Source organism: Oncorhynchus clarkii, chromosome 10 (assembly GCF_045791955.1).
Source record: "Oncorhynchus clarkii lewisi isolate Uvic-CL-2024 chromosome 10, UVic_Ocla_1.0, whole genome shotgun sequence".
Classification (NCBI taxonomy): domain Eukaryota; kingdom Metazoa; phylum Chordata; class Actinopteri; order Salmoniformes; family Salmonidae; genus Oncorhynchus; species Oncorhynchus clarkii.
This window is the reverse complement of record NC_092156.1, coordinates 53,251,558-53,539,915: the sequence shown is the minus strand read 5'-3', so window position 1 is coordinate 53,539,915 and position 288,358 is coordinate 53,251,558. Positions and strand designations below refer to the sequence as shown.

The 288,358-nt window shown below is 40.8% G+C and overlaps 8 protein-coding genes and 4 long non-coding RNA genes across 17 annotated transcripts; 9 read left to right on the top strand and 3 right to left on the bottom strand.

Annotated features, from left to right (window-relative positions):
• The first annotated feature begins 43,140 nt into the window (after positions 1-43,140).
• LOC139419655 (uncharacterized) lies at positions 43,141-44,184 on the top strand. The gene is made up of 4 exons (XR_011635427.1): positions 43,141-43,175; positions 43,313-43,377; positions 43,806-43,850; positions 44,144-44,184. It is a non-coding gene; the product is annotated as an uncharacterized lncRNA (long non-coding RNA).
• A 111-nt stretch (positions 44,185-44,295) lies between these two features.
• Positions 44,296-44,975, top strand: LOC139419763 (uncharacterized). Its single transcript, XR_011635439.1, has 3 exons — positions 44,296-44,321; positions 44,537-44,596; positions 44,916-44,975. It is a non-coding gene; the product is annotated as an uncharacterized lncRNA (long non-coding RNA).
• Positions 44,976-45,377: 402 nt separating this feature from the next.
• On the top strand, positions 45,378-45,975 carry LOC139419654 (uncharacterized). The gene is made up of 2 exons (XR_011635426.1): positions 45,378-45,414; positions 45,748-45,975. It is a non-coding gene; the product is annotated as an uncharacterized lncRNA (long non-coding RNA).
• Positions 45,976-56,208: 10,233 nt separating this feature from the next.
• LOC139419653 (uncharacterized) lies at positions 56,209-57,938 on the top strand. Its single transcript, XR_011635425.1, has 5 exons — positions 56,209-56,268; positions 56,372-56,422; positions 57,157-57,246; positions 57,497-57,531; positions 57,622-57,938. It is a non-coding gene; the product is annotated as an uncharacterized lncRNA (long non-coding RNA).
• A 20,804-nt stretch (positions 57,939-78,742) lies between these two features.
• Positions 78,743-83,866, top strand: LOC139419652 (uncharacterized). The gene is made up of 11 exons (XM_071169638.1): positions 78,743-78,807; positions 79,266-79,331; positions 79,506-79,580; positions 79,881-79,934; positions 80,039-80,110; positions 80,434-80,463; positions 82,204-82,242; positions 82,367-82,417; positions 83,175-83,264; positions 83,545-83,579; positions 83,669-83,866. Exons 1-10 carry the CDS (start codon positions 78,754-78,756, stop codon positions 83,563-83,565), a joined length of 552 nt encoding a protein of 183 aa, XP_071025739.1. The 5' UTR covers positions 78,743-78,753; the 3' UTR covers positions 83,566-83,579; positions 83,669-83,866.
• An 8,434-nt stretch (positions 83,867-92,300) lies between these two features.
• On the top strand, positions 92,301-94,716 carry LOC139419651 (enamelin). Its single transcript, XM_071169637.1, has 7 exons — positions 92,301-92,339; positions 92,929-92,989; positions 93,142-93,165; positions 93,312-93,383; positions 93,544-93,567; positions 93,770-93,865; positions 94,051-94,716. The coding sequence occupies exons 2-7, from the start codon at positions 92,936-92,938 to the stop codon at positions 94,417-94,419; spliced, it is 639 nt and encodes a 212-aa protein (XP_071025738.1). The 5' UTR covers positions 92,301-92,339; positions 92,929-92,935; the 3' UTR covers positions 94,420-94,716.
• Positions 94,717-126,649: 31,933 nt separating this feature from the next.
• LOC139418783 (synaptopodin-2-like) lies at positions 126,650-137,189 on the top strand. Its single transcript, XM_071168482.1, has 3 exons — positions 126,650-126,887; positions 130,968-133,168; positions 136,445-137,189. The coding sequence occupies exons 1-3, from the start codon at positions 126,650-126,652 to the stop codon at positions 136,982-136,984; spliced, it is 2,979 nt and encodes a 992-aa protein (XP_071024583.1). The 3' UTR covers positions 136,985-137,189.
• Positions 137,190-142,013: 4,824 nt separating this feature from the next.
• On the top strand, positions 142,014-152,638 carry LOC139418782 (myozenin-2-like). Of its 3 annotated transcripts, none has more exons than XM_071168479.1 (6): positions 142,014-142,335; positions 143,622-143,744; positions 145,583-145,749; positions 149,507-149,609; positions 151,060-151,243; positions 151,645-152,638. In XM_071168479.1, exons 2-6 carry the CDS (start codon positions 143,663-143,665, stop codon positions 151,874-151,876), a joined length of 768 nt encoding a protein of 255 aa, XP_071024580.1. In that variant the 5' UTR covers positions 142,014-142,335; positions 143,622-143,662; the 3' UTR covers positions 151,877-152,638. The 3 variants fall into 3 exon arrangements, with proteins under 3 accessions (XP_071024580.1, XP_071024582.1, XP_071024581.1); XM_071168480.1 differs by having other exon boundaries at positions 142,205-142,377; positions 151,645-152,361; XM_071168481.1 differs by lacking the exon at positions 143,622-143,744 and having other exon boundaries at positions 142,165-142,335.
• A 1,829-nt stretch (positions 152,639-154,467) lies between these two features.
• LOC139418780 (ubiquitin specific peptidase 53b) lies at positions 154,468-218,409 on the top strand. Of its 4 annotated transcripts, XM_071168475.1 has the most exons (19): positions 154,468-154,629; positions 157,948-158,093; positions 158,355-158,530; positions 158,776-158,868; positions 159,291-159,425; positions 161,630-161,743; positions 162,409-162,491; positions 167,861-167,966; positions 174,077-174,223; positions 176,187-176,336; positions 179,403-179,571; positions 182,156-182,266; positions 182,927-183,049; positions 184,676-185,489; positions 185,840-185,907; positions 194,623-194,701; positions 194,832-195,715; positions 196,016-196,104; positions 200,116-204,076. In XM_071168475.1, exons 2-18 carry the CDS (start codon positions 158,027-158,029, stop codon positions 196,090-196,092), a joined length of 3,396 nt encoding a protein of 1,131 aa, XP_071024576.1. In that variant the 5' UTR covers positions 154,468-154,629; positions 157,948-158,026; the 3' UTR covers positions 196,093-196,104; positions 200,116-204,076. The 4 variants fall into 4 exon arrangements, with proteins under 4 accessions (XP_071024576.1, XP_071024577.1, XP_071024578.1 ...); XM_071168476.1 differs by lacking the exons at positions 154,468-154,629; positions 200,116-204,076 and adding an exon at positions 217,854-218,409 and having other exon boundaries at positions 157,933-158,093; XM_071168477.1 differs by lacking the exon at positions 154,468-154,629 and having other exon boundaries at positions 157,933-158,093; positions 185,843-185,907.
• On the bottom strand, positions 204,258-206,299 carry LOC139418781 (fatty acid binding protein 2, intestinal). The gene is made up of 4 exons (XM_071168478.1): positions 206,098-206,299; positions 205,521-205,693; positions 204,876-204,983; positions 204,258-204,540 (listed from the first exon to the last, which is right to left on the bottom strand). Exons 1-4 carry the CDS (start codon positions 206,162-206,164, stop codon positions 204,490-204,492), a joined length of 399 nt encoding a protein of 132 aa, XP_071024579.1. The 5' UTR covers positions 206,165-206,299; the 3' UTR covers positions 204,258-204,489.
• A 5,126-nt stretch (positions 218,410-223,535) lies between the features above and the next one.
• On the bottom strand, positions 223,536-260,219 carry LOC139418779 (guanylate cyclase 1 soluble subunit beta 1). Its single transcript, XM_071168473.1, has 13 exons — positions 260,088-260,219; positions 259,637-259,710; positions 257,771-257,871; positions 257,465-257,583; positions 255,051-255,248; positions 253,442-253,672; positions 253,087-253,203; positions 252,719-252,852; positions 250,668-250,865; positions 241,924-242,161; positions 232,957-233,097; positions 225,329-225,483; positions 223,536-225,086 (listed from the first exon to the last, which is right to left on the bottom strand). The coding sequence occupies exons 1-13, from the start codon at positions 260,088-260,090 to the stop codon at positions 224,954-224,956; spliced, it is 1,842 nt and encodes a 613-aa protein (XP_071024574.1). The 5' UTR covers positions 260,091-260,219; the 3' UTR covers positions 223,536-224,953.
• Positions 260,220-266,871: 6,652 nt separating this feature from the next.
• Positions 266,872-279,672, bottom strand: LOC139419650 (guanylate cyclase 1 soluble subunit alpha 1). Its single transcript, XM_071169636.1, has 8 exons — positions 279,208-279,672; positions 278,878-278,939; positions 278,402-278,496; positions 277,349-278,133; positions 273,284-273,769; positions 271,239-271,382; positions 268,979-269,133; positions 266,872-267,760 (listed from the first exon to the last, which is right to left on the bottom strand). The coding sequence occupies exons 1-8, from the start codon at positions 279,448-279,450 to the stop codon at positions 267,565-267,567; spliced, it is 2,166 nt and encodes a 721-aa protein (XP_071025737.1). The 5' UTR covers positions 279,451-279,672; the 3' UTR covers positions 266,872-267,564.
• Positions 279,673-288,358: the final 8,686 nt, after the last annotated feature.

Genomic DNA, 288,358 nt, shown 5'->3' with positions numbered 1-288,358 from the left:
AGGTAACTCTGCTCTGATGGCCCTTCTGCCCTTCCAATTGGTCAGTCTCGCCTCCTGCTGCAACTTAGAAAAATCTTAAAGTTAGTATATTACATCCATATGTATATTAATTAATTGTCTTATTGTTTGCTTTTGAAGGCTGAGCATGAGCATGGCCATCAGCATGTCATTGAGAAGCGCTCTTCAAGTGAAGAGGTGAGTAGTATGAATTTTTAAAGACGGGTGTGGGCTGCGATCAAACCAAAACTGACACTTTATTACAGTGCCGAAAGTATTCACACCCCTTGACTTTTTCCACATGTTGTTGTGTTACAAGGTGGGAATAAAATGGATTACATTTACATTTTCTGTCATTTTTTTTCAATTTTTTTTGTCAAGATCAAAACACAATACTCTTTATTGTCAAAGTGGAAGAAAAATTCTAACATTTGTAAAGAAAATATGAAAAAGAAAACGAATATATCTTGATTACATAATTTTTCAAATAGGCAGCTGTGAGACTCTCTCGGTAAGTCAGTAAGCACTTTGCACACCTGGTTTGCACAATATTAGCACATTATTCTTAAAAAATATTCAAGCTCTGTCAAGTTGGCAGTTGATCATTGCTAGACATCCATTTTCTTGTCTTGTCATGGATTTTCAAGCAGATTTATGTCAAAACTGTAACTAGGCCACTCTGGAACATTCAATGTAGTCTTTGTAAGTGGCTCCAATGTATATTTGGCTTTGTGTTTTAGATTATTGTCCTGCTGAAAGGTGAATTTATCTCCCAGACTGAACCAGATTTTCCTCAAGGACTTTGCCTGTGCTTTTCCATTTCCAGCTCCATTTCTTTTAATCCTAAAAAATGTATTATTCTTTGCCAATGACAAGCATACCCATAACATGTTGCAGCCACCACCATGCTTGAAAATATGAAGAGTGTTATGCAATGATGTGTTTTGTTGGTCTTGCCCCGAACATAACGCTTTCTATTCAGGGAATTTCTGTTCTGTACAGGTTTATTTCTTTTCACTCTGTCATTTAGGTTAGTATAGTGGAGTAACTACAATGTTGCTGATACATCCTCAGTTTTCTCCCATCAGAACCATTAAACCCCGTAACTGGTTTTAAGTCACCATTTGTCACGCTCTGACCTTAGAGAGCAGTTGTATTTCTCTATTTGGTTAGGTCAGGGTGTGATTTGGGGTGGGCATTCTGTGTTTTCTATTTCTTTGTTTTTGGCCGAGTGTGGTTTCCAATCAGAGTCTATCGTTGTCTCTGATTGGGAATCATAATTAGGTAGCCTTTTTTCCACCTGTGTTTGTGGGTAGTTATTTTCTGTTTAGTCTCTGTTACCTGACAGAACTGTTTGCTTTTGTTTTGTTACTTTGTTCGGGTGTTTTTTTTATCAATAAAATCATGAACACTTTTCACGCTGCGCTTTGGTCCACTCATTCCGACGACAGGCGTTACATCATTGGACTTGTGGGAAAATCGCTGAGTGGTCTCCTTCCTCTCCGGTTTGAAATTGACTGCTCAACTGAGGGACCTTACAGAAAATGGTATGTGTTGGGTACAGAGATGAGGTAATCATAAAAAAATCATATTAAACACTATTTTTGCAGTCCATGCAACTCATGATGTTAAGCATATTTTTATTCCGGAACTTATTTAAGCTTGCCATAACAAAGGGGTTGAATAGTTTTTGACTCAAGACATTTCAGACTTTCATTTTTTTTACAAACAGAATTCCACTTTGACATTATGGCATACTGTGTGTAGGCCAGTGACACAAAATCTCAATTTAACCCATTTTAAATTCAGGGTCCGCAGCAATGCTCCACCATCTTGGCACCACCATTGACCGTTTTGTCCGGACTATGGACCGCTGGAACAGGGAGTTCTTCCAGCGCCTCCACCAGCACAACCAGGGTCTCCTCTGAGCACCCCTTATCCTCCTGGTCCCAGTGGGATTCGTCTCTCCCTGCCCCAGGAAGACGACGGAAAGGCTGCGAACTCCCAGAGGTTCCTACTTCAACTGGACCTATACCTGACCACCGTCCACCCGGCTCCATCGGGCCGTGAGAGGGTTCCGCTCTTGTCTCGTGCCTCACCGGGAAAGCTCTGGAGTGGGCCAACGCCGTGTGGGGAGAGGGAGATGCGGCGTTGGACCAGTTTGAGGAGTTCACTGTTTCCGGGCAGTCTTTGACCACCCGCCCGAGGGTAGAGGACGGGTGAGCGCCTCTTCCATTTGAGGCAGGACACGAGGAGCGCCCAGGAGTTGGCCCTGGAGTTTCGGACCCTGGCTGCCGGATGTAGCGGCAGGGCCCTGATCGACCATTACCGCTGCAGCCTGCGCGAGGACATCCATCGGGAGTTGGCCTGCAGAAACACCACCCTCACGTTCGACCAGCTGGTGGACTTGTCCATCTGGCTGGACAACCTGCTGGCTACCCGCGGACGTTCTGTTCGGGGTCTGGTGGTTCCATCCTCCAGCACCCGCTCCCTGATCCCCATGGAGCTGGGAGATGCGGTGCGCAGGGAGACGGGAGGGGGTTCCAGCTCATGCACCATCTGTGGCTGCAGAGGTCACACTGCTGGTCGGTGCCGGGTTGGTTCCTCTGGGGATTGAGGCAGCAGGCAGGGCGCTATGGCATCACCCCAGATGAGCCGGCACCATTCTCACCCAGAGCCCTCTGTTGCACATATGTTTGTGTATGTCACTTTCCCTGAGTTTTCCCTGCATTCCCAGCATAAGGCGCTCGTCGATTCAGGCGCGGCTGGGTATTTTATTGATAGAGCGATAGCCTATAGTTTAGGGCTCCCCATAGTTCCCGTGGCTGTGCCTTTCCCCATTCACGCCTTAGATAGTCGACCATTAGGGTCAGGGTTGATTAGGGAGGTCACCGCTCCTTTGGGCATGGTGACGCAGGGGTCACAAGGAGAGAATTAGTCTCTTCCTTGTGGACTCTCCTGCGTTTCCCGTGCTGCTGTGCCTACCCTGCTTAGCTTGTCATAACCCCACTGTTTCTTGGCCACAGAGAGCTCTCATGGGGTGGTCGTGAGAGTGCTCAGGTAGGTGTTTAGGGGGTTCCGTTGGTGCTACTAGGGTGGAGAGTCCAGACCAGGTCTTCACCGTGCGCATTCCCCCTGAATATGCAGATTTGGCTCTTGCCCTCTCTAAAAAGAAGGCGACTTAATTACCCACTCATCGACGGGGCGCTTATGGGATAAATCTCCTGGTAGACGCTGCACTTCCCCAGAGTCACGTGTATCCCTTCTCACAGGCGGAGACGGAGGCTATGGAAACTTTATGTCTCCGAATGCCTGCGTCAGGGGTACAGTCGTCCTCCACTTCATCCGCCTCCTCGAGTTTCTGTTTTGTGAAGAATAAGGAGGGAGGTCTGCGCCTGTGTATTGACTATTGGGGTCTGAATCAGATCACTGTGAGGTATAGTTACCCGCTACCGCTTATAGCCACAGCGATTGAGTAAATGCAGGGGGCACGCTTCTTCACCAAACTAGATCTCAGGAGTGCATACAACCTGGTGCATATCCGGGAGGGAGACGAGTGGAAGACGGCTTTCAGTACCACCTCAGGGCACTATGAGTACCTCATCATGCCGTACGGGTTGATGAATGTGCCATCAGTCTTCTAAGCCTTTGTAGATCAGATCAGGGACCTGCACGGGCAGGGTGTGGTGGTGTATATTGATGACATTTTGATATACTCTGCTACACGCGCCGAGCATGTGTCCCTGGTGTGCAGGGCGCTTGGTCGCCTGTTTGAGCATAACCTGTAAGTCAAGGCTGAGAAGTGCTTGTTCTTCCAACAGTCCGTCTCCTTCCTAGGGTATCGCATTTTCACCTCATGGGTGGAGATGGAGAGTGATCGCATTTCAGCAGTGCGTAATCAGCCGACTCCTACCACGGTAAAGGAGGTGCACCGGTTCTTAGGGTTTGCCAACTACTACCGGAGGTTTATCCAGGGTTTTGGTCAGGTAGCGGCTCCCATTAATTCACATGAAGGGGGGCCCGGTACGCTTGCAGCGGTCAGCTGTGGCAGACAGGGCCTTTAGTCAACTGAGGGCTCTGTTTACCTCAGCTCCCGTGCTGGCCCATCCGGATCCCTCTTTGGCGTTCATAGTGGAGGTGGACACGTCTGAGGCTGGAATAGTGTTACAGCAATTATATTCCTCTATGTTTTAATACCCAATTAAAATTAAACACTCTGTCAATTCATAAGAATTTGTAAGACTCTTATTTGTATAAAATGGACAGAGACCAGTCTTAAAAATCAACCAGCAGCGTTTATTCTTGAGAGTACTGCTCATGATACATTTTAGCACTGGTTATAAACTGAAAATGACGTCATTAACCGTCTCATCAACCAGCAGTACAATGGCTGTATAGTTCTCAAGCCTTCCCACATCGTCTCTCCCTACTAAGATAATTTACGACGCAAGCCAAGGTCTGCCTGTGTAGATAAGCATTCTAGCCAGTCTGGCTATAAGTTAATTCATTTCTACCAAGGAACAAACAGTCGTTGTTCTACTTCTTGATTATATTTACACACATTATATTCAGTACTAGGGTTAAAAGGAAATTCATACATCTATACAGTAACATAATAGTATTCTGATTAGTCAGTCCTGATTGAAATGTATACATAATTAGTAATTATTGATAAAAAAAAATCCCTTAACATATAGGAGCTGTGCTCTCTCAGCGCTGGGGTACACCACCGAAGCTCCGCCTCTGTGCCTTCTTCTCGAAGAAGCTCAGCCCGGCGGAGCGAAACTATGATGTGGGGGACCGAGAGCTGTTGGCTGTAGTCAAGGCCTTGAAGGAGTGGAGACATTGGCTTGAGGGGGCTAGACACCCCTTTCTCATCTGGACTGACCACCACAATCTGGAGTACATCCGGGCAGCGAGGAGACTGAACCCTCGCCAGGCAAGGTGGGCCATGTTTTTCACCCGTTTTGTGTTTACCCTTTCCTACAGACCAGGCTCCCAGAATGTTAAGGCATTGTCCCAGCTGTATGACACAAAGGAGCAGCCCATGGATCTCACTCCCATACTCCCCGCCTCCTGCCTGGTGGCGCCGGTAGTGTGGGAGCTGAACAAGGACATTGAGCAGGCGTTATGTACAGAGCCCACTCCCGTCCATTGTCCTGCCCACTCCCGTCCATTGTCCCGCTGTTCATGACCGGTTGATCTATTGGGCCCACACGTCACCCTCCTCTGGTCATCCAGGCAGTGGTCGGACAGTGCGCTGTTTGAGCGGGAGGTACTGGTGGCCTACCTTGGCTAAGGACGTGAGGGTTTATGTTTCCTCCTGCTCGGTGTGTGCCCAGAGGTAAGTTACACCCCTTACCCGTTCCACAGCGGCCATGGTCACACCTGTCGATAGATTTCCTAACCAATCTTCCCCCATCACAGGGAAATACCATGATCCTGGTCGTTGTGGATCGTTTCTCTAAGTCCTGCCGTCTCCTCCCTCTGCCCGGTCTCCCTACAGCCCTACAGACTACGGAGGCCTTGTTTACGCACGTCTTCCGGCACTGCGGGGTGCCTGAGGATATAGTGTCTGATCGAGGTCAAATCAAATTTATTTATATAGCCCTTCGTACATCAGCTGATATCTCAAAGTGCTGAACAGAAACCCAGCCTAAAACACCAAACAGCAAGCAATGCAGGTGTTGAAGCATGTTGGCTAGGAAAAACTCCCTAGAAAGGCCAAAACCTAGGAAGAAACCTAGAGAGGAACCAGGCTATGTGGGGTGGCCAGTCCTCTTCTGGCTGTGCCGGGTGGAGATTATAACAGAACATGGCCAAGATGTTCAAATGTTCATAAATGACCAGCATGGTCGAATAATAATAAGGCAGAACAGTTGAAACTGGAGCAGCAGCACGGTCAGGTGGACTGGGGACAGCAAGGAGTCCTCATGTCAGGTAGTTCGTTGTGCCGTGTGCTTTTGGTTCACCTAAATAAAAGGCTCCATTTGCTACCCAATATCTGCTCTCCTGCGCCTGACTCCCTTGCAGCCATTTACGCATACCTGACACATACACATAACATGATGCAGCCACCACCATGCTTGAAAATAGGAAGAGAGATACATAGTGATGTCTTGTGTTGGATTTGCCCCGAACATAACGCATTCTATTCAGAGATTTTCTATTCTGTACAGGCTTCCTTCTTTTCACTTTGTCATTTAAATTATTATTGTGGAGTAACTACAATGTTACTCATCCATCCTCAGTTTTCTCCTGTCACTGCCATTCAAATTCTGTAACTGTTTTAAAGTCACCATTGGCCTCATGTTAAAATCCTTGAGCGGTTTCCTTTCTCTCCAGTTTGAAATTCACAGCTTGACTGAGGGAATTTACAGATAATTGTATGTGTGGGGTAGTCATAAAAAAGTTGTGAGTGAGTCCATGCAACTCATGACGTGATTTGTAAGCCCATATTTGCTACTGGACTTATTTAGGCTTGCCATAACAAAGGTGATGAAAACAAATGTTTCTATAAACATAAATTCACTTTGACATTATGGGGTATTATGTGTAGTCCAGTAACACAAAGTCTCAATGTAATCCATTTTAAATTCAGGCTGTAACAAAGCCACATGTGGAAAAAGTCAAGGGGTGTGAATACTTTCTGAAGGCACTGTATGTGTACGCTAAATGCAGCTGCCTTAACTACTAGACCACCCCAGGACACATGGTTTAATGATTTTTCCTTCAAACAACTTGACATAGAAACCAATTACGTTCACAGTAGTATCAGAATCTGTATGGACCTTGCTATATACAGCTGTAAAAAAGTATGATTTTCTGCTAAAATAAACTATCTACAGTTATTGTGTACAGTTAACACAACTGAGACTCCAGTGACTACATTCGTTTTATTATCCTCCTTCATCACTCCTTCATCTAGCGTGTCCGTGGCCCTGGCCGTGGCTTTCCAAACTTTCTCCAGCAGTACAACTACCTTCTGCTTCTGCAAAGACTTGGTCTTGTCCCAGCCCCTCCAGCCCCAGCTCCAGCCCCAGCTCCAGCCCCAGCTCCAGCCCCAGCCCCAGCTCCAGCCCCAGCTCCAGCTCCAGCTCCAGCCCGAGCTCCAGCACCAGCACCAGCCCCATCTCCAGCCCCAGCCCCAGCCCCAGCTCCAGCCCCATCCCCAGCTCCAGCCCCAGCCCCAGCTCCAGCTGGTCGCTGAGAAAGGACATGAATCAGAAACTTCAACTCAACAAGAGCAAGCTATGGTTGATGAAATGACCAGAACATTAACTGACAATAAGTACTGTAATAGCTGTCTTCCATATTTTGCTTGAGTTTACCTTTAATGTATTTGCTGTATGTCTATCTGCAATGCAATAAAGAGGATTTGAAATGACATATGTCCCCTCCTGCACACTTTCTTTTGCCTGAGAAATATGATTTTGAATTCAAACATGTCAAACTGTTTGTGCATTTGTTAGTCAGAGCTGGATGTGTGAAACAATGTTGTAACCTTTTGCAAATAAGATTGGTCTAAATTGATTTACCTTTCTAAATGAAGCTTACATTAATAAAATGACCTATCCATACAAATATATGCATCACTGGACATCTAGCTAAATGGAGGAGAAAAAAAGAGGGGTAGTGTGCATGAGAGGGAAAGGAGTGGGGCTTGAGAGAAAATGATTAACACATTACTTAAATCTGAGGATTAGCATCTTGTTTTGTCTGTTGATATGTCTTAATATATTCAGTGAGGCTATATTGGTTTTGTGAACAATATTGGAGTTATGTTTTAAACATTTAAACATGTTTTAAAACATATTCACATTATTGTCACTTTCTGACCTTAGTTCTGTTGTTATGTCTTTGTTTTAGTATGGTCAGGGCGTGACTTGGGTGGGTTGTCTATGTTCTTTTTTCTATGTTTTGGGATTTCTGTGTTTGGCCTGGTATGGTTCTCAATCAGAGGCAGCTGTCAATCATTGTCCCTGATTGAGAACCATACTTAGGTTGTCATGTATTGTCATATTATGTCTTGTTCCTGTTCTTTCTCTTCACTCCGTCTCCCTCTGCTGGTCGTATTAGGTTACCTTCTCTTCCTCTCCTTCCCCCAGCTGTTCCTCATTTTCTCTAACTACCTCGTTCACCCTTTTCCCACCTGTTCCCTTTTTCCCTCTGATTAGGTCTCTATTTCTCTCTCTGTTCCTGCTTCTGTCTTTGTCAGATTCTCGTTTGAGTTTCTCATGCCAGAATCAAACTATCGTCTCGTTTGCTTCACCCTTGTCCCGTCCTGTCGGAATCTGCCTGTTCATCTGATGCTACGTGTGATCAGGTACCTCTGTCCTCTACGACCCGCGCCTACCCAGAGAGACCAGCAGTCTGTCGCCGCTAACCCAGCTATTCTCCTCTGCTGCTAAGAAGGGGACTCTAACCCAGCTATTCTCCTCTGCTGCTAAGAAGGGGGACTCTTCTGTGAATATCAGAAGGACTTTATGATTCATTTGTCGCCCTCTCTGCGGGTTGTCTATTTTGCCATTATATACATCTGAAGAGGATCTATGTCTTCCCTGTGTTTTGACATTAAAGGACTCTGTTTTTGTTAAACCGCTTTTGGGTCCTCACTCACGTGCATAACAGAGGTAGCCTGGTTTCACTTTTGAGTTGTGGGTGATTGTTTCCTGTGTCTGTACCATACGGGACTGTTTCGATTTTCGTTTGTTCATTCACGGTGTTATTTTGTATTTTTGTAGTGTTCAGTTTTATATATTAAAATGGACACTTACCACGCTGCACATCTCTGACATCTCTTATTCCTCATCAGAAGAAGAGGAGAGTCGTTACAATTATGAGTAAAGTATGATAAAGCAAAATTCCATGGTCAAGCGTTTAAATAATTTGATGGTTGAACTCAATGAATGCCTTGACATAATATAGTATAATGTTACATCAGTGGAGGCTCCTCAGAGGAGGAAGGGGAGGACCATTTGGTAAAAAGAATTGCAAAACATTGAAAAAGGTATCCTTTTTAGATAAAACTATACTAAATATTTTCACGTCACTAAATAAATTATTAAAACACACTGTTTTGCACTGAAGGTCTATAGTAGCCTCAACAGCACTCGGTAGGGTAACACCATTGTGTAGCCGGTGAACAGCTAGCTTCAGTCCTCCTCTTGGTACATTGATTTCAATACAAAACCTAGGAGGCTCTTTGTTCTCACCCCCTTCCATAAACTTGCACAGTAATTATGACAACTCCAGAGGACATCCTACAACCTATCAGTGCTCTTGCAGCATGAACTGACATGTTGTCCAACCAATCAAAGGATCAAATAATGAATCTAGTTCTGAAAGCATAAGATACAGCTAGCTAGCACAGCAGTGCATCAAATGTGGTGAGTAGTTGAATCAAAGAGAGAAAGACAATAGTTGAACAGTTTCCAACAAATTCATTTCTTAAAAAATAAGTAAAGGAGAAGCCAGAGAGAGAGAGATTTCATCATTTTCTTCCACTCTCAGTTTCACTTACACCCTAGGTAAGCTAGATGCAGGCAAGAGTATGCAATGTGTCGCCGTCTGTCCATGTGTCACTGTCTGTCATCTCAAATTTTTCTCTCGACCTGTGTGTACCTAAGGTGTAAACTTGAATTCATAGGCTAGGTTGTAGCAACCTATTGATGGGTATAGTGAACATTTTAGTATCATGTAGTGGCCTAAACCTATCGATGTTACATTGAGCTGGGTGAATGGAATATGAATGACAGCCATCCAACATGCTGTAATAGAAATAAGGCCATGCTATTGAAAACATTTTTTGTCCTCCCTCATCATAAACGGCACTGACCGCCACTGTGTTACATACATTTAATCATTCAACCTATTCCCACTCCACTGCTGATTTCACCAGGATGCTTATGATGAGCAAGTAAATAAATCACTGGGTTACAGTTACTGTACCTGGATACAGTACAGTACATATTCATAAAAGGACAAGGAAAGTGCAGAATGAGTGGCAAAAATAGTTTTGGACTTATTGTCGCAGGAGGTGCTTCAAATCAAATCAAATGTATTTATATAGCCCTTCGTACATCAGCTGATATCTCAAAGTGCTGTACAGAAACCCAGCCTAAAACCCCAAACAGCAAGCAATGCAGGTGTAGAAGCACGGTGGCTAGGAAAAACTCCCTAGAAAGGCCAAAACCTAGGAAGAAACCTAGAGAGGAACCAGGCTATGTGGGGTGGCCAGTCCTCTTCTGGCTGTGCCGGGTGGAGATTATAACAGAACATGGCCAAGATGTTCAAATGTTCATAAATGACCGGCATGGTCGAATAATAATAAGGCAGAACAGTTGAAACTGGAGCAGCAGCACGGTCAGGTGGACTGGGGACAGCAAGGAGTCATCAAGTCAGGTTTTCCTGGGGCATGGTCCTAGGGCTCAAGTCCTCCGAGAGAGAGAAAGAAAGATAGAATTAGAGAGAGCGTATATGGGGTGGCCAGTCCTCTTCTGGCTGTGCGGGTGGAGATTATAACAGAACATGGCCAAGATGTTCAAATGTTCATAAATGACCAGCATGGTCGAATAATAATAAGGCAGAACAGTTGAAACTGCTTGACTATACTGAGAGTAAGATTGTTGTACTTTCGGGAGACTTACTCTGGAAGTTACCATCACATTAACAAAGAAAACATGGAGATAAAAAAAAACTGATTTAAAGAGAAAGAAAAGAATCAAGTCACTACTGTAGTGATGAATCATTATGGAAGCTATTTCAATATCATGCCATGAGTGACATCATGTGGTTAAAGGTGATACCTCACCTGATGTGTGTGTGTGTGTGTGTGTGTGTGTGTGTGTGTGTGTGTGTGTGTGTGTGTGTGTGTGTGTGTGTGTGTGTGTGTGTGTGTGTGTGTGTGTGTGTGTGTGTGTGTGTGTGTGTGTGTGTGTGTGTGTGTGTGTGTGTGTGTGTATGTGTGTGTGTGTGTGTGTGTGTGCCTATTATAATGGAATCAGCATATCATGCCGGAATAATAATATTCAGTGATATTGGGGAACAATTTGTATGACAATCTAGACGCAGTATTAACCCTCTCAGTCTCTGCTAGATTAACAAAAAGCTGATATTGATAAATGAGTCTAACAAGTAGATAATAAATGTGTTCATTGCTAATCAACATATTTATTTAGAGGTTGCTATGAGACAAATCACATTCGAAATTAGTCTCGCCAGTCTCTTACCTGGCCAGAATCTTTGTGCTCTAAGCCTCTTCCTAAAGACACTTATATTAGACATTAAGTGTTGTGCAATCTCTATACAGTTTGAGAAAACACAGCCTCTGTGTGCAAGAGTGCAATTATCCCTCAGGCTTTGCTAATGGGTGTAACCCCTAGAGCCGAAGTCCGAGATCTCGAGGAAATAATTAACTATAACTAATAACTAATTAGCATAATACAAAATTCCCTATAAAATATGTCAATTTAAGCTAGAGATATCTGGGTTTTTTTTGCATTGGAAGCGTCTCAATCCACCGCTTCCTCCGAGGTTCCACTTCCACATCTTCGGTTAAAGGTGACAGACCTAGAACGATGTTTGTCCGACCATAATACACCCCCCCCCCCCCCCCCCCCCCCAAAAAAACTGTATTTTCACAACGGAAACGGATTGGCCTGCATGACCCCGCTATGGAAAGACTCCAATGGACATGACGGTGTTCTCCGTTTTGCTCTATGACCTCCACAAGCGTCTTGGGACTCTTCTGAAGTCGGTACTGACGACTTAGAAATTGTAGCATCCGAACAGTTTGGGCTACACGCTAATATGGCACCTCTGTGGAAAGTTGAGACGCTCACGAACACATGTTCATGTTGGTTTGCTCTAGGACGCCCACAGGCCTCACAAGACTTGTATAAATGCCACCCGGTACCAGTTGCAAAAATGTATGGAAGTACTAAATGTACTGCATGGAGACCGTTTATTGCCAAAAATAATTATTTAAATACATAAATACAATTAAACACGAACGTTTCCTGATCTTTCTTATATCACTCAGATATAGGACAGGCACTTTAGAACAAACATTTTTGGGGGGACTATCTGTTTTTCCATGTAAAGAATCTGTTATTCAATGCGTTTGTATGGGCTAATAGAAGTGAGGCCAATTACATTTTTTGATCAAATAATGTTTTGTTATATCTTTTTTTATCCATATTCATAGATTGCACCATCACTCCATCACGTCATGATATTGTTATACAAGTTCTCAAGCTGCCCTCTATCGGCATGGCCACAATAGTGCCCCAAAGTGGTGATAAGCCATTCTGGATGGAGGCTAAATACTGTTCAGTCTAAATTACACTATAGTGCCTGGAAATATGATGACATTGCTAAAGTAGTCAAATATTTAGTAGGAAACAACTTTGCCAGTATTATCATCTAGTCATATATACTTTAGACAGATGGCAATGCTGTCATTAGCTCGCAAAGTTCAACAAAAGTAGCTAGCAATGAACTATACATTCACATGGATTTAGTACTGTAGATATGTGGTAGTGGTGGAGTAGGGGCCTGAGGGCACACAGTGTGTTGTGAAATCTGTGAATGTATTGTAATGTCTTTAAGATTGTATAAACTGTCTTAATTTTGCTGGACCCCAGGAAGATGGGGATCCATAATAAATACAAATACAAACATTAGCTAGCTAAAATATGGTTGCCTCCCATCAATCTTAGCTAGCTTGCTAACATTAAACTGCATCTAAAGTCAAACTGGTGACATAAAAATGAAGAGAAAAGGATTTCCTACTAGTTATTTGCCTACTGTTGAATGTCATTGTATTTCCAAGCCACTGTAATGCATTTTTGTTGAAATCTTCATCAACGCTGTGGTAGCAGGATTACAAGATTGTTATATTTATTCACTGAGTGGTTGTTTTATTTAATATAGTATGGTTCTTAGGACTCTCTCTCTCCCTTCTGAGTTAACTGAGAGTAGTCTTTATGGAACTTGGGCTGGCAACTGATTAAGTGATGGCTTGGTGATAAAAAAAACCTACGGCTGGCATTCCATAGTTCAGATGTGGTGGGTGTCACCGAGAGAGAGAGAGTCTGGAGGAACAGAACAAATGCCTCAGTTTTCCTAATTATCCTGGCATCTGGGAGACAACACCAGAGGCAGATCCGGGGGGGGGGGGGGGGGTTGAACCAGCTACTTTAAGACTGCGCAATCTTGGTATCAGGTATATAAGGAACAGCATGGTCTGTAAAGGGTAGGCTCGACAGTTTCGTTATTGCAATGATTAATCGATATTGAAAAAAATATGATTGTTTGAAGAAATGACTCTCTCTCACTTGAATAGAATATTCCACCACAGCACTCATTTTCGATGCATTGACCAGAATGCTCAGTTGGGCATCAGTCCAAAATGAATTTCAAAAACAATATTGTGAGGAAATATGGAACACTTGAATATCTTAGTAGGTACCCCTCTACTCCCCTGGCTTCAACAGGGCTTTGACTGTATGTAATGCATTAATTGACCTTGAATCCCACAATGCCAGTTTGCCAAAAGAAAAAGCACTGTGATTGCAATGCTATTCTGTGGCAGTTTGACAGTAGCTTGGATGAGTGTACTACATTTTATATTTTATCATGTATATTACTTCTCTACTAAAACAGACACCTTTAAAACGTGGGAACTTCTAAAATTGATCTGTAATGAAACGTTTTGTTTTGGGGCAAAATATACATTCAAGAAAGAGAAAAAATACATTTGTTGTGGCAAGGTGGGGATTATGTTACATATTACACTTTTTAAGCTGGTGACTCAGTTTAACTTGTGGTCATAAGCCTACTTAATTCTATAATCACGTACCTCTCATGATGATTTGGCAACATTCAAAGGTGGGGAGCGAAGTGGGTGTTTGTTCAAAACCACCATGTCACAACACAACTGATTGGCTTAAATGCATTAAGAAGAAAATAAATTCCACAAATACATTTTTAACAAGGCACACCTGTTAATTGAAATGCATTCCAGGTAACTACCTCATGAAGCTGGTTGAGGGAATGCCAAGAGTGTGCAAAGATGTCATCAAGGCAAAGGGTGGCTATTTTGAAGAATCTCAAATATAAAATATATTTTGATTAGTTTAACACTTTTTTGGTTACTACTTGATTCCATATGTGTTATTTCATAGTTTTGATGTCTTCACTAATATGCTACAATGTAGATAATAGCAAAAATTAAGAAAAACCCTTGAGTAGGTTTGTCCAAACTTTTGTCATGTACTGTACATGTTGAACTTCTATCCTCTTAGGCCAGGGGCACAATGTATGAATTTATGGTTGGATCAGAATCTTCGTTATAATCATTGGCCAGTCCGGAGAATTAAGTAAAACCACAAGTCCAAATCCCTATCTCCATCGATGGCTAATTTAGGAAAACGACAACTTTAGCTAACTAACTAGCCACAGGAAGACAACAACAAAACGAGATGCAACAATTCAAGTTTTTTTTGATCTGAAGCCAAATCCCTTGACAGTTTTTTTTTTGTTGGTGTGCCAGGACTATTCACAGCTAAACTCACTCAGTTTCAGTCAACACTGATTGGCAATTATTTGTTTATTTTTTTTATCAAGGGAGTCCAAATGCTCACTGGCTTCCCTTGCATTCAACGCTAAGGCGGCAACAATATCATACCCTTTCTGACCAGACAGCATCAGATAGATAGACAGAGCGGTGCTGTTGCGTTCACTCAGATGCTTTTTCCGGTGAGATACATTCTGCCTCCTGCGAATTGACGGAAATGTATGATCAATTATTTAGTTTGTTTTCTTCATTTCTTGGTAATATTTTGGGGAAGCCTGGCATTCCTTGGCATCCATGAATACACACCATTTGTACACTGATTGGTATGCTTTGTAATCTTTAAGGACTGGGGAGTTTTTCAGGGTAAAAAAAGTAACAGAATGGAGCTAAGCACAGGCAAATCCTTGCGAAAACCTGGTTCGGTCTGCTTTGCACCAGAAACTGGGAGATGAATTCACCTTTCAGCAGGACAATAACCTAAAACGCAAGGCCAAATCTACACTGGAGTTGCTTACCAAGATAAGATTGAATGTTGTTGAGTGGCTGAGTTAAAGTTTTGACCTAAATCGACTTGAAAGACCTTGGCAAGAGCTGAAAATGGCTGTTTAGCAATGATCAACAACCAATTTTCCAGAGCTTGAATATTGGGCAAATAATGAGCAAATGTAGCACAATCCAGGTGTGGAAAGCCATTACTTCTGCCATTATTTCGTCTACCATGGCTATGCCCCGATAGTATGATAATGCCCCCATTCACATAGCGCTAGTGCATAGGCCTATTTATTTCTGCAGCTACACACTCACTCATCACAAATTGTAAGCAAGCTAGTTACATTGTCTCCTAGAGTTTTTGGGAGCTAGGTGGCATTCTGCCTTCTCCCTACAGTTTTCGTCCATTAGCTTCACCCATGACTGGTTCACGTGAACAACAATCCCGATGTTTTAACGTTTAGAATCGTCAATAACAATTGCTTTTGATATGGCTTTCAAAACATATGGCCCTTATCTCTTATCAGCGAGAATTAATCTTTAGAGTAAAAAAGATACACTTACTGTAGCAGTTTTGCCCGGATCCATAAAGCTACGGGGCCTCCATCCGACGAAACCACACTTCTGATACACTTCCGAGTTACAGTTACACAAAGTCTTTTGGCGCATTCTTGATATTAGCACAGGTGCTCGGTCGACTTTTGTCTTCCGTCTGTTTTCTGGTAACAAGCGCTGTAACATGAGGACACTAACTCTAACCCTATCTAGGTGTGTTCAAAAAAAACATATCACTCATATGCTTCCAAAATTATACAGCAAGCGACTTGTGTTAACATTCAGATTGAGCGTTGGGGCTCTCAACAAAACTCCCCCATACAGAAGACACCTTCGTCCAATGACTCTTATGCATAATGTAATGAGATTGAGTAATGATCAAGGGTAATTGCCTCGTTAAGACATGATTGACATCGGGAAAAGAGGGTGGGCTATCAGTTGAACATTGATGTTGATGATTGATGTAAATCTGCTAGTTAGCTAGCATGATTATTTTTTACTGATTGTGATTGATCTTAAATGCTCTTAAATTATAACTTCCTAATATAATATGCATAAGGAAGGGATGCAGTTGGGTCAGAGCAAGGATTATTGGTGCAGTCACTCCTCTCTGTCTTTCTGCTTTTCTCTGCTGCACCTATTTGTAAGGCCTGCTCTAGCCTTTTGGGGCGAAATTTGGTTGAAGGGCCCGCCACCTCACTACAAAACATTTTTGAAAAATATACGTTTTAAAAGTTCATTTCCTGCAATTCTACACATTCTGCCATGAGGTGGATAATTTTTTTATGCACTTTTATAACAAATTTAACACAATTCTAATAATTTTACCACAGGGCAGAGAAAAAAAAAATATATATATATCTATAATAGTTTTACAGCAAATTTCCTGCAAGTCTACCCATTTTGCCATGGTGTGGAGAGACATTTTTGCAGTTTGGGAAATCTGAAGTGGTAACTTTCTGTGCTAATACTTTTGACGTGCTAAAACTTTTCAGTCTACGTTTCACAAAAATAGGGGGTGCAAATGTTTTTACACCTACACTTTTTTTTTACCAGCAAATGATCATAATCAACTGGCTCATTTGTTAAGTTTCACAAATAGTTTTGCTAGTTTGCATGAAAAATATATATACAGTGCCTTGCGAAAGTATTCGGCCCCCTTGAACTTTGCAACCTTTTGCCACATTTCAGGCTTCAAACATAAAGATATAAAACTGTATTTTTTTGTGAAGAATCAACAACAAGTGGGACACAATCATGAAGTGGAACGACATTTATTGGATATTTCAAACTTTTTTAACAAATCAAAAACTGAAAAATTGGGCGTAGACTGATGAGGGATAAACAAAAAAACATGTTTAGAATAAGTGTGGAAAAAGTTAAGGGTCTGAGTACTTTTCGAATGTATTGCATATTAAACTCCCACTACATAAGATAAAATGGATCTTTGTATTAATTAATGTACTTTTCTGTCTATCAGAAAAAGTATGTCGCTTGATATCCTGCATCACACAGAATGTTCACCCACTCCACCATTCAGCACTCTGTGGAAATCTACATTTTACACCATGATTTGTAATTCCTTCATGCATTTCTGTTCAATCAACAAATTATTATTTCAAGCTCAATTGTATGTCCCTCCATTCCTCTGAAGAATGCTCATAATGTTTGTGGAAATTAAAATTAAGTGTTGTACATTGCATTGCATAACTGAGAAATGTCAATGAAGTGTGGTACGTTAGCTATATTGCATAAAATCAAGTTGTACATTACAATTTGAAACAATATGTTATCAATAAATGTAACATTAGTTAAACCTAGTGAATACACAACGTACGTTGCATGATGTGTTAATTTAGCCTCCGCAATCCCCCAAAACCAGGTGAATTAATCATTTACAGTTTCAAAACTTTTGAACAGCCAAAGTTTCTTAATACTGATGAGACATTGTTGTTTGTGGGGACTGTGGATATATGTATTTTTAGGATTACCCACCAAATGCCTATTTTCATCACATTTGACATCTTTAGGACACACATTGGATGACAGCACTATCCCTTAAAGCTCATTGGTTGACTGTGAACTAAAACGCTCTATAAAAAGCACATTCTAGCTGTTCAGTTGCAATACAGCATCAGTGTCTCAACTTTAATACCAACTTTCTAACCCTTTTACATGGTACAGGTAAGAGCTTCAAAGAATACTGTTGTGGAGTTTAGTCATGCGTGTCTAGCTTTGAATTCACTATACGTCTTTTTCATTTCAAGAATTCCATGGTGACCATGAAACTACTAGTCCTAGTGATGTGCCTGATTGGACTTTGTTCTTCCATTCCTGTAAGAATTCTTGAAATACAACATCAAGCCTTCAATTTACACATCAATACATCAAGAGATTGCTCCTTCCACAGATTGTATTGCAATGGAATGAGTAAAAATCAGATTTTTTCCCAATATGATGAGCTTAAGTTCACACTTTGAGTGTTGATCACTTTATACTGTAATATCCTTCATCCTGGGATTTTGTTTGTGTGTGCAGGTGTCTGAGGAACATGATCGAGAGGAGCGCTCAGCTAGTGATGAGGTATAGTAATATTTAGCACCATCTATTGGTATTTATTAGGTATTCTATCTATTAGAGTACTTTAGTATGGGCTACTATTTGAATATGATTACTAGTATGTTTGAATCCAGAACTTCCCTGTAACACTAACACTAACACTCTCTCTCTCTCTCTCTCTCTCTCTCTAGATGTTCAGGGGTAATGGCCGTGGTTTGGGAGGGTTTTACCACTATCAGCCACCACAGTACCCATCATATTTCCCTTATGCCCAGCTTCCCCAAAGTAACTCCGCCCTGATGGCCCTCCTGCCCTTCCTATTTGCCAGACTCGCTGCCACTCCTGTAGCAACTCCTGCTGCAGCTCCTGCCCCAGCTGCCGGTGCCACACCGGCCCCAGCAGCGGGTGGAAAATGAGATGGGCGTCGCCAGAGGAACCAGAGAGAAAACTCTGACTCCCATGTCTCCACCTTGTTTACTTAAATTATGTTGATATTTGCTGCTGTTCAAAGCTGATTATTCCATTATCAATAAATTAATTAAGTTTTAAGATCCGTCATTATGTATATGTTTGTCTGTTGTGTTCTGTTTAATTTCCAGAAAGGGGCAATTCTATTTGTGATGCTTTCAAAACATGAGTGAAACTTCTCTGACAATAAGGTGGAAGGCTCTACAAGGCCAAATACAAGTATGAAATCCCCAAAACGCCTGAAGTCATTATCAATTGCAGGGTATTTGGTGTTTCCAAAAAGGGGTCAAAACCCACCACCAAATTCTCTTGCATTGCAGATAACCAAATATGTTGTTGTCTATTTGGTAGCTAATAACAATACCACTTTGAAAGACACTTTGAAAATGGGTTACAACATAAAATGTTTGTGAACCTCAACTCTTTAACTTCAGTATGAAGCCAGGTACTGTAGATATCTTTCTCTAGCACTGAGAAAGTAACAACATTTAATATTAGCCTAGTATACTATTTCCCCGCTTATAACAAGCCTTTAACATGTTGATTTTTGTATCGTTTCTGATTTGAATTCAATCAATATCCGACGTTCTACAGTAAATTCCTAAAATATTGTGATTTGATATAAAAACCCACTCAAATGTCTTGCAATGCTAGACTAAAATCTAACTTGGTTGCATGCTTTCTGACAGTTGCAATAAACACTTTTTATGCCATTGGACTGTAGAGCATTCGGAAAGTATTCAGAAGCCCTGAAGTTTTCCACATTTTGTTAAATTACAGCCTTAATCTAAAATGGATTAAAAAATAAAATCTCTCACCAATCTACACACAACACACCATATGACAAAGCAAAAAACAGTTTATCGAATTCTTTGCAAATTTTTTTTTTTTTAAAGAAGTGAAATATCACACTTACATAAGTATTCAGACAATTTGTTCACTACCTTGTTGAAGCACCTTTGGCAGTGATTACAGCCTTGAGTCTTCTTGGGTATGACGCTACAAGCTTGGCACACTTGTATTTTGGGGGTTTCTCCCATTCTTCTCTGCAGATCCGCTCAAGTTATGTCAGGTTGGATGGGGAGGGTCACTGCACAGCTATTTTCAGGTCTCTTCAGATTTGTTTGATCGGGTTCAAGTTCGGGCTCTGGCTGGGCAACTCACAGATATTCAGAGACATTCATTGTCCCGAGCCACTCCTGAGTTGTCTTGGCTGTGTGCTTAGGATCGTTGTCCTGCTGGAAGATGAACCGTCGCCCCCAGTCTGATGTCCTGACCGCTCTGGAGCAGGTTTTCATCAAGGATCTCCACTCCATTCATGTTTCCCTTGATCCTGACTAGTCTCCCAGTCCCTTCCACTGAAAAACATACCCACAGCATGACGCTGCCACTACCATGCTTCACCTTAGAGATGGTGCAAAGAGTTCAATCTTGGTTTCATCAGACCAGAGGACGTTGTTTCTCATGGTCTGAGAGTCATTTAGGTGCTTTTTGGCAAACTCCAAGTGGGCTGTCATGTGCCTTTTACTGAGGAGTGGCTTCCGTCTGGCCACTACCATAACGGCCTGATTGGTGGAGTGCTGAAGAGATGGTTGTCCTTCTGGAAGGTTCTACCATCTCCACAGAGGAACTCTGGATCTGTGTCAGAGTGACCATCGGGTTCCTGGTCACCTCTTTGACCAAGGCCCTTCTCCACGATTGCCCAGTTTTGCCGGGCGGCCAGCTCTTGGAAGAGTCTTGGTGGCTCCAAACTTCTTCCATTTAATAATGATAGAGTCCACTGTGTTCTTGAGGACCTTCAGTGCTGCAGCAATGTGTTGGTACCTTTTCCCCGATCTGTGCCTCTACACAATCCTGTCTCTGAACTCCACGGACAATTCCTTCAACCTCAAGGCTTGGTTTTTACTCTGGCATACACTGTCAACTGTAGGACCTTATATAAACAGGTGTGTGTCTTTCCAAATCATATCCAATCAATTTGATTTACCACAGGTGGACTCCAATCAAGTTGAAGAAACATCTCAAGGATGATCAATGGAAACAGGATGCACCTGAGCTCAATTTCGAGTCTCATAGCAAAGGGTCTGAATACTTATGTAAAGAAGCTATTTCTGTTTTTTATTCGTAATAAGTTTGCAAAAATGTCTAAAAAATGGTTTTACTTTGTTATAATGGGGTACTGTGTATATATTGATGATGAAGGGGTCTGAATACTTTCCTGATGTACTGTATAGTTTGTCTCAAAGGCCCCTTTGTGAGGGAGACCCCTATTTGCTGGTCTGTGACTCACTGACACTACCCGGTCAGAGGTAATAAGGTAATAAGGTTACACACAGAGATTGTTATTGCAATAAATATATATGTGGAATAATAGATATTGTTCTAGGATTAACAGCAGACGACCCAGAATTTACGCATTTGATAAATACCAGTGGCAAGACGCTAATTTGTTTGCCCAACATTGCAAGGAACACCCAGACAACATATAACATCCTTCATTGTAACACATGTAGGCTTCATTAGGGCTTTGTGATTGGCTGAGAAACACTATATATTGTCTGTGTATTGATGAGTGTGCAAGGACATACAGAGGCACTGAGAATGATTTTAACCCTGAGATACGTTAAGGCATGGACATTCTAATAACTCTAACACGTTCAGATTAAAATCATTCTTAAACGCTCATTAACTGTGTAGTAGATTATTCATACAATACAATCTGTAACTTGTTGGGAATAGATGGATTAATAAAGTGATGATGTTTATGTTTATACTCTATTTAGATTAAGAATTTCAGCATGAAGATTGTTGTTCTACTTGGATTTGTGATGCTTCTCTCTATTGCTTTGGTAAGCCATGCATATAGTATGTACATGAAATGCTGGTACAAATGTTATTATTTTAGATGTAGAATATACTTAAAGTTAGTGTATTTCATCCATATGTACTTTATTGTCTTATTGTTTACTTTTGAAGGCTGAGCATGATTATGGCCATCAGCATGTCATTGAGAAGCGCTCTTCAAGTGAGGAGATGAGGAGTATGTATGACACACATCTTTGAATATTTGTTTCTTTATTGGGGGATAGAGACATTTAGAAAATGACAGGAAAGGCAAAGTTTGTGCAAGAAGAGCATGGGCTACATTCAAACCCACTCTGACACGGTATATGTGTGCGCTAAAGTTAGCAGCCTTAACCACTAGAGCACCTCAGCCCACGTTTACACATAAAAAGTTGCCAAAGACAGTATCAACACGGACAGAAACTTCACTTTAAATGGTTTAATGATTTTTCCTTCAAATAACTTGACATACAAACCAATTACCTATAGTATCACTATCTGCATGGCCCTTGTTATATACAGTTATATAGGTACAGTTATAAACAATGTACAGTTATGCTTCTGTACCTGCACCTTCTGCTTCTGCAAAGACTTGGTCGGGACCCAGCCCCTGCAGCACTGGCCCGTGTAGCACTGGTACCTGCAGCATTGGCCCGTGTAGCACTGGTACCTGCAGCATTGGCCCCTGTAGCACCGGTACCTGCAGCATTGGCCCCTGTTGCTCCGGTACCTGCAGCACTGGCCCGTGTAGCACTGGTACCTGCAGCATTGGCCCCTGTAGCACCGGTACCTGCAGCACTGGCCCGTGTAGCACTGGTACCTGCAGCACTGGCCCCTGTAGCACCGGTACCTGCAGCACTGGCCCCTGTAGCACTGGTACCTGCAGCACCAGCTCCAGCTGGTCGCTGAGAAAGGACATGAATCAGAAACTTAAACTCAACAAGAGCAAGCTATGGTTGATGAAATGACCAGAACATTAACTGACAATAAGTACTGTAATAGCTGTCTTCAGCATTTTGCTTGAGTTTCCCTTTAATTTACCTGCTGTTTGTCTATCTGTAATGCAATAAAGAGGATTTGAAATGACATATGTCCCCCCCCTGCACACTTTCTTTTGCCTGAGAAATTTGATTTTGAATAAAAACATAATGCAGGTAGGGAATTTGTTCAGTCAGAACTGGTTGTTTGAACATATGTGGTATTTTTTTTTACTTTTACAAACAAGAATCTGTTCTTAATTGACTTACCTTCATAAATAAAGGTTACAATAATAAAAACCTCTGCTTTGATTATGCTGCAGCAGCTCCAAAGCTGAGCCTTTTTAGTTGACTTTCACCTTCACTCTCTCTCCTCATTAATAAGTTAATGATAAAAAAAATGTCTGTCTCCTGACATTGTAATACATTTGGTCTCCAGTCTATGGGCTACAGAAAACTACATACGCTACTACTCTTTCTACCGTAGGCTACATCATTTATGTGAAATTAATTTGGAGTGTTGGTGGAGCGCAGCTGCACTGTGTCTCTCCAACAACACCCTGGAGAGGCGTGCTGGGCATGGACAAGCCTTTGGCAAAGTTGACACTGCTTATCATGGGGCGGCATCGTCGCTCACCTAAATATCCCTCATGCCCCCGAGTGAGAGAAGTTATCATTGTTTTGGGGCAAAATAATGTGGTGTTATGTAAGGTGCACCTTGGTCAGTTTACCTCAGAAAATGCTGCTCTCAAACTACCGCTCTAGGCAGCTGGCTAATCCTGCTTAATTTGCGGGCCGGCTGTGGGGCCTAATCATAGAATTATATTTAGAATTCCTATTAATTCAATAGCATCTTTGTGGACCTAGTAGTAAAGATTAGCCATTTTTCTTTTCAAATGTATTACCTTTAATTGTGGCATAAACGCAAACGAACATTACGTTTTCATCTGACTGTCAAACACAGGAAGCTGCTGAGGGGAGAATGGCTTCAAATAATATCTGGAACGGCGCAAACGGAATGGCATCAAACACCAGGAAACCATGTGTTTGATGTATTTATCGTTCCACACCAGTCATTACCATGAGCCCGTTCTCCCCAATTAAGCTCCCTGTGCTGTCAAACAATCACTTCAAAGGGCTCCTTTTTCTAGGCTTAATTTTTACCAGTATGGAGTACCCTCATTACTTATTTTGTCGGTACGTATTACTGGGCCGTACATCCTTACTTTCACCCCTGAATATATATGCATCACTGGACATCTAGCTAAATGGAGGAGATAAAAAAAAGAGGGGCAGTGTGTGTGTGAGAGAGAAAGGGGTGGGGCTTGAGAGAAAATGAGTAACAAATTATTTAAATCTGAGGATTAGCATCTTTGTTACGGTTTTCTTGCGGTGAAGGAGAGGCGGACCAAAATGCAGCGTGGTTTCTATTCATGTTTAATAAAGACTCTAACACGAACAGTACAAAAACAATAAACGTAACGAGAAAACCTAACAGCCTATACTGGTGCACAAACAAACACAGAGACAGGAACAATCACCCACGAAACACTCAAATAATATGGCTGCCTAAATATGGTTCCCAATCAGGGACAACGATAAACACCTGCCTCTGATTGAGAACCACTCCAGACAGCCATAGACTATGCTAGAAAACCCCACTAAGCCACAATCCCAAAACCTACGAAAAACCAAGACAAAACACACCACATAATAAACCCATGTCACACCCTGGCCTAACCAAAATAAAGAAAACACAGAATACTAAAGACCAGGGCGTGACAGAACCCCCCCCCCCCCCCCCAGGTGCGGACTCCCGTCCACGGTGGCGGCTCCGGCACGTGGACCCCACTCCAACCAAGTCTTAGTCCCCTTGTAACGCGTCCTTTGATTGGCGACCCTCGCCGCCGACCTTGGCCTAGTAACCCCCACCAAGGACCCCACTGGACTGAGGGGCAGCTCGGGACAGAGGGGCAGCTCGGGACAGAGGGGCAGCTCGGGACAGAGGGGCAGCTCGGGACAGAGGGGCAGCTCGGGACAGAGGGGCAGCTCGGGACAGAGGGGCAGCTCGGGACAGAGGGGCAGCTCGGCACAGAGGGGCAGCTCGGCACAGAGGGGCAGCTCGGCACAGAGGGGCAGCTCGGCACAGAGGGGAAGCTCGGCACAGAGGGGAAGCTCGGCACAGAGGGGAAGCTCGGCACAGAGGGGAAGCTCGGCACAGAGGGGAAGCTCGGCACAGAGGGGAAGCTCGGCACAGAGGGGAAGCTCGGCACAGAGGGGAAGCTCGGCACAGAGGGGAAGCTCAGGCAGGTAGTTGGCTCTAGCAGATCCTGGCTGGCTGGTGGTTCTGGCGGATCCTGGCTGACTGGCGGATCCTGGCTGACTGGCGGATCCTGGCTGACTGGCGGATCCGGAAGATCCTGGCTGACTGGCGGATCCTGGCTGACTGGCGGATCCGGCAGATCCTGGCTGACTGGCGGCTCTGGCGGATCCTGGCTGACTGGCGGCTCTGGCGGATCCTGGCTGACTGGCGGCTCTGGCGGATCCTGGCAGCTCCATGCAGACTGGCATCTCTGGCAGATCCTTGCAGACTGGCATCTCTGGCAGATCCTTGCAGACTGGCATCTCTGGCAGATCCTTACAGACTGGCAGCTCCTTGCAGACTGGCAGCTCCTTGCAGACTGGCAGCTCCTTGCAGCTCCTTGTAGACTGGCAGCGCTGAACAGGCGGGAGACGCCGGCCGCGCTGTAGAGGCGGAAGGCTCTGGCAGAGCTAAACAGGCGGGAGACTCCGGCAGCACTGTAGAGGAGGAAGATCCGGAAGATCCTGGCTGACTGGCGGATCCTGGCTGACTGGCGGATCCGGCAGATCCTGGCGGATCCTGGCTGCTCCATGCAGACTGGCAGCTCTGGCAGCTCCATGCAGACTGGCATCTCTGGCAGCTCCATGCAGACTGGCATCTCTGGCAGCTCCATGCAGACTGGCATCTCTGGCAGCTCCTTGCAGACTGGCAGCTCCTTGCAGACTGGCAGCTCCTTGCAGACTGGCAGCTCCTTGCAGACTGGCAGCTCCTTGCAGACTGGCAGCTCCTTGCAGACTGGCAGCGCTGAACAGGCGGGAGACTCCGGCCGCGCTGTAGAGGCAGAAGGCTCTGGCAGAGCTAAACAGGCGGGAGACTCCGGCAGCACTGTAGAGGAGGAAGGCTCTGACTGCGCTGAACAGGCGGGAGACTCCGGCAGCGCTGTAGAGGAGGAAGGCTCTGGCAGCGCTAGATAGGCGGGAGACTCCGGCAGCGCTGGAGAGGAGGAAGGCTCTGGCAGCGCTGGACAGGCGAGGCGCACTGTAGGCCTGATGCGTGGTGCTGGCACTGGTGGTACTGGGCCGAGAACACGCACAGGAAGCCTGGTGCGGGGAGCTGCCACCGGAGGACTGATGCGTGGAGGTGGTTCAGGATGCACCGGACCGTGAAGGCGTACTGGAGAGCTTAAGAAAAGGGCTGGCACAGGACGTGCAAGGCTAGGGAGGTGCACAGGAGGCCTGGTGCGTGAGGCTGGCACAATCTTCACCAGCCGACTAACACGCACCTCAGGACGAGTATGGAGCGCTGACCCAGGTGCCATCAAATCCCCAACACGCTCCGTCGGGCGAATTCCATACCTAAAGCACCAACACAGCAACTCCCTCATAACTCTCTCCTCCAATTTCCCCATTAACTCCTTCACAGTCTCTGCTTCACTCACCTCCAACACCGGCTCTGGTTCTGGTCTCCTCCTTGGCTCCTCACGATAAACAAGGGGAGTTGGCTCAGGTCTGACTCCTGATTCTGCCACACTCTCCCTGAGTCCCCCCCCCCAAGAAAATTTTGGGGCTGACTCTCGGGCTTCCTTCCGCGCCGCCGTGCTTGTCTCTCCAACTCCATTCTCCTGTAACCCTCTTCGCACTGCTCCAGCGAATCCCAGGCGGGCTCCGGCACTCTCCCTGGGTCGACCGCCCACCTGTCTATTTCCTCCCAAGTCATATAATCCAAACTTTGATGCTCATGCTGCCGCTGCCTGTCACCACGCTGCTTGGTCCTGTTGTGGTGGGTGATTCTGTTACGGTTTTCTTGCGGTGAAGAAGAGGCGGACCAAAATGCAGCATGGTTTCTATTCATGTTTATAAAGACTAACACGAACAGTACAAAAACAATAAACGTAACGAGAAACCCTAACAGCCTATACTGGTGCACAAACACTGAGACAGGAACAATCACCCACGAAACACTCAAAGAATATGGCTGCCTAAATATGGTTCCCAATCAGAGACAACGATAAACACCTGCCTCTGATTGAGAACCACTCCAGACAGCCATAGACTATGCTAGAAAACCCCACTAAGCCACAATCCCAAAACCTACGAAAAACCCCAAGACAAAACACACCACATAATAAACCCATGTCACACCCTGACCTAACCAAAATAATAAAGAAAACACAGAATACTAAAGACCAGGGCGTGACAATCTTGTTTTGTCTGTTGATGTTTCTCAATATATTTGGTGACTGTGAACAATACTTGTGAACAATATTGGAGTTATGTTTTAAACATTTAAACATGTTTGAAATCACAGTCACATTGTGATGAGTAAAGTAGGATAAAGATCCAAAGGCCAAATTCAATGGTCAAACATTAAAATCATTCAATGGTTGAAATCAATAAAAGCTTTGACATAATACAGTATAATGTTACTCCACGGCTTATTTTACTGGGTAGCTTATTATGAGCAAGTAAATAAGTCACTGGGTTACAGTTACTGTACCTGGATACAGTATAGTACATATTCATACAAGGACAAGGCGAGGATTGCAACAAGGCAAGATTAAAATATTTCTGTTTCAGTCTGTACATGGATACTGAAGTGTTGCAAGTGGCCCACGTGAGTGTTGCCGTAATCTCTCAATGAAGACACAGACTCACAGTCAGTGTCTTCATCAAGTTAACACTCGTTCTGCACTTGTTCTTGCAGGAGGTGCTTGGTTATACTGAAAGTAAGATTGTTCTTCTTCAGGAGATTTTACTCTCAAAGTTACCAGCACGTCGACGAAGAAAACATAGAGACAAATAAAAGATAGATTTAAAGAACAACATAAGAAAATCAAAAGGGTCCAATATGTCTGTTCCACCACAGGTAAGTGGTAGTCTAACTATGCAGCTGATACTGTACTTGAGCACTAAATCAAGCCACTTCTGTGTGATGAATAGGTATTGAAGGAATTTCAATTTCAAGCCATGAGTGACACCATGCGGTTGAAGGTAATACCTCACCTGGTGTGTGTGTGTTTTTTTCCGGTGTGTGTGTGTGTGTGTGTGTGTGTGTGTGTGTGTGTGTGTGTGTGTGTGTGTGTGTGTGTGTGTATATACTTTTTGACAGAGAATGACACTGTGTGTCATCTATTCATTATTTCTTAATTCAGAGCCCATTACAATGGATTAAGCATATAATGCCAGAGTAATACTATTGAGACAGTGATATTGGGAAATCATTTGTATGACATCCAGACACAGTATTAACCCTCTCAGTCTCGTCAAGATCAACAAAAGGCTAATATTGATTAATGAGTCTAATAAGTAGATCATGATTGTTTTCATTGCTAATCTGCGTATTTATGTAGAGGTTGCCATGAGACAAACTACATCCGAAATGAGGCAAGAGTGAAGTTACAGGAACACAACAATTAATAATGAAGACATGCCTGTTCTATCGCTAATGGAATTTCCCTAAAGTACCTGTTTCGAGGAGTCAAGGTAAAGTCAAATCAATTGTAAAGGTGAATTAAATTCCATAACTGTTCATGGAAAGCTTATTTAGATTTACATTTGAGTAATTTAGCAGATGCTCTTATACAGAGCTACGTACAGTTAGTGCATTCACCTTATGATAGCTGTGTAGGACAACCACATATCACAGTCAGAGTGTGTACATTTTTCCTCAGTAAAGTAGCTATGAGCAAAGTCAGAGTTAGCAGGGGGGGGGGGGGGGAAGTTAAGTGCGAGTGTTGGTTCTTTTTTTTATGACAAATTGAAATTATCATAGGAAAAAAAAAGAATACATTGTATAAAATTATACAAAAGTGTATGGTTATATGTTAACAATACACTAAGAAATAAGGACATTGATTCATTTATTCATTTGTAGGTCTGGAAGTCTGCTTTCATGATGAAATTTGCTGTACTTGCCATAATGCTTTTGGTTACTGTGCCTGAAACTGTAAGTGCAAAATTAAGTCATCATAATATCCAAGTATATTTTTGTAATTTCAAAGTACACCAACATTTTGTTCAGAACCCTTTCAGTGGTATGATCAATTTAAGGAATTACAAATGTGAGTTTCAACCTGAATAATAAATCGATACATTGACATGTTTGATGAGTTTGAATCCTTTTTACAGCACTCTGGCCGTCACTATCATGGAAGCTACTCTGACAGTGATGAGGTAAGGGTTTATTTACATTTCTTAAACATAGCTATTTTAGTATATCCTGTCTGTTGTGTATTTTTGTGTGATCAAATTTGTATTTTTTTATTTTTTATATGGTGATACAGTAACTCTGTCTTGTGTTTTTGTTAGAGGTTCTATCTTGCCCCGATCCCAACATTTCACTGGTATCAACCGAGGCCAGTGCCACCCCGACTTCAGTTCCCTCTCTGGCCCTTCTTCCCTGGGTTACTGCCCCAGCCGGCCCCTGCTCCTATCCCAGCACCTAGGCCTGGACCAAGTCCGGGTCAGACCACCACTGCCCCTGCCACAACTAGTAAAAGGGGAGATAACGGATAAACAGGACCCATCTCAGAACCGGACCAATACCAACCCAATGGATCTTCTTTTTGGACTATATGTTTTTATTCTAAAATCACAATGGTACATTCAATAACAACATATTATACTTTATTCTTAAAATATTCTGGGTGAAATGGTGTATATTTTTGTTTCATGTTTTGTTTAATGTTCATTTTTGTTTATTGAATTTCATTCAGCTGTATTAATCATACTTTATTATTTGTGCATTTCTATATATTTGCTATTTTGTTAACTGCTCACTGGAATATGATTTTCTGGTTCATCTAATTGTCTTTGTGTGGATTCATGTTGAAGATTTGCTTTTCTTAATATGTGTACATCTCAATGTATATAATGGTATCTTTTTATACACTGCATCATTTTTATATTTTCCTACGATCATTTAAATTTGACATACATTTTTATTTTATTTTGTGACAGCCATAAAGGTGTGGACTATATGAGTCAAGGTAATCATAAGCTTAAAGGCTACTGGGTGGGTCTTGGTGTTTAGTCTGATCTCACACAGGATTATACACCTGTGTATTGGCAACACCCCTGGATTAGACCTACAGCATGGACACACACCAATATCATTGGATTAACAGAGATTAGGTCTAAACTCACTGTTGATGCTGTAATACCTTCTTGTTATGACTCAGATGTCTCGTTCTGCAATGGCTGGTGGCAGAAGCAAGATAGCCTACACCTTAGTCAGCATTAAATGGGGCAGCAGGGTAGTCTAGTGGTTAGAGCATTGGACTAGTAACCGAAAGGTTGCAAGTTCAAATCCCCGAGCTGACAAGGTACAAATCTGTTCTGCCCCTGAACAGGCAGTTAACCCACTAGGCTGTCATTGAAAATAAGAATTTGTTATTAACTGACTTGCCTAGTTAAATAAATGCTAAGTCTTCTTACAGTAAACTCAAGCACACTGGTATTCTAGAATATCAACAACAACAATCTTAAAGGCGCAGTGCAAACTCAATTTTACTGTGTTGTATATTTCCACACTATGATTTTGGAATAATACTGTGAAATTGTGAAAATTATGATGATGCCCTTTTAGTGAAAGAGCTGTTTGAAAAGACCACCTGAAATTTCTGCCTGTTTTGGTGGGATAGAGGTTTGCCATGCCTGGTGACATCAGCAGGTGGCAAATTACTGAATAGAAAATAAGAAAGATAGTTCCATACGTCTCTGCCAATAACAGCTAGTTTTCAGGTTCTCCTCCCCGCTCAGACCACTCCAAGACAGTCCTAGCTAAGAAATTGAGAAATTGCTCTTTGCGAGGAAGCAATTTTTATTGAAAGAAATCACAGTAAAGTCCTTAATTGTTACCCATAAATTATTTGATATTGAGATAACAATGCCTGCATTGGACATTTAAAATACTCCACAATCAATTTAGGGAATTTAGCGAATTCTAGAAATACCAGTGTCCTAGAGTTGCTTTTCAACTACTGTATATGCTGTACGTTTTTCCTCCATGCACCTGAAACTATGTAAGGAGTGCAGACTACCCTCTTTCTTGCTTATGACTTTCAGTGATGTCCGTATGTTAAATCAAAGTATGATCAAGTGTAGTCAATACCATGATCAGAAACAGACAATATAGTGACTTCATGTCTTATTAAGGCCAGGCACCACAGGCTGAAATTACATTTTTGCATTTACCTAGATGGGTTTTTTTTGGTCCGAAAAGTAAATATAAAAGTGTCAAAAACTTGATGAAAATGTATATCTTCTTTAGTTTAATGTACTCCCGTCATCAACATTTTTATAATTTTTGCCACTTAATTTTTTTTACATAAATCATTTGAATTAGATATAATTTCAAAGCCCATTTCATAGAGAATGTTACAAACTGGACCAGTGTTTCCTCTGGAAAAATGTGTACTGTTGCATTGGGGAAAAGGATTGGGAGGGAAAGGTAATGTGGTAAAAAGGTAAATGGTAAATGTTTTATTACCATAGCATTATTGTATGTTTTCTATATTTATGTAATTGAAAATGTATAAATTGACACATCTTGTGGACAAAATCTAAATGACACCTACCTTATTGTATGGCCTTTCTCTTGCATTTCAAAGACGATGGAACAAAAACAAAGAAAATGCCTGTTTCTTTTGTATGATCTTTTAACAGATCTAATGTGTTATATTCCCCTACATTAATTTCACATTTCCAAAAATTTCAACGTGTTTCAATTCAAATGGAACCAGGAATATGCATATCCTTGCTTCAGATCCTGAGCTACAGGCAGATTGATTTGGCTATGTCATTTATTTATTTATATATATACAGTGCCTTGCGAAAGTCTTCGGCCCCCTTGAATTTTGCGACCTTTTGCCACATTTCAGGCTTCAAACATAAAGATATAAAACTGTATTTTTTTGTGAAGAATCAACAACAAGTGGGACACAATCATGAAGTGGAACGACATTTATTGGATATTTCAAACTTTTTTAACAAATCAAAAACTGAAAAATTGGGCGAGAGAGACTGACATTTTTTCCCATTCCTCCTTGCAAAACAGCTCGAGCTCAGTGAGGTTGGATGGAGAGCATTTGTGAACAGCAGTTTTCAGTTCTTTCCACAGATTCTCAATTGGATTCAGGTCTGGACTTTGACTTGGCCATTCTAACACCTGGATATGTTTATTATTGAACCATTCCATTGTAGATTTTGCTTTATGTTTTGGATCATTGTCTTGTTGGAAGACAAATCTCCGTCCCAGTCTCAGGTCTTTTGCAGACTCCATCAGGATTTCTTCCAGAATGGTCCTGTATTTGGCTCCATCCATCTTCCCATCAATTTTAACCATCTGCCCTGTCCCTGCTGAAGAAAAGCAGGCCCAAACCATGATGCTGCCACCACCATGTTTGACAGTGGGGATGGTGTGTTCAGCTGTGTTGCTTTTACGCCAAACATACCGTTTTGCATTGTTGCCAAAAAGTTCAATTTTGGTTTCATCTGACCAGAGCACCTTCTTCCACATGTTTGGTGTGTCTCCCAGGTGGCTTGTGGCAAACTTTAAACAACACTTTTTATGGATATCTTTAAGAAATGGCTTTCTTCTTGCCACTCTTCCATAAAGGCCAGATTTGTGAAATATACGACTGATTGTTGTCTTATGGACAGAGTCTCCCACCTCAGCTGTAGATCTCTGCAGTTCATCCAGAGTGATCATGGGCCTCTTGGCTGCATCTCTGATCAGTCTTCTCCTTGTATGAGCTGAAAGTTTAGAGGGACTGCCAGGTCTTGGTAGATTTGCAGTGGTCTGATACTCCTTCCATTTCAATATTATCGCTTGCACAGTGCTCCTTGGGATGTTTAAAGCTTGGGAAATCTTTTTGTATTCAAATCCGGCTTTAAACTTCTTCACAACAGTATCTCGGACCTGCCTGGTGTGTTCCTTGTTCTTCATGATGCTCTCTGCGCTTTTAACGGACCTCTGAGACTATCGCAGTGCAGGTGCATTTATACAGAGACTTGATTACACACAGGTGGATTGTATTTATCATCATTAGTCATTTAGGTCAACATTGGATCATTCAGAGATCCTCACTGAACTTCTGGAGAGAGTTTGCTGCACTGAAAGTAAAGGGGCTGAATAATTTTGCACGCCCAATTTTTCAGTTTTTGATTTGTTAAAAAAGTTTGAAATATCCAATAAATGTCGTTCCACTTCATGATTGTGTCCCACTTGTTGTTGCTTCTTCACAAAAAAATACAGTTTTATATCTTTATGTTTGAAGCCTGAAATGTGGCAAAAGGTCGCAAAGTTCAAGGGGGCCGAATACTTTCGCAAGGCACTGTATATATATATATTTATATATGTATTTATATATATATATATATATTTATATATATATATTTATATATATATTTATATATATATATTTATATATATATTTATATATTTATTTATATATATATATATATCAATTTTAAAACACAATACAACCACATATATGGACACAGTACAATGCCATTAGAATCATTGAGGATGACACAAAAAAAGTTTAAAAAAAAATAAATATAGATATTTCCATTGTGGTCTTCATGAAAATACATGAAAACTAAATATACACAAGATTATAACATGAAAACAAATATATATATATATATCTCATCAGTAAGGAGGAAATCATAAAACATGAATAAAATAGATTACCATGTAACATTAATTGAAAACAATTATACTTTCTCTAAGCTTATGCTGTTTTAAAGCATTTTGCCAATAAACCATTTCTTAAGGTTCATCTCTCTAGCGTAGCATGCAGATCACATGGGTTCAAACCCAGTCAGACACAAAGACATTTATCTGCTCTTCATGACTAGATCCTAGCATGGCCCTACCCTGTTTGTCTCAACTTCTGGGTCACAGACGCACACAAACACACTTCCCCCAGATTGTGGTCAGGATTTATTGTGGCAAATCTGTCTTCAAGCGGAATAATAACATTTAGATGATATCATACATGTACCCTGTAATCAAAGTTGTTTGTTGTGAGTAGCTTTGTGTGGTACACATTTTTAATTAACTTCTTATGGCTGCAGGGGCAGTATTGTCACGTCTGTCATAACGAGGAGACCAAGGCGCAGCGCGATAAGAATACATTCTTCTTTTAATTTAAACGAAGAAAACTTAACAAACTAACAAAATGCTACAATAACAAGTGCTGACAGGCCTGAAGTCTTCAATAAAGACTTAAAGGTTGAGACCGAGTCTGCGTCTCTCACATGGGTAGGCAGACCATTCCATAAAAATGTAGCTCTATAGGAGAAAGCCCTGCCTCCAGCTGTTTGCTTAGAAATTCTAGGGACAGTTAGGAGGCCTGCGTCTTGTGACCGTAGCGTACGTCTAGGTATGTACGGCAGGATCAAATCAGAAAGATAGGTAGGAGCAAGCCCATGTAATGCTTTATAGGTTAGAAGTAAAACCTTGAGATCAGCCCTTGCCTTAACAGGAAGCCGGTGTAGAGAGGCTAGCACTGGAGTAATATGATCAAATGTTTTGGTTTTAGTCAAGATTCTAGCAGCCGTGTTTAGCACTAACTGAAGTTTATTTAGTGCTTTATCCGGGTAGCCGGAAAGTAGAGCACTGCAGTAGTCTAATTTAGAAGTGACAAAAGCATGGATTAATTTTTCTGCATCATTTTTGGACAGAAAGTTTCTGATTTTTGAAATGTTAATAAGTAGATGGAAGAAAGCTGTCCTTGAAACAGACTTGATATGTTAGTCAAAAGAGAGATCAGGGTCCAGAGTAACGCTGAGGTCCTTCACAGTTTTATTTGAGACGACTGTACAATCATCAAGATTAATTGTCAGATTCAACAGAAGATCTCTTTGTTTCTCGGGACCTAGAACAAGCATCTCTGTTTTGTCCGAGTTCAAAAGTTGATAAATGGCAGCCATCCACTTCCTTATGTCTGAAACACAGGCTTCCAGCGAGAGACATTTTGGGGCTTCACCATGTTTCATCGAAATGTACAGCTGTGTGTCATCCGCATAGCAGTGTGACATCCGAATGACATCACCAAGATATAGTGAAAGATCTGTTGCGCAGCAACTCACTGCCTTCCTAAAACGGAACCTTGAGGAACACTGAAATTTACAGTTGATTTGTCAGAGGACAAACCATCCACAGAAACAAACTGATATCTTTCCGACAGATAAGATCTAAACCAGGCCAGAACTTGTCCATGTAGACCAATTTGGGTTTCCAATCTCTCCAAAAGAATGTGGTGATCGATGGGATCAAAAGCAGCACTAAGGTCTAGTAGCACGAGGACAGATGCAGAGCCTCGGTCTGACGCCATTAAAAGGTCATTTACCACCTTCACATGTGCAGTCTCAGTGCTACGATGGGGTCTAAACCCAGACTGAAGCGTTTCGTATACTTTGTTTGTCTTCAGGAAGGCAGTGAGTCGCGGCGCAACAGCTCTTTGTAATATTTTTGAGTGGAATAGGAGATTCGATATAGGCCGATAGTTTTTTATATTTTCTGGGTCAAGGTTTGGCTTTTTCAAGAGAGGCTTTATTAGCCACTTTTAGTGAGTTTGGTACACATCCGGTGGATAGAGAGCCATTGATTATGTTCAACATAGGAGGGCCAAGCACAGGAAGCAGCTCTTTCAGTTGTTTAGTTGGAATAGGGTCCAGTATGCAGCTTGAGGGTTTAGAGGCCATGATTATTTCCATCATTGTGTCAAGAGATATAGTACTACAACACTTCCCCCTTTTATCTCCAACAGAACACTTTTATCATTGCAACTGGTTTGATACATTCACCTGTGAAGATAAATAATGTACTTAATGTTTAAGTCTGAAGTTTACATACCCCATTTAAACTCACAATTCCTGTAACTGAGTCAGGTTTGTAGGCCTCCTTGCTCACACACACTTTTGTAGTTCTGCCCACAAATGTTCTATAGGATTGAGGTCAGGGCTTTGTCGTGGCCACTCCAATACCTTGACTTAAGCCATTTTTCCACAACTTTGGAAGCTAGCTTGGGGTCATTGTCCATTTGGAAGACCCATTTGCGACCAAGTTTTAACTTTCTGACTGATGTCCTGAGATGTTGCTTCAATATATCCACGTAATTTTCCTCCTCATGATGCCATCTATTTTGTGAAGTACACCAGTCCCTCCTGTAGCAAAGCACCCCCTCTACATGATGCTGCCACCCCCATGCTTCACAATTGGGATGTTGTTCTTCAGCTTGCAAGCCTTCCCCTTTATCCTCCAAACATATCGATGGTCATTATGGCTGAACAGTTCTATTTTTGTTTCATCAGACTAGAGGACATTTCTCCAAAAATTACAATCTTTGTCCCCATGTGCAGGTGCAAACTGTAGTCTGGCTTTTTAATGGCAGTTTTGGAGCCATGGCTTCTTCCTTGCTGAGCGGCCATTCAGGTTATGTCGATATAGGACTCATTTTACTGTGGATATACATACTTTTGTACCTGTTTTCTTCAGCATCTTCACAAGTTCCTTTGCTGTTGTTCTGGGATTGATTAGCACTTTTCGCACAAACGTACGTTCATCTCTAGGAGACAGAACTCATCTCCTTCCTGAGCGGTATGACGGCTGCGTTGTCCCATGGTGTTTATACTTGGATACTATTGTTTGTACAGATGAACGTGGTACCTTCAAGTGTCTGGATATTGCTTTCAAATATGAACCAGACTTGTGGAGCTCCACAAAAAAAATGTCTGAGTTCTTGGATGATTTCTTTTGAATTTCCCATGATGTCAAGTAAAGAGGCACTGAGTTTGAAGGTAGGCCTTGAAATACATCCACAGGTACACCTCCAATTGACTCAAATGATGTTAATTAGCCTATCAGAAGCTTCTAAAGCCATGGCTTAATTGTATGGAATTTTCCAAACTGTTTAAAGGCACAGTCAACTTAGTGTTTGTAAACTTCTGACCCACTGGAATTATGATACAATGAATTATAAGTGAAATTATCTGTCTGTAAACACTTGTTGGAAAAATGACTTGTGTCATGCACAAAGTGCCAAAACTATAGTTTGTTAACAATACATTTGTGGAGTGGTTGAAAAATGAGTTTTAACAACTCCAAAGTGTATGGGAACTTCCGACTTCAAATGTACATTCAGTAATCTTGCTCTGATTTGTTATCCTGAGGGTCCCAGAGATAAAATGTAGTGTAGTTTTGTTTGAAAAAAATCTATTCAAATATAGGAACTGGGTTCTAAAGTTTGACCCCACTGCTGTCTCTGGCTCCACACCCACCCCACCCTTCTAGATGTGCCTTTTCTGTAGGGAAGTTAATGATCCATGGGGGGCAGGTAGTTTTGTGGTTAGAGTTATGGACTAGTAACCGAAAGGTTGCAAGATCAAATCCCTGAGCAGACAAGGTAAAAAGCTGTCATTCTGCCCCTGAACAAGGCCCACTCTTATTGAAAGTAAGAATTTCTTCTTAAAACATTATTGACGCACCCATTCCGTTAGCGGGATGATTTTCATCAACATCCGCTGAATTGCACTGCGCCAAATTCAAATTAAATTACTAAAAATATTTAATTTTCATGAAATCACAACTGCAATATAGAAAAACACAGCTTAGCTTGTTTTTCATCCACCTGGCGTGTCAGATTTCAATAAAGCTTTTCGGCGAAAGCATAACAAGCATTTATGTAAGAACATCTCTCTCAGTAGACAAAATATTACAAACAGCTAGCAGCCAAGTAGATTGGTCACGAAAGTCAGAAAAATAAAAAAATTAAATTGCTTACCTTCGATGATATTCGGATTGTAAGAGGAGACCTAGTGCAGAGAGGCCCATCAGCGGAGGCCTCAGCTTCAGACCCAGTCCAGTGTGAAGCAACCCCAACCCAGTGTCCCTGAGCAGTGGGGCCCCAGGCTGGATCTCAGCCCCAGACCTGGACCCTGCAGGGGTAAATTGAACAGACTGAATTTAGGCATATTAAAAGACAAACAACAGGTTTCTATATCAGGATATTTTGAACAAGCCTAAACTACTTGGCATTGTCTTAAAATGGTTGATCAAACAAACAGTGAGCAGAAATGAGGAATTATCAACACAATTAGGGGTCATCAACATTTAACAATCAGTTATTATTTAGCATTACCATATGCAAGGCCAAAATTGTTGTACAGATATTGAATTTTAACATACTGTAGAATGTAATTTTACCTCATCTTCGCATTTGTTCCCCTCTCATGGATACTTCCCCATGTTCTCAGGGAGGGAATCAACTGGTAAGATGACTATGATAATGATAATTAGACACTGGGTTGTCTAATACAATATACCATATAGATACAGTATGCGACAGTCAAACGCAAGAAAAATCTTGTATCACCTGGTTTTTGTCCAAAACAACATTTAATTAAGGTAAAATATGTAGCAAGCCCTTAAGGGGTTTGTCTTCAACTCAGATCTACAGGATGGGGATTTTTACACTTGAGTTCTACCATCAATATATTTAGCAAACAGAAACCATCTGTGTTTGTCCTTGACTTGACTCATGGCAAACATTTGATTTGTTGTTGAAACTTAAACGCAATCTAATCATTATTTGATTCATGACTCCAGAAGAGTGGTGACTCTTCATGACTACACTGCAAAGTGGTGGTAATAATAATAATTTATTGTAGATGTTTGACACACTATCAACAGAATATGGGATTTTGGTGCTTGCCTTTGTACAACATACAGTTCATGTAAGGACATGGAGTGTAGTTTAGATCTCTCTTAATCTGTCTCTCTAGAGGCTAAAGGAAACCAAAGCACTTAACACTAAAATGTTTACCTTTTTTGGCGCATGAACCTTGTGAAATCTCGTGAAATTGCAGAGTGCGAAATTCAAAATACAAAAATCGTAATAATAAACATTCATGAAAATACCAGTGTCATACATAATTTAAAAGCTTAACTTCTTCTTAATCCAACCGCATTGTCAGATTTCAAAAAGGCTTTAAGGTAAAAGCATACCATGCGATTATCTGAGGACAGAGCCCCACACAAAAATACTTTTTTAACCAGCACAGGCGTCACAAAATCACAAATAGCGATTAAATAAATCACTTACCTTTGAAGATCTTCCTCTCTTTGCAATCCCAAGGGTCCCAGATACACATTGAATGGTCGTTTTGTTCGATGAAGTCCTTCTTTATATCCAAAAAAGTATTTTTAGTTGGCGCCAATGATCTCAATAATGATCTCAATGATCTCAATAATCCACTCATTCAACATGCATACAAACAAATCCAAAAAGTGACCAGTAAAGTTTGTCAAAACAAATCAAACGATGTTTCTAATTAATCCTCGATCATATTTAAATAACGAAGAGCGCGCACCTCATTCACGCACCAACAAGACTACTTTTCTAATGAGAGATACCTTGTAGTTAGTTCTTCCAACTACTTGCTAATTTTTCCAAAAACAAGCCTGAAACCCTTTCTAAAGACTGCTTACATCCAGTGGAAGCCATAGGAACTGCAATCTGGGTCCTATCTATTTGTATTTCCCATAGGCTAGCACTGAAATGACCTGTGACCTCAAAAAAATAATTTCTGGATGGATTTTCCTTGGGTTTTTGCCTGCCATATCAGTTCTGTTATACTCACAGACATTATTGTAACAGTTGTAGAAACATCAGAGTGTTTTCTATCCAATGCTACCAAGTATATGTGTATCCGAGCTTCTAGGCCTGAGTAACAGGCAGTTTACTTTGGGCACGTCAGTCTTCCGAAATTCCGAACATAAACCAGTCTCCAAAACAGGTTTTAAGTATTGTCTAAATATGTAATCTCTTTACAGTTCTTCCAATATGAATACCCATGATTTTTCCAAGTAGCAGTCCCACATGTTCCACATTTTCCACAATTCCCGGCAAAGGCTTCCCCAGTAAACCCAGCGGCAGCAGTCACCTCACCATCACAACCAGTGCAACCAGCACAGGTACCACAGTCTGACCAACAAGAGCAGCAACAACAGCAGGTAGATAAAAAAATAAATGACAATCATGTCTAAATAAAACTATTTTATGCAAAATAGCAACATGCTTGTGTATTCTTTTCTGAAAAGGTATAGTATGGCTTCATTTTGTGTTTTGTTCAGAAATACCTTTTTTTTTAAAAATGTGTACTGCCCACAGAGTCCCCAATTCTTCCACATTTTTCAACAACCAATGGTAAACATTTAGTAAGACAATTGTCATTATTTTCAAATAAATCATTTTAATGCTTTTATTGTACTATCGGTAATTGTCTCATTATACAGTGTGCCAATTCTGTTCTAGAATGCTCCATTTGGAGGTCTGAGCTCTGAAGAGCTTGAGGTAATGTAAGAAAGATCCTTATCAAAGATCCCTATCAATCTACATTTATTTTGAAACTCATTGAACTCAGTGAAAAGTATGTATCTGATACAGTATAAAGAATGCATTAATTTTGCACATTCCTCTTTCTTTCTCTATCTCTCTCTCTTTGTCTGACAAATGGCAGGTAGAATCGGTCGCATTGGGGAAGTACTTGCCCGGTCTAGGGGGAAGCATGCCCGCAGCCAGTCTGCCCATCGGCACTGTGGTCCAAAATCCAGAGCTTCCCTCCTTCAGTCTGCCCTCACCTGGCCTCCTACCCACCATGGGGTTCACTCCTGGGGGTTTCCGCAGCAGACAGGCCATCTATCCTGGGTAGGTAGAACTGGTGAGTAGGAGTTGTATTTATGTGTTGTATTTGTTCTATAATATTTCAGTGTTTTACTATGCATTAAGAATGAACAGGGTTGCAAGTTAATTCTTGACTGTGTTGTGAGTTTCTGTGTATTAAAAGTAATTCATGAAATGCTAATAAAACCCCACACCAGCATTTTGACATCCTCTGGTGTCATCTTCAATCTTGATGCAACACTTGTCTACATCTGTTGCCCCAATTTCCTTTCTTGTCTCCACCAGTTTGTCTGTGGCATTGGCTACATCTAATTGGCTACATCTAATTAAACCCAAACACAACTGCTGCCAAGGTAGCTGAGAGCTTTACATCACAAACCTTCATGTTGCAGGCCGTTGACATATTAATTATCTCCCAAATATATAAATACATATCATTCAGATAATCAGCACTAACTCCCTTCACCTTACCTATGTGCCTCAATTACCCACTCAGAGACGAAGACAGACAGAAAACGTAGAGAAACCCCCACATTTTCCACTTGAACCTAGGTTGCAACACAAATGGCACTCTGTAGTGGACTACTTTTGACCGGGGCCCATTAGGGTGACATTTTGTAAGGCAGCCAAGATGTATCTAAACACAGGAGGGCTCATGTGAAGCCTCTAGATAGGACTTGGATTAGAAATTATGGTCACACATTATTTGGATAGTCCAGATTGTCCATCTGTAAATGCTCTACAGACGGTCATACAAGCAACAAACTACAGTACCTTTTGATAAGAAAATTCTTGCTCAGGTTACGGTTAAGGTTAGGTTTGAATAAGGGTTAGGGTTAGGGCTACGGCTAGGGTTAGTAGATATTTTTTGGGAAATGTTACTGATAGTCTGTAGACCATCTACAGATGGGCCATCCAATTGAAGTGTTACTGAAATGATAGACAGGTAGTGAGGCTCAAACTATTCATCAGTTGTTTTTTTGTCATGTTTACCCTCATGACAGGTCTAGGTGATAGAGGTAAAATACATGTCTATTCACCAGGGAACAGAATGAAAGGTAAAAGCAACGCAGATACTAAAGCATAGGGGATGTAAGTCAATATGTATTCAAAAAAACACACTGAACAGGGTGCTAAAAACACCTAAACTGAACTCCTAAAATAAATATTGCATTTCAAAAAGTGAGTGCCAATGTTGTTTGAGGGTAGTTTGAATGGTGTTAGGATTGATATCATAGATATTCTCTGCAATTCACAAAGCAAACAGCAGTAGCAAGCTGACAACAGTGAAGCACGAGGCTAAACTTCTCCGCGGTGTTTGTTTCGCAGCTATGTTGCTGCAGAGTGATGTGTACCAATGGACATGCATCATCTTACATTGGGCTTATCTGAAAAAAACGGGTTCAACATGCTGTGCATGTCAAAGTCTTAGTTTAAGTAGGCCTAGCTTTAGTAGACCTTCCTTTTAATAACATCACACATTTAACAAAATCCATATTTTATTGAGGGCTTCATTTGAAAAGTTTGGTAATAATGTAAGTAGACAAAAACAAATCTTCCTCTATGCCAAATTTGGTGCTTTATCAAAATGTTTACTACTTTTAGATCTGTGTGTATTGATGTGAATTGTTAGATACTACTGCACTGTTGGAGCTTGGAACACAAGCATTTCACTACACCCGCAATAACATCTGCTAAATACAATATGATTTGATTTGAGTCTACATTTTCAGCTTAGCATCGCATCACTTGTATACAAAAGAGAGACAATTTTTCATTTAACCATATTAGCACAGATAGTCATAAATTATGTTTTTATGTTGGTATATTGTTTCTTGACAAAGTCCTACAATTTCAGAAGGATAAAATTGGCCCCTTTTGTTGCTTTTAGGGTTAAGACTGGCCTGCTACTGGGAATACTGTGGTATCCATCTGGTCTTCTCTCATTGCTGCAACTCCCATACAGACTCGGGAGAGGCAAAGGTCAAGAGCCATATGCGTCCTCCAAAACACTACCCAACCAAGCCACACTGCTTCTTGACACAATGCCTGCATAACCCCAAAGACAACCACACCAATGTGTCAGAGGAAGCAATCATATACCTGGCATCCATGTCAGCATGCCACAGGAGTTGCTAGAGCACAATGGGACAAGGACATCACTGCCAGCCAAACCCTCCACTAAATCAGACAATGCTGGGCCAATTGTGTACCACTCCATGGGTCTCCCAGTCACAACTGGCTACAACAGAGCCTGGACTCAAACCAGGATCTCTAGCGGAAGAGTTAGCAACTACAATGCAGTGCCTTAGACCAATGCGCCACTCGGGAGGCCTAGATTGAACTCTATAAACACTGAGGTGAAGCCAGGTGTGCAAAACGTCTTACGTCATATTCATATACATCATAGGATGATATCTTAATGTTTATCCTTAAAGGCTGCCAATCAAATACAGGATGGGGGTGGGCATCTGTAATTACAATCAAAGCAAAAAAATAATATTTGGAGATTGTTCATATAGATAAACAATAGCTGCCAAAGCATATTTTTGAATGATCAAAGAATGGCTTGGCTAGTCACCAAGTCATCATCAGAAGTTGGACCTCCTTTTGCTTTTGGGGAGAATAAAAAGGAGCAGATCTCTCCCTCAGACATCATATCCTTCTTCAGCAATCCTTTGATTCTCTTGTGGTGCTGCACTACTAAAGGTAATTTATTAGAAATCAACTCTGATTCAACCTTTAGCTTCAGTATTTGTCAACGCAAAAGGGAAAATAAACTTGAGGAAACTACTTCAGAAAGTGATGAAGGATTTTTCTAAATGTCAAATCTTTTTCGTCAACAGAATCCTTCAAGATGAAAACCTTCATTCTGATCGCCTGCATCCTGGGGACTGCTCTCGGCCGCCCTGTGAGTTCAATTCTCCGTTGTATTATTTATAAGCGTACTGTGTTGTCTTTCCGATTTTATGTTTCTCTGTTATTCTGTACAAAATACCCGTGGTGGCAGGTACCCTAGTGGTTAGAGCATTGGACTAGTAAAAGAAAGGTTTTAAGATCAAATCCCCAAGCTGACAAAGTAAAACTCTGTTTTTCTGTACCTGAACAAGGCAGTTGTCACCTGCTGTCATTGAAAATAAGAATTGGTTTTTAACTGACTTGCCTATTTAAATAAAGTACATTCTAAAATGACATATATATTTTTCTTTAATTTACGAATAAATGGATTGGAAACATTTACAAACAGTATTCATATATTTAGTCATTATTTACTGTGATTACAGTGTCTTTATAAGTGCTGAACCTAACATTCATCTAACATTCATCTGTACTTCACAGCAAAGGCTGGTCATGGAGTTTGACTTCCAGGCTGCCAACGCTCAGGTAAGAAACACTGCTAGTCTACACCTGTTGTTTATGATGCATTTGATTTGATACATAGTTACGGTGTCCATAATAGGACATACATAATTCGAGGGTGTTCTTCCACGGACATGTGATGCTGTCCCAATATGGGCACCATAAATTATGTAATGTGATTAAAAAATAAGAATAATAGTTACAATATGAATAGTTTTAAAATCATAAAATGAGGATCAAAGTGCCTGAAAAGGGAATAGAACACTGAAGAAATGAATTTTCCACAATACAAATGTTTGTTTTCCAATTATTTGTAGGCTCTCCAAGCTGGACAAGCCAGACCTGATCTAGAGATTGTGGGTGTTTGACAAAATAAATAGTTCAAATTAATCACAATACATTTCCCATTCTAGATTGAAGTCAACCTTCTACATTTACTGTAGTAACCAGAGTGTTCCAATGTTACAGATCCTTCCTGTTGGTGGTGGAGTACCTGTAAGTAACCATAGCAACATAGTGAAATACACTGTGCTGTCGTGTTAGTGATGCTACACCAGTGCATCTCACACCAATAGAGTGAATGTTCAATCCAGTCAATATCACAGGTGTTAACTTATCAGAATTCAGAAAGTCATGATGAAAGTGTGTGTGTGTGTGTGTGTGTGTGTGTGTGTGTGTGTGTGTGTGTGTGTGTGTGTGTCAAAACATAGTCAGGTGGTTTCATCAAACAGGAGATCCCCCAGCCACTCGGCCAGGAGAGCGTTGAGATCGTGAGTGATCATGACCCCTATTAATATACAGTACATGTACACAGCATGACAAATGTATTGTGTGTCTGCTTGATTGCATCTGGGGTGGCAGGTAGCCTAGTGGTTAGAGCGGTGGGCATATAACTAAATGGTTGCTGGATTGAATCCCCGAGCTGACAAGGTCAAAATGTGTTGTTCTGCCACTGAACAAGGCAATTAACCCACTGTTCCCCAATACTCATTGTAAATCAGAATTTGTTCTTAACTGACTTGCCTAGTTAAATAAAGGTTCAAATACATACATATATATATATATATATGACTCTCTCCTCTCCTCTAGTACCACCCCTTCAGCATCCAGGTTGCCCCACCTCCGCCTGCTCCTGCTGCACCTGCCCATGTAAGACCTAATGCCTTTATGTCCGCAACATACATCAGGTGGCATTTTGAACATAATTGAAGGGAGTGCTGATGAGACTTAGGCTGTACTAACATGGACACCATGCATACGTTCATATAGGAGCTACTGTGAAAGAGCCTCACTCAATCATGTTGAATTTTTTAATTTATTCTATATATAGTGTAATACAGAGGTGGTTGTTGATCATGGACTTTCGCTAGTCCATGTCATTTTCAAATGAAAATGTACTGATTTCCAATATGTTATAGTGGGTTACTTTAAAGATACTGTCAACAAATCTGGGAACAATGTCTTCAACCATTCATTTAGCCATTGTGATGTGAAATGAAACAACTGTTCAAATAGGGGTGCTAATTGGTTAATTGGCAACCACTGTCATTGCAGACTCATACATCCGATGAGGAAGACGATTAGAGATGTGAGTAAGACCTTTGCTCTACCATATGACACAAACATGTATTGTCATATTTAAGCTCGTGAATTGCTGAATTCCTTAACCTTTCTGTCACAGAGCAATGCAACCGGCTTGATAATGTTGTTTGGTGCTACTGTACCTATGTTTGATTGTGGTCAGTTTTTTTGTATTATTATGTAAAATATACAGTACATTCTAAATTCATAATACCTACATTATCATACCTCATGTGGTTAAATCTTAGAGACTCAGAGAAGTCTGCTTTGTAAGGAGACTGTTGACTTTGCACTTACCTGTATATCTGTTTTTCAATCCCCCATTTTTTACTCTTTTCAGATTACCAATACTCAGATATTCCCTTCGATGAACAACGATGTCCTTCAACTCCACAGCTGCTTTTAGTGTCCTAGATTGATTCAGTAAATGCAATGCTTAACCCAGCAATAAACATAGCGTAACATGGTGCTTAACTGATGGCTTGATGAATGAAAGCTGTGTGTAATTGTTTGTACTTGGCAGAAGAATGTTAATAAAACCCCCAGAATGTTTTGCCAACCTTCTCCATACCATGCCTCAATTTTCTTTCTTGTCTCTGCTTGTTAGTCTGTGGCATTGATGACATTCTGAATTCAAATTATTTAAGTTCTTCTCAATCGCGTACGCATTTTTGTACAATGTCATTTTTCCAGACAGTTTACACAAGACACACAACTCTGTGTAGTAAATTTTCCAAATGTTGTTACCTTCTCAAAACAGCAAATACAGCACACTATAAAAAAAACTATTTGATACTATAAAAACTATAGGACACCCTTAAAACTGCAAATACATCCATATAATAAAAACACAGCCTGCAAAAACATGAACACAACCATATATACACTATATATACAAAAGTCTGTGGACACCCCTTCAAATGAGAGTATTTGGCTTTTTCATGCGCAACCACTGCTGACAGGTGTAAAATCGAGCACACAGCCATGCAATCTCCATAAACAAACATTGGCAGTAAAATGGCCATACTGAAGGGCTCAGTGACTTTCAACGTGGCATCGTTGAAAGGATGCCACCTTTCAAACAAATCAGTTTCTCAAATATCTGCCCTGCTAGAGTTGCTCTGGTCAACTGTGAGTGCTGTTATTGTGAAGTGGAAACATCTGAGCAATAACGGCTCAGCCACGAAGCGGTAGGCCACACAAGCTTACAGAACAGAATTCTGTGCTTTTGACCTTGTGGCAACAGTTTGGAGAAGGCCCTTTCCTGTTTTAGAATGACAATGACCCCGTACTCAAAGCGAGGTCCATACAGACATTGTTTGTCAAGATCAGTGTGGAAGATCTTGAATGGCCTGCACAGATCCCTGACTTCAACCCCCTGACTTCACCATCTAACACCTTTGGGATTAATTGGAACATGGACTGCAAGCCAGGCCTAGAGGCCCAACATCAGTGCCTGACCTCACTAACGGTCTTGTGGCTGAATTGAAGCAAGTTCACACAGAAATGTTCCAACATCAAGTCAAAAGCCTTCCCAGAAGAGTGGCGGCTATTATAGCAGCAAAGGGGGGACCAACCCCATCTTAACGCCCATGATTTTGGAATTATATGTTCGACGAGCAGGTGTCAACATAGTTTTGGTCATGTAGTGTATCTCAGAAACATTTTATATGAAGGTGGTACACCTAACACCGTTATGAAACCAAACATAACACCTTTGTAAGTGTTGCAGTACCATTTCTAACAACCTTCATAACACATTTATTCAAAATCATTCACAAGAGTTTTCAAAATGAACGTTCGCTCAAATAAAATGGAATTTCATATCTTTACTGTCACAGCACCCAAAGCCCTGGCACTATTCACACAACAGGTGGGGTTAAGCTCAGGGTCAACCATACAGCATTAACCTTGTAGCAGTTTAGGGTTAAATGTTCTGATCAATGCCATATTGGCATATTGGGGATGGCACCAGCCTTGAGTGTAGTATATTGAAAAAACAAAAGCAAGCTGTGCTTGATTGCACTTGCCTGGCGCAACGGCATTGTCCCAAAAGTGCAACGCCAGGCAGGCTCAGACAAATGCTCAAAATGTTTGAAAGTTTTCAAATAATATTTCAACACTGGCAATTGAGTAATTGTTTGCCATTGTAATGTAGTAAGCAATCTAAGTAAGCTAATACCTGAAGAATTGGATTTGCACCTTTATCTTAGCAGGCTAACACAATCTTGTAACATCAGCAACTATAGTATCTGGCTCACTCCCACCAGATGTTATATTGCTAACATGGAATAGTTAATAGTCTGGGAACAAAACACTTTTCAGTGAATCTGTATTCATAGTTTTGCAAACAGGTGTCTTAAAACTGTCACATTCTAAACATTTGTCAATTTTTGGGCTTATCTGATATATATATTCCACAATGTGTAAACAGCAAAAATACAATTAACACATTGTAATAATGTATAGATCAATAATGTATAGATCAATCAAAGAACAATCAAAACAAAAAAGGCTATTAAAATATACTTTTTTTCAAATATAATGTGTCCCTAAGTTTTATGTCATTGGTGTTACCACCTTCAAAATCACTCATTAGAGAGATGTACAAGAACCTTGCGCATTTTGTCAAAGACAATGCTTTGCAGTGCTAGCTGCATTACTATAGATCCTGGTTCAATCCCAGGCTGTGTCGCAGCCGGACACAACCGGGAGACCTATGAGGCGGCGTACAATTGGCCCAGCGTCGTCCGGGGTATGGAAGGTTTGGCCGGGTTATCCTTGTCCCATCACTTAATGCAACTCCAGAATACCAAAAGAATACAAATACAAAAATGTCAAAAAGTTTACATGTACACCTATGTCCGTAACGGACATCACTCTGCTTGCTAAGCGAGTACCACATCCCCCCCCGATTCGGGTCTCATACTTGGCTCGAACTCGGGACCTCTGCTTTTCTAACACGCACGCGTGACCGCCCTCCATGGCAACATTCCAACGGTTTGAGCCAACCAAAAGGTACGAATTGGATGGCTCCATCCGTGACATTTCAAGTTAGCTATGGAGTGAGCTTAAGCTATGTTCTTAACTCCATTACACCCACAGGCAGTTGTTAAAACCGAAATTCATGAGTATTCACCAAGAAATGGAATCAAAGACAAAAGCAACACACAAACTAAAGCATAGAAGTTTACGTAACACAGAAACAACCCTCAAGACGATCCCCAAAATTACATTACAAACTTAAAATACACTATATATATATACTATATATATACTATATATATGTATTGATTGAGGTGATAATTGAGGTGATAACACTGATAATTGTAAACAAAAGTCCCAGTACCAAGTTCTCTCTCACTTTCCTAGTTTAGCCATAATTTAATAAATGTTTCTAACATATTACCTTGCAAAGCAAGCCCTTTAGGGTATCTAGTGGAGTGCTTCTAGCCCCAGGTACCAAACAAATTGATAGTCAATACAAAAATATGAGCTATATATTGTCAGGCCTTGTCCAATGTACAACTAGCAAATTACTTTGGGATTGACAGTGTGCAGGCTAGCTAGCCAGCCTAGCTAAGTAGCTACACATTCAGATTTTAAAACTGCAATACAAAACAACCATTGACAATAATTAAGGGCCACATAAATTATGAAAATATGTTGCCTATATAATCTATCATCATAAATTCATTTTGTGGCCAATAGACAGCAAACATTTCAACGTAGCTATATAGATGCTATATAGATGTAGCTATATAGATGGATAGCGTAGCAAGAAAATAGCATTGCCAACTAAATAAGATTGCCCGTACAATGTAAAAATAAGCAGGCCGATCTTACTAACAACAATGAAATTAATCCACAAAAAGTTAGTCCTTGTCATTCTTCCTACAAAACACATTTAGCAATAGATATTCAATGAGTGATTCTGCAGCTGTGGAGGGAGTTCATTTTCAAGTCATTGCTTTTTTTTAAACAATACCAACAAACAAATGAAATCCAACTAAAGTCAGTTTTCAAATGTTATCATTAAGGTTAAGACTATCAGCTGGAACACTATGACTCTGTTGTTAGTTTTGCGAAGAAATAGCATACATGCTTCAATTTAAAGGTAGACTCATCTATACACAAAGTAAACAACAGTATCGGAGCCACTTGCGCAACCAATCAAATCAGAGTTTATTTGTCTCGTGCGCCGAATACAACAAGTGTTGACCTTACAGTGAAATGCTTACTTACAGGCTCTAACCAACAGTGCAATTTCCCCCAAAAAAATATTAAAAAAAGGTTTTTGGTGAGCTAGGTAAGTGAAGAAATAAAAACAACAGTAAAAAGATAGTGAAAATAACAGAAGCGAGGCTATATACAGTGGCGAGGCTATAACAGTGGCGGGGCTATAACAGTATCGAGGCTATATACAGGCACCGGTTAGTGGGGCTGATTGAGGTAGTATGTACATGCAGATATGGTTAAAGTGACTATGCATATATGATAAAAAGAGAGCAGCAGTAGAGTAAAAGAGGGGTTGGCAGGTGGTGGGTGGTGGGTGGCGGGACACAATGCAAATAGCCCGGGTAGCCAATGTGCGGGGGCACCAGTTGGTCGGGCTAATTGAGGTAGTATGTACATGAATATATTGTTAAAGTGTCTATGCATTTATTTAAATTTTTTATTTATCCATTATTTTACCAGGTAAGTTGACTGAGAACATGTTCTCATTTGCAGCAACGACCTGGGGAATAGTTACAGGGGAGAGAAGGGGGGTGAATGAGCCAATTGTAAACTGGTTATTTTTAGGTGACCGTGATGGTTTGAGGGCCAGATTGGGAATTTAGCCAGGACACCGGGGTTAACACCCCTACTCTTACGATAAGTGCCATGGGATCTTTAATGGCCTCAGAGAGTCAGGACACCCGTTTAACGTCCCATCCGTAAGACGGAATATTTAATAAATAGCAGCAGCGTAAAAGAGTGGGGCAAACAATGCAAATAGTCCGGGTAGCCATTTGATTACCTGTTCAAGAGTCTTATGGCTTGGGGGTAAAAACTGTTGAGAAGCCTTTTTGTCCTAGACTTGGCACTCCGGTACTGCTTGCCATGTGGTAGAGTAGAGAGAACAGTCTATGACTGGGGTGGCTGCGGTCTTTGACAATCTTTAAGGCCTTCCTTTGACACCGCCTGGTATTGAGGTCCTGGATGGCAGGCAGCTTAGCCCCAGTTATGTACTGGGCCGTACGTACTACCCTCTGTAGTGCCATGCGGTCGGAGGCCGAGCAGTTGCCATACCAGGCAGTGATGCAACCAGTCAGGATGCTCTCAATGTTGGAGCTGTAGAACCTTTTGAGGATCTGAGGACACATGCCAAATCTTTTTAGTTTCCTAAATGGGAATAGGCTTTGTCGTGCCCTCTTCACGACTGTCTTGGTGTGTTTGGACCATTCTAGTTTGTTGGAGATGTGGACACCAAGGAACGTGAAGCTCTCAACCTGCTCCACTACAGCCCTGTTGATGAGAATGGGGGCGTGCTCGGTCCTCATTTTCCTGTAGTCCACAATCATCTCCTTAGTCTTGGTTACGTTGAGGAAGAGGTTGTTATTCTGGCATCACCCGGCCAGGTCTCTGACCTCCTCCCTATAGGCTGTCTCGTCGTTGTCGGTGATCAGGCCTACCACTGTTGTGTCATCTGCAAACATAATGATGGTGTTGGAGTCGTGCCTGGCCACGCAGTCGTGAGTGAACAGGGAGTACAGGAGGGGACTGAGCACGCACCCCTGAGGGGCTCCAGTGTTGAAGATCAGCGTGGCAGATGTGTTGCTACCTACCCTCACCATCTGGGGTTGGCCCGTCAGGAAGTCCAGGATCCAGTTGCAGAGGGACGTGTTTAGTCCCAGGATCCTTAGCTTATTGATGAGCTTTAAAGGTACTATGGTGTTGAACGCTGAGCTGTAGTCAATTAATAGCATTCTCACGTAGGTGTTCCTTTTGTCCAGGTGGGAAAGTGCAGTGTGGAGTGCAATAGAAATTGCATAATCTGCGGATCTGTTTGGGCGATATGCAAATTGGAGTGTGTTTCTGGGATAATGGTGTTGAAGTGAGCCACTACCAGCATTTCAAAGCACTTCATGGCTACAGACTTCATGGCTAGTCCTCGCCAAAAAGATTGAAAGGAAGATTGTTCTGAAGTGTCGGAACATTTTACATAGATTTTCTAACATGTATTTAACCCCATATATTTGATACTAAACTTTCTCAAAATACAGTATACTTGCACAAATGTTTTCAACTGGTACCGGGTGAGTCTTGTGAGGCCTGTGGGCGTTCTAGAGCAAAACAACCGACATGTACGTATTTGTGAGAGTCTCACCTTTCCACAGGGGTGTGTAGCCCAAAATGTTCCGACGCTGCAGACAGAAGTTGGTAGATCGGCTGTACCGACTTCAGACGAGTCCCAAAACGCTTGTGGGGGGAAAAATGGAGAACACCATTGTGTTCCTAAGAGTCTCATCTTTCTATAGAGGGGTCATAACAGTGGTCACAAAAGTTGGCGGATCGTCTACAGACAAGCCCTATAACTCTTGTGGGGAGAAAATCAGAGAACAAACTTGCCATACAAAACATGGTTATATAAAATTCTGTCAGTTTAAGCTAGAGATATATATTCTTGCATTGGATGCGTCTCAATCCAGTCACACTTCTGCATCTGCGGTGAAAGGTGACAGAGCTAGAGCGGTGCTTGTCAGACCATGAGACAAGGTTTGGCCTAAAAACTATTATGACCACTCTATGCAAAGATGAGACTCTCACGAACACGATGGTGTTATCAATTGGATTGCTAATATACTTGACCAATTTACAGTACACTTGATGTTGCATTGTGTTGTTGTTTAAGAAAATATTAAATTAATTGTTGTTGAATATGGTTTGTTTACTATAATTTCACACAGGTTTGCGATAAGATATGATTTCCAATAAATGTGCTGAAGTGTGCACTATTGCAGACAGTGTAATTGTCCATTCTCTGCTATTATGATGACTATACTATATCTGATCACTGTCATTTACCAAAGCTCATGACTAGACAGCCCTATTCTCATTCACTAAGTGATGTCACAGCAGGTCAATGTTGGTTGGCTGAAATCTCAACTGACACGGTTTAAAAGCAGAGATAGATCTCTGCACTGTATGACCCTCCATATTCCTCATCTATACTGGTATCACCAAAGGTAATGTGGCTAGAACTTGTCTATTTAAAATGCATTTTATCTGGATGTTGTACAAAGTAATGGTATGGGATTCTTTATTCATATGAATTTACAGAATGCTTTGAGTGCCTAAGGATTCTCACAACAACATTGCAAGTGTTAATATCTTTAATAGAGTTAAGTTTAACAATCAAAGTGTCTCTATAGTGTCCCACACTACACAGAGTTATTGTTAGACTTTTATAAGCGTTAGGTTTTTAAGACTTTCACAGAATTTCTGTAAGCAATATGTTAAAAATGAACACAGACCAACACTGATTATTGTTGCAGTCATTCAACACTGGTGTTCAGTGTTAAAATGTGTCTAATGTAATAGAGATGACTACTTTTTGACACTGGAGGGTGTTAACTTAACATTATACCTCTCTTTCATGTGCAAGGTTCTACTTTGAAAATGAAGATCACTATTATGTGCCTTTGTTTGGCCAGCTCAATATCTGCTGCTCCAGTAAGTTTGAAAAAATGGGCAAGGAAAACTTTACTACTGTATTTCTCAAGAGTAGGAATTTGAATACGCATAGAAAGTGGACACGCAAGGGTGCGCGTTACAATGGAAAAAATGTAAACACAACTTATTGACATGGCATCACTACAGTAGCTAGTTTATAAGCAATTGTTAACTGCCTGTTAATACTTTGAACTGGCTAGTTAATCGTCTTGACTAACTGTGAGGCAAAACAATTCACTTAGCCTATTAGTTAATTACCTTTTGATATTCTATGACGTCTTCACTTTCCAAGCGTATATTCACGTCTCATCTTCCACTGAGTGTCTGTCAACAGTCTGTCATTTCTTTAAATTGACTATGGCTTTGTCAAAATTGTGATTGTTTAGTATTTGTTCAATATTCACAGCTTCAACCTTACTTCAATTACTTGCCCCACTATGGGGATCCAAGGCAATCAGGACCACCCACACAAGTAAGAACAAATGAATATTGTAATATTCTACTGCATTCTGTTGGTCACCGTCTTTCTTAGGTGTGGTTCAACATAGTATGAAACAATACATAACATTAGAAGATTGATTGAGTACTGAAATTTATTTATGACACGTTTGTTTGACCTTTGACCCAAGTGTTTAATCTCCAGGTGAATGAAGGCCTCTACCCAGCAGGCCAGCCTTACCCTCAGCCTGGACTCAACGGCCCTGTCAGCATGGAAATAGTACGCTCTTACATCATCTTCACTATGAGACCTCTATTAGACCTCTCTAAAATGATATGATCAAAGAATTGTCTTTTTAGTGACTTAATGACCTACTTTAAGTTATTACTTACTTCATTATTTACTTTCTCTTGACTTATCACTTGTCTATTTAATTCAGACTGTGATGAGTAATCATCTTGAACTTCAGCAGTTACACTGGAGTTTTGTCTTAATTACATAGAGAGTCTTTTTTATTTATGTGTAATGTGTAACTGTTTTGTTTGTTTTACTTTATAATATAGGTGTTTCCACAGAGATTCCCTGGATGGTCTACTGGTGGCCAGATCAATGGACCAGTAAATACTATAGATACTACTAAAACATACTTCACCTTCTTTAATATATCAACCATCCTCCACATTGAACATTCCTTTTAACTTTCCCCTTTCTTTTCTTTCAGCAGTCCTATCCCTCTCAAGCATTCATCAAATATTCCCTACCTAAGGCCCCAGGAAGAAAGAGTGTAGAAATTGTAAGTGTTGTCTCAAGTTGAGTTACTTATCCCTCCTCAGAATTATAGGTGTTGTAGTATGTGAAGAAATCTCTCTTCAATTACAGCTATATGAAATTTGATAGGCACTATTTAAGTTCAGGTGACTCATGACTTTAAGTGGCTAAAGTTAAGACATGGTACATTCCAAGTTGCACAGCAGGAAATGAGTGTTGTTATACTGTATGTGTTTTGTAAGAGAACCCATCCATTTAATATCTTACTCAAGCACAGATCACATTGAATGTATTGTATCTATACTGCAGTAGTTTAATGACTGTTTCTCTTCCCCCCATATTAAAGTACTACCCCTATGACGTTGTGCAGCAAAAGGTAAATCCTGATATAATTTACTTGTTTACAACCAATCATTTTATTTCAGTGGGATCTGGATCAGAGTAGGTGAGCAGAATTGAACCATTTGAAATCCAGGGCATAGCTCATGGAGCGGTGCTCGCGCACAACTCCTGCTCTCCACTTCCTTTCCAACACTGCTCTGCACTCATAAGAAAAAAAAATGCTGCTCCAATTTGCTGCATTCATTTTTGTGACTACCTGGACCTACCATTTGGTTTTGAAGTATTGAAACACAGTCAAATGATTTGAATGAAAATTATTTGAATTAACATGAAAAGGTGATTGTAAGAAGTGCACATCATTTAAAATAGGCCACATGTCATATTAAACAGCATGTAAACACTGTAAATAGGTCAAGAGCCTGACAGGGTGCCTAAAATAAATCATATAGGCAAGATTATTTCTATTATTTTCAGGCTATAGCCTACAAATGAATACATTTAGAAGAATTTGGGAGTGCGACAGAGTAGTGTGGTGCGGACAAAAAGCACTGTCACGGTTGTTTGTAGAATTAACGGACCAAAGCGCAGCGTGGATGGAGGTCCACATGTTTAATTAAAGAAACTCACCAAAACAATACAGAACCAAAAACTAAACGTGAAGTCAATTGCAGTGCACACTGGCAACTACACACAAACAAACAAGATCAAGTGGGAAAAGGCTGCATAAATATGATCCCCAATCAGAGACAACGATAAACAGCTGCCTCTGATTGGGAACCATACCAGGCCAACATAGACATATAATAACCTAGATAACCCACCCTAGTCACACCCCTACCTAACCAACATAGAGAATTATAGTCTCTCTGTGGGCAGGGCATGACAAGCACTCAGCATTTAAACAACATTTTGTTATATTAAATCATTATGGCCTATATATTGTGCATATAGGCTGTGACTTACTTAGAATTAATTACAAATGAAACGAAAAATTACATATTTTTCTGCCTTTGAATTCAATTTTGGAATATGTTTTTTTTGCAACACAAGTTTGGCCAGTCTGTGGCTTCAGGCTCATGCAATGGTGCACGGAGAGCAGGCCAGTAGCAGAGAAAATCCTCGCCACACTTGCAAGACTGGGCAGAGATACAGAGTTGCTTTTTGATTTTTCTTTAGGTAGTTCTAAAGGTTTTTAGGGAAAATAACCCGATCACAATGAAAAGCTCCTTGAACGCCAGGCGCATTGGGCCATAATTAATCATGGCCTATTGATTCGATAATATAACAAAAATGAACGAAACGTTTAAGAGATCTGATTTGTAGTTTATAAATACTTAGCTGCAATGATACACTTAGTTTTCTACCCACCTCCTACCTTACTTTTAGCATGTGCACGTAGTAAGTACACCCTCATATACATATAAACACATACACATACACTGACCTGGATATATCATGTTAAATATTAATAATATGTTTAATCTGGTGTAAACATTTGTATCTTAGTTAATCCATTCTGTCATTAAAGGATGTCTGAGCTATTTCTTTTTGTTTCAGATGATGCCAAATATCCCTCACATGCCACAGATTCCAAACGTGAGTACAACATTTAATCACTCAAAAAAATGTAATAAATAATTTCATACATTTTCGTATTGATGTTGGAATTTCTGTATCTTTTTGCTTTATCTTTTCACAGCTGTTCCCGAATGAATACCAACCACAAACTGTGCCACAGCAAAGACCCAATGTAGGACATCCCTTTCTTGACCTTTAGTTATTGTAATGGGTGCAAATATGTACACGCTTCCTTGACTACAGATGCTATAGAGCAGGGGTCAAAGTGGGGTATTGCGGCCAAATCTCAAAATATATCTAATTTTAATGTATCTTTTATTTTAATGAATATTGCTTGCAACAATGGAATAAACACATTTTGGAGAAAGGATCAGTGGAAAGAGTTTAGAGGGTGCAATATAATGCAATGTAATATTATTACACCACAATTTATGTTCTTGGGTCTTATATGCAAAACATAGGCCTGGGAGGCTCACAGGGATATTGGTATCCACAGTGGTCATCAATTATAAAAAAATTCAACAAAAGTATTCTTGTATTCCCCTAAATGTTTGTTTTGAACATAATTCACTGTAAATTTAAGCTTTACAATTGCTAAAGGTTATTCCTGCCCCAAAGAAACATTTTCAGAGTTGCAGGATATTAACTTTACAACTGCAACATGCAAAGTGGGGGCCTTTAAAATGTTATTTCCAGTGTCAAGAGACGTAGTCTGGCCAAACACTACAGAAGTCATAGTAAAACTGCTTGTATGCTATTTTTATTGAACTCTAAAGTAAGAGTTGTGTTCTGATGTTATGAGGGGGTCCCTCGTGAATTTGTTATCACAAAAGGTGTCCCAGATACAAAAAGTTTGGAAACCCCTGCTCTGGTGTCCAAGACAACAGGTGCTCTTTTTTTCTGCAGATCCCATTCCCCCCATACAACTCTCAACTTCCTCATTCCCAGGATCCTTTGCAGCCAGCTCAGCAGGAGCAGACAGTGCAGACAGGCCAGGTTGGAAAGCTAGAAATCTATCTATCATAACTATATGTACAACTTCTTTCCTGAACATCATTTGGAAAAGATGTACCCTCTTTTCACATACTCTTTTACTATATCTCATCTGTGGTTTAAGCAATACAACAATGACAGTGAACTTTTGACTGAAAGTGATTTATGTTTTTTCTACCTACTCGTTTAGAAGATGTCATCTATAGCTTAGGGGGAATCCAAGAATGACAGTGACATTTTTCTTTGTCCACAGGTACCTCATGTGCAACCATAGAATGGGAACTGAATGTAAGTCTTAATTATGCTGTAAAGTCCTTTGACAACCAAATGAAGACACAATATATTTTGTTCATTACATTATTCCTGCTGTTTTTTTAGTTACCAGCTTGAAGGAAGTACAAAGTCTGCCGACCCAGAGAAGACCAGATGATTTGCTGCTTCAATATGGCCTATTGATATTAATTGGGGTATTTACAGTAGTATGGTTATGAGTATCAATGTAGAGTGTTAATCTACTGTCCTTTAGAGTTTTTCCCCTTGAAGTTTCTAGCGAAGGCTATTGTAATTAGTATAATAAGCATGCATCATTGATATTACAGTAGGCAATAGAGAGTATGGGTGGACATTATCTGGGTGGACATGCAATCTTTTCTTTGCTACATTTAACTTAAGCCATGTATTTTAGTAAAGGCAATTAAAGTATGTTTTACTAGCAATTATTGAGTGTTTTCCCTGTATAATGTCTTTGTGTGAATTTGAAGAGTAGAATAAGTTATTTGATTAAACAGTTCATTTTATTCAATTATTCTTTAACAGTACAATATCTGTAGGTGTTCATTTCAGTTGAACAGTGTGGATCAATGGATATCTGTTGATAATAACAATCAATGTCCATTAGTTTATAGTTCCCTCTTACTTTACTGCAAAAGGAGTTACCAGTAACTGTAATACTTCATGGCCATAAAAGTCAAAAATGTATACTAAAGTTTTGAATTTAAACAGTCATATCAAATCACAGTTCTTTTGCTAAGCCTTATATTGGCCAATTTTGACTATAGAATAAGCATTGAATGTCACTCCAAAATACATTTCACTGCATAGGCCTCCAAATCGACATAAATATATATTGTGCGTTGTAGTGTAACAGAATTGCAAACCAAAATAAAGTCTTCTGGGTCCTACAGTAGCAGCCAGGTTCAATGGGATGATCCTACAAAATAAACAAATAAGAGAAACATTACCAACAAGTACACTACATGACCAGAAGTATGTGGACACCTGCTCGTCTGGACCTAGCTTTGGGGCAGGTAACATTGTACTGGCATTCGCCAAACCCAGATTAGTCCGTCAGACTGCCAGATGGGGAAGCGTGTTTCCACTGTTCCAGAGTCCAAAACTCAAAACGACTATACAAAACTCAAAACGACACTTGGCATTGCGTATGGTGATCTTAGGCTTGTGTGCAGCTTTTTGGCCATGGAAACCCATTCTGATGTTGCTTCCAGAGGCAGTTTGGAATTCGGTAATGAGTTTTGCAACCAAGGACAGACGATTTTTACGCTCTACGCACCTCAGCACTCGGTGGTCCCTTTCTGTGAGCTTGTGTGGCCTACCACTTCGTGGCTGAGCCGTTGTTACTCCTAGAGGTTTCCACTTCACAATAACAGCACTTACAGTTGGCCGGTGCAGCTCTTACTGGGCAGAAATGTGACTAACTGACTTGTTGGAAAGGTTTTATTTGATATATTTACACAGAATACCTAATAATGACAAAGTGAAATTATAGAAATGTTTGCAAATTTATTGAAAATGAAATACAGAAATAACTCGTTCACATAAGTATTTACACTCCTGAGTCAATACATGTTAGAATTAACTTTTGCAGTGATTACAGCTGTGAGTCTTTCTGGGTAAGTCTCTAAGAGCTTTGCGCACCTGGGTACAATATTTGCACATTATTCTTTTAAAAAATTGATATAGATTTACAAAATGGTTTAGGTCAAAACAGTAATTAGGCCACTCAGGAACATTCAATGTCGCTTAAGTAAGCAATTCCACTGTATATTTGGCCTTGTGTTTTAGGTTTTTGTCCTGCTAAAAGGTTCATTTGTCTTTTGGAATGCAACTGAACAAGGTATTCCGCTATGATTTTGCCTGTGTTTAGCTCTATTCCATTTATTTTTATCCTAAAAAACTCCCTAATCCTTGCCAATGACAAACATACCCAAAACATGATGCAGCCACCACCATGCTTGAAAATATGAAGAGTGGTTCTAAGTGATGTGTTCTTTTGGATTTGCCCCAAACATAATGCTTTGTACTCAGAACATAAAGTTAATTTCTTTGCCACATTTCAGGCTTCAAACATAAAGATATAAAACTGTATTTTTTTGTGAAGAATCAACAACAAGTGGGACACAATCATGAAGTGGAACGACATTTATTGGATATTTCAAACTTTTTTAACAAATCAAAAACTGAAAAATTGAGCGTGCAAAATTATTCAGCCCCCCTGTAGTGAGGACAAGACAATTAGGTGGAATACTATGACTCTGTGTTGTTAGTTTTGCGAAGAAATAACATACATCCTTCATTTTAGGTAGACTCATCTATACACAAAGTAAACAGCAGTATCGGATCAACTTGCACAAGGTTAAACTTCTCCACAGTATACACTTGAACATTCACAGCTCAGGAGGCTTCTCAGGCTGCTGATGGGAGGACGGCTCTTAATAATGGCTAGAATGGAGTGGAAAACGTGTTTGATGTGTTCGATACCATTCCTTTGATTCTGTTCCAGCCACTACTATGATTATTTTTGGCCCAACTGCTATTAGCCCATACAAACACTTACCAGATTCACTACATTGAACAACAGATAGTCCCTCCCAAATAATGTCGGCCAAATTTGTATTCAATTTTTGACAAGTATTTAACCCCTTATTTTTGTCACTGTCTTAATTAATATACAGTATGCTTCCATTCATTTTCTCAACTGCTACTGGGGGACCTTTAGACTAGTCTTGTGAGGTCTGTGGGCGTTCTAGAGGAAAACAACCGACATGTACGTGTTTGTGAGAGTCTCACCTTTCCACAGAGGCGTGTAGCCCAAATTGATCAGACACTGCATACAGAAGTTGACAGATTGTCTGTACCGACTTCAGACGAGTCCCAAGACGCTTGTGGAAAGAAAAACAGAGAACAAACTTGCCATACAAAATATGGTTATATAAAAATCTGTCCGTTTAAGATAGAGATATCAGATTTGGATGCGTCTCAATCAACTGCATCCACCGATGTCGCACTTCTGCATCTGATGTGAAAGGTGACAGAGCAAGGAGCAGTGTTTGTCAGACCATGAGACAAGGTTTGGCCTAAAAACTATTTTGACCACTCTATAGAAAGATGAGACTCCCACGAACACGACGGTGTTATCAATTGGATTGGTAATACACTTTACCAGCTTACAGTATACTTGATGATGCATTGTGTCATTGTTTAAAAACTTCTTATGGTATAGGGGACGCTTGCGTCCCACTTGGCCAAAAGCCAGGGAAAATGCAGCGTGGCATATTCAAAAAAAATGATATAAAAATCAAACTTTCATTAAATCACACATGTAAGATACTAAATTAAAGCTACACTCGTTGTGAATCCAGCCAACATGTCAGATTTTAAAAAGGCTTTTCAGCAAAAGCATAAGATGCTATTATCTGATGATAGCACAACAGCAAACAAAGAGAGTAGCATATTTCAACCCTGCAGGCGCAACACAAAACGCAGAAATAAAATATAAAACATGCCTTACCTTTGACGAGCTTCTTTTTTTGTCCCAATCTCAGCCTAATCAATCACTTTTTATAGCTACTGTTTACAGGCCTCCTGGGCCATATACAGCGTTCCTCACTGAGTTCCCTGAATTCCTATCGGACCTTGTAGTCATAGCGGATAATATTCTAATCTTTGGTGACTTTAATATTCACATGGAAAAGTCCACAGACCCACTCCAAAAGGCTTTCGGAGCCATCATCGACTCAGTGGGTTTTGTCCAACATGTCTCTGGACCCACTCACTGTCACAGTCATACGCTGGACCTAGTTTTGTCCCATGGAATAAATGTTGTGGATCTTAATGTTTTTCCTCATAATCCTGGACTATCGGACCACCATTTTATTACGTTTGCAATTGCAACAAATAATCTGCTCAGACCCCAACCAAGGAACATCAAAAGTCGTGCTATAAATTCACAGACAACACAAAGATTCCTTGATGTCCTTCCAGATTCCCTCTGTCTACCCAAGGACGCCAGAGGACAAAAATCAGTTAACCACCTAACTGAGGAACTCAATTTAACCTTGCGCAATACCCTAGATGCAGTTGCACCCCTAAAAATTAAAAACATTTCTCATAAGAAACTAGCTCCCTGGTACACAGAAAATACCCGAGCTCTGAAGCAAGCTTCCAGAAAATTGGAACGGAAATGGCGCCACACCAAACTGGAAGTCTTCCGACTAGCTTGGAAAGACAGTACTGTGCAGTACCGAAGAGCCCTTACTGCTGCTCGATCATCCTATTTTTCTAACTTAATTGAGGAAAATAAGAACAATCCGAAATTCCTTTTTGATACTGTCGCAAAGCTAACTAAAAAGCAGCATTCCCCAAGAGAGGATGACTTTCACTTTAGCAGTGATAAATTCATGAACTTCTTTGAGGAAAAGATTATGATTATTAGAAAGCAAATTACGGACTCCTCTTTAAATCTGCGTATTCCTTCAAAGCTCAGTTGTCCTGAGTCTGCACAACTCTGCCAGGACCTACCATACAAAATATGGTTATATAAAAATCTGTCGTTTAAGATATCAGCTGATGTACGAAGGGTTATATAAATAAATTTGATTTTTGACAATTGGTCCTTTGTTCAATTAATTCCGTCCATATACAGTGGGGCAAAAAAGTATTTAGTCAGCCACCAATTGTGCAAGTTCTCCCACTTAAAAAGATGAGTGAGGCCTGTAATTTTCATCATACTTCAACTATGACAGACAAAATGAGAAAAAAAATCCAGAAAATCACATTGTAGGATTTTTTGTGAATTTATTTGCAAATTATGGTGGAAAATAAGTATTTGGTCAATAACAAAAGTTTCTCAATACTTTGTTGTATAGCCTTTGTTGGCAATGACAGAGGTCAAACATTTTCTGTAAGTCTTCACAAGGTTTTCACACACTGTTGCTGGTATTTTGGCCCATTCCTCCATGCAGATCTCCTCTAGAGCAGGGATGTTTTGGGGCTGTTGCTGGGCAACACAGACTTTCAACTCCCTCCAAAGATTTTCTATGGGGTTGAGATCTGGAAACTGGCTAGGCCACTCCAGGACCTTGAAATGCTTCTTACGAAGCCACTCCTTCGTTGCCCGGGCGGTGTGTTTGAGATCATTGTCATGCTGAAAGACCCAGCCACGTTTCATCTTCAATGCCCTTGCTGATGGGAGGAGGTTTTCACTAAAAATCTCACGATACATGGCCCCATTCATTCTTTCCTTTCCACGGATCAGTCGTCCTGGTCCCTTTGCAGAAAAACAGCCCCAAAGCATGATGTTTCCACCCCCATGCTTCACAGTAGGTATGGTGTTCTTTGGATGCAACTCAGCATTCTTTGTCCTCCAAACACGACGAGTTGAGTTTTTACCAAAAAGTTATATTTTGGTTTCATCTGACCATATGACATTCTCCCAATCTTCTTCTGGATCATCCAAATGCTCTCTAGCAAACTTCAGACGGGCCTGGACATGTATTGGCTTAAGCAGGGGGACACGTCTGGCACTGCAGGATTTGAGTCCCTGGCGGCGTAGTGTGTTACTGATGGTAGATTTTGTTACTTTCATTCACTAGGTCCCCCCGTGTGGTTCTTCGATTTTTGCTCACCGTTCTTGTGATCATTTTGACCCCACGGGGTGAGATCTTGCGTGGAGCCCCATATCGAGGGAGATTATCAGTGGTCTTGTATGTCTTCCATTTCCTAATAATTGCTCCCACAGTTGATTTCTTCAAACCAAGCTGCTTACCTATTGCAGATTCAGTCTTCCCAGCCTGGTGCAGGTCTACAATTTTGTTTCTGGTGTTCTTTGACAGCTCTTTGGTCTTGGCCATAGTGGAGTTTGGAGTGTGACTGTTTGAGGTTGTGGACAGGTGTCTTTTATACTGATAACAAGTTCAAACAGGTGCCATTAATACAGGTGGAGGACAGAGGAGCCTCTTAAAGAAGAAGTAAGTTTCAGGTCTGTGAGAGCCAGAAATCTTGCTTGTTAGTAGGTGACCAAATACTTCTTTTCCACCATATTTGCAAATAAATTCATTAAAAATCCTACAATGTGATTTTCTGGATTTTTTTTCTCATTATGTCTGTCATAGTTGAAGATTACATACAGGCCTCTCTCATCTTTTTAAGTGGAACTTGAACAATTGGTGGCTGACTAAATACTTTTTTGCCCCACTGTATATCCAAAATGTCCATTTATTTGGCGCGTTTGATCCAGAAAAAAACAGCTTCCAAATTGTGCAACGTCACTACAAAATATCTCAAAAGTTGCCTGTAAACTTTGCCAAAACATTTCAAACTACTTTTGTAATACAACTTTATGTATTTTTAAACGTTAATAATCGATCAATTTGAAGACGGGTCTATCTGTTTTCAATAGAGGATGAGAGGAAACTAATGCTATTTTTCAAGTCTTGCGCACTCTCAACAGTGTTATCTGTTTACAAGATGGCCATACTTCTTCACAAAGGAATAACCTCGACCAAAGACTGGTGACATCCAGTGTAAGCGATAGGAACTGAAAACAAGTGCCTAAGAAATATATTTTCCCAATGAGAACTCACTGAACAGACAGAGACCTCAATTTATTTTTATTCTGAACGGTTAGTCCTCTGGGTTTTACCTGCTACATAAGTTCTGTTATAGTCACAGACATGATTCAAACAGTTTTAGAAACTGCAGAGTGCATATCTACTAATAATTTGCATATCTTATATTCTTGGCATGAGTGGCAGGAAGTTAAAATTGTGCACGCTATTTATCCAAAAGTGAAAATGCTGCCCCCTATACCTTAAGAAGTTAAGATCATTTTTAATTAATTGTTGTTGAATATGGTTTGTTTACTATAATTTCACACAGGGAAATAAAAAGCTTGTTACATACACACTCAAAGTATTAAAACACTACAGTTGATGATTTGAAAGAAGGTCAAAGATTACAGCAACCAAGCAGGTTACACACTCAAAGACTATACAATATCATACAATATCATTGGATAAAGCAATATCATCATACAATATCATTGGATAAAGCAAATTTACTGACAGCATTTGGATTGAATTCAAACGTACCAAATAATATTCCCTGTTTGTGATAAGATATATGCTTTCCAATAAATGTGCTGAAGTGTGCACTATTGCAGACAGTGTAATTGTCCATGCTCTGCTATTATGATTACTATACTATATCTGACCACTGTCATTTACCAAAGCTCATGACTAGACAGCCACATTCTCATTCACTAAGTGATGTCACAGCAGGTCAATGTTGGTTGGCTGAAATCTCAACTGACACGCTTTAAAAGCAGAGATAGATCTCTGCACTGTATGACCCTCCATATTCCTCATCTATACTGGTATCACCAAAGGTAATGTGGCTAGAACTTGTCTATTTAAAATGCATTTTATCTGGATGTTGTACAATGTAATGGTATGGGATTCTTTATTCTTATGAATTTACAGAATGCTTTGAGTGCCTAAGGAGTCTCACAACAACATTGCAAGTGTTAATATCTTTAATAGAGTTAAGTTTAACAATCAAATTGTCTCTATAGTGTCCCACACTACACAGAGTTATTGTTAGACTTTTATAAGTGTTAGGTTTTTAAGACTTTCACAGAATTTCTGTAAGCAATATGTTAAAAATGAACACAGACCAACACTGGTTATTGTTGCAGTCATTCAACACTGGTGTTCAGTGTTAAAATGTGTCTAATGTAATAGAGATGACTACTTTTTGACACTGGAGGGTGTTAACTTAACATTATACCTCTCTTTCATGTGCAAGGTTCTACTTTGAAAATGAAGATCACTATTATGTGCCTTTGTTTGGCCAGCTCAATATCTGCTGCTCCAGTAAGTTTGAAAAAATGGGCAAGGAAAACTTTACTACTATATTTCTTAAGAGTAGGAATTTGAATACGCATAGAAGGTGGATACGCAAGGGTGCGCGTTACAATGGAAAAAATGTAAACACAACTGGAGACTCCCTCGTCGTTTTTGGAGACAGATTGTTGACATGGCATCGCTACGGTATCAAGTTTATAAGCAATTGTTAACTACCTGTTAACACTTTGAACTGGCTAGCTAATCGTCTTGACTAACTGTGGGGCAAAACAATTCACTTAGCCTATTAGTTAATTACCTTTTGATATTCTATGACGTCTTCACTTTCCAAGCGTATCATGATCTATTTCCAGAATCTAGACTTAAAAGAACTTAGTTGGGTGTTAAGAGTCCAGAGCACATTATTCACGTCTCATCTTCCACTGAGTGTCTGTCAACAGTCTGTCATTTCTTTAAATTGACTTTGGCTTTGTCAAAATTGTGATTGTTTAGTATTTGTTCAATATTCACAGCGTCAACATTACTTCAATTACATGCCCCACTATGGGGATCCAAGGCAATCAGGACCACCCACACAAGTAAGAACAAATGAATATTGTAATATTCTACTGCATTCTGTTGGTCACCGTCTTTCTTAGGTGTGGTTCAACATAGTATGAAACAATACATAACATGAGAAGATTAAGTACTGAAATTAATTTATGACACGTTTGTTTGACCTTTGACCCAAGTGTTTAATCCCAAGGTGAATGAAGGCCTCTACCCAGCAGGCCAGCCTTACCCTCAGCCTGGACTCAACGGCCCTGTCAGCATGGAAATAGTACGCTCTTACATCATCTTCACTATGAGACCTCTATTAGACCTCTCTAAAATGATATGATCAAAGAAATGTCTCTTTAGTGCCTTGATGACCTAATTAGCAATTACTTAAGTTATTTTTTACTTCATTATTTACTTTCACTAGACCTATCACTTGTCTATTTAATTCAGACTGTGATGAGTAATCATCTTGAACTTCAGCAGTTACACTGGAGTTTTGTCTTAATTACATAGTAGAGTCATTTTATTTATTTGTAATGTGTAACTGTTTTGTTTGTTTTACTTTATATTATAGGTGTTTCCACAGAGATTCCCTGGATGGTCTACTGGTGGCCAGATCAATGGACCAGTAAATACTATAGATACTACTAAAACATACTTCACCTTCTTTAATATATCAACCATCCTCCACATTGAACATTCCTTTTAACTTTCCCCTTTCTTTTCTTTCAGCAGTCCTATCCCTCTCAAGCATTCATCAAATATTCCCTACCTAAGGCCCCAGGAAGAAAGAGTGTAGAAATTGTAAGTGTTGTCTCAAGTTGAGTTACTTATCCCTCCTCAGAATTATAGGTGTAGTATGTGAAGAAATCTCTCTCTTCAATTACAGCTATATTAAATTTGATAGGCACTATTTAAGTTCAGGTGACTCATGACTTTAAATGGGTAAAGTTATGGTACATTCCAAGTTGCACAGCAGGACATGAGTGTTGTTATACTGCATGTATTTTGTAAGAGAACCCATCCATTTAATATCTTACTCAAGCACAGATCACATTGAATGTATTTTATCTATACTGCAGTAGTTTAATGACTGTTTCTCTGTTTCTTTTCCCCCATATTAAAGTACTACCCCTATGACTTTGTGCAGCAAAAGGTAAATCCTGATGTCATTTACTTGTTTACAACCAATCATTTTATTTCAGTGGGATCTGGATAAGAGTAGGTGAGCAGAATTGAACCATTTGAAATCCAGGGCATAGCTCATGGAGTGGTGCTCTCGCACAACTCCTGCTCTCCACGTCCTTTCCAACACTCTCTCTGTTAAAATCCGCTCTGCACTCACAATAAAAAAAAATGCTGCTCCAATTTTAACAAAAACGCATGCATTTTTGTGACTACCTGGACCTACCATTTGTATTGAAACACAGTCAAATTATTTGAATGAAAATGATTTGAATTAACATGAAAAGGTTAATGTAAGAAGTGCACATCATTTAAAATAGGCCACATGTCATATTAAACAGCATATAAACACTGTAAATAGGTCAAAAGCCAGAAACACAAGTTTGGCCAGTCTGTGGCTTCAGGCTCATGCAATGGTGCACGGAGAGCAGGCCAGTAGCAGAGAATATCCTCTCCAAACTTGCAGACTTTTTCTTTAGGTCGTTCTAAAGGTTTTTAGGAAAAATAACCCAATCAAAATGAAAAGCTCCTTGAATGCCAGGCATATTGCTATTGATTTGATAATATAACAAAAATGAACGAAACGTTTAAGAGATCTAATTTGTAGTTTATAAATACTTTGCTGCAATGATACACTTAGTTTTCTACCCACCTCCTACCTTACTTTTAACATGTGCACGTAGTAAGTACACCCTCATATACATATAAACACATACACATACACTGACCTGGATATATCATGTTAAATATTAATAATATGTTTAATATGGTGTAAACATTTGTATCTTATCATCATTAAAGGATGTCTGAGCTATTTATTTTTGTTTCAGATGATGCCAAATATCCCTCACATGCCACAGATTCCAAACGTGAGTACAACGTTTAATCAGTCAAAAAAAAGTAATAAATAATTTCATTAATTTTCGGATTGATGTTGGAATTTGTATCTTTTTGCTTTATCTTTTCACAGCTGTTCCCGAATGAATATCAACCACAAACTGTGCCACAGCAAAGACCCAATGTAGGACATCCCTTTCCTGACCTTTAGTTATTGTAATGGGTGCAAAGATGTACACGTTTCCTTGACTACAGATGCTATAGAGCAGGGGTCAAAGTGGAGTATTACGGCCAAATCTCAAAATATATACAATTTTTTTTTTAAATTCTTTTTATGAATATTGCTAGCAACAACAAATTAAACTCATTTTTGAGAAAGGATCAGTTGAAAGGGTTTAGAGGGTGAAATACAATGCAATGTAATAATATTACGCCACAATTGATGTTCTTGGGCCTTATATGCAAAACATGGGCCTGGGAGGCTCACAGGGAAATTATAAAAAATGTTATTTCCAGTGTCAAAGACGTAGTCTGGCCAAACACTACAGAGGTCATAGTAAAACTGCTTGTATGCTATTTTTATTGAACTCTAAAGTAAGAGTTGTGTTCTGATGTTATGAGGGGGTCCCTCGTGAATTTGTTATCACAAAAGGTGTCCCAGATACAAAAAGTTTGGAAACCCCTGCTCTGGTGTCCAAGACAACAGGTGCTCTTTTTTTCTGCAGATCCCATTCCCACCAAACAACTCCCAGCTTCCTCATTTCCAGGATCCTTTGCAGCCAGCTCAGCAGGAGCAGACAGTGCAGACAGGCCAGGTTGGAAAGCTAGAACTCTATCTATCATAACTATATGTACAACTTCTTTCCTGAACATCATTTTACTATATGTCATCTGTAGTATAAGCAATACAATAATGACAGTGAACTTTTGACTGAAATACAACTCCTTTCCTGAACATAGTGTTCAAGTGATTTATGTTTTTTCTACCTACTCATTTAGAAGATGTCATCTATAGCTTAGGGGGAATCCAAGAATGACAGTGACATTTTTCTTTGTCCACAGGTACCTTATGTGCAACCATAGAATGGAAACTGAATGTAAGTCTTAATTATGCTGTAAAGTCCTTTGACAACAAAATGAAGACACAATATATTTTGTTCATTACATTATTCCTGCTGTTCTTTTAGTTACCAGCTTGAAAGAAGTAGAAAGTCTGCCGACCCAGAGAAGACCAGATGATTTGTTACTTCAATATGGCCTTTTGTTATTCATTTGGGTATTTACAGTAGTATGGTTATGAGTATCAATGTAGAGTGTTAATCTACTGTACTTTAGAGTTTTTCCCCTTGAAGTTTCTAGCGAAGGCTATTGTAATTAGTATAATAAGCATGCATCATTGATATTACAGTAGGCAATAGAGAGTATGGGTGGACATTATCTGGGTGGACATGCAATCTTTTCTTTGCTACATTTAACTTAAGCCATGTATTTTAGTAAAGGCAATTAAAGTATGTTTTACTAGCAATCATTGAGTGTTTTCCCTGTATAATGTCTTTGTGTGAATTTGAAGAGTATAATAAGTTATTCGATTAAACAGTTCATTTTATTCAATTATTCTTTAACAGTACAATATCTGTAGGTGTTCATTTCAGTTGAACAGTGTGGATCGATGGATATCTGTTGATAATAACAATCAATGTCCATTAGTTTATAGTTCCCTCTTACTTTACTGCAAAAGGAGTTACCATTAACTGTAATGCTTCATGGCCATAAAAGTAAAAAATGTATAATAAAGTTTTGAATTTAAACAGTCATATCACAGTTATTTTGCTAAGCCTTATATTGGCCAATTTTGACTATAGAATAAGCATTGAATGTCACTCCAAAATACATTTCACTGCATAGGCCTCCAAATCAACATAAATATATATTGTGTGTTGTAGAGTAACAGAATTGCAAACCAAAAGAAAGTCTTCTGGGTCCTACAGTAGCAGCCTGGTTCAATGGGATGATCCTACAAAATAAACAAATAAGAGAAACATTACCAACAAGTACACTACATGACCAGAAGTATGTGGACACCTGCTCGTCTGGACCTAGCTTTGGGGCAGGTAACGTTGTACTGGCATTCGCCAAACCCAGATTAGTCCGTCAGACTGCCAGATGGGGAAGCGTGTTTCCACTGCTCCAGAGTCCAATGGCGGCGAGCTTTACAAAACTCAAAATGACACTTGGCATTGCGTATGGTGATCTTAGGCTTGTGTGCAGCTTTTTGGCCATGGAAACCCATTCTGATGTTGCTTCCGGAGGCAGTTTGGAATTCAGTAATGAGTTTTGCAACTGAGGACAGACGATTTTTACTCTCTACGCACCTCAGCACTCGATGGTCACTTTCTGTGAGCTTGTGTGGCCTACCACTTCGTGGCTGAGCTGTTGTTACTCCTAGAGGTTTCCACTTCACAATAACAGTGTGAATAGTTGGCCGGTGCAGCTCTTACTGGGCAGAAATTTGACTAACTCACTTGTTGGAAAGGTGGCATCCTATGCCGGTGCCACGTTGAAAGTCACTGAGCTCTTGCTTTTAGGCTTCCTATCAAGTAATTGCAGATCAGTGATTAACTCAAGGGAGTCAGAAAGGATACAAGTATTAAAACCAGGCCTAATACAGTGCCTTCACTGTCACGCCCTGACCATAGAGAGCCCTCGTTTTTCTATGGTGTTAAGGTCAGAGTGTGACTAGGGGGGGGTTGTTCTAGTCGTTTATTTTCTAAGTGGCTGATTTGTATGGTTCCCAATTAGAGGCAGCTGGTAATCGTTGCCTCTAATTGCGGATCATATTTAGGAAGCCCTTTCTCCCACCTGCTTTGTGGGATATTGTTTTGGTTAGTGCTTTGTGGGCGCCGTGATGGCACGTTTGTGATTCTTTGTGTTTTGTTGTAAGTTTCACTATTAAATATAATGTGGAACTCTACGCACGCTGCGCCTTGGTCCACTCCTTTCAACAAGCGTGACACCTACATTTTACAGCCTGAATTCAAAATGGATTAAATATATATTTTTATTTTATATGTTTACATAGAATAAATACCTCAATGTCAAAGTGAAATTATGTTTTTAGAAATGTTTGCAAACGTATTGAAAATGAAATACAGAAATATCTCGTTGAGTCAATACATGTTAGAATCACCTTTTGCAGTGATTACAGCTGTGAGTCTTTCTGGGTAAGTCTCTAAGAGCTTTAAGCACCTGGGTTGTACAATATTTGCAATATTTGCACATTATTCTTTAAAAATATATATATATATACAGTGTTGTAACAATGTACAAATGTTTAAATTACACAAGGGAAATAAATAAGCATAAATATGGGTTGTATTTACAATGGTGTTTGTTCTTCACTGGTTGCCCTTTTCTTGTGGCAACAGGTCACAAATCTTGCTGCTGTGATGGCACACTGTGGAATTTTCACCCAGTAGATATGGGAGTTTATCAAAATTGTTTTCGAATTCTTTGTGGATCTGTGTTATCTGAGGGAAATATGTCTCTCTAATATGGTCATACATTGGGCAGGAGGTTAGGAAGTGCAGCTCAGTTTCCATCTCATTTTGTGGGCAGTGAGCACATAGCTTGTCTTCTCTTGAGAGCCATGTCTGCCTACGGCGGCCTTTCTCAATAGCAAGGCTATGCTCACCGAGTCTGTACATAGTCAAAGCTTTCCTTAAGTTTGGGTCAGTCACAGTGGTCAGGTATTCTGCCACTGTGTACTCTCTGTTTAAGGCCAAATTGCATTCTAGCTTGCTCTGTTTTTTTGTTAATTCTTTCCAATGTGTCAAGTAATTCTCTTTTTGTTTTCTCATGATTTGGTTGGGTCTAATTGTGCAGTTGTCCTGGGGCTCTGTGGGGTGTGTTTGTGTTTGTGAACAGAGCCCCAGGACCAGCTTGCTTAAAGGACTCTTCTCCAGGTTAATCTCTCTGTAGGTGATGGCTTTGCTATGGAAGGTTTGGGAAACGTAGAATTTAACAGCTCTTTTCTGGATTTTGATAATTAGTGGGTATCGGCCTAATTCTGCTCTGCATGCATTATTTGGTGTTCTACGTTGTACACAGAGGATATTTTTGCAGAATTCTGCATGCAGAGTCTCAATTTGGTGTTTGTCCCATTTTGTGAAGTCTTGGTTGGTGAGCGGACTCCAGACCTCACAACCATAAAAGGCAATGGGCTCTGACTGATTCAAGTATTTTTAGCCAGATCCTAATTGGTATGTTGAATTTTATGTTCCTTTTGATGGCATAGAATGCCCTTCTTGCCTTGTCTCTCAGATCGTTCACAGCTTTGTGGAAGTTATCTGTGGCGCTGATGTTTAGGCCAAGGTATGTATAGTTTTTTGTGTGCTCTAGGGCAACGGTGTCTAGATGGAATTTGTATTTGTGGTCCTGGCAACTGGACCTTTTTTGGAACACCATTATTTTGGTCTTACTGAGATTTACTGTCAGGGCCCAGGTCTGACAGAATCTGTGCAGAATATCTAGTTGCTGCTCTAGGCCCTCATTGGTTGGTGACAGAAGCACCAGATCATCAGCAAACAGTAGACATTTGACTTCGGATTCTAGTAGGGTGAGGCCGGGTGCTGCAGACTTTTCTAGTGCCCGCGCCAATTTGTTGATATATATGTTGAAGAGGGTGGGGCTTAAGCTGCATCCCTGTCTCACCCCATGACCCTGTGTGAAGAAATGTGTGTTTTTTGCCAATTTTAACCGCACACTTGTTTGTGTACATGGATTTTATAATGTTGTATGTTTTACTCCCAACACCACTTTTCATCAATTTGTATAGCAGACCCTCATGCCAAATTGAGTCGAAGGCTTTTTTGAAATTAACAAAGCATGAGAAGACTTTGCCTTTGTTTTGGTTTGTTTGGTTGTCAATTAGGGTGTGTATGGTGAATACATGGTCTGTTGTACGGTAATTTGGTAAAAAGCCATTTTGACATTTGCTCAGTACATTGTTTTCATTGAGGAAATGTACGAGTCTGCTGTTAATGATAATGCAGAGGATTTTCCCAAGGTTACTGTTGACGCATATTCCACGGTAGTTGTTGGGTTCAAATTTGTCTCCACATTTGTGGATTGGGGTGATCAGTCCTTGGTTCCAAAAATTGGGGAAGATGCCAGAGCTAAGGATGATGTTGAAGAGTTTTAGCATAGCCAATTGGAATTTGTCTGTATATTTGATCATTTCATTAAGGATACCATCAACACCACAGGCCTTTTTGGGTTGGAGGGTTTATATTTTGTCCTGTAACTCATTCAAGGTAATCGTAGAGTCCAGTGGGTTCTGGTAGTCTTCAATAGTTGATTCTAAGATTTGTATTTGATCATATATATGTTTTTGCTCTTTATTCTTTGTTATAGAGCCAAAAAGATTGGAGAAGTGGTTTACCCATACATCTCCATTTTGGATAGATAATTCTTCGGGTTGTTGTTTGTTTAGTGTTTTCCAATTTTCCCAGAAGTGGTTAGAGTCTATGGATTCTTCAATTACATTGAGCTGATTTCTGACGTGCTGTTCCTTCTTTTTCCATAGTGAATTTCTGTATTGTTTTAGTGATTCACCATAGTGAAGTCGTGGACTAGATTTTTGCATTCTTCATCAAACCATTTGCCATTGTTGTTCATTTTCTTTGTGTTTCTATTTGAGATTTGATAGGGAAGCTGAGAGGTCAAATATACTGTTAAGATTTTCTACTGCCAAGTTTACACCTTAACTATTGCAATGGAACGTTTTGCCCAGAAAAGGGATTGAATTTTGTTGTTGCCTAATTGTTTTTTGGTAGGTTTCCATACTGCATTCCTTCCATCTATAGCATTTCTTAATGTTACTCAGTTCCTTTAGCTTTGATGCCTCATGATTGAGTATTGCTCTGTTCAAGTAGACTGTGATTTTGCTGTGGTCTGATAGAGGTGTCAGTGGGCTGACTGTGAACGCACTGAGAGACTCTGGGTTGAGGTCAGTGAAAAAGTAGTCTACAGTACTACTGCCAAGAGATGAGCTATAGGTGTACCTACCATAGGAGTCCCCTCGAAGAATACCATTGGCTATGTACATACCCAGCGTGCGACAGAGCTGCAGGAGTTGTGACCCGTTTTTGTTGGTTATGTTGTCATAGTTGTGCCTAGGGGGGCATATGTGGGAGGGAATGCTGTTTACCTATTGCAGATTCAGTCTTCCCAACCCGGTGCAGGTCTTCAATTTTGTTTCTGGTGTCCTTTGACAGCTCTTTGGTCTTGGCCATAGTGGAGTTTGGAGTGTGACTGTTTGAGGTTGTGGACAGATGTCTTTTATACTGATAACAAGTTCAAACAGGTGCCATTAATACAGGTAATGAGTAGAGGACAGAGGAGCCTCTTAAAGAAGAAGTTACAGGTCTGTGAGAGCCAGAAATCTTGCTTGTTTGTAGGTGACCAAATGCTTATTTTCCACCATAATTTGCAAATAAATTAATAAAAAATCCTACAATGTGATTTTCTGGATTTTTTTTCTAATTTTGTCTGTCATAGTTGAAGTGTACCTATGATGAAAATTACAGGTCCCTCTCATCTTTTTAAGTGGGAGAAATTGCACAATTGGTGGCTGAGTAAATACTTTTTTGCCCCACTGTATATGTATTACATCAAGATGCAGTAGATGATATAGAGTACAGTATATACATATACATATGAGATGAGTAATGTAGGGTATGTAAACATTATATTAAGTGGCATTGTTTAAAGTGGCTAGTGATACTTTTTTTTTACATCCATTCCCATCATTTTCCATTATTAAAGTGGCTGGAGTTGAGTCAGTATGTTGGCAGCAGCCACTCAATGTTAGTAGTGGCTGTTTAACAGTCTGATGGTCTTGAGATAGAAGCTGTTTTTCAGTCTCTCAGTCGCTGCTTTGATGCACCTGTACTGACCTCGCCTTCTGGATGATAGCGGGGTGAACAGGCAGAGGCTCGGGTGGTTGTTGTCCTTGATGATCTTTATGGCCTTCCTGTGACATCGGGTGGTGTAGGTGTCCTAGAGGGCAGGTAGTTTGCGCCACTACCCTCTCACTACTCTCTGGAGAGCCTTACGGTTGTGGGCGGAGCGGTTGCCGTACCAGGCGGCGATACAGCCCGACAGGATGCTCTCGATTGTGCATCTGTAGAAGTTTGAGTGCTTTCGGTGACAAGCCGAATTTCTTCAGCCTCCTGAGGTTTGATCATAACAACACGGCTGTGATTATAATCGAAGAGAATTCCCTTGGTAGATAATGCGGTCGACATTTGATTGTGAGGAATTCTAAGTCAGGTGAACAGAAGGACTTGAGTTCCTGTATGTTGTTATGATCACACCACGTCTCGTTAATCATAAGGCATACCCCCCCCCCCCCCCCCGCCCCTCTTCTTACCAGAAAGATGCTTGTTTCTGTCAACGTGATGCGTGAAGAACCCAGCTGGCTGCACCGACTCCGATAGTCTCTCGAGTGAGCCATGTTTCCGTGAAGCAAAGAACGTTAGTCTCTGATGTCTCTCTGGAATGCTACCCTTGCTCGGATTTCATCAACCTTGTCAAGAGACTGGACATTGGCGAGTTGTATGTTAGGGAGTGGTGCGCGATGTACCCGTCTCCGGAGCCTGACCAGAAGACCGCTTCGACTGCAACTTTTACGGTGTCGTTGTTTTGGGTCGCGGGCTGGAATCCGATCCATTGTCCTGGGTGGAAGCCAGAACACAGGATCCGCTTCGGGAAAGTCATATTCCTGGTCGTAATGATGGTGAGTTGACGTTGCTCTTATATTCAGTAGTTCCTCCCGACTGTATGTAATGAAACCTAAGATTACCTGGGGTACCAATGTAAGAAATAACACGTAAAATAACAAAATACTGCATAGTTTCCTAGGAACACGAAGCGAGGCAGCCATCTTTGTCGGCGCCGGAAGCACAGGGGTCCGATGAAGCCTCTGGGTAGAACCTGGGTTAGAACCTGGGTTAAAAATGACAGACATGTAGAGAATGTGCTAAAACTATTATTTTGTGTCTGTGAGACCCGGGCCTCCCGAGTGGTGCAGCGGTCTAAGGCAATGCATCGCAGTGCTAGCTGCATTACTACAGATCTGGGTTCGATCCCAGCCTGTGTCGCAGCAGTCCACGACCGGGAAACCTATGAGTCAGCTCACAATTGGCCAAGCATTGTCCCGGGAAAAAGAGGGTTTGGCCGGCTGGGTTATCTTGTCCCATTGAAGCTTGGCGGGGTTTGTGTTTTGGACCTTCACCGCTCCCAAGTCCACACAGGAGTTGCTGCGATGGGACAAGACTGTAACTACTAATTGGATATCACAAAATTCTGGAGAAAATGTAGTAAAAAAATGAATAACAATAATAAATAAAAAATAAATAAAAAAGTTTACTGTGACACCCATGTTACGGACATCACACTGCTGGCTAAGTGGGTACCACTTCCCCCCGATTCAGCTCATACTTGGCTCGAACTCGGGACCTCTGCTTTGCTACACAAGTGACCACCCTCCTTGACAACATTCTAAGCGTTCGAGCCAACCAAAAAGGTACCAATTGGATGGCTCCATCCGTGACATTTCAAGCTAGCTGTGGGGCGAGCTTATGCTACATTCTTAAGGTCCACGTAAATTATGAGAATATGTTGCCTGTAAAATCATAAAGTCATTTTAGAAGTCACTTCTTTTTTTGTTAAAAAGACACTATCATATAGTGAGGATAAGACAATTAGGTGGAATACTATGACTCTGTGTTGTTAGTTTTGCGAAGAAATAACATACATTCCTTCACTTTAGGTAGACTCAACTATACACTAATTAAACAGCAGTATCGGATCAACTTACACAAGGTTAAACTTCTCCACAGTATACACTTGAACATTCACAGCTCAGGAGGCTTCTCAGGCTGCTGATGGGAGGACGGCTCTTAATAATGGCTAGAATGGAGTGGAAAACGTGTTTGATGTGTTCGATACCATTCGTTTGATTCTGTTCCAGCCACTACTATGATTATTTTTGGCCCAACTGCTATTAGCCCATACAAACGCATAACAGATTCAACACATTGAACAACAGATAGTCGCTCCCAAATAATCGAAAGGAAGTTAGTTCTGAAGTGTCGGCCCAATTTTTATTACATTTTTGACATGTATTTAACCCCTTATTTTTGGCACTCAACAGTCTCAATATACAGTATGCTTCCATTCATTTTCTAAACTGCTACTGGGGGACCTTCAGACTAGTCTTGTGAGGCCTGTGGGCGTTCTAGAGGAAAACAACCGACATGTACGTGTTTGTGAGAGTCTCACCTTTCCACAGAGGTGTGTAGCCCAAATTGTTCGGACGCTGCAGACAGAAGTTGGCAGATCGGCTGTACCGACTTTAGACAAGCCACAAGACGATTGCGGGAAAGCAAAACAGAGAACCAACTTGCCATACAAAACATGATTATGTAAAAATCTGTCAGTTTAAGCTAGAGATATCAGATTTGGATGCGTCTCAATCAACTGCATCCACCGGTGTCGCACTTCTGCATCCGATGTGAAAGGTGACAGAGCAAAGAGCAGTGTTTGTCAAACCATGAGACAAGGTTTGGCCTAAAAACTATTATGACCACTCTATGCAAAGATGAGACTCCCACGAACACGACAGAGTTATCAATTGGATTGGTAATAAACATTATCAATTTACAGTACACTTGATGATGCATTGTGTTGTTGTTTCAGAAAATCTTTGATTCATTGCTGTTGAATATGGTTTGTTTACTATACTTTCACACAGGGAAATGAAAAAGCTTGTTACATACACACTCAAAGTATTAAAACACTACAGTTGACGCTTTGAAAGAAGGTCAAAGATTACAGCAACAAAGCAGATTACACTTAAAAAGACTATACAATATCATACAATATCATTGGATAAAGCAATATCATCATACAATATCATTGGATATAGCAATATCATCATACAATATAATTAGACACATCAAATTCACTGACAGCATTTGGATTGAATTCAAACGTACCAAATAATATTCTCTGTTTGCGATAAGATATGATGTGCTTTCAAGTAAATGAGCTGAAGTGTGCACTATTGCAGACAGTGTAATTGTCCATTCTCTGCTATTATGATTACTATACTATATCTGACCACTGTCATTTACCAAAGCTCACGACTAGACAGCCACATTCTCATTCGCTATGTAGTGTCACAGCAGGTCAATGTTGGTTGGCTGAAATCTCAACTGAAACGGTTTAAAAGCAGAGATAGATCTCTGCACTGTATGACCCTCCATATTCCTCATCTATACTGGTATCACCAAAGGTAATGTGGCTAGAACTTGTCTATTTAGAATGAATTTTATCTGGATGTTGTACAAAGTAATGGTATGGGATTCTTTATTCTTATGCATTTACAGAATGCTTTGGGTGCCTAAGGAGTCTCACAAAATTGCAAGTGTTAACTTTAATAGAGTTAAATTAAACAACAAAGTGACTCTATAGTGTCCCACACTACACAGAGTTATTGTTAGACTTTTATAAGTGTTATGCTTTTAAGACTTTCACAGAATTTCTGTAAGCAATATGTTAAAAATGAACACAGACCAACACTGGTTATTGTTGCAGTCATTCAACACTGGTGGTCAGTGTTAAAATGTGTATTGTGTAATAGAGTTGACTACTTTTTGACACTGGAGGGTGTTAACTTAACATTATACCTCTCTTTCATGTGCAAGGTTCTACTTTGAAAATGAAGATCACTATTATGTGCCTTTGTTTGGCCAGCTCAATATCTGCTGCTCCAGTAAGTTTGAAAAAATGGGCAAGGAAAACTTTACTACTGTATTTCTCAAGAGTAGGAATTTGAAAACGCATAGAAAGTGGACACGCAAGGGTGCGCGTTACAATGGAAAAAAATTTAAACACAACAGGAGACTCCCTCTTCATTTTCGGAGACAGGTTATTGACTAACTGTTAACACTTTGAACTGGCTAGCTAATCGTCTTGACTAACTGTGGGGTAAAACAGTTCACTTAGCCTATTAGTTACCTTTTGATATTCTATGACGTCTTCACTTTCCAAGCGTATCATGATCTATTTCCAGAATCTGGACTTAAAAGAACTTAGTTGGGTGTTAAGAGTTCAGAGCACATTATTCACGCTCATTTTCCACTGAGTGTCTGTCAACAGTCTGTCATTTCTTTAAATTGACTATGGCTTTGTCAAAATTGTGATTGTTTAGTATTTGTTCAATATTCACAGCGTCAACATTACTTCAATTACATGCCCCACTATGGGGATCCAAGGCAATCAGGACCACCCACACAAGTAAGAACAAATGTATATTGTAATATTCTACTGCATTCTGTTGGTCACCTTCTTTCTTAGGTGTGGTTCAACATAGTATGAACCAATACATAACATGAGAAGATGAAGTACTGAAATGAATTTCTGAGGACACTTTTGTTTGTTTGACCTTTGACCCAAGTGTTTAATCTCCAGGTGAATGAAGGCCTCTACCCAGCAGGCCATCCTTACCCTCAGCCTGGACTCAATGGCCCTGTCAGCATGGAAATAGTACGCTCTTACATCATCTTCACTATGAGACCTCTATTAGACCTCTCTAAAATGATATGATCAAAGAATTGTCTCTTTAGTGCCTTAATGACCTACTTTAAGTTATTACTTACTTCATTATTACTTACTTCATTATTTACTTTCTCTTGACTTATCACTTGCCTATTTAATTCAGACTGTGATGAGTAATCATCTTGAACTTCAGCAGTTACACTGGAGTTTTGTCTTAATTACATAGCATATTAATTTTATTTATTTGTAATGTGTAACTGTTTTGTTCATTTTTACTTTATGTTACAGGTGTTTCCACAGAGATTCCCTGGATGGTCTACTGGTGGCCAGATCAATGGACCAGTAAATACCACTAAAATACCACTACTTCACTTTCTTTAATATATCAACCAAAAAATATATCAACCATCCTCCACCTTTTAACTTTCCCCTTTCTTTTCTTTCAGCAGTCCTATCCCTCTCAAGCCTTCATCAAATATTCCCTACCTAAGGCCCCAGGAAGAAAGAGTGTAGAAATTGTAAGTGTTGTCGCAAGTTGAGTTACTTATCCCTCATCAGAATTATAGGTGTTGTAGTATGTGAAGAAATCTCTCTTCAATTACAGCTATATTAAATTTGATAGGCACTATTTAAGTTCAGGTGACTTATGACTTTAAATGGGTAAAGTTATGGTACATTCCAAGTTGCATAGCAGGAAATGAGTGTTGTTATACTGTATGTATTTTGTAAGAGAACCCATCCATTTAATATCTTACTCAAGCACAGATCACATTGAATGTATTTTATCTATACTGCAGTAGTTTAATGACTGTTTCTCTGTTTCTTTTCCCCCATATTAAAGTACTACCCCTATGACTTTGTGCAGCAAAAGGTAAATCCTGATATAATTTACTTGTTTTACAACCAGTCATTTTGTCTCAGTGGGACCTGGATCAGAGTAGGTGAGCAGAATTGAGTGGTTTGAAATCCAGCTCATTGCTCATGGAGCGCTCTCTCTGCTAAAAACCGCTCTGCACTCACAGGGGGGAAAACATTATACTCCAAATTCACTCTAATCATTAAAATAACAATTGAACCAACACCCATCTATTTTTGTGACTTCCTGGACCTGCCATTTGGTTTTGAAGTATTGAAACTTAACCATACGATTTTAATGAATAGTATTTGAATAAACATGAAAAGGTGAATGTAAGACGTGCACATCATTTCAAGTAGGCTACGTGTCATTTTAAAGAATCTGACCCTTTTCTTTTTGCCTAAAATGACAATCTGTCTGCCTGTAGCTCAGGACCTGAAGCAAGTATATGCATTTTCTCGATACCATTTGAAAGGAAACCCTTTGAAGTTTGTGGAAATGTGAAATTAACGTAGGAGAATATAACACATTAGATCTAGTAAAAGATAATACCATAATGTATTATTCCATTGCAGGAGCAATTTAGATTTTGGCCACTAGATGGCAGCAGTGCATCGCCAAAGTTTTAGATTGATTTAATGAACCATTGCATTTCTGTTCAAAATGTTGTATCAAGACTGCCTAAATGTGCCTAATTGGTTAATTAATACATTTTCAAGTTCAGAATTGTGCACTCTCCGCAAACAATAGCATGGTATTCTGTCACTGTAATAGCTACAGTACTTTAAATTGGTCAATGCAGTTAGATTAACAAGAATTTAAGCTTTCTGCCCATATAAGATATGTCCTGTGAATCACATTAGCTTACGTTAAATCAACCATCCCGCTGGGGGAAGACACCGATCCCATATAGGTTAAACAGCATAGGTCAGGAGCCAGACAGGGAGTCTAAGAAGGACGAAAATAAACGATTTAGGCTATATTTTTTTCAATTATTTCCGGACTCTAGCCAACAAAGAAATACATTGTGAAGTGTGCAACACAGTAGTCGGGTAGGGACATAAAGCACTCAGCATTTAAACAATATTTCATTGTATTAAATAATTAAAGTCTATAAATTGTGCATATAGGCTGTGACTTAAGTTAGAATTAATTACAAAAAAAGACTTATTAGTGCTTTTGAATTCATTTTTTGAATTCATTCTTTGAAACACAAGTTTGGAAAGTCTGGCTTCAGTCTCATGCGACTGTGTGTGGAGAGCAGGACAGTAGCGGAGAATATCCTCGCCACACTTGCAGAGCCACTGGGGATGCTGAACACCTCCTTTTGGTCACTCTTGCTAGACTGGGCAGAGATACAGAGTTGCTTTTTGATTTTTCTAAAGGTAGTTCTAATGGTTTCTAGCCAAAATAGCCCAATCAAAATGAAAAACTCCTTAAACGTGGGAATATGCCAGGCATATTTGGCCATAATCAATTATGGCCTATTGATAACATAACAAAAATGAATGAAAAGTTTAATAGATCTGATTTTTAGTTTATAAATACTTTGCTACAATGACATATCTACCCACCTCCTTCCTGTCTTTTAGCATGTGCACATTGTAAGTGCACCATTATATACAATAAAGATATACACATACTCTGGCAAATAAAGTTAAATATAAATAATATATTTCATTTGGTGTAAACATTTGTATCTTATTTCAGCAATTCTGTCTTTAAAGGAAGTTTGAGCTATATTTTTTGTTTCAGATGATGCCAAATATCCCTCAGATGCCACAGATTCCAAACGTGAGTACAAAGATTTATCAATCAAAAAACTGTAATAAAACGTTTTATGAATTTTTTGAATGATTTTGGAACGTATGTATTTAATTGCTTTATTTTTGCAATATTTTTGTTTTATCTTTCACAGCTGTTCCAATATGAATACCAACCACAAACTGTGCCACAGCAAAGACCCAATGTAGGACATCCCTTTCTTGACCTGTAGTTATTGTAATGGGTGCAAAGATGTACGCGTTTCCTTGACGACAGATGGTTTTGAACAGGGGGCAAAGTGGGGTATTTGCAGGGGAGGGGGTCCGCTGCCAAATCTCAAAATATATCAAATTTTTATTTTGTAATTTTTTTTTAATGAATATTGCTCGCAAAAAACGGATTAAACACATTTTGGACAAGTTCTCAATGGAAAGAGTTTAGAGGGTGCAATACAATGCGATGTAATATTATTACACTACAATTTATGTTCTTGGGCCTTATATGCACAACATGGGCCTGGGAGGCTCACAGGGATATTGGTATCCACAGTAGTGATCAATTATAAAAATGTTTGACTAAATTCTTCTTGTATTCCCCTAAATGTTTGTTTTGAACATAATTCACTATAATTTAAGCTTTAAAACTGCTAAATGTTATTTCTGCCCCAAGGCAACATTTTCAGAATTGCAGGAAATTAACTTTAAAACTGCAACATGCAAAGTGGGGGATTTTAAAATGTTATTTCCAGGGTCCTGAGACTTGATTAGTCCGGCCATGCACTACAGAAGTCAATGATAAAACTGATGGTATGCTATTTTTATTGAACTCTAAAGTAAGAGTTGTGTTCTGATGTTATGAGGGGGTCCCTCATGAATTTGTTATCACAAAAGGTGTCCCAGACACAAAAAGTTTGGAAACCCCTGCTTTGGTGTCCAAGACAACAGGTGCTCTTTTTTCTGCAGATCCCATTCCCACCATACAACTCTCAACTTCCTCATTCCCAGGATCCTTTGCAGCCAGCTGAGCAGGAGCAGCCAATGCAGACAGGCCAGGTTGGAAAGCTAGAACTCTATCTATCATAACTATATGTACAACTTCTTTACTGAACATCATTTGGAAATGATTTACCTTCTTTTCACATACTCTTTTATTATATGGCATCTGTGGTTTAAGAAATACAACAATGACAGTGAACTTTTGACTGAAATACAACTCCTTTCCTGAACATATTGTTTAAGTGATTCATATTTTTTATACCTGCTCTTTTACAAGATGTCATCTATAGCTTAGCGGGAATCCAAGAATGACAGTGACATTTTTCTTTGTCCACAGGTACCTCATGTGCAACCATAGAATGGAAACTGAATGTAAGTCTTAATTATGCTGTAAAGTCCTTTGACAACAAATGAAGACACACTATATTTTGTTCATTACATTATTCCTGCTCTTCTTTTAGTTACCAGCTTGAAGGAAGTACAAAGTCTGCCGACCCAGAGAAGACCAGATGATTTGCTGCTTCAATATGGCCTATTGATATTAATTGGGGTATTTACAGTAGTATGGTTATGAGTATCAATGTAGAGTGTTAATCTACTGTCCTTTAGAGTTTTTCCCCTTGAAGTTTCTAGCGGAGGCTATTGTAATTAGTATAATAAGCATGCATCATTGATATTACAGTGGGCAATAGAGAGTATGGGTGGACATTTATCTGCCTTACAATTTTAATTTAAGCCATGTATTTTAGTAAAGGCAATTAAAGTATGTTTACAAGCAATTACTGAGTTGTTTCCCTGTTAAATGTCATTGTGTGAATTTAAAGAGGAGAATAAGTTATTTGATTAAACAGTTCATTTTATTCATGTTCATTTCAGGTGGACAGTATCGATCGATGGATATCTGTTGATAATAACAATCAATGTCCATTTGTTTATAGTTCCCTCTTACTTTACTGTGAAAGGAGTTACCAGTAACTGTAATTCTTCATGGCCATAAAAGTCTAAAATATATAATAAAGTTTTGAATTTGAACAGTCATATCACAGGGAATAAATTATATTTCCCAGCATTTTTATTTTGTGGGGGCTAAGCTTTATAATAGCCTTTTTTGACTGTAGAATAAGCAAAGAATGTCACTCCAAAATACATTTCACTGCATAGTCCTCCAAATCAACATAAATGTATGGTGTATTGTAGAGTAAGAAAAGCAAACTATAAGTAGGTATTCTGGGTCCTACCAGCCATGTTCAATCAGATGATCGTACAAAATAAACAAATAAGAGAAACATTACCAACAAATCCACTACATGACCAAAAGTATGTGGACACCTGCTCTTCTGGACCTCGCTTTCTGCACAAGGAGATTGTCATGCTGAAACAGGAAAGGGCCTTCCACAAACAGTTGTCACAAAGTTGGAAGCACAGAATCGTCTAGAATGTCCTTGTATGCTGTAGCGTTAAGATTTCCCTTCCCTTTACCTCAGCAGACAAATAATTATTGTCTTTCTGGTCTAGTCATCCTTCTCCTCATCCTCCCCTCCAGGGGCCTACAAGTAAGAACAGGTATATTGTGAGAACACACTCCACTCCTCAAAATAGAAGGAGAGACAGGCACCATCTTTTGAACTCCTTTATGGCTGTTCACCTCACAAGTCGTTGCCTACAATCTTGGATTGTTTACAGCACCCACTATACTACAATCACTTAAAACTTTCTTTCAGGCAGGCCACCAACTGATCAGCCTACCATTCACATTGAATGGTAAAAACTCCCTACATACCAACTCGATACTATCACAAACTGATAAAAATCAGACATAATTCATTGAATGCTCAAGCAGTTAAAGAAACAGCATGTCCAGTCTGTCTACAGGTTCTACAATTCTGCCCTCTATGTACCAAAAAACAGATAAGCCTAGTTTTACCATTTTTATCACATGGTATCTTATCGGACTTGCGGCAGGGGCTGCCTGTTCAAAACTGAATGGGTAGAACTGGAGGACAAGACAGAAGGTAATGTTTAGGAAAGCCCATCTCTATTTCCATCCCTTCTGAGGAAAACCTACTCATGGAGAAGTCAAAGGTTGATACAGTATGTTCCGAGAAGGGTCAGAGTTCAGTGTTAACTCACCACCTTGAGACTAGCTTTACCGGGACCCTGAGGGATGTCACGCTTTGTGAAGCCTTAAGGTGGGAAGAGCTGTGGGACAGAACAGGAACACATCAATCTTTACATTCCATGGCGCGGCGTAAAAGGGGTGGGGGGGGGGGTGCAATGCAAATAAACTGGGTAGCTATTTGATTAGATGTTCAGGAGTCTTGAGGCTTGGGGGTAGAAGCTGTTTAGAAGCCTCTCGAACCTAGACTTGGCGCTCCGGTACCACTTGCAGTGCGTCAGCAGCGAGAACAGTCTATGACTAGGGTGGCTGGAGTCTTTGACAATTTTTAGGTTCTTCCTCTGATACCGCCTGGTATAGAGGTCCTGGATGGCAGGAAGCTTGGCCCCAGTGACGTACTGGGCCGTACACACTACCCTCTGTAGTGCCTTGTGGCCGGAGGCTGAGCAGTTGCCATACCAGGCAGTAATGCAGCCGGTCAGGATTCTCTTGATGGATCTGAGGACCCATGCCAAATTTCTCCTGAGGGGGAATAGGTTGAGTCGTGCCCTTTTCACAACTGTCTTAGTGTGCTTGGAACATGTTAGTTTGTTGGTGATGTGGACACCAAGGAACTTGAAGCTCTCAACCTGCTCCACTACAGCCCCGTCGATGAGAATGGGGGCGTGCTCGGTCCTCCTTTTCCTGTAGTCCACAATCATCTCTTTGTCTTGATCAAACTACGCTGAGCTGTAGTCAATGAATAGCATTCTCGCATATGTGTTTCTTTTGTCCAGGTGTGAAAGGGCAGTGTGGAGCGCAATAGAGATTGCATCATCATAATGAATCGGTAGCGTAAGCTCCTCAAGTGTTCCTCCTCATGAACAAACATTAAACATGCATTGAACAATGAACATCAAACATGTGTCTCTCTTGCTACTCTGTGTGGCTTTTTGAGTCAAATTAATGGTGCATGAGTGAAAGTTGGTTCTCACCTGTGCCTGAGGTGCCTCATACTCAATTAACTGCACTGCCTACGACGGAAGTGGAATCACACTTTCAGCATTACAATACAATTCAATTCACATAAACATCAGCCTGAGTCTCAATTTGTACATAAGAACATATAAATAAGGTATTGTACTTACAGGAGCATAGGGCACTGTGCCGATGACACATGCATAAAGGACAGCAATAGAAATCTTCATTGTAACTGAACATCGACGGAACATTGTTGTTCCGTCGAAAGGGCAGTCAACAATAAACAGTCAAAATCTCTGGCTCTGATTGTACCTCAGGCACAGGTATGGTTCTGACCCACCTCGACAACATCCGGTGAAATTGCTGAGCGCCAAATTCAAAATACAGAAATACTCATAATAAACATTCGATAAAGATACAAGTGTTATACATCGGCTCAAAGATTAACTTCTTATTAATCCAGTCACTGTGTCAGATTTCAAACGGCTTCACGGTGAAAGCATAACATGCGATTATCTGAGGACAGCGCCCCGCTTACAAAAGCATACAAAAATGTTCAAGCCAAGTAGAGGAGTCACGAAAGTCCGAAATAGTGATAAAATTAATCACTTACCTTTGATGATCTTCATCTGGTTGCAGTCACAAGAGTCCCTGTTACACAATACATGTTTGTTTTGTTCGATAAAGTCCCTCGTTATATCCCAAAAACTGTTGTTGGCGCGCTTTGTTCAGTAATCCACTGGCTCAAAGGCGGTCACAACATGCAGACAAATACATCCTAATAGTACCGGTAAAGTTTGTCGAAACCTGTCAAACAATGTTTATAATTCATCCTCAGGTTGTCTATTGTCTAAATAATCGATAATATTTCAACCGGAATATAGCTCTGCTTCATTCTACAGTCCACTGACAAAATGGTCTCATTCTTCCTCATTTTTCAGAAAACAAGCATGAAGCAATGTCTAAAGACTGTTGACTTCTAGTGGAAGCCATAGGAACTGCAATCTGGGTCCTAACCCATTACATACTGTATATGCATTCAATTGAAAAGTACCCATATAAAAAAAATCCCACTTCCTGGATGGATTTTCCTCAGGTTTTCAATTGCCCTATCAGTTCTGTTATACTCACAGTATTATTGTTAACAGTTTTGGAAACTCTAGTGTTTTCTATCCAACTCTACCAATTATATGCAAATCCTAGCTTCTGGGCCTGAGTAACAGGCAGTTTACTTTGGGCACCTCAGTCATCCAAACTTCTGAATCCTGCCCCCTATCCCAAAAAAGTTTTAAATTCTCTTATTTTTTACTTGTTGAGGACTCCAATTTGTTTAATAATTCCAATCTCCAAGCACTGTCTTAAATATTATAATTTTATTGTACCCTTAGATGGAAAATATATTATAATTGTATAATTATTTTATTTTACACAGCACCAAACAAAAAACTCAACACCAAGACACTGACATTTCTCAAAAATGTGTTTACAAGTTGAGCTAAGTCATTCGCTCAACTGTGGAACAACATATCTGTTAGGGAAGATGCAAGTAGTTATCTGAAGATGTTAACTGAATGTGTTGATGGAGTATGGAATATATCATATTTATTCACTCTAGAAACAGACGGGTGTCAACAGCAGGTTTTGATGAGCCAGCAAAATGAATAATACAACTGCATTTTTGAACAAAGGTTTGATTTTGATTAATTATAACGTTCAGAGAATATGCTTCTATCAATTTTTATATAAAAATTTTATGCGATACATAGCATCTTATTATCTGCAAAGTGTTTACAGTGGGGCAAAAAAGTATTGTCAGCCACCAATTGTGCAAGTTCTCCAACTTAAAAAGAGAGAGAGGCCTGTAATTTTCATCATAGGTACACTTCAACTATGACAGACAAAATGAGAAAAAAAATCCAGAAAATCACATTGTAGGATTTTTTATAAATGTATTTGCAAATTATGGTGGGATATCTACAAATGTCTCCAAGCAATCAAGGTCTGCAAAGCACCCAGCCCAGACCTAATACCCCCAGAAACTGTTTTAACATTTTGCCTGCGAGATCAGTACTCCCCTATGTCACGTTCTCAACTCCTCTTCAAGGAGGGCCTAGTTCGTAAACATTGGAAAGAAGTAGTGTTCACCCCTATCCCGACCTGCCCATGTAAAACAACTAAGACAAATCTCTCTGACATCCCAGTTTGCAAAGATTGATGAAGGCTTTGCTCTCCAATTGATACTCAATGACATCTGATACTCAACGACATTGACCACAGACAGTTTGGAAATCTTAATCTTAGGGCTATGCGTCCTGCTAATGGGACAACTTCCGGTGAAGCTGGAGGGCGCGCAATTCAAATAAAAAATCATAAAAATTATGGATATTAAACATTTAGGTAGATACAAGTGTCTTATATCAGTTGAAAGCTTAAATTCTTATTAATCTAACTGCACTGTCCGATTTACAGTAGCCATTACAGCGAAAGCATGCCATGCGATTGTTTGAGGATGGCACCCCGCATTAAAATATTTTTCCACAGGTTTTTCGGCACAGGTTTTATAAATTCACAAATAGTGATTAAATATTCACTTACTTAAAAAAAAAATCTTCCTCTGATTTGTCGTCCAAAGGGTCCCAGCTATAACATGTGGTGTCATTTTGTTAGATAAAACCCTTCTTTATATCCCAAAAAGTCTGTTTAGTTGGCGCCATCGAGTTGAGTAATCCACTCGTTCAACATGCATAGAAAGGAATCCAAGAATTTACCGCTAAACTTTGTTAAAATAAATCAAAATATGTTTTGATTGACTCCTCAGACACCCTAAAATGTCACCAAACTATAATATTTCATACGGAAAGAAGTATGTTCAATAGGAAACTGATATTAGCAGGTGCATCTTGTCTTAATCGCACGCCCAAACACGAATTTCCAAGACTGTGTCCTTGTACTAAAACTGTTCTTTCTCATTCGTTTTGGAAGAAACAAGCCTTGAACCTTGAACATAGAGTGCAGACACCCTGTGGAATCCATAGGAATTGCATACTGGGAGCCAGATTTCATTATTTCCCTATACTTTCCATTGTAAGAGCATGGGCTCTCAAAATAAAAACATTCTGGTTGGTTTTTCTTTGGATTTTCTCCTACCATATCTATTGTGTTATAGGCTCCTACACTATTTTAACATTTCTACGAACTTCAAAGTGTTTTCGCTCCAATGGTATCAATTATATGCATATTCTGGCTTCAGGGCCTGAGCAACAGACATTATACTTTGGGCATGTCAGTCAGGCAGAAATTGAGAAAAAAGTCAACCACCCATCCCCTGCTTATTGATAACCACAGATTTCAGCAAAGCATTTGACAGCAAAGCATTTAATCAAATGCCTACTTGCATTGTGTGCCCTCCTCCCAACCACTCTTTTTTACACTGCTGCTACTCTATGTTCATCATATATGCATAGTCACTTTAACTATACATTCATGTACATCCTAACTCAATTGGGCCAACCAACCAGTGCTCCCGCACATTGGCTAACCGGGCTATCTGCATTGTATCTCACCCACCACCTGCCAATCCCCTCTTTTACGTTACTGCTACTCTCTGTTCATCATATATGCATAGTCACATAGTTTAAACATATCCACATGTACTGTACATACTACATCAATCAGCCTGCCTAACCAGTATGTAGCCTAGCTACTGTTAGAGCCTCGCTACTGTATATAGCCTGTCTTTTTACTGTTGTTTTATTTCTTTACCTACCTATTGTTCCCCTAATACCTTTTTTGGCGCACGTGACAAATAAACTTTGATTTGATTTGATTTGACAGGGTTAACCACACTATTGTCATCAAAAAAGATCCTGTCAATGGGGGTGAGGCCTGAAATAGCCCCATGGATTTGTGACTTTATCTGATAGGAGACAACAGGTGTGCAATCGTGCTGCCCTATCTGAATGAGAGTCCCTCACATGTGGGGTAGCACATGGGATCATCCCTTGCCCAATCGTTTTCCTTGCCCTCATCAATAATGGTGCCAATGTGTGGAAATATCTTGATGACATGAATCTTCTTGAAACCAGGAAACCAGCATCAATGCAAATGCACTGGATGAGCACATTACCTGGACCGCTTCCAATGACATGCTCCTCAAGGAGAAGAAATGTGTAGTGATGCATGTCACCTCTAAAACCCCACTCCCTGCACCATCCTTCTTCATCAATGGTGTCCCCCTGTTAAGGCTAGGGCTGATTGCAAGGTTTTTCTGCTAACCTACAAAGCATTACATGGGCTTGCTCCTACCTATCTCTCCGATTTGGTCCTGCCATACACACAATTACGGTCCCAAGATGCAGGCTTCCTTATTGTCTCTAGAATTTCAAGCAAACAGCTGGAGGAAGGGCTTTCTCCTATAGAGCTCAATTTTTATGGAATGGTCTGCCTATAATTTTTATGGAATGGTCTGCCTGTCCATGTGAGAGACGCAGACTCGGTCTTGACCTTTAAATCTTTATTGAAGAATAATCTCTTCAGTCGTTCCTATGATTGAGTGTAGTCTGGCCCAGGGGTGTGAAGGTGAATGGAAAGGCACTGGAGCGACGAACCACCCTTGCTCTCTCTGCCTGGCTGGTTCCCCTCTCTCCACCGGGATTCTCTGCCTCTAACCTTATTACGGGGGCTGAGTCACTGGCTTACTGGTGCTTCACAAAACTGATCAATGCACACCCCATACTCTATAGCCCAGGGGCCTTAGAAATGTCTACGTAAGAACTTCAACAATGTATTTTCTAATGCTGCCACCCCAAACCTTGTCTTTGTAGTATTTGTTACATATATTGCGTATTTTAACGCTGTATTATATTATAAGTGTTTTGCTATTTTAGGATTTTACTATTTGATAATTATTTATGATTAATGATATGATTGTAAATTGGTGTACAATTCAGTCTATGACTGCAAGAAACCAATAAAACCTACTACAAATAGAGTATTGTGACCAGGTGTGAAAATACAGTGAAGTGGAAGAGAACTGTTATGTTTAGTAAGGTACAAAGTCATAGACATGCTGTGGCAGTCCTCTTAATTTGACTACAAGGCACCCACTTTCACAACCTCCCTCTTCCTTCAGCACAATAGTCTTTTTCAGCTCTAGACAAAGCAGAAAGCAACAAGTTGCCAAGATTCTTATCATATCTCCATGAAGTCTCACAGCTCAGCATATTCTTAAGTGGCATGTGTGTATGTTATGGATTGTGGAATGTTTAGAATACTGTACCTGATTATCACACATTGATGTAACTCCTCTTATCTGATTTGGTCCACACCACCATCACGGCTAACCTAACCTTTACATCCAACATTCAAAATACCCTTGTGCATCTGTGATATGAATCAGACATGCCCTAAGCAATGAAGAGGGAAAAACCTGTTAAAAATATCACTGTGTTCACAACAACGACAAAAGAGAAGGATTGATGTTTAATATCTCTCTGCACCATCAGTGTGTTCGAGTCAGTGTGTTGACAGACTGTTCATTAAAAATGTTAAAGGAATGTACACTTTTGAGCTCCAATATCTATCAAGGCCTTTGTTCTGAGTTTGATTGACTTGGCACTACCCCTTCTGCCTTTATGGAGATAATTGCCCTATTGCTAACAGGCTGTGAGAACTTTTAAGTCCCAAAAGAGATATTTTATTAATGTAACCATGAGAGATACACTCGATTGATGCCCTCTACTTTAGTTTGAGAATCTTTTCAAGTTTGGGGTTTACTTGGGAGGAGGGGGGGGGGGGTGTGGTGTGGTAAGCATAATTGCACGGTGTGTAATTAAAGATAATAGGGGCATTAAGACTCCACGTCTTACTTGAGTTTTGAAGAGAAAGGAGATTTCATCAAACAACAGTGGCATGCACATTTGTTTCGGGGTGGAAAGACCTGATTGGTTGTCGCAGGTGGTTCCAGAGTATAAATTGACTTTGAGTGAGAAATTATGTAGTTCATTCTTTCCCACATCAAGACCACTGCTTCACTTGCTCCTGATACTAAGACAAAGGTGAGATTCTAGATTTCCATTTCACAGTATACAGAAAAGTATACCGTTTACAGTTTGGGAGAAAGCTTTTGTTTTGCTGTATTATTATATCACAGACTACTTACATTACATTATTGAATACTTTTAAGCATATATTTAAGAAACTGCTGCTGAAAATGAATGTTGTTCTGCAAGTAATATTTTTCTCAAAATAAAATGCACCCTTGTTTCAATACCTTTCAATGCCTCACCTTGTGAGGATGAGGGCGCATTTTTCTAAAATGTTTTTTTGAGATTGGAGAACACATTGGTAGGGATCTTTTTACAATTTCTCCATACAGAATCTTTCCTGATCATTAATTTCCCCTCAACTTTGTTGCACCGGCTTCGAGGGCATTACCACTTAATTATGGGGCTACTTTTTTGCGAGAAAACAATAAAACAATACTACTCTGAGCAATTGTATTAGTATGAAAGAATATAATTTCCCATTTTTTTGGTTTTGGAGCATACGATATTTGTATTCATTTTATACAGTATTTTCTGCTCATTTTTATCAAGGGTGCCAATCATTTTGGACCTGACCGTATATCCTCTTTCTCTGTTTAAGGATCAAGATGATATCTGTGGTGCTATTGATGTGCCTGCTGGGCTTCTCCCTGGCTGCTCCAGTAAGTCTCCAAACCCAGACCATGTTGTTTACATTCTAATTTAATCGTTTTATGCTTGAGCTTCAATTGTACGCTGGTGTTCTCTTGATGTTGATATAAGTCTGTGTGTTGACTGGATGATGATTATCAAAATGCTGTGTTGTGCCTTGCAGACTCCTGATAGTGGAAGCGATGAGGTAGGTGGATTTCAGTTTCGACATCTCTTAACAACATCATGCAATCATCATGTCACGTCATGTCATGGACATGGAAAAGGGGTTTCAATTACCTTAACTACTACCTTAATGACATGTTTGGTTCCACATCTGGTATTTCCCAGCAGGTTGCAGCACATGCCAACGAGGCCCTGAGATGGATGGAGCTCTACAGAATGTATGGTTCCCTCGGACAACTGGTTAGAGGGCAGCCATTTTGCTTCGGATTTAACTTGCACAACATGTTAGACATATAACAACTTTCAATGGAATAAAAGGAAGATAATGGAATAATTAGCTCTGTATATCAACCATATCAGTGATCATCTAATCAATTTAATTATTTTCTTTCCTCCGAAGGCTGCACCAGCTCAGCCCCCAATGGTAAATGTTGCTTTTAGAAACTCTTTAAAAAACTGTAGATGCATGCTGTAGAAAGATTCTTATCATAAACATCCCTAGCTTTTCTAACACTTCTATCACTCCTTGCGAGACTCAAGACTCAATACCCTGTTTTAGAGCTGATAGTGACACCATAATGTTGTCTGAAAACTCTTATGGACTGAACCATTTGTGGTGTGAACAGTTGAATGCACCTGCTGCAGCCCCTGCTGCCCCAGCTCAAGACCCCAAATTCTTCTACCCACCATCACCAATGAACTCAGATGAAGAGGCCCCAGTGGTGAGCTCATGGTCCTTTAAATCAGTTTGAATTAATCTGCTAACTTGTTAAAAAGCATCAGTGGGTTCCTCTCCATCTCTCTAAGAGAAGAGATAAGAATTACTGTAATATAATGCTTACAAATGTGTTCATTGTGATGTGAGCGTGTGTTCAACCCCTTCTCATGCTCATTATCCCTCTTTCAGCCCCGCTATGGCGGCTATGGCAGATATTATCCCTATCCTGGCCTGGCTGCCCCTGCTGCCCCTGCCGTCCCTCTGAACTCTGACGAGGTTGGAGAGGACGAGGCTGCCACTGAAGCCGAGGCTGAGCCAGCAGTGGACCACGCAGCTGAGGAACCTGCAGTTGTGGATACCGCCGCCCCAGTAGACCCAGCTGATGCAGCCCCTGTCGACCCAGCCGTGGATGTACCTATCGATGTTGTTATACCCGCTGCCGTCGACATCCCTGCCACCGTTGCCACTGACATCGTTGTCGTCGATCCTGCTCTCATAGCGCCAATCGACACCATCGTGGTGGCTGGGCCTTTAGACCCTACCCTCCCTGTTATGTAGGCACCACAGCAATGGTTGCCAGCCTGCTCTTGTGTTGAGCCAGGGAGACATTCCCTGTCATAGTCATAGTAACACAAAGGCAGAACCAATATTGATGGGAAAAAGGCAGGGTAGGAGCGGCGAGGTCTATGTTATGGCTACTTGAATAGGGACTGAAATGGAATTTGGCAAATCTCTGTGAACCTCTATGTGTGAATGAGCCTGTACTGTCATTGTGCAGTCAAAAAAAAATATGATGATTCAGTCTTTTCTCTTTGTGCTTTTTTCATTCATTAAATAAAAATGCCTGTTGAGATACTGCACTTGATGCTCTTTTTTTATCAGCAGAAGAATTTATGTTTTATGATGTGATACTTCACATTACTTTGGAACAAGAGACAAGATGTGTACTCCATTTACCCCATTTCAATTGTCCCACTGTCAAGCCACGTACTCCTTAGATAATATTTTTTTTGCAGTCTAATAAATCCAGTTTAGTATAGACCATCACAGAGAAATTCATTATTTCATTCAGGCAGGTCTTTAAAAAACATTATCATACTAAAATAAAGTATTTCAAAAGAACATGCAGTGCCGTGCAAAAGTATTCATCCCCCTTGGCATTTATCCTATTTTGTTGCATTACAACCTGGAATTAAATTGATGTAATTTAAATTTAAATTTCATGTAATGGACATGCACAAATTAGGGAAGTGAAATAAAAATGTAAACAACATTTAAGAAATGAAAAGTGGTGCGTACATATGTATTCACCCACTTTGCTATGAAGCCCCTAAATAAGATATTGTGCAACCAATTACCTTCATAAGTCACATAATTAGTTAGATTGCACACAGGTGGACTTCATTTAAGTGTCACATGATCTGTCACATGATCTCAATATATATATATATATATATACACCTGTTCTGTTCTGAAAGGCCCCAGAGTCTGCAACACCAATAAGCAAGGGGCACCACCAAGCGGCACCATGAAGACCAAGGAGCTCTCCAAACAGGTCAGGGACAATGTTGTGGAGAAGTACAGATCAGGGTGGGTTATAAAAGAATATCGGAAACTTTGAACATCCCAAGGAGCACCATTAAATCCACTATTTAAAAAAGGAAAGAATATGGCACCACAACAAACCTGCCAAGAGAGGGCTGCCCACCAAAACTCATGGCGGAGATTGGAGTATCAGTCCATAGGAACACTTTAAGTCGTACACTCTACAGAGCTGAGCTTTACAGAAAAAAGCCATTGCTTGAAGATAGAAATAAGCAAACGCATTTGGTGTTCCCCAAAAGGCATGTGGGAGACTCCCCAACCACATAGAAGAAGGTACTCTGGTCAGATGAGACTAAAATTGAGCTATATGGCCATCAAGGAAAATGCTATGTCTGCCGCAAACCCAACACCTCTCATCACCCCGAGAGTACCATCCCCACAGTGAAGCATGGTGGTAGCAGCATCATGCTGTGGAGATGTTTTTCATCAGCAGGGACTGGGAAACTGGTCAGAATTGAAGGAATGATGGATGGTGCTCAATACAGGGCAATTCTTGAGGGAAACCTGTTTCAGTCTTCCAGAGATTTGAGACTGGGACGGAGGTTCACCTTTCAGCAGGAGAATGACCCTAAGCATACTGCTAAAGCAACACTCGCGTGATTTAAGGGGAAACATTTACATGTCTTGGTATGGCCTAGTCAAAGCCCAGACCTCAATCCAATTGAGAATCTGTGGGATGACATAAAGATTGCTGTACTGCTGGAGGGGGGAAATAGTTATGCACGCTCAAGTGTTTTTTGTTGTTGTCTTATTTCCTGTTTGTTTCACAAATAAAAATATTTTGCATCTTCAAACTGGTAGGCATGTTGTTTAAATCAAATGATACAAAACCCCCAAAAATACATTTTATTTCCAGGTTGTATGGCAACAAAATAGGAAAAATACCAAAGATTTGTTTGGCAAATGTTGTTTTGGAAAATGTGTCAATGGTGTATTGGAGGGGAAGTCAGGTGCAGGAGAGCAGAGTATAATGAATAGGCACACTTTTATTAAAGTTCCAAAAACGAGAGCACGACATAAATCAAACGCGCTCAAAAAACGGAACAGAAAAGTAAAGCGCGTAAACTAACACCACATAACATGAAACAATTACACACAAAACATGATGGGAAACAGAGGGTTAAATACAAGTAGATTGATTTGGGAGATGAAGACCATGTGTGTATGGAAACAAGACAAGACAAATGGATATATGAAAAATTGAGCGGTGATGGCTAGAAAGCTGGTGACGTTGATCAGCGGACGCCGCCCGAACAAGGAAAGGAGCCGACTTAGGTGGAAGTTGTGTCAAAATGTAGGTGTTAGAAACTTTAGATTTTGCTCCTTCCGATGATCTATAGAAAACAAAACATCTGGATTGAATGCATTTGAAAATATATTTTGGCCTTGACTTTGAACTTGATTAACGACACTGCGATTGACTCAGCCAGTCAATTAAATGCGAGGTAATTAAATGCATCAAATTCTGGGGTGGGGCTTGACAATGGGTCAATTAGCACATATCCATATCTTACTTAAAGTGATAGTTCACAGAAAATACAAGGGAAGGTAACAAGATAAGATGATTTGGACAAAATATGCTAATATTGGGGATATTGACTAGCATTTGCAGACAATAGCCAGATGAACGTAAACAACGCATGGATTACTATCTTACACTTTCTGTAAACTACATGGTAAGAACACTGATATCTAATTTTGTATTTTGGGTGAACTATCACTTTAAACCCTCAGTCTGTGAGGAGCATAGGTCATCCAGTTAATAAATAGTAAAAAACAAACCTGTCTTCCAGCTTGTTTTATCTCATCATAGACAGTATCATGTTCATTGGGCTTTGTTACTAGGCACAGTCTGCAGATAAGTGTCTGGTCTGTTCTGCAGAACACCTCTAAAACTCTGTGGTGCTCCTGGCAGAACCTCTGCCTTGGGTTTTCCGGTCACCTCCAACAGTGTGTGTTTTTATACATACTTTGTAGGGTACTTTGTAGTGGTGTTTAACCTTTTACTAAATCAGGGTCACACAGTGTTTCTTGGTAGTCTTAAACAAATCTACTTTGAAACAAAAGTATACACCTCACTCACATGGTTATGGGCAAAAGAAAAAGAAGACGTGTACCATGTCAGATATAGAGTTGAAAAGTATTACATTTTGAGTTTGCATCCCAATATTACACTTTATATACATCACAGAAGACAAACATAACAACACCGATTGACATAGAAACACCAGATTTGCCACCAGAGCTCTTTATAGGACACATCACTGCACTCTATACTCTGTAACTGGATCATCGCTGTATACCTGTCACAAGACCCACTGGTTGATGCTAATTTATAAAACCCTTTTAGGCCTCACTCTCCCATTTCTGAGATATCTACTGCAGCCATCATCCTCCCCGTTCTGCCAGTCACATTCTGTTACAGGTCCCCAATGCACAGACATCTTTTCAGTTCGCTGCAGCTAGCGACTGGAACGAGCTGAAAAAAAACACCCAAACTGGGCAGTTTTGTCTCATTCTCTTCATTCAAAGACTCAAATCATGGACACTCTGACAGTTGTGGCTGCTTTGCGTGATGCATTGTTCTCTATCTTCTTGCCCTTTGTGCTGTTGTTTCTGCCCAATAATGTTTACCCTGTTTTGAGCTGCTACCATGTTGTGCTGTTGCCATGTTGTGTTGCTACAATGCTGTTTTGTCATGTGTTGCTGTCTTGCTATGTTGTTGTCTTAGGTCTCTCTTTATGTGGTGTTGTGTTGTCTTTCTTGTTGTGACGTATTTTGTGTCCTATATTTATATTGCATGTATTTTTTTTTCCAAAGGCTACACAGAAATATAACAGCTCTCACAATCTTCTTATTATCAATTTCTGTCAACCAATCATCAGTCATTTGTGTCAGTGCAGTACATGTTGAGTGTCCTTCTCTATAAGCCTGTTGTTGATTTGATTAGTTTGACAATAACGTTTCCACCTCAAACTTGCAATGCTTTTCTTTTATTATTCATTTTTTTAAACATGAGCCTAAGTTTGCCCATTTTGTCATTTACGTATTTGCATTTTTATTGATTATGGATCCCCATTATCTACTCTTCCTGGGGTCCAGCAGAATTAAGGCAGTTATGCAATTTTTAAAACATTACAATACATTCACTACATAATTCACAACACACTAGGTGCGTGCCCTCAGGCCCATACAACACTACCACATATCTACAACACAAAATCCACATGTACCTGTATGTATAATGCGTATGTTATCATGTGTGTTCATGCATGTGTCTGTGCCTATGTTTGTGTTACTTCACAGTCCCTGCTGGTCCATAACATGTATTTTTACCTGCTTTCTAAATCTGATTCTACAGCTTGCATCAGTTACCTGATGTGGAATAGAGTTCCATGTAGTTATGGCTCTATGTAGTACTGTGCACCTCCCATAGTCTGTTCTGTACTTGGGGACTGTGAATAGATCTCTGGTGGCATGTCTTGTGGGGTAGGCATGGGTGTATTTTAAACAGACATCTTAGTACCTTCAACTTGTCAACACCTCTTACGAAAACAATAAATGATGATGTCAATCTCTCTTCCACTATGAGCCATGAGAGATTGACATGCATGTCATAAATGTTAGCTCTCCGTGTGGTTTTAAGGGCCAGCGGTGCTGCCCTGTTCTGAGCAAACTGCAATTTTCCCAAGTCCCTCTTTGTGGCACCTGACCACACTACTGAACAGGAGACACAACCAGGGCCTGTAGGACTTGCCTTGTTGATTGTGTTGTTAAGAATGCAGAGCCACGCATTATTATGGACAGACTTCTCCCCATTTTAGCTACTTTTGTATCAATATGTTTTGATCATGACAGTTTACAATCCAGGGTAACTTCAAGCAGTTTAATCACCTCAACTTGCTCAATTTCCGCATTATTCATTACGAGATGTAGTTGAGGTTTAGGGTTTAGTGAATGATTTGTCCAAAATACAGTGCTTTTAGTTTTGGAGATATTTAGGACTAACATTCCTTGCTACCCATTCTGAAACTAACTGCAGCTCTTTGTTAAGTGTTGAAGTCATTTCAGTCGCTGTAGTAGCTGAAATGTATACAGAAGTGTTGAGTCATCCACATACATAGACACACTGGCCTTACTCAAAGCCAGTGGCATGTCATTAGTAAAGATTGAAAAAAGCAAGGGGCCTAAACAGCTACCCTGGGGAATTCCTGCTTTTACCAGGATTATGTTTGACAGACTTCCATTAAAGAACAGCCTCTGAGTTCTGTTAGACAAGTAACTCTTTATTCACATTATAGCAGGGGGTGTAAAGCCATAACACATGAGATTTTCCAGCAGCAGACTATGATCGATAACGTCAAAAGCTGCACTGAAGTCTAACAAGACAGCCCCCACAATAATTTATCATAAATTTCTCTCAGCTAATCATCAGTGATTAATCAGTAATCATTAAAATAATTGACAACATCAAATGGTTTTGTGATGAATAAGCCATCTGATTTGATAAATGATGGAGTTGAATCTGTCTTTATGCCCATCATTTCATTTAAAGTTCTCAAAAGTTTTTTTTCATTGTTCTTTACATCATTGATCTTGGCTTCATAATAGTTTATTCTTCTTTTTGTTGAGTTTGGTCACATAATTTCTCAATTTGCAGTAAATCAGCCACTTTTATGCCCCATCTCTTTCAACCATACAGTTTTTCAAATCCTTATCAATCCATGGAGCCTCAACAGTTCTAACAGTCATTTTCATAACAGGTGCATGTTTATCAATAATTAGAAGAATCAATTTCATGAATTCAAGTGCAGCATCGGGATCTTTCTTAATCACATCAGACCAACACATTTTTAACATCATCCACGTAAGAGTCACAGCAAAATATTTCGTAAGATCTCTTATCCACTATTTTAGGCCCAGATTTTGGAACTTTGGCTTTCCTGAATATAGCCATTATATTGTGATCACTGCATCCAATGGGTACAGATTCAGCTTTAGAACAAAGTTCTGCAGTATTAGTAAAAATGTTATCAATACATGTGGATGATCTTGTTCCTGTAGTACCGCACGGAAAGCGGTACCAGAGTGCGAAGTCTAGATCCAAGAGGCTTCAAAACCACTTCTACCCCCAAGCCATAAGACTCCTGAACATCTAATCAAATGGCTACCCAGAATATTTGCAATGGTCCCCCCTTCTACGCTGCTGCTACTCTATGCATAGCCACTATTGTTGGTTAAGGGCTTGCAAGTCGGCACATGGCTTGCAAGCCGGCACAGGCTTTATAAATACATTTAAAAAATTTGATATTGTGTATAGACGTAACAAAATATAGAAAAGCCAAGGGATCTGAATACTTTCCCGAAAGCACTGTATGCCTGTAATGAACACGACGGGAGACAGAGAGCTGGTTTCAAGCGCAGGGCGCAGCAGGTGTTAAATCCTGTTACGGCTAGACGTTCTGCTAGCGGAACCCCTCGACAACATCCGGTGAAATGGCAGAGCACCAAATTCAAATGAAATATTAAACTTTCATGAAATCACATATGCAATACACCAAATTAAAGCTACACTTGTTAATCCAGCCAACGTGTCAGATTTCAAAAAAGCTTTATGGCGAAAGCAAACCATGCGATTATCTGAGGATAGCACCCCACCAAACAAACACATGACATTCATATTTCAACCCGCCAGACGTGACACAAAATGCAGAACTAACGATGTAATTAATGCATTACCTTTAAAGATCTTCTTTTGTTGAAACTCTAATATGTCCCATAAACATCACAAACAGTCTTTTTGTTCGATAAATTCCGTCGTTATATCTCCAAAATGTCTATTTATTTGGTGCGTTTGATCCAGAAAAACACCGGTTCCAACTCGCATTAACTCGGAATTTGGGATCAAATATGCTCTGAAAGCAAACATGTTGACATTCCCCTGATATCGGGGAATTTGTGCCATTCTGATTTTTTTTTTAATCCCATGACTAATAAATATCTAATAAGTTACCTGTAAACGTATTTCAGAAAACTTTCCTAATACCACTTTAGCTATTTTTTTACATAAATAATCGATACAATTTAAGACGCGATAAACTGTGTTCAATACCGGATGAAAACAAAGTGGAGCGAGCTTTCAGAGTACACTAGACTCAACCCTCGTTCTGAACAGCCCTACTTCTTCATTTCTCAAAGGAAAAAAATCAACCAATTTCTAAAGACTTTTGACATCTAGTGTAAGTGATAGGAACTTCAAGCAAGTGCCTTAGAAATCTAGATCCCCATAGAAACCCCATTGAAAAGAGTGACCTCAATTTTTCTTTTCTGGATGGATTTTTCTCAGGTTTTCGCCTGCCATATCAGTTCTGTTATACTCACAGACATTATTCAAACTGTTTTAGACACTTTAGAGTGTTTTCTAAATATACCAATTATATGCATATCCTAGCCTCTGGGCCTGAGTAGCAGGCAGTTTACTTTGGGCACGCTTTTCATCAGGATGTCAAAATACTGCCCCCTAGCCCAAAGAGGTTAACTGTTGTGCCAATTGTTCATCAATGAAATTACCTGTGGCCCCCCGAGTCCACTAGTCCCTCCACAAACTGAGTGACCCCATTAGTAGAAGAGCCGGGATACCGAACTACCTTTTGGTAATATTCAAAAACGTAGAGGTGCTTACCCGGGCAGAAGTGGAGGTGTTGTGGTCATCCCTTTGTGGGGGGGTGAATCGGACAGCTATTGAGTAGGTGGTTACTCTCTCCACAATAAATGCACAGGTATTCACATAACCTCCGATGTCTCTCGGCAGGCGTGAGGGGGGTGCAGCCGAGTTGCATGGGTTCGGGGCTATTAGACCATGGGGAACGAGAGAAGGGCATGGAAGACACGCAGGCCATGGGCGACTGTATAGGTCTGCGGTCCACCAGTAGGTTGCCAATGGATATCGACATCCGGATGTATTGGTTAAATCTCCTCTGCAGGCCAGTTCGGTCTGTAACTCCCGATTCACTGCCTTCCTGAAGACAAACAACGTATACGAAATGCTTCAGTCTGGTTTTAGACCCCATCATAGCACTGAGACTGCACTTGTGAAGGTGGTAAATGACCTTTTAATGGCATCAGACCGAGGCTCTGCATCTGTCCTCGTGCTCCTAGACCTCAGTGCTGCTTTTGATACCATCGATCACCACATTCTTTTGGAGAGATTGGAAACCCAAATTGGTCTACACGGACAAGTTCTGGCCTGGTTTAGATCTTATCTGTCGGAAAGATATCAGTTTGTCTCTGTGAATGGTTTGTCCTCTGACAAATCAACTGTAAATGTCGGTGTTTCTCAAGGTTCCGTTTTAGGACCACTATTGTTTTCACTATATATTTTACCTCTTGGGGATGTCATTCGAAAACATAATGTTAACTTTCACTGCTATGCGGATGACACACAGCTGTACATTTCAATGAAACATGGTGAAGCCCCAAAATTGCCCTCGCTAGAAGCATGTGTTTCAGACATAAGGAAGTGGATGGCTGCAAACGAGATGCTTGTTCTAGGTCCCAAGAAACAAAGAGATCTTCTGTTGAATCTGACAATTAATCTTAATGGTTGTACAGTCGTCTCAAATAAAACGGTGAAGGACCTCGGCGTTACTCTAGACCCTGATCTCTCTTTTGAAGAACATATCAAGACCATTTCAAGGGCAGCTTTTTTCCATCTACGTAACATTGCAAAAATCAGAAACTTTCTGTCCAAAAATGATGCAGAAAAATTAATCCATGCTTTTGTCACTTCTAGGTTAGACTACTGCAATGCTCTACTTTCCGGCTACCCGGATAAAGCACTAAATAAACTTCAGTTAGTGCTAAATATGGCTGCTAGAATCCTGACTAGAACCAAAGAATTTGATCATATTACTCCAGTGCTAGCCTCCCTACACTGGCTTCCTGTCAAGGCAAGGGTGATTTCAAGGTTTTACTGCTAACCTACAAAGCATTACATGGGCTTGCTCCTACCTATCTCTCTGATTTGGTCCTGCCATACATACATACGTATGCTACGGTCACAAGACGCAGGCCTCCTAATTGTCCCTAGAATTTCTAAGCAAACAGCTGGAGGCAGGGTTTTCTCCTATAGAGCTCAATTTTTATGGAATGGTCTGCCTTACCCATGTGAGAGACGCAAACTCGGTCTCAACCTTTAAGTCTTTACTGAAGACTCATCTCTTCAGTGGGTCATATGATTGAGTGTAGTCTGGCCCAGGAGTGTGAAGGTGAACGGAAAGGCTCTGGAGCAACAAACCGCCCTTGCTGTCTCTGCCTGGCCGGTTCCCCTCTTTCCACTGGGATTCTCTGCCTCTATCCCTATTACAGGGGCTAAGTCACTGGCTTACTGGTGCTCTTTCATGCCGTCCCTAGGAGGGGTGCGTCACTTGAGTGGGTTGAGTCACTGATGTGATCTTCCTGTCTGGGTTGGTTCCCCCCCCTTGGGTTGTGCCGTGGCGGAGATCTTTGTGGGCTATACTCGGCCTTGTCTCAGGATGGTAAGTTGGTGGTTGAAGATATCCCTCTAGTGGTGTGGGGGCTGTGCTTTGGCAAAGTGGGTGGGGTTATATCCTTCCTGTTTGGCCCTGTCCGGGGGTATCATCGGATGGGGCCCCAGTGTCTCCTGACCCCTCCTGTCTCAGCCTCCAGTATTTATGCTGCAATAGTTTATGTGTTGGGGGGCTAGGGTCAGTTTGTTATATCTGGAGTACTTCTCCTGTCTTATCCGGTGTCCTGTGTGAATTTAAGTATGCTCTCTCTAATTCTCTCTTTCTCTCTTTCTTTCTCTCTCTCTCTCGGAGGACCTGATCTGTAGGACCATGCCTCAGGACTACCTGGCATGATGACTCCTTGCTGTCCCCAGTCCACCTGGCCATGCTGCTGCTCCAGTTTCAACTGTTCTGCCTGCGGCTATGGAATCCTGACCTGTTCACCGGACGTGCTACCTGTCCTAGACATATTATTTGACCATGCTGGTCATTTATGAACATTTGAACATCTTGGCCATGTTCTGTTTTAATCACCACCCGGCACAGCCAGAAGAGGACTGACCAACCCTCATAGCCTGGGTCCTCTCTAGGTTTCTTCTTAGGTTTTGGCCTTTCTAAGGAGTTTTTCCTAGCTAACGTGCTTCAACACCTGCATTGCTTGCTGTTTGGGGTTTTAGGTTGGGTTTCTGTACAGCACTTTGAGATATCAGCTGATGTACGAAGGGCTATGTAAATACATTTGATTTGATTTGATTTGCTAACTGCTAGCTTGTTTAGCATCGGCCTGCTAACTGTCTGAATCGCCGTGGACCCATATGTTCACTTGGCTACGCATGCGTCTCTCTAATATCAATATGCCACGTCCATTACTGTCCTGGTTAGTGATTACTGTCTTATTTCACTCTAGCCCTGTGTCACGCCCTGACCTTAGTTATCTTTGTTTTCTTTACATTTTTGGTTAGGTCAGGGTGTGACATGGGTCACATATGTTTAGGTCCTGTCTAGGGGTTTTGTATGTTTATGGGGTTGGTACCAGTCTAGGGGTTTTTGTATGTCTATGGTTGCCTAGATTGGTTCTCAATTCGAGGCAGCTGTTTATCGTTGCCTCTGATTGGGAACCATATTTAGGCAGCCATATGCTTTGGGTATTTTGTGGGTGATTGTTTCCTGTGTCAGTGTTTGCGTCACACGGGACTGTTACGTTTATATTCATTTTGTATTCTGTCATGTTCATTTATACTATTTAAACATGGACACTTACCACACTGCATATTGGTCCGATCCTTGCTACTCCTCTTCAGACGAAGAGGACGATATCCGTGACACCCTGCTCAATATGCCTTAACCAACCATGTTATCCCACCTCCTACATATGCGATGACATCACCTTGTTTAAACGTCTCTAGAGACTATATCTCTCTCATCATTACTCAATGCCTAGGTTTACCTCCAATGTACTCACATCCTACCTTACCTTTGTCCTTAAACTATGCCTTGAATCTATGCTATCGTGCCCAGAAACCTGCTCCTTTTACTCTCTGGTCTGAACGTGCTAGACGGCCAGTTCATATAGCCTTTAGCCGTACCCTTATCCTACTTCTCCTCTGTTCCTCTGGTGAGGTAGAGGTTAATCCAGGCCCTGCAGTGCCTAGCTCCACTCCCACTCCCCAGGTGCTCTCATTTGTTGACTTCTGTAACCGTAAATACCTTGGTTTCATGTATGTTAACATTAGAAGCCTACTCCCTAAGTTTGATTTACTCACTGCTTTAGCACACTCTGCTAACCCGGATGTCTTAGCCATGTCTGAATCCTGGTGTAGGAAAACCACCAAAAACCTTGAAATCTCCATTGCTAACTATAACACTTTCCACCAAGATAGAACTGCCAAAGGGGGTGGAGTTAGTCTGCAGAGTTATGTTATGCTGTCCAGGTCTGTGCCCAAAACAGTTGGAGCTTCTACTTTTAAAAATCCACCTTTCCAGAAATAAGTCTCTCACTGTTGCCACTTGTTATAGGCCCCCCTCAGCTCCCAGCTGTGCCCTGGACCCCATATGTGAATGGATTGCCCCCCATTTATCTTCAGAGTTTGTACTGTTAAGTGACCTAAACTGGGATATGCTTAACAATCCGGGCCATCCTACAATCTAAGTTAGATGCCCTCAATCTCACACAAATGATCAAGGAACCTACCACGTACAACCCTAGATCTGTAAACACGGGCACCCTAAAATGACAAATATATGGTTTTATCTTTTGTCCTATAATGATGGAATGACGCCAAACCTATATCCTAGACAGCCACCTGAGCAATCCACCCACTAAGGAGAAGTCCTTGTCCATTTCCTAGGCTTACTGCAAGTAGCCTAAGCAGACAAGACAGAAAGGTGAACGCGGTCAGAGACCCACTAATGCAGCACTGCCTCAAGAGTCTGAGCCTGCCTGGCAGGGTTGGTCCAAAAGCCAAATCCCCCGGATGGGTGAGCATAATATACAAGTATTTTCTCAAAGCTACTAATGAGAACCTTGATAACCTCGTACCTAGCTGATGGGAATTCCATTGGAGTACCACCACCCAGGTAGTGGCAGTGCTGTCAACACTGGCTGCAGTAACACATGGGTGGGAGTCACACTAGCCATTCAGAGAGGGGGCATATTATTGTGGCCCTGGCGACACAGAATAATCAACAGGTTTGACTGCACAGAGGTGCTTCGGAAGATGGGTTACAACGGGAGACAAGCGTGTGTGCTGGGGGAAAGGGAGGTATTCGAGCTCCATCAACTAGGACTAGATATTGGTTAATCAAATCTTCCCATTCCTGCTCAATTTGGCACGTCTTCTTAAACAGCCAAACTTGAATGACGTTCACACATCAAGTCTTCTCTTGAATTGGGCTTGGGGATGGAACAACTGTTGAACATTTGAGTTTCTGGTTGTGTGAGAGTGCATGTGCGTGGGAGTACTGGGGTGAGTGAGTTTATGTTTCCACCTCTGTTGACAACAATGTCGATTTTCTACTGCCAGTCATTGTTATAGTTAACAATCCTTTGTAGAAGTGCTTGTATTATTATGCTTATTATTCGTCAATTGTTGGAATATATGAAGATATATGAATAAGTTGTTTTAATAAATAGGTGCAGTACAACCTAGGTGAATGTATTATAAATGCTTTTGGCTGCAAAACTGGTTCTGTACTGTAGGTGGCACCATGTGCTCTTTTTAAAGGATGTGGGCCCCTGTCTCTCAAAGGTCCTAGGATCCATGTGTACAGGGGTGGTCAGCCAGTCACGGGGACGGCAACCCAACATGGAATGGGGGGATGTTTTAGGTTTTAAATTTACAAACATATATTATAGTAACTATAATCAAAATGTGTATCTCATTATGGTAAGTGGAGAAATAGGTATAGCTAGTTATGATTGTAATGGCTTTGCAGATAATAACAAAAGACAATCCGTTTTTACCTGGCTAAAAAAGAAGGAATATAACGCATTCTACACCTTTAGTCAAAATTGTAAGGAAAAAGGAATGGGGGGCGAAATATATTTCTCCCATGGGCAATTCAACTAAAAAGAGGTGATGATATTAATTAACAATAATTTTGATCCAGCACAGTGGATCTAAAAGGTGGATCTAAAAGGTGGATCTAAAAGGTGGATCTAAAAGGTGGATCTATAAGGTGGATCTAAAAGATGGATCTAAAAGGTGGATCTAAAAGGTGGATCTAAAAGGTGGATCCTTTTATATATGATATTGGACCATAAACAGATTTGGCACATTAATCTATATCGTCCAAATAATGATGATCCATGCTTCTTATATATAATATAATAATATAATATAATAATATAATATATAATAATATAATATATAATAATTTATCCAGTTTACAGGCAATCCATGACTCCTTAATTATTATGAGATTATAATACGGTTTTAAGTAACTAAATGGACCGTAAAGGAAATCACACTACAAACTATCACCCTCATGCACTTAAGAAAATCACGAATGTTATGGATATCTTGGAACTAGTGGATATATGGAGGCTTAAATATCCTGAACTAGTGACATATACATAGCAGAGGCTCAGTCAAACTAGTCATCTTGAGTACTTTCTTATGTCATTTTCGCTGGCACCAAAAGTTAAAAGAGTGTTGAAAGGGGACAGAATACGGTCGGACCATCATATAATTGATATACACATTACTCTTACAGATTTTCCACGAGGGCAAATATATTGGATATTCTAAAAAGCCTAGAGGATGACAACTTATTTTTAACCAAAACAGAAGAATTTCTATACTTTTTCCTACATAACATACTGTAGGTACAGCAGATTCCCTTATTGTATGGGACACTTTATATGTGCCTTAAGAGGTCATGCAATTCAATACTCATCTTTAAAACAAAAACAATTTAGGTCAAAAGAGTTCATCTTAACAAAGGAAATAGAGGAACTAACAGTACAGACAGATAGCAAAAAAAAAAATATATAAAAAAACTGTAACATAGAGGCACAGAATAAGTTAGAGGAAAACTAAAAAATAAATGGAGGAACTTATTCAAGAATGATCAAGTGTAATATATTACAAAAATGTAGCGAACTGCATAGAATATAGGGAAAAATGCACTCAATATTTTTTAAATCTTCAACATTGAAATTCTACCAAAAATAAATTGCATAAACTTGTTACAAATGATAAGAGTCATCCATGATTCACCAAACAATATTTTGAAAGAGGAAGAAAAGTTCTTTAAACATGTGTTTTCATTGCAGTCTCCAGTAACTGAAGTTAATTGTAAAGATTTTTTTATATTAATAGTGTAAAATTGTACAGAAAGACTCATGTGAAAGCTTAATTACAGAGGAGGAACTTCTAGATGCAATTCAAGTCCAGGAAAACTCCAGGTCTGGATGGCAATTTTCAATGTACTCAAAGGTCCATTATAAACATGTTTTAACCTTTCCTATAAAAAATGTAAATGATCAGATAATCAGCAAGAAGGTCTGCTTTCACTATTATTGAAGCAGGACCCAGGTGGTAAATATAAAGATCCAGTCCAGTTGACCTATTTACTTATGGCCCTGCCTACACCTAATGACAAAGAAATATTCCACTTAATTTGGAACGGCAAGCCAGACAAAATTAAATGGGCCTATTTATATAATTCATATGAATTCGGAGGGCAGAAATGATTAAATAATAAACTTTCTACCTGTCTCTTAAGGGTTTAGTCATGCAAAAACTATATGTAAATCCGAGCTGGTTCTCGAGCAGACTAGTCATTCATTCAGATTAGAACCCCTCGCTTTTGGTTTTTTAAATGAAACAATCTCCAAAATATCCCTATTTTTAAAACAAGCCATAGAATGCTGGTTGCAATTTCAGTTCAATCAAATCAAATCAAATTTTATTTGTAACATGCGCCGAATACAACAGGTGTAGTAGACCTTACAGTGAAATGCTTACTTACAAGCCCTTAACCAACAATGCAGAATTATTAAAATACCTAAGGTGGAGAGGGGGGGGGGGGGACAATGCAAATAGTCTGGGTAGCCATTTGATTAGCTGTTCAGGAGTCTTATGGCTTGGGGGTAGAAGCTATTTAGGAGCCTCTTGGACCTTGACCTGGCACTCCGGTACCGCTTGCTGTGTGGTAGCAGAGAGAACAGTCTATGACTAGGGTGGCTGGAGTCTTTGACAATTTTTAGGGCCTTCCTCTGACACCGGCAAGTAGAGAAGTCCTGGTTGGCAGGAAGCTTGGCACCGGTGATGTACTGGGCCGTACGCACAACTCTCTGTAGTGCCTTGCTATCGGAGGCCGAACAGTTGCCATACCAGGCAGTGATGCAAACACTCGATGATACTCTCGATGGTGAAGCTGTAAAACCTTTTGAGGATCTGAGGACCCATGCCAAATCTTTTCAGTCTACTGAGGGGGAATAGGTTGTGTTGTGCCCTCTTCATGACTGTTGTGGTGTACTTGGTCCATGTTAGTTTGTTGGTGATGTGGACGCCAAGGGACTTGAAGCTCTCAACCTGCTCCACTACAGCCCCGTCGAGAATGGGGGCGTGCTCGGTCCTCCTTTTCCTGTACTCCACAATCATCTCCTTTGTCTTGATCACGTTGAGGGAGAGGTTGTTGTCCTTGCACCACATGGCCAGGTCTCTGACCTATAGACTGTCTCACCATTGTCAGTGATCAGGCTGTTGACACTGTTGTGTCATCAACAAACCTAATGATGGTGTTGGAGTCGTGTTGTCATGAGTGAACAGGGAGTACAGGAGGGGACTGAGCACGCACCCCTGAGGGGCCCCGGTGTTGAGTATCAGCATGTGTTGTTACCTACCCTCAGCACCTGGGGGCGGCCCGTCAGGAAGTCCAGGATCGAGTTGCAGAGGGAGGTGTTTAGTCCCAGGGTCCTTGGCTTAGTGATGAGCTTTGAGGGCACTATGGTGTTGAACGCTGAGCTGTAGTCAATGAATATCATTCTCACATAGGTGTTCCTTTTGTCCAGGTGTGAAAGGGCAGTGTGGAGTGCAATGGAGATTGCATCATCTGTGGATCTGTTGGTGCAGTTCGCAAATTGGAGTGGGTATAGGATTTCTGGGATGATGGTGTTGATGTGAGCCTTAATCAGCCTTTCAAAGCATTTCATGGCTACTGACATGAGTGCTACGGGTCGGTAGTCATTTAGGCAGGTTACCTTAGTGTTCTTGGGCACAGGAACTATGGTGGTCTGCTTGAAACATGTTGGTATTACGGACGCAGACAGGGAGAGGATGAAAATGTCAGTGAAGAATCTTGCCAGTTGGTCAGCACATGCTCAGAGTACACGTCCTGGTTATCCGTCTGGCCCTGCGGCCTTGTGAATATTGACCTGTTTAAAGGTCTTACTCACATCGACTACGGAGAACGTGATCACGCAGTCGTCCCGAACAGCTGATGCTCTCATGCATGTTTCAGTGTTACTTGCCTTGAAGTGAGCATAGAAGTAATTTAGCTCATCTGGTAGGCTTGTGTCACTGGGCAGCTCTTGGCTGTGCAGCTCTTCCCTTTGTAGTCTCTAATAGTTTGCAGGCCCTGCCACATCCGACGAGCGACAGAGCCAGTGTAGTACGATTCGATCTTAGTCCTGTATTGATGCTTTGCCTGTTTGATGGTTCATCGGAGGGCATAGCAGGATTTCTTATAAGCTTCCAGGTTAGAGTCCCTCTCCTTGAAAGTGTCAGCTCTACCCTTTAGCTCAGTGTTAATGTTGCCTGTAATCCATGGCTTCTGGTTGGGGTATGTACGTACAGTCAATGTGGGAACGACATCCTCCATGCACTTATTTATATAGCCAGTGACTGATGTGGTGTACTCCTCAATGCCTTCGGAAGCATCCCAGAACATATTCCAGTCTGTGCTAGCGAAACAGTAGTTCAGCATCTGCTTCAGAGTCACTGATGCTTCCTGCTTGAATTTTTGCTTGTAAGCAGGAATCAGGAGGATATAATTATGGTCAGATTTGCCAAATGGAGTGCGAGGGAGCGTTTGTACGCCTCTCTGTGTGTGGAGGAAAGGTGTTGTAGAATTTTTTTCCCTCTGGTTGCACATTTAACATGCTGATATAAATGAGGTAAATCTGTTGTAAAGTTCCCTGCATTAAAGTTCCGGGCCCCTTGAAGCACCTCCTCTGTATGAGCGTTTTCCTGTTTGCTTATGGCGGTATACAGCTCATTGAGTTTTAGTGCCAGGATCGGTCTGTGGTGGTATGTAAGACAGCTATAAAAAATACAGATGAGAACTCTCTAGGTAGATAGTGTGGTCTACAACTTATCATGAGATACTATACCTCAGGCTACTCTAACTCAGGCGAGCAAAACCTCAAGACTTCCTTAGATTTCGTGCACCAGCTGTTGTTTACATAAATGCGTAGGCCCCCACTCCGTGTCTTACCAGAGGCTGCCGCCACTTCTCCAGGTGTTCAATATTTTCTGTGTGGGAGAGCTTCAGAAAAGCAAACTAAATCAAACTGAGTGCATATTCTATAGTCATAGTTGATGTGAAATGTCCTAAATATCAGTAGCTAATTTGAATATGCCATGAATAAGAGAAAATGCCCTTTCCGAGAGCAGCACACGTATACACACTATAGCAAGAGAACAGGGAGGGGGCGAAAAAGTAGTCTGTGTGTCGTTTAGGATTGACATCACATTTATTGTAGCCTATCACACATTGACTGTGTAATGCAAATGAATGAATACAAAGTGAAAGTTTGCCTACTTTCAGCAGGCTACACATGGTATTGGTCCCACATACAAAATCTACAGAAATGTAAGCTTCTCTGAAATGAAGCCATATACACAACAACTGTCATTTTGCACACATTGTTTTTGAAGAAAATCCCCACGAGGACTGGTAGCCCAAGATCCGCTCATTTAAACAGCACACACTTAACCATTGATTCAGAACCATGGAAAGATAATGTTAGATGCACTGCCAATTTCAGCGTTGCCTCAGAGCACAACCAATAGGCTGCATTGGTCATTGTCCCCATACCCTAAAAATAACGCAAAGCAACAGTGGGGCAAAAAAGTATTTAGTCAGCCACCAATTGTGCAAGTTCTCCCACTTAAAAAGATTAGAGAGGCCTGTAATTTTCATCATAGGTACACTTCAACTATGACAGACAAATTGAGAAAAAAAATCCAGAAAATCACATTGTAGGATTTTTAATGAATTTATTTGCAAATTATGGAGGAAACGTGACACCATCCCTATAGGTGAAGCATGATGGTGGCAGCATCATGCTGTGGGGGTGTTTTTCAGAGGCAGGGACTGGGAGACTAGTCAGGATTGTGGGAAAGATGAACGCAGCAAAGTACAGAGAGATCCTTGAGGAAAAACTGCTCCAGAGCGCTCAGACTGGGGTGAAGGTTCACCTTCCAACAGGACAACAGCCCTAAGCACACAGCCAAGACAAGGCAGGAATGGCTTTGGGACAAGTCTGTGATTGTCCTTTGGTGGCCCAGCCAGAGCCAGGACTGATCGAACGTCTCCGGGGAGACCTGAAAATAGCTGTGCAGCGACTCTCCCTATCCAACCTGACAGAGCTTGAGAGGATCTGCAGAGAAGAATGAGAGAAACTCCCCAAATACAGGTGTGCCAAGCTTAAAGCATCATACCCAAGAAGTGTCGTGCCTGTAATCACTGCCAAAGGTGCTTCAACAAAGTACTTAGTAAAGGGTCTGAATACTTATGTAATTGTGATATTTCCAGTTTTTTTTATACATTTGCTAAAATGTATTTAAAAAAAAGGTTTTGCTTTGTCATTATGGGGAATTGTGTGTAGATTAATGAGGAAAAATAACAATTGAATCCATTTTAGAATAAGGCTGTAAGGTAACGAAATGTGGAAAATGTCAAGAGGTCTGAATACTTTATAAATGCACTGTATGTCTCAAATGTTAATCCATGTTTCAGTGCCAACACCATATATATTTTTTTTTTGCTCTTGGCCTTTTTCGGATATTCATGCTAATTAGCCAGCTATAATTATTCAGCTCACCGCTTCCAAAACTTAACAGAGCTAAGTGGGTGTAGCCTATAGTGTGACACGGCACAACTTTCTGTGTTCTAAGAGGACTGGATTGAATTCTTGGACAGCCTCACAACTGACCATCACCCAATTCATACTGCAGATAAGAACCATGCGGGGTCCCGGTACACATCCCTGAGTAACTTCAACTGTTTGATCACTTAAATCAGCACAATAGTGCACTGGTTGCTTTTTTAGGGTTTTTCCCTACAGGAATTCTTCATTGATATTTCCAGGTACCTAAGGTAGGTCATATTAAATAAATAATAATGGATACTTCTAGTTGAAAAGAGTTGTTGTAAGTGTGAAAATTGTTTTGTGTTGATATTATCAGAAATAACAGGGCTGGAGTGACAATACTTGGAGCAGGGGAGAGGTAATAGTGCTAGTTGTGAAGTTTTTAGTTTTACAGTAGCAGTGTGATATTCTATTTGTCTATTTATTTATTTGGCTTTTCATTCAAGGTTGCTATGGAATTCAGAACTGTTCAGCTCAGGGCAGATATTATAAAGTAATTTTACCGTTGGAAATGTAAATGTAAAGATTAGTTATATGCATGGTCCGTGCAAGCAAAGTGTGTGCAGAGCCTATAGAGTATTTGGTATATACCTCAAATACAATATGTATAACATCGTCAGAGACTTAAACAAGGAAATATGTCTACAATTAACTTTACACTATAAACTGAATCATAAGAGTTTTCAGCATGTTACTTGTATCTATGTGCATGTTTTGCATTTCACATTCATTTGGACCCCACACTGGGTTTTAAATCAAATATTATATTATGTAATGAAGATAATGAGACATTATTTTTTTAAAGTTTTGCGTAATATACTATCCATTGCTGCTATAATAAATTATATTTGAATGTAATATAAACATAACAAATCCATTCTCACCCCTTAATTTTATCTGAACGTTTGGACATCTTAGCCATGTACTGTTATAATCTCAACCCGGCCACCCCTCTGAGCCTGGTTCCTCTCTAGTTTTCTTCCTAGGTTCCTGCCTTTCTAGGGAGCTTTTCCAAGCCACTGTGCTTCTACACCTGCATTGCTTGTGGTTTGGAGTTTTAGGCTGGGTTTCTGTGTAGCACTTTGTGACATCGGTTGATGTAAAAAGGTCTTTATAAATACATTTGATTGATTGATCTTTAGAATCATACTGTAATTGTTAAATATCCACAAGTGTCTTAACAACTATGACATTTGAGATTTGTTGAGGACCTGACAAAAATATTGTATGGTTCTCATTAGTGGGTGACATGAAGTGGTCTAATTGGCTGATGAGACCATGGAAATAGCTAATCCCCTGACTCCAAGCACAACCCCCCTCTAGGGGTCAAACACCAGATTATGGGGTCGTCACGGGGTCTCCACTGGTCACGGATGCTTATTTCACTTTTCCCTGGCAGGACGAGTCATGATACTGAGGGCATTGCCTTACTAGGTCAAAATTGAAGTCTTCTTACTGATGTAAGGGAATAGGTATGTAAGGAAGGAGTGCACCAACCTTGACTGTGGATCATGACAGTTAAGTGGTATCGCATTAATTACTGTAGAATGCGCTTGAAGGGACATTCCAGTCCAAAAACTATGCTTGACAGATGATTTCAGACCTCCAAAGTGGTGTTCTCTAGAGATGTTGTATTTGTATTTATTAAGGATCCCCATTAGTTGCTGTCAAAGCTAGCAGCTACTCTACCTAGGGTCCAGCAGCATTAATGCAGTTATATACAATAAAAAATATTACATGACAAAATATTACATGACATTGCATTTCATAACACTTTTTACAACACATTAAGTGTGTGCCCTCAGGCCACTACTTTGAAGATCTAACTCCAAAATCATGGGAAGGCTTTCCACTAGATGTTGGAACATAGTTACGGGGACTTGCTTCCGATCTGCCAATTTCTGTCTGTAGCGTCCGAAGAGTTTGGCCTACACATTAATATGACCAGGTGAGACTCTCACGGACATGTACAGTACCAGTTAAAAGTTTGGACACACCTACTAAATCAAGGGTTTTTCTTTATTTTTACTATTTTCTACATTGTAGAATAATAGTGAAGACATCAAAACTATGAAATAGCACATATGGAATCATGTAGTAACCACAAAAGTGTTCTTTAAATAACCACCCTTTGCTTTGAGGACATCTTTACACACTCTTGGCATTCTCTCAACTAGCTTCACCTGGAATGCTTTTCCAACAGTCTTGAAGGAGTTCCCACATATGCTGAGCTCTTGCTGGCTGCTTTTCTTTCACTCTGTGGTCTGACTCATTCCAAACCATCTCAATTTGGTTGAGGTTGGGGGATTGTGGAGGCCAGGTCATCTGATGCAGCACTCCATCACTCTCCTTCTTGGTAAAATAGCCCTTACACAGCCTGGAGGTGTGTTGTGTCATTGTCCTGTTGAAGAACAAATGATTGTCCCACTAAGCCCAAACCAGATGGGATGGCGTATCACTGCAGAATGCTGTGGGTGCCATGCTGATTAAGTGTGCCTTGAATTCTAAATAAATCACAGACCATGTCACCAGCAAAGCACCCCCACACCATAACACCTCCTCCTCCATGCTTTACGGTGGGAAATACAAATGCGGAGATCATCCATTCACCCACACCGCGTCTCACAAGAGACACGGTGGTTGGAACCAAAAATCTCCAACTTGAACTTTAGACCAAAGAACACATTTTTACCGGTCTAATGTTCATTGATCGTGTTTCTTGGCCCAAGCAGGTCTCTCCTTCTTATTGGTGTCCTTTAGTAAAACATTTTTTTCAGTAATTCAGCCATGAAGACCTGATTCACACAGTTGCTGTTGAGATGTGTCTGTTACTTGAACTCTGTGAAGCATTTATTTGGGCTGCAATTTCCGAGGCTGGTAACTCTAATGAACTTATCCTCTGCAGCAGAGGTAACTCTGGGTGTTCCATTCTTTTGGCGGTCCTCGTGAGAACCAGTTTCCTCATAGCTCTTGATGGTTTTTGCGACTGCACTTGAAGAAACTTTAAAGGTTCTTGAAATTTTCCGTATTGATATAATCGCTTAATATAATGATGGACTGTCGTTTCTCAATGCTTATTTGAGCTGTTCTCGCCAGAATATGGACTTGGTCTTTTACCAAATAGGGCTATCTTCTGTATACCTCCCTCTACCTTGTCACAACACAACTGATTGGCTCAAACGCATAAAGAAGGAAAGAAATTACACAAATGAACTTTTAACATGGCACACCTGTTAATTGAAATGCATTACAGGTGACTACCTCATGACGCTGGTTGAGAGAATGCCAAGAGTGTGCAAAGCTGTCATCAAGACAATGGATGGCTATTTTAAAAATCTCAAATATAAAATATATTTTGATTTGTTTAACACTTTTTTGGTTACTATATGATTCCATATGTGTTATTTCATAGTTGTTATGTCTTCACTATTATTCTACAATGTAAAGAAAATCCCTTGAATGAGTAGGTCTTCTAAAACTTTTTACCGGTAGTGTATGTTCCCGAATGTATCTAAGCATGGCCAAAAAAATCATCAAGGACAACAACCACCCAAGCCACTGCCTGTTCACCCGGCTATCATCCAGAAGGCGAGGTCAGTACAGGTGCATCAAAGCTGGGACCGAGAGACTGAAAAACAGCTTCTATCTCAAGGCCATCAGACTGTTAAACAGCCACCACTAACATTGAGTGGCTGCTGCCAACATACTGACTCTATCGATAGCCACTTTAATAATTCATAATTGGATGTAATAATTGTATCACTAGTCCCTTTAAACTATGCCACTTTATATAATGTTTACATACCCTACACTACTCATCTCGTATGTATATACTGTACTCTATACCATCTACTGCATCTTGCCTATGCCGTTCGGCCATCGCTCATCCATATATATTTTTATGTACATATTCTTATTTATTCCTTTACACTTGTGTGTATAAGGTAGTTGTTGTGAAATTGTTAGATTACTTGTTAGATATTACTGCGTGGTTGTAACTAGAAGCACAAGCATTTCGCTACACTCACATTAACATCTGCTAACCATTAACATCTGCTGACCATGTGTATGTGACAAATAGAATTTGGTTTGATTTGACAAAGGGAAGCATGATTTATGTCACTTTAGATCATGACCGCTAGAGGGAGCAAATGTACAATGTTGTAAAAAATGTAAAGCAGTCAGTAAATTCGTATCACACATAATAGATACAAATTGTCATAAAAAAACTGTAGCTTTACAAGGTATAACATGGTGTGTTACAGTATAATATCATAATATCATAATAATAGTATAATTTATTTGTGTATTTGGATCCCCATTTACTGTTGCGATCCCCCTCCCCCCCAAAACATAACTAATCAAAACAACAATGAGACAATAACAATACACAGACAACAAAACATACTTTTTTTTATCAACCCATGTGAGGACAAATTACTGATAAAAAAAAAGGAAAACAATTATCAACAGCTGAAATTAATGTTATTCAAATCTGTTTTGACATTGTTGTAGTAATGACACTGTGTACTGTGTCTAGGCCTTATTGTTGAAAGTAAATTAATGTGTAGGCCTTATTGTTGAAAGTAAATTAATGTGTTATATGCCATAATGCCATAATTTTGAATTATTGGATAATTAGTGTGCCTGCAAGCATTTTGTGTCATCTTCATAGCACAAAAGCAGTATGCATGAAAAGTAATTAGTATTCCATTGAGCTGCCTTCTTTCTTTCACTGTTGTGGTCTTGGACTGTAGCCATGTGCCCCTAATTAGTTCCATGGTCCAGTTCAGTAGCCAAATGTTGTCGAATGTTGCAAATAGAAATACAATGATTCTTATTCTACATGTCAGAGAGGCATGTTTTTGCAACATGGCATATTTCTATCTGAATGTTCTAAAAAGTTGTGTCTTGCTGAACGTGCCCTTGTTCATCCCTATTTGAACATGGATCCCTTGCAAAACAACTCTCAACTCCATGGAAAAGAAAGATGGGTATCTTGACCTACTTCTGAGAAACATTGTCATAGATCATATTAGAAATATGCTACTAGCTCGTGTCACAGAAATCTCAGCGGCCAAGAGGTGGCTGCACCGTCGTGGCTTGAGGACTTAAATATCAAAGTATGGCAGTGAAGAGTAAGCACTTCTTAGGAAATACGAAAATATGCTTTATCTCAAAGTACCAGCTCTGAGGGGTGACTAATCTAGCGCAAATTTTACTTCTGGGCAACCGAGATAAGAGGTGACATACTAGCATTGGAGACCCTTAAATGTAGTCTACTGTATGTTAGTCCTAGTTAATGCTGATAGTGCAGTATATCTTAAACGGTTGGCGCAATGGTTTCACTGTAAATCAAGGTTGATGCCATCAACTTTAGGCTTAAAGGTCCCTTACCATGGTAAAATGTGTAGCTATTGTTGCACCACTACGGCAATTGCGGACCATTCCACAAGGTGGGCTCAATGAGTTAAGTAAATTAAAAAATTAAAAAGATAGAAGTTTTGCAGATGTTTTCAGACCTCCAGAGAAGTATTTTGTCAAGAAGAGTCCATGTCTCTGGCCATATGTCGTGCAGATCCATATTATGTCTCAACCTAAAATTTATGGAAAAGATAAGCACATTTGGAAATGACATGGTACTTATATTTGCTATTTTGACATATAACTGGACATGGACTCATTTTGACATTAGACTACTTGAAAGTGCTGAAAACATTTGACTAAATTAGACTTTGGAGCATAATTTCCCTTTAAATCCTGAATAAGAACTGCCTTTCATGCTCTAGAAAGAGAGCTCACACAATGTGTAGTTGCATCAGAATCTATAGCAACCTGGTGGAAAAAGTACCCAATTGTCATACTTGAGTAAAAGTGAAGATACTTTAATAGAAAATGACTCAGGTGAAAGTGAAACTTGCCCAGTAAAATACTACTTGAGTATAGTTCTAAAAGTATGGATAGCCAGGGGCACACTCCAACACTCAGACATAATTTCCAAACAAAGTATATGTGTTTAGTGAGTCTGCCAGATCAGAGGCAGTAGGGATGACCAGGTATGTTCTCTTGATAAGCATGTGATGGACCATACAAATCAAATCAAATGTTATTTGTCACATGCTCCGAATGCAACAGGTACAACCTTACAGTGAAATGCTTACTTACAAGCCCTTAACCAACAATGCATTAAGAAGTTAATGAAAAATGTTTAAAAAAATAAGTGTTAAGTAAAATATATATAAAGAAAAAATAGAAAATAAAAATAACAAATAATTCAACAGCAGCAGCAAAATAACAAGTGAGGCTATATACAGGGGTTACCAGTACAGAGTCAATGTGTGGGGGCAGTGGTTAGTCGAGGATTGAGGTGATATGTGCATGCAGGTAGAGTTAAAGTGACTATGTATAGATTATAAACAGAGAGTAGCAGCAGTGTAAAAGAGGGGTCTGATTAGCTGTTCAGGAGTCTTATGGCTTGGGGGTAGAAGCTGTTGAGAAGCCTTGAGCTCAGTGAGGATGTTGCCTGTAATCCATGGCTTCTGGTTGGGGTATGTACGTACGGTCACTGTGGGGATGACGTCATTGATGCACTTATCGACAAAGCCAGTGACTGACGTGGTGTACTGCTCAATGCCATCGGAAGAATCCCAGGACATATTCCAGTCTGTGCTAGCAAAACATTCCTGTAGCTTAGCATCTGCTTCATCTGAACACTTTCTTATTGACTGAGTCACTGGTGCTTCCTGCTTTAGTTTTTGCTTGTAAGCAGGAATCAGGGGGATATAATTATGGTCAGATTAGCCAAATGGAGGGCGAGGGAGAGCTTTGTATGTGTCTTTGTGTGTGGAGTAAAGGTGGTCTAGAGATTTTTTCTTCTGGTTGCACATTTAACATGCTGATAGAAATTTAGGTAAAACTGATTTGAGTTTCCCTGCATTAATGTCCCCGGCCACTAGGAGCGCCACCTCTGGATGAGCTTTTTCCTTTTTGCTTATGCTTATACAGCTCATTGAGTGCGGTCTTAGTGCCAGCATTGGTCTGCGGTAGTATATAGACAGAAAAATATAGATGTAAACTCCTGGTAAATAGGGCGGTCTACAACTTATCATGAGATACTCTACCTCAGCCGAGCAAACCCTTGAGCCTTCCTTAGATTTCGTGCACCTGCTGTTGTTTACAAATATGCATAGGCGTCGCCTCTCATCTTACCGGAGGCCGCTGTTCTATCCTGCCGAAAAGCTTAATACCCACCAGCAGTATGTTAATCATGTCGTCGTTCAGCCACGACTCAGTGAAACATTACAGTTTTTATTACAGTTTTATTACAGTTTTTAATGTCCCGTTGGTAGGATATACGTACTCGTAGTTCGTCTATGCACATTGGCTAATAGGACTGATAATAAAGGTAGATTACCCTCTCGGCTACGGATCCTTACAAGGCACACGGACCTCCACAATTCAGTTGAAGTCGGAAGTTTACATACACTGAGGTTGGTGTCATTAAAACTAGTATTTCAACCACTCCACAAATTTCCTGATAACAAACTATTGTTTTGGCAAGTCGGTTAGGACATCTACTTTGTGGATGACACAAGTAATTTTTCCAACAATTGTTTACAAACAGATTATTTCACTTATAATTCACTGTATCACAATTCCAGTGGGTCAAAAGTTAACATACACTAAGTTGACTGTACCTTTAAACAGCTTGGAAAATTCCAGAAAATGATGTCATGGCTTTAGAATCTTCTGATAGGCTAATTGACATAATTTGAGTCAATTGACGGTGTTCCTATGGATGTATTTCAAGGCCTACCTTCAAACTCAGTGCCTTTCAAAAGAAATCATCCAAGACCTCAGAAAATTGTAGACCTCCACAAGTCTGGTTCATCCTTGGAAGCAATTTCCAAACGCCTGAAGGTACCACGTTCATCTGTAAAAACAATACAGTACGCAAGTATAAACACCATGGGACCCCGCAGCCATCATACCACTCAGACTGGAGACGCGCTCTGTCTACTAGAGATGAACGTACTTTGGTGTGAAAAGTGCAAATCAATCCCAGAACAACAGCAAAGGACCTTGTGAAGATGCTGGAGGAAACAGGTACAAAAGTATCTATATCTACAGTAAAATGAATCCTATATTGACATAACCTGAAAGGCCGCTCACAAGGAAGAAGCCAGTACTCCAAAACCGCCATAAGAAAAGCCAGACTATGGTTTGCAACTGCACATGGGAACAAAGATCGTACTTTTGGAGAAATGTCCTCTGGTCTGATGAAACAAAAATAGAATTGTTTGGCCATAATGACCATCATTATGTTTGGAGGAAAAAATGGGGAGACTTGCAAGCCGAAGAACACCATCCAAACCGTGAGGCACGGGGGTGGCAGCATCATGTTGTGGGGGTGCTTTGCTGCAGGAGGGACTGGTGCACTTCACAAAATATATAGCATAATGAGGCAGGAAAATTATGTGGATATATTGAAGCAACATCTCAAGACAAGAAGTTAAAACTTGGTCGCAAGTGGGACTTCCAAATGGACAATGACCCCATGCATACAGTGGGGCAAAAAAAGTATTTAGTCAGCCACCAATTGTGCAAGTTCTCCCACATAAAAAGATGAGAGAGGCCTGTAATTGTCACCATACGTACACTTCAACTATGGCAGACAAAATTAGAAAAAAAAATCCAGAAAATCACATTGCAGGATTTTTATTGAATGTATTTGCAAATTATGGTGGAAAATAAGTATTTGGTCAATAACAAAAGTTTATCTCAATACTTTGTTATATAGCCTTTGTTGGCAATGACAGAGGTCAAACGTTTTCTGTAAGTCTTCACAAGGTTTTCACACACTGTTGCTGGTATTTTGGCCCATTCCTCCATGCAGATCTCCTCTAGAGCAGTGATGTTTTGGGGCTGTTGCTGGGCAACACAGACTTTCAACTCCCTCCAAAGATTTTCTATGGGGTTGAGATCTGGAGACTGGCTAGGCCACTCCAGGACCTTGAAATGCTTCTTACGAAGCCACTCCTTCGTTGCCCGGGTGGTGTGTTTGGGATCATTGTCATGCTGAAAGACCCAGCCACGTTGCATCTTCAATGCCCTTGCTGATGGAAGGAGGTTTTCACTCAAAATCTCACAATACATGGCCCCATTCATTCTTTCCTTTACACGGATCAGTCGTCCTGGTCCCTTTGCAGAAAAACAGCCCCAAAGCATGATGTTTCCACCCCCATGCTTCACAGTAGGTATGGTGTTCTTTGGATGCAACTCAGCATTCTTTATCCTCCAAACACGACGAGTTGAGTTTTTACCAAAAAGTTATATTTTGGTTTCATCTGACCATATGACATTCTCCCAATCTTCTTCTGGATCATCCTAATGCTCTCTAGCAAACTTCAGACGGGCCTGGACATGTACTGGCTTAAGCAGGGGGACACGTCTGGCACTGCAGGATTTGAGTCCCTGGCGGCGTAGTGTGTTACTGATGGTAGGCTTTGTTACTTTGGTCCCAGCTCTCTGCAGGTCATTCACTAGGTCACACTAGGTGTGATTCTGGGATTTTTGCTCACCGTTCTTGTGATCATTTTGACCCCACGGGGTGAGATCTTGCGTGGAGCCCCAGATCGAGGGAGATTATCAGTTGTCTTGTATGTCTTCCATTTCCTAATAATTGCTCCCACAGTTGATTTCTTCAAACCAAGCTGCTTACCTATTGCAGATTCAGTCTTCCCAGCCTGGTGCAGGTCTACAATTTTGTTTCTGGTGTGTGTCCTTTGACAGCTCTTTGGTCTTGGCCATAGTGGAGTTTGGAGTGTGACTGTTTGAGGTTGTGGACAGCTGTCTTTTATACTGATAACAAGTTCAACCAGGTGCCATTAATACAGGTAACGAGTGGAGGACAGAGGAGCCTCTTAAAGAAGAAGTCACAGGTCTGTTAGAGCCAGAAATCTTGCTTGTTTATAGGTGACCAAATACTTATTTTCCACCATAATTTGCAAATAAATTCATTACATCACTACAATGTGATTTTCTGGATTTTTTTTTCCTCATTTTGTCTGTCATAGTTGAAGTGTACCTATGATGAAAATTAAATTTAAGTGGGAGAACTTGCACAATTGGTGGCTGACTAAATACTTTTTTGCCCCACTGTACTTCCAAAGTTGTGGCAACATGGCATAAGGACAACAAAGTCAAGGTATTGGAGTGGCCATCACAAAGCCCTGACCTCAATCTTATAGAAAATATGTGGGCAGAACTGAAAAAGCATGTGCGAGCAAGGAGGCCTACAAACCTGACTCAAGTAATCCAGCTCTGTCAGGAGGACTGGGCCAAAATTCACCCTTATTGTGGAAGGCTTGTGGAAGGCTACCTGAAACGTTTGACCCATGTTAAACAATTTTAATCCAATGCTACCAAATACTAATTGAGTGTATATAAACTTCTGACCCACTGGGAATGTGATGAAAGAAATAAAATCTGAAATAAATCATTCTCTCTACTGTTATTCTGACATTTCACATTCTTAAAATAAAGTGGTGATCCTAACTGACCTAAGACAGGGACTATACTAGGATTAAATGTCAGGAATTGTGAAAAACTGAGTTTAAATGTATTTGGCTAAGGTGTATGTAAACTTCTGACTTCAACTGTATCTCCGTCTTTTCCTCCTGAAAATGAACGGGGATAAGGGTTGGGTGTCTGGAGTAAATCCTTCCCGTCCGACTCGTTGAAGAAGAAGAATTCCTCCAGAATGGTTTTTCGCTGCCCTGATATCAAGAAGCTATTTTTTCGGTCATAAGACATGGTGGCAGAAACATTATGTACAAAATAAGTTACAAATAATGCGAAAAAACATACACAATAACACAATTGGTTACGGGATCGTAAAATCGGCGGCCATCTCTTTCGGTAACATTATTTTCCTGTCCTGCTAAGCATTCAAAATGTAACAAGTATTATTGGGTGTCAGAGATTTGTATAGAGTAGAAAGTACATTATTTTCAATAGGAATGTGGTGAAGTAAAAGTAAAAGTTTTCAAAAATATAAATAGTAAAGTACAGATACCCCCCAAAATTACTTAAAGTATTTTTACTTGAGTACTTTACACCACTGATAGCATCGTGTGCTCTACCTAGCCTCCTCACAGGGTAACTCAACTCACAACTCAATTTACATGTTCACTCAACCAATCAAATCAAATTCCCTCCCTCCTGTAAGAATTACTTCACTCAAGATTTACTGAAACACAGGTCCTACTATTTACCCCATATTACCACAGATAACTACAAACAACCCCTTACAAGAAACTACTACAAAACTATGCAAAAACAAAAACACAGCTTGGAGTAGCTGTTTGGGGTAGTCTGGTATTTTTGGGATGTTTGAAGTAGTCTGGGGTGTCTGTTTGCTTTCGTTTCTAGTATTTTGGGGTCATTTCTGGTATTGAAGATGTTTGCAGTAACTGTTTTTGGTAGTTTCTAATATGTAGGGGTTGTTTTGGGGTAGTTTGTAGTACAACTGTTAGGGAATTTTTTGGAGATTTTGGTTATGGGAAAATTAAAAGTGTTATTTGCGCATGCATTTCTTACATATTACACTTTTACTGTGCCATTTTACTGTGCCACAATATGAAAGAAAGAGCTCCCTTAATAAAACATAAAAAATAAAGAGCTTCCTTAGCAACAGTACTATCATATAAAGTGCTACCCTTAACTGTAATTAAGTAGCAGTGGCTTTGTTGCTATTTAACTTTGAGACTTCTTTTTGGCAACACTTTATCAAACACATCTAGGATTTAGTTCTTAAATGGAAATGCCAGCAATCCAAATCCGCTCAGCCGAGTGATATGTTTGTATGGAGGAGTGGAAAAAAACTCTCTTTGTATAAATCATAGCTTGGAAAACCGCCTTGGATGTGAATGCTGTTTCCAGTGTGATATTGCATACCATTCCATTTAGAGTGGTGGCAGTGCTGAAGAAATTGCTGACGCAAGCCACTGCGCCTCCTATTAGGAATAAAGAATGCATTGATCACACAGTAGCTGAATTACAATCTCAATTTCTTGTGAAACATGTGGCTAAACCAGCTGCACAAGTTAGAACTGTAGTTGCTCTTATTTGGTGTCATTAGCTAATTTAATTGAAACATCAAATATTAACTTGACTGCTTGAGATAGTTAAAGAAATACAAGCAGTTTTCTCTCATCAGAATTGGCAATGATGGTGGTGTGTGTGTGTGTTATGTGCGTGTTTGCATGTACATGCATGCATGCTCATGTACGTTGATGCATGCGCATGTGTGCATGTGTCTGTGTGCGTGTTCAAATCGTATCACATTGCTTTGCTGCTTTGTGTTTACAGCTGCAAGGAGATATTGTTGACATTGATAATGAATACTTAATACTGTATTACGTGATCAATTTCTTAGTGGAAGGTCCCCGTCTTCTTATTTATCATGCTCTCTTGTCTCTTGTCTTGTTCTAAATGTTGCACTTGTCACATCCAGGACCCTGTCTGTGTCTGTAACATACTAGACATGGAGCCAGAAACAGAGGACCAGGAGAGCACTGTCATGGACTCTTGGTCAGTCTCTGAGTACGGCCACTCCTCTGACGACCTTTACATCTCAGAGTCCCGGGATGGATCCTACTATGAAGAAAGGAAGAGTGATACAGAGCTCCCCATAGAGCCGCAGCACACCCACATTAGACAGGCCGAGTCCCCCCATTCTGTGGAGTCCCCTGAACCATACACCAAGAAAGCCATGGTGGAACATCAGAGACCACCATCGAACTACAGCCCGGAAGAACGTAGCCTGGTAAGGGGACTGAGCCCCAGCAGAAGCCAGGAGATAGACACCTTATCACAGGGGCCATGTAGCGTCTACCCTGGGGAATCTGTGAGCTCCGATGCCGAATCCTACCCAAGCACCCCGTCACCGACTCCCCCAAAGTCCCCACAAGCCCCCACCCCGAACCCCAACTTGTGTCAAATTTCAAGGCAACGGTCCACCTCCTCTTCCTCCGTTGGCCGGAGTGAGATGACCCTAACTCTGACCCATGGGCAACCCAGGGGGGACGGTAGGAGGCTGGGCTCTGGGACCGGGGCCAGGGGGAATGGGAGTGTTGAGTCTCTGGAGGAAGGAGGGCACAGCGAAGCACCTCCTGCTCATCTATCCTTTGGAATTTCAGCGCAGGGTGCTGAGCAGGCAGAGCAGTGGAACTCTGCGTCTGAGAGAGATCTCCCCAGTCCCAGCAGACACAGGGTGAGGCACGCACGTAAGTAGCCACCCTCCTCCTCCCCCCACCCCCTCATTAATTTACTGTAGATCGTGTACCAATGTAAGTCTGTGCAACTCAAAACTATGTGGTAACTTTCTCTGTGTCACATTCGGCTTATAATGAAATAAAACAATGTTAAAAATGTTATTTTAATGCAATAATTTGAAAAGAAAAGGCATGTCAAAATGTAACTGGATTGTTGTCACTTAAATCATGTTCTTTGTAATGTAAATGACTGCTGTTATTGCTGCTACAAAGTCCAGTGACGTTTATAAAGCAAAATAGATAATGATGCAATGTTTGAATTTGGACTAAAGGGCATGACTGCTGGGATGTGTGTTTTATTTGAACTGGGCATATAGGCTGACTCTCCTGTGCATTTAATAGTCTGAGTGGATAAGAATAAAATACGACCATGCCTCTGATGAGGCTGGCAGATGTTAATTTGACGGACACCAACATGTGTCATCCTGGCTTGACACCCGATCCCTTTCAAACCGTTAGCTTTGACTGTGTAATGGAAAGTTAGCTCCTCAATTTTCTTGCCTCATAGACCCCCCCCTAAGTTAGCTCTGAAATGACACTAGTGTTTTTATTGCATCTTGCAATGTGGACCTAAAAATAAAAGGACACAGTTGCAGAGTCGGCAGGTCCAGGTGATACTGAAAGCACATTAAAAGTAGCAGTCCAACGTTGCTGAATGTTTACCCTCTTTGGATTTGCTGTCTGCTTGCTCTATGCACATGGCAAAAAACGTTGCAAACACCATGCAAACAATATATTTATTAAGTAGTCGATTTCGTTTTTTTTCATTAAATGCAACGTTTTCAATGGGGCCACAGATGTTTTGATAAATATTATTTAAATTAACACGAAGTGTCATTATGTGTTGTTTTTTATTATTATTGTTATTATTTTTGAAAGTCTCAACTATATCAAATGCAATGAATAATTTGCGTTCATTCAGTCTACAACACTGGCAGATGGACAATAACAGAAAAACATGGATAAATCAGGTTGACCGAACATAAACTGGTGCTTCAAGACATTTCGCAATAACTTATTTCAAGTGTTTAAGGAGAAGTTGAGTATTTTAAAATGTCATTTTAGATGGTTTTCTTTAAACTTCAGCTAAATTTAGCCACCACTAGCTAAAAACAATGGGAGTGATGGTGGCATGTGGTGCCTGTTAAAAAAAGCTGGATCACCTTCAAGTAACTTTAAACAAAATAACTTAGTTGATTTAAGTTGATTTGGCCATGAACATTTAAAAAGGCACTGCATTACTTCCATAGATTTGTTGCTTCTGTATAGTATAATGCTGAACATCCCTTTTAAGATTTAAAGTGTTCATTTGGCAACAATGTCGGACGGAGTATAGTAGTTAACGTATTATTTTAATGTAAAGATGAAAGTTCTAATATTGACAGGTTGTGTCTGTTGTCTAATGTTACAAATCCTAGTATGCAAATTGGATGCATTTATCAGCAAAAATACATATATTATCATCCTCTAGTGAGCATTATAAAAACTTTATAGCTCTAGGATAAAATAAAAATAAATTCAAAATGTCAACTGACTAAAATCGAACTTAAAAAGTATCATATTTCTATTATTTGTATTCGTTTGTAACTTATAATATAACTATTTAAAAGTATCATTCGACTGCACAGGGTCTTTATATAAGCTACAGGTAATTGGCTAGGTAACTATAATGGGTTTAGCTAAAACTGTGCAGTCAGTTCATATGACATCCATCACGTCAATAGATGACAGTGTTCCGTAGACCTTAGGGTGGAAGCTTCAAGTAAAGTGAAGTGTTTGCTATAATACAATATGATAGGAAAGACATTTGTCAGGAGTCATCATGACAAGATAGTAAATAGAAGGTCTGGAATTACATTTCAAATCTCTAGCTCTCTATTTGTTCCTTTTATTTTGGAGGTGTCTAAATGTTATGAAGAGAAAGGTTACTCTAAAATATTGGCCATTAATGTTCGAATGATTTGTAATACATTATGAAAAAATAGAGCTTGTTGTTTCCAAAATTGTCTGCCTCCAAGACTTCTATTTATAATGTAGTAAACTAAGGTACTGTACCTGATAAATTCCTTTCCTCATGAATCATGTCATGATATTAGCACTGTACATTCATAAACACTAACTGTTTTGCAGAAGGGCAAACGATTAGATGTGAACCATACTAATTCAATTATATTCCAGACTAAGAAAGGCTAGATTTACCATAGGTTCTGAGATCAATAAGTCAAAGCAACTAAATTGAACAATGTCAAAATATTAACCATTTGACATTGTATGGTATTAATCAGATATTTCTATTCCATATCCATTATATTCTACAGCTATCACCATGTACAATGCATTCGGAAAGTATTCAGACCCCTTCACTTTGTTAACTTACAGCCTTATTCTAAAATTGATTAAATTCATGTTTTTCCTCATCAATATTCACACAATACCCCATAAGTTTTGCAAATGTATATGTATAACAAAAAAAACAGAAATAACTTATTTACATAAGTATTCAGACCGTTTGCTGTTTCCATTGATCATCCTTGAGATGTTTCTACAACTTGATTGGAGTCCACATGTGGTAAATCAAATTGATTGGACATAATTTTGAAAGGCACACACCTGTCTATGTAAGGTCCCACATTTGACAGTGCATGTCAGAGCAAAAACCAAGCCATGAGTTCGAAGGAACTGTCTATAGAGCTCCGAGACAGGATTGTGTTGGAGGATTGGATCGGGGGAAGGGTATCAAAAGATGTCTGCAGCATTGAAGGTCCCCAAGAAAACAGTGACCTCCATCATTCTTAAGTGGAAGAAGTTTGTAACCACCAAGACTCTTCCTAGAACTGGACGCCCAGCCAAACTGAGAAGGGCCTTGGTCAAGCAGGTGACTAAGAACCCAATGGTCACTCTGACAGAGCTCCTCTGTGGAGATGGGAGAACCTTTCTGAAGGTCCACCATCTCTGCAGCACATCACCAATCAAGGCCTTTCAAAAGCAAGGCACATGATAGCCTGCTTGAAGTTTGGCACCTAAAGGACTCTCAGGCCATGAGAAACAAGATTCAAGATTGAACTCTTGGCCAAGCGTCACATCTGGAGAAAACCAGGCACCGCTCATCACCTGGCCAATACCATCCCTACGGTGAAGAATGGTGGTGGCAGCATCATGCTGTGGGGATGTTTTTCAGCGGCAGGGACTGGGAGACTGGTGAGGATTGAGGGAAAGATGAACAGAGCAAAGTACAGAGAGATCCTTGATGAAAACTCCAGGGCGCACAAGGCCTCAGACTGGGGTGAAGGTTCACCTTCCAACAGGACAATGACCCTAAGCACACAACCAAAACAACGCAGGAGTGGCTTCGGGGCAAGTTTCTGAATGTTCTTGTGTGGCCCAGCCATAGCACGGACTTGAATCCAACATCTCTGGAGAGACCTGATAAAAGATGTGCCAAGATGTGACGTTTCCGCCACCCGCCTGAAAGAGCTTGAGAGAATCTGCAGAGAACAAATTGAGAAACTCTCCAAATACAGGTATGCCAAGCTTGTAGTATCATAGCCAAGAAGACTCAAGGCTGCCAAAGATGCTTCAACAAAGTGTTGCGTAAAGGGTCTGAATACTTATGTAAATGTGATATTTCAGGTTTTTTTTTTATACATTTGCGAAAAAAATCTAAAAACCTGTTTTTGCTTTGTCATTATGGGGTACTGTGTGTAAATTGATGAGGAGATAAAAATGATGTATTGCCTTTTAGTATAAGGCTGTTAAGTAAAAAAATGTGGAAAAAGTGAAGGGCTCTGAATACTTTCCGAATGCACTTTAACTTAAATGTCAATTGAGAAAGCTACACCCTAAAATGAATCGGTTGATGACATTGTCAAGACACAGATCATTTGAAATGGGTAGACAGTTCTCTTGTAATGTACTGTATGTGGGCTACTTTTATGTGATACCTCCTCGCATTACATATGCATCATTCTGAGGTAGCAAACAATTATAATTTTCTTTTTATCTCTGTCCTCTCTCCTCATCTCTCCCTCACAGGGCCCAGACAGAGTGAGAGCCAGTCAGACAGGCAGGTGAAGGAAGCCAAGTCTAAATGTAAACGCATTGCTTTGCTGTTGACCGATGCACCAAATCCCAGAAACAGAGGGGTGTTGATGTTCAAGAAGCGTCGGCAAAGGGTTAAGAAGTATACACTTGTCAGCTACGGGACAGGTCAGCACCAGTTTGACGACAAAAGCGGCAAAGACGAAGAAAGTGAATACGGCAAATCGGTCAGGTTTACTTTGGCCACGAATGATTATTCAGAACTTGATGAAGACTACACAGTGAATGTACGAGACCGAGACGTCAATTTAAACTGGGAGAACCTTGGAATAGCCAACATATTTCACCACCTGGAAGAGATGGAGCAACTGCCAGAGACAAAAGGCAAGGGCGTGGCAATGTTTGTGCAGCGCCGCCAGAGGATGGATGAGATTGCCTTAGAGCACGAGGAAATGAGGCGCAAAGGCTTACCCGTCAAAGGTATCGTAGAGCTTGAAGACACAGAAATGTACAAGTCTTACAAAACAGATGAAACTTATGTGCAATCCAATCAAATTCAATACAGTGAAAGGCATGCTGATCAGATCTACATGGATGGTCATGGCAATCAACATCTGCAGTACAAAGAAAACCAACAGGAGATGCAACAATATGCTCACATGATGAACAGTATGCCCAACCTCCTAGCTAGTGCCATACCAAAGCCTCTTGTGCCCAACAGAACAGCTAAGCCCTTCTTGGGATCCCAAAACAGAGTGCCTGTCCCATTTTCTCCTCTTAGTGGTGTCACTAGCCCAGTGAAGCATCATGAACTCAAATTCAAGGTATCAGTCCCTATACACACAGTTCCACAGGTCTGGTCCCCAACTGGGGACTTCATAGCTTCGCGTGACGAACGCATATCTGTACCAGCGATAAAGACGGGCATCCTACCAGACTCAAAAAGAAGAGGTGCTAATAGAGCGGCCTCTGATCAACCCTCCAACGCCTATATTCAAAAGAGAGGGGAAAGAAGATCATATATTGAGTCAGGCGAAGAGGAAGACTACTTTAGTCTTGGTGCTGAGGCATGCAACTTTATGCAACCCCGAACAGTCAAGCACAAGAATCCCCCACCTGTTGCCCCAAAGCCTAGCATTAACCCAGTCTGTCCACCATGGTTGAAGGAGAGTCCCTCGAATGTGCTACTTCACCTGGCAAGGAGTCCAATCCCGGCATCTTTCCCAAATCCAGTGGGGTCTCCTCCTCAGCAATACTTCAAACAACAAGACTGGCTTTCACCTCAGCAAACGGCGAACCCCCGGGAACCACCCCAAACTCAGTCACGACCACAGCCACCCATGAACACCGGGGCACCAGCCAACTCAACATCACCCTCTCAACTTCATCCAACCATGAATAGCTGGAGTCCACAGCCACCGCGGTCCCCAGTGAGTATTCAGGCCCCGAACTCAACTCACACGGCACCTCGCCAACCCACAGTCTCAAAGAATAAGTCCCCAAATCCTTCGGTGGCATCTTGCCCACCCCAACGAGGGAGCTCTTACAGCCACGCAGCCAAGGCACCACCTACTTCTTCAATGGGTCACATCTCTGAGGGCCATGTTAGTCCAGCCATAAATGGTCCAACTCTGAGGGGAAGAGGTGCCGAACTCTTTGCCAAGAGGCAGACCCGTATGGAGAAGTTTGTGGTGGATGCCGAAACAGTTCAGGCCAACAAAGCAAAGTGTCCTTCCCCCACCGCCTCCCTTCCAGGTGCTTGGAGATACTCTTCCAACATCCGAGCCCCACCTCCTTTGTCATACAATCCCCTTCATGCTCCTTTCTACCCCCCTGCAGCAGCTAAACAGCCCTATTCAACAAGTCCAAAAATCAAACCAAAGACCACTGTCAAAACCAAACCACAACCCTCCAAGCACCTGGATGCCCTAGATGTCATGAAACATCAGCCCTATCAGCTGGACTCATCACTCTTTAGATATAACGTAGGCACTGAGGCTGAAGGCCTTAGCCCTAGCCTCAAAACGGCCCCCATCCCAACCCCTGAGTCAAACCCAACGTTGAGCCCTAAACCTGCCCCTGTTGTCAGCCCTAGACCTGCCTTTACCATTTCTCCTTACTCTTACCCTGGCCATGACCTTCCCCCAGCAAAACAACAAAGCAAGCCCATAGCTCCTGCTAAGTCTACTAGATCGGTGAGTGTCCCATACCCTTTTGACTGTCAACCTACACAGTCAAGTGAACCACTCCCAGTTAGCAAGCAACTGGATTGGAAGCATAATGCTTCACCTGCTGTGCATGATAGCGCCAACAAAGCTCTCCAAGCTCCAAGCACCCACTGCCCTATACCCACAAGCACTCCCTGTCAGCTATCTCTCAGTGTCAACTCAGCGTCTTTGTCTTCTATACCCTTTGATGCTGATGTCCTCTCTAGAGGTACCATTCAAATGGCTCCTCGGCCTACATTTTCTGCCAAAAAACAAGCGGTAGCAACCAAACAGTGGAGGCATGTCGTACTCCAACACTAGTTCCAACCCACTGCCCCATTTTGATGTTGCAGAAAATGCAGAGATTATACACTATTTCTTAACTTTTCTAAAGAACCATTTATTTAAAAAAATATATATATAATTAGACGTGTCCTGCCAAGTATTTTTTTTAATTGACTTGTTTTTGGTAATATCTTTGCATTGTTGCAGTGTCAAAATGTCACCCTATATCTTCTTACTTTCTGCTGTACATTGTATGCAAACCTAGCACAAAACATTTTAAATTACAACTTAGAACAACAACACTAAACAATGAATTCAATCTTTAAAGAATGTGCAATATGCATGACAGGTCAACAAGGGAAAACAATGCTTTACCAAAATGTTGAAAGAAATAGCAGAACATTTACATTTATAGGGAATTAACATAAGAAAACAAATGCCTCTGTCTCACTGAAGTCATTTCCCAGACCAACTATCTGGCTTATACCAGTGATTTTATACAGACAGAATATTTCAATAGATATCACTTCATATGGTTGTTATCATTAATTGGCCACCCCTCCTCGATCTACCTCCTTTGCTTGAGTTAACGCCCCACTTCAACTTGATAATGCTGTCTGTTTGCCTTATAGCTTGTAAAACAATGAAATTAGAGGCTATTGTAGCTGTACGTGAGTGTTTCTCAGCTGATTGAAAAACTATTGAGAATGAGAGACTGTTGTAGGTGTTGTTAATGAAGACGTGAATGAAGCTAATGTTAGCTTCTGCTAATACCAATGAAGGTAATGTTTGCCAATGAAGCTAGTTAGCTAATTTTGCTAGCTATTGATACACAGTTTAGCACGTCAATCCGTTAGGTAGCTGTTATATTGTTTTCTGCAGCGCTAGGTCATTCATGAGGATACAGATACTAGCAGGGGAAAGTGATATACACATTAGGCATAAGAGGCAGAATTCAACAAAAAAGTCCCCTCCTTGGCTGAAGCTTTGGTCCCATCGTGTTGAGTAATTTCAGGAAAATAAGATCAGTTGTGTGTGCAGCTGAAAAGAGGAAACATTTCTAGTTTGTCTATGGTGCCTTGCCTCGCCTTTTTTTTTCTAAATTAATTTATGTTTAGGGTAGCCTGTATTCACCAGTGGTCTCATGACCACATGCAACATTACCATTATTGGAACAGTAATGTTCATACCCATAGGAAATGTAAAACAGTGTAGGTAGGTTGGATGCTAGTCAAAATCATGTTTGCAATGTATGCAATATGATAGCAATGAGAGTGCATAACATTAAAACAGGGGGGTTTGTTCATACTTTTATGATGACGATGATTGGAAGAGATATAATAATAGAAGAATAATAATAGGCACTATATTTGGATGCAGACCTCTTAAAATTCCTTCAGTCTCATTCCAAACTATATTTAATAGTGTGATACAGCTCAAAGCTTTTGCTAATTGTGTTTTTAAAGTCCCCTCTACATCTTTGTGTTGTTGACAATGTGGAATTTTGTATTTTATTGTCAATTATGGCCAGTTACTTAGTTGTTCATCAAACATTATTTATTTTCAGGTTAAACGCAATTGATATATATATATATTACAAATAATCCTTCTTTAATTTCCAACCAGATTACTGACTTTACCTTTCCTGTCCTTTGTTACATTTATTTTTCCTCTTTTATGTGTTCCATTGTATATTGCACTTCTTGTACTCGGCACAATCTTGCTATTAAATATCTCCCTTTAACTTTCCCTGTGTAAGTTTTCATATTTCATTACTACTGCATGGACTCTTGCAACGTTTTCTTTTATGAATGCATCACGCTTTAATTATTGTACCACACTCTTTATTCATTTGTAATACCTCTTCTATTTTAATGTTGCTTATGTATTCATTAATGTTGCCAATTCTTAGTACCTTAAGCAATATCTGGTTAAAAACAGTAATGATACAACAATGATTTTCTCACCGTGCATCATGCAGGTTAGATCACATCTTCTACTTTACAGCAAATTAAACTATATTTGAGTCCTTTCCACCTGTATCAGACGCTTTGGTAGGTTTAAGTTTTCAATAAACCACAAGGCAATGTGTTACGTCCTCTAAACAGGTCTTTGTTGAAACCCAATGTTTGCATGGAGACCTGCTATGAGCAAAGAGCTCATCTGTTTCCAAATATAGCTCAGACTCACCATCTTTAAAACCTGCTATCCCTTTCGAAAAGTTAGCTCTGCTAAGCAGAGACCCGATAGGATCAACCCATGCCAAAGGTAAGTGCTGAAAACTAACTCTCTTCCCATCCATTGGTCTTAATTGGCCATGGGGACTCATGTATTTTAGGGAGAAATGACCCTATTACGTCACCCAGATATGTTTGGAACATGAACACTGAACAAAATGTGCAGTAATGTTGCATCATTAGGTTTGAGGGCCGTTCACTACTGTGATTATTTATAGGTGTTAATCTCCAGGCAACAATGACACTGTATGAGAGAGTGATATGACTTCTATGTTGGGAAAAAATAGCAATAATCATGGGGAAATGTAATGGACAGTGATGAACACACAGTTGAGTAGAATTGGCCTTTGTCCATTTTGAAGAGTTTGAAAGGGGATAGCCTGCCCTTTCACAGGAGGCAATGCTCTCTGACACTGTGTGTGTTTCTGTGTGTGTTTTATTGGACCGCAAAATGAATCACCTTACTCCAGGATGAGAATCTTCTCCCCTTCTCGGCTCAATCCAGGCCAAACCAGGTTGTGGAGAACTACTGTTTTTCTGTGTATTCTGTGTATTCTACCCCAAATTCTTTGTTGGGAACAGAGGGTTACAATGTCATGAACACATGTATTTAATGCCTCATAAATACATGTGCATTACAGTACATTTGGTATTTTATATTTTGACCCTGAGCCCCAGTGTGTACAGTATGCTTAATATTACCAGAATCACATCAATCTAGTACAATGTCCTTTTCTTCCAGGGACTTGGCAGAAGCTACTCTCTGTCCCTACCCAGACGGATGTGCTCCATGTCCTACATGCCCTCGCAGTCATCTATGTCCCCTGTGACCACCCCTGTGTTCCATCCATCTCTCGGGAGGCAGACCTCCTGGCAGGAAAAAGCTGCCCTCAAGCCCCCCAGCCCTTGGGAGGCTGCCTCCCGGAGCCCTCTGGGCCTGGTGGACGATGCCTTCCGATTCCAGAACTTCCCTCAGTCCATCGCCACTAACATCAACTCCGCCGCCAACCGACGATCTCTTCCAGAACCTCCGGACGAATGGAAGCGCAAGGTGTCATTGGACGCCCCCAGTGTCAGTGGTGGTTACTATCATGCTCCACCCCCATCCATGCATCCTAGGTCTATGAGCATGACCTCTGCCCCTGTCTATGGGCCTCCCTTCAGACAGGCCCAGCCTCTGTGGTCAGCGGTGAGTGCTAGCGCTGGACATATGGGTCGAGGCCCGGGCCACCCGAGTCAGACCCTCTACGCTACCTTGCCACGCACAGCTATGAGAAGGTAATCTCCTCAGCTAGAATTCAAACATAGAAACAGTGCACTTGTAAGAACAAACGTAGAAAATGTAATTGGATGTACAGATGTAAACAATAGGGCCAGCATATTATAATTAACAATTTGATCAAGGTAGTGTTAATTTTTTAAGGCAAATGTTTGGAATCAATGAGGAAATACTGACCCAGATAGTGATAACGGTCTACAGCAGCATGCTAAGGTGAATTACACGTTTGAAGATGGATTCTGCAGGGAAACAGCGCCACTGTTTGCCCCACCACCATTGTTATTGTTTTTGTTTTGAGGCGAGGAGCGTTTCACAGCCTGAAAAAAAATATTTGTAGTATTAATTCTGCTGTTCTATCATGCGTGCAATGATGTCAGAGGGGAAAAAAACAGTGTTAGTTGTTTTTAGTAACTTTGTTTCACCATTATGGAGTCTAGCTTTAAAATTTTCATTTCTGGGGAAAAAAAAGTACTGATGTTAATGGTATTTTGGTTTAAAATGGAGTTTGTTTTTCTATATGTGTGTGCATGTACAGTATTTTGGTTTGAGCATGGATTGTTTGTGCATTTTGTCCTGTGGCCACAGGGGGCAAAGAAGTGGTTTCTCGTTCTCCACTATAATTCTGATCAGTGAAGTGCATTCACACACATCTATAGTATGTACTGCATGTTCCATTGAATGTTCTGTACCTGAAAGGTTTCAATTCTAAACATGTTTTGTGAATTTTGATAAATGGATACATGATAGGCCTATTATTTATTTGCATGTGCATAAAAGTAAGAGGTTTGCAAGGTGATGAGTGAGAAAATGACAGATGGAAGGGAAATGAAAGTTAGATGTGTTGAACCTATAACTTGTTTTATTTTCCACATAATATGAAAACGAAATAGAAACATGGATTGAGTATTGTTATGTGATGTGCGCGGTAACATCTAAAATATAAATACAGTAAAACGGATTTCAAATGTACTGCTAGGGTTCCTTGATGGTTTGTGTAATATGTGCGATAGCATGTGTAGCAGGTTAGATAGTAAGTACCAAGTGCACATACTGATGAAAACAACCAATATTCAAGTTCACTTTCTGTTACTATGAAAATTAAGGAAATGTACAAATGTCTTACATTTCTTAAAATAATCAATCAAATGTCAGATTTCATTGCTGAAATATAGAACATTAACAATGTTTTTGTTCATACCATTGTCAGTTTGCAAAACATAGGCACACACTATATTCTAGACCACGTCATTGAATACAGGTTGAAGTTTCTGCGATTGGTTTGGCACTTCCGTGAAAGGCAAACGAAATGTGCCACACTTGTGAATGTGTTGAAGATATTGTCACTTTTATCACTTGATCGTGTTGTTCATTTGTTGCAGCACTGAAGATAGATATTGTACTCTTCCAATAAAAGGTTGTTGAGTACACCATGCCTCTGATGTTTTATTTCATTAACATGTAAGATATGTAGGATTTGTCAAATGTTTTTTACACTTTGGAAATTGTTGGTTTACCTATTCAAAATGTGTGGTATGCTGAATTCGTTGAGAAACAAACAATTGCTGAAATACCAATAAAACACGTAGTAATATATTAGATACATGTATATAAATGGAGTGGAATGTGGAGTTAGGTAAGTAGAGAAAGTACTTTTCTAAAGTTACACTCCACTGCAGCCAGTGTTTGTTTTGCTAACATGTCAGGTTATTGCTCCGACATCCGTCACAAAGCATCTCCACAAGTCCATCCAGGGACTAGTAACCAAAGAGATGGTTACATAATCACAGACTGAGCTGTTGGGAGACGACTGGTGGGAGACTTTACACAGGAAGTTGAAAAGAGAAAGTTAAAATGTTAAGTATGAGAAAACAACTAAAAATGAATCTCACTCATCTCATTGCCAAACATTTTTGTTGTTGTGAAGAGAGCCACATGACACCCCAACCATTTAAATCTATAGTGAACAAAAATATAAACAACAATTTCAAAGATTTTTCAGTCACAGCTCATATAAGGAAATGTGTCAATTTAAATTAATTCATTAGGCCCTAATCTATGGATTTCACATGACTGGGCAGGGGCGCAGCCATGGGTGGGCCTGGGAGGGCATATGCCCAGCCAATCAGAATGATTGCCTTTATTACAACCAGAAATACTCCTCAGCACCCCCCATCCCCCACTGACAATCCCGCAGGTGAAGAAGCCGGACGTGGAGGTCCTCGGCAGGCGTGGTTACTCGGTCTGCTGTTGTAAGACTGGTTGGACGTGCTGCCAAACTAAAACGACGTTGTAGGCTGCTTATGGTAGAGAAGTGAACATTCAATTCTCTGGCAAAAGCTCTGGTGGACATTCCTGCAGTCAGCAAGCCATTTGCACGATCCCTCAACTTGAGACGTCTGTGGCATGTGTACAAGGTTCATGTGTAATGATCATGCTGTTTAATCAGCTTTTTGATATGCCACACCTGTGAAGTGGTTGGATTATCTTGACAAAGGATAAAATGCTCACTAACGGGGATGTAAACAAATTAGTGCACAACATTTTTGATTTTTGTACGTATTGAACATTTCTGGAATATTTTATTTCAGCTCATGAAACATTGGACCAACACTTTACATGTTGCGTTTATATTTTTGTTCAGTGTACTTTTGTAGTTTCATTTTTACTCTGAATGTTTTAATATTCAAATGTATTGACACAAATCCTCCAACAAGTCTTTGTATTAGGGTGTGAGAAGAACATGAGAAAAACCAGTCACTTCAGAAGTAGTTAGACAATTCAAGGCAGTAAGCTTGTTTCTTGGCAGCACTGTGAAGATAAATGATTTAGTATCTTGACAGCACTTATCTTAGAAGTCCCATGAACATACAGCTATTTCTATAACATTACCCCTGCAGAGTTGTTTGTTTGATTGCTACAACACAGTGTAAAAAATCAGTTCTATCTATGCAGTGGCAATTTTAGCATGTAAATCTTGGTGGGGAAAACTCCCCACTTTTTTTAGATGCATGCCAGCAAAGCCGCAACACAACACTAAACAATACATTAATTGCACTATAACGGTGATAAACAGTGCCCACAAACTGTTAGTGCCTACATAAAGCTGTCCCAACAGCAGAGCTTTCTTTTCAACACCTTAGAGTGAATCGTTACCACTGCTACACCTGGCTATCACCGGAGCCTTGTCTTTCAGTGAAACAGTTCAGCCTCATTTACTGACTTTTTAAAAAACATAGCTGATATGGCTGACTTGCTTAAACAAATGTGGTTTCTACTGACAATTGAGATGTAAAAACTATGGCATAAGGAGATGATGAGTGAATAAGAGGCAATCCGTAATTTCAATTAAGACAATGAGCGAGCTAGGATGGACTTAGTCAATAAACTATTTGTTCAGGACTTTTGAAATGTACAGCGACAGAATTCAGAATATGGACCGTTCTTACAGTATTCTCCCTGTACAACAAGTCAGAACCGTAGGATACGTAAAGGGGGCATACAAGCAGACAATAAAAACTCTTACAATATTCAATGATTACATTTCTCTAAAACAGTATAGGCTACATGTGCACCATCAAGTCAGAACAGTAAGCTAAGTTATGAGGGGGATAGGGACTAAATAGTTAGGATGATGCACATGGGCCACTAACAGCTTACTACACAACATACACATAGTATTACTTTCTTAGCTACAGTATACATATCTCCCTGGCATATTACACCATTTATGCAGCAGCATACAATACATTTTTGGACTCACCTTGTTGTGCTGTAATCTCTTGAACAGGGAGGTGGTGCGGCGGTGGGCAAATTTTGGCATTCTCTGGATTTATGTTGCTTTCAAGATAACCGGAAACTCTGAAAAAAACAAGGTTGAATCATGATGTCAGTGATCTCCAGGTCAGAGCTTTAGAAAGAGGCCCAAATTCCCAACTTGGAATTCCGAGTTGGATGACTGTTCAAAACATTTTTTTCCCAGTCGGAGCTCTTTTTTTTCTTCCAGTTTCCAGTTGTCTTGAACTCACTGAAGTCTAAGATTTCCCAGTTTTGACTTTCCAGTTGTTTTGAACGCTTCAGAAGTCATGCTGGATTGACAGAATGGCCAATGTATTCAACCTTTTCTGGCCCATGGTGTTGAATATTTATCCTTTTAAGATTGGAAAAGAGACCCTTAAACACAGACTTGGACCACACACACCTTGCTTGGGCCAAGAAACACGAGCAATGGACATTAGACCGGTGGAAATATGTCCTTTGTTCTGGTGTCCAAGTTTCAGATTTTTGGTTCCAACCACTGTGTCTTTGTGAGACGCAGAGTAGGTGAACGGATGATCTCCGCATGTATCTTTCGCACCGTGAAGCATGGAGGAGAAGGTGTGATGGTGTGGGGGTGCTTTGCTGGTGACACTGTCTGTGATTTTATTTAGAATTCCAAGCACACTTAATCAGCATGGCTACCATAGCATTCTGCATCAATACTCCATCCCATCTGGTTTGCGCTTAGTGGGACTATAATTTGTTTTTCAACAGGACAATGACCCAACACACCTCTAGGCTGACCAAGAAGGAGAGTGATGGAGTTCTGCATCAGATGACTAGTACTCCACAATCACCCAAACTCAACCCAATTGAGATGGTTTGGGATGAGTTAGACTGCAGGGTGAAGGAAAATCAACCAACAAGTGCTCCGTATATGTGGGAACTCCTTCAAGACTGTTGGAACTGCATTCCTCACGAAGCTGGTTGAGAGAATGCCAAGAGTATGCAAAGCTTTGCAAGGCAAAGGATGGCAACTTCAAATAACACTTTTATGGTTACTACATGATTCCATATGTGTTATTTCATAGTTTTGATGTCTTCACTATTATTCTACAATGTAGAACATATAAAAAATAAAGAAAAATCCAAACTTTTGACTGGTATTTAATTTTTTTTTTTAGACCAGAGGAAAGAGTGCCTCCTACCGCCCCTCCAACACTACTTTCAGTGTCATGTCTTCCCTATACATACCTAGGGTCCAGGAAACACAAGCACTCTTAAGGGGAGAGCCCTCCTTCGGTGTGGTTCCGGTGGCATAGGTCAGGTGCCCCATCCTCTCCCTCTCTCTGATAGCCTCCCCACGTCCCCATTGCTTTTGTGAGTGGTTTTGAGTGTTTGGCCTGCTAAATTTAGACTATTGATGTAAGCTACATTCCATTGACAACAGACACAGAGACCCCCAACAGTTTGGCTTCAGTGGCCGGGAGTGTGAAGATCAGGGTGGATCAAAACTACCTAGGTCGACCCCTGAGCCTCCTTGCCTTCCAGTCAAGGATACAGGTCGTTTAAAAGACAGACAGGACACACACACACAGGTATGGACTAGTCCCATCAAGGTGTGCAGTTGTGATTCCGAGGTATGGCAAAATACTAGTGTCAATGTGTTGTGCTTTGACCATTCACAACAACTAACTCTGATTATGCTATTTTCTGTCGTATTCAGTCATATAACCTTTGTATTAATCAATATCTCACATCCCTTACTAACAAACCTCTTTATTATTTTGTGAAGACAAAACAAGAAGCTACAAACAAAATACAATTGTTAGCTTCTACTGTAATCACTCTGAAATAATGTTTCTATGTTTATGTTGTATGAAGAGCTGATTATGAACATTGTGTTCAATAACATCTCTATGTTCTAATTATATTTCTCATGTTCGATACGTAATTTATTCTTGTAAATATTTAAAGCACTATAAATGTTCTGCATTTTAGTCATAACATTGAGAATAAAGATTTTGTACAGCATGTCTGAAACATAATGCAAATAGGAGAGGATATGAACATGATGGGGTAACATTGAGAGTTTAGTGAAAGTTGTGATGTGAATACAAAGGGCATTGTTGTTTCGTTTCATTTGTTTGCAAGGCAAAAACATCTACATTTTAGCACGGTAACTTCAGTTTTTTAGGACTGCTGCAATTAGATTTAGGGTAACTAGGCTATTATATTTGTCACGGAAATGTATCTTTTTTTCTCTAAACGCCATTGTGCCAAAGTAAAAATATTTATTTTGTCAAGATCACGTTAAGGATTTCCAGTGTCACATACTACCCTGGGACACAATGTTCAGCCCTCACCCAACACTGATGATTCACAATGCTGAATGCCATGTGACACCTTAATGCGCATCAACTAGTATTCTTTACAAGGTTATTTTAAAGTAAGTGTTGACTTTGCTCTTCAAGCGCAAACAATGAATGACACCTGCCACCTGCCATGTAAATGTTTTGGTTTGGGGTTGACAGAAACTCTGTCCTTGAAGTAAATGTCATAATGCTTACCTAATGCTCTCATAAACCAGACATGAGGCCCATCATAATATTTTATGACCGTTAACTCACAGGACATTAATGGCATATCATAATGTGGTCTAAACAACATGCAGTAGTTATCCGATAGGTCAACCAGTATTGCACGTGCCATGTGAGCAATAACTCTTTACCACAAACCCTCACTAACAGTAATCTTATTTTATTTATAGCAGTACAGTATGTTGGCTCTCTAATGTTCAGTTCATATCAACACTATAACAGGGAAAACATTTTCTGCTGGGGTAGAACAGAAAGTACATCCTGTGTCCTTTATGTGTTTCCAGTACCCAGGGGCAAATCGTGTGCCACCCTTCCCAAAGCCACAATGTCGCAATTCTGTACAATGCCAGCTGGAGAGAGGAAGATGCATGCAGCGGCTATTTCTCGAGAGGTCCACGGTGCCAATGGTATGATCTGGGCCCGGGCTCAAAGACAGCCTCAACAGCAAAGAGAATCAAACTTGTTCTGGTGGAGGGCAGTTATTCAGATCCGGGTTGAACATGTCAGGGCCATTTCTCTAGCAGTTGCCATAAATAAGCTAATGAAGATTTTTTACTACCTATGGCGACAAATCCTTCTGTCGTTGTCCTTTTGAAAGTGCTATTTTGGGGCGGGTGAGGTGGGGAGTTGTGGAGGGCAGGGTAGGACAACTGTGTGTAGCCATTTAGGGGACCGTGAGTGTTTGCGACAGCTGAAGTACATTCTGTCTGGGTATAGCTCATCAAAGCAGCATCATGTTCAGCATTCGATAAGTAAAAAGAACAATAACATAATAAAAATGGAATTCAATAAGAAATAATACATACAAAATTGTAAGACTGCATTTGTCTCAATCAGATTTGAAGAGTACAATCATAATTCACCTAGACTTTCTAGAACTTGCAAATAGCAAGTAGCATTAGCACTGTTGAGTGCAAATCAATGGAAATTCACTAGGCTGTAGTTGCATTGTCCAAAGAGCATGCCTAAACCAACTCAATGCACAATGTTGTTTAATAAACATACAATGTAGAATTACTGAGAAACCAAATGATTGCTAAACCATTCAGATCAAATCAATCAAATCACATTTATTTATAAATCCCTTCTTACATCAGCTGATGTCTCAAAGTGCTGTACAGAAACCCAGCCTAAAACCCCAAACAGCAAGCAATGCAGGTGTAGAAGCACGGTGGCTAGAGATTATAACAGAACATGGCCAAGATGTTCAAATGTTCATAAATGACCAGCATGTTCAAATAATAATAATCACAGTAGTTGTCGAGGGTGCAACAGGTCAGCACCTCAGGAGTACATGTCAGTTGGCTTTTCATAGCCGATCATTAAGAGTATTTCTACCGCTCCTGCTGTCTAGAGAGTTGAAAACAGCAGGTCTGGGACAGGTAGTACGTCCGGTGAACAGGTCAGGGTTCCATAGCCGCAGGCAGAACAGTTGAAACTGGAGCAGCAGCATGGCCAGCTGGACTGGGGACAGCAAGGAGTCATCATGCCAGGTAGTCCTGAGGCATGGTCCTAGGGCTCTATTGCAGTATACTGTATATTGAGGCAACCAATTATTATTATATACATGCAACCTTTTATCATATTGTGATGCTTACTATACATCTTGTTTTGAAGCTACATTCATTGGATTTAGGCATGCTAATTGTCAGCAGAAAGGCATTTTGAAGGAATGTCGTTGATATTATCCCTTCTGATGATATCAGAATAATAATGTTAATTAACTTCTCCTTTGATAAAGGTCTCGTTGTAATCATAAATGGTTAAAAATGCATGCTATGTACAGTATGTCTTAGGGAGAGTGTCAGAACAAAATATATACTGTATATCTTTAGGGAAACGATATATTTTGTGCAACTAAGACATACTAATAAAGTCTTGAGGGAATCTTGAAGATTACATTTTTGTTACAGTTGCTTTACATTTAGAGCAGTAGACTCATGACATCACCATATATGAAATCATTATATAGCTGGAAGACCTCCTGTTTACAATGCTCAATAACAAAATCCGACTGCCAATACTGCACTATTAGCTCATCCTAATATGGACATATCTCAAAAGTGGGTACAAATTGCAAAGAACCAATAGTGGCAGATTTTGACAGATTTAAATTCTGTTGTTATTTATGTCTGTAAACAGGAAGCTGTTCAACCGTGTTAGATGAAATCACATTGCTGAGTCTACCTTTAATGGAAAGTCCGTCAAAGGCATCTACTGAAACTTGTTTTGGTTCTTTTCCCAGGGGACACCATGGACCTGGGGATAAAGGTTAGCACTCCCAAAGACATCATGCTGGAGGAGCTGTCACTGCAATCCAACAGAGGCTCTCGTCTTTTCAAAATGCGCCAGCGAAGATCGGAGAAATACACGTTTGAAAGTATCCAAAATGAGGCAAACGTGCAGCTGAGTGTAAGGACTTTTACATTTACATTTGTGTAATTGAGTAATCTAGACACTCCTATCACAAAGACCAACAATAAGTGGATGCAACTATGGAGACTTAAACAACCACAAAATACAACACACCTCACAACTCACATTCACTACCAATATCATACATCTGGGTGACGCCACAGCAGCCATCTTTGATAGACGGGTCAGATGGATAGTGCTGCAGGACGCTTGTTCCACCGCTGTGAGGCTGGGGCAGAAAGAGCTGTGACAGGCAGGGTCTTGTTTGTAGAGTTTCAGAAGACAGCTTCATTTTGGACTTACACTCAACTCCAGGACCGGCACTAGGACGAAATACATGGGGGTGCACCTGAAATGAATGAAGGTCACAACTCGTATTACATTATAGCCCTTTATAACACAAGGTAGATATTGGTCCCACTGCAACATACAAGTGTATTCAAAATGTAGCCATAGGCTACACCTAAACCATAGCCTATCAAAAATAATTTCACATACGGTATGTAATAGTAGATGTAAAGACAGTATAAATTATACTATGAGGCACGGAATGGAGTGCAATGGCGCATGTTTTTTTATAACAAAAAGGCAACTTTTAAAATTCTCCCATACAGTCACACGCAGCCCATATTTTTTTTGTGTGTCTATATAGAATTGAAAAAAATACATCTTATTAAAGGACGACTGCAGTTCCTGATTTTGCCTCGTTTTAGACTTGGTTCATTAAGAATTGCTAACGACCATGACAGAATTAAAACGTGAGTTGGTTTCAGGGTGTGGTTTGATATCGGTGTCTCGTGTGTGTTCGCAAGTTTGCCAATTAGCTTCAGCCGGCTTGTTTTCAACCTTTGCCTAATTAGTTTGATTTTGGATAGCCTATTAAGGGGGTAGTTAGGGACCGGCAATACATGTAAATGAGAAAATATTTTCATGTTCCACACCTTTTTCTCATTAAATGCTTTCAATATTTGTATATTCATTCGTACAATGTATTATTGGTCTGAGATTTTTAAGTCATTTAAATTTGGAGCTATTGGAATTTTAAGGTATTGTCCCATGTAAATTGTGCCATTTACCGATAGTCCCTAATATCCAAAGGGATATCCAGAGTCAACCCACATTTACCACAGCCATTACAATCGGGTCACGTGCAGCTGCACTCCCAATTGATGATTAATTGTGCTGTCAGCTGTTGGCATGTGCGCAGGATTGAAACAAACCCAAACTTAATTTACGTTGCAATGCAGTCACGATCAGTCTCATAAAACTCAGACTGACTTTATAACCAAAATCCTATTTACACATGCCCGGTTCTGCCACCCCCTAATGCCGGGCCTAATTATATCAGACACACAGTTATTATTGTATCTTGGACATTATGGGTTGAGGGTCCAAATCCTGGGATCACATTATTGGATCTCTGGACTTACGGATTTAAAAAGTATTTGCGATTCTTTTCATTTACGGTACAGTAACATTGTTTCATTGTTTACTTGGATCCAAAAGTGCTTTATTGCAACCAGATAACTGGATTTTAAAAACGTTTCTGAGTGTCTAATGGTTGCATTAAGGATGTGTGCACCCCGACAAAAGTGTTAGAACACATGGGAGATATGGTGAAACATGTGCCTGGTGCCCTTTCCCTGCACCTACTCTGGCCACTTTGCTCAAGAGTATCTATGCTGCTTATCAGTTGCTTGCTGATTTTGTGTGTGTGTGTGTGTGTGTGTGTGTGTGTGTGTGTGTGTGTGTGTGTGTGTGTGTGTGTGTGTGTGTGTGTGTGTGTGTGTGTGTGTGTGTGTGTGTGTGTGTGTGTGTGTGTGTGTGTGTGTGTGTGTGTGTACTTCAGAAAGTATTCACACCCTTTTACTTTTTCCACATTTTGTTGTGTTATAGCTTATAGCCTGCATTTGAAATTGATTAAATGCAGATATTTTTTGTCACTGGCCTACACACAATATCACATAATGTCAAAGTGGAATTTTGTTTTTCGAAATGTTTACACATTATTTAAACATGAAAGGGTGAAATGTCTTGAGTCAATAAGATTTCAACTCCTTCATTATGGCAAGCCTAAATAAGTTCAAGAGTAACATTTTGCTTAACAAGTCACATAATAAGTCGCATGGACTCACTCTGTGTGCAATAATAGTGTTTAACATTACTTTTGAATGACTACCTCATCTCTGTACCCCACACATACAATTATCTGTAAGGTCCCACATTCGAGCAGTGAATTTCAAACACAGATTCAACCACAAAGACCAGGGAAGTTTTTCAAAAAATGACTATCCCTTTTTGCATGGTAAAGTTATTAATTTCACTTTGGATGGTGTAGCAATACACCCAGTCAGTACGAAGATACAGGTGTCCTTCCTAACTCAGTTGCAGAGAGGAAGGAAACTGCTCATGAGCCAATGGTGACTTTAAAACATTTACAGAGTTTAATGGCTGTGATAGGAGACTGGATGGATCAACAATATTGTATTTACTCCACAATACTAACCTAAATTACATAATGAAAAGAAGGAAGCCTATACAGAATAAAAATATTCCAAAACATGCATTCTGTTTGCAATAAGGCACTTAAAGTAAATTTCTCAGTCAATTATTTTGCAGTTTTACCTATGTCCTGAGTACAATGCATTATTGTATGTTTGGTGGCAAATCTAACACATCACTGAGTACCACTCTTCATATTTTCAAGCATGGTGGTGGCTGCATCATGTCATGTGTATGTTTGTCATAGGCATGGACAACAGAGTTTTTTAGGATAAAATAAAAACGGAAGCACATGAAAAATCTTAGAGGAAGACCTGGTTCAGTCTGCTTTCCAACAGATGCTGGGAGACAATAACCGAAAACACAAGGCCAAATATACACTGGAGTTGCTTACCAAGACGACATTGAATATTCCTGATTGGCCTAGTTACCGTTTGACTTTAATTAGCTTGAACATCTATGGCAAGACTTGAAAATGGTTGTCAAGCAATGATCAAAAACCAACTTTTCAGAGCTTGAAGAATTTTTAAAAGAATAATGTGCAAATATTATACAATCCAGGTGTGCAAAGCTCTTAGAGACTTACCCAGAAAGACACAGTTGTAATTGCTGCCAAAGGTGATTTCATCATGTATTGACAGAGGTGTGAATACTTAAAATGAGATATTTCTGAATTTTGTTTACAATAAATATGCAACAATGTCTACAAACATTTTATCACTTTGTCGTTATAGGGTATTGTGTGTGAGAAGAATATATATTTAATCAATTTTGAATTCAGGCTGTGAAAAATGTGAAATAAGTCAAGGGGTATGAATACTTTCTGAAGGCATTATATGTTCATGTGTGCATTGGTTAGATGCCAGTCCACAGGGGGTATCTGGGGGGTGGGGGGGTGTCTGGTTGCAAATTACTGTTTTTACTTTTGGCAACTGTTCTAATGGAGCAACATTGCACATAAATTCTCAACATTGCAAACAAACATGAACTAGTTGCTATTTCAAGTCTTTTGATGGACATTTTGGCGGTAGCTGATCTTGCTTTGACGTTATGCCCAAGCTTTAGCTCAGTGTGCTAAGCTAACATGCTTGTAAAACCTGTGAGCGCCCTACCCATTTACCTAGTGGGCCTCATTTACGCAAAGTTAACAATTTGGTGCAGCTAATCCCCAAATGAATAAATTAGATAGGTTCAGAACTGCACAAAAGGGGAAAGCTTAGCTAATGACAAAATACGTTATATTTTTTTCCAGAGCGATCTTCTAGCTGAAAATGCAGACAGTGCCGAAAACAAAGAGGGATCGAAAACACTTCCTTACACCCCCACCCCAGGAAACCCAGAAAGCATTGCACCAGGTATGTAGCTACCACATCAAAACATACCTTCTGTTATTTTCAAAATGTATGAATGCTTATTAGGCAGAATAATACAGTTTAAGGGGATAATAAGGCCTTATTGAAATATCTTTGTCATTATTACGTAGTGTTATACATGAGCAATGCTTCACTTGAAGGGATACTACATAAGGACTTCATAACACAATCATAACTCATACATACCGCATTCATAAGTAAATGGTATTTTTCAACAACTACAAATTGATATGTACGCTATGTCTTGCAATTGTTGACTTTAGCATTTATGAACTGCTTATGTACTGCTTATGAATGGGTTGTGAATGTATTTTTAAGGCCTATGTAGATGCTCATGTTACCTCTAAGGACAAGTCTTATTCCCCATAGCAACTCAGCAGACCTCTGGCCTTTAAGCAGGATACATGAGAAGCATTTCCTTTCTCTGCGGTGCCTTGCTCTCTGTTAAATTGTCAGCAGGGGATCCCAACAGAACACTCTTGTAGAATCTGATATGACCAAGCATGGTGTCAACCCATGTCAAATGGACCAACCCGCTTTTCACACCAAGGATGAAAGCACACTTACGGTGTGCACTATTTTAAGACTTGAGATGATAAAGATCGACAAATTGTGTTGAGTCTTCATCACTTTTTCCACTGCTCTAGTTAATACTGTTATTTAATGACAGTGGCTATTGATAAAACAGCACTGCCACAGTCATGTTGACACCTATTTTGTTTCCCAAACAATAAAAACAGATAATACTAAACCAAAATTTACATTTTTTTTGTTATGTCGTGATGAAATTAGCATGGCTGAAAAGGTGGTAACAACTGAGGGACTAATTTGTTGTCTTTGCTACCTTGCTCAGTCTACACCAGGGATCATCAACTAGATTCAGCCGCGAGCCAGTTTTTTCTGGAGCGGATGGTCGGGGGGCGGAACATAATTACAAATAATTTGTAGACTGCAAATTGACTGCATGAAGCTCAAACAGATATAATGTTGGACTAAAACATAATAATTCAAACCTTGCTTACGTTTGTATGCAATCCCGTGTTTCTCTATAATGCTTGAGAATACTTGGGAACAGATTTGTTAAATTAAAATCAGTTGGAGCTGTTGTTTTTCACACCTGTTGTTTTTACAGTCTTTTATGTCCAACAATGAAAATTCAACACAAAAAAACTTGTCAGGCCACCAGTTGGGGAACCCTGGTCTACGGGTTAAACCATTCATTCAAACTCACCTCTCACAACAAGATACATTCTCAATGCCCTAGTACTTCTTTATATTTCTTGTGAAAGGACAACAAGCAAGACATTGCCAGTAATCATGTATCCCACTTAAGTCCAACCCCACAGATCTGCTAATGTGTTGATAGGATAAGTGAGTGTCTGTACGCTGCACTGTTGGACTTATGATCCTGTCTTCTTGGTATGTGTCTCAGGATATGGAGGCCCCTTGAAGGATGTCCCTGCAGAGACGTTCAACTCTACAGCTATACCCAAGTCCTACCATTCCCCTTGGGAGCAAGCTATCATTAACGACCCCAACCTGGCCGCGACCCTCAATATCAGGATGCTTGTCCCTGAGCCCAGACCAGAGGCTCCTGACTACAAGAGCTTTAACAGGTGAGGCTAATGTGAAAACAGGTGTTCTGAGGAGAGTTTTCAGACAACTGCTATTCAACAGCTCAAAATTTAAGCCAACGATTTGTGTGCTACTTGAACATAGTGCATCAGTCATGCACTTCTCTCATGGCAGATTTTGAGTTAAGTATGCAAATCTGAAGTTTGGGATAATACTCTCAGTAGAAATGATCATCAGTACATATAATGACATTGATATTGCAAACATTTCCATGGAATGAAATGGTTTTCTTATAACACAGTTCAGATTCACTGTTACATGGATGCACTACTATAACACCCTATAAAAAGCCAGCTTTCTATATTCTACGCAACCGTCACATCTTTAGAGATCTTCATTTTGATTTTGCATTCACCCTTGTATCGCCACATCTGATTTACAGGGTGGCCACACCATTTGGTGGTTTCGACAAAGCCCCCCGGAGCAGCGGGATCACGTTCAAGCTGCCCGAGATCGACCTAAACCTCCACAACTACTCTGAGCTCCAAGACCCAGGGGTGAAAAGACCCACCTTCAACAGGGTCGCCCAGGGATGGATATCCGACGGCATCCCACTGATCCTGCCCACCGTGCCTCTGGAACCTATGCCCATCCCTGAGTCCGATGACCTCTAGATGACCTCTAGATGACCCATAATATCCTGGAAACACAAGAGAGCAATAGTCTGACAAAATCCACTGCTGTCACCTCTAACCATACTGCCTGATCTGCGATGTAGGGGTTGGAGCTGAAGCCTAAATCATGATTTCTGATTATGTGCAACCGACGACAAACTGATGGTTTAAAATGGGGCCTCCATGCTGCCCTGTTTCAATTCTGTGCCATTTGCCTGAGTAATGATACTGATGGTTAGTTTTGCATTGTGTATTCAGAGAATAACATGTAAATAAATAGCACACATGGCTGAAACGTTATTGAAATGTCTAAGAGGAAAAAAAACATGAGCAATACATTGAAACTTCAATGCATCTGTTGGCTTATATTGGATATCAGATCCAAAAGTATCTTTGTCTTTTAATTATGTAGACATGTTGCCTATTAATCTTTTAGAATGGGCTTATCGATGTGCAAATAAAAAAGATCTATCTCTTTGTCATGACATTGTATAATGAATTGGCTTATGTAAATCAATGTGTGGTTTGGATATGTGGAACAAATGAACCTGTACAGACTTGAAACACACAATTCTGCAAATGAAAAGAAAAGTAAGTGGGCTTCTACCCAGGAACTGTATGACCAACCTCAGACCAACAATCATACACCAACAACAGTTGATGATGGCTGATCCATTTACACACACACACACACACACACACACACACACACACACACACACACACACACACACACACACACACACACACACACACACACACACACACACACACACACACACACACACACACACACACACACCACACACACACACACTGTAAATTATCTGCTAGGGTTCGTTGACAGACCACATTTAAAGAAGGTAAAAATAGCTTTGCAGCAGATGTACACCACCTCAAAAGAACTTCCAGAAATCATTTCACTTTTTTTACTACCAAAATCACAAATTCAAAGGAGAGGAAAATACCTAGAACCAATGTCATTATTGTAAGTCATTATGTTAAACAGTTGGGTTAAATTAGCCTATAGCTTTATCCATAGCAATGTTGTTAGTTTTAACTGCAGAATGTGACCTGCTCATTAGCCACAATGGCTGGCAAACGAATTATAGCAGAAAACATGGATCGAACCATCAGTGTGAAACAATTCTCTGTAGTCTGAGCAGTCTGAACATAGCACTGTAGGCCTTTGTGTAATTTTGTAATATTTGAAAGTACATTCATTTTAAACAAGTATGCTGTTTTAACATTATAACAATAATAGTGTCTTGACAGTAGCAAGGTTTGTATCCAATTGGGGACAGATTTTCATTCGGATATTCCAGAATACACGGAATATATGTTCATTTTCCCACAAGTGGTACAGTATGTTTCCATCAAACGGACTTGTTGCAGATAAAAATCAGTGTGTGATGAGGTAGTGCACACAGAATTAGCTTTTTTGCTTAATTTTTCATGTACCAAATAAAAATCTAAAGTTCAATTTGTTTCCATTGCATTTTCAACTCTACCAATAGTTTTGTCACAAAAACTGTTGTGTTAAAGAGCAAATGTGCCAAATCTGGTCTTGGCGCCTGCGCTCTACCCAACAGCTCGCATATACAGTGCAGGTAGGCTGTGCGGGTTGGCTAGTCTACATGATCAGATTATTATGGATAAAAGCGAGAATATTTTGATTTGTCAAATGGCAGTCAAGCATCATCATGTCACCAGAATAAGACCCTCTGTGCACTTTCACCACCCTGTGAAGTTCATCATAACTTATTTCATCTGTAGCCTAATAAACTGTGTGGTTTCCCTATTCGTAGTGTGAGGACCACAAACCATATCATCATGACTCCATATTTACTTTCATATATGAACGTAATTATATCAATAGTTATCTATAAAGGCATTTCCACCACCATTTCCCGCATAATTAATTTTACCTACACAAAAAAATCCCATGTTTTATGTTGGCATTTATATAATTACAACGACACTTCCTGTTTCTGTCAAAGCTGTCATGATTTTTTTTTAATAAGATATGACTTTACTTGGATGACAAGGAACATGGTCTTCAGATAATTGCATTTTATAATTGCAAACGTCAAAGCATAGCTTAATATAGTAAACCCAGAATATTGCCACGTTACATGCTGCAGTCAGCATTATTGTGAAACAGTTTTTTGAGTCATGTGATTTCTAGTCTCACCTCAAATGGGACAAACCAAACGCCGAATGCTTGTCTGCTCTGCGAGACAAGCAATTTGCTATCAAATGCGCCCATGCGGCCGAAATTTCTCTTTTGGAATTGCATTAGGCTACTGTACACTAGGGGCGGATTTTGACCTCGCAACTCTCAAAACATCACTAATCTGCGGATGACATCCAGGCATAGACCGCTGCTGGATTTATTTCCCGAAATGAATTCCGCTGTTGAACCGAAAACGTCAAAACAGCAAGAAAATTGTCAGGCTAGAATAAGACAAGAGCTAAAAAGTATTCGGGTATGACGGTTAAAATGCGGGTTGGAATTGTATCACTGCACTAACGTAGGAATTTATTGTAGCTATGCAGGCCTTAATACTGCATTTGCCCACAGATTCCATCCACCAGTACTACCTGACATCCACGAGCGTGTCTGTGTAGTCTATTGCAGTCATTTTTGCTTATAGGATTTTTACGGGACAAAACTTGTGGCAATCTAATGTTGACAACTAAGCTGCTTTGGGAGATCTATTATATCGGCCAAATATCATCGACGAGATACGGTGAGTATTGCATGTGTGCTATGACATTTTGTATCGAACGGGTATGTTTTTCTGTGATGCAGTGATGCGAGTTGCGGTAAATAAAGCGGTTCCCCCATAACACGCATGCGTCCTAACAGGTGTAAATTGCACGATATGCAATGGCATCTGAAGTAGCCCTATGCGTGGTAGAAAAGTCCCTCATGTTCGTGTAAACCCCTCGCTATTTCGATTAATACAGTGCATGCAAGGATGGAGAATTTTCGGCTAAATTAAATCATATGAAGGTTTAGGTTATAATTATAGGGCTTTGATAAGCATCATTTTTCTATTTGAAGAATACACCACATGTGCAGATAAACACATTGAATAATATTTGTTCATGTCTATTTGCTTGTGATTATTCAGGTTCATATGTATACTGTACCACTTTTTGGTCACAACATGGGCTGGATAACTAGCCTGGACACCAGGGTTGGGCTCAATTCGAATTGAAGGCAGTGTATCTAGTGTATCCAGTAAACATCTTGCACATTTTGTAAATATTTGATTCTTACAAGCAAAAACATATTATTTGCAAATAGCAAAAATAAGGAGAAACATGGGTCAACTACAGATGCAGTTAGATATTATGCTTAAGTCAGTGATGGCAAACAGAATGTGAAAGGATAGTTCACAAAAAAACACATCTAATTTCATGCATACCTAAAGTAATGTATCGATAGGTGGGATGTTCTGTCATGTTGCTTATTCTTATCCAAACCTTTCAGATCTGCATTAGTGCCTAACAGGTTGTTTCTGGACAGGGCTTATAGCTGTTTCAAACCAAGCTGCAGCCCTCTCCAGAAGCAAACATCCTCTAGCCCCTACATCTAGGTAGTTATGAAACAATATCAGATGGAATGCTGGCGCTATTGCCTCTAGCTCTTGTATGATCCCTGAAGTAGGTTTGTAGAGCACTTTGGGTTGGGATTTATATGTCTTAATACAGGGCTTCTTGTTTAATACATGGCTATTAGTAGGAGCTATTGGATGCATCCCAAATGGCACCCTATTCCCCATATAGTTCCGTATGGGTCCTGGTCAAAAGTAGAGAACTTCAAAGGGAATAGGGTGCCATTTGGGACACAGATACAGTATTAATGGGAGGTATAATTCATCCTGCTCATTGTTTCCATGGCACATCTGAGATCTGACTACATTGTCAGACAGGAGGAGGATAACCATCTTTCAAGAAAAATGTGGCTGGTTGGACCCAGAAAATATTATAGAATATAAAATATTATGTGTTATATAGCAGTGTCTTTATGGATTAGAAACATTAAAGTGATAGTCCATAGCCAACTCTTAGAGAAGACGATGAGATGCTTTACCGGTAACATTTCCATTATTTTTGCTCTTATACCTGTGTATTAACACTGTAATTACTACAATAACAACATTGTAATAACATATTATTTTAGTAATGCTTTACAATCACATAGTGATAGAGATGGAGTTCAATGTAGAATAAAGTGCAATTACAGTGTTATTACACTCCTATAAGAGCAACCTAAGGTTTTGTAATGTGCTTCTGGGTTACCTACCTGTAGGCTATTAGGCTTATTACTTGGCCGAGGCCTAATCCTACTTCATATGGAATTAATTCTGTGGATTCCTGGAAAACATCAAGACTCGGCAGCATCACAGCTCAGCAACAAGATCAACAACCTGTCCTGTCTGTAATGTTTGGGTGAATTTGAATTGAAGGCAGTCAAATCAGGAAGTGATTTAAATAAAATAAAAATAAAAACAGTGATTTAATTTTTTTTTTTTTTTATACACTATATATACAAAAGTGTGTGGACACCCCTTCAAATTAGTGGATTCGGCTATTTCGTCCACACCCGTTGCTGACAGATGTATAACATCGAGCAGACAGGAATGCAATCTCCATAGACAAACATTGGCAGAATAATTTATTGTCGTAATGTGTGTTTTGTCCTATATTTTTATTTAATTACTTTTATTATTAATCCCAGCCCCCGTCCCCAAATTTGTTCTTAACTGGCTTGCCTAGTTAAATTAAGGTTAAATAAAAAATAAAAAAATAAATGGCCTTACTGAAGAGCTCAATGAGTTTCAACGTGGCACCGTCATAGGATGCCACCTTTCCAACAAGTCGGTTGGTCAAATTTCTTTCATGCTAGAGCTGCCCTGGTCAACTGTAAGTGTTGTTATTATGAAGTGGAAACATCTAGGAGCAAGTGTGTATCTTCTACTTTTCAGTTAATTGAGAAGTCATTGTAAATAGATGCCCTTTTTTCAATTATTCGCTTGGAATGTCAGTTTACTTCCAGAATCGACTGACTTCCATTCATATTGACCCCAACCCTGCAGGGAGCCTCATTGGCCTAGTTAGCAAACTATATGTGCTGTTTTGGTATGGGGAGTATCCGGACCTTCACACAGTCCTAAAGTGATTAAATAATTTGATGAAATGCCAGGGTGAACTGTATTTTTCAGTGCTGTGACAACCCGTGACTTGAAAATGCAGCTACGGCCTGTGAACTGACTGTTGATTCAGTGTCCAAGTAAGCTATACAGTTCCAACATTGTCCACCCAGCTCACGTCAATCACAACACAGAAAAGCCATTGCAACTGTAGGCCTAGTCTCTGTGGTCACTAGTATCTAGTATCTATAGTCACTTATATAACTATCATCATCATGATTCTATTTAGGTGTATGTAAAATAAAATCATAACACTTTGAGAATGTATTAAGGCATAGGATAAAACAATGGCAGTAACGCAACATAATAGCAGGGGCGATTCTAAGAAGTATTTTAATGGGGGGCCAGAGCGGGGACCAAGCACCAGTAAGGGGTGGCCATGGGAAACCAGGAAATTGTATCACAAATAGCATTGACAATTGGCTTAAACTATAATGCATTTTACTGAAAAACTGTTTCAACTGTTAATTTGTATCTGTCCCTAATCTGTTCAAAAAATCTATTTGAAAATGAACACAGGGAAAATATTCAAGTTAGATACATGAGAACTTAAGTGGTAACTCACTGCTATTAAATATTAGGGCAATGCAACGGTAACAGAGTGACATTGAGAACCAGATTTTTCACTTTAAAACGTATTTCAAACAAAAACCAATGGCTACTACTTTTAACAATTCCTGCATTTACTTGTAGAACAGAGCAGATGCAAAGTTTGGTAACAGAATGATGCTTTGTGCTGTTTGTGCCGTCATTGCCCAACGCTTTTTTTTAAAGCCAACGATTTGTCCCATCTCTCTTTAGACTTGGTCCCATTGTCATTCAATGTACAATAGTGCTATTCCAAAGCTTCCCTATGGATGAGCCTGGGAATGACTTCAATGGATCTCTTTGGAAGTGCGAGGCAGGGATGTAATGGATTGGTCCCATGGCCTGCCAGCTCCCTCTTCCCAGTATGTCCAGCTGTGGCAAACCTCCCCCACTCTCCGGAGAAGGTAAACAACAGCTCCCATCACACAAGTCACTAAATCCTACCAAACCCAATGTATGATCATAACCAGTGGCCAAGTGCTATTTCCTCTCTAAGATGTACATGGACACATAAGGACTTACCCCTCAGGATGTATTGTATGATTAAAGTGTTTTCTATGGATATATCTCATAACAGGGGTCTTAAACTCCTGGTCCAAGAGCCACATTTGTATATCCCATTGCTATTAGAACATAAAAACAACTGGTGACTACTCTCCCTCCAGGGTCAGGCTCTAACTCTCTGGCATGGGTCAAACTCTTCAAAAAGCCTGGAGGTGTTGGTGGTGGTGGGGGTCTGGGGAAGTCCTATCAGCCTGGGAGCATGTTGTCTCTGGCTCTCACCAAAGGCCTGCTGAACGAACCAGGCCAGAATAGCTGCTTCCTCAACAGTGCCGTACAGGTGAGTGCTAAACCTTGTCAATATGCACGTTTATGCAATAGTTTAAACATAGCTTATTTCCTATGGAAGGCTAAGGGGCAAGATTACTACTGAATTAAGATGTATCCATGTTTTAAGTAGGACCTAGGTCTACTTTTCATGTAGAACTTCATGTAGGACTAAAACAGTAATAACATTTTATGTTACAGATTTTGTTCGATTAATACACATATAAATGTGACCTGTCTGTCATTTCACCGGGACAGGTGCTATGGCAGTTGGACATTTTCAGGAGGAGTTTGAGACAGCTTCCTGGTCATTTTTGTCTAGGGGATGCCTGCATTTTCTGCGCTTTAAAGGTTTGTATATAATATCATCATCACAATACATCTTCCACCTAGCTTGATGACTTATTCAAGAGATCACAAGATGTCCAAGTTCACCATACCACTCATTAAAATGTAGAATAGTTATTATGTTTCTATTTAAACAAAAATAGCCATTGATATTTGTAGATATTTTAAACCCACCCACTGGGAACACACTGGCTGAATCAATATTGTTTCCACTTCATTTCAATAAAATAACGTTGATCCAACATGAAATAGATGTAAAATTGACGTCTGTGCCTAGTCGGCAGTGTTCCACATCTAGAATTAAGACTAATCCTGGACTGCATTGAACATTCTTTCTGGGTCCAGGAAACCGGCCCTTAGTGACTTGATAAGTAAGGCAACTTACAGTACTAAGTAATTCTCTACGATGCATTTTCCCCCTGCAGAGTATTTTCAGCCAGTTCCAGGAGAGCCGAGAGCGAGCGTTGCCTTCAGATAGCCTGCGCCACGCCCTTGCCGAAACCTTTAAGGACGAGCAACGCTTCCAACTAGGCCACATGGACGACGCTGCAGAGTGCTTTGTAAGTCAGAACTGTAGCGCTTTCTTTTTTAGCGGTCGCAATGTCATATCAGCCTTTTTTATTGAACTAAAGTAGTTTCCCAAAACTCTCCTTTGGTACCCCTTAAATTAGCTAAATTCCAGTAACTTTCCCAAAAGTGATTTTGCAACCCTAACCCAGCCTACTCTATGTATTCCAGTACAAATACACCTGATTCAACTAGTCACTTAACCAGTTAAGTCAGCTGTGATAGTTCTGGAATAAATCAAATAAGGGCAAACGGCTAGGGGTACTTTAAGGAGAGGTTTGGGAAACACTGAGCTAAAAGAACAGAAGCTAGGAGGTCAGAGGGTATTTTCTGCTTAGCACAGACAAGGTTATAGCTCCAACTGAGATATTTGGGGATTCTCCCAGAGCTGTCCAATGGTACCATCTTAGCTGAAGACCATAACAACCCAGGAAGACGCCAGGGGTAAGACAAGATGACATTTCTCCTATGCTGCAAAAAATATATATTTCAAATTTTGAGCAGTTGAGTTTCTTTTTGGTCAACTCTGTTAACATTGTTTCATTGATTACATAGTTGAAATGTGAATTCTTGCACAGTATATTAATAGTTCACCACTGAATCGGGATTGAAGTACTTGTTTAATATTTCTGTATGCTTACTTTGCATGTTAGCATTTTCGGCTAACATTAGCATGGCCATTGATAGTCATTAAAATTCAACATAATATATCAGTGAACAGTCATTTTAAATGGATAGTGCGAGATAAATGATTTAATATACACTGAGTGTACCAAACATTAGGAAAATCTGCTCTTTCCATGACATAGACTGAACAGGTGAAATCTATGATCCCTTATTGATGTCACCACTTCAATCAGTGTAGATAAAGGGGAGGAGACAGGTTAAAGAAGCTTTGAGACAATTGGGACATGGATTGTGTATGTATTTGTATTTATTATGGATCCCCAGTAGCTGCTGCAAAGGGGTCTTCCTGGGGTCCAAGCACATTACAGCACTTACATTACACATAGATAAAACAGTACATCATATAACTTTATACCACCACTACATATCTACAATACAAAATGTATAATACCACCATACAACAATATTACAATGTACGTGTGTGGGGAGTGCGTGTGCTAGTACCTGTGTGCGTATGCGTGTGTCTGTACCTGTGTGTGTGTGTGTGTGTGTGTGTGTGTGTCTTTACACTCCCCGCTGTTCCATAAGATGTTTTTTTATCTTAAAAAAAAATCTGATTCTACTGCTTGCATCAGTTACCTGATGTGGAATATAGTTCAATGTAGTCATGGCTCTATGTAGTACTGTGCACCTCCCATAGTCTGTTCTGGACTTGGGGATTGTGAAGACATTTCTTGCGAGGTATGCATGGGTGTCCGAGCTTTGTACTACTGGAGTAGTTTAAACAGCTCGGTTCATTCAGCTTGTCAACACCTCTTACAAAAACAAGTAGTGATGAAGTCAATCTCTCCTCCACTTTGAACCATGAGAGATTGACATGCATATCATTAATGTTAGCTCCCCGTGTACATTTAAGGGCCAGCCGTGCTGCCCTGTTCTGAGCCAATTGTAATTTTCCTAAGTCCCTCTTTGTGGCACCTGACCACACGACTGAACAGTAGTCCAGGTGCGACAAAACTATGGCCTGTAGGACCTGCCTTGTGGATAGTATTGTTAAGAAGGCAGAGCAGTGCTTCATTATGGACAGATGTGTCCCATTTAGAGGGTGAATTTGCCAAGACAAAAGATTGAAGTGCCTTTGAACGGTGTGTGGTAGTAGGTGCCAGGCGCACCGGTTTGAGTGTGTCAATAACTGCATCACTGCTAGGTTTTTCACGCTCAACAGTTTGCCGTGTGTATCGAGAATGGTCCACCACCCAAAGGACATCCAGCAAACTTGACACAACTGTGGGAAGAATTGGAGTCAACATGGACCATCATCCCTGTGGAATGCTTTCGACACCTCATAGTCCATGGTCTGACGAATTGAGGCATGGACTACAAGTGCAACTCAATATTAGGAAGGTGTTCTTAATGTTTTGTACACTCAGTGTACACTGTTATGTTTTTACTCACATATATGTGTATCAGGATAGTTTGGACTTCATATGCTAAGGATGTAATGGAAAGCTCTTAACAGTAACTGACTTCAGATGTCTGACCTCATTTTGTTTCATTCTTGGTGCACAAGGAGAACATTCTGGAGAGAATTCACCTGCACATAGTTTCTGACACAGCGACTGAGGCCTGCACATCCAAGTCCTGCATTACCCACCAGAAGTTTGCCATGACACTTTATGAACAGGTAATGTGATGCATTTATTCCACTGTTGATTGGGAAGAGGGAAAAGGAGAGACATACAGACTATTGGATAACACTCTACTTAAAAGGGATATAGGTATAATGCATTATGATACGTATATAATGCATTATAAGCCTTGCCATCAGTATTTATGAAGTGTTTATAATGTGTTTTCATCTTATAATGAAACTGCTATTTTCAGCCATTTTCAGTTGATACATTTCCACATAAAAAGATGTAGCATTTTATAAGTTCCTTTATAAAACAGTTATAAGGACTTATACATGCTTGTAACAAGTAATAATACTGTATGCCTTAAGTAAAGTGTTACCCAATAGTGAGATACTCACTAACAACAAAAATATTATTAAACCAAGTCAATTCAATAGATCTTTATTGTCCCCGATGGGGAATTCTTACACCACTTAAGAAAGACATATACATGCATAAATAAAAGCATACACACAGCAAACATACACAGCTAAGGGAAGATGTTTTTTTTTTTTTTAAGCATAAATTAGATTTTGTCAAATATACTGTATATAGATGACCCGAAGGCCAATCTGATTAGGCCTATACACATATCGTCAGATTTCCAATTTCAACTTTCTCTATAGTTATTCTGTTATTTTAATTTGACATGAACCTTGTTTTTCTCCACCTACAGTTTGTATGTCGTAGTTGTGGCGCCTCCTCGGACCCCCTTCCTTTCACAGAGCTAGTGCATTATGTTTCCACCACAGCCCTGTGGTAAGTACTTCCTCTAAGAAACTTGTCAAACTGAACTGAATCTTTGCCCTAAGCCAAAATTGGATTCTCTGGTGAGATGGCGCTGCAGTGGATAGCTGCCGTCTTACGGGCTCCTAATATTTTGTGTTTTTTTACGCTGATCTTAACTTATTTCCACCATCATTTCCTGTGACCGAAAACAGCTTCTGGACATCAGAACAGCGATCACTAACCTCGATTTGGATGAAAATTTCTACTACACGAGTCGGCAACTCTGGACATTATGCTTACCCCGGACCAGGCCCTGATCGCCGGGATTCGAAAGAGGAAGAGGCGGAGAAAGAGAGGCAAGCGAGGCATAGTCATGATTAAGCTATGTCAGCGAGCATCTAGAACGTCATTGCCCTCTGTTTTGTAGGCGAACGTACAATCACTACATAACAAACTGGACGAGCTCCGTTCGAGACTATCCTATCATAATATCCTATGTTTCTCGAAGTCGTGACTGAACAAACTTGGATAATATACACCTCGCTGGCTTTTCCATGCACCATCAAGATCAGACAGCAGCTTCGGGTAAGATGAGAGGGGGAGGGGTGTGTCTCTTTATTAACAACGGCTGGTGATCAATCTCTAATGTTAAGAAAGTGGCAGATTTTTGCTCACCTGAGTTAGAATACCTCATGATAAGCTGCACACCATACTATTTACCAAGAGTGTTATCATCTAGATTTTTGATAGCTGTCTATTTACCACCACAAACTGATGCTGGCACTATGACCACACTCAACGAGGTGTATAGGGCCATAAGCAAACAAGAAAATTCTCATCCAGAGGGGGCGTTTTTCCAGGGGGGGCACTTTTTGTTTTAACTAATCTTACCATCATGTCACCTGTGCAACTAGAGGCAACACAACTCTAGATCACCTTTACTCCACACACAGAAATCCGTACAAGGCGTTTCCCTCACCTTCCCTTTGGCAAATCTGACCATAACTCTATCCTCCTGATTCCTGCTTACAAGAAAAACTCAAACAGGAAGTACCTGTGATGCACTCAATACGGAAGTGGTCTGATGAAGTGAATGCTAAGCTACAGAACTGTTTTGCTAGCACAGACTGGAATATGTTCCGGGATTCATCTGATAATGTTGAGGAGTTTGCCACATCAGTCACTGGCTTTATTAATTATTGCCTCGAAGACATCGTCCCCACAGTGACCATACGTACAGTACATATCCCAACCAGAAGCCATGGATTAAGGGCAACATCCTCACTGAGCTAAAGGCAAGAGCTGCTGCTTTCAGGGAGCAAGATACTGATCCGGACGCTTATAAGAAATCCCACAGACCTTCTAGGAGCCATCAAAAAGGCAAAACGTCAATACAAGACTAGTATCGAATCCTACTACGCCGGCTCTGACACTCGTCGGATGTAGCAATGCTTGCAAATTATCACAGATTACAAAGTGAAACCCAGCCTCGAGCTGCCCAGTGACACAAGCCTAGCAGACAAGCTAAATGCCGTCTATGCACGCTTCGAGGCAAGCAACACTGAACCATGCATGAGTGCAGAAGTAGTTCTGGACAACTGTGTGATCTCGCTCTCCGCAGCCAATGTGAGTCAAGCCTTTAAACAGGTTAACATTTACAAGGCCGCGGGGCCAGATGGATTACCAGGATGCTTAGTCAGAGGATGCTTAGTCAGAGCATGTTCTGACCAGCTGTCTGGTGTTTTCACTGATATCAACCTCTCCCTGACCCAGTCTGTAATAAATGCATGTTTCAAGCAGACCCCCATATTCCCTGTGCCCAAGAATGTCAAGGTAACTTGTCTAAATGGCTATCCCGCCGTAGCACTCACATCTGTAGCCATGAAATGCTTTGAAAGTCTGGACATGGCTCACATCAACACCATCATCCCAGGCACTCTGGACCTAGTGGTTAGAGCGTTGGACTAGTAACCGGAAGGTTGCAAGTTCAAACCCCCGAGCTGACAAGGTACAAATCTGTCGTTCTGCCCTGAACAGGCAGTTAACCCACTGTTCCTAGGCCGTCATTGAAAATAAGAATTTGTTCTTAACTGACTTGCCTAGTTAACTGCCCTCTCCCTCCTGGAAAAGAGGAACATCTATTTGAGAATGCTATTTATTGACTGCAGCTCAGTGTTCAACACTTTAGTGCCCTCCAAGCTCATCACTAAGCTTAGGACCCTGGGACTGAACACCTTCCTCTGCAACTGGATCCTAGGAACAGTGGGTTAACTGCCTGTTCAGGGGCAGAACGACAGATTTGTACCTTGTCAGCTTGGGGGTTTGAACTTGCAACCTTCCGGCTCTAACCACTAGGCTACCCAGCCGCCTATAGAGAGGAGGTCTGTGACCTGGTAGTGTGGTGCCAGGAAACAACCTCTCCCTCAACATCAGCAAGACAAACGAGCTGATTGTGAACTACATGATCAGCTCGTTTGAGCGCTTCAAGAGCTTCAAGTTCCTCGGTGTCCAAATCACTAAGGAATTAACATGGTCTTTACACACCAACACAGTCCTCCCCCTCAGGAGGCTCAAAAGATTTGTCAGGGGCCTTCAGATCCTCAAAAAGTTCTACAGCTGCACCATTGAGAGCATCTTGACTGGCTGCATCACCACTTTGTATGGCAACTGCTTGGCATCCGACCGCAAGGTGCTACGCATGGCATTGCCATCCAGGACGCCTATACCAGGCGATGTCAGAAGAAGGCCTTATAAATGAACAAAAATTCCAACCACCCAAGTCATAGACTTTACTCTCTGCTACCGCACGGCAAGCGGTACCGATGCACCCAGTCTGTAACCAACAGGACCGTAAACAACTTCTCCCTATAGGTAGGGGTAAAGTGACTAGGCATCAGGATATATTATAAACAGTAGCAGCAGTGTATGTGATGAGTCAAAATAGTTAGAAGAGCTAGTGCAAAGAGGGTCAATGCAGATAGTCCGGGTAGCTATTTGTTGAACTATTTAGTAGTCTTATGGCTTATAAGACTACTAAATAGTTCAACAAATAGCTACCCGGACTATCTGCATTGACCCTCTTTGCACTAGCTCTTCTAACTATTTTGACTCATCACATACACTGCTGCTACTGTTTATAATATATCCTGATGCCTAGTCACTTTACCCCTACCTATATGTACATACAATATGGCCAAAAGTATGTGGACACCTGCTTGTCGAACATCTCATTCCATAATCATGGGCATTAATATGGAGTTGGTCCCTTTGCTGCTATAACAGCCTCCAATCTTCTGTGAAGGCTTTCCACTAGATGTTGGAACATTGCTGCGGGGACTGCTGCGGGCACTGATGTTGGGCGATTAGGCCTTACTCGCAGTCTGCATTCCAATTCATCCCAAAGGTGTTTGATGGAGTTGAGGTCAGGGTCAGTGCAGGCCTGTTAAGTTCTTCCTCACCGATCTCGACAAACCATTTCTGTATGGACCTCACTTTTGCACGGGGGTATTGTCATGCTGAAACAGGAAAGGGCCTTCCCCAAACTCTTGCCAAAAAGTTGGAAGCACAGAATCGTCTAGATTAATGTCATTGTATGCTGTAGCATTAAGATTTCCCTTCACTGTAACAAAGGGGCCTAGCCCAAATCATAAAAACAGCCCCATTATTCCTCCTCTTCCAAACTTTACAATTGGCACCATGCATTGGGGCAGGTCGCATTCTCTTGGCGTCCGCCAAACCCAAATTTGTCATTCGGACTTCCAGATGGTGAAGCATGATTCATCACTCCAAAGAACACATTTCCAATGCTCCAGAGTCCAATGGCGGCGCGCTTACACCATTCCAGCTGACGCTTGACATTGTGCATGGTGATCTTAGGCTTGTGTGCGGCTGCTCGGCCATGGAAACCCATTTCATGAAGCTCCCTACAAACAGTTATTGTATGTAGTGAGTGTTGCAACCGAGGACAGACGATTTTTACGCGCTGGGCACTTCAGCATTCGGGGGCATTCCCGTTCTGTGAGCTTGTGACCTAACAATTTGCTGCTGAGTTGTTGTTGCTCCTAGACGTTTTTACTTCACAATAACAGCACCTACAGTTGACCGGGGCATCTCTAGCAGGGCAGACATTTGACAAATTGACTTGTTGGAAAGGTGACATCCTATGACGGTGCCATGTTGAAAGTCACTGAACTCTTCTGTAAGGCCATTCTACTGCCAATGTTTGTCTATGGAGATTGCATGGCTGTGTGCACAACTTTATACACCTGTCAGCAACAGGTGTGGCTGAAATAGCAGAATACAGTAATTTGAACGGGTGTTCACATACTTTTGTATATATAATGTATCTACTTCAATTACCTCGTACCCCTGCACATCGATAACCTCAATTTGTCAGGGCATGGACTACAAGGTGCCGAATGCGTTCCACAGGGATGCTGGCCTGGATGTCCTTTGGGTGGTGAACCATTCTTGATACAGAAGGGAAACTATTGAGTGTGAAAAACCCAGCAACGTTGCAGTTCTTGACACACTCAAACGGATATGCCTGGCAACTACTACCATACCACTGTCAAAGGCACTTAAATATATTGTCTTGCCCATTCACCCTCTGAATGGCACACATATACAATCCATGTCTCAATTGTCTTATGGCTTAAAATAATTATTTAACCTGTCTCCCCCTTTCATCTACACTGATTGAAGTGGATTTAACAGGTGATAGCAATAAGGGATCATAGCTTTCACCTGGGTTCACCTAGTCAGTCTATGTCATGAAAAGAGCAGGTGTTCCTAATGTTGTGTACACTTAGTGTCTAAGCAAGTTATCGTTACTCATTGTGTATGTATTCCTTGTGTTATTATTTTTTCTATATTTTTCTCTCTGCATTGTTGGGAAAAACCTGTACTTAGGCATTTCACCTGTTGTTTTATGAAGCATGCGACAAATAACATTTGATTTGACAGTGCATAGGCATCATTCTACGACAACTATAAGGCAATAACCTATGCGAATGCCTTGTACCAGGTGTGTAAGCACAGCTAGTTATAGAATAGACCTACTGCTCTAGTTGGTCGTCCAACTAAACTATTAGTTCCAAAGTACTCCAACTGCATAATGTGCTAGTGGTAGGTAAGACTTTACACTACAATGTTATTATAACTGTTTAACTTGTGTGTGGTAAGTACAGTGTGTCAGTACAGTGTAGTAACTATACAGTGACTGTACTGTACTTACAGAAATAATTACACAGGCACTAATGTAAAGTGTGACCGTACTAGCCTGCTAAGGGTCACTGCATACATTGTTCCGCTTCCACTTGCTGTTAGTTTTGGATAAGGCTTAAGTGATTTACAGTGCAGAAAGACACCCCTATTATCCCGCCTCCTCTGTGTCCCAGCCAACAGGTGGGCCACGTCCTGGGGAAGAACGACAGGCTTCGGTCGGACATGTTCGGGGAATTGCTGCAGGCGGCAAACACCATCGGTGACCTACGGAACTGTCCAGTATGTTGCTAGCTCATTTTCATTGTGAAACATAGTTTGAAGTCGAATATCCAATGTGAAATATTTGTTTTTGACATGTGGCCATGTTGTTATCTATGCAGCCATAAAGTTGGTGCTGAACAATGTGACTGCAATGTGTCATTTAGAGGAACTCATCCCAGCTTCGAGCAGTACATGACTCCAATTGATTTTTTTATGCTTTCTGAACTGTGTGAAAGTCCCTTACTGAAGCAATGTTCAGTATGAATGGATTCTACCAGCTATTCTATCAGTATCAAAAACATTCTGTGATATAAAATACAATGGGAAACTTCTTCACAGTCAACGCTACTCTTTAAATACTACAATACTGTTTTATTGAACTGAACCCTTAAAGTATGACCATCAGAACAATATATTATAGCTACTGTACCTGCAGTATCCCAAAGCAAGTGAATGCAGATCCAGACATTATTTAATTCAAACCCGCATCGAGCTGATTTCTACTGTCTGTATTCTGCTGTGTGACATTATGATGGGAACAGGCCTGAAGGAGAGGCTGCCAGACTAGTGCTAGGGATATAAATAGCAGTTAAGGCTTATCCACTGTTGCTCTCTCATCTCGATTGGCTAGCACTGGTCTACCACTTCAATGTGCGTCAGCCCTGGTGAAAGTGCTATGTTCCATTAACCCTTTCTACTGTGCCTGGGAAAAATAAAATCATATCACACAGGATTCTTAAAGTTAGATATTAAAGCTATTTTTGTATTTTCTGTAATGAAAGTTGTTTTACATTTTTCATATTAACAACATTAAGAATAATTAACAACATGTAAATAATAATTATAAAGGATTAGTAAATAGTTTATTCATCATTTATTAATCATTACTCCATTTAAAATATGTTTAATGTATTTCTATTCATTAGTTAAGTATTTTTGCATGGCCTCGTCTAGTAGTGTGAGCTATTTATATCTTAAAAATACTTAATAAATATTTTGAGATACCAGTGTAATTTCTCACAAAAAGTTGGCCATTGGTAGACATTCCAGCAGTACCTGATGCTCCTGAAGGTCTCAAAATGGCCCCTAGAACATATCAATGGTTAAACAATAAGCACACAATACAGAGGGTCTTTAAGAAAATACACTGCTCAAAAAAATAAAGGGAACACTAAAATAACACATCCTAGATCTGAATGAATGAAATATTCTTATTAAATACATTTTTCTTTACATAGTTGAATGTGCTGACAGCAAAATCACACAAAAATTATCAATGGAAATCAAATGTATCAACCCATGGAGGTCTGGATTTGGAGTCACACTCAAAATGAAAGTGGAAAACCACACTACAGGCTGATCCAACTTTGATGTAATGTCCTTAAAACAAGTCAAAATGAGGCTCAGTAGTGTGTGTGGCCTCCACGTGCCTGTATGACCTCCCTACAACGTCTGGGCATGCTCCTGATGAGGTGGCGGATGGTCTCCTGAGGGATCTCCTCCCAGACCTGGACTAAAGCATCCGCCAACTCCTGGACAGTCTGTGGTGCAACGTGGCGTTGGTGGATGGAGCGAGACATGATGTCCCAGATGTGCTCAATTGGATTCAGGTCTGGGGAACGGGCGGGCCAGTCCATAGCATCAATGCTTTCCTCTTGCAGGAACTGCTGACACACTCCAGCCACATGAGGTCTAGCATTGTCTTGCATTATGAGGAACCCAGGGCCAACCGCACCAGCATATGGTCTCACAAGGGGTCTGAGGATCTCATCTCGGTACCTAATGGCAGTCAGGCTACCTCTGGCGAGCACATGGAGGGCTGTGCGGCCCCACAAAGAAATGCCACCCCACACCATGACTGACCCACCGCCAAACCGGTCATGCTGTAGGATGTTGCAGGCAGCAGAACGTTCTCCACGGCGTCTCCAGACTCTGTCACGTCTGTCACGTGCTCAGTGTGAACCTGCTTTCATCTGTGAAGAGCACAGGGCGCCAGTGGCGAATTTGCCAATCTTGGTGTTCTCTGGCAAATGCCAAACGTCCTGCACGGTGTTGGGCTGTAAGCACAAACCCCACCTGTGGACATCGGGCCTTCATACCACCCTCATGGAGTCTGTTTCTGACCGTTTGAGCAGACACATGCACATTTGTGGCCTGCTGGAGGTCATTTTGCATGGCTCTGGCAGTGTTCCTCCTTGCACAAAGGCGGAGGTAGCGGTCCTGCTGCTGGGTTATTGCCATCCTACGGCCTCCTCCATGTCTCCTGATGTACTGGCCCGTCTCCTGGTAGCGCCTCCATGCTCTGGACACTACGCTGACAGACACAGCAAACCTTCTTGCCACAGCTCGCATTGATGTGCCATCCTGGATGAGCTGCACTACCTGAGCCACTTGTGTGGGTTGTAGACTCCGTCTCATGCTACCACTAGAGTGAAAGCACCGCCAGCATTCAAAAGTGACCAAAACATCAGCCAGGAAGCATAGGAACTGAGAAGTGGTCTGTGGTCCCCACCTGCAGAACCACTCCTTTATTGGGGGTGTCTTGCTAATTGCCTATAATTTCCACCTGTTGTCTATTCCATTTGCACAACAGCATGTGAAATGTATTGTCAATCAGTGTTGCTTCCTAAGTGGACAGTTTGATTTCACAGAAGTGTGATTGACTTGGAGTTACATTGTGTTGTTTAAGTGTTCCCTTTATTTTTTTTGAGCAGTGTATATAGTCAAACATCTGATGTCAGGACTTGAGGAAGCGTTGTAATGGAATGTTCTGCTTATGTTGTCAACCTCGCCAACGCAAAATAATCATAAAACAGGGAGATGTAGCCTACACACAACAGCAAGTTTTCACTAGTGGATTTTTATTTATTCAATACTACTGATATATGATTGAGGTATAAATGTTACATGTATATACTTCAAATGCCTGCAGTGCCTCAGTCTTTTAACCGCAGACTAAATTCACACATGGCTTTGTTTGGCAGCAACTTTACATGTCTTTTAAAGACAGTAAGGTTTTAAACGTAATGGGATAGTTCAGCGGAATACTGTATTCAGATATGTGCTTCCTTACCTCGTAAGCAGTATATGGACTGCTCTGGGCAGTAGATAGCCTGGCGGGTTGGAGCATTCGGCCAGTTACCGAAGGTTGCTGGATCGAATCCCCGAGCTGACAAGGTAAAAATCTGTCATTCTGCCCCTGAGCAACACCGTTAACCCATTGTTCCCTGGGCGCCTAGGATGTTGATTAATTAATGCAACCCTCCCCATCTCTCTGATTCAGAGGGGTTTGATTAAATGCGGCAGAGACATTTCACTAAGTAGACCTTTTCATGAGGGTAAATTCTGTGCGTAAACCAAATAATCTGTTCGCAGGAGTAGTTTCAGTGTTTGGGTTTTCGTCACTGATTATTTGGATGTACCAGGAATGGGTGAATGTAGTGCTTAAACGTTGACCGCTTCGTGCGTGTGGCGAAATTACCGGAAGGAGGCCAGGGGCTTTGGCGGAGAGTTTCCTTTTGCTTTGGCGGAGAGTTTCCTTTTGCTTTGGCGGAGAGTTTCCTTTTGCTTTGGCTGAGAGTTTCCTTTTGCTTTGGCGGAGAGTTTCCTTTTGCTTTGGCGGAGAGTTTCCTTTTGCTTTGGCTGAGAGTTTCCTTTTGCTTTGGCGAAGAGTTTCCTTTTGCTTTGGCGGATAGTTTCCTTTTGCTTTGGCGGAGAGTTTCCTTTTGCTTTGGCGGAGAGTTTCCTTTTGCTTTGGCTGAGAGTTTCCTTTTGCTTTGGCGGAGAGTTTCCTTTTGCTTTGGTGGAGAGTTTCCTTTTACTTTGGCGGAGAGTTTCCTTTTGCGAGGATAGACTTCGCAAACACAAACACGCAAGGTTTTAGTTCTGGGTTAACTGAGATTTGACTGTCTAAAGGAGTGACTGCAATCCACACTTTGGTTTTGGTAGAAAAGTCACTGCCAAAAAAAACACTATACAGTGCCTTCGGAAAGTATTCAGACCTCTTGACTTTTTTCACATTTTCTTACGTTACAGCTTTATTCTAAAATGTATTAAATTGTTTTGTTCTTATCATCAATTTACACACAATACCGCATAATGACAAAGCAAAAACAGGTTTTTAGACATTTTTGCTAATTTCATAAAAAGTAAAAACAGAAATATTACATTTACATAAGTATTCAGACCCTTTACTCAGTACTTTGTTTAAGCACCTTTGGCACCGACTACAGCATCAAGTCTTCTTGGGTATGACATTACAAACTTGGCACACCTGTATTTGGGGAGTTTCTCCCATTCTTCTCTGCAGATCAGATGGGGAGTGTTGCTGCACAGCTATTTTCAAGGTCTCTCCAGAGAAGTTCAATCGGGTTCAAGCCGGGCTCTGGCTGGGCCACTCAAGGACATTCAGAGACTTGTCTCGAGGCCACTCCTGCATGGTCTTGGCTGTGTGCTTAGGGTTGTTGTCCTGTTGGAAGGTGAACCTTCGCCCCAGTCTGAATTCCTGAGCCATCTGGAGCAGGTTTTCATCAAGGATCTCTCTGTACTTTGCCCCCAGTCCCTGCCGCTGAAAAACAGCCCCACAGCATGATGCTGCCACCACAATGCTTCACTGTAGGTATGGTGCCAGGTTTCCTCCAGACATGACACTTGGCATTTAGCCTAAAGAGTTCAGTCTTGGTTTCATCAGACCAGAGAATTTTGTTTCCCATGGTCTGAGAGTCATTTAGGTGCCTTTTGGCAAACTCCAAGTGGGCTGTCATGTGCCTTTTACTGAGGAGGTTTTTTTGATCTGCCCAGTCTACCATAAAGGACTGATTGGTGGAGTGCTGCAGAGATGGTTGTCCTTCTGGAAGGTTCTTCAATCTCCACAGAGGAACTCTAGAGTTTTGTCAGAGTGACAATTGGGTTCTTCGTCACCTCCCTGACCAAGGCCCTTCTCCCCAGATTGCTCAGTTTGGCCTGGAAGAGGAAGAGCCTAGGTGGTTCCAAACTTATTCCATTGAAGAATGATGGATGCCACAGTGTTCTTGGGGACCTTCAATCCTGCAGACATTTTTTGGTACCCTTCCCCAGACCTATGAATTGACACAATCCTGTCTCAGATTTTTCCTTCAACTTCATGGCTTGGTTTTCGCTCAGACATGCACTGTCAACTGTTGGACCTTATATAGACAGGTGTGTGCCTTTAAAAATTATTTCCAATCAATTGAATTTACCACAGGTGGACAATTAAGTTGTGGAATCATCTCAAGGATGATCAATGGAAACAGGATGCACCTGAGCTCAATTTCGAATCTCATTAATATATGCTTGTGTAAATAAGGTATTTCATTTTTTTTAAATACATTTGCAAACATTACTAAGACACTGTTTTTGCTTTATCATTGTGAAGTATTGTGTATAGATTGCTGAGGATTTTTTTGTTATTTAATCCATTTTAGAGTAAGGCTGTAACGTAACAAAATGTGGAAAAAGTCAAGGGGTCTGAATACTTTCCGAAAACACTGTGTGTGCATATATTAGCATTTTCGTTATTTTCCTCAGCATTTGTATAAAGGTACACATCACACTATTACAGCAGTGTGACTGTTTTGGAATATCATTTTCAATATATTTTCTTAAAGATCCTCTGTGTTGTGTTTAACCATTGATAAATTCTAGGGGCCATTTTGAGACTGCTGGAATATCTACCAATAGCATATCTTGTGACACTGGTCGCTCAAAGCATTTATAAAGTATATATAGCCCACACTTTAGATGAGGCCACACAAAAAGACTTAACTAACAATTAGGAAATGGTTTATTAAACATCTTATACATCATTATTAAATAATTTAGAAGTTGTTTATAAATGGTTACTAGGTTACTAACATTTACAAATGTGGGAGTTGTGAATAATAAATTATGAAACGTATTTACTAATCCATTATGAATGCTTTATTTACGTGGAGTTATTATAAAGTGCTACCATAGTTCTGTATATATTATAGTTTATGATTCCAATATGATGCAACATGTTTCATGGCAAAGTTGACAAGGTTTCTGGAATAAAATACATAGATTTATAAATAGATTTCTGCTTTTAATTACCTCTCATGGATGATAGTTTCTCATCTTCTTTGCAGAGCAACTGTGGCCAGAGCATCAAGATCCGTCGGGTTCTCCTGAACTGCCCAGAGATCGTCACCATTGGCTTTGTGTGGGACGCAGAGCAGTCTGACCTTACAGAGGATGTGATTAGGTCACTGGGTCCACATCTCAACCTCTCGGGGGTAAGAGTTAAAAATACACAATGGAAGTTTAGTCGCTACTTGTTTACATCAAATTGGCTTGACGGATATACAAGATTATTGAATATTAATAAATTCATTTTAATAATAACAATGATAATAATACAGAATAAGATGACAATAATAATTCATAATAAAAACAATATACACGACCGTTCAAAAGTTTGGGGTCACTTAGAAATGTCCTTGTTTTTGACAGAAAAGCATATTGTTAGGCGTCTGTTTCTCAAACTAGACACTCTAATGTACTTGTCCTCTTGCTCAGTTGTGCACCGGGGCCTCCCACTCCTCTTTCTATTCTGGTTAGTGCCCGTTTGCGCTGTTCTGTGAAGGGAGAACTACACAGCGTTGTACGAAATCTTCAGTTTCTTGGCAATTTCACGCATGGAATAGTCTTCATTTCTCAGAACAAGAATAGACGGATGAGTTTCAGAAGAAAGGTCTTTGTTTCTGGCCGTTTTGAGCCTGTAATCGAACCCACAAATACTCAGCTAGTCTAAAGAAGGCCAGTTTCATTGCTTCTTTAATCAGGACAACAGTTTTCATCTGTGCTAACATAATTGCAAAAAGGTTTTCAAATGATCAATTAGCCTTTTAAAATGATAAACTTGGATTAGCTAACACAACGTGCCATTGGAACACAGGAGTGATGGTTGCTGGTAATGGGCCTCTGTACTCCTATGTAGATATTCCATAAAAAACCTGCCCTTTCCAGCTACAATAGTCATTTACAACATTAACAATGTCTACACTGTATTTCTGATCAATTTGATGTTATTTTAGTGGACAAAAAAAATGACTTTCTTTCAAAAACAAGGACATTTCTAAGTATTTGGTGTTTTGATATGTTATTAGGATCCAAGGAAATTTCTAAATGTGACCCCGCACTTTTGAACGTTGGTGTATACATTTAGCAGACTTTTATCCAAAGCAACTTAGTAATTTTTGTTTGGGTGGCCCCAGTGCCATTCGAACCCACAATCCTGGGCATTGCAAGCACCATGATCTACCAACTGACCCACACTGCACCCCAATCCCATTCAACAACATAGTCCTTCATTTTTGAATATTTTTAACTCCTACATGGGTGTCTAATTATGTAATTTCTGCACAATATTTTATTCCATTTCGTGGGCCCTTTTGGTTTCAAAAGCACCCCCAGAGGAAAATCTTCAGTATACAGTATTATCCTTAAAAGTTCAATCTGTACAATTTCCAGTGGTCTCATTGTATCAGCTAAAATAAAGTAACTACGCCTCCATTTTGAAGAATACAACTTAAAAATGAAGATCTTTTCATGAAAGAAAACAAGAAACACTAAATCAAATATTTGCAAATATGTGAGATATTACTCAATTGCTTGTTTTCAAAATATAATAACAACAGATAAACAAATCAGGAAAAGCTGGCATCATTACAATGGTGTTACTACAGTTATTACTGTAGTAACACCAACAGATGTAGGTTATATGTTACAATGTGTGCCTACACTATAATTACACTGACTGCACCTGCCTACAGTATGTAGGTATAATTTATTCATGCCACAATCAGGTATAACAATTGTTAGTAGTATGTAGAAATATGTCATTGTAATTACACTGTATCTGCCTTTGTAGCCTACCATTTAAATGCAAAGTTATTAGGGGCACATATTGTGAAGTATGATCCAAGAACAAAAGTATGAACACACTCCAAATGGGAAATAGCTCACACACAAAGAGACATGATTGTCCACTGTTTATGTTCACATTCCAGTCTGACTAAATCCTATCCAGGTGCTGTGAGATCTGGAGGGCGTCTGTAAAGTAGCCAGAATGGATAGCTGTATTAGGGTTTGCTTGAGTGTTAACTAAGTGTCAAAGTTGGTTGAAGATTCCTATCCTAATTGATAATATGTATCCATTGTTCGTGTTTGCCATCTTTCATGTATGTCTTATTTCAGCTGTTCAACCGGGTCACTGATGAGAACGCCAAAAGGAGTGAGTTACGTCTCGTGGGAATGATTTGTTTCTCCAGCAAACATTACTCTGCGTTCGCTTATCACACCAAGTCCTTAAAATGGGTCTTCTTTGATGACGCCACCGTGAAAGAGGTGAGTGTTTAAATGAATGTGTTGGGGTCTGTTTCAAATTAATTGAGAAAAATGCTTCTAATATCTCATAGATGATCTATTTGTGCAGATGTTGCAGAAGTCATGTCAAAACATTGAAAACAACCTCAAAAGTGCTCTTATGTTGAGATAAGTCCCAGGCCATCAATTCAGCCGATCCAGCTACATCAAATGAATCAGAACGTTAAGGACCAAATCATTTCCAGATCTTATTAGGTGCTTATCTTTTCCATTAATTTGGTGTTGGCATACAGATACATTGACACAATCCAATGTGGATTCATCTTGATGTTAAGACTACATTTGAGATCTAAAAACATCTTGCAAATGTTAATTTTGGAGAGTAATGTCCCTTTAACATAGCCAACGGCAAACATCATCTGTGTTTAATGAATGAAAGAAAGTAGGTTATTGATACTAAATATATTTTTTTGACAAGAGCCATAAAAGCAATGCTTTCCTTTTAACAGCTGGGCTATCCTTTGAGGTATCCTTGTGATCCTTAGTCGCGCAGCGGCAATGCTAGAGGTGTCACTACAGACCCAGGTTCCATCCTGGGTCTGTAGTGACACTACATCCTGTATCGCAGTCCCATAGGGTGGCGCACAATTGGCCCAGCATTGTCTGGGTTAGGGAGGGTAGGCTGTCATTGTAAATAAGAATTTGTTCTTAACTGACTTGCCTAGTTAAACATTTTTTAAATGTACAAATTTTAAAAAGCTTAGCAATCAACTAAAGGCTCTCACAAGAGCTCTGCCAAATTGTAATGATGAAATGTGAAGGCAAAATGGACAGGTTCACAAAAGATGGAAGCCATTTTAACATCTTACTCAAACTATCCATCGTTAAGCTGATAGTTATACAAGGTCTATGACTCACCAACAAAAACACGACACTAGACCTTGTTTCATTTGGAATCACCACACACGTACAGTACCAGTCAAAAGTTTGGACACCTACTCATTCAAGGGTTTTTCTTTATTTTTACTGTTTTCTACATTGTAGAATAATAGTGAAAGACATCAAAACTATGAAATAACACACATGGAATCATGTTGTAACCAAAAAAGTGTTAAACAAATCAAAATATATTTTATATTTGAAATTCTTCAAAGTAGCCACCCTTTGCCTTGATGACAGCTTTCCACATTCTTGGCATTCTCTCAAGCAGCTTCATGAGGTAGTCACCTGGAATGCATTTCAATTAACAGGTGTTCCTTGTTAATTTGTGGAATTTCCTTCTTAATGCGTTTGAGCCAATCAGTTGTGTTGTGACAAGGTAGGGGTGGCATACAGAAGATGGTCTTTTACCAAATAGGGCTAAGTCCATATTATTGCAAGAACAGCTCAAATAAGCAAAGAGAAATTACAGTCCATCATTACTTTAAGATATGAAGGTCAGTCAGCCTGGAACATTTCAAGAACTTTGAAAGTTTCTTCAAGTGCAGTCACAAAACTACCTCTCACAGGAAAGGAGGACCCTGTCACGGCTTTCTTCCTGGGAAGGAGAGGCGGACCAAAACGCAGCGTGGTTATAGTTCATGGTTCTTTAATAAGAAAACTCAAACATGAACAAACTACAAAACAATAAACATGAAAACCGTAACAGTCCTAACTGGTGCATAAAACACAAAGACAGGAAACAATCACCCACAAAATACCCAAAGAATATGGCTGCCTAAATATGGTTCCCAATCAGAGACAACAATAAACACCTGCCTCTGATTGAGAACCAATCTAGGCAACCATAGGCTTACCTAGACACCTAAACTGAACACAACCCCATAAATCTACAAAAAAAAACCTAGACAAGACAAAAGACATAAATCACCCATATCACACCCTGGCTTAACCAAAATAATAAAGAAAACAAAGGTAACTAAGGCCAGGACGTGACAGACCCAGAGTTACCTCTGCTGCAGAGGATAAGTTCATTAGAGTTAACTGCACCTCAGATTGTAGCCCAAATAAATGCATCACAGAGTTCAGGTAACAGACACATCTCAACATCAACTGTTCAGAGGAGACTGTGTGAATCAGGCCTTCATGATCGAATTGATGCAAAGAAGCCACTACTGAAGGACACCAATAAGAAGAAGAGACTGGCTTGGGCCAAGAAACACGAGCAATGGACATTAGACCGGTGGAAATCTGTCCTTTGGTCTGATGAGTCCAAATTTGAGATTTTTGGTTCCAACTGCCGTGTCTTTGTGAGATGCAGTGTAGGTGAACGGATGATCTCCACATGTGTGGTTACCATGGAGGAGGAAGTGTGATGGTGTGGGGGTGCTTTGCTGGTGACACTGTCAGCGATTTTTTTAGAATTCAAGGCACACTTAATCAGCATGGCTACCACAGCATTCTGCAGCGATACGCCATTCCATCTGGTTTGCGCTTAGTGGGACTATCATTTGTTTTTTAACAGGACAATGACCCAACACACCTCCAGGCTGTGTAAAAGCTATTTGACCAAGAAGGAGAGTGATGGAGTTCTGCATCAGATGACCTGGCCTCCACAATCATCTGACCACTACAAAATTCAGATGGTTTGGTATAAGTTGGACCGCAGAGTGAAGGAAAAGCAGCTAATAAGTGCTCAGCATATGTGGGAACTCCTTCAAGACTGTTGGACAAGCATTTCTCATGAAGCTGGTTGAGAGAATGCCAAGAGGGTGCAAAGTTGTCATCAAGGCAAAGGGGGGCTGCTTTGAAGAATATTAAATATCTTTTGATGTGTTTAACACTTTTTTGGTTACTACATGATCCCATATGTGTTATTTCATAGTTTTGATGTGTTCACTGTTATTCTACAATGTAGAAAATAGTAGAAATAAAGAAAAACTTTTGAATGGGTGTGTCCAAACTTTTGACTGGTTGGTACTGTAGAAATACACCGAAAATTCTCTGTACTTCACATTATATGAAGAAAATAAAAACGTCATGTATGTCAACATAGTAGTTGCTATTCTTTAGCGTTTAGTCTCAAACATGTCAGTTACACATCAAAACATAATTTTCACTTTTACATAATTTTTATGTTCTTCTTAGATCGGATCCAAGTGGAAAGACGTGGCCTCTAAATGCATCCGGGGACATTTCCAGCCACTGCTCCTGTTCTACACTAACCTGGAGGGAACCCCAGTCTCCAGCGAGGACGCACCCAGACAAACAACCATGTGTCCCCGCTTTAAAGCCAACATCAACGGGGAAGTGCCAGGTAAGACGAAACATTAACGGTGGGTTTACATGTGTGTCACAATGAGTCGTCACAAAAACAGTTGGTTTTTACCTGCTACACTGGATTCGTTACTTTTGCCATCGTGAGCAGAGCGGGAGCCACTTTATGAAGAGTTTTTGGCCGTGTGCTGCACTTCAAATTCTTGAAAATAGAACCAGAGCATAATTTTATGCAAAGTTTTGTAGGTTCTTGGTTATATTGAAATGAATGAGAGCGTCTCACGCTCAGCAAAAATTAAGTGTCCAGTGTAGCAGACCTTTAATGGGAGGTGTGGGGCAGGTTAGGTTATGGTCATTAAACGTTTACTTAACTTTTTCGGTCACTACCACCTGGTGCAAAAATGTTGGTAACACTTTACTTAAGGCATTTAAGTGGAATGCATTTTACCTAAATGCCTTAAGTAGACTTTGTTTCACAGTCGTCCTCACTGTCTTTCCACAATTTTCTTGCCCATACACAAGGTTCTATCTTAATCACATATCCACCACCCACAACCCAGCAACAATACATTTCCCCTCAAATAACGTAGCTGTGGAAAGAGAATATGTACTATCCTGCTTCCACTACATGCGTAATACAGAGTCCTACAGTACACAACTAACTCTGCCGTCGCTTTGAGAGAAAAAACATCCTTTCAATGTGATTGCGCCTGGCATTGTTTTTAAAACCGCTCCCCAGACGGAGCGTTGGGGATTGGGATTGTCCTCCCTTGTCGTGTGCAGAGTTGAACTTGATATGAGGATGTCTGTGGCGTGCAGATTACTGCCCACGCCTGCCTCCCTGCCTAATCCCTGCTTTCCCTGCAATCCCTGCTCCCCGGGTCAAGTGCGCTTGGTAGCTTTCACTCCCTCCAGTGATCTCCCATGCCGCGTTTGTTCCCATTCTAATATGCACTTGCTTTCGGAAATGGTGTCCTGCTCTTTGAAATGGACCGTTTAGCCTGGGCGTCGTATCCGGTCACCTCTTTTGGAATGGGATTTGATTTGCATTATTATGTGGATAAGAGTAAGTAATTAAAGTGTTGTGTTTCGTTATTGTTTGAGGTAGATTATTGGTTTATATAAGGACGTATATTTGTTATACTGCTTTTGGGCAGTATTGGCTGGATTATCGATGCTGTTGATAGGTTTTTTTAGGCATTGTTAACCTGCCTTAGCAGTGCTCTTGTCTGAGAATAACCTTTTCCCGAATTGGAGATTGTGTAACTCGTGGGCTCGCCACAGACTACTCAGAGCATAAATACTTATTTTATGTTGAAATCCAATCAAATATAAATACACTGTGACCATACAATATTGGGCTAATTATATAAAGTAAACAAAGAGTGCATTTTTTCTTTGATATCGATACACCTGTAAAGCGAAAACAAATTCGGGGGGACAATCAAACAGTGGACTACTAATCAACGTGCCGACAGATAAAAGTACTTTATTTTGGCCTTTGCATGCCTTTCCATTATCTAATTGAAGCCTGGTTAACTGGCAAATACTCCTCACTGGTTGTTCTATATACTGTATAGTCACACATGACTACTGATTTGGATGAAGAGTAGCTGGTATGCTGTAACACTAGTTAGGCGTCCAAATTCTCTACCTTTCTTCCAAAGTGTGCACTGCCAAATTGGATGCTCTTCCCTAATGCATTTAAAAGCATGATCGAAAAAGCCTATTAAATCATTTACCTAATTGTGCATGTGGGTTGATTCCAAAAGCAAGAAAATCCTTTGAGGGCCTAATTCCAATCGGAATCAGATATCAGTCTGGACCCCACAAGAAAGCATTTTATGGGCCTGATATAGCTCCCATGGGTTTGAGACCCCTGGGTTAAAGGGAGTTTCCACCGTATTCTTTGCCACAGTCTTTTCCTTTTAAATCCGTGAAGGTAACTGAACATGTGTACACACAAGGCAGCAGGGTAGAGAATTGGGACGCAACATGGGCTGGCTAGATGCTACCAAAAATGGAGTGAACGAATGCCAGACTGGGCCAGTTGCTGTTTTCGTGAGGCGGAACACCTTGGCAAGGATAGACACACAGGTTTGTGATAGGCAAACTACTGGGGCTAGGTCATGTCATGTGTCGTAAAAAACACCAATGGAGCAGACAACATTTGTGGAAAATGTGCAACATTATTATAACGTTTTTTTAAATGCATTGTCCAATGTTGCATTTTAGCTTACAGCAGCGGTGGCCAACTCTCCTCCTGTGCAGTTGGCCACCACTGCAGGATGTTATTCTAGCCCTTCTTTAACAAGTTTATTCTGCTAACCGTTGGGAAACTCAATCAGCTGGGTTAGTGTCAGGCTAGAGCAAAGGCCTTCATACACATAGGTTGCTTTCCAGACCAACTGCATTGCAGATGTTGCATTGGTTGTGTGCCACGTCACTGACTGCGCAGTTAAGCATCAGATTTCTATATCATATGATGTGGATAGCTGACATGTTAAACACCCATCCAAGCGTTCTGAGATCTGGCATGCATCTGAAATGTAGTCAGCCTGGAACATGGCCAATAGCTCTCACCACATCTCACAGAATGCTTGTCTGATGTTCTGCTTCTGCAGCAGGGATGAAGAAGCTGGATGCCGTCCGGGAGAAAGCAGGCCCACTTCGCTCCAACCAGGGGCCCTATAAGCAGATGCTACCTCCACCCTCCACCTCAGGCTACAAAAGAGGTAAGATCCGGGTCAAGGCCAGTAGGCACAGAACAGTAAAGGCTTTGAAGCGTATTGAACCTAATTTTCGATTACATTTCAAAACTTTTAAAATCGTTGTACTTCCGGGTGCCCTGAAGAACATGACCCAGGCCCCTTTGGCCTTAGATGAAATACAGTGGGGAGAACAAGTATTTGATACACTGCCAATTTTGCAGTGTTTCCTACTTACTAGCCAGTCTCCAGACCTGAACCCAATGGGAAATCTTTGGAGGGAGCTTTTCTGATGTATCAAATACTTATGTCATGCAATAAAATGCTAATTAATTACTTAAAAATCATACAATGTGATTTTCTAGATTTGCATTGTAAGTAGGAAAAGTAGGAAAACCTGCAAAATCGGCAGTGTGTCAAATACTTGTTCTCCCCACTGTATGTCAGGGCCCCAAGGCAAATTGGCAGAGGAAGACAACTAAGATTTCAAAAAATATATATTTAAAAAAATAGCTTAAAAATAACAGCAGTGTTTTTAAACCTTTTTTGTGGTATACTTAAAGATTTTAAATGTTTTGTATCCACATTGTGTGGTTGAATTGTGTTTTTAAATTGTACAATAAATCAAATCAAATCCAAAGAGCATGTGTTGTAACTCATGTGTTATCCCAATCCCAATATCCCTAGTGAAAGGCCCACCTGCTAGTCCCAACACATTCCGGGATCCTTCCAAGGAGACTTCCCAGAGGGTGGTAGAAGGGATAAAGAAAGAGGCCGAAAGAGGGCATCGAAAACTAGATCCACACAAAGGTAACGTGCAGTACAGTGATTGTTCTACTAACCAGGTAACGTATTCACTGAATCAGAGGCAGTTACTTGTCACTGACTACCACAAACTTAATGTTGCGTGTGATGAGTGAACTATACAACCAAACAGTGCTACAACCAAAGTCAATGTATACTTGACTGTGTTAACCTGAATGTAGATTATTAAGATGCAACAGTTTTCTCCTCATGTGTGGTTGTATGATTTTTCACACTGTTTATAGCCACAAATTGTATTTACTATAATGTGATATGATGATGCGGTGCACCTCCAATAGATTGCCTGATGGGTCACTTGGATAATGTTTTGGTGCATTTGATTTTAGATGTGGCCCTGAAGAAAAGGGCAAACTAAGGGCAGCAATGGCCAATCTCCAAGAAAAGAGCATAACATCTGTCCTACACAGATAAAGTTGGCTCAGGGCAAACAGAACCATGCAAGATGGAAATAATTGGTTCCAGTGTGCTTCACCACTTTCATTTTTTTTGTTTAGTTCTAATCCTAGCTTTTATTCTTACATTTTCAGTTCAGAGGTATGTTTTCTGATAAAGCTAAACAATGTGCGTTGCATTTTGCCATTGTTTCCCAGAAGACCATGTGACATGTGTCCCAAAAGTGCCCTCTCCAATCAGATTTCTCGACCCAAAATTCCACTTGAAACAGAATATTCAGAGAAAGATTATGTAATATTGTCTTTTGGCATATCTGGACGATGTTGGAAGGCGTTGTATCCTAATGTCAAATATCTTCGGCTTTTACGATTTAAACCTTGGACCAAGTGCAGGAGATTTTCTTCTCTCAATCGAGCCATTCATTTTTTATGCAAAATTTATCCAATCCTGAGAAATATATTTAAAAACCACCTATATCAAGCTTATATGTAGATTGTTGGCCTAAATACATTTTACAATGCTACATATGTACAATATGCACGCTTGACACACTAAAACAAAAATGCTCTTTCTTACATACAGTGGGGCAAAAAAGTATTTAGTCAGCCAGCACAGGAGATCTGCATGGAGGAATGGGCCAAAATACCAGCAACAGTATGTGAAAACCTTGTGAAGACTTACAGAAAATGTTTGACCTCTGTCATTGCCAACAAATGGTATATAACAAAGTATTTAGATAAACTTTTGTTATTGACCAAATACTTATTTTCCACCATAATTTGCAAATAAATTCATTAAAAATCCTACAATGTGATTTTCTGGATATTTTTTCCTCATTTTGTCTGTCATAGTTGAGGTGTACCTATGATGAAAATTACAGGCCTCTCATCTCTTTAAGTGAGAGAACTTGCACAATTGGTGGCTGACTAAATACTTTTTTGTCCCACTGTATGTAGGATCTTAATTTGATCACCCTGTTGCAGTAGAACTTTCCTGCAATCTGGGAAAATAAAAATGTGAAGTGTATTTGAGGTTTAGAATTTCTAAAGTTTGTAATTTCCACTTTGACATTTCAGACTTGATCTGTCTTAATGTACCCCTACAAAAATGTCCATTAATTATAATTATTCACATTTCCTGTTGCTGCAGGATTATTGTCCTGCTGTAGCAAACTGGCACAAATGAAGATCCTATATCTGTATGTCACTTCCTGTTTAGATATGGCCTATGCCAGATCCCCTTCTGAGGGCGGGCTGAGGCAGCACGCCGACCAGAGGTTGCGAGGCGGGAGTGGCGCCCGGGCTGACAAGTTGTCATCCTCCCACCAGAACAGAGCTTCCCAGGACCCACGCTCTCAATCCGGTGCCCCTGGTGGACACAGTTGGAGACAGGAAACCTCCCCTGGTCGCCAAGAACAGGACGGCAGCCAGGATGCGTGGGAGAAGGATGGCGGGTCGGGAGCGGGCCGCAACAAAGCCAAGCCCTCCTGGAGGCCCATCCGGGAAGTTCTGAACGTGGACAGCGTCTTGAATGACCTTGAACGACGGCAACAACAGCAGCAGCACGGCGGCGGTGGTGGTAGCCCCCGGCTCTCTAAACCCTCCTGTCAGGAGAGGCTTTACGGCAGCGATCGGGACAACCGGGACTGGGAAAAAGAGCGGGAAAGGGATAAAGAGCGGGAACGGGAGCGTCTCAGGATAAGGGAAGAGCGCAAGCAGAAGAAGTGCTTGATGACGATTTACGAGGACGAGCAGCGGCAGGAGACAGAGAGCCACAGCTCCCTCGAATCGGAGGGCAGGGCAAGTGGGCACGGAGACCAGGGCGGTGGAGGGGGTGGGAGCAGAGGTGGGGGGAGGGCCAAGGGCGGGCCCAAAGCCCTGTTGCGCAGCGACACCTGGACAATCCAGAGGACTGAGTCGGGATACGAGAGCAGCGACCGGCTGAGCAGCGGCTCCACCAACCCTGACTCGCCCGGGGTAGACAGCTTTGCCGGGAAGGAGCAGCGGTTGACACCAGAGGTGCAGTCTCAGAGGTATGTGTGACAGACTAGGTTTGAACCCAGATCTAGAGACCGGGCTTTAGCCTGCTGAGCTAAAGCCTAGGAGAATAGGTTAGTGCCAGGTGTGCAGTCACAAAGGTGGACTTTGTTTACATTCAAGTCTCGTTTAATCGAGTTCGTAGTTTGACGCCGAATAAACTTTCCTTATATTTGTTTACATAGATTTTTTGTCTTTCCAGGGGACCCATACGCTAATACAATGCATTTGACACTTTAAATATCACACAATGATAGTTGCACCACAATGTCCATCATAAGCTTCATCTCTTGGGGCATCACAACGATCTTACTCTCAAGAGTTGAAATCTTCTTATTTTTTTCAGCAGGGGTCAACTTCACCCAAACAGATGTGATTCAAAACCTGACGCGGTACACTCCTCTTTGCATCAAGGTAAGTGGATGTTCTGAGCTTTCAAGAGTGTGTTTTTAATATAGAAGTTGTATGATCTTATTTTTTATCACTCTTTTGTTTCTGAGAATTTTTCTGCAAAGCAGGAAAGGCACATGGGCTTCATGATTTACATAAATTCACTGAAAACATGCAAACATGAAAACATGGTTATATTAACCGTATTGCACTTTTCATGTTGCCCAATTTTGGCCGGCTAATAGCCTAACCACTAATATAGCCTAACCACCGATCAAGCAACATGCTGCAGGATTATTTTTACTGTTCCAATTAAGATCCTACAGCTGTAGTACTGTATGTAGTGAAGGTTCATCAATTGTAGTTTAAACTGAAAGACTGTCATGTTCTCTCTAAGGGACAGTTAAAAATGTACTGGGGTGGGAGGGCTGCTCCAAAACAGGGGAGTAAGTTTTTTTCCCTGATTTACAGTCACCATTTTGCAGGTTTTCATGATTTATTTCAGCTTTTATTTCTTTCATCACATTCCCAGTGGGTCAGAGGTTTGCATACATTCAATTAGTATTTGGTAGCATTGCCTTTAAATTGTTTAACTTGGATCAAACGTTTCAGGTAGCCTTCCTCAAGCTTCCCACAATAAGTTGGGTGAATTTTGGCCCATTCCTCCTGACAGAGCTGGTGTAACTCAGTCATGTTTGTAGGCCTCCTTGCTCGCACACGCTTTTTCAGTTCTGCCCACACATTTTCTATAGGATTGAGGTTAGGGATTTGTGATGCCCACTCCAATACCTTGACTTTGTTGTCCTTAAGCCATTTTGCCACAACTTTGGAAGTATGCTTGGGGTCATTGTCCATTTGGAAGACCCATTTGCGACCAAGCTTTAACTTCCAGACTGATGTCGTGAGATGTTGCTTAAATATATCCACATAATTTTCCTTCCTCATGATGCCATCTATTTTGTGAAGTGCACCAGTCCCTCTTGCAGCAAAGCACCCCCACAACATGATGCTGCCACCCCCATGCTTCACGATTGGGATGTTGTTCTTCAGCTTTGCAAGCCTCCCCCTTATCCTCCAAACATAACAATGGTCATTATGGCCAAACAGTTCTATTTTTGTTTCATCAAACCAGAGGACATTTCTCCAAAAAGTATGATCTTTGTCCCCATGTGCAGTTGCAAACCATAGTCTGGCTTTTATATGGTGGTTTTGGAGTAGTGGCTTCTTCCTTGCTGAGCGGCCTTTCAGGTTATATCGATGTAGGACTCGTTTTACTGTGGATATAGATACTTTTGTACCTGTTTCCGCCACATTCAAATAATATTACTAAAAATATTTATATTCATGAAATCACAAGTGCAATATAGCAAAACACAGCTTAGCCTTTTGTTAATCCACCTGTCGTGTCAGATTTTGAAAATATGCTTTACAGCGAAAGCAATCCAAGCGTTTGTGTAAGTTTATCGATCGCTCGACAAAACATTATGAACACCTAGCATCAAGTAGCTTGGTCACGAAAATCAGAAAAGCAATCAAATTAATAATTTATCTTTGATGATCTTCGGATGTTTTCACTCACGAGACTCCCAGTTACACAATAAATGTTCCTTTTGTTCCATAAAGATTATTTTTATATCCAAAATACCTTAGTTTGTTTGGCACGTTATGTTCATAAATCCACAGGAAAGAGCGGTCACGACAACGCAGATGGAAAATTCCAAATAGTATCCGTAACATATAATCAATCCTCAGGTTGTTTTTAAAATATATAATCGATAATATATCAACCGCAACTGTATTTTTCAGTAGGAGAGGGAGAGACAATGGCTGCCCAAACTCTGTTGCACTTACAAAACGCTGTTGGCACCCAGCCATACAATGACACGATGTTATCGTTCTTGCTCATTTTTCAAAATAAAAGCCCAAAACTATGTCTAACGACTGTTGACACCTTGAGGAAGCGATAGGAAAAGGAATCTGGTTGATATCCCTACAAATGGAGCAAAGGCAGGCTATGGAACATGGAGTTTTCAAAATAGAAGCCACTTTCTGGTTTGATTTTCCGCAGGGTTTCGCCTGCAATATTAGAATCACCTTTGGCAATGATGACAGCTGTGAGTCTTTCTGAGTAAGTCTTTAAGAGCTTTGCACATCTGGATTGTACAATATTTGTATAATTATTTTAAAATATCTTCAAGCTCTGTCAAGTTGTTTGTTGATCATTGCTAGACAGCCATTTTCAGGTCTTGTCATAGATTTTCAAGTCAATTTAAGTCAAAACTGTAACTAGGCCACTCAGGAACATTCAATGTAGTCTTGGTAAGCAACTCCATTGTATATTTGGCCTTTTGTTTTAATTTATTGTCCTACAGAAAGGTGCATTTGTCTCCCACTTTTGCCTATGCTTAGCTCTATTCCGTTACTTTTTTTCCTACAAACCTCCTTAGTCCTTTCCCATGACAAGCATACCCATAACATGATGCAGCCACCGCCATGCTTGAATATATGAAGAGTCAGTAATGTGTTCTGTTGGAGTTACCCCAAACATAACGCTTTGAATTCAGGACAGGAAGTTAATTTCTTTGCCACATTTTTTACAGTTTCACTTTAGTACATTGTTTTAAACAGGATGCATGATTTTGAATATTTTTATTCTGTCATGTAGGTTATTATTGTGGAGTAACTACAATGTTGTTCCATCCTCAGTTTTCTCTGATCACAGCCATTAAGCTCTGTAACTGTTTTAAAGTTACCATTGGCCTCATGGTGAAATCCCTGAGAAGTTTCCTTCCTCTCCAGCAACTGAGTTAGGAAACCTTTACGGGATTGGTGTCCCTATACCGGGACGGTTGATGCTAACATGTGCTAACGTGCGCTAATGTGACTAGAATGACGTTGTAAGTAAGAGCAAACTTTCCAGGAGATACTGTAGACATGTCTTATATGGGCCGAAAGCTTGAATGCTTGTTAATGTAACTGCACTGTCCAATTTACAATAGCTATTACAGTGAAAAAATACCATGCTATTGTCTGAGGAGAGTGCACAACAACAAAACACTTTTATCACTGCAACTGGTTTGATACATTCACCTCTGAAGGTAAACAGTGTACTTACGTTCAGTAATCTTGCTCTGATTTGTCATCCTCAGGGTCCCAGAGATAAAATGTAGCATAGTTTTGTTTGATAAAATTATTTTTTATATTCAAATGTAGGAACTGGGTTCTACAGTTTCAACCCCTGCTGTCTCTTGCTCCACACCCACCCTGCCCGGCCATTTAGATTTATAAGCTAATGATTCGTCATGTATGACATTCCTGGGAGTGTGTAAACTTAAATGTTGTATTACCATAACATTTTTGTATGTTCTCTATAGTTATGTACTTGAAAATGTATCAATTGACCAATTCGGCACATTTGGGCAGACTTGATACAATATACTGTGCAGTATTGCAATGCTTCACTGGATGAATCTGAAACTTTGCACACACACACTGCTGCCATCTAGTGGCCAAAATCGAAATATCATCTAACCTGCAATATTATATTATGGCCTTTCTCTTGCATTTCAAAGATGATGGAAAAAAAATTGAAGAAAAATTAATATGGAATTGGTCCCCCTTTTTCTGCTATAACAGCCTCCACTCTTCTGGTAAGGCTTTCCACTAGATGTTGAAAAATTGCTACGGGACTTGCTTCCATTCAGCCATAAGAGAATTAGTGAGGTCAAGCACTGATGTTGGTCGATTAGGCCTGGCTTGCAGTCGGCGTCCCAATTCATCCCAAAGGTGTTTGATGGGGTTGAGGTCAGGGCTCTGTGCAGGCCAGTGAAGTTCTTCTACATGATCTAGACAAATCATTTCTGTATGGACCTTGCTTTGTGCACGGGGGCATTGTGCCTTCCTCAAACTGTTGGCACGTCTAGAATGTCATTCGGTAGTGTTAAGATTTCCCTTCACTGGAACCAAGGGGCCTAGCCTGAACCAGACCGTTGTTCCGCCTCCACCAAACTTTACAATTGGCACTATGCATTGGGTCAGATTCCAATAGTCCAATAGCGGCAAGCTTTACACCACTCCAGCCTACACTTGGCATTGCGCATGGTGATCTTAGGCTAGTGTTCGGCTGCTCGGCCATGGAAACCCATTTCATGAAGCTCCTGGCAGCTTTTGTAGAGTTTAGAACTCGTTAGTGAGTGTTACAACCGAGGACATCTACCAGCTTCAGCGCTCAGTGGTCTCGTTCTGTGAGCTTATGTGGCCTACCACTTAGTGGCTGAGCCTTTGTTGCTCCTAGACATTTCCACTTCACAATAATAGCACTTACAGTTGACTGGGGAAGCTCTTGCAGGACAGAAATGTCATGAAATGACTTGGTGGAAAGGTGGTAGCCTATGACAGTGCCACATTGAAAGTCACTGAGTTCTTCAGTAAGGCCATTCTACTTCCAATGTTTGTCAATGGAGATTGCATGGCTGTGTGCTCAGTTTTATTCACCTGTCAGTAACGGGTGTTGCTGAAATAGCCAAATCCACTCATTTGAAGGGGTGTCCAAATACTTTTCTATATATAGTGTATGTGCTACAGTAGCTGGGTATCCTGCACCATTCCAGAATGTTTTGGGAAGGTTGTATGCAAAATAACCATAGGACAACCACGCACTCACCAAGCTCTAAGAAACATATGGTTCTCAGAACATTATGTGCTAGCTGGGTAGTCTACCAGTCAACTGTCTATACTGCCTTCTATCCATAGTGACAATCGTGGTAGGTGAATATTTTGTCAAGATCTGCAATAGGTTAACTATCAATCACACCACACAAAAATATATTCAATTGAGTAAAATTCTACTCTGGGCTGTAAATTGTAATGGTGCAAAAGCCCTGTTATTTGAATGTTTCATTCCATTCATTCCATTAGGATCAGTTGTGGGTCTACTCAGGACAGATTATAGAAAGGCACAGTAGCGAGACAGTCTGGCTGTATATTTACTTCTGATACTAATGCGCTGTCTGTTGCCGATCATCATTCTCTGAAGTCGTCCTATATAGTGTCCACATAGGCCTATGCTCCCAGCAGGCCCATTATTCAGGAAAGTTGTCACGCCTGCTCCCGCTCCCCCTTTCTGGCGCTCGGCCCACCATTACGCACACCTGTCACCATCATTACGCGCATCAGCGCTTCATGGGAATCACCTGGACTCTATTGCTTTATTGATTGCCTCCCCTATATCTGTCACTTCCTCAGTTTCTTCTCATTGTCTGCATTAATGTTGTTTTTTCCCCCCTGTCCAGACGCTGTTCTTGTTTTGTTTTTTGTCCGTGTATCTATTAAATCACTTCCTGTACTTGCTTCTCATCTCCCAGTGTCTGTCCTCACAAAAATATAACAAGTGTTCTGCCTCCGATCCGAGCGGATATTCTTTGACCTAGAACCTAACGCTTCAATATAGCCTAAATATTTGTAATTTCACTTTTTAAATGTATTACCTTTTATGTGTGGCATAAACACAACTAGTCACGGTGTTTTAAAAAAAAAGTATCCCGTCGGCTATCTTCTCACGTTCATACACTCCACTTGAATATAATTCCATTATCCAAACTGCTTAACTGCTATTCGATTAATGTAAAGAGACAACTGTTACAAAACACACACAAAATGTCATGACATTTGGAGATTGTCAAACCAAGCCTTCGATATTGATTAGGGAGGGATGTATTTTCTGTTTTTTCGAGACTGACATACTCTACTTGGTTGTGGTGTTGAAGACACAAACCATGATGATGAGTGCTTGAAGTTGGTAATCGGTATGCAGTTATTTCTTGCTTATTGGTTGTGTGGTGCATTGGCATAGAAACCTGTTGGTGGAAAATTCATTTCATATATTTTATATCATTATAAATATAGCATCAACATTTTGAAAATATGATTCCCCCTACAGTAGCTGATCATTGTCTGCAGTTGGCTCTTGTCGTAGTGTTAAGATACAGGCAGGGAGAGTGAGCTTGTCTGTGGTGGTCGGCGAACCCTCAACCTTCTAAAGACGATATCCACGTTTTATAAACACAAGATTGCTACAGTTATTGTTGTTTATGGTGGTAATAATTATTTTTTTATTTAATTTTATGAGGTGGATTGTGTGCAGAACATTTTACAGTGCAAGGGGAGGGTCATGTGAAAATATTTTTTTCATATTTCAAACTGTCCCTAAAGAGTTGCATTCATAACAAATCTCTCAGAACACTTAAAAAAAGGTTTATTCTTGCAAAGATCTAGCATTATAACTGCAAAATCATAGTAATAGTTCTAAGTCAATACAATACATAATGTACCTTCTATCTATTGTGATGGAAATGTTTTACTTCATTTCCATCACACTATCATAGTTCAACCCTTGATAAAATGTTCAAACTGTATTATAAGATGACTTTGTATTTACATCCGAGCAAAGACAAAATCCTCAGTGTTTTGAAAAGAGATATATCAGTATTATCTTCCCCTCCCCCATACCAATGTTTCAGGGAAACATAGGCTTTAAAAAAGAAGGAAAAGCAGATTAAGGGACTTTTCATTTTGATCCCCTGATTTAATGGCGCTAGATTATGGCCAACTGAATATGGGGGCCATAGGCCCTAAACGCAAAGGATTTTTGTCATGATCGCACAGCCCTGGTGAGTCATGCAAGACCAAGCCCTTCAAATCTCTTACGTTCTAATCTGCACTAGCTATTTAAAAAACATGACGATTTCCGAGAAGAAAACGCTAAATAAACCTAGCGTGGAAATAGATTTTGAGCCGAGCTAACAAATGGCCAACTGTTGCTACTGTAAATAGCAGTACTGTAAGTGTCACATCAAAATATATCAGACATGTGTAGTGTACAGTAGGATATGTGTTGTGTAGTACTGTAGGTTTCTAACTATTTTCCACACGGAGAATGAGGCTAGGCAAAATATAAAAATGCAGTAACATCCTGACTATAATTTGTTGTTGTCATGTTGAGAGCTTGATCTTATTATTGAGGGGCCAGAGTATGGCATTTTAGTTACGTTTTATCCTGTGTGTGTTCAGAGGCTAAAGAGGACATTTTAGTCACAGAAAAAAAAAATGAAAACACAGTATGGGGTGAATAAATGTAAAACAGAATGTCATTTTGGATTGTGCGCTGGTTGTCTGTATGTCTCTAGAATGTCCACCTGTTGATTTAACCTGTTCACCCACAAAGCCCCTCCACATTCATTAATCTGACAGTAATCCCCAAATGCTTGTTCAGATGCCGCAGCTGGACTTGACTGTTTCCATCTTAGTCATATGTTAGCTTGTGTGTAGAGCACTGTGTGCTCTAGTAGGATATGCTCCCCGTAAAATATATAAAAGCTAAGCTATTGAAAGCTTTTATTGTAACTGAATCAAGTGAGTGCTGGCCCCTTTTTCAATTTTCATGTGATCGAGTGTTGACTGCAAGCACTCTTTCATTGTTTAAGGCAAGAGCATAGAGTTGAACATGTTTTATCCCTTTACATGAATGGGTTAGCTTATAGCAATGCTTCCTTCTTACAGTCAAGCCTGTGTGAATCTAGAGCCAAACCGTCTCCCACAGCTTTTATCCTTGCATGGACCTCTAGGTTAGTGGGGGGAAAAAAGACGCTTCTATTTTTAAAGTGGATGAATTTAGCATGCATACTGCCTCCTGCTGTGCTGGCCCGTCTGCCGATTGGTCGATCCGGTGGCAGGGACAATGGCGGTGGAGATCAACACTGTGCTGCCACCGTGCTTCAGAAAAACAGAAATGCTTTTACTCTCCCAACTCACCGGCACTGTGAGAGAAATAGGCTATCTCCCTGAAAATAGGCCATTCCCTATTTTTCTCTCTCTCTCTCTCTCTCTCTCTCTCTCTCTCTCTCTCTCTCTCTCTCTCTCTCTCTCTCTCTCTCTCTCTCACTCTTTCTCTCTTTCTCTCTCTGTTTCTGTCTGTCTACCTGCCTGTCCATCCCTTTCTCTATTTCTCTCTCTGTTTCTGTCTGTCTACCTGCCTGTCCATCCCTTTCTTTCTTTCTCTCTCTGTTTCTGTCTGTCTACCTGCCTGTCCATCCCTTTCTTTCTTTCTCTCTCTGTTTCTGTCTGTCTACCTGCCTGTCCATCCCTTTCTCTCTTTCTTTCTCTGTTTCTGTCTGTCTACCTGCCTGTCCATCCCTTTCTTTCCTTCTCTCTCTGTTTCTGTCTGTCTACCTGCCTGTCCATCCCTTTCTCTCTTTCTCTCTCTGTTTCTGTCTGTCTACCTGCCTGTCCATCCCTTTCTTTCTTTCGCTCTCTGTTTCTGTCTGTCCACCTGCCTGTCCATCCTTTTCTCTCTTTCTCTCGCTTTCTCCCTCGCTCTAATCTCTCTCCTGTGTGTTTCTCTGTTTGTTATTTCTCTTCTCTGCGATTAGGTGTGAGTTTCTATCTGTCTCTAGAAAATGGAGGTTTAAATGAAAATGTCAAATACTTATTCCTAATTTAGAAATCATGAATAAATAGACCTGATTAACTGTTGATTGAATTTATTCAATAGAATCACCCCCAAGTTGTATTACTTTTCCCTTTTGGACAAAATATCAAGATTTATTGTGGGGGGAAAACTATCCATACTTTATAAATAATGTAAATAAATAACTCCATTAAATGTTGGTGGTTGCATGATTTTGGGGTTTCATTTGAATTTTGTCCTAAGCAGTGAGTCAGCTTTGTCTATTTGTTTTCTAGGCAAACATCAACTGACAACTCAGGGAAAGAACTGCGACCATCAAGTTTCACATCTCCTGAAAAGTAGTCCAAGTTCAAGGTAATGTACCAACTTGGATATTGTTATTGTTATTGATATGTTTAATGTTGTTAATTGTCTATGTGTACATCCATATTTTGTGCACTTAAAAAGTCTATTGTGTTCTATTCTATTGTATTCTATTCTACAGGCGAAAATGTAGATACAGCTCTGGCAGTTCTAAGAAAGGAGCAGGTCTAGAGAGGGACGCTAGCTCCTCAGACAACAGGAGTAGTCACATGATGGGATCGCCAGAGATGAGTAACAACAACAGAGGTGGTCACCATGGCGACAGCCCCGCCGTGCGGCGCTTGGGTAAAACCAGTAGCTCGGAGTGGAACAGCTCTGACGACCTGGCTGGAAATCTCTCGGAACCAGAGGACAGTGCCTACCGCTCCAGCAACATCAAGCCCCCTCTGTCCGAGTCTCCCTGCCCCTGTCCCCCCCACCACCTGGCCTTCCACCAACCCCCCCATATCGAACTGGAAGAACCCTCATCTCAACATCAGCCCTCCATGCCGTCACTGCCTCACCCTAAAGCCGCCCAGCGAGCTTCCCCTCACCAGGGGGATGTTGGCCGCCATTGCTTCCGTCCCAGGCTACTCCAAGAGCCCTCCCAGACCAGCCCCCGGCCCAGCGTCCGGCCCACCCCGGCCTCACATACCCCCAGCCCCAACCAGAGGTCGGAATCCAATGGCCCTCTGCAGAGGCCCTCGTCGAGTGCCAGCTCCAAGTCGGGCTCGGACCCAGAGAGGAGCAATCCGTCGTCGGGCGAAAGCGAGGAGAGGCTCCCCATCTGCAGGCCACCTGGAGCCGAGTCAGCGGTAGCCCAAGGGGTTTCCCTCACCACGTACTTCAGCGTGGACAATTGCATGACAGACACATACAGACTTAAGTACCATCACCAGCGACCCCTCCTACTCTCAGCTATCATGCCCAAAGCACCAACGGAGCCCGGAGAACACCCCAGCCATCACCTGCACCCCGCAAACACACACTCCATGCTAGACCCACCCAAAACCCGGCCTGATGCAGGTAAGCTTGGACAGTCACAGCAGCTTGTAAAAACACCTACGGGCAGTCATGTACAGTAAGTACACTGTTCCAAAACGAGTGATCGCAACAGTAAACTTACAACTCTAATTAGAAATATAAAGCATCCAAATATTTTAAATGCTGGCATCTGCCCAAAATTAGCTTTGACGTTTATCTGTAAAAAATAAAATATATATATATATATATATATATATATATATATATATATTTTTTTTTCATGTGTGTTTTTGCATTGAGTTCATCTATATCTATAGTGTTTTATTTTTTCCACAAAAACAGGCCATAACAGCAATAAGCCCACTGCAAAATGGAACCCAGTGACAGCCAAAGGACTGGATGAGCGTGGCTATTTGTGACGATATTACCTGGTAAGTGATACGCTGTGACCTTTCAGGAATTGCCATGCGTCACAGTTCCTCTTATCAGCACCTTTTTGATGGCTCCGCGACCAGATCCTTTTATGCATACAGATGCAGTTTATTTTGTGCATTACAGCATGACATGCTGCACTCGCCTGGGTCAAAATCAGTGAGAGAAGGGCAGGCACAAATTAATTTCATTTCACTGGTGATGATGAGGACACATTCATTTAATGCAGTAAAAAATCTCTCTCTATATATTTACATATATGTATACATATATAAATGTATATATGGTTATGGATGTGTCACTGCAACCTTAAAGGTCCTCAATGATGTCACCATTGCCCTTGAGTCGAAGCAACATTGTGCTGCTATTTTTATTGACTTTATTGGCGAAGGAGTATTGATGTCTCTGAGGGGTCTTTGGCCTGGTTTACTAACTACCTCTCTCAAAGAGTGCAGTGTATAAAGTGAGAAGATCTGCTGTCTCAGCCACTGCCTGTCACCAAGTGAGTACTCCAAGGCTCAATCCCAGGCCCCACGCTTTTCTCAACTTACATCAATAACATAGCTCAGGCAGTAGGAAGCTCTCTCATCCATTTATATGCAGATGATACAGTCTTATACTCAGCTAGCCCCTCCCCGGATTTTGTGCTAAATGCTCTACAACAAAGCTTTCTTAGTGTCCAACAAGCTTTCTCTACCCTTAACCTTGTTCTGAACACCTCCAAAACAAAGGTCATGTGGTTTGGTAAGAAGAATGCCCCTCTTCCCACAGGTGTTATTACTACCTCTGAGGGTTTAGAGCTTGAGGTAGTCACCTCATACTAGTACTTGGGAGAATGGCTAGACGGTGCACTGTCCTTCTCAGCACATATCAAAGGCTAAAGTTAAATCTAGACTTGGTTTCTTCTATCAAAATCGCTCCTCTTTCACCCTAACTGCCAAACTAACCCTGATTCAGATGACTATCCTTCCCATGCTAGATTACGGAGACATAATTTATAGATCGGCAGGTAAGGGTGCTCTCGAGCGGCTAGATGTTCTTTACCATTCGGCCATCAGATTTGCCACCAAAGCTCCTTATAGGACACATCACTGTAGTCTATACTCCTCTGTAAACTGGTCATTTCTGTATACCTGTCGCAAGACCCACTGGTTGATGATTATTTATAAAACCCCCTTAGGTCTCACTCCCTCCTATCTGAGATATCTTCTGCAGCCCTCATCCTCCACATACAACACCCGTTCTGCCAGTCACATTCTGTTAAAGGTCCCCAAAGCACACACATCCCTGAGTTCGCTGCAGCTAGCGACTGGAACGAACTGCAACAAACACTCACACTGGACAGTTTTATCTCAATCGCTTCATTCAAAGACTCAATCATGGACACTCTTACTGACAGTTGTGGCTGCTTTGTGTGATGTATTGTTGTCTCTACCTTCTTGACCATTGTGCTGTTGACTGTGCCCAATAATGTTTGTACAATCTTTTGTGCTGCTACCATGTTGTTGTTATGTTGTGTTGCTACCATGCTGTGGTGTCATGTGTTGCTGCCTTGCTATGTTGTTGTCTTAGGTCTATCTTGTTGTGATGTGTGTTTTGTCCTATATTTATATTGTATTGATTTTATTCCCAGGCCCCCGTTCCCGCAGGAGGCCTTTTGCCTTTTGGTAGGCCATCATTGTAAATAAGAATTTGTTCTTAACTGACTTGCCTAGTTAAATAAATTAAATAAATATATTCATCTGTATACTAGAATTGAAGCTGTTCAATACCACTACTCAGGACAAGCACTGACTTTGCTACTTATTGAGGAAATGTTTGCTGACAGTAACAATGTTTCCATCCACAGCTGTGATGGGAGCAGTTTCGATACAATTCTATAAATGCCGACCGATAATGTGTTTGTTCGAAGTGTGAATTTTTGTGTCTGTAAAATGTCGGTGGAAAAGCCTTTATACACATATATTGATATAATAACCATCGTATCGAAGTAAACTTGGAGTCACGCATGGTGTGTGGTCCTCCCACTACGACTCGGTAAACCAAAAGAGTTTAGGCTATATATAATAAGTTATGATGAACTTCTTGATGCTCCTTTACAATAAATATCGAAGGTCTTATTCTGGTGACATGATGATTGACATTTGACAAATAAAATATTCTAGCTAAATTTTAGTTTGAGAAAAGTTAATTTTGCTAAAAAGCTATTTTTGCCCATTTTAATGGAAATCTATTACTGTAAGGTACTTAATTGTTACCCAGAAACGAGTAAATATTTACAGTGCCTTGCGAAAGTATTCGGCCCCCTTGAACTTTGCGACCTTTTGCCACATTTCAGGCTTCAAACATAACGATATAAAACTGTATTTTTTTGTGAAGAATCAACAACAAGTGGGACACAATCATGAAGTGGAACGACATTTATTGGATATTTCAAACTTTTTTAACAAATCAAAAACTGAAAAATTGGGCGTGCAAAATTATTCAGCCCCTTTACTTTCAGTGCAGCAAACTCTCTCCAGAAGTTCAGTGTGGATCTCTGAATGATCCAATGTTGACCTAAATGACTAATGATGATAAATACAATCCACCTGTGTGTAATCAAGTCTCCGTATAAATGCACCTGCACTGTGATAGTCTCAGAGGTCCGTCAAAAGCGCAGAGAGCATCATGAAGAACAAGGAACACACCAGGCAGGTCCGAGATACTGTTGTGAAGAAGTTTAAAGCCGGATTTGGATACAAAAAGATTTCCCAAGCTTTAAACATCCCAAGGAGCACTGTGCAAGCGATAATATTGAAATGGAAGGAGTATCAGACCACTGCAAATCTACCAAGACCTGGCCGTCCCTCTAAACTCTGCAAAAGACCTGAGACTGGGATGGAGATTTGTCTTCCAACAAGACAATGATCCAAAACATAAAGCAAAATCTACAATGGAATGGTTCAAAAATAAACATATCCAGGTGTTAGAATGGCCAAGTCAAAGTCCAGACCTGAATCCAATCGAGAATCTGTGGAAAGAACTGAAAACTGCTGTTCACAAATGCTCTCCATCCAACCTCACTGAGCTCGAACTGTTTTGCAAGGAGGAATGGGAAAAAATGTCAGTCTCTCGATGTGCAAAACTGATAGAGACATACCCCAAGCGACTTACAGCTGTAATCGCAGCAAAAGGTGGCGCTACAAAGTATTAACTTAATTAAGGGGGCTGAATAATTTTGCACGCCCAATTTTTCAGTTTTTGATTTGTTAAAAAAGTTTGAAATATCCAAGAAATGTCGTTCCACTTCATGATTGTGTCCCACTTGTTGTTGATTCTTTACAAAAAAATACAGTTTTATATCTTTATGCTTGAAGCCTGAAATGTGGCAAAAGGTTGCAAAGTTCAAGGGGGCCGAATACTTTCGCAAGGCACTGTATATACAGCTGCATTGGGCCTTTAAGACAAATGCACTAACTAAGCTGCTCTGAATACAAGTGTCTGCTAAATTACTAAAATGTCAACTTAAACAAGCAAAAACAAGAGCTGAAAAATGCACAACCAATAAACCAGACTTAGATCAAATACATAGGTTGAGTAGTTTAAATACTTTAAAATATCTGTTAATCAAAAATATATAGTTTGTGTTGTGCACTTCTAGTATTATTGCATTGGTTTCATTGTACTCAACCAAATGAAATGAAACTCCATGTATTTGAAAATATTTGACAGATATTGTACCCAGGTCTGCAATACAAGAAGTGTGTAAGGACAATAAAGGTTTTTAGCAACAAGCTCTATAACACACATTAGTAATGCTCTGTTGCTCATTTGGTAGAGCATGGCACTTGCAACACCAGGACAGTGGTTTCAATTCCCACGTCCACCCATACATAAACAATGTATGTATGCTAAATGGCATTTATTGCTTAATGTAAACAGTGAAAATGTATTCATGGCGTACACATATAATCCATATCATAATAATCTACTGTCATAATAATCTACTGTCCTCTTCTTACTCATAGGTCTGATGTCCACATAAAATAAGCTATTGAACTGGATGCCAAAGAGTCTGCTGGCTGGAAAAGTGTTGCTCCCAGAACTTCAACTGTAATCAGTGTCAAATGTCAAATCACTGATGCACTGTGGGTTACTGAAGTACTTCTATGTATTTTAAAGTAAGATACAGTTTGATAGTCCACTGTCAGAGAAAAAAATGTATCTATGTTGATAGATGAGTTGGAAGTTGGAAAGGGCAGTCCAAGTCATAATACAGTCAAATATAATGATTACCTGTTGAGTATACACTCTATACCTTTTGGTTTAAGGTAATGTGCATCTCTGATTGTGTAGCCAACACAAATTCTGTTTCCGAATATAAGCGGCAAATTCAGCAATCTCATAATACAAACACTATCATTGTGTTTGTATACTTGTTATCCTGCTGAATAGACAACTGTAATAATGTTAGCCAACCTGCATGAGGACTTATAAAGAGGTAACAATAGTGATGTGTACAGTATGAGCATGCGCATGGCATACTTAACATTTGTATCCAACTGACATCCAAATTCCAATTGGTTTATGTTATTGGGTCTACTTTTTTGACCTGCCTCAATTTTTCCACATACAGTACCATGCAAGTACTTTATAGGGCAGGAGAGACATCAGATTTATTTCAACCACTGCTAACTTGACCAACTTTAGCCACTGCTAACCAAAAAGTGAAAGGAATGATAGGGTAAAGCTCACTATGTTCAGAATTAGAAGTGACTTCAATCAATCAAATATCTTTATAAATACCTTTTTACATCAGCAGATGTCACAAAGTGTGTATACAGAAACCCAGCCTAAAACCCCAAAACAAGCAATGCAGGTGTAGAAGCAAGGTGGCTAGGAAAAACTCCATATTGCAGCATAGATACTGGATACTGAGACGGGGGCACTGCCCGACGATACCCCCAGGCGGGGCAAACCAGGCACGATGTAATCTCACCCACTTTGACAAAGCACAGCCCCCACACCACTAGAAGGATATCAACAGACCACCGACTTACTACCCAGAGACAAGGCGGCGTATAGCCCACAAAGATCTCCCCCACCACACAAGCCCAAAACCGGACAGGAAGATAACGTTAAGTATATCGAAAAAAGCCTTGCACGACGTGATGCACCTCTCTTAGGGATGGAATGGGAGAGCACTAGCAAGCCAGTGTAGAGAGGGGAGCCGGCCAGACAGAGCCGGCCAGACACCTTCGCACCAGTGATTTGAAGGTATTTGAGTTGATTTTGTCGTGCAATTTTGAACATGGTGAGCTTGCCCCTATCACTCCCAATTGTTAATAGTGGCTATTTAAACAAATCAAACCTGTGGATGACAGTTTCTTTGGCCCCATAGACTACTTTCAGAGTAAGTGGAAAAAATAGAGGTAAGTTTGAAAACAGCAAAAAAAATCCTTTAAGTTGTTATTATTTATTGTATTTATTTAGGGAGAAGATAACGGCAGGGATTCAATATGATCGCGAGTTATAGCTATTGCAGCTTTTAAAGCCAATGTTTCCACATTCACGGAGATCCTATTTACGGTAAATGCTAATGTTGTCTCAATCGGAAAATAGCGTAAGTCTGAAAAAAACATAGTGTTCCAAGGTGTGGGATACTATGCTAGCATGATTGTGTCAATATGTTTTCATCAATGTCTATAACCTACGATCGGATTGAATCCGGGCCAAAGTGTTGGACACTATGTAAGCATGATTGTGTCAATACGTTTTTGGCAATGACACCCATAGTATCACAATTTAAGGTGCAATTGATTTAAATGTTGGTAAATCTGATAGCAAGTTGCCCTCTAGATGTTTCTGAATGAAGCCAAACAAATATAATTCACATTAGAATTAATGTCATACTGTTTTCATTGGATAGGTCAGGGGTCATTTCCCTGTCAAAAACCAGGAACCATAACTTTTACCATAACTTTTTTACATACAACATTTTCACATTTCACAAGTATTAGGTAAATAACCCAATGGGAGATGGCTTCAGTTTTGGTGATCCATAAAACCATTCAGATCATGCTAATGTGTAAACTTTAAAGGCCCAGTGCAGTCAAAATCTTGTTCTATATATATTTACACACTATGAGGTTGGAATAATACTGTGACATTGTGATAATGATGAATACTATTTTAGTGTAAGCTGTTTGAAAAGAGCGTCTGAAATTTCTGCCTGTTTTGGTGGGAGGTAGTATTGGCCTTCCATGGTGACATCAACATGCAGTAAATTAGTTAATACACTGAGAGATGGGTCGAAGATACGAGAGTTCCAAACCTCTCCACCATTAACAGCAAAAGCTTTTTTTTTTCTTTTTTTGTAGTTTTCCCCTGCTCAAATCACTCCCAGGCAGTCCTAGCAAAATTCTTGCTTGAGAATTTGCTATTCCTAATAAGATATTTTTGTTTATTTTTGAAAATTTTAATTGAAAACAATCAAAGTAAGGCATTTCATTGTTACCTAGAAATGATTTGATATTGAGATAAAAACAGCTGCATTTAACCTTTAACACTTCACAGTATAACACTTTGTTGGTGACAGATTGCTTGAGGAAACTATCCGTAATATTTTATATAGGTGGGATGGTACTTTATCCATGGGGATTTCTGAACACTGCAGCTCATGATTTATGTTGCAATTTTGCAGCATTTGGAAATTGCCTTGGATCATGTGTCATTACATATTTAAAATGTTATGGTTAGTTTGCTCATGCAAAGTGCTTCTTTGTGAGAGGAAAATGTCTCTTGAAAACTTTCCAGATATCTCAACTCCATTGCCTGTTATAAAAAATTACAACAGAGCTACATTGTAGTTTTATGGTATTTAAGTCATCAATAGGCAAAACTTCATTGCGGCTAACTGGGGATACGTATGTAGATTCATTAACGTAATGATTTATTTTAATTGCAATGTTCCTCTATCCATTTGCAATGTGTGCAGAGAACAGGTAAAGCAATTACATGGTTGGGCAGAACCAAAAACAAAACCCTGCTACTTTCAGAAGAACAAAAATTATTTAAAGGGATAGTTCACCCAAATTACAAAATTACATGTTGGTCTATACAGTCTATGGACAAGGTGAGACAGCAATCCGTGCTTTGGTTTTGTTTACCTGGCCACTGTCTCCAAATGCAAACTTTTTACCATCTAATGGCACAAATTCAATGCAAGTCAATATCCCCGATATTAGAATCTTTTACATTCATCAGCATAAAATGTAGTGCTGCGTCTATGTGCATAAATCTTTAAGAGAAAAAGCTATTGAAAACTTAGCATCTTGGCTGTCCTTTTTCAGTTATCAAAACAAAATGTAATCCAATTGTGATCCGTCATTTGATTTTTGTAATTTATTTAAATCCATGCTGCTTCAAAATGAATGATTTTGCCATTATGTCTGGTAAATTTCATTTTTTGTTATGACATTTTGGCATTCAAATCATTTGGGGTAAGACTCAACAAACCAGGACAGTAATAACAATGGATGTCATAGTATTTGCCCACTAAGGTTCCTAGGCTGTTGATATATGAATCCTCTTTAATCTTTTTGAGCTCAACATGAAACTAACTGTGTTCCCAGTTCTCACTAGTAGTGTTTTTATTTGCTTGTTGTAAAGTTGGTTATTTCAATGCTTTACATTAATATATTCATGTAATATACAGTTTATTATTTATTTATGTAAGTCTTGCTTCAGCGGAAAGGTTTTAATTGTTTTTCTCACTGGGTATTTTTGGGAGTATGGATTTTGTATATATTGCTCTGCTGTTATATCTGGAGTGCCTTTGCATTTTTTCCATGAGAAGGTTTAACATGTTCCATTTGAAAAGAAACATGTACAGTATAGCTGACTGTGTACACTTTATATTTTTGGAGATGCCTATGCATTTATTTTTATTCATTGTTTAATAAACTTAAAATTATGCAATCACTAAAAGTTTTTTGTATGCCTCTGGTTTTTGCAGTTACTTGATTTCCATTGATGATTGACAACAGTGAGTCACAGTCATTGGCAATAGTGTATTGCGCTAGTGTGCTTGCACTCATCTAATCTTGAATATTCACAAATATCTGTATACATTTTGTGGACATTGAGAAATTGAGAAAATCAGTCTATAAATAATTCAAAAATGTGTTTACTTCTTAAAATATCAAAACTTGAAGTGCAAATAAAACCTGCTTTACACATTTCTATTACAAACAGTGCATCTTGTACAGCTAAAAATGATGTTGGCGTTACAAAGACCTAAAGTGGTCCAGTGGCTTCAGAAAGGTTGTAAAATAGTATCATTCTGGTTTTGAACGTAGCTCTTCTTGGTCTTAGTGGTTGGATTGTTTGATCGGTTTCCTCTAACCCCTCTTGAAAATTCTCTTGGCTTCGACTCCATCATAGCTGTAGCTCTGTTGGAGGAAGAGTATATATTTTATTATGACAACAAAAATATCCTACAACCAGACCTGGTTCAAATCCATATCCATGACAAATACTTCTGTCAAATGCTGCACTTGATTTGGTTTGCCCTGTATAATTAAACCAATGGAATTGTCCCAACATTGCAAACTCCAAGGTAAATCAAGCTAGGTACTTTCAAGCATTTGATTTGTACTTTGGCCAAGGTCTGCTGCCTGTTTTCTTCTTCAGAAGTGTAAATATGTTTTCATTTAGGGTGTGTAAAACAGGGTCCATATACACTTTTTTCACATGCAAATAACATTTTCTTTAGAGGGTAACTAACCTGTACAAGTTCCTCTCCAACAATGGCTCTGGTAGTTGTCAGCACCTTTCCATTGTCCTTTCTGGTGAATGTACCTTTCATCATGTCTCCTTCCATGCCCCATGTACCCTGGGGGGTGAAAGGTCAAATAATTCATCATGATACTGGTCCAAGAATCAAGTGGCAACACGCCAGGTAATCTTTTTTGCAGTCATGCTGCACATCGAAAAAGATTTCCTTATCATATTCATCTAGTTTCTGAAAGGTTTTATACTTCATCAGGCCTGTGTTCCTAAATGCACAGTAGCAAACTGTACATAATGATACACATGTATTGTGAATGTGTTTTAACTGGTATCCTAGTGTGGACATGTTGGAACAGTGCCAATGTGACTGTGCCCTGTACTTTGCAACTCATTATCAAGTATTGAATAGCTTCGAGCGCAGAACCATAATGCAATAAACGTTTGTTATTGGAAATAACAGATAGGAATAAAATCTTTGGAATTGTGGTATGCACCCATTCAATTATGTTGTTACTAATTTCTTCTCCTGGGAATACACTACGCATCAACATAAAAACTATGCCTAGGCTCTACCACAGCCATTGTATGTATGGCTGCAAGAATATAATACTATATAATACTGTATAAATGCATTGCTTACTGATAGCATTGTCCCATCTGCAAGAGCATATTCAAAGGTGACTCCCAGGGTAAATTCCAAATCCAGCGTGCGGAAAGAACTGGCCTCCTTCACGACAAATTTGTCTCCAGTTTGTTCAAGGGTAATCTTGAGGTTATCGTGAGCGGCCAGCTTCCTCTTGACCATGTTGACACCTGTGAACAGAGACACAATCCATGTGTCCAACTCCAAATCGAATTGAATCATGCGTAAACGACTATACAAGATATTTCATTTGTATGTACTACAGTGCAGCACCTGGCTAGATATTATGCAATCATTTTACAGTGCCTTATGTCAAATGTCAGAAAACATACATAGTCCTCTAATCTAAAGGCATTTAATGCATTAAAAATCGCTTTTATACAAACACACCACTGAATTGCCTGTGGTACAAAAAGTTAATTGACTTTATTTGCATTAAATGCACTTTGTACGCCTGTTTATGTAAACATTTTGTAGGCCTACTTGTCTTTGCTTTCAACATCCACCAAAAGGCCATTTGTGCCGAAGTGTCTTTCCCCCAAAACTAATTTTCCAAAAACGATTGATCTCTTACCCATCTGCTCCATGAATTTCTCATAGTTCTCGCTGCGGTCTACTTTCCAAGTGCCGTTGTAGGTCATGGTTGCTGGAAGGGTTGGACTGGCTCTACTCTAAGGAGTGACCTGCCTTAGCCTACCACTTGGCCTTTTAAACCACTGCCTGTGTTAGCTCACTCTCTTATCGCTCTCCCCTATCTCATATGCTGATGTGGTGTGTAAAGCTCATATTTCCTCAAGGCTACACAAGTCATTATCTTCCACTGTGTAGTGCCAATAGCTGTGTTTTGGGACAATGGTAATTGTCCCTTTAATGATCATACAATATGCAAGGTTATTGTTTCGACATCCTTTGCCCTTTACTATCACATAGTTATTTGTGGCCGCATATAATCTGTGCTGTGCTTCGGATGTGCAGGATGGTTCCTTTGTTATAAACAATGAGTCACTGTTTTCCATCTATTTAGTAGAGCAGTATTGCTGCTGCTCCTACTCCTACTACAAGTTGTAGTAGTAGTAGACAAGTAGTAGTAGTAGTAGTAGTAGTAGTAGTAGTAGTAGTAGTAGTAGTAGTAGTAAATAGTAGTAGTAGTAGTAGTAAATAGTAGTAGTAGTAGAAGTTGCTGTAGTAGTAGTAGTAGTAAACAAGTAGTAGTAGTAATAGTAGTAGTAGTAGTAGTAGTAGATAGTAGCAGTTAGTAGTAGTAATAGCAGTGGTAGTAGCAGTAGTAGTAGTAGTGCATTAATAGTAGTAGTAGTTGTAGTAATAGCAGTAGTAGTATTAGTAATAGTACTAGTACATTAGTAGTAGTATTTTATTTATCCATTATTTTACCAGGTAAGTTGACTGAGAACACATTCTCATTTACAGCAACGACCTGGGGAATAGTTACAGGGGAGAGGAGGGGGATGAATGAGCCAATTGTAAACTGGGGATTATTAGGTGACCGTGATGGTTTGAGGGCCAGATTGGGAATTTAGCCAGGACACCGGGGTTAACACCCCTACTCTTACGATAAGTGCCATGGGATCTTTTAATGACCTCAGAGAGTCAGGACACCCGTTTAACGTCCCATCCGAAAGACGCACTCTACACAGGGCAATGCTCTGGGGCATTGGGATATGTTTTTAGACCAGAGGAAAGAGTGCCTCCTACTGGCCCTCCAACACCACTTCCAGCAGCATCTGGTCTCCCATCCAGGAACTGACCAGGACCAACCCTGCTTAAGCTTCAGAAGCAAGTGGTATACAGGGTGGTATGCTGCTGGCCACAAGTAGTAGTAGTAGTAGTACAGTAGTAGTATTTCATTTTTTAGTTAACCTTTATTTAACCAGGTAGGCTAGTTGAGAACAAGTTCTCATTTACAACTGCTACAACAACACAGAGTTACACATGGAATAAACAAACATGGAGTCAATAATACAGTAGAAAAAGTATATATACAGTGTGTTCAAATGAGGTAGGATGAGGGAGTTAAGGCAATAAATAGGCCATGGTGGCAAAATAATTACAATATAGCAATTAAACACTGGAGTGGTAGATGTGCAGAAGATGAATGTGCAAGTAGAGATACTGGGGTGCAAAGGAGCAAGATAAATAAATAAATACAGCATGGGGATGTGGTAGTTGGATTGGCTATTTACAGATGGGCTATGTACAGTGATCTGTGAGCTGCTCTGACAGCTGGTGCGTATAGCTAGTGAGGGAGATATCACCAGCTTCAGTGAATTTTGCAGTTTGTTCCAGTCATTGGCAGCAAGAGAACTGGAAGGAAAGGCGGCCAAAAGAAGAATTGGCTTTGGGGGTGACCAGTGAGATATACCTGCTGGAGCGCGTGCTACGGATGGGTGCTGCAATGGTGACCAGTGAGCTGAGATAAGGCGGGGCTTTACCTAGAAGAGACTTGTAGATGACCTGGAGCCAGTGGGTTTGGCAACGAGTATGAAGAGAGGGCCAGCCAACGAGAGCGTACAGGTCGCAGTGGTGGGTAATATATGGGGCTTTGGTGACAAAACGGATGGCACTGTGATAGACTGCATCCAATTTGTTGAGTAGAGTGTTGGAGGCTATTTTGTAAATGACATTGCCAAAGTCGAGGATCGGTAGGATGGTCCGTTTTATGAGGGTATGTTTGGCAGCATGAGTGAAGGATGCTTTGTTGCGAAATAGGAAGCCGATTCTAGATTTAATTTTGGATTGGAGATGCTTAATGTGAGTCTGGAAGGAGAGTTTACAGTGTAACCAGACTCCTAGGTATTTGTAGTATTTGTAGTCCACATATTCTAAGTCAGAACCATCCAGAGTAGTGATGCTGGATGGGCGGGCAGGTGCGGGCAGTGATCGGTTGAATAGCATGCATTTAGTTTTACTTGCATTTAAGAGCAGTTGGAGGCCACGGAAGGAAAGTTGTTTGGCATGGAATGGCTCGTCTGGAGGTTAGTTAACACAGTGTTCAAAGAAGAGCCAGAAGTATACAGAATGGTGTCGTCTGCGTAGAGGTGGAACAGAGAATCACCAGCAGCAAGAGCGACATCATTGATGTATTAGTAGCAGTCTGGCAGTCCCCATAGAGACTGCCAGATGTCTGGACAACACTGAACTCTATCAGAGAAGTAGTTGGTGAACCAGGAGGAGTAGCAATCATTTGAAAAACCAAGGCTGTTGAGTCTGCCGATAAGAATGTGGTGATTGACAGAGTCGAAAGCCTTGGCCAGGTCAATGAATACGGCTGCACAGTAATGTCTCTTATCGATTATGATATCGTTTAGGACCTTGAGCGTGGCTGAGGTGCACCCATGACCAGCTCTGAAACCAGATTGCATAGCGGAGAAGGTACGATGGGATTCTAAATGGTTGGAAATTTGTTTGTTAACTTGGCTTTCGAAGACCTTAGAAAGCCAGGGTAGGATAGATATAGGTCTATAGCAGTTTGGGTCTAAAGTGTCACCCCCTTTGAAGAGGGGGATGACCGCGGCAGCTTTCCAATCTTTGGGAATCTCAGATTCAATCTACTGTATAGATAGCCTGCAGAGTTCTGCAGAGTTCTGACCTACTATCCAGGTATATGCCCAAACAGTTCGAACTACTACTTTAAAAATCCATCACTCCAGAAGTAAGTCTCTCACTGTTGCCGCTTGTTATAGACCCCCCTCAGCTCCCAGCTGTGCCCTGTACACCTAGATGCCCTCAATCTCACACAAATGATCAAGGAACCTACCGTGTACAACCCCAAATCCGTAAACATGGGCACCCTCATAGAAATCATCCTGACCAGCTTGCCCTCTAAATACTACTTTGCTGTTTTCAACCAGGATCTCAGCGATTACTGCCTCATTGCCTGCGTCCGTTATGCTTCCGCGGTCAAACGACCACCCCTTATCACTGTCAAACGCTCCCTAAAACATTTCTGCGAGCAGGCCTTTCTAATCGACCAGACCCGGGTATCCTGGAAGGATATTGACAGCATCTCGTCAGTAGACGAGTTCTTCAAAAGTGCCTTCCTCACCATCTTAAATAAGTGTGCCCCTTTCAAAAATGTAGAACTAAGAACAGATATAGCCCTTGGTTCACTCCAGACTTGACTGCCCTTGACCAGCACAAAAACATCCTGTGGCGCACTGAATTAGCTTTGAATAGTCCCCGCGATATGCAACTTTTCAGGGAAGTCAGGAACCAACATACACAGTCAGTTAGGAAAGCAAAGGCTAGCTTTTTCAAACATAAATTTGCATCTTGCAGCACTAACTCCAAAAAGTTTTGGGACGCTGTAAAATCCATGGAGAATAAGAGCACCTCCTCTCAGCTGCCCACTGCACTGAGGCTAGGAAACACTGTCAACACCAATAAAACCATGATAATCGAGAATTTCAATAAACATTTCTCTACGGCTGGCCACGCTTTCCACCTGGCTACCCCATCCCCGGCCAACAGCTCTGCACCCCCCACAGCTACTGGCCCAAGCCCCCCTCCGCTTCTCCAAATCCAGACATCTGATGTCCTAAAAGAGCTGCAGAATCTGGATCCCTACAAATCAACTGGGCTAGACAATCTGGACCCTCTCTTCCTAAAATGATCGGCCGCTATTGTCGCAACCCCTATAACAAGTCTGTTCAACCTCTCTTTAATATCGTCTGAGATTTCTAAAGATTGGAAAGCTGCCGCGGTCATCCTCCTCTTCAAAGGGGGAGACACTCCAGACCCAAACTGTTACAGACCTGCCCTGCCTTTTTAAAGTCGTCAAAATCCAAGTGAACAAACAGATCATCGACCATCTCGAATCCTACCGTACCTTCTCCGCTATGCAATCCGGTTTCCAAGCTGGTCACAGGTTCACCTCAGCCACGCTCAAGGTCCTAAATGATATCATAACTACCATCAATAAAAAAACAGTCCTGTGCAGCCGTCTTCATCGACATGGCCAAGGATTTAGACTCTGTCAATCACCGTATTCTTATCGGCAGACTCAACAGCTTTGGTTTCTCTAATGACTGCCTCGTCTGGTTCACCAACTACTTCTCAGATAGAGTTCAGTGTGTCAAATCGGATGGCCTGTTGTCCAGACCTGGCAGTCTTTATGGGGGTGCCACAGGGTTCAATTCTCAGGCTGACTATTTTCTTCTGGATGCAGTCTATCACAGTGCCATCCATTTTGTCACCAAAGCCCCATATACTACCCACCATTACGACCTGTATGCTCTCATTGGCTTGTCCTCGCTACATATTCGTGGCCAAACCCACTGGCTCCAGGTGATCTATAAGTCTTTGCTAGGTAAAGCTCCGCCTATACTCACTGGTCACCGTAGCAACACCCACCCGTAGCATGCGCTCCAGCAGGTATATTTCACTGGTCATTCCCAAAGCCAACACCTCCTTTGGCCGCCTTTCCTTCCAGTTCTCTACTGCCAGTGACTGGAACGAATTGCAAAAATCACTAAAGTTGGAGACATATCTCCCTCACTAACTTCAAGCATCGGCTGTCAGAGCAGCTTATCGATCGCTGCAGCTGTACACAGCCCATCTGTAAATAGCCCATCCAACCAACTACCTACCTCATCCCAATATTTGTTTTTTGTTTTTTTTCTGCTCTTTTGCATACCAATATTTATACCAGTATTTATACTTGTACATCCTCATCTGCACATCTATCACTCCAGTGTTATTTGCTAAATTGTAATTACTTCGCCACTATGACCTATTTATTGCCTTATCGCCTTACTTCATTTGCACACACTGTATACAGATTTTCTAATTGTGTTATTGACTGTCCATTTGTTTATCCCATGTGTAACTCTGTATTGTTGTTTTTGTCGCACTGCTTTGCTTTATCTTGGCCAGGTCACAGTTGTAAATGAGAACTTGTTCTCAACTGGCCTACCTGGTTAAATAAAGGTGAAAAAATAATCATAAATAAACTGCACATTTTAGAGTGGCCTTTTATTGTCCCCAGCACTAGGTGCACCTGTGTAATGATCATGCTGTTTAATCAGCTTCTTGATATGACACACCTGTCAGAAATGCTAACAGGGATGTAAACAAATATGTGCACAAAATTTGAGAGAAATAAGCCTTTTTTGCGTATGGTACATTTTGGGGATTTTTTATTTCAGCTCCTGAAACATTGGACCAACACTACATATTTATATATATTTTTCAGTGTATGTTTTGTTGTCTCTCAATATTTACCAGCAGCCATCGTGGTCGTGATAGGGCAACTGCCTTTGAGAGCTTTTAAGTTAAAGGTGTGATTTCTTATGTAATAGTAAGATGGTTCCTTACCCTGCAAGCAGCCTATGAGCCAGGATAAACTAATCCATGGCTGGGATTGGTTTATGGGAGCAAATGGAGGGAGGATACACCACAAATGTAAGATTGCAGTGAAAGATCAACTAAAATCACCTCAAATCAACCGAGAGATTTGGTTTTCTCCTGACATTACCACAGAGTTGGAGTTATAACCTAGGATCTCATCTGGTGGGTGATACCCCGGCAGCCATTTTTGCACCAGAAAGTTCACCACTCATCTAACACTCACAGAAATGGAATACTAAAGCAGTTCTTATTTTGGGAGTGGTAATAAACATGTGTATTGCATTTTTGTGTTTAGCTGTTGTGCGGTGAAATTTCTGGCGCAAAAATGGCTGCCGTGTCATCACCCACCAGATGATATTTGAAAGACAGAAATCTGAAAGAGAGACTAATGCACTCAGATGGCTTCTGTTGTTAATTTGTTTATTTGGAAGAAAACCTTGTATCTCCACAATGGGAACTTTTCAGGAAATGGACAGCACAAGAATGTAGGTGAAAGATTGATGAGTTATTTCCTTCCCACTAGTCACATGAACTCTATCTGGAGTTGGATAAGATTCATGGCCATGTACAAACTGAAGCCCTGTTTTTTCCTGGTGCTCACATGTGGTTGTCGTCATCCGATCAAGAGGATTCAATCACCATAATCTGATCAAAATTTGTCACGCCTACAATTGGCATTAAAATGTGTCTTTTATCAGTCACTGTGTCCGCATTGTGACCAGATTTTGTGGGTACAGGGTCATCTTTTGGTTATACTTAAAAAATGGTTCTATAAGCATTTAATCCATAATCTAATAAATAACCGTTCATAAACTACATTTAAACCACTTTCTAAATGTTTTTTTTCAATCAAGTATTCTTTAAAAATAAACTGTTACCAAACGCCTAATCTGTTACCAACTGTTACCTAATTCAATAGCACAATGTGCTGTATATATATTATTTATTTATTTAACATTATGTATAGTTTATATTGCCTCTTTAGTTTGTATTGTATGTAATGTCTATGCTAGGTGAAGCTCCGCCTTATCTCAGTTCACTGGTCACGATAACAACACCTACCCGTAGCACCCGTTCCAGCAGGTATATCTCACTGATCCTTCCAGTTCTCTACTGCCAGTGACTGGAACGAATTGCAAAAATCGCTGAAGTTGGAGACTTTTATTTCCCTCACCAACTTTAAACATCAGCTATCTGAGCAGCTAACCGATCACTGCAGCTGTACATAGTCCATCTGTAATTAGCCCACCCAATCTACCTACCTCATCCCCATACTGTTTTTATTTTATTTACTTTTCTGCTCTTTTGCACACCCGTATCTCTACTTGCACATCATCATCTGCTCATTTATCACTCCAGTGTTAATCTGCTAAATTGTAATTATTCGCTCCTATGGCCTATTTATTGCCTACCTCCTCATGCCTTTTGCACACACTGTTACGGCTTCTATGAATGGTGGGTGGAGGAGTCAAGTGCAGAGAGCAGATTAGTTCCGTACCGCCCGAACAGGAAGAGGCACCATCTTCGGCGGGATTCGTGACACACACCGTATATAGACTTTCTTTTTTTTCTTTCTACTGTGTCATTGACTTTTTTATTGTGTTATTGGCTTGTTTATTGTTTACTCCATTTGTAACTCTGTGTTGTTGTCTGTGTCACACTGCTTTGCTTTATCTTGACCAGGTTGCAGTTGTAAATGAGAACTTGTTCTCAACTAGCCTACCTGGTTAAATAAAATAAAACATGTGCTCTGTCATCCTGCCTGTAGATCAAATGTCCCTATTAGTCCATGAACTAAATATGATTAAATATAGGATGACTCTATATAACTAAAATACTTTCTCAATGGGTCTCCTTGTTGTGTGTAAAATTTGGTGTTAGTTATCATCAAGGTCACAATAAAGAACTTCCCTATACTGCTCATTCCTAAAAATCGGATCCATACATAATTCATTACCATTCCAATTGTTTCACACCATATTTTGTGTTGTATTATGACATCCATTGTATTATCCATTGTTATATTGTAAGACAACAATTGACAACAAAGGACTCTGACAGAATCCCGCACCCTTAAAATGTCAGCAGGAGCAGCTGCACCTCCTCTCCCATCGATTGAGGAGCGAGTACTCCATCATACGGCCATTCTCCACCAGATCGGGGCGGCAATGGACCAGATGATGGAGAGGATAGACCGATGGGAGAGGAGTGGCCTCCCTACCTCACCCCCAGCTCCGCTTCCGCCAGCACCACCTACCCCTCCTCCGGCTCCGGATCCGGTGCCCTGCATCTGGCGCTCCCCAGGGAGTACGATGGAACGGTGGCTGGGTGCCAGGGGTTCCTACTACAGCTGGAGCTGTACCTGGCTACCGTTCGTCCGACTCCCTCGGGGGAGGAGAGTGTGAGCGTCCTCGTCTCCTGTCTGATGGGTCGAGCCCTGGAGTGGGCCAACGCAGTGTGGAATTGCCCAGACTTGGCGAGGGGTCACTACCCCGAGTTCACCCGCTGGTTCCGGGCCGTGTTCGACCACCCACCAGAGGGCCGAGCGGCGGGTGAACTGTGACAGGAGACGAGGCGAACCTGCGACAGGTGACGAGGAGCGCGCAGGACTTTGCCCTAGAGTTCCAGACCTTGGCTGCCAGGGCGAGGTGGAACGACAGGGCCTTGATGGAGCACTATCGCTGTAGCCACCAGGAGGACGTCCGCAGGGATCTAGCTTGTCGGGACACCACCCTCTCCCTTGACAAACTGATTGACATGTCCATCCGACTGGACAACCTGCTGGCTGCCCGCGGGCGTCCAGAACAGGCCCTGTTGAGTCCACCTCCACGCCCTCCCGCTCCAATCTCCATGGAGTTAGGGGGAGCCGCATCGAGGGGGACCGGAGGAGGAGGCTCCTCCTGCACCAGATGTGATCGGAGAGGACACCCTGCCAATCGGTGCTGGAGGAGCTCGTCTGGTGGTCGGGATGGCAGGCAGAGCACTCCTCGTTCACCCCAGGTGAGTCAGCACCAGACTCACCCAGAGCTCCCTGTTGGCCGTATGTTCTTACTAATTTCCTTTTCTGGATTTTCTCCCTCTCTACAGCATAAGGCGCTAGTCGATTCAGGCGCAGCTGGAAACTTTATGGATCGTGGGCTCGCGTTAAGGCTAGGGATTCCCCTGGTGTCGTTAGACCAACCTTTCCCCGTGCACTCCTTACCTAGCCGACCTTTAGGGTCAGGAGTGGTCAGGGATGCCACGGTGCCACTGGACATGGTAATGCAGGGAAGTCATAAGGAGCGGATTAGTCTCTTCCTTATTGATTCACCTGCGTTTCCAGTGGTGCTGGGTATTCCCTGGCTGGCTAATCACAATCCGGAGATTTCATGGAGACAGAGGGCTCTCCGAGGGTGGTCAGAGGAGTGTTCAGGCAGGTGCATAGGAGTTTCCATCGGTGCGACGACGGTGGAGAGTCCAGACCAGGTTTCCACTGTCCGCATTCCCTCTGAATATACCAATTTGGCTATTGCCTTCTGTAAGAAGAGGGCGACCCAATTACCACCTCATCGACGAGGGGATTGCGCGATAAACCTCCTGGTAAACGCTGCACTTCCCAGGAGTCACATGTACCCATTGTCCCAGGAGGAGACAGTGGCTATGGAGACATACGTCACTGAATCTCTGGGACAGGGGTACATTCGGCCCTCCACGTCACCCGTCTCCTCAAGCTTCTTTTTTGTGAAGAAGAAGGAGGGAGGTCTGCGTCCGTACATTGATTATAGAGGTCTAAATTCCATCACAGTGGGGTTTAGTTACCCTCTACCTCTCATCACCATGGCGGTGGAATCATTTCATGGGGCGCGTTTCTTCACAAAACTGGACCTTAGGAGTACGTATAATCTATTGCGTATCCGGGAGGGAGATGAGTGGAAGACCGCGTTTAGTACCACATCTGGCCATTATGAGTACCTCGTCATGCCGTATGGGTTGAAGAATGCTCCAGCCGTTGGTGTATATCGATGACAAACTGATGTATTCTGCCACACGCACGTGTCTCTGGTGCGTAAGGTACTTGGGCGACTGCTGGAGCATGACCTGTACGTCAAGGCTGTGAAATGTGTGTTCTCCAAACAAGACGTTTCCTTCCTTGGTTATCGCATTTCCACCTCTGGGGTGGTGAAAGAGTGTGACCGAGTTACAGCCATGCGTAATTGGCTGACTCCGACCACGGTAAAGGAGGTGCAGCGGTTTTTAGGGTTTGCCCATTACTACCGGAGGTTTATCCGGGGTTTTGGTCAGGTGGCTACTCCCATTACCTCACTGCTGAAGGGAGGGCCGGTGCGCTTGCACTGGTCAGCAGAGGCGGGCAGAGCTTTCAGTCGCCTGAAGGAGCTGTTCACCAACGCTCCCGTGCTGGCTCATCCGGACCCCTCTTTGGCGTTCATAGTGGAGGTGGACGTGTCCGAGGCTGGGATGGGAGCCGTGCTATCACAGCGCTCGGGCACGCCACCAAAGCCCCACCCCTGCGATTTTCTTTCGAAGACGCTCGGTCCGGCGGAGCGGAACTATGACTTGGGGGACCGGGAGTTGTTAGCTGTAGTCAAGGCTCTGAAGGTGTGGAGACATTGGCTTGAGGGGGCCAAGCACCCTTTCCTCATCTGGACTTACCATCGTAATCTCGAGTATATCCGGGCAGCGAGGAGATTGAATCCGCCTCAGGCCAGGTGGGCCATGTTCGTTACCCGTTTTCGCTTTACGATTTCATATCGGCCAGGCTCCCAAAATACGAAGGCCGACGCGATGTCCCGCCTCTATTACACCGAGGAGCGGCCCATCGAGCCGACTCCCATCCTCCCAGCTTCATGTCTGATGGCACTGTTGGTATGGATTGTGGACGAGGAGATCGAGCGGGCGTTACGGTTGGAACCTGCACCCCCTCAGTGTCCAGCAGGTGTTCAGTACGTGCCGCTTGGTGTCCGTGATAAGTTGATTCAATGGGCCCATACACTACCCTCTTTGGGTCATCCTGGGATCGAGAGGACAGTGCGGAGTCTTAGGGGGAGGTACTGGTGGCCCACGTTGGTAAAGGACGTGAGGTTTTAAGTCTCCTCCTGCTCGGTGTGCGCTCAGAGCAATGCTCCTCGACACCTGCCTAGAGGGAAGTTACAGCCCCTCCCTTTTCCACAACGGCCGTGGTCGCACTTGTCGGTGGACTTTCTCACCGACCTTCCCCCGTCTCAGGGAAACACCACGATCTTAGTCGTTGTGGATCATGCCGTCTCATCCCATCGCCCGGTCTCCCTACGGCCCTACAAATTGTGGAGGCTCTGTTTACCCATGTCTTCCGGCACTACGGGGTGCTTGAGGATATCGTTTCTGATCGGGGTCCCCAGTTCACGTCCAGAGTTTGGACGGCTGGGGGTCTCGGTCAGCCTGACCTCGGGTTTCCACCCCGAGAGTAATGGGCAGGTGGAGAGAGTAAACCAGGATGTGGGTAGGTTTCTGCGGTCGTATTGCCGGGACCGGCCTGTTGAGTGGGCGAGGTACGTCCCATGGGCGGAGCTAGCCCAGAACTCCCTCTGCAACTCCTCTACTAACATGTCTCTGTTCAAGTGCGTGTTGGGCTACCAGCCGGTCCTGGCTACATGGCATCAGAGCCAGACTGAGGCTCCTGTGGTGGAGGAATGGGTGCAGCGCTCGAAGGACACCTGGAGAGCCGTCCTGGAATCATTAAAACAGGCTAGTGGACGAAAAGGAGAAAAGGAGCGCTGACCAGCACCGCAATGAGGCCCCCATGTTCACACCGGGGGACCGGGTCTGGCTCTCGACCCGAAACCTGCCCCTCCACCTGCCCTGCCGGAAGCTGGGGCCGCAGTGTGTGGGGCCATTTAAAGTCCTGAGGAGGATAAACGAGGTGTGTTATAGGTTACAGCTTCCTATTTACTATCGTATTAACCCCTCGTTTCATGTGTCTCTCCTCAGGCCGGTGGTGGCTGGTCCCCTGCAGGAAGTTGAGGTGCCGGAGGTCCCTCTGCCCCCTCTGGACATCGAGGGGTCCCCGGCGTACACAGTACGTGCCCTTCTGGACTCAAGATGCCGGGTGAGGGGCCTACAGTACCTCGTGGACTGGGAGGAGAGGTGCTGGGTACCGGTGGGGGACATTTTGGACCCCTCACTACTGAGGGGCTTCCACCGCCTCCACCCGGATCGCCCAGGATCGCTGCGGGAGATGCGCGTCAGGGTGGGGTTACTGTCACGACTCCCACCGAAGGTGGCTCTCCTGCCTGTTCGGGCGGTGCTCGTCGTCGCCGGTCTACTAGCCGCCACCGATCCCTTTTTCCTTTTCTGTTCGTTTGGTCTTATTAGTTGCACCTGTTCCTTATTGTGTTTCTTGATTTTTGTCTGTTAGTTTGTGGGTGTTCGATGGTATTTTATTTTTACAGACATTTTGGGTCCTGCGTATGGACCGGTCAGTTGATGCGCCTTGTGGTTTTAGCGTGACCGGTTTTTCCGGTAATAAAATATAAATTTATTCGAACCCTCTGCTCTCTGTGCCTGACTCCAAACCCACTGTTCTTAAAGGACTCTGACACATGTCATACACTCAATCCTGTTGAAACAGATAACCTCATTGGGGTCATAACATTCATGCACCGATAACCACAATTTAGCTACCTCCGATAAGTGGTTATCATACTGAAATATAACCCACAGACATTGACCTCAATGAAAATCATTTTTAGACTTTGTCCCCCCAGAGTGGACCAATGTGAAATGTGGCCCTCTGGCACATGTCTTATATGGGACAATAAAGATTTTAAAAAACATTCACCATGAACTTCTTGCCTTTTGATCGTGCATAGATAGCGCTGCCTATTTTTTATTTTGTGTATGGACGTCAAATTATTTTCCACACCAGTTCTTTGTGGCAGACTGAGTGCACCATAAGAAGCGCATCTGCTATTCTCCTATAGGACAGTAAAGATGTCAGGATAAGGACAGTTATGTGTTAGGGACTGGTTCACATCGGTGGCCTTGGATCTTAACCATTGCCTCTCTCTTGCCTAGCTTTATTTTATTTTGTATTTTTTATTGAACCTGTATTTAACTAGGCAAGTCAGTTAAGAACAAATTCTTATTTACAATGACGGCCTACCCCGGCCAAACCCGGGTGACCCTGGGCCAATTGTGCACCGCACTATGGGACACCCAATCACGGCCAGATGTCATCATCTGCATCTCTGATAAAGTTTGGTTCTTTAAAACACTTTAATCTTAATCTTCCCACTACTTGACCTAAAAATGACGACCTTTGTAGATGTCAGTTAATATTGCACAGGGATAGTGTAAGCCCTAACAGATAACGTATTGTGACATCTTTACTGTCCTGTAGGAGAATAGCAGATTATATTTGCTGTTAAGATTCCCTCAATTTAGGTGGTCTGCCACAGAAAAAGCCAATGGGGAAATAATCTGACGTGTAGGAGAACATTAGCTGTAATGAATGGATTGGCGTTTGTGTGGCACTGGGTTTCTTTGTTTCTACTATTTATTTATTACTGCTTTCTTTACAATGGAAATATAGGTTAATAGATAGAAAAATGATTCCCTATCTAGCACCATTTCAACGTTTTATGCTACCTACAGTATGTCAGGTTCTTTTTCACTGAAGAGTTGAACCATATTCACCATGGTACACACGGATTTATTCCAGAAGTCTCGAAATGAATGAATGAATGAGTACTGTGCAGTGTGCAGACATGACACAACTGTCATCCTAAGAGGTCCTTCAGGACACCATTTTCCATTAGCAAACTTCACATGATCTATACACACACCTCAAAGAAGCTGTCTTTGGAAGATGCCTTTCTATTTTAGCTGTGGCAATGTAATCAATCAAGGGAACATTACTCAACAATGTAGATGTGGGAGGTTAATCATTAACAGCATTATACTCAGTAGTAGTGATAGGCATCAATATGGAAAGGCTATATCGATATCTGTAAAAAATAAATGATAATGATATCGATATCAAGCATCCAATTGCATTTGAGCCCGGCACATCAAAAAGCTCAGAAGATTGGCCAAGAGTTCACCACGTAGGCTAACCTTTAATGAAATAAGCCATACTAGCAAGAACAGTGTGCTGGTTTTTATTTTCTTTGAAGTTATCACATTATTCCCATGTAAACCTGCAACAAGGCTTTTTTAACAACATTCCTAAAATAATTATACTTCAATTATACTGAATGTTTGTAAAGATGATAAAACTGCACATCTGGTGTAAAACATTTTACTCTTTTTTTACATTTAATTTAGTTGCTTATTGAGATATTACAGCTACAGGAGATGGTGAATGAAGAAAATACTAAAGCCGCTATTCAATCCAATGGTGTTTTTTCGACAACACTTTAAAGGTAATTTCCGATTTAGCCAACATCTGCAGAATTGACCGTGAGTGTGGTCTCTGCAAACACGGGAGCATTGCCTTTAAAGGGTTAATTGTCAACAAGGCATGAACGGATTGAATCATGAGTTACATTATGAAAGTATAATGTCTGACATCCTATTTGGAATTCGGGCCTGCCATCTTGATGTGCATTCTCTAAAGAAGAGAAAGTAAACCTGTTAGGCTAAAGGCAAAGCAATATATATGACTGAGAGAGCACTTCAGGCTCTCTTTGCTTGCTGATGGATAACATCAGATACTCAACTTCAGGGTCACTGGCTTACTGGGGCTCTCTCATGCCGTCCCTGGAGGGGGTGCGTCACCTGAGTGGGTTGATTCACTGATGTGGTCATCCTGTCTGGGTTGGCGCCCCCCCCCTTGGGTTGTGCCGTGGCGGAGGTCTTTGTCGGCTATACTCAGCCTTGTCTCAGGATGGTAAGTTGGTGGTTGAAGATATCCCTCTAGTGGTGTGGGGGCTGTGCTTTGGCAAAGTGGGTGGGGTTATATCCTTCCTGTTTGGCCCTGTCTGGGGGTGTCCTCGGATGGGGCCACAGTGTCTCCTGACCCCTCCTGTCTCAGCCTCCAGTATTTATGCTGCAGTAGTTTATGTGTCGGGGGGCTAGGGTCAGTTTGTTTTATCTGGAGTACTTCTCCTGTCCTATTCGGTGTCCTGTGTGAATCTAAGTGTGCGTTCTCTAATTCTCTCCTTCTCTCTTTCTTTCTCTCTCTCGGAGGACCTGCGCCCTAGGACCATGCCCCAGGACTACCTGACATGATGACTCCTTGTTGTCCCCAGTCCACCTGACCGTGCTGCTGCTCCAGTTTCAACTGTTCTGCCTTATTATTATTCGACCATGCTGGTCATTTATGAACATTTGAACATCTTGGCCATGTTCTGTTATAATCTCCACCCGGCACAGCCAGAAGAGGACTGGCCACCCCACATAGCCTGGTTCCTCTCTAGGTTTCTTCCTAGGTTTTGGCCTTTCTAGGGAGTTTTTCCTAGCCACCGTGCTTCTACACCTGCATTGCTTGCTGTTTGGGGTTTTAGGCTGGGTTTCTGTACAGCACTTTGAGATATCAGCTGGTGTACGAAGGGCTATATAAATACATTTGATTTGATTTGATTTGATAACCTGTCACACAGCAGCAGGGCAAAAATATGTGACCCTCTCAGAAAGGCCCCTCTATGTCTATATGTACGGTGCCTTCGGAAAGTATTCTGACCACTTTACTTTTTCCACATTTTGTTACATTACAGCCTTATTCTAAAATGTATTACATTAAATGTTTTCCTCATCAATCTACACACAATATCCTATAATAACAAAGTGAAATAAGTTTGTTTTTTTGCAACAAAAAAAAAGGAAAAAATAAATATCTTATTTACATAAGTATTCAGACCCCTTTGCTATGAGACTCGAAATTGAGCTCTGGCGCATCCTGTTTCCACTGATCATCCTTGAGATGTTTCTACAACTTGATTGGAGTCCACCTGTGGTAATTTCAAGTGATTGGACAGGATTTGGAAAGGGACATACCTGCCTATATAATATCCCACAGTTGACAGTGCATGTCAGAGCAAAAACCAAGACATGAGGTCGAAAGAATTGTCTGTAGAGCTCCGAGACAGGATTGTGTCGAGGCAGAGATCTGTAGAAGGGTACCCAAAAATGTCTTAAATGGAAGAGGTTTGAAACCACCAAGACTCCGCCCGGCCAATCTCAGCAATCGGGGGAGAAGGGCCTTTGTCAGGGAGGTGACACTGACAGAGATTCAGAGTTCCTCTGTGGAGATGGAAGATCCTTCCAGAAGGACAAACATCCCTACAGCACTCAATCAATTAGGCCTTTATGGTAGAGTGGCCAGACGGAAGCCACTCCTCAGTAAAAGGCACCTGATAGCCCGCTTGGAGTTTGACAAAAGGCACCCAAAGGACTCTCAGACCATGAGAAACAAGATTCTCTGGTCTGATGAAACCAAGACTGAAGTATTTGGCCTGAATGCCAATTGTCACGTCTGGAGGAAACCTGGCACCATCCATACGGTGAAGTGGTGGCAGCATCATGCTGTGCTGATGTGTTTCAGTGGCAGGGACTGGGAGACTAGTCAGGATTGTGCAAAGTGAAGAGAGATCCTTGATGAAAAGCTGCTCCAGAGCACTCAGGACCTTAGACTGTGGTGAAGGTTTACCTTCCAACAGGACATCGATCCTAAGCACACAGCCAAGACAATGCAGGAGTGGCTCTGGGACAAGTCTCTAAATGTCCTTGAGTGGCCCAGCTAGAGCCCGGACTTGAACCCGATCGATCAAACATACCTGGAGACCTAAAAATAGCTGTGAAGCGTCGCTCCCCATCCAACCTGAGAGTTTGAGAGGATCTGCAGAGAAGAATGGAAAAAAAAAAAAAATACAGGTGTGCCAAGCTTGTACCGTCATACCCAAGAAGACTCGAGACTGTAATCGCTGCCAAAGGTGCTTCAACAAAGTACTGAATAAAGTGTCTGAATACTTATGTAAATGTACTATTTCTGTTTTTAATTTGCAAACATTTCTAAAAACCCATACCTGCTATAACATCTGCAGAATATGTGCACGCGAACAATAACATTTTATTTGATTTATTTTATAGGACATGGCAAGTTTTAATTTATTTTGTTGTCTGGTTGATTATGTACCTGAGTTTTAATTTTTATTGATGTGTGTAGATATCTATATGATGTGTACCTCAATACTAGGATAGAAAGACAATCAAATAATTCAGGATCATTAGGGAGGGTGGGTGGTAGGGTAAGACACATGGTTTTGTGTACATTTTTTGTGTACTCTGATCTGTGTACTCAGCTGATATGTCAGTCAGTATCAACAACTGGCCACTTGAGGGCGCATTAACCAAGGATGATTTCCTCTGCTTCTGCAAGGTTGACTATTTCAGTTGCAAACAGTGACTGTTCAAAATGCATGAACTGTTTTCTAATTCCTCTGCTCACTTGGTACAGTAGTGTATGTATAGTAGAATTACCTCTTGCCTCACTTACTCCTTGACAATCCACTCCTTTTCAAATATTTGATACATTTCTCCTATTATTGTCCCAACTATCTAGCCTGGTGGAAGCAGCCCGATCTCTGCTGGTTCCACCAGCCTACGAACAATCCCCATTACATGCCAGCATGGAAATAAGTAATAAAACTAACAAATAAATAATACCACAGCTCTGGTAGCCTCTTTTTATTCAACAAAAATCATCAATGAAACAAACAGTGAATTCATTTATGTAAAAACAATAGTATTTTCCTTCACAATAGCATGCCACATTGTGAGGCACTTGCACATGAACAAGTTTTTTTGGGGTGAGTGCAGTTTAAAATAAATGTCACACTTACAGAACAACATATTGGCAGTGTTAGGGAAGCTACTCTGACAATATAATTTATCAAGCTACCAATTACTTCACACTGGAAGAAGTTAAGCTATACTAAATCTACCCTTAAGAAAAATATAGTTTACTTAACTAAAGTCACTTTGAAAAAGTAGTTCTCTACATTCAAATCGTGAAAATTATGAAATGTAAATCTGAAATGTCATAGTCTACAAATTGCAAGAATAGATCAAGTTGGGGCCATATGTTAACCGAATATGTAATTTAGCCTATTAAACACAAAAACGATGTTTCAAGTGAGAATTAGGCAGGTCTGAGGTCGAAAAAAAAAGGAAATGATTGCCTACGTCACCCATATTTTATTTTATTTTTGCAAAAAGAATAGTGTTTAGTTCCAGTAGTTAGCTACACCACTACATGGCAAAGAAAGTTATTAACTAATGACAACACTACCTAGATTTTAATGTAGTTCAACTACCACCAAGATACTGCATAATTTAGTTAATTTACTAGTTGAACTACATGTAGTTCACTACTACACAACACTGCTTATTGGTGTTAAAATGTATTTGGACATTTAAGTGAAATATTTAACAGAATATATTCTGTATTCTACAGAATATGGAATTCACAGTTGAGATTATGATTTGGCCAATACATGTATATTATACCATGTATATTATACCACAAATAAAAATAACAAAGAAAATCAGTGCACAGATACAACTTTAGTGAATAAATACATAGAATGCAGAATACCTTGAGGGTAAAATACTACTTTAAATGCTGGAATGGATAGAGAAAGAAAATACATGACGTTGTATTACAGTACATGCCAGTACCTACAGTATATCCATAAAAATAGGTTCTTCATCTTCATCATACTAACTTAAATTTATAATCTACCTTTGTCACTTGTAACAAACATATATACTAACAATAAGAATAACTGTTGGTGAAGGAGAGAACAAGGTATATTTCTAGACGTTAAAATTGTCTTCAGATACAGCAGGTTCTTGAAACTGACAAGTGACCCAGTGAGCAAAACTGGTCAGGCATGAGTTATGGTCCAGTTTTATGTTGATTGTAAAAATGTTTTTTTAACTTATCTTTTTAGCGGCCAGAAAAGGACATCTTCTCTTGGTTCTAATTTGGTTATCTGACGTCTCTTCAACCCGTAAAACCAAATTAGAACCCAAAAATTACACTTTCATGCATTTTTCCGGCTGGGGAAAGGGAAATACTTTTGTGATCAAACATCGCTTTCAGTACTTTTGCGAGACAGAAAGTACACATTCATGGGCTCCTTCTTGCCTTTCATGGTGATGGGTCCTCGGTACTCCAAATGAAACTGAGGGTCAGCATTCTCTGTCGACTGCAAACACCTGAAATCAAAGGTATTTCCCACATTTTCACAGATTTCAACAATATGTTGTTTCCAAAGGCTGCTTCAAAATAAGTAATTTTTTCTCCCTTTAGCCCAACCCCCAAGACACACACATACAGGAGGGTTGAAGGACAGGGTCATATAGGGTAATATACCATGCCATGCACGATCTTACAAAGAATGGATGAGCAGTTCACAGCAATGTCTCATTCATCTAAATAACGGCATATTTATCCTTACCTGTAAGTATATTCTGAAATGTTGATTTTTCCCTTCTCTCCTGTGGTTTCTGTACGGCTGGTGAGGTTGACAGTATTTCCAAACAGGCAGTAGCGGGGCATCCTTTGACCTATGACCCCAGTTACCACCTCTCCTGTGTGGATCCCAATGGTTATCTATGGAGAGAAGAGGATTGTCAAGAAAACTGTGTCACGGTCGAGTAAGTAACACATATGTACATGCCTCCCCAATGGAGCCCGGGGTTTGATCCCCATTTCAAACCTACCTGCCTGTGTCCCAGCACCGGTTTTATGTCTGTCTAATAAAGCATGAAACATACTAAAGGTGGAGCGGGATTACACTCGGTTTAAAAAAACTTTTCTTTAATCCCTCGATTCCCACAATATTGGCACATGCTGAACAGTGTGCATGAACCTATTGACTTCATCAAGCTGTTTGGACTTTTCAGTGTCTGATCACCTGCCATGTAATAACCCAGTATATACAGTGGGGCAAAAAAGTATTTAGTCAGCCACCAATTGTGCAAGTTCTCCCACTTAAAAATATGAGAGAGGCCTGTAGTTTTCATCATAGGTACTCTTCAACTACGACAGACAAAATGAGAAAACAAATCCAGAAAATCACATTGTAGGATTTTTTATGAATTTATTTGCAAATATGGTGGAAAATAAGTATTTGGTCACCTACAAACAAGCAAGATTTCTGGCTCTCACAGACCTGTAACTTCTTCTTTAAGAGGCTCCTCTGTCCTCCACTCATTACCTGTATTAATGGCACCTGTATGAACTTGTTATCAGTATAAAAGACACCTGTCCACAACCTCAAACAGTCACACTCCAAACTCCACTATGGCCAAGACCAAAGAGCTGTCAAAGGACACCAGAAACCTGCAGCAGGCTGGGAAGACTGAATCTGCAATAGGTAAGCAGCTTGGTTTGAAGAAATCAACTGTGGGAGCAATTATTAGGAAATGGAAGACATACAAGACCACTGATAATCTCCCTCGATCTGGGGCTCCACGCAAGATCTCACCCCGTGGGGTCAAAATGATCACAAGAACGGTGAGCAAAAATCCCAGAACCACACGGGGGGACCTAGTGAATGACCTGCAGAGAGCTGGGACCAAAGTAACAAAGCCTACCATCAGTAACACACTACGCCGCCAGGGACTTTTCGGTAAAAACTCAACTCGCCGTGTTTGGAGGACAAAGAATGCTGAGTTGCATCCAAAGAACACCATACCTACTGTGAAGCATGGGGGTGGAAACATCATGCTTTGGTGCTGTTTTTCTGCAAAGGGACCAGGAGGACTGATCCGTGTAAAGGAAATAATGAATGGGGCCATGTATCGTGAGATTTTGAGTGAAAACCTCCTTCCATCAGCAAGGGCATTGAAGATGAAACGTGGCTGGGTCTTTCAGCATGACAATGATCCCAAACACGCCGCCCTGGCAACGAAGGAGTGGCTTCGTAAGAAGCATTTCAAGGTCCTGGAGTGGCCTAGCCAGTCTCCAGATCTCAACCCCATAGAAAATCTTTGGAGGGAGTTGAAAGTCCGTGTTGCCCAGCAACAGCCCCAAAACATCACTGCTCTAGAGGAGATCTGCATGGAGGAATGGGCCAAAATACCAGCAACAGTGTGTGAAAACCTTGTGAAGACTTACAGAAAACGTTTGACCTCTGTCATTGCCAACAAAGGGTATATAACAAAGTATTGAGATAAACTTATGTTATTGACCAAATACTTATTTTCCACCAAAATTTGCTAATAAATAAATTAAAAATCCTACAATGTGATTTTCTGGATTTTTTTCTCTCATTTTGTCTGTCATAGTTGAAGTGTACCTATGATGAAAATTACAGGCCTCTCTCATCTTTTTAAGTGGGAGAACTTGCACAATTGGTGGCTGACTTAATACTTTTTTGCCCCACTGTATCAGATAATTCACACAACATTCCTACCATCATAACTTCCATATAGCTAACCATTTTGGAACCGACTGTCTATAGTAAATGTACTGTTTACATAACACCCACCATGACGTTTACATCTTTGTAACCAAATGTTAAGCCAACGTTAAACAATAGACAGGGTTGATGATTTGTGTTCCACAAAGACATGGATAAACACCAGAGACAAGATAACTAGTCATTGGTCATGGAATGTTTAACAATGGATCTGCTGCAGTGTTGTTGTTTATAACATCTCTGCAATGTGTCTAAATGTGAGCACGGTTGAAACAACTGCGAACATGTTTTTGGAACATGAGTTTGGAGGTGTTACAAGGTCAAGGTTTCTCAGGATCTCTACAGTTCTATACAGCTCTTTGGGACTCAGGGCTGCGTTTGCCCGACCTCCAGGGGGCCCTCAACTGATGAGGTCATATGCTATCTGGGGGGGGGGCCCAACCTCCAGGCGGTTCACAACCGACGTGTTCATAATATTCTGTCTGCAGTGGCCCCATCCTCCTGGGGGCTCACAACCTACGTTTTCAAATACTATCTAGGGGCCCCCCTGTGTGCCCATTAGGTAATCCGGCCCTGAGGGAGTGTGCCAATAGAATTAGGAATTGAGTGTACCAGTCAAATTGCCATGGTCTGAGTATGTTAGTATATTTATATGACTGTGCCAGCCCCTTCCACCCCTTATTGCATGAGGATCCATTTCATTTGACAAATAAGAAGTCTTTACACTGTTTAAATGTGGCACTGGCTCTGTGTGCCTAGTTAGATGAGGTCATGAAAAGAGAGAACATGATAGATGAAGACTGTTATAACGGTTTGTTTTTGGGGAAATTGCTACGGGCGAGCAGTGTTTTGCAGTATGCAGTCATTTTTGGACTCTCAATTTCCTGTTTATAGTAGACATACCTTCAATATCTGGTGCCATGATTGGAACTGTTACACTGGCGTAAATACAGGTCATTTGTTTACATATACCTACATAATGTAATGATGGTATTTGTCATTTAAAACTATGTGTAACGGATGTGAAACTGCTAGCTAGTAAGCGGTGGTGCGCGCTAAATAGCGTTTCAATCGTTGACGTCACTTGCTCTGAGACCTTGAAGTAGTGGTTCCCCTTGCTCTGCAAGGGCCGCGGCTTTTGTGGAGCGATGGGTAACGTTGCTTCGTGGGTGACTGTTGTTGATGTGTGCAAAGAGTCCCTGGTTCGCGCCCGGGTATGGGCGAGGGGACGGTCTAAAGTTATACTGTTACATATGTGTAAGGTGAAAGAAAGCGCACGTAAAATGAGATGAAATATTTAGACTCTAAATGAAATAACAAATCCATAAACATTCCATCGAACGTAGCAGATCCTCTATTTGGGTCTCTTACGGGTTCAGGACCTTCAGTGCTCGAACAGTGAGAACAGAACACAAGCTGAACACTAAATGTTTAGGATAACGTGGAATGGGGACCTATTTTTTTTTATACCTTGGGCAGTGAGATGATTGGAGGTTGTTTCTACTGCCAAACTGGGATCCTCTCCACCCCATGCCATGTGTCTGATAAACAATGTTTTGTTAGCCAGATGTGATTTTCCAATGCCAAGTCTCCAAGAGTCACTGATACAATAACAAACTCAATCCGTCAGTTAAACAAAAAGTCTGCTGTTTAACATCCAAGTTACAGCTCTTACAATGTCTTATGTGGACAGTGGCTTTTTTAAAGAAGAGTTTATAAATACTTTATGCTAAAAAATACTAAGGGGTAAAACAAATCATTCACTAATTTCTGAGACGGGACGATAAAAAAGAGATTACTAAATAAGAGTCAGTACTGTATATCGCAATACTCTTATAATTTGTTTAATGTAATATGATACATATTTCATGAATGAAATATGCTTATGATTATAATTTCCTGGGTTTATGATTTGTGATATTTATTTATTTTTATTTCACCTTTATTTAACCAGGTAGGCAAGTTGAGAACAAGTTCTCATTTACAACTGCAATCTGGCCAAGATAAAGCTCATAAAGCTCAAATATCAAGTATATTGCATCATATCCTTACTATTTACTTATCTCACTTTCTTATTAATAGGACTAACAAAACCAAACATAGATACACATCTACAAACTTGCACATCTCCACATTACAACTGTAGCCCTGACAACTGTAGCTTGTTTCGGCCTGCTCTAGTGGTTGCTTCACACAATCTTGCGCTAGCCTGCCAAGTCAGTGAGTCAGTTGAATGAGTTGAACTGAAAACTGAAGAGAAAAGCACCAGATAAACAAATTATTAACGTTATCATCACGGTGAGTGAGTTATAAAGCATAGGATATGAAACACCAAGTTAAGCGGAGTGTAATGATATAATTGTTATTTTTTATCATGTTAGTTTAATTAATGTATAAAAGACCATTAGCATAGAAGCTAATGTCAGCTAAAGTTAGTGCCAGTCAAGATAGCCTGTCATAGTCATGGCGACAATAAATGTTCAAAACAGAGTGTAAACAATGGGAAACATTGTATTTTGTTGTTATGAATATGTTGAGATTACATGATGAAAATGTATTTATAAGATATGATATTAGATACCATTATAAATATATTTTTGTTGTACAGCACAAATATCATACCACCCCCAAAATGTTAACCTCCCCTGTTATTATAATGGTAAGAGGTTAATATGTTTTGGGGGTTGTGCATCTGTAACTTTCTCACTCATCATTATTCACGATTCATCCAGGACTATCCGTAGTCATGGTAGCATCCACATTAATGCAAAGTGTTTAGAAACCTATTCTATTCTTATTTACAATAAAAGTGACTCCAAAATGACTCCATTATTTACCATTAATTTCTATGGAGCACAAAATTGATTATCAATTGCGATACGGTTCTAGAAACACAAGGCCCTTTACTTTCATATCACATCAAAATAATTTCACAAATGCAAAATGTACAGTTACTGTACACTGATTTAACCGGCTTTATCACAGGTACAGTCAACAGTATTTTTCAGTGACAACACGTTTCTGATGGCCCTCTTTCATTACACACAGGTGTTCAGAGCATGCTAGATAGCTAATTAGCACAGGTGGTCCCTCTGTCTTCCGTCTTCCGTAAACACACGCTGTAACGTGGCTGTGTGGGAACACTAGCTCTAGCAAGGTGTGTATCAATTTAACCTTTATTTTTTATTTTTTTATTATCTCTCGCTGATATGAAAGATGAGGTCCTTATGCTTCCAAAACCGTACCGCAAGTGATCCATGTTAATGTTCAGACCGAGCATCTTAACAAAACTCCCCCGTACAGAAGACACCCTCGTCCAATTACTCTTATGTGTAATGTAATGGAACAGATGAACAATGTGGAACAAAGGGTAATGTAGGATATGTACAAGTAAGTATCCCATATTATGTACTACTACTTGGATAGATAGGAGGCAGAGTTTGCAAACAAAGGTAAGATACTGCATACTGTATTTTTTGCAAGTCATTACAAGTCATTACTTGGCAGTGATTGTGCCACCCAAAGACACATTGTATCACACACTGCGAACAAACTGTGTGTGGAGCACCCTTTCTTCTCATAGGCAGTACTCAAATGTTTTTTGACTTGTTGCTGTCATGTTGCTGAGTTGTGTCCCGATACTCTTCCCTTCACCCGAAGTGTGCACTTGCATACTCCCAAGATGAGGAGTTGGCAAATGCACACCATAAGATAATTGGGATGTGGCCCTCATGTGCTCTCTCAACCACCTATACGCCTATTCCTGTAACTGAGGGCTACAGCAATGTTACAATGAGGGAATTTGATTAAACTGGCCCGGATGGGCGGACATTGCACCAGGAGAAAAGTGATTGTTTTGAAAACCAGGTTGCGTCCCAGGCGCAACCTGGTGGAGTAATAATTTGAATGTGAAGTAATAATTTAGGATTCAGAGTGTTCACATGCAAATTGTTGTTTGCTCTTGGTAAAAAAAAAAAAAAAAGTACTTGATCTGCCTTCCCAAGTACAATTATTACAATTCTAACATACAGTGCCTTCGGAAATTATTCAGACCCCTTGACTTTTTCCACATTTTGTTACATTACTCCCTTAATATAAAATGGATTAAATAAAAAATCCTCAGCAATCTACACACAATACAGGACATAGCAAAAACAGTTTTTTACACATTTTTACAAACTTTTTCATTTGAGTCCACCTGTGGTAATTTCAATTGATTGGACATTATTTGGAAAGGCACACACCTGTCTACATTGGGTCCCACAGTTGACAGTGCATGACAGAGCAAAAACCAAGCCATGGGGTGGAAGGAATTGTCTGTAGAGCTCCGAGACAGGATTGTGTCAAGGCACAGATCTGGGTAAGGGTACCAAAAAATGTCTGCAGCATTGAAGATCCTCAAGAACACAGTGGCCTCTATCATTCTTAAATGGAAGAAGTTTGGAACCACTAAGACTTTTCCTAGAGCTGGCCGCCCGGCAATTGGGGGAGAAGGGCCTTGGTCAGGGAGGTGATCAAGAACCCAATGGTCACTCTGACAGAGCTCTAGAGTTCCTCTGTGGAGATGGGAGAAACTTTCAGAAGGACAATCATCTCTGCACCCTTTACGGAAGAGTGGCCAGGCGGAAGCCACTCCTCAGTAAAAGGCACATGACAGCCCGCTTGGAGTTTGACAAAAGGTACCCTAAAGACTCTCAGACCATGAGAAACAAGATTCTCTGGTCTGATGAAACTCTTTGGCCTACATTTCAAGAGTCACGTCTGGAGGAAACCTGGCACCATCCCTACGGTGAAGCATGGTGGTGGCAGCATCATGCTGTGGGGATGTTTTTCAGCAGCAGGGACTGGGAGTCAGGATCAAGGCAAAGATGAACGGAGCAAAGTACAGAGAGATCCTTGATGAAAACCTGCTCCAGAGCGCTCAGGCCTTCAGATTGGGATGAAGGTTCACCTTCCAACAGGACATCAACCCTAAGCACACAGCCAAGACAATGTATGAGTGGCTTTGTGACAAGTGTCTGAATGTCCTTGAGTGGCCCAGCCAGAGCCTGGACTTGAACCCGATCTAACATACCTGGAGAGACCTGAAAATAGCTGTGCTGCAACGCTCCCCATCCACCCTGACAGAGCTGGAGAGGATCTGCAGAGAAGACTACAGGTGTGCCAAGCTTGTACCGTCATACCCAAGAAGACTCGAGGCTGTAATCGCTGCCAAAGGTGCTTCAACAAAGTACTGAGTAAAAGGTCTGAATACTTATGTAAATGTGATATTTTTTAATATTTGTTTATAAATTAGAAAACAATTCTAAAAACCTGTTTTTAATCAACTTTAGAATAAGGCTGTAACCTAACAAAATTTGGAAAAAGTCAAGCGGTCTGAATACTTTCCGAAACACTGTATACTGAAATAACTGCAATTTTTCAGACACCTCAATAGATGTGAACAAATTGGTCCCCCCAAAAATGTGTCCCTCAGTTGAATTTCGAAATCCCCATGTGGCCCTCGAGCCACAATTATTGCCCACCCCTCGTCTAGCACTTTGTTGTTTCTGGACAAGGCTGCTGATATGGTTCAGCCAGCACTAGCATTTCACGTTTGCTCCATTTCTCAATTGATTTGGGTCAAAATGTTGGAAAAAATAAACATATCCCATCCTCACCTGTACTGGATCTTCATCCACTTTGACCTGTCCAGCAATCTCCATCATGTCCAGGGCCAGGTGGCAGATAGATTGAGCGTGGTGGGTACATGGTTCTGGCAGCCCACTGACCGTCATGTACTTATCACCCACTGTCTCCACCTATAGAAAGAGAGACATTTTGGTTACAAGGCATAACGTTATATCAGAAAATGCTGTGAGATGTAAGTGGTTAAATGTGAAAAGGACGTGAAGACTAGAAAACACTGTCATTTTTTTTATTTTTTTAATTTTTACCCCTTTTTCTCCCCAATTTCGTAGTATCCAATTGTTGTAGTAGCTACTATCTTGTCTCATCGCTACAACTCCCGTATGGGCTCGGGAGAGACGAAGGTTGAAAGTCATGCGTCCTCCGACACACAACCAACCAAGCCGCTGCTTCTTTAACACAGCGCACATCCAACCCGGAAGCCAGCCGCACCAATGCGCCGGAGGAAACACCGTGCACCTGGCCACCTTGGCTAGCGTACACTGCGCCCAGCCCGCCACAGGAGTCGCTGGTGCGCGATGAGACAAGGACACCCCTACTGACCAAGCCCTCCCTAACCTGTGCGTCGCCCCACGGACCTCCCGGTCGCGGCCGGTTACGACAGAGCCTGGGCGCGAACCCAGGACTCTGATGGCACAGCTGGCGCTGCAGTACAGCGCCCTTAACCACTGCGCCACCCGGCAGGCCCACACTGTCATTTTTAACACTATTCTTTTTGACACTTTTATATCACTTACTGTTTCCACTGAAAGGTAGAGAGAGCTATTTCTGTTACTATGCAGAATCTTATAACACACAATATTTTTTCCCCTTAATGTAAATCCTTATGATGAAAAGGATCTTTGGATTTCAGTGGTTCATCAAACTAGAAAGTGCCACTTGAGGTCACAAATAGAGGTTGACCGATTAATCGGAATGGCCGATTAATTAGGGCCGATTTCAAGTTTCCATAACAATCGGAAATCTGTATTTTTGGTCACCGATATTGCCCAAAAAAAATATATATATATTTATTTAATCTTTATTTAACTAGGCAAGTCAGTTAAGAACACTTATTTTCAATAACGGCCTAGGAACGGTGGGTTAACTGCCTCGTTCAGGGGCAGAATGAGAGATTTTCACCCTATCAGCTCGGGGGATTCAATCTTGAAACTTTACAGTTAACTAGTCCAACACTCTAACCACCTGCCTCTCATTGCACTCCACGAGGAGACTGCCTGTTACGCGAATGCAGTAAGTCAAGGTAAGTTGCTAGCTAGAATTAAACTTATCTTATAAAAAACAATCAATTAATCAATCATAATCACTAGTTAACTAGTTAACACATGGTTGATGATTTTACTAGTTTATCTAGCGTGTCATGCGTTGCATATAATTGATGCGGTGCGTATCGTTGCTCCAATGTGTACCTAACCATGAACATCAATGCCTTTCTTAAAATCAATACACAGAAGTATATATATTTTAAACCTGCATATTTAGCTAAAAGAAATCCAGGTTAGCAGGCAATATTAACCAGGTGAAATTGTGTCACTTCTCTTGCATTCATTGCACGCAGAGTCAGTGTATATGCAACAGTTTGGGCCGCCTAATTTGCCAGAATTATACGTAATTATGACATAACATTGAAGGTTGTGCAATGAAACAGGAATATTTAGACTAATGGATGCCACCCCTGCCTAGTATGGTTATCAATGCAAATGAATTACTTACAAATCATACAATGTGATTTTCTGGATTTTTGTTTTAGATTCCGTCTCTCACAGTTGAAGTGTACCTATGATAAAAAATTACAGACCTCTACATGCTTTGTAAGTAGGGAAAACCTGCACAATCGGCAGTGTATCAAATACTTGTTCTCCCCACTGTAGGTGTGGTTCCTGACTTAATTAAGCAATTAAAATGTCCCATCATGCTTAGGGCCATGTATACAAATGCCTAGTTGCCTATTACTTTGGCTACCATGGCTAGAAGAAGAGATCTCAGTGACTCTGAAAGAGGGGTCTAAAAGGATCTTAGGGGGTTAAAGGGTGTGTGTGTGTGTGTGTGTATGTGTGTGTGTATACATACACACACACTACTGTTCAAAAGTTTGGGGTCACTTAAAAATGTCTGTGTTTTTGAAAGAAAACAATTTTTTTCTCCATTAAAATAACATCAAATTGATCATAAATACAGTGTAGACATTGTTAATGTTGTAAATGACTATTGTAGCTGGAAACGGCAGATTTTGTTTATGGATAATCTACATAGGTGTACAGAGGCCCATAATCAGCAACCATCACTCCTGTGTTCCAATGGCACTTTGTGTTAGCTAATCCAAGTTTATCATTTTAAAAGGCTAATTGATCATTAGAAAACCCTTTTGCACTTATGTTAGCACAGCTGAAAACTGTGATGGTGATTAAAGAAGCAATAAAACTGGCCTTCTTTCGACTAGTTGAGTATCTGGAGCATCCGCATTTGTGGGTTCGTTTACAGGCTCAAAATGGCCAGAAACAAAGACCTTTCTTCTGAAACTCAGTCTGTCCTTGTTCTGAGAAATGCGAGAAATTGCCAAGAAACTGAAGATCTCGTTCAACGCTGCGTACTACTCCAGTCACAGAAAAACACAAACTGTCTCTAACCAGAATAGAAAGAGGAGTGGGAGTAGGGCTGGACAGTATACAGTATTTTACTATATACCGGTATTGATGCACAGACCGGTTTGGGTTTTTACTTTACCTTCTATAACGGTATTTGAATGTTTGGTTTGTTAAATGTCATGTGTAACGTCCATTTTTATAGTTTACACCGCTACTTGAGTCATCCATCTCTGCTCTCTCTCTCTCACCACACCACATTCCACACAGACCTAGTCCCACCCCCTGTCACTCAAGGAGCGCATTTGTTGTTGCTTGACCACGAGACACTTCCGTTTAGTCTGCATGGTCAATGCAGCACATGTAACACCACGAGACACTTCCATTTAGTCTAAATGGTCAATGCAGCACATGCAACAATGTTGATGACAACAATGTTGTTTCCAATTTGATCTTAATATAAATCCACAAGCGTTCTATAATTACAATATTAGTTTGTGTTTCTTATTTCTGCAAACAGCTAGTTTGTATTATTTTAGCAAGTTAAGCCAAATCGTGTTAGCCACTAATGCTAATCGCTAGTTAGCTGGCTAGCTAGTTGACTGGCTAGCTAACTAGCTAATAAAAATACTGAGTCAGAGCAAGCGTAGCTAGCTAATTCAGCCTGATAATAGTGCTGGTGGAGGCCTAAATCAGCATGCTGTTTGTGGAACAGTATCTTCATTGAAATAATTTAGAATATATGCGTTGCCACCCTAGGGTCACGCACCACTCACAAATGTAGAACTTATTTTTAATCAAAAACATAAAATACCGTCAAATACTGTCAAAAATTTGGAAAATACCATGATATGATATTTTGTCCATATTGCCCAGCCCTAAGCGGGAGGCCCCGGTTCACAACTGAGCAAGAGGACAAGTACATTAGAGTGTCTAGTTCACAAGTCCTCAAATGGCAGCTTCATTAAATAGTACACGTCGCAAAACACCAACACCAAGGTATTCCTCATGTCCAGATGGGATAGGGCAGTGTGCAGAGTGATGGCGATTGCATCGTCTGTGGATCTATTGGGGCGGCAAGCAAATTGAAGTGGGTCTAGGGTGGCAGGTAAGGTAGAGGTGATATGATCCTTGACTAGTCTCTCATAGCACTTCATGATGACAGAGGTGAGTACTAGTGGGCAATAGTCATTTAGTTCAGTTACCTTTGCTTTCTTGGGTACAGGAAAAATGATGGCCATCTTGAAGCATGTGGGGACAGCATACTGGGACAGGGAGATTGAATATGCCCGTAAACACACCAGCCAGATGGTCTGCGCATGCTCTGAGGACGCGGCTAGGGATGCCATCTGGACAGCCTTGCTAGGGTTAACATGTTTAACTCACGTCGGCCACAGAGAAGGAAAGCCCACAGTCCTTGGTAACGGGCTGCGTCAGTGGCACTGTGTTATCCTCAAAGCGGGTGAAGAAGGTGTTTAGCTCATCTGGAAGCAAGACGTCGGTGTCGGCGGTGGCTGGTTTTCATTTTGTAGTGCGTGAATGTCTGTAGAGCCTGCCACATACGTCTCATGTCCGAGCCGTTGAATTGCGACTCCACCTTGTCTCTCTCTATACTGGTGTTTTGCCTGTTTGATTGCCTTGCTTAGTGAATAACAACACTGTTGGTGGTTCGCACTTTCAGTTTCGCGTGAATGCTGCCATCTATCCACGATTTCTGGTTAAGGTAGGTTTTAATAGTCACAGTGGGTACGACATCTCATATACACTTCCTGATAAACTCAGTCACCGTTTCAGTGTATTCATCTAAATTATTTTCACTAGCTACCAGGAACATGTCCTAATCGCCGTGATCAAAACAATCCTGAAACGTGGATTCCGATTGGTCAGACCATCGTTGAATAGTGCTTAGCGCGGGTACTTCCTGTTTGAGTTTCTGCCTATAGGAAGGGAGGAGCAAAATGGAGTCGTGGTCAGATTTGCCAATGGGGGGGCGGGGGAGGGCCTTGTAAGCATCCCAGAAGTTTTAATAGCAGTGGTTGAGTGTTTTACCTGCCCTCCAGTCAATATGTTGACAGAACTTCGGGAGCCTAGTCCTCAAATTTGCTTTGTTAAAATCCCCAGCTACAATAAATGCAGCCTCAGGATATATGCTTTCCAGTTCGCATAAAGTCCAGTGAAGTTATTTTAAGGGCTGTCGTGTTATCGACTTGAGGGGGGATATAAACGGCCGTGGCTATGACCAAGGAGAATTCTCTTGGGAGATAATACGGTCGGCATTTGATTGTGAGGTATTCTAGGTCGGGTGAACAAAAGGACTTGAGTTCCTGTATGTTACTACAATTACACCATGAGTCGTTAATCAGGAAACACACACCTCCGCTCTTCTGCTTCCACTTCTGCTTCCATTCTGTACATTTTTTAAAATCACCGTTGGCCTCATGGTGAAATCCTGGAGAGGTTAAGAAGGATGCCTCTATTTTTGTAGTGACTGGGTGTATTAATACACCATCCAATGTATAATTAATAACTTCACCATGCTCAAAGGAATATTCAATGTCTGCTTTTTTTTTACCCATCTACCAATAGGTGCTCTTATTTGCGAGGCATTGGAAAACCTCCCTGGTCTTTGTGGTTGAATCTGTGTCTGAAATTCACTGATAATTGTATGTGTGGGGTACAGAGATGAGGCAGTTATTCACAAATCATGTTAAACACTATTATTCACAAAGAGTGAGTCCATGCAACATAAGAACATTTTTACTCCTGAACTTATTTAGACTTGCCATAGCAAAAGAGTTATTGACTCAAGATATTTCAGCTTTTCATTTTTTATTAATTTGTCAAAAGTTTGAAAAGAAAATTACACTTTTAAATTATAGGGTATAGGCCAGTGACAAGAAACCCTCACTTTAATCCATTTTAAATTCAGGCTGTGACACAACAAAATGTGGAAAAAGTAAAGGGGTGTGAATAATTTCTAAAGGCACTGTATATATCTCAAACCAATTGAACACTTATGGGAGATTCTGGAGTGGCGCCTGAGACAGCGTTTTCCACCACCATCAAATGATGGAATTTCTCATGGAAGAATGGTGTCACATCCCTCCAATAGAGTTCCAGACACTTGTAGAATCTATGCCAAAGCGCATTGAAGCTGTTCTGGCGACTAGTGGCGGCCCAACGCCCTATTAAGACACTTTATGTTGGTGTTTCCTTATTTTGGCCGTTACCTGTATGTTAGTGGGTATTTGTGTTAAAAGGATGTGAGGTGTTTAAAATAATACTACACTCATTATTGTAATATTTTAGTAAGTCCACTGTTAATACAATCCTCAAGTGTGCATGTCAATAGTCAAGTGTTCAAGATAAAACACAGTACAGAGCAAAAACTGTCATGATAGTGCAATTTACAGTAGTATTTCTTTAAGACACTACCCTTTTGGGCTCATCTAGCCCAACTCAGACCCCTTCAGGAGCAGACCGTGATAATGGCAGTTCTTTTCACTTCAGGCAAATGCCCTGCAGTTGAAACATCTCGACACAAACACTTAAACACTTACGTCAGCTTATAGACATTCAAGGCTCTTCGGAGCCAGATAACAACTTGGACCACCTAGTCATTGAGGTTGGTAGCGTAAATATTACTTATTTTGGTGACCCAGTGCTGAAGTCCTTCCCTTGGATGTAGTAAGGTTTGTTTGACTTCTTAAAGTGCATTCTTGTCTGAAAGCCTAAAGTGCCCAGTGACGACGACTATAACATTTTGCTCAAAAACAAAATGGGGTTTTAAAGTGAAGTTTACCCAGTGAGGCTTTTGAATAGAGAAACATTCAAATGAATCAATTCTACAGTACATCACACTTGTGTGACAATACGACATTCGAAAAAGGTTGAATTGGTGCTACTATTAAAGGAGAAATCTGCAGTTCGAACAAAAACACACAGCCACTGATTTGGTAAACAGCTGAGGGATGGGGCTGGAGAAATGCAACCACTCTCACACTCATGGACAGAGCTATGGATACAAGGACTGACTATCCATTATAGCAACATTATAGTTTGAACCATATTTTAAGGCTATACAGTATTTTTTCACATTAACATTGTTTACAAACAAAGGAGATAAAACAAACTTATATTTTGGATTCTGATGGGGTACGACAGTTGAACTAAGCTCCTGATGAATCTGTAAGTAAAATTCTTCAAGAATCAATGGGTATATACCATTAAAATAAAAAGTCTAAAAATGGATGCAGCAACTGCAGATTGCCCTGTTTAGTTGAGAAAATACTGTATACCACAGATTCCGATTAATCTCAACCAACCATTCTGCAACATAAACTGAAGCTTAAAATGGACTTGATTTACATAATGAAAGCATATCTTTAATCTAAATGTTTATAGAACATTCTATTTTTCATACAGCCTGGCTTTTATACTGTACATCGATTACACTGATTAGTATCTAAAAGTAATTTAACCCTTAGCCTACAATTTCCACGCCGCCATAGAAATTGAATTAACATAAAACAATCTCCATCAAAATCCTGTTTTTTGCATGGGCTGCGCCTCAATCCACTGCATCCGCTAATATCACTCTTCTGCATCTGCGGTGAAAGGTGGAAGAGCTAGACGGTGTTTGTAAGAGCATGAGACATCCCAAAACCAGTATTCTCACGAAAACATATGTAGCATTAGAATGGTTTGGGCTACACACTAATATGAAAGCTGAGACTCTCACGAAGACGATGTTGTTCTCTAGGACGCAAGACTCGTCTGAAGGTCCCCGGTACCCGTTGAAACAAATTATGTAAGTATACAGTGAGTACCATAATTAATTGGACAGTGACCATTTTGTCGCAAACTTCAAGCAGTCATTGCATGCAAAGGATATGTGACAAATATTAACAATGATTACTTTATTCTACATTATGTTACTGTCCAATGTTTTTGATGCCCGAAAATGGGGGGGACTATGGACAAAAGTTTATATAATTTCTAAACGGTTCATCCGATATGTATGACAATACCCTCAAATTAAAGTGGACAGTCAGCACTTCACCCTCATTGTATCCTTTCAAACTCAAACTGCTAGAGAACAGAACCAAAATAACAAAAACAATTGTCACTGTCCAATGAATTATGGTGCTCACTGTATATGGAGACAGTTTAGTGCCTAAAATAAGGGGATAAATACATGTCATTTTATTTTATATAATTTCCTGATCTTTCAAATATAGGACAGACACTTCAGAACAAACTTCCTTTTGCGTTTTTGTGGGACTATCTGTTGTTCCATGTAGTGAATCTGTTATTCAAAGTGTTTCTATTGGCTAATAGAAGTACTGCAAAATGCAATGTTTCACCCCCCCGGCTTAGTCAGGGCTTAGAGTAGAGGGTTACAAGATTTTTATGTGCGGTACATATCAGAAGATATGTTTTACATAAAGCCAATTGGTATAATGCTTTATAAATGTTTTACATAAGCATGTTATAAGTCCTCATAATGTCTTATACCTGTTGGCTTTTGGTAGTGTGTGGTCCAATTAATTTATGTGAGGGTAGCGAAAGGTCAAGCACCTAGTGACAAAATTAGCCTAAGCTAAGTAAAGGATAAACAATGAGGGGCTATGCGTTGTATGGAAAATAATGAACGACATGGAAGGTGTGTTCAACGACGCACCAGCGGAGTGGAACTGACCTTCCACTGACCTTCCACAGACCTTCCACAATATTATCCAGAGAATGCATAGAGCCTCGAGTTGATTTTGTCTAGAAATGTGTTCAGTTGGTGGTAGAAATGTGTTCAACATCCACTGAAGTAGCTAGCAAGTTTACCATATAGCTACACTAGTTGCCAGGGTAACCAAACATAGTTAATAGTTTAGCTAACCAAACCATCAGTCCTAGCTTGCTATTATGAAAATCAAATTCAACTATAGCTATTGAATTCTACCGTGCAAATATATTGTGCGTTATAGGGAAATAATGCTCTAGAATGCCCTTCAAGCCATGTGAAATGGCTGAAGTGGCTAGCAAGTTTACCAGATAGCTACACTAGTTGCCAGGGTAACCAAACCTAGTTGCTAGTTTAGCTAACCAAACCATCAGTCCTAGCTTGCTATTATGAAAATTGAATTCAACTATAGCCATTGAATTCTACCGTGCAAATATATTGTGCGTTATAGGGAAATAATGCTCTAGAATGCCCTTCAAGCCAATCAGAAAGGAGTATTCAACTAACAATGCCATGGTATAAGGTGTGATAATGGTGCAATGCATCTGACTGTTGCACATTCAATGTGTCAATGTTTCAAATTTATCTGTAAATAAAAATAAGAAAATATCCCTTCAAACCTTGTACACGTAGGGGTTCTTTCTCGAGTCGGTCAGGATGTCAAATCGGGTATAGACGTCGTTGAGCAGGTTGACTATCTTGATGGCACCCTCAGCTGATGCGTGTTTGCTGCAGAAGGCGTTGAATCCCACAATGCCGCTGAAGAGGATGGTCACATTGTCGTAGCGTTTGGCAGGGACTGGACGCTTGTGGCGCAACTCATTGGCCACCGATGGTGGCAGGACTGAGTAGAGCAATCTAAAGAAAAGTGAAAAGAAAACATCTAGTAGAGATTATTGTTTTTATTCCCCCCCCCCCCCCCCCCCCCAAAATCCCCTGTAATACTGATTGTGGTCCTGTATGGCTCAGTTGGTAGAGTATGGTGCTTGCAATGCCAGGATTGTGGGTTCGATTCAAGGGGGTCCCATAGGTACATGTATACACGACTGTAAGTCGCTTGGATAAAAGTGTCTGCTAAATTGCATATACACTGAGTGTAAAAAACATTATGAGCACCTGCATTTCCATGACATAGACTGACCAGGTGAAAGCTATGATCCCTTATTGATGTCACCTGTTAAATCCACTTCAATCAGTGTAGATGAAGGGGAGGATACAGGTTCAAGAATGATTAATGTATTTGTGACATTCAGAATGGGAAAGACAAAAGAGTGCCTTTGAACGGGGTATGGTAGGCGCATCGGTTTGTGTCAAGAACAGTAACGCTACTGGGTTGTTCACGCTCAACAGTTTCCTGTGTGTATCAAGAATGGTCCACCACCCAAGGACATCCAGCCAACTTGACACCACTATGGGAAGCATTGAAGTCAACATGGACAGACCAGCTGGCTGTAGTGTTTACTGACATATTCAATCTCTCCCTATCCCAGTCTGCTGTCCCCACTTGCTTCAATGAGAGCCTAGTTAAGGATCATGTCACCTCCACCCTACCCGACACCCTAGACCCACTGCAATTTGCATACCGCCCCAATAAATCCAAGGATGATGCAATCGCCATCACGCTGCACACTGCCCTATCCCATCTGGACAAGAGGAATAGCTATGTAAGAATGCTGTTCATTGACTATAGCTCAGCCTTCAATGCCATAGTACCCTCCAAGCTCATCATTAAGCTAGGGGTCCTGGGTCTGAACCCTGCCCTGTGCTACTGGGTCCTGGACGTCCTGATGTACTGCTCCCAGGTGGTGAAGGTAGGCAACAACACCTCCACTACGCTGATCCTCAAAATCGGGGCCCCACAATGGTGTCAGCCCCCTCCTGTATTCCCTGTTCACCCAAGACTGAGTGGCCATGCATGCCTCCAACTCAATCATCAAGTTTGTAGGCGACACAATAGTGGTAGGCCTGATTACCAACAACGACGAGACACCCTACAGGGAGGAGGTGAGGGCCCTGGCAGAGCGGTGCCAGGAAAATAACCTCTCCTTCAATGTCAACAAAATAAAGGAGCTGATTGTGGACTTCAGGAGACAGCAGAAGGAGCACGTCCCCATCCACGTAGACAGGGCCGCAGCAGAGAAGGTGAAAAGCTTAAAGTCCCTCGGCATACACATCACTGACAATCTGAAATGGTCCACCCACATAGAGTGCGGTGAAGAAGGCGCAACAGAGCCTCTTCAACCTCAGGAAGCTGAAGAAATTTGGCTTGGCCCCTAAGACCCTCACAAACTTTTACAGATGCATCCTGTCCTGTATCACTCCCTGGTTCGGCAATTGCACTGTCCGCAACCGCAGGGATCTCCAGAGGATAGCGAGGTCTGCCCAACGGATTACCCGAGGCACGATGCCTACCCTCCAGGACATCTACAGCAAACAGTGTCACAAGAAGGCCAAGAAGATCATCAAGGACCTCAGCCACCCGAGCCATGGCCAGTTAACCTGAAAGGTCGCTCAGAAAGGAAGAAGCCACTGCTCCAAAACTGCCATATAAAAGCCAAACTATGGTTTGCAACTGCACATGGGGACAAAGATCGTACTTTTTGGAGAAATGTCCTCTGTTCTGATGAAACAAAAATAGATCTGTATGGCCATAATGACCATCGTTATGTTTGCCGGAAAAAGGGGGAGGCTTGCAAGCAGAAGAACACCATCCCAACCGTGAAGCATGGGGGTGGCAGCATCATGTTGTGGGGGTGCTTTGCTGCAGGAGGGACTGGTGCACTTCACAAAATAGATGGCATCATGAGGCAGTAAAATTATGGGGATATATCGAAGCAACATCTCAAGACATCAGTCACGAAGTTAAAGCTTGGTTGCAAATGGATCTCCAAATGGACAATGACCCAAAGCATACTTCCAAAGTTGTGGCAAAATGGCTTAAGGACAACAAAGTCAAGGTATTGGAGTGGCCATCACAAAGCACTGACCTCAACCCCATAGAAAATGCATGGGCAGAACTGAAAACGTTTGTGCGAGTAAGGAGGCCTACAAACCTGACTCAGTTACACCAGCTCTGTCAGGAAGAATGGGCCAAAATTCACACAACTGTCACGATCGTTGTATGAATATTTAGACCAAGGCGCAGCGTGAGTAGAGTTCCACATTTTAATGATAGTGAAACTTCCAAAACAAGAGGGCCCTCTATGGTCAGGGCGTGACAACAACTTATTGTGGGAAGCTTGTGGAAGGCTACCTGAAACCCAAGTTAAACAATTTAAAGGCAATGCTACCAAATACTAATTGAGTGTATGTAAACTTCTGACCCACTGGGAATGTGATGAAAGAAATAAAAGCTGAAATAAATCATTATCTCTACTATTATTCTGATATTTCACATTCTTAAAATAAAGTGGTAATCGTAACTGACCTAAGACAGGGAATTTTACTAGGATTAAATTTCAGGAATTGTGAAAAACTGAGTTTAAACATATTTGGCTATGGTGTATGTAAACTTCCGACTTCAACTGTATATACTGTATTCTACTCTATTCAGGCCATCCTATTCAACTATTGCTGTACATATACCATTATATCCCTTTTTTATGTATTTCACCCTTATTTAACCAGGTAGGCCAGTTGAGAACAAGTTCTCATTTACAACTGCGACCTGGCCAAGATAAAGAAAAGCAGTGCGACAAAAACAACAACACAGAGTTACACATAAACAAATGTACAGTCAATAACACAATAGAAAAATCTATGTACAGTGTGTACAAATGTAGAAGAGTAGGGAGGTAAGGCAATAAATAGGCCATAGAGGTGAAATAATTACAATTCAGCAATTACCACTGGAGTGATAGATGTGCAGATGAGGATGTGCAAGTAGAGATATTGGGGTGCAAAAGAGCAAAGGGATAAGTAACAATATGGGGATGAGGTAGTGCTATTTACAGACTGGCTGTGTACAGGTACAGTGATCGGTAAGCTGCTCTGACAGCTGATGCTTCAAGTTTCAGAGGGAGATTTAAGACTCCAGCTTCAGTGATTTTTGCAATTCGTTTTAGTCATTGGCACTAGAGAACTGGAAGAAAAGACGGCCAAAGGAAGTGTTGCCTTTGGGGATGACCAGTGAAATTGACCTACTGGAGCCTGTGCTATGGGTGGGTGTTGCTATGGTGACCAGTGAGCTGAGATAGGGCATTACCCTGCAAAGACTTATAGATAACCTGGAGCCAGTGGGTTTGGCGACAGATATGTAGTGACGGCCAGCCAACGAGAGCATACAGGTCGCAGTGGTGGGTAGTATATGGGGCTTTGGTGACAAACCGGATGGCACTGTGACTGACTAAATCCATTTTGCTAATTAGAGTGTTGGAGGCTATTTTGTAAATGACATCGCCAAAGTCAAGGATCGGCAGGATAGTCAGTGTTACGAGGGTATGTTTGGAAGCATGAGTGAAGGAGGCTTTGTGTGAAATAGGAGGCCGATTCTAGATTTCATTTTGGATTGGAGATGCTTAATGTGAGTCTGGAAGAAGGTGAGTTTACAGTCTAACCAGACACCTAGGTATTTGTAGTTGTCCACATTTTCTAAGTCAGAACCGTCCAGAGTAGTGATGCTAGTCGGGCGGGAGGTTGCGGGCAGCAATCGGTTAAAGAGCATGCCTTAGTTTTACTAGAATTTAAAATCAGTTGGAGGCCACGGAAGGAGTGTTGTATGGCATTGAAGCTCGTTTGGAGGTTTGTTAGCACAGTGTCCAAAGAAGGGCCTGATGTATACAGAATGGTGTCATCTGTATAGGAGGTGGATCAGAGAATCACCAGCAGCAAGAGCGACATCATTGATATATACAGAGAAAAGAGTCGGCCCGAGAATTGAACCCTGTGGCACCCCCATAGAGACTGCCAGAGGTCCGGACAGCAGGCGAGGCAGTCATTTGAGAAGCCAAGGCTATTGAGTCTGCCGATAAGAATGCTGTGATTAACAGAGTCGAAAGCCTTGGCCAGGTCGATGAAGACGGCTGCACAGTATTGTCTTTTATCGATGGCGGTTATGATATCGTTTAAGACCTTGAGCGTGGCTGAGGTGCACCCATAACCAGCTCTGAAACCAGATTGCATAGTAGAGAAGGTACGGTGGGATTCAAAGTGGTTGGTGATCTGTTTGTTAACTTGGTTTTCAAAGATTTTAGGAAGGCAGGGCAGGATGAATATAGGTCTATAACAGTTTGGGTCTAGTGTCTCCCCCTTTGAAGAGGGGGATGACCACGGCAGCTTTCCAATCTTTGGGGATCTCAGACGATATGAAAGAGAGGTTGAGCAGGCTAGTAATAAGGGTTGCAACAATTTTGGCGGATAATTTTAGAAAAAGAGAGTCCATATTGTATTCTTCAGATATACTACAAATCCTATCCATCCTACTACATATCCTATCCATATACTGTCCATAATGTCTATACATCCCATCCCATCCCATCTCACACACACACACACACACACACACACACACACACACACACACACACACACACACACACACACACACACACACACACACACAGTACTGACATTGCTTGTCCTAATATTTCTATATTTATTAATTCCATTCTTTTACTTTTAGATATGTGTGTTTTGTTGTGTATTGTTAGATATTACTGCACCAATACAATACAATTTGATTTGATTGAAGGTTGTTCTGAGGGCAAAAGGGGGTGGTGCAAATCAATAATAGGAAGGTGTTCTTAATGTTTGTACACTCAGTGTATATTAATATGCTTTAAAATGACAAGAGAACTGTCTTTGGCTTCTTGTATTGTGTTTTAGGTCATTGGTAGTTGAGCAAGAAAATATCAACAATTGTATCAGTTTATTAGGCCTATATTCTCTTGGTTTAGGTCTGTAACTGTTTACAATGAAGTAACTAATTAATTAACAAATTAAATAAACAGTATGTATATGAAAAACCTAAATATACTGCATAATTGTATATAGTATACAGGTTATGAGTACCCCATCGATGTTTTAATGGTCTCCCATTACACATCACCTCATACACCCTTTGGTAACCTCACCCTTTTCACTCAAGTCTTTACACAAGCTGGTCTCGAACAGGCAGGGTGTGGTAGCCATGGTAACTGACTAAAGCATTACCATCTGTGTCTACCAATGGGAAATGTCATAAATGATGTATCAGCATGGCAGGGCACATGGTGCATACAAATACCTCTCTACACTGGCACTCTAAAAGTATTCTCTGAAACACCACAAAAAAAAGTAACGCAACCCAGGGATATGTCTGAAGCAGGGGTGTCAAACTAATTTAGCCCTGGAGCCACATTCGGTCTTCACCAAGTTGCTGACCCACTGCTGTGCCGTGCCATGAAAAGTAGAGGGGGAAATGTATTAATCTATCATGTTTTGCTATATCTGATATCTTTCTAATGCTGTCAAAATCTGCAAAATCTCCTTCCATCATTTAAGATTTTTTCTAGCTTTTAGTTAAGTCGTTTTTATTTTTTATTTTACCTAGACAAATTGTCTTAAATCGTCTTTCTATTATATACATTAGTCTAATAAGACATTGTTTGCAACATATTTCAAAGGCCAAATTACACGTCTTATACTTTTATCACCACACAATTGCATACCTCTAAAATGTGCTTTGAGAAAGCGATCAGTGTACATTACAATACAGTCTACCAAAATGAGAGAGCTTTGAATTCCAATCAAACGTAGTGGACCTGAGTCCTCTCCTGAGGCATACTGAGAACTCAGAACTACATGAAGAATATTAATGATACCCCACCACGGCCAAGAGAGAAAGCATTTCCCAATAAGAAGATAGGGTGCTACACAGGGCCGGATTACCGAACTCGCACGCAGGGCACGTGCCCCCGACCTCCAGAAAGCATATGATAGCAAAATGTGTAGAATAACAGGAAATTAGCTTGATAATTGCTAAATGTTCTCTGAGCCTCATGGCAAAATGTAAATAAAACAGCAATTATTTTCAATGCCCCATGGCGAAAAGGATAGAATTGCAGGAAATTCGCTTTAAGACTGCAACATTTTCTCTTGGGAGGGGGACCCCAGACCCCAAATGCCATAGTTCGGCCCTACATCTAGAGCAGGCTTAACAGTGTGTGTATGTGTGTGTTTGTACAGTATAGGGTTTAGGGGTTAAGGTCATGGTTAATGTTTAGTGTTCAGGTTTTTTTTGGGAGTTAAGGTTAGGTTTAGGCTAAGGGTTAGGGTTAGTTTTAAGGTTATGGTTAGGGAAAATAGGATTTTGAATGGTCAAAATTCTTATTCTACAAAAACTCCAGAAATGTCACTAAAATAAAGCTGTGTGTGTGTGTGTAAGCACATGTGTATATGTGTGTTAGAGGCCGTGACCGTAGGTGTGTTTGTCAATGTGCACGTGCGAAACCTCACTCCAACCGAGGGAACTTTAAGTACGGTTCGGTTCGCTAGCACAAACAGCTGCCAGTGTTTACTGTACGGACGCGCGGTTGTCTGTCTGACTGTGGTCGACGTTCCTGACCTCTGTTCTTTTGACCTTTCACCCCCCTCACAAAGCACTTTAAAACGCAGTCAACGCTGCTGGAGGCATTCTCTCTCTCTCTCTGGGAGAAATAGTGGTGTGGGGGATGGGTGAACAATAATACATGGGCCTTTTGTAAACAGCTGCCACCGAGGAAGCTGTGTTTGGGTTACAGTGAAAGGTTGTTGAGCCACCGAGTAGACAGAGGCAAATCATACAAAGGGGGAACTACCAGACAGAACGTCCACTGCGGAGAAGTAGCCTAGTAGGTACAAATATGACATTTGTTTGTGGTTTGACATAGAGGTCTTCACCGATATACACAAACCCGATAACCTGAAATCCGATCCGGTATGCAAACATGTCGGATCCAAAATTCAGTAGTTGACCCTTGGAAGCCGGATTGGATCAAGCTAGGTGGCTTCTGACCTCGGATATGCCTGAAAATTCCTAAATTACATTTTAAGAAAAAAGTATCCTGAGGAAAATAAATATCCTCTATAAATAACATTTGCTACACATGGCAGTTGGTTTAGTCAATAGCATTAATCTCTTAATGCTCCGCCTGTCTGCTTCTCTCGGTCTGGTTTGAGCTCTCCCTATTGTAAACTTGCAACATTGTTTCAACTGGGCACTCACAGTTTCCCATGCCAAGGAGCTCGGAACAGACACAGCAAAATGTTGCTATAGCCCACCGAGGTGTAGTGGTTACTTAGGCCTATCGGGAAGATTTTGGAAAGATGTTACAAATACAGTGATGAACTATTGTCATTCGCAATGGATGTAAAACACTCTGTTGACTGTGTGAAGTGATGAAAAAAAATAATATCAGATATTCTCAAATGCAAACTTTTATAGGCCTACACTTGTGCACATCAGGCCAGGTACTTCTATGAGTGATCAAGCAAAATAAACATGAAGAAACAAAGGGCAAACAATTCACACAATGAAACAATGAATGTGCACAAACTAGCAGGAGACAGAAAGCGCATTCTGGAGAGAGACGCTCCTATAGCGCGTCTTCGTCACACACCCCTTCCCTTCTTCTTGTGTTGACATTTTAAATTAGGGATGTCATTTATGAAAATACTAAATAACTAAATTATTTTCGATAGGCCTACAACAGAAAATGCATGATATACATTAATGTTCACTGCCCGCCACACAAGTCAAAACAATTCTACTAGCTTGCACATCAATAAAGCTGCATTTTTTTCTCTTTTGGATCCATTTGGGTTTGATACCGACATTAACCAATTTGGATCAGATTCTCCCTCATTTCGGACATATTTTGGGTCGGATGTGGTCGACCTCAGATCCGTATTGGATTGGGATTTTTTTTTTAATTTTATGGCCGGGTTCTGTTGGTGTCAGATTAGAATTTCATGAATCCAGTTTTAATGAAGGTACTTGACCAAAACATTTTTTACCTAAATGCTTAATAAATTGAACTTTGGATTTGACATACAGTACCAGTCAAAAGTTTGGACACACCTACTCATTCCAGGGTTTTTCTTTATTTGTACTATGTTCTACATTGTAGCATAATAGTAAAGACATCAAAACTATAAAATAACACTGGTTGAGAGAATGCCAAGACTGTGCAAAGCTGTCATCAAGGCAAAGGGTGGGTAATTTGAAGAATCTCTAATGTAAAATTAGTATGTGGTCGGAGTCGGGAGTTTAGACCGCTACACCAAAGACTTCAACACAGCTGAAATTCTATTTGGAATGAACCATCCCTTTACGTAAAAAATGGAAATGGGTGAAGGATTCTATCAAACTATGAGGGTGAGGGCGATGGGTTGGGAGTCTACGAACCTGTCCGTCTTCTTCTTCTCATCCTCCAGGGCCCGGAGGGTGTGCTGCAGACGGTCAGTCAGGATCTCCAGTTCCTGGGTCAGCTTGTACTCCTCACGGAACTGTTCTCCCAGCAGAACCAGGTCACGTGTGGCATCGTGCAACGGGATGTCGCTCAGGTACAGGCCTCTCCGCGTCAGGTCATCCAGGTTCATCACACTGAACACACAATGTTGGTGACGCATCATCAGAGGCCGAACACTAAACAGTGGCTGAACACAACTCAGCAGGGGCCGTGATCAGCAGGACACAACATATAATGCATTATGATTAGCATGTTACCCCACTTATAATAACTATCATCTTATAATGATTGACTAAATAAGTAATTTGGGTCAATTGAGAATGTTATACATAAAGACACATCATAAAGGCTTGTCCTCTTATGAACGCAGGAGAGCAAGTTACTATATTTTTCTATCCCTTTGTCCAGTATCAAGAGCTCAATTCTCTCATGATAATCACTTTCAATAAACTTCAATCAAACACATTTCAATGAAAGGTCTAACAGACACAATGCACTCTAGATGCCACGCTCTCTGATCTAGACATAATATTCAGCTGTAATGACTGACTGAACAGGGCCAAACTGATACAGTCACTGGTGAAAAAGTCAAGTGTCTTTCCTTCTGTAAACGACAACACCAATGTTGTTTCACCACCTGCTGGCGCCATGCAGGGACACTACTTTCTCTAGATGATCACTTGATAGAAATAAGGTTTTACCAGGTACATGGTGTGTGTTCCAATTATCTGTGTGAACTTGTTCACTTCCCTTCACTGATTTGAAAGGACATGGGACAATATTTTCATGTTACACCTTTTAGGTTTCTTATTAAATGCTTTCAATATTTTACATGAATTTGTACAATTTATAGTTGGTTTGAGGTTTTTACATCACTAAAATGTGGAACTATTGAAATGTCAACATATTGTCCCATATAAATGATGTAATTTATTGACGGTCCGTAACTAGCCCCATAGGGATATCCAACATGGTCAGTTTGTGGGCATAACTTAAAATCAAACCCAACCCTCTGACATTTTTGGGGGGACTTTATTACTTAAGTTAACCTATATTTACACTTTTTAGTCACTTCTGGGACTAGAAATGGTGTATATGATTATTACCAACAGGCCGTTTTCAACCAGAAAATGTTTTTTTTTTTTTCTTATAAGATGCTCATAATGATGTGGACTAAATACAGTAACAGCTTGTTTGAGACATATTATAAACCTTGTTATAAAACAATATATAAATGGACGATTTAAGTAAAGTGTTACCAAAGATTTTATAAAAGGGACAATCTGTATAAAAGGGACAATCTACATCCAATTAATGATATACACCCATTGATTCTTGAAGAATATCACTTATACATTCCTAATGAGCTTAGTTCAGCTGTGACACCTTGTCAGAACCCAAATAGAACCTTGTTTTACTTTAATGGTTGGTCAGTCATTGCATCCATAGCTCTGTCTATGAATCTGAGAGTAGTTACATTTTTCCAGACCCATCCCTCAGCTTTTTACCAAAACAAAGGCGGGGTGTCACTTTGTTATTGTTTCAACTGTAGATTGGCCCTCTAAGGCCAGACCACCTGCTGCACTACAGTAGCTGTGGTTTTGAATCCAATTAGGTTTCACACACCAACCAAGAGACATCCACCCCACGGCATCCATCCAGCACAGCCATCCATCCGAAGGCTAAGACTAAATCCCAAATAGCACCCTATTCCCTACATAGTGCACTACTTTTGACCAGAGCTCCATGTGCCCATTTGGGACGCAGTCCTAGAACAGCGCATTGTCTTTGTCTAACGCCACAGCAGCAGGAAGCCAGAGACAGACTGAAACAGACAAACGATCTGGAACCAATGACGTCTCGCACTTTCAGAAAACCAACATGATCTTTAAGCTTTCCGTGCACTATGTAAGGAAAAGGGTGCCATTTGTGATTGGGACACAACCTTCGGACAGCACATAGTTTTCTAATTCCACAGCGGCAGAACCTGGGAGAACAGAGGAAGAGGATGTTCTCCGCCTCGGGCAGGTAGATCATCTGTCCCTTCAGCCTCAGGCAGCTGATCTCAGCACCAGTCAGCTCGTCCTCGTTCTCTGAAGTCTCCACGTTCAAGAGGCCCTCCTGGAAGGACGTAATACACATGCACACACAAACAGACAGAATCACACGCACATGTATGTATGTATGCATGCACATGCAAGCACAGACAAACACACAAGCAGCCAGGACACAGAAAATATAAATGCAGCTTTCTATCCAGTTTTTCTATTTTATTTTTTAATTATTATTTTCTGATGTAATTTTAACGTTAAATTAAAAAGCTAAATGTGTAATTAGTGAGTATTCTTGGCGTACCTTGCTTCGCAGAACGAAGACAGTGTTGATGTGGGAGAGCATGCCTTGGAAGCTGAAGTCTATGTGTGGACGCACCAGAGAGAACACGGAGGGCAGGTTACAGATGCCCGGCTGGAGCTAAGGAATACACCAGCAAAACACTTCATAAGTGGGTCATACATGCTAATGACAAGTCTTACAATACATTACAACCACATCATAATGCATTATAATTGCAGGCTACCTGTGAAGCCCATATCTGCAATGCATTATAAACACACTCATACTGAGTTATAATGTAGTCATAATGCAGTATAAGAGTAGTTACTTACACACATAAAATCTCATAACGTCCTATAACTAAATAGACATAAACCTGCGGCAGCACACGGAAGATGGCATTGCCGCACTGAGTGAGCATCAGGTCCCTGTCGAACATGAGGTGGAAGGGGAAGGCCTTGCAGAAGGTGTAGGGGCTGATCCGGGTCTCCTGCGTGCCATTCTCCTCGAAGCCGTCCAGATCCTCATAGAAGGCCTCTTCCTCCGAGTCCTTCTCCTCGATCAGGAACTTAATGTGGTCACACTCCTCACTCTTGTGCTGGATCACCTGGTGAAGGAAGAATGGATTTCATAAAGGGAGGAAGGTACAACCATCAAATTAGAATGAGTGCATGCTACAGTATTTCAATGCCTATGCGTTTACCAACCACCCACCGGTATCTCTTACATTATCTCTTGCCATAATGGGTGGACTGGTGGCCATTTTGAGTGTCCCCATAAAGTAAAGCAGGATATAAACACAGGAGCATGCACTCTGTGTTTATATCCTGCTTTACTTTATGGGGACACGCAAAATGGCCACCAGTCCACCCATTATGGCAAGAGATAATGTAAGAGATACCGGTGTGTGGTTGGTAAACGCATAGGCATCGAAATACTGTATGTCTTTATATGAATATCTAAGGTTTGGTGTGATGGTTTTAAACACAGTGATGTTCTGGTGAGGTTTACTGCCTGACCACAACAAGTCCTTTTAAGTCTATACACTGACGTCAATGGCTTGACTCTGACGCACACGGTTGCCGTGGCAACGGCGGATAACATTTCCAGAAAAGCTGGTGTCACATTTGGAGGGTCTGTCAATTCAGCTCCCCCATTTAATTTTACGCTGAGCCTGGAAGAGAAAAAATACATACTGACATCTCTATCTCTGCGTTATGATTAGGTTTGATAGTAGAGTTGGCTTTCTCTGAAAATGAGGAGGTATCGTAAGTGCTCAGAGACAAGATTTTTGAAAGGACTATCCAAGTCGATACCAATGGTGTATACTAATTCCACCTAGTGTTTGCTGCATGGACAACTTTGCTATTAAGAATGTGCATAGCTTATTCATACATCCCTAGCTTGAAAATTAGAATGACAGATATCAATAATGGGAACGATTATTCACATACTCCTAGCCTTAAAACTGTCATCACACATATCAGTCCAATAATGGTTAGACACTTTAAAATACACTATCGTACACTATAACTACTAGCTATTTGTTAATTGCATTATGTCACCTTCTGGGTGTACTAACATTCTGCCCCTTCCATAGACATCTGACCCAAGTCGACAGAGACCCACCAGCATCTCAACAAATGCCCACTGTGGGTGACAAACACCTAGCAGTTGCTAAGACCCAAACAACTCCTGAATTTTAAAAGTCGACCACTGTCCCATTTATGGACTGAAGGCAAGATCCCCAAGAATCCGAATAGCTACCAAGGCACCCAAAAAAACAGTGCCAGAGTTAGGTCTAGGTGTAGTTAGCATTGGCTCGCAAAACTACCTCTTAACTTCATTCATACTGAACACAGAGACATAGAAATGGTATCCACGAGTTCATCTGATTCTGGGGAAGTAGATAAAGGGCCTCATTGCCAAAATCCTGAACTATCCCTTTAAGTAATAAGATACTTATTTTCTTTAAAACAGCATACCTTCATTTCTATTTCGGTGCCGTGGATCTGTTGGGCCACCGTCTTGATGATGCCGATCACGATGTCCTGGAGCCCCTCCCTCTCCGAGTAGTAGTGCAGGATCAGATTGTTGCCCTTCTCCGCATCCGTGCAGCGGAAGGACGGAGCCCTCATCCCAGGGTAGATGGTACCTAGGTGGTCGTGGAGGGCATCCAGATTCTGTATGGGGGGTTGCATAAATTATTGAAAGGGGAGTTTCTCGGTTTGTGCTGTATAGCCAACTCATGTGGTCATTGTCATGCCAAACACCATAGGAGTTGGCTACACAGCATAAACAGATCTGGGAGCAGGAAAAGTTCCTTTAGAATAAGGTTGCATAACTCCAGTCCTCGCTCCTTTATCTCAGTTTCAACCCAAAGCAAAGCCCTACTTTTTGTGTTTGTAAACAGAGCGTTCGGTCTTGGCAAATCTAAGCATTAAACTTTCAAATAGCTATTTTTTGACTGTTGCTGGGTGCCATCGTCCTCCATCAGCACCGGCATGTACCCTACCTGCCCTAAGCTCTCTCCTAGTCTTTGTCCTGCTAGGTGACCTAAACTGGGACATGCTTAAACCACCTGACCAGGTCCTAAAGCAACGGGATTCCCTAAATATTTCTCAGATTATGACCAATCCAACAAGGTATGACTCCAAACACCCAGAAAAGGCTACTCTCCTCGATATTATCTTCACAAATAATCGTGATAGATTTTAAATCAAATTGTATTAGTCACATGCGCCGAATACAACACCTTACAGTGAAATGCTTACTTACGAGCCCCTAACCAACAGTGCAGTTTCAAATATATGAATAAGAATAAAATATAAAAGTAACAAGTAATTAAAGAGCAGTAGTAAAAAAATAACAATATTTACAGGGGGGTGCCGGGACAGAGTCAATGTGCGGGGGCACTGGTTAGTTGAGGTAGTATGTACATGTAGGTAGAGTTATTAAAGTGACTATGCATAGATGACAACAGAGAGTGGCAGTGGTGTGGAGAGGGGAGGGGGGGAGGGGGGGCAATGCAAACAGTCTGGGTAGCCATTTGACTAGATGTTTAGGAGTCTTATGGCTTGGGGGTAAAAGCTGTTTAGAAGCCAGTCTGGTGTTTTCTGTAATGACCATAGTGATCACTGTTTTACAGCCTGTGTTCGTAATGGCTGCTCAGTGAAATGTCCTGTCCTGATTTGTCATAGACGCTTGCTAAAAAACTTTAATGAGCAAGCCTTCCTTCATGAACTGGCCTCTGTAAAATGGTATAGAATGAGCTTGATCTCTGTCGAAGACACTTGGACCTTCTTTTTTTATATTTTCAAAGGTATTGTTCACAAACACACCCCCATAAAGAAAATGAGAAATTCAGATGACCATCCTACCCATGCCAGATTACGGAGACATAATTCATAGATCGGCAGGTAAGGGTGCTCTCGAGCGGCTAGATGTTCTTTACCATTCAACCATCAGATGTGCCACCAATGCTCCTTATAGGACACATCACTGCACTCTATATTCCTCTGTAAACTGGTCATTTCTGTATACCCGTCGCAAGACCAACTGGTTGATGATTATTTACAAAACCCTCTTAGGCCTCACTCCCCCCTATCTGAGATATCTACTGCAGCCCTCATCCTCCACATATAACACACATTCTGCCAGTCAAATTATTTTAAATTTCCCCAAAGCACACACATCCCTGGGTCGCTCCTCTTTTCAGTTCTCTGGAGCTAGCGACTGGAACAAGCTGCAACAAACAGTCAAACTGGACAGTTTTATCTCAATCTCTTCATTCAAGGATTCAATCATGGACACTCTTACTGACAGTTGTGACTGCTTTGTGTGATGTATTTTTGTCTCTACTTCTTGCCCTTTGTGCTGTGTCTGTGCTCAATAATGTTTGTACCAATTGTTTTGCTGCTACCATGTTGTGTTGCTACCATGTTGTTGTTATGTTGTGTTGCTACCATGCTGTGTTGTTATGTGTTGCTTCCTTGCTATGTTGTTGTCTTATGTCTCTCTCTATGTCGTGTTGTGTTGTCTCTCTTGTTGTGATGTGTGTTTTGTCCTATTTTTATATATATATTTATCCCAAGCCCCAGTCCCCGCAGCAGGTCTTTTGCCTTTTGTAGCCCGTCATTGTAAATAAGAATGTGTTCTTAACTGACTTGCCTAGTTAAATAAAAGTTAAATAAAATAAGTAAATACATTTGAATTACAAGGTCACCTCCCCCAAATCCAAAGATGAGAAGCTGGTCACAGAATTTTTTTGGGCACTGTACATTTAAAATACAGGTCATATTTAACTTACGTTGAAGCATTCATGACATTGAAGAGTACATTGTTTTACATTAGTTTCTGTTAACTGAAGAAAGATTAAGAAGGGAACTGGAGTGCTTACCTGCAAGAATTCACGGACATTGGAGCCTAAAACACGCAGGATGGTGTCATACCCTGATTCTTGGCAAAACTCAAAAAACATCTTCCCAAACATCTGTAGGATACACCCTGCATCAATCTCTGCAAGATAAAAAAAAATGTATCCACTTGTTGCATACACCATCTCAGTCCCATTAGTAACACTTTACAATAAGTTATCCTTTATAAAGGGTACCATATTTTAAATTTGTTGCCGTACAATTATGTTATGAATAAACTGGTTCAAATAATATATCTTGTATCTCAAAACATTATAAAAAAAACGTACTGAGAACTTTGCTTGCAGCAGCAACAAGGTCGTATGTTTTGGCATCTTCATATATGATTCTGACAAGGAACTGACCCTCTACATCGAGTTGCGCCTCCCTCCTGATAACAAGTAAGAAGAAAATATAATTATTAGATATCATATTAATGTGATTATTATCTATGTAATAAAGAGGCTGTTGCCAAGAGGACATGACAACATATTTCTTGTCCTCTATAGTATCCATTAAAACTAGCTTCATAACATTGTATGCTGTTGTTTCTGCCTGTGACTGACAGTATAGCGTCTTATATAGTTGTTATAAAGGCTTAATGAATGCATACATAAAGGGCCTTCAGTAAAGTGATACCTTCACTTATTGGGTCCAAACAAAAACAATCAGTAACACTTTACTGTAGGGGGGTATACATAAGCCATTCATAACACCGTTATGAAACCAGTCATGACACCTTCATGAATGTTGCAGTACCATTAAACTACCTTTGAGCATTAACTGCATTGTAGGATTATCTATATTTAGAAGTTACAATGAGAAAATGTATTTGGCATGCTAATAAATAAGACTGTTATATATCCTAATGAGGTCTATTTGACCTGATTACTGAGTTGATCTGAGAAAACAATACTGATTTGCTGTGCTGGCTAGCAACCACTTTTTCTGAGCATGTAATCAGCTGAACAAACACACCAAGCAATGTAAAAATGTAGTGAAAATAAGATTTCATTTTTCAATTGCTCTGAGCTACAAGATCTGAAAATCTAACATTGCTTGAATAATTAGACATGTAATAATGCTGAATAATGTCAGCCAAGATAAGGTTGAGATAACATTAAGATAACATTGTGCTGCAATATATCTTGGGAAATTCCTCAAAACACGTTTTTCGGAGAGGCAGCTGTGCATCTGTTCTTATAGGGTGGGATGAAAGTCTGGGTCCTGGAAAGCGAAGACTGAGGAAGAAAAATAAATGTGGATCTTGCCAAATATTTGAGCACTTTGAAAAGAGGGGATTGTTATCATAATGCAACAACATTCACAACCTCTCATTATCGCCACTATTATAAGGCTAATGAAAATGAATGATTGAGTAAAAATATGGCTCGCCTTCTCATAAGGGTGATGTAATTTAAGAATGAATTGATTAATTATATATTGTTTTCTTTTATGTTTGCTGGTGATTTATGGTCACATGTTTTAAGTTACAGATTGGCCAACTACCACTATATCTGCTGGTCATGTATCATCAGTGGAATATCTTGACATGGCCATTCGTTATCCACTCTGTTTAGCAATAGGGGGAGATTATTGATTTCAAAACTATAATATGGTTAATGGACATATTTTTAGGACATATTGTTATGTCATATTAGTAGGTTACATAAGGTTGTGGTCAAGACAATGTAGTAAACAACATGAAAGTGTAATAAAAATGTAAAGTAACAGCAATTGTTATTACATGGTAATTACATAGGCAGTAGTGTAATTTGCTTTTTGTACTTTTGTATTCATTAAGCAAAATTAAGGCAGTTATATACAATTTAAAATATTACATGACATTACATTTCATAACACTTTTCACAACACATTAAGTGTCTGCCCCTCAGGCCACTACTCTCCTACCACATATCCACAATACACAATCAATGTGTTCTGTGTCATGTGTGTTACTACAGTGTTAATACACAGTTATAGGAGCAACTTAATGTGAAGCGTTAATAACATATCTATGTAATGACCATATCTGCTAATTCTTTGTTTTGCTTTTGCAACATGGCCACATGGTTTTATTCTCATTTTCTGCTTTGAATTATGATATGCAAAATCCCTGTGTCATTCACAAATACAAAATAATTATTTAAACTTACTTGATGTCTTCCCACACTTCTTCGCCATAATTTCGTAATACAAGTAGTTCCAAGGCGTGGTTGACAAAACCATACTAAAACGAAATAAAACAGAATACAGAAAGAATAGAGAAACATAAATCTGAAAATACTGGGAATAACAAGTATGTAAATAAATGCCTTAGAGTGATGATAGTGTTATGATTCCATTGTAATTGCAAGGAAAGTATGCTTAAATTGTACAACAGCAAATCATGCGTTAATTGATGCAGCATGATTATTAGAACGATAGAATCGCAGTCGAATAACGAATTTCAGTGGTAATTTACATTAAGTAACGTTAGCATGGTGAACGAATGCTGTAGCCATAGGCTGATAGCTCGTTCTCATAAGGAAAACACACCACTACACATCAAAATAGCCAAGGCAATCAAATGTCGCCGTGGAATCTAATATGTCGATGTTTACATACCATTTTTACGACCAGTTCTTCCCGATTCCCTATCAACGTAAGTAAACTGTTATGTCTAAATTATCACGGCACCTTCACAGTTTGCAGATGTTACGTTGCGTCTTCATTCCTGAAAACATTCCCCAAACTGACGTCGAATATGTCCAATGAGAGCTCAAGGAAAAAAATACTCACTCGGCAACCGGCCACTGAGGAAGAAGTGGGGGTTGCCCGTTGAAGACAGCGTTGCTTATGAAAACAGTCCCATCAAACGTTTTATTTATCAACTGCAAAAGAAAGACTACAGAACGAAACCAACCTATTTAAATTCCACAATCAAATGATAGAAACAAATATTTGGTAGAATAGATTATAAACTGGGTGGTTCGAGCCCTGAATGCTGATTGGCTGAAAGCCATGGTACATCTGACGGTTTACTATATATATATGACAAAAAAAATATTTGTACTGCTCAAATTACGTTGGTAACCAGTTTATAATAGCTATAAGGCACCTTAAAGGGTTTGTGGTATATTACCAATATACCACGGCTAAGTGCTGTATCCAGGCACTCCGCATTGCGTCGTGTCTTAGCCTACTATTTTACAATGGTTTTTAGTTATACAGAAATAACAAACATGCCAAAAAGCTACTGTGTTGTTCAACGTACATGTAACCAGGTCAGAAATCCCGATCAATGGTTCACAATGCTCCCAAGTAGGGAAATAGAGATTGCAAGAAGAGCCCTGTGGCTTCAGGCTATTCGGCATGGGACAGTGTATATGTGTGTGGAAAACATTTAATCACAGGTAAGACATTTAACTTGTTTAGTATAATCCGTGTGTAACTCCACTCAATACTTGAAGCTGAATAGTCCATTTGTTTGTGTTGTTGGTTTTGGCTAGCTCAATGTTCTGATCAGTAGCTAGCTAACACTCACGTGGCTTCTAGCTCCATCATGGAATGGGCAGTGGTGGAAAAAGTATCCTATTTTCATACTTGAGAAAAGGTTAAGATACCTTAATAGAAAATTACTCACGTAAAATTGAGTCACTCAGTAAAATACTGCTTGAGTAAAAGTCTAAAAATATTTGGTTTTAAATATACTTAAGTATTGCAAGTAAATGTAAAAGTAAAAGTATAAATAATTCTGAACTCCTTATATTAAGCAAACCGACACCATTTTTAAAATGTATTTACAGATAGCCAGGGGAATACTCCAACACTCAGACATAATTTACAAACGAAACATTTTGTGTTTAGAGAGTCCATCAGATCAGAGGCTGTAGAGATGGCCAGGGATGTTCTCGTGATAAGTGCGTGAACTGGAGCATTTTCCTGCCCCGCTAAGCATTCCAAATGTAACTAGTACTTTTGTTGTCAGGGAAATGTTTGGAGTAAAAAGTCAATTATTTTTATTTAGGAATGTAGTGAAGTAAAAGTAGTCAAAAATATAAATAGTAAAGTAAAGTACAGATACCCCCCCCCCCCAAACGACTTAAGTAAAAAGTTTGGGCACACCTGCTCATTCAATGTTTTTTTCTTTATTTTTACTATTTTCTAATAGTGAAGACATTACAACTATGAAATAACACATGGAATCATGTAGTATCCAAAAAAGTGTTAAACAAATCGAAATATATTTTATATTTGAGATTCTTCAAAGTAGCCAATTGCTTTGTTAAAAGTTCTTTATGCTTTTGCGCCAATTGGCTGTGTTGTGACAAGGTAGGGGTGGTATACAGAAGATATCCCTATATGGTAAAAGATCAAGTCCATGTTATGGCAAGAACAGCTCAAATAAGCAAAGAGAAACGACAGTCCATCATTACTTTGAGACATGAAGGTCAGTCAATCTGGAAATTTTAAAGAACTTTGAAAGTTTCTTCAAGTGGAGTCCCAAAAACCATCAAGCGCTAACATGAAACTGGCTCTCATGAGGACCATCACAAGAATGGAAGACCCAGAGTTAGCTCTGCTGCAGAGGATAAGTTCATTAGAGTTACCAGCCTCAGAAATTGCAGCGTAAATTACACTTCTCGGCATCAACTGTTCAGAGGAGACTGCGTGAATCAGGCCTTCATGTTCAAATTGCTGCAAAGAAACCACTATTAAAGGACACCAATAAGAAGAAGAGACTTGATTGGATAAAGAAACACGAGCAATGGACATTAGACCGGTGGAAATCTGTAATTTGGTCTGATGATTCCAAATGTGAGATTTTTAGTTCCAGCCGTTGTGTCTTTGTGAGACGCAGAGTAGGTTAATGGATGATCTCCGCACATGTGGTTACCACCGTGAAGCATGGAGGAGGAGGTTTGATGTGTGGTGGGTGCTTTGCTGGTGATACTGTCTGTGATTTATTTAGATTTCAAGGCACACTTAACCAGCATGGCTACCACAGCATTCTGCAGCCATACGCCATCCCATCTGGTTTGCGCTTAGTGGGACTACCATTTGTTTTTAAACAGGACAATGACCCAAAACACACCTCCAGGCTGTGTAAGGGCTATTTGACCAAGAAGGAGTGTGATGGAGTGTTGCTGTCACGGATTTCCCTGGTACTGCTGCTCATTCCGTTCACCAGCTCCGGAGGTCTACATCACCGGCCTTCTAGGCTTCACTGAACTGGATCATTACTACCAACCCCGGACTGTCTTGTCTCATTACGCACACCTGGTTCCCATTCCCCCTGATTAGTATGTGTATATACAGTTGAAGTCAGAAGGTTACATACACCTTAGCCAAATACATTTAAACTCAGTTTTTCACAATTCCTGACATTTAATCCTAGTAAGCATTCCCTGTCTTAGGTCAGTTAGGATCACCACTTTATTTTAAGAATGTGAAATGTCAGAATAATAGTAGACAGAATTATTTATTTCAGATTATATTTCTTTCATCACATTCCCAGTGGGTCAGAAGTTTACATACACTCAATTAGTATTTGGTAGCATTGCCTTTTAAATTGTTTAACTTGGGTCAAACGTTTCAGGTAGCCTTCCACAAGCTTCCCACAATAAGTTGGGTGAATTTTGGCCCATTCTTCCTGACAGAACTGGTGTAACTGAGTCAGGTTTGTAGGCCTTCTTGCTCGCACATGCTTTTTCAGTTCTGCCCACATATTTCCTATGCGATTGAGGTCATGGCCACTCCAATACCTTGACTTTGTTGTCCTTAAGCCATTTTGCCACAACTTTGGAAGTATGCTTGGGGTCATTGTCCATTTGGAAGACAAATTTGCGACCAAGCTTTTAAGCTTTTCGCACCAAAGTACATGCGATATGATTGCTGCATGGTTCCATGGTGTTTATACTTGCGTACCATTGTTTGTACAGATGAACAATGTACCTTCAGGTGTTTGGAAATTGCTCCCAAGGATGAACCAGACTTGTGGAGGTCTGTAATTTTTTTCTGAGGACTTCTTTTCTGCTGATTTCTTTTGATTTTCTCATGATGTCAAGCAATGAGGCGCTGAGTTTGGAGGTAGGCCTTGAAATACATCCACAGGTACACCTCCAATTTACTCCAATGATGTCAATTAATATCAGTATCTTCAATATCAGAAGATTCTAAAGCCATGACATCAACTTAGCGTATGTACACTTCTGACCCACTGGAATTGTGATACAGTGATTTATAAGTGAAATAATCAGTCAAATCAAGTCTTAACTGACTTGCCAAAACTACAGTTTGTTAACAAGAAATTTGTGGAGTGGTTGAAAAACGAGTTTTAATTACTCAAACCTAAGTGTATGTAAACTTCTGACTTCAAATGTATATCCACAGTGAAACGAGTCCTACATCGACATAACCTGAAAGGCCATTCAGCAAAGAAGAAGCCACTGTTCCAAATCTGCCATAAAAAAGCCGCAATTAGGTTTGCAACTGCACATGGGGGAATTTTTTTTGTTGAGAAATGTCCTCTGATCTGATGAAACAAAAATGGAACTGTTTGGCCATAATGATCATCGTTATGTTTGGAGGAAAAAGGGGGAGGCTTGCAAGCCGAAGAAAACCATCCCAACTGTGAAGCACGGGGGTGGCAGGATCATGTTGTGGGGGTGCTTTGCTGCAGGAGGAACTGGTGCACTTCACAAAATAGATGACATCATGAGGCAGGAAAATTATGTGGATATATTGAAGCAACATCTCAAGCATCAGTCAGGAAGTTAAAGCTTGGTCACAAATTCATCTTCCAAATGGACAATGAAACCAAGTTGTGGCAAAATGGCTTAAGGACAAGAAAGTAAAGTTATTGGAGTGGCCATCACAAAGCCCTGACCTCAATCCCATAGAAAATTTGTGGGCAAAACTGAAAAAGCGTGTGCGATCAAGGAGGCCTACAAACCTGACTCAGTTACACCAGTTCTGTCAGGAGGAATGGGCCAAAATTCACCCAACGTATTGTGGGAAGCTTGTGGAAGGCTACCTGAAACATTTGACCCACCTTTTAAATTTAAAAGGCAATGCTACCAAATACTAATTGAGTGTATGTAAACTTCTGGCCCACTGGGGATGTGATGTAAGAAATTAATGCTGAAATAAATAATTCTGTCTCCCATTATTCTGACATTTCATATTCTTAAAATAAAGTGGTGATCCTAACTGACCTAAGACAGGGAGTTTTTACTAGGATCAAATGTCAGGAATTGTGAAAAACTAAGTTTAACTATATTTGGCTACGGTGTATGTAAACTTCTGACTTCAACTGTATGTATGTATATACACATATATATATATATATATATATTTGTATAATGTTTAGATATAAGCCCATTCTTATCATGTCACATGTCCTTTTGGAATCAAACATTTGATCAAATGTCCACTAATAAAAGCTTTTATTACTGTTTTGAGAAAGCTTGTGAATCTCTATGATGTTCCAAAAAGAACAAAGAACACATAATCCCCTTCGTTTAGCCAAAGCTGCTGTGCTGTTCCACTGGTTTTGACTCACAGGTCAACTTGGATGGGCCTTGTAGTTTCAGGACAGTGCACAAAACTTGTGCACTATATAGGTAATGGGGTGCTGTTTGGGACGCAATCAGTGTTTCTGTAGCTTTTTTTTATGTTGAGGGGTGGACAGGTTTTACCTCCTGTTGACTGATCCATGTTTCGAGTTGTGCAGCCTATAATGACCAAGGGCTACATGATTGTAATAATAGAAAATAACACAAAAAATGTTTTCCTCCTTACCCTTTTCTCGACCCCCATCCACTCTATTAACATAGGCCGAATTGCATCTGATCTCCTCTAGGCCTACCATCACAACTGTTACAACCAAGTTTGTGTCTGAAATGGCATCCTATTCTCTGTGTACTGTAGTGCACTATTTTTGACCAGGGCCTAGCGGTTCAGAGCGTTTGGACAGGAAGATCTCTAGTTCGAATCCCTGATCTGGCAAGGTGGGAAAATCTGCTGTTCTGCCTTTGAGGAAGGCAGTTGACCCCCAACAACAACTGGTCATCGTCAAATAAGGCAGATAATTAATTACACCCACCTAAATCAGTCCCTGGCTTTGAGGTCCAGAGATGGAATAGAGTGCCATTTTGGACACAATTTCCTTCCAGTGAAAATGCAAAACAAACTTGAGCAAATGTTTGATGTAGTGTAATATCAATTGTGAGAGTGAAATTTAAGATTGTTATAATACTGTTATTGCATCAAATGGTTGTTTTATGGAATAGAATAGGGTTCTTAGAACACCCTCATCTGTGCATAGTCTTCTGAGTTGGGCCTCTGGGAGCTTAATGCTGACAGTTGATTTACGATGTCTTTGGTGATAAAACCTAAAGACCACATTCCATAGTTAGTGTTTGTGTGCTAGGAGGTACCAGGGTGGAGATGGCTATGGTATGGATAATGATGAGAGGAACTTTGTTTTGGGGGGCAGACCCTGGTTTCCACACAATGAGAACAGTCTTTACAGCAGATATTTGCTGTGAATTAATAATTTCTTTCATATAAATCCTAACCTTGTGACCCATTCCACACAGCTGTTGGTTGTCATGAACATTCAGGAGGATGTACTTTGCTATAAAATGCTGTGGCTCAAATTAGCTCGTTGGGCTCTCAATGAATCATCTAAGGGTAGTTTGTCGACCAGCTTCATTATTGCAATAATTAATCAATGTTATGAATATGTTTTGAATAAAGAAATATCCTGATTGGTGATTGACCTTGTCTCTCCTCATTATTGATTACATTTTCCACGACACAATCTACAGGTAACTTCTAAAATAATGGAAACACTTGAGTAAATAAGGAATACAAAGTATATTGAAAGCAGCTGCTTCCATACAAGTGTGGTTCCTGAGGTAATTAAGCAATGAACATCCCATCACGCTTAAGGTCATGTATAAAAATGCTGGGCAGGCAATTATTTTGGCTACCATGGCTATGCCCCATAGGATGACAATGCCTCCATCCACAAGGTCACTGAATGGTTTGATGAGCATGAAAACTATGTAAACCATATGCTCAGTAACCACATTTCAATCCAATTGAACACTTACGGGAGATTCTGGAGCGACACCTGAGACAACATTTTCCACCACCATCAACAAAACATAAAATGATCAAATGTATCGTGAAAGAAAGGTGTTGCATTGGATAGTTTCCAGACACTTGTTGAATCTATGCCAGGGTGCATCTGGCTCGTGGTGGCCTAATGCCCTATTAAGGCATTTTATGTTGGTGTTTCCTTTATTTTGGCAGTTACATGTACTATGACTATGCTCGCAGGAAAACTGAAAATATATTCCAAACATCAGAGTAGTAGAAGTGTAGACACACAAACCTGTTAATCACAATATTTATTGTCGCTTGGACAATACAAAAATAATCACAGTAATAAATGCTAATTGTAATGGAATTCATTGTGTTCTAGCCATGCCGTGACATTAGTTATTGTGTAATTCTCTTTAATAGTTAGTTTAACCAAATTACAAAATTACGTATGCAGTCTAAGGACAAGGTGACAGACGAAAAATGCGGGGATATTGACTTGCATTTGGAGAGCAGTTAATTCAAATTAAAGTATGGATTGCTTTCTTACCTTGTCCACAGACTGCATACAGGGTAAGGAAACCGATATGTAATTTGGGTGACTATCCCAATGTGTGATTAATTCCTATGTATTTACATGGTAGTTACATAGGCAGTTGTAGAGTAATTACAGTGTAAGAAATTATGTGAATCTGGTGAGGTGAATAAATCAGTGAAAGCATACACAATGTACATCTAGCGATTTTGTAAGAGAATAATCAACATTTCTACATCACCTAAAGAAATCTACAGCAACGGGTGCTAGCTGTATTTAGACCTGGGTACAAATATTAGTTTTCTTTCAAATACTTTAGCTCTGCTCGAATCCAATGGAATATTTCTAAAAGTGCAAACTCTGCCCATTTGGTGCTCCAGGCAGGCTCAATCAAACGCTCAAAGATTTAAAATATTAATTGAACCCAGGTTTGGCTGTGTCTCATCATACCATCTATGTTTGCTCAGCCATGAAGTTTGTATTGCTGTAGCATGGTTCTTCGGTCTCACAGTCACTTGTGGTTTTGCCCGACCATTGATCAAAAGCCTCCAAGAAGTAACAAACACCAGGAATATCCGGTGGGAAGTTTGGCGGAAGATCCTGTCTGGTCCGGGGAATGAAGACGAACTCTGGACAATCTTTCAGCAATCTGGAAACCCAAAAGGACAAATGAACCATCTTGAATGTAAATACAACGTTTAAGTATGTGCTGCAGATAGAAATGGAGGCTACGGGGCTCTCTATTCAATCAACATTGGATCCCGTTTCCTGTGCAAGACCACATAAACAATTTATCTTGTACTGTGAGAATGTGTGTATGAATTTATTGTATAAGTCAGTTACTGTCTGAAACCAAAAAGCAACAACTGGATAGGAAGTTAAGCACGTTCTCTTGAAACACACAAACAATGTTGTTTTGCCTTCCTTACAAAAAATATACAGTAACCAGTACACTGCAATTACACTAGTAATAACAATGTATTAACTTATTTTCACATCTTACTTTAGTAACTGCATTTGAATAATAAAGAGCAACGCAGAAATTTGTAACAATGTTAATGTAGTAATTACAGTGTTATTACACAGGTGCAAGAAGGACTTTATTGAAAGTGCTACCAAATACCCATAAATGTTTTGGACACACATTTCAGAGGCCCTACACCATGGCTATCTTATTACAGTCCGAGAGAACAACCATAGCCCTTCTGGTTTTCATTCTTTCCTTCCAATCAGGGACAGATTTAGACTTGGGAAACCAGGTGGGTGAACTTTCTGGCCAATCAAGTGTTTTGTGAAACTGTTTTCAACTGTGCCCCTAAAGAGACCACACTGAACATCCTAGAATGTGTGTCGTAAAGACCTTGGCTTTATTGACTATGACAAATGTTGGGTAGCCAAATCAGGGTTCTAATTCTATGCCCAACAGTGGACGTAGTGTAAGAACGAAGACTAAATAGTACAGATCCAGGCAAGACCTGTTGACACTATAGGGTTTTATGGTCTATCTTCTGATGAATGCCAGTGCATCTTTCATTATTACGGTGAGTTATAGGTAGCTTGTCATTTGAAGAACACCACACAAAACATAATTTACTGTGTGACTTTTGTGATAAACAGTGTGATCCAAATTAATGAGACATTCAAATAAAGACATTATAAATACATACATGCTAATGACATGTCCAACGATGCATTATAACCAGATCATAATGATACATGTGATCATCAATGCAAAGTGTAAACACAAGACTCTTCAAAACATTTACAAAAAAATATAAAACATTAGCTAGTGGCTGAGCTTAGGGAGATCTATCTGGCAGTGAAATGAACTATAAAATATTTTGGTAGTGCAGAAGTGTTAAGTCACCTGTGGGTTGTGGGGCTAACGTTGATTCTTCTAGGTACGCTACAGGACTCAAACTTATTTGCCAATGTGACGTTGTTGCCAAACAGACAATAGCGCGGCATCATCACGCCAACAACACCGGCCAGAACTGAGCCAGTGTGCAGCCCAATTCTCATCTGTAAATAAAAAAAAGATAACTTGCATTGAAGGAAAAAATTGTAACATTAAATCAAAGCTTCATTGATTATATTACGTTTTCCTTTGAAGTGACAGCTATAAGGTGAAATCAACTTTAATCCAATATAAATATAAATGTTTGTGTATTCGAAAAGTAAAGTTCACCAAGGTGACTTAAAGGAACAACAAATTGTGATTGTGATTTCCAAGACAATCTTTGAAGAACAATCAAGTCATTGCAACTCCTATATTTTTGGGAAATCACATTTTGACTGTAGTAAATATAATTTAAATGTAATTTGATGATAATAATTCAAGAACATTTCCTGTGATGCTTTATGGTTGCCTTGCATGACCAAAATGGGTGCCACACATTGATGGTGGTGGATGAGGTGAGTTTCCTCCCTACTATTGAAGCAGCATCTGGAAAATTGATATATAAATTCAATCAATAAATCAAAGTAATAATTTGGCTAAGTAATCCATTCAGAAGTAGAATATGTGGATAAGGTTCTATCACAGAACCTTATCCACATATTCTACTTCTGAATGGATTACTTAGCCAAATTGAAGAGTGATATATGCCAATTAGGAATGATAGGGATGATTAGGTGGCCATGATGGAAATGGGGCCAGGACACCCCTACTCTTACGATAAGTGCCATGAAATTGTAATGACCACAGAGTCACCAGAGTCAAGATATCCGTTTAACGTCCTATCCGAAGGAGTAGGGCAGTTGCATAACTGACAGCAGAGAGCGTTGGATTTGAACCCCTGCTCACAACATTACATAGTATGTGTGTTCTCTGTGTATTCTAGAGGCAGCGGCTTAGACCGCTTGACCACCCAGAACACAAAGTTATATTTTAGAAGTTACTTGAATGTGATTTAGGCCTGCTTTCTGGAGCATTTTAACCAGAGGGGTATACAAAGCAGGATCTATGAGTTAGCCAGCTACTTTGGAAAATCAACCTGAAATAACTATAGATTTTCTAGTTCATTAGAGGAAAGCTAAACTTAGATGTGTTTTTGGTTGTTTAGTATATAAGACAGTGCACATTTAAAGCTTATCTTCCTAAAGAGCTGGCTAACTCCTTGATCCTGCTTTGTAGTATACCCCTTGTTTTGTGTTCAATGGTGCTAATGCTAAACTGTAGCAAAGTGAACAAATCCAAATCATGGTTTGGGTCCATAATCTGTGTTCTAGGTATTCATAAAATGGGGTCAACTACCTCTAAGATTTCAATATAATGTCAAATGTCAATTAATATATACAAATACAGAAAGACAGGAACAGCTGAAGCTTTCTCATTATAATCTCCAAATTTGAGATGTTGATGAGACACTGTCAGGTTGCTAGGGAGGTTACTAGCCAGCCTGACATCTGCCCATCCTCTTGACTCTGCAGGTCACACAATACACAGTCTCCCACAACATATCTGTCTCTGCTCATCAACAACTGGACTCATTCATACTATATCTATGGACTTGTGGGTTGGTGTGCATGACCAAAGTGAGTGTGACATGCATATACTGTGACTTGTATATAATTCCTGCTTGATGTTCTTATAGTTGTTATATGCTGCCTTTGTGTATAGCTGTATTGTAATATGTGCAGGTAGCATATACATTCATACAGTCCTTCCCTTGTTAATAACCTTGTACATTGGGAACCCTTATTGCATTGTGTACAGTGTATTCATTACCTCTGTTTCTCCTGTTTCAGAACCATTACCATTCTTTATCCCCATGTACATTATCCGTCTGTGTGTGTGAATAAAATTCCTTGTGTGTAACTCTTGAGGTTGCCTCATCCCCCTCTTAACGGGGGAGGTGCTAGCGTGTCATAGATCAGCACAAACGAAGAGTCACTCTCTTTCAGATGAACAATATTGTCATTCTAGATATAAACAAAAACCAGCTACCAGAGAACAACTTTGTCTACATCTTGAGCAAATGGCGTAACAGTAGAAAAGCCTGAAAATCTGTTTTGTGTACAAAACTCTCTTGTCCAGGCAACTTCCTATGCTACTCAGTGACATTCTGAAAAGGGCTTTCCATTGAAGTTTTCACACTGTGAAGAAGGTAAGCTGTAACACTCGCCTTGATTGGCTCACCAGTGGGCGTCCTGACCTCATCGGACAGCTCCATCATCTTCAGCGCCATGAGGGCAATCTGCACTGCATGAGTCTCGCTCTCCTTGTGCAAGCCACCGGCCACACAGTACGCATCACCGATAGTCTCCACCTAGATACAGTCGAAAATAATAGTTTAATATCCCATAGACAAACTACATGGCATACAGTTAACTTCATCACAAGATTTGTGTAATATCAGATAGCATAGATCAGAGAGGGGGAACCATTCAACTTTTTTTTTTAAAGACGTGCCCCCATTGTCTACAGACCCTCTGATCTTAATTTCTACATTGACTGTACAGAGAGAGAATAGTTGTATAGTTGTATGATGTATGCATAGGACTTTAAGTTGAAGGATTGTTTTTCTAGCCCTCTTAATTCCTTTATTTGTGTATTAGACCATTCCAATTCATATACTCCTAATGAAAAGCACAAGTAATGGAAAACACGTCAAGTGAGCAAAAACTACTATACCTATTTTAATTTGTCACACAGTCTTCCCCTACAGGTAGATGTTGACACATTCGAACACAAACACATTAAAACAATCATCAGGGCCAATTTAATCAGTGTGAATTAGCTTCAAAATAGTTCTTCTGGGAGGTGTTTGTTTATGTTTTACTCCGGAGCAGGAGAGCACTCGACAGTGAACAATGTGAGGTCAAATTTGATGTTCCAAATGGCACTCCATATAGTGAATTGTAGTGCACAATTAAGGGAATAGAGTGCCATTTGGAAAGCAGCCAAATCTATTTTTGGACCGGGAATGGAAACAGAGGTCCTAAAGGAACCTCTGACTTCCCAGTACTTTACGAATGATCCGTCAGACATGCTGCTCTCCTCTGTTATACTTCAGTGACACACTGATTACATTAGCCAAACTCCCCGCAGATTACAGGACAGTTGGCTGAGAGCAAGCAAGTTTGGCCATGAGACAAGTACAGTCTGTTCTTTAAGAAATATTAAACCTAGATAAAATGGTGGAATTGTGTCATTTTTGCCCAAGACTTGTGTAATCTATGAGAGAACGTAACGGAAATAACTTTCTACCATGAATTTAAAGTACTTTTGTGCCTAAATCACATAACAGTCTTATCCTGACAAGGTCAAAAACAACCATGGTCTTTCCCCTTTTTGGAGAATGTGCATCTCTTTTATATTGCAGACTCTTATTTTGGAGTAGACCTTTTAATTATTGATGGACTGTTAAGAATGCACAACTATTATTCTCTCTAAATTGCTTTGGTCAAGACATAACTGTTAAGTATTGTCTATATTAATACATTGATGAATTATTGCTAAATTATGCAAAAGAAAGAAGTAAACAAGCCTCCACTCTCAAATGATTCATATCAGTTAACACATTCTTATAAAACGCTATCAAAGAGTAACATAAGGCATATCTAACCTTCTTACCTCCATGGCTAAATTAATTCAAATTAAGCCGTATTCATGATGGGATGAACATAATATGGGAATGCCAGCAAGGGTCTGCAGTCAACAACATAAATTGTTGTTCTAAAAATAATCTGTTGATATAAACATAATATTATATAGAGTGCCTTACCTATTCAATCCAACCCCGTAACAGGGGATGTGGAATAAGACTAAAGAAACATTTTGGGCACATTTGGAGTCCATTTTCCCAATAATGTTCATTTTAGCTGTTACACTAAGTAAGGCACTTTTTGCTGTTCCATTTCAACTGCTGTTTAACTGGTGTTTTACTGAGAAATTATATTATACCCTGTTACTTTCTGGTACTTAATTCCACATAATTGATAACTGCATTGTACCAAATGTTGTGTAGTGTTTCAATTAATTCAATCGATCCCCATAAAAAAATATATTCCGTGGTTATTTTTCTGAATTTAGTTTCACCTTTGTCAGTCCAAGTAATTACCAGGCAAAATAAAGCGTAACCACTAAACAGTGTTTAGTTTTATCTGGTAAATCCAGTTTTGATTGAGAAGTTCCCTGAGTTTCCTTGGGCCTTGCTGTAACACACACCTTGTATACATCCAGCTCCCCGCAGTGGTGGTCAAAGCGTGTGTACAGCTCATTGAGCATGGTGACCACCTGCATAGGTGTGCAGCGTGAACACACGGCCGTGAAGCCCACGATGTCAGAGAACAACATGGTGACATTCTCAAACTCCCTGGCATCCACCGTGTGGCCTTGCCAAAGTTCCTGGGCAACCGTCCCCGGGAAAATGGTAAAAAGCAGATCCACCGTCCTCTTTTTCTCTTCTTCCAGGGCGAGGTGAGCGTGCTCCAGGGCCGCCTTGGCCTTGCCTAGGCGCTTCTTCAAGCCGTCCTGAGCCTTGGCCTGCTCACCCACCAGGACTACGTCGCGCAGGGCGTTGTGAATGGGGATGTCAGACAGGTAGAGGCCCCGGCCAGTCAGCTCCTCCAGCTTGTCTACGCACGGGGAGCCCAGGAAGAGGATGACATTGGACTCTGAGATGTAGATCATCTGGCCTTTCAGGTCCATGAGCTAGAAGAGAGGGAAACAAGGCATGAGATAAATGTCTTTGTCTGGGTTCTCCATGCTAAATGGTACATACACAGTCAGGTCCAAAATTATTGGCACACTTGATAAAGTTGAGCAAAAAAGACTATATAAAATAAATAATACAAATACTGAGCTATTTTGTATTCTCAAATTCAATTGCTCAGAGAAAGAGATTTGGTTTAACAAGTAATTTAAAGCCTTTTTCTAAAATGTTTAATGAGATTGGAGAACACGTTGGGAAGGATCTTAGACCATTCCTTCATACAGAATCTTTCCAAATCCTTGATATCCTTCTGTCATGCCATGACCTTAGTATTCTTTGTTTTCTTTATTATTTTGGTTAGGTCAGGGTGTAACATGGGTGATATGTGTGTTTTTGTCTCTTTCTAGGGTGTTTGGACTGTCTAGAGGTTTTTGTAGATTTACGGGGTTGTTTTCATCTAGGTGTTTATGTTGGTCTATGGTTGCCTAGATTGGTTCTCAATTAGAGGCAGGTGTTTATTGTTGTCTCTGATTGGGAACCATATTTAGGCAGCCATCTGCTTTGGGTATTTTGTGGGTTATTGTCTATGTTATGTTGCCCGTTTGCACATTGTTTATATAGTGGTCACGGTCGTCTTAATTGTTTTTTGTTTAAGTGTTCTTGTTCTTCATTTCAATAAAGAAAAATGTATTCACACTGCGCTTTGGTCCCTTCCATACGACAATCGTGACACCTTCATCTGCTCTTATGGACTGCCTTCAATTCCTTCCACAGGTTTCCAATGGTACCTGTACTGTAGTATGGATACTGAGATGGCTTTTGCAAAATGTTGATTTTGTGGTCAGTTAACCTTTTTTTTGTGGATTTTGATGTGTGCTAGGGGTTATTGCCTTGCTGGGAGATCCACTTGAGGCCAAGTTTCAGCCTCCTGGGAGAGACAACCAGGTTTTTTTGCAAAAAATGTCCTGGTATTTGGTCAAATTCATGATGTCGTTGACCTTAACAAGGGCCTCAGGATCAGTGGAAGAAAAATAGCCCCATAACATCAAGTTTGCTAACCAGTATTGGCACTTGAATTGGAACTGGTGCTATGGTCAGATGACATGAAAATAGCTATTTTGCCACTCACACCTGTGGTGGGTTTAGCATCAAAAGGATGCATATGTAGAAAATACCTACTGTAAAAATATGGAACTTTGATGTTATGGGGATATTTTGCTTCCACTGGACCTGGGGCCATTGTCAAGGTCAACAGCATCATGAACTACCAAGTACCAGGACATTTTAGCCAAAAACCTGGTTGCCTCTGCCAGGAGGCTGAAACTTGGCCTCAAGTGGATCTTCCAGCAAGACAATAACCCCTAGCACACATCAAAATCCACAAAAAAAAGGTTGATTGACCACAAAATTAAAATGTTGCAATAGCCATCTCAGTCTTTTGCAATGGCCATCTCAGGACATTAACCCCATTGAAAACCTGTACATAAGCGCAGACAAAGGATTTGAAGGGTCTAGAAATATTCTATATGGAGGAATGGTCTGAGGTCCCTCCCAATGTGTTCAATCTCATAAAACATGTAAGAAGAAGTCTCAGTAGCCATTATCCTCGCAAGGGGTGTATTACTTGTTAAACAAAATGTATTTCTCTGAGCAATTGTATTAGTCTAAAATAATATGATTTTCACAAAAAAAATGTGCATACAATATAACTAAGTATTATTTCTCTCAGATTATGTGTACAAATTTATTTCCATCCCTGTTTGTCACGACTCCCACCGAAATTGGCTCCTCTTCCTGTTCTGGCGGTGCTCGGAGGTCGTCGTAACCGGTCTACTAGTTGCCAGCGATCCCTTTTCCCTTTTCTGTTGGTTTTGTCTTATTGGTTACACCTGTTTCTTGTTTAGGTTTTAGTTGGGCTATTTAAGTCGGTAATGCCCGCCTGCTCTTTGTGCGGGCTTTTTTTTCTCTCTCTCTTTCCATGTTAGTGGTTGTGTGATCTCCTTTGTTTTTCTCCGAACTGGTTGGGTCCTCTGGTTTTGGATCGGTCTTGTTATTGCGCCTGGTGTTTTGGCGTGACCATTTTACCTGCGCCGGAATAAAACATTGTTCTTTACCCTCTGCTTCCTGCGCCTGACTCAGCACCCACTACGCATAGAGTGCGTTACACTGTTAGTGAGCATTTCTCTTTGCCAACGTAATCCATCCACTTGACAGGTGGGGGAAGAAGCTGATTAAACAGCATGATCATCATCATACCGATTCCCCAGGTCATTGCTGTAAATGAGAATGTGTTCTCAGTCAACTTACCTGGTAAAATAATGGTAAAAAAATGTATAAACTCAGTCAAATCTTTGAAATTGTTGCATGTTGCTATTATATTTTTTTCAGTGTATTTACTTTATACAATTTTGCTCATCTTTGTCCAGGGTGCCAATCATTTTGGACATGACTAAGTATTGTCTTTAGTTGTTCAGGCTCTGGACACTACTACAAGGTACACAAAGAAAACAGATCTGATTAAATCATCTGTCATTGAATGGCAAATAATTGCCCAAATTACTAATCAAGGGTGAGTTTGCCGAAAGCGTTGTAGTTTATGTAGCTAAATAGCACAGTGAACAAAATTCTCCAATTGATATTATGTTACGAATTTGTAAATGTACAATATGTTACAAATTTTCAAAACGTATGTGTTACGAATTCCAGCGAGCTGGCTAACATTTGCTAGCTGTCTAACACTAACTAGGCTAGGGGTTAGGGTTGGAGGTTAAGTTTAGGTGTTAGGTTAAATGGTTATGATTCGGGTTAGCTAAAAGGATTAGGGTTAGCTAAAGGGGTTAAGGGAAGTGTTATCTAACATTCTAAGTAGTTGCAAAGTAGTAACTAGTTGAAGTTGCTAATTAGCTAACGTTGTCTGTAATGAGATACGAACTCGCAACCTTTGGGTTGCTAGACGTTTGCTTTATATGCCTGACCAACCACCCTACTTTTGTTTTTTGCCTTAAGTAACCATATGTCTTATGTAACCAAATCATACTAATTTGAGTTTCCCGGATTTCAATTTACTATATTAAATCTAGTCAGACCCGGCTGTCCAATTCCATCCTGGGCTTATGTTGTTCTCTACCTCAGGGGGAGCATTCTGCTAATTAGCACATAAGAATTAACAATGCGGCATTTTGCCTTTCTGAATCTTTCTAAATCTACATTTAGACAACCTTCGATTCCATGTGAGTCATTCGTCTCAACTCCAAAGGGTCATATCCAGCAGACCTGAGTTCAAATGGTTTTGGAAATCAAAGACTGAGTCTTTGCTTGAGCCAGACAGAAAGCAGATGTTTCAAGGATATAGTATTTTCCACCTAACTTTCCACTGAAAAACGATAGTGGGAACTCCGCTCAGGCGTCTTTCTACGGCTGCTACGTTAGGTTAGCTTAAACATGACTGTACTGCCAAATGGGCGGGTTTGCACTTTTGGGACTGTTCCATTGAACCAGGCGAGCTCAATGAAGCATCACTCAGGACTTCAAATACCATTTGAACACAGGTCTGATATTCAGTCGAAATAGGGTCATACCCTCCCTGTGTCATCGGCCATGGAGCCACCTTGGTGCTTTATCCGAATGATGAACTGTGTGTTCAGCATAGTCAAGATGCCTTGGAAGGTGCACCTGATCTGGGGCGTGACGATGGCAAAGTGCTCCAGGAAGGCAGTGGGCCGCCTCGGGCCGTCCTTCCGGCTAAGTCTCTTCCGGAGGCCATCCCCGATTTGCAACAGGCCCAGGTCCTGATCCAGAAAGAGGTGGAAGGGGAAGGTGGAGGAGAAGAGCGAGGTGGGCATGGTCCCAACTGACGTGGCCCTCATGGGACTGGGGCTCAGGCTCTTGGCGTTCTTCACCACCACCGAGTAGAGCAGGCTGGGCTGCCGGGGCCCAGCCTGAAACTGCAAGGGGCCTACGCTCTCCTTGGTGCCTCCTTGAAGGTCCATCTCCATGTCCATCAACACCTCCACGGTGGTGTCGTAGAGCAGGCGGGCGGCCGCCTTGATGACCCCAGGGAAGAAGAACTCCGTGGTCTGCCTGGGGTTGAAGTAGTAGACGGTGAGCAGACCCAGATCCTTGTCCAGGCACAACACCGACGCTTCTTCATTGTTTACATAATCTGTTCTCCTGTCTGGTTCGGCTTGCAGAGCGGCAGGTGCTAGCGGGTTTGGGCTGCAGCTCTGTTTCAACAGGACATTGAAGCTGTTCAGGAAGTCGCTGAGGGCTCCCCCCACTACCCGTAGAATATGGCCGTCCTCGTCGAAGCACGTTTGGAACAGCTCCTCACCAAGGGAGACTCTCAAAGCGTCCATGTGAATACCTGGTTGTAAAAAGGAGGGCAAAACAGTTATTAAATGTAATAGAATAGAATAACGCTATGTAAATAAAAAATGAAATACAATACTGTATATTAGAATAGAAAATAATACAAACAAATATAATAAAACATTTTTATTTTCCACACAAGGTAAAAAATATGTGCTTTTTGTTTCACAGAGGCATGAATATAACAGACCTTAAAAACATCCAAAATGGAATAAAAGCAACTCGTGTTCAGTGTTGTTTGAATTTGATCAGCTTTACAATACCTGTTTTTAGAGAATAATTCTTCATGATCTCCATTAAATTCTCTGGTCGATCAAAGCTCCTATCTTGACAGATGTCTGCGTAACACACAGAAGGGCTGTAGACAGAAGTTATATTAGTATTATATTAGTAAGCACTGCACTCCCCACATTAAGAAATGGGTCTAGATATCGTATTCCTTGAAATCCCATGCATGTTATGAAAAAAAGTTTCTAACCTACAGTTTGGCTATTTTTCCTATTCCTTGTATTGCCTTCAAAGCCATCTTGCTGATTGACCATATACAGGTCGTGATACATGGGGCATCCATGCATGGCATGTAGTCAATAGGTCTTCAATAAAAATAATATCTGAACGCATTCAATTGAACTGAACATTGTCATTTATTATAATCATGACCTTTGACAATAATGAAATATCAGGGCGGCATAGTTTAAAATCATTCATTTCGCCAACATTTATTTGACTTATTTCTTACCATTTCGTGTCTAACTTATGTTGTTTCATCATTTGCAGAAAGGCAGTATGCAGTCTTTGAAACTGTAAACAACAAGTCGAGAAGTTTATTGACAAGATATTTGTATAAGAAATCTTATAGTTTGGCCCATTGCAATCACATCAACACAAGAGCAAACAAATCATTTGGTTCGAGATCAAACCAGCAAAACAGACGTTTTTTTCCTTCCGAACTGTACATGTTCCACGGTGTAAACTGCTCTCTTCTGAGACTACACTCAACAACAGTGCACAAATCAATTCTGATGAATGTTTTGAGACATTGCTTTATTGTAGTACAATCTCAATTTACCTCTGGACATGCCAATTTGCGGATGCTCTCCCCTAATGAATGAAGATTGACTCTAGTCTTGCTTGTCTTCCTTTGAGGTAGCACCTCCGATACATTTCCATACACATCCTTGGAAATTGCCAGTACATCCCCGGTATGGTCACTTATACATTCCTCAAAGTCTCCGGGTTCGTCCATACGACCGATACCGGAGAACGGGCATTCTCCAGAGATTTTCAGGTCTTTCAATTTTGCGCAAAACATTCTTAGTGCTTATCCTCATCTCTTGGTTACATGCAAATGTCTACATTTTGGACACGCATCTCCTGTCTCAGTTGGAAACTCCATTCCCACATCATGGCATTCGCAAGGGAGCGAGGAGAAAAAAAGGTATTATTTTATGCGCATCCTCTCTTGTGGACACCTGTCTTTCTCCCTTTCGTATGTTATAAATGTTCCGCACCTATGCCAGCAACCACATACAATATCAATAGTAAATTACATGGGCAAAAGATGAGTGAAATACCATTATCATAAACCAATGAAAACCGACAGAAGAGTCGACCTGGCCAATCGATGCGCGAGTAGGTTGGGCTCTTAAAAAATATATCAGTATGAAATGCCTTGTAGACTACTCCGCGCGTGCAGTGGACGGTTAAAGATTTGGATGATGAAATGTGCGCAATACCGTTACGCACGAATGGCTAACTGTGACTTGTCATTGGTATTTTTGGTGTGACACCCCGAAATACAGGCTTTAAATTCAGGCTTTTAATTATTTTAGTAAATGTATTTATCATGACGGGCGGTGTTATGTTTTTTGTTTTTACAGGCGTGCATTTAATCGTATATTCTAGGCCTACACGACGAAATTCATTGTTGATGTCAAGGGGAAAATTGGGTTGGAGATACGATTAACGTTGTTCTTCCAGCACATATTTGTAAATCCGTTTTACAAATGATGGTAGTCCTATATACTATTCATTTTACACAATTTATCCATCCCAAAACTGAGTATAGTAGGCTAGACATGACAGATGCATGTTGCATAAGAATTCCCATTACTGCCAAAATTCTAATTCTCATTTATTGTGCTTATAATAGTGTACCTGGAATAATACATAGGCTACTTTAATTGAATTGCTATTTGCTGGAAGGCCTAAATATATATTGTGTGGTCACGTTGACAGACTTGATCTTATAGAACAACAACATACAATTACATTGCAAGAGTTGAACACAATTTGAAGTAGCCTATAGGCCTATATTTATATCTCACAAAAATAATATTTATTTTGCTATTATATCACCCTCACTAACTTGTATCAACAGGGAATCTGTTGTAACCAACAAATATCACTACATCTAGAAGCCTACAGGGGAGAGCCTTGCCAGTAAATTGCTTCATAAGATTTTGGTTCTAAAATTTTCACATTCAGCAATGACAGTTATCCAACGGTGTAGGCTACTTGTGATTCAAGGAGAACTGTATGGGGACTCAAGATAGTAGACAGACAGTAATCAAATTAAGACTCTTTAATCTCTTTCAAGGCTCCTTTTAAGGTCTATTTAAATTGGAATTTATTACGGTTTACAAAATAACATTCCTATTGTAAATAATATGGTAATATATAACACACAATAACCCATATCTATCAATTAATCACCAACATGTAAGCTGTGGCAATGGCACACCATTTGGACTGTTTTACTTATTTCCCCGTAACTCTTTGCTATGTCAGCTTTGAATTACATCAGTGACCCTGGTTGCTGTGGAAACGCCAGCAAACCCCAGAGTACATTTTATGGGGTTTAGACAGAATGAGAGAAGACGAGGCAGGACCAGAGAGAAGTGAGTCCTCCAAATTGGGCACACGATGCTTACTCTTTCTTTTTACAAGCCCCAGTCAACATCCCTTCTTTTTATCCATGTCTATTACACCACAGGCTTTCCTTAGGTCTTCTCTTGGAAAACATCATTACCAAGGATAAGAAGTAGGCTATATGCATTCGAAAAGTATTCAGAACCCTTGACTTTTTCCACATTGTTACGTTACAGCCTTATTCTGAAATGGATTCAATTGTTTTTTCTCTCCTCATCAATCTTCACACAGTTCACATAATGAAAAGCAAAAACAGGTTTTTAGAAATGTTTGCAAAAATAAATAAATGAAGTATGACATTTACATAAGTTTTCAGACCTATTACTCAGTACTTGTTTAAGCACATTTGGCAGTGAGTACAGCCTCTAGTCTTCTTGGGTATGACGCTACAAGCTTGGCAGACCTGTATTTGGGGAGTTTCTCCCATTCTTCTCTGCAGATCCTCTCAAGCTCTGTCAGGTTGGATGGGAAGTGTCTCTGCACAGCTATTTTTCAGGTCTCTTCAGAGATGTTAGATTGGGTTCAAGTCCGGGCTCTGGCTGGGCCACTCGAGCACATCCAGAGACATGTTTCAAAGCCACTCCTGCATTGTCTTGGCTGTGTTCTTAGGGTCGTTGTTCTGTTGGACGGTGAACCTCTGGAACAGGTTTTCATTCTCTCGGTACTTTGCTTTGCTCATCTTCGCCTCAATCCTGATTAGTTTCCCAGTCCCTTCTGGTGAAAAACATCCCCACATCATGATGCTGCCACCACCATGCTTCACAATAGGGATGGTTCCAGGTTTTCTCCAGACGTGACGCTTGGCATTCCGGCCAAAGAGTTCAATATTGGTTTTATCAGACCAGAGAATCTTGTTTGAGAGTCCTTTAGGTGCCTTTGGCGAACTCCAAGCAGGCTGTCATGTGCCTTTTTCTGTGTGGCTTCCGCCTGGCCACTCTACCATAAAGGCCTGATTGGTGGAGTCGTCTCCACAGAGGAACACTAGAGCTCTGTCACAGTGATTATCGGGTTCTTGGTCACCTCCCTGACCAAGGCCCTTCTCCCCCGTATGCTCAGTTTGGCCAGGCGGCCAGCTCTAGGAAGAGTCTTGGTAGTTCCAAACTTCTTCCCTTGGGGACCTTCAATGCTGCAGAAATTTTTTGGTACCCTTCCCCGAGATCTGTGCCTAGACACAATCCTGTCTCGGGCCTCTATGGACAATTCCTTCAACCTCATGGCTTCGTTTTTGCTCTGACATGCACTGTCAGCTATGAGACCTTATCTAGACAGGTGTGTGCCTTTCCAAATCATGTCCAATCAATTGAATTTACCACAGGTGGACTCCAATCAAGTTGTAGAAACATGTCAAGGATGATCAATGGAAATAGGATGCACCTGAGCTAAAATTTCGAGTCTCATAGCAAAAGGTCTGAATACTTACAGGTATTTCTATTTTTTGTTTTTAATACATTTGCAAACATTTCTAAAAACCTGTTTTCACTTTGTCATTATGGGGTATTGTGTGTAGATTGATGAGGGGGAAAAAATATTTCATACATTTTCGAATAAGGCTGTAATGTAACAAAATGTGGAAAAAGTAAATGGGTCTGAATACTTTCTGAATGCACTAACAGTACAGTGACATAGTGCATCATGTCTTAATTATTGTTTCAAAGTGCATCCCAACCCTCATAACAAGACACACCTGGAGACAAATTAGGACAGACGCATTAATCTTATGCAATTTACAGTAGTGTGTGCAAACATTTTCATACAGGTGGCCCAGACATATTCGAACCCACAATCCTGACACTGAAGCGCCATGCTTTGCCAACTGAGCCACATATTACATGTTTAAATGTATTTACATAATTACATAAATAATAATGTATCTCCCCTGGGTTAATGCCTAGCTATGTAGGCTATAATGAAGTATTACTGTGAGCATCACCATTAGCGTTCTGCATTTGTATGCCGCCAACTTGTATTGGCACCAAAGTAACAACCCCCATTAGCTAATGGAAAGCCCCTCCCACCATCTCCCACTCTCTTAATCACACGTCTTATCTTCACTGCCTAGACTGCCAAGTCACACGCGCACCCGCACACACACGCACAAACGTCGACTCCCTAGCCAAGCCTGCCCTCTCATCATCTGCCCATCTTGCATGCCCACTTCCATGCCCAAAATCTGTCTGAGAATCCCACAGGTATAGCCGACACACTCCCACACACTGTAGGCTGATTTCCTGGACCAGATTACTCTTGGACTAAGAAGTATGTTCAATAGAGAATCTCAATTGAAAGTGATTTCTAATCCAGGACTAGGCTTTATCTGTTTCCAGAGACAATACTGATATGTCTTGCCCATGCTTGGGCCTATTCACAACTGGACTGGTCATTATACTTTTTATACCATAGTGCTGCATGTGAAGGTTGCTAAGGAATCCGAAATGTAATGTAGCCCACACCACAGTCCAGTGTGTTTACACAGAGTAGGCAATGTCCATCTGTTTCAACCGTTACCAGACTCAAACACTCCAGCAGACATAAGTGGCTGTGGGGTCCCAAAAATAGAGTTTAACTTAAATAATTTTGTTGCAATTTTACTTTTGGCAGATATACTGTATAACACGGTTACCTTCCCAATGCTGTCACAAGCTCATACTTTTAAGATAAACATTTAGTTATCTTCTTGACATTATCTTGTGTAACATTTGAGAGTCTAAACTGGTCAAATAATGGTTGAATGATAATAATGGAGGGGCTGCAGTTCTGAATTCTCTGGAAGCCTCTTCTCTACAGCTAAAAATGTACAGTGGGGCAAAAAAGTATTTAGTCAGCCACCAATTGTGCAAGTTCTCCCACTTAAAAAGATGAGAGGCCTGTAATTTTAATCATAGGTACACTTCAACTATGACAGACAAAATGAGAAAAAAATCCAGAAAATCACATTGTAGGATTTTTTATTTGCAAATTATGGTGGGAAAAAAGTATTTGGTCACCTACAAATAAGCAAGATTTCTGGCTCTCACAGACCTGTAACTTCTTCTTTAAGAGGCTCCTCTGTCCTTCACTCGTTACCTGTATTAATGGCACCTGTTTGAACTTGTTATCAGTATAAAAGACACCTGTCCACAACTTCAAACAGTCACACTCCAAACTCCACTATGGCCAGGACCAAAGAGCTGTCAAAGGACACCAGAAACAAAATTGTAGACCTGCACCAGGCTGGGAAGACTGCATCTGCAATAGGTAAGCAGCTTGGTTTGAAGAAATCAACTGTGGGAGCAATTATTAGGAAATGGAAGACATACAAGACCACTGATAATCTCCCTCGATCTGGGGCTCCACGCAAGATCTCACCCGTGGGGTCAAAATGATCACAAGAACGGTGAGCAAAAATCCCAGAACCACACGGGGGGACCTAGTGAATGACCTGCAGAGAGCTGGGACCAAAGTAACAAAGCCTACCATCAGTAACACACTACGCCGCCAGGGACTCAAATCCTGCAGTGCCAGACGTGTCCCCCTGCTTAAGCCAGTACATGTCCAGGCCCGTCTGAAGTTTGCTGGAGAGCATTTGGATGATCCAGAAGAAGATTGGGAGAATGTCATATGGTCAGATGAAACCAAAACAGAACTTTTTGGTAAAAACTCAACTCGTCGTGTTTGGAGGACAAAGAATGCTGAGTTGCATCCAAAGAACACCATACCTACTGTGAAGCATGGGGGTGGAAACATCATGCTTTGGGGCTGTTTTTCTGCAAAGGGACCAGGACCACTGATCCGTGTAAAGGAAAGCATGAATGGGGCCATGTATCGTGAGATTTTGAGTGAAAACCTCCTTCCATCAGCAAGAGCATTGAAGATGAAACGTGGCTGGGTCTTTCAGCATGACAATGATCTCAAACACACCGCCCGGGCAACGAAGGAGTGGCTTCGTAAGAAGCATTTCAAGGTCCTGGAGTGGCCTAGCCAGTCTCCAGATCTCAACCCCATAGAAAATCTTTGGAGGGAGTTGAAAGTCCGTGTTGCCCAGCAACAGCCCCAAAACATCACTGCTCTAGAGGAGATCTGCATGGAGGAATGGGCCAAAATACCAGCAACAGTGTGTGAAAACCTTGTGAAGACTTACAGAAAATGTTTGACCTCTGTCATTGCCAACAAAGGGTATATAACAAAGTATTGAGATTAACTTTTGTTATTGACCAAATACTTATTTTCCACCATAATTTGCAAATAAATTCATTAAAAATCCTACAATGTGATTTTCTGAATTTTTTTTCTCATATTGTCTGTTATAGTTGAAGTGTACCTATGATGAAAATTACAGGCCTCTCATCTTTTTAAGTGGGAGAACTTGCCCAATTGGTGGCTGACTAAATACTTTTTTGCCCCACTGTATGGGATTCCCTACTTTACCGACTGAGAAATATGAAGGGAAGGTGGCCACAAAAATATGTAAGTAAAGTAGAGGTAACGCCTCGATCACACCAACAGCGTCATTGCACAAAATGGTATACAGCATCATCTGGATATGTGTGCAACAAACATCACCTTCTGCTACCGTTTCTGTCAAGCAGTCTACGCATACAATTTGACGCATACGTTCGACAAATACAAAGTGTGCACCACACAGAACGCACTGCAAGTGCCTCTGCAAGGCAAACGCAGTGTTCCATTCGAAATGAATGTACTTCTGTTGTGCTAAAATGCAATGACGCTGTCGTGTGATCAAGGCGTAAATAAATGCATGCACATAATGTGATACAGATGTTTTGCTTTGGGGAAGAGGCTTTCATCGGGGTGGGACAAGGGCAAAAGTGGGGTTATCTTCGGAACCGCAGCCTCCGCCTAATAATAATCATAAATGAGTTCTCACAGTTTAAAATGTCAAACTACATCACTGCTTTACTGTCGGACCACCTTTTCATGTATTTCATAACTTAAGTCTGTATTTACATCATATCTTCCTAAAATGGACACTGACCAGTGGGATGTTGTGGGATCCCATAACCATCTTTCTCTATTACAAAGTCAAAATCATCAGTCACTCAAAAACAAACAATGTGTCGACTAGCCTACCACGCTAGCACATGGTCAAGATTATAAACAAACATATCCGCGGTGTTCAATAGTTCATATAAAGCCAAACAGCAGCTACTTGACTCACAAACTTGTGTTTACATAAAGCCAGTTGTGAAAAGTTCTCAAAGTTTGTGTGGCACATATTCATTGAAATTCACCAATCCCAGCTTTAATATGAACATGTATATGTGTGCTGCTGCACTCAGTCTGCAACATGAAGGTGTATATAATTCAAAATTATTCGGAATAGATTTTTGAGTTTAGTAGGGTCAAACCTCTCCTCTCCTTTACAAGAAAAAGATGGAATTGATCGAGGAAAGTATATGGCCTCAAAATTGTGCTTTCCCTCTCTGATTAGATTTTGCTGGTGACTCCCTGAAGTAAGCTGGTGTTGAGAAAACACAGAGGTATTGCTATATGTAATGGAAAATGAAATAGCCTGGCGTTGTCGTTTACAAAGCACTCTCACTTACTCGGAAATAGTTTTTCCCCTAACACTCCAGCAATATGAGGGAGAGCGTGAGAGTGTTCTGACTGTCTGTGTCTGTCTGTCTGTCTGTGCTTGAATAAGAGTTTGCATGTCTGTTTCCCTCAGCAAATAATATGCATATCACTTTTGCTATGTGCAAAATGACATTGATTTTACAGTGAAGGTCATTCAGTGGCATCAATGGTGAACAACCATTAGAAAACTATGGAAACCCATTAGCTCTCTCTCTAACTTGTGACACAATAACCGAGTCACTCTGAAAACCACATAGCTATCTTGACCTTTACATTTCATCAAAGCAGCTGGCCAAGATGGCCGCTGTTCTGCCATTCTGTGCTTGTCTACGGCAGGGTTTATTCTGAGCATATCAAAGTTGTGTACTGGGCCTGTGATCAAACAAAGGACTGTAACCTTTTCCATTCTGTACCGAGGCCCCTGCACTCTATGTGCTACTGTCACACCTCGTTCCAGCTTCCAAATTGAACTTGAATGATTAAGCCCAAGCGGAAACAATCGAAGAATACCTTCTTATTGCCCAGATTTAAGGAGGTGGTGACAGAAGTTAATTGCTGTCGCTTCCAGGTGAATGGACCCACGTAGTATATGGATGATGATATCAGAGAAAATGCATGCAGTGTGGGGGCCAATTTCTCAGAGTCCTTGACCTAGACTGAAAGAGCCTGCCAACTCCGTAAGTAGGAGATTTTGTGCTGAACACCACCAAGGCAGAATCTCATTCCCCTGTCTCTCCAGCCTTTTTTCCTGCTTCATTTAGGCCCTACATTTTAGGGATATGATTCCGTACACTGCAGCTAGGTTTTTGGTGTGTGTGTGTCCATAATTATTCACAGCTGAACACCATAGCTACAAACCATCCATAGGGAATGCCATTTATGGATGTCCATCCAGCTTTGGCTCTGCATCTCAATTTTGAAATGACGAAAACCGTATTTTTTTGTTGTGATGTGCCAGTCTATTCCTTTAGGCTAACGTATTTAACGCTAAAACAGAACAAAAATCAGGGTCAGTATAGTGGAAAGTACTAGGTTAATATTATTTTTTCAATACACTGTACTATGCTTCTGTTTTTATACAATTTTCATGATATAAAATCAATGGTGAAACCAGGGCTGGCGCTGAGAACGAATCATTTGATTTGATCTATAGGCAGGCCTGTTTTTTCACAGGTCCTCCTGTGGGTGTCAATCGGTGTTATAATAAAGACCATAGGCAGCTAGGGGGTTTCAAATTTGGGGAAGCTGTAAAATGTACACTGAGAGTCGGGAAGCAAGTTCAGGGAGTGAATACATTTAATTAATAAATTAACTAAACAAGAAACAAACAGCGCACCGACATGAAACAGAAACAATGGCAACGGGGGAGGAAACCAAAGGGAGTGACATATAAAGGGCAGGTAATCAAGGAGGTGATGGAGTGTCATTATGCGCAAATGCGCGTAACGCTGGTGACAGGTGTGCGCCTTAAACGAGCAGCCTGGTGACCTAGAGGCCGGACCATTTTGACCTATGTGCCAATTATGACTATTTATATGTGCATTTTTGTGGAACAGCTTCATTTCAATAATAATGTTTTTTGTTTATCAAAATGATTGTCACGTGGCATAAAAATATGAATTAAAATTCTAAATAATCTGAAAGTTAAAATTCAACTAATGCAAGAGCACCAGCCTTTGCCATATGGACACATTTAAATGCTCCTGAGTGGTGCA

What these genes read in the sequence shown, in the direction of transcription:
- LOC139419650 (XM_071169636.1), bottom strand. Translation starts at nt 279,450, where the DNA reads ATGTTTTGCGCAAAATTGAAAGACCTGAAAATCTCTGGAGAATGCCCG. An exon ending in TGGCCGATGACACAGGGAGG is followed by an intron (nt 273,770 to 277,348) that starts GTATGACCCTAT and finishes CCTCTCTTCTAG; the next exon opens with CTCATGGACCTGAAAGGCCA. An exon ending in GGGAGCTGGATGTATACAAG is followed by an intron (nt 271,383 to 273,283) that starts GTGTGTGTTACA and finishes GACTGTATCTAG; the next exon opens with GTGGAGACTATCGGTGATGC.
- LOC139418782 (XM_071168479.1), top strand. Translation starts at nt 143,663, where the DNA reads ATGTCGCAATTCTGTACAATGCCAGCTGGAGAGAGGAAGATGCATGCA. An exon ending in AGAGGTCCACGGTGCCAATG is followed by an intron (nt 143,745 to 145,582) that starts GTATGATCTGGG and finishes TTCTTTTCCCAG; the next exon opens with GGGACACCATGGACCTGGGG. An exon ending in AGGCAAACGTGCAGCTGAGT is followed by an intron (nt 145,750 to 149,506) that starts GTAAGGACTTTT and finishes ATTTTTTTCCAG; the next exon opens with AGCGATCTTCTAGCTGAAAA.
- LOC139418781 (XM_071168478.1), bottom strand. Translation starts at nt 206,164, where the DNA reads ATGACCTACAACGGCACTTGGAAAGTAGACCGCAGCGAGAACTATGAG. An exon ending in CAGATGGGACAATGCTATCA is followed by an intron (nt 204,984 to 205,520) that starts GTAAGCAATGCA and finishes TTCACCCCCCAG; the next exon opens with GGTACATGGGGCATGGAAGG. An exon ending in TTGGAGAGGAACTTGTACAG is followed by an intron (nt 204,541 to 204,875) that starts GTTAGTTACCCT and finishes TTCCTCCAACAG; the next exon opens with AGCTACAGCTATGATGGAGT.
- LOC139419651 (XM_071169637.1), top strand. Translation starts at nt 92,936, where the DNA reads ATGATATCTGTGGTGCTATTGATGTGCCTGCTGGGCTTCTCCCTGGCT. An exon ending in GCTTCTCCCTGGCTGCTCCA is followed by an intron (nt 92,990 to 93,141) that starts GTAAGTCTCCAA and finishes TGTGCCTTGCAG; the next exon opens with ACTCCTGATAGTGGAAGCGA. An exon ending in CTGATAGTGGAAGCGATGAG is followed by an intron (nt 93,166 to 93,311) that starts GTAGGTGGATTT and finishes ATTTCCCAGCAG; the next exon opens with GTTGCAGCACATGCCAACGA.
- LOC139418780 (XM_071168476.1), top strand. Translation starts at nt 158,027, where the DNA reads ATGGCCTGCCAGCTCCCTCTTCCCAGTATGTCCAGCTGTGGCAAACCT. An exon ending in GTTTCCACCACAGCCCTGTG is followed by an intron (nt 162,492 to 167,860) that starts GTAAGTACTTCC and finishes TCTGTGTCCCAG; the next exon opens with CCAACAGGTGGGCCACGTCC. An exon ending in ACACTCCTCTTTGCATCAAG is followed by an intron (nt 185,908 to 194,622) that starts GTAAGTGGATGT and finishes TTTGTTTTCTAG; the next exon opens with GCAAACATCAACTGACAACT.
- LOC139419652 (XM_071169638.1), top strand. Translation starts at nt 78,754, where the DNA reads ATGAAGATCACTATTATGTGCCTTTGTTTGGCCAGCTCAATATCTGCT. An exon ending in GCCCTGTCAGCATGGAAATA is followed by an intron (nt 79,581 to 79,880) that starts GTACGCTCTTAC and finishes TTTATGTTACAG; the next exon opens with GTGTTTCCACAGAGATTCCC. An exon ending in GAAGAAAGAGTGTAGAAATT is followed by an intron (nt 80,111 to 80,433) that starts GTAAGTGTTGTC and finishes CCCATATTAAAG; the next exon opens with TACTACCCCTATGACTTTGT.
- LOC139418783 (XM_071168482.1), top strand. Translation starts at nt 126,650, where the DNA reads ATGACCCTAACTCTGACCCATGGGCAACCCAGGGGGGACGGTAGGAGG. An exon ending in ACACAGGGTGAGGCACGCAC is followed by an intron (nt 126,888 to 130,967) that starts GTAAGTAGCCAC and finishes TCTCCCTCACAG; the next exon opens with GGCCCAGACAGAGTGAGAGC. An exon ending in CTGCTAAGTCTACTAGATCG is followed by an intron (nt 133,169 to 136,444) that starts GTGAGTGTCCCA and finishes CTTTTCTTCCAG; the next exon opens with GGACTTGGCAGAAGCTACTC.
- LOC139418779 (XM_071168473.1), bottom strand. An exon ending in CTCTTCCTCTGTTCTCCCAG is followed by an intron (nt 250,866 to 252,718) that starts GTTCTGCCGCTG and finishes TTGTGTGTTCAG; the next exon opens with TGTGATGAACCTGGATGACC. An exon ending in ATTTCAGAATATACTTACAG is followed by an intron (nt 225,087 to 225,328) that starts GTAAGGATAAAT and finishes CTTTGATTTCAG; the next exon opens with GTGTTTGCAGTCGACAGAGA.